The sequence below is a fragment of the Mytilus galloprovincialis genome, chromosome 4 (genome assembly GCF_965363235.1).
Source record: "Mytilus galloprovincialis chromosome 4, xbMytGall1.hap1.1, whole genome shotgun sequence".
In the NCBI taxonomy this organism is placed as follows: Eukaryota; Metazoa; Mollusca; class Bivalvia; order Mytilida; family Mytilidae; genus Mytilus; species Mytilus galloprovincialis.
The window spans coordinates 49,163,531-49,443,236 of record NC_134841.1 but is presented as its reverse complement, the minus strand read 5'-3'; the positions used below and the strand labels follow the sequence as shown (position 1 = coordinate 49,443,236).

The 279,706-nt window shown below is 31.5% G+C and overlaps 6 protein-coding genes and 3 long non-coding RNA genes across 15 annotated transcripts; 2 read left to right on the top strand and 7 right to left on the bottom strand.

Moving 5' to 3' along the window:
• Positions 1–19,165: 19,165 nt before the first annotated feature.
• On the bottom strand, positions 19,166–20,924 carry LOC143072343 (uncharacterized). Its single transcript, XR_012977143.1, has 3 exons — positions 20,856–20,924; positions 19,786–19,850; positions 19,166–19,538 (listed from the first exon to the last, which is right to left on the bottom strand). It is a non-coding gene; the product is annotated as an uncharacterized LOC143072343 (long non-coding RNA).
• Positions 20,925–21,292: 368 nt separating this feature from the next.
• Positions 21,293–23,830, bottom strand: LOC143072342 (uncharacterized). Its single transcript, XR_012977142.1, has 5 exons — positions 23,280–23,830; positions 22,842–22,910; positions 22,286–22,491; positions 21,848–21,916; positions 21,293–21,497 (listed from the first exon to the last, which is right to left on the bottom strand). It is a non-coding gene; the product is annotated as an uncharacterized LOC143072342 (long non-coding RNA).
• Positions 23,831–23,926: 96 nt separating this feature from the next.
• On the bottom strand, positions 23,927–26,288 carry LOC143072341 (uncharacterized). The gene is made up of 4 exons (XR_012977141.1): positions 25,985–26,288; positions 25,281–25,531; positions 24,834–24,902; positions 23,927–24,484 (listed from the first exon to the last, which is right to left on the bottom strand). It is a non-coding gene; the product is annotated as an uncharacterized LOC143072341 (long non-coding RNA).
• Positions 26,289–58,925: 32,637 nt separating this feature from the next.
• LOC143072340 (aspartate aminotransferase, cytoplasmic-like) lies at positions 58,926–73,579 on the bottom strand. The gene is made up of 10 exons (XM_076247236.1): positions 73,372–73,579; positions 68,848–69,029; positions 67,991–68,099; positions 67,005–67,117; positions 65,926–66,030; positions 64,678–64,828; positions 63,394–63,559; positions 61,688–61,830; positions 60,714–60,932; positions 58,926–59,526 (listed from the first exon to the last, which is right to left on the bottom strand). The coding sequence occupies exons 1-9, from the start codon at positions 73,481–73,483 to the stop codon at positions 60,787–60,789; spliced, it is 1,227 nt and encodes a 408-aa protein (XP_076103351.1). The 5' UTR covers positions 73,484–73,579; the 3' UTR covers positions 58,926–59,526; positions 60,714–60,786.
• A 7,548-nt stretch (positions 73,580–81,127) lies between these two features.
• Positions 81,128–152,855, top strand: LOC143072339 (uncharacterized). The gene is made up of 25 exons (XM_076247235.1): positions 81,128–81,237; positions 95,869–95,921; positions 101,643–102,053; positions 102,731–102,842; positions 106,958–107,054; positions 108,026–108,092; positions 111,043–111,307; positions 112,881–112,963; positions 116,638–116,790; positions 117,496–117,700; positions 120,880–121,222; positions 129,546–129,709; positions 130,654–130,814; positions 133,523–133,711; positions 136,148–136,241; positions 136,815–137,039; positions 137,410–137,559; positions 139,478–139,661; positions 142,746–143,015; positions 143,409–143,510; positions 143,873–144,054; positions 144,766–144,875; positions 146,676–146,838; positions 147,489–147,631; positions 148,171–152,855. The coding sequence occupies exons 3-25, from the start codon at positions 101,665–101,667 to the stop codon at positions 148,367–148,369; spliced, it is 4,050 nt and encodes a 1,349-aa protein (XP_076103350.1). The 5' UTR covers positions 81,128–81,237; positions 95,869–95,921; positions 101,643–101,664; the 3' UTR covers positions 148,370–152,855.
• Positions 152,856–161,532: 8,677 nt separating this feature from the next.
• LOC143072338 (BCL2/adenovirus E1B 19 kDa protein-interacting protein 3-like) lies at positions 161,533–172,593 on the bottom strand. Its single transcript, XM_076247234.1, has 6 exons — positions 172,483–172,593; positions 169,555–169,705; positions 168,547–168,601; positions 167,882–167,949; positions 166,527–166,673; positions 161,533–166,116 (listed from the first exon to the last, which is right to left on the bottom strand). The coding sequence occupies exons 1-6, from the start codon at positions 172,505–172,507 to the stop codon at positions 166,059–166,061; spliced, it is 504 nt and encodes a 167-aa protein (XP_076103349.1). The 5' UTR covers positions 172,508–172,593; the 3' UTR covers positions 161,533–166,058.
• A 52-nt stretch (positions 172,594–172,645) lies between these two features.
• Positions 172,646–215,249, top strand: LOC143072337 (sodium/potassium/calcium exchanger 5-like). The gene is made up of 11 exons (XM_076247232.1): positions 172,646–173,138; positions 182,972–183,169; positions 188,473–188,573; positions 193,604–193,690; positions 196,693–196,793; positions 198,283–198,518; positions 203,121–203,180; positions 206,480–206,698; positions 208,594–208,695; positions 210,009–210,137; positions 213,374–215,249. Exons 1-11 carry the CDS (start codon positions 173,024–173,026, stop codon positions 213,571–213,573), a joined length of 1,548 nt encoding a protein of 515 aa, XP_076103347.1. The 5' UTR covers positions 172,646–173,023; the 3' UTR covers positions 213,574–215,249.
• Positions 215,250–225,577: 10,328 nt separating this feature from the next.
• LOC143072336 (glycerol-3-phosphate acyltransferase 1, mitochondrial-like) lies at positions 225,578–261,907 on the bottom strand. Of its 7 annotated transcripts, none has more exons than XM_076247230.1 (23): positions 261,653–261,773; positions 260,045–260,089; positions 258,530–258,729; positions 257,147–257,328; positions 255,665–255,772; positions 254,776–254,810; positions 253,665–253,755; positions 252,087–252,183; positions 249,014–249,150; positions 245,657–245,753; positions 244,839–244,968; positions 242,283–242,365; positions 240,605–240,718; positions 239,971–240,217; positions 239,389–239,459; positions 238,691–238,839; positions 237,390–237,493; positions 236,333–236,475; positions 235,441–235,518; positions 231,318–231,428; positions 229,750–229,876; positions 227,270–227,338; positions 225,578–226,080 (listed from the first exon to the last, which is right to left on the bottom strand). In XM_076247230.1, exons 3-23 carry the CDS (start codon positions 258,722–258,724, stop codon positions 225,908–225,910), a joined length of 2,541 nt encoding a protein of 846 aa, XP_076103345.1. In that variant the 5' UTR covers positions 258,725–258,729; positions 260,045–260,089; positions 261,653–261,773; the 3' UTR covers positions 225,578–225,907. The 7 variants fall into 7 exon arrangements, with proteins under 7 accessions (XP_076103345.1, XP_076103343.1, XP_076103342.1 ...); XM_076247228.1 differs by having other exon boundaries at positions 258,530–258,726; XM_076247227.1 differs by lacking the exon at positions 260,045–260,089 and having other exon boundaries at positions 261,653–261,907.
• A 4,672-nt stretch (positions 261,908–266,579) lies between these two features.
• LOC143072335 (transmembrane protein 230-like) lies at positions 266,580–277,885 on the bottom strand. The gene is made up of 4 exons (XM_076247223.1): positions 277,782–277,885; positions 270,783–270,889; positions 268,460–268,582; positions 266,580–267,329 (listed from the first exon to the last, which is right to left on the bottom strand). The coding sequence occupies exons 2-4, from the start codon at positions 270,867–270,869 to the stop codon at positions 267,189–267,191; spliced, it is 351 nt and encodes a 116-aa protein (XP_076103338.1). The 5' UTR covers positions 270,870–270,889; positions 277,782–277,885; the 3' UTR covers positions 266,580–267,188.
• Positions 277,886–279,706: the final 1,821 nt, after the last annotated feature.

Genomic DNA, 279,706 nt, shown 5'->3' with positions numbered 1-279,706 from the left:
TTAATCTTTGCCAAAAGATCATGGTACTTTACTCTAGGGTATATGCGCCTTGTTTTTCCCGATTCGAATGTAGACCTCAAAGATTCAAGGAATTTTTCCTCAATAGACATGGTGTCACTTAATGCGAATAATCCAGATAAAGAAGTGAAAAAGACAAGATGGCCTGAGGGCATTTAAGAAATATTTTAACAAAGAAAATTTTACTTATCCAATAAAATGGTATGAGCAAAAAATCATATCTTAATTTTGTCTACTTTTGACCAGTTCAAACCAGCTTGACCAGTGAAGTGTAAACATTTTCAAATAATTATTATAAGGATTATATAGAATCTCCTTTTTTATGGGATACAATCACTTTTTTAAATCTTTTTTCTTTTTTATACTTCCACAAAAAAGTATGAGTTAATTCTGTTTTAAATAAGAAAAGTACTAAAATTTGAAGATTTGTCAGATAAACGTATATTAATATTAGGAATATAATTAAGAAAATACTTTATTTCAAAATAAATCACTAAATTTCACTTATTGCCTAAAATCATGTTCGGCAATAGGATGAATAATCATCACCAAATTTCAGGTAATAAGCTTAATGCCTGGAAATTTCAGGCAATAACTTAATGCCTAGGCGTTAGCTTATTGCCTAGGATTTAAGCTTAATGCCTAATTTCACTTATTGCCGCTAACATATACATGTGTATACAATATTTATAAATATTGAAATCTTAATATATTGTTTAATTGCTAGCTCTTTGTTGTTTGCTGTTTATGTATATTTTGTTTAAGATTTGGATAATATAACAAGTATCGTTTAGGTATGTTTTCATATTCAAATGTAATAAAATTTACAAAATTCCTAGAATCACATTGAATGAATTGATTTTAAGTATAGAAATATTGTAATGAAGCATAATTTTGGCAGACAATTTATACAAAAACTTTCATATAGAAAAGAATTTGTTAATAGAATCTGACAGCAGGATTTGTATATTTGCAGTTTTAAATCTGCAAATGGTGTAATTATTTTGTAATATTCTCTAAATATTTATTTTGCAACATCTGAGTCGCAAGATTTACAACACACAAACAGATTTTTGTGTTTGTATTGTATTTTGTATTTTATCAAAATATGTAATGAAACTGATTTAAATGTGATATTTTTATTTTGTACAAAAAAAGAAAACAACATAGTTCATCCATATTTTAAATTACAAAATTCTGTAAAGTAAATTAAGATAAATTTTGTTGTTTTTTAAAGGAATTTATGCGAAGCTTAAATTTCTGAACTTAAAACAAAAATAGAGTTTTTAAGCACCTAACATTTTGGTTGTGTATAATCTTTATTGATACAAGTACACACCCGTGATATCGCGGGTTCGTGACTGAATTAAAGTCTATAACTATGCCTAAGCCTTATTTTAGTAATTGGTATTGTCATCTGATAAAGTCATGTTGATTATAAGATACACAGTTTTCTCTGCTTTCAAATCTTTCTGTTTGAACCCGTCGACCTGGAACTTATCAATTATTGGAAATATTAATTATTTGGAAAACAAAAGGTCCAGGCTATCCAGGAATGGGGTATTTTTTAATCAACAGCATTGTCCTATATTAGTTATCTTAGAAAGTCTTGCTGATTGCTAAATAAAGCTACAATAGGGAACAATTTGACAATGATTGAATTTAGTAGTGTCAGCCCTTTGATTATGACCCGTGTATATAGCAAAATCCTAAATACACCGTTTGATAGTGCGCCTGTCAAATGCGGAAGGAACAGATAAGGTAATAGCTAACAGGTGAATATACTATTGGTATCGGTATCGGATTAGACCCGGAACTTGTTAATTATTGGCAATATTAATTATGTGGAAAACAAAAGGGTCTGGAGTGGTGTAATTTTTAATCTACACCATTGTCCTATATTAGTTATATATAGAGTTGAATTCTTTGATGACGGCTGACAAATTGGACCTCGTAATTTTAGTATTATAGATACATATGTACTGAATTCATTGAAGTGAAGTTTTAAAGATAATGTATTTATGTGCAATAATTCTTAGTGACTCAGGGAAATTTGTTAAATGACATACCAGTAATAATATGTAATTTATAATGTTAAAAACATTCTAATTGATGTAGAAAAGACCATTCCGTGCCTTATTTTTATACATTTATTATTGTGCAATATTCATATAAATATGTATAAATATAATATGTACATGAAAGGTGCTTGGCAATCAGCTGTGATATTGTTAAATCAGTTTTTAAAATATTGAAATTTTATATAAGTGTTGAAATGAACATAATTTGTTTGTATAAATTTTGCTAAATCAGTGTATTGAATAAATTGTATTCTAAGTAGTCTAACTGTATTGATAGCTCTTTGTAGTGCTAACTTAGTAAATTTCATAATAGCTCAAATATAGTGGACATGGACAAATTGATAATTTTCTTGAAAGAATATTTAGGGCAAGTTTCATTATAACAAGATTCCAAAGTTATTATATCTTGAAAGTCATTTCAAGCCAGAAAAAAACCATCTCAGTGCACTTGCTTTTTACCCCCTTTTATGCCCCACCTACGATAGTAGAGGGGCATTATGTTTTCTGGTCTGTGCGTCCGTCCGTCCGTCCGTCCGTCCGTTCGTTCGTCCGTCCGTCCGTCTGTCCCGCTTCAGGTTAAAGTTTTTGGTCGAGGTAGTTTTTGATGAAGTTGAAGTCCAATCGACTTCAAACTTGGTACACATGTTCCCTATGATATGATCTTTCTAATTTTAATGCCAAATTAGAGATTTTACCCCAATTTCACGGTCCACTGAACATAGAAAATGATAGTGCGAGTGGGGCATTCGTGTACTGAGGACACATTCTTGTTTCTTGGTATATCATATATTTTGTACATAAAACTTCTTTTAATAATTAAAAAACAATTGAACCATATTTTAACTGGGATAGTTTAAATATATTTATGAAAAATCTAGGATAAAACTTGATGCCCCCTCCAATATGACAGGGGCATAAAAAGTGGGGTTTTATCCTATTGCTACTGTAATGTCAACAACGCCAAACAACATTAAATACTTAGTTAAAGCAAGCTGGGAAACATGACCATCAAACATCTTTTCAAAGCTAAAAATTAAAAAAAACCCATCTTGGTCAGTGTGTAGGAAGTTTTAGAATTTCTAGATATTTTATATTGCTTTGGAATTTCATATGATAGAATAAGATTCTATTGATTTTATGCCTTTATCATGTATCAGTTAGAATTCAAATGTGTAAAATTCAGGAAAAATAGGAAGTTACACTATGTTGTCAATAAGGGGAGATAATCTTATGCTGACATGAATTATTATCGATATGGTCATATTTATAAATTAACTGTTGACAAAACTTTTGAATTTTTGAAATACTAAAGCTTCTCTACCTCAGGAATAGATTACTGTAGCTGTATTTGGCAAAACTTTTAGGAATTTTGGTCCTCAATGCGCTTCAACATCGTACTTTATTTTGCATTTTTAACTTTTTGGGATTCAAGAGTCACTGATAAGTCTTTTGTTTACTTATATAATTTATTCATCATATTGATTAAACTCACCTCCAAATATAAAGAACTCTTATGCAAGATAGGTTCCATGACAAATACTAATGAATTATCTGTATGTCAGATTAAGTAAGTAAACTTTGTCTTTAGTCCTTAAGTTATTTTAGACAATATAGTCTGATTCCAAAGATTACCTTAGTAATTAGCTTTGTAAATTATCAACTTATACATGTGGTTATCATAAAAAAAAACTTTCAATAATTTTAATAACCCCCCAAAAATCATGAACTTTAAATTTTAATCATGTAAATAGATATATTGATATATACATTCGCCATTTGGGAAATACATCTTGTAATTCAACTTGTGTTTGATCTTATACCACCGTTTCCCATAGGTACTAGGGTGAACGGGAATCAGAGCAAATTAACACTGATACCCTGCTTACAATCTGTTTTTTAGTGGCTGACTGCTGCAAATGAATGGTATACATTTTTGTTAAGGAGATAGCTGAAGCACGCCTCCGGTTGAGGGAATTTCTTACTGCATTGAAAACCCATTGGTGGCCTTGGCCTGATGTCTGCTCTTTGATGGTTGTTGTCTCTTTGACACATTCCCCATTTCCATTCTCAATTTTATACTTTATCATATTCATTGTATCTGATAAAAATTAATATGTTCTAAATAGACCAATATCTATGATGAGATTGATTTATAACCAGTATGACTCATTAAATGCAAAATCTAAAATAAGATTATAGCTGTTTTGACAGTTGTTATCAGACGAAAAGAACCCTAGCCTGCTTACTAGTCCACCCTCTATGCAGGAGTGAACCTTTGAATATTATTGGTGTTAGTATACTGAAAGTATTATGTAACAAACATAGCTCAGGAACCTGTAATTCAGTGGTTGTCGTTTGTTTATGTGTTACATATTTGTTTTTCGTTCATTTTTTATATAATTAAGGCCCTTAGCCTTCTCGTTTGAATTGTTTTACATTGTCATTTCAGGGCCTTTTATAGCTGACTATGCAGTATTGGCTTTGCTCATTGTTGAAGACCTATAATTGTTAATTTCTGTGTCATTTTGGTCTCTTGTGGAGAGTTGTCTCATTGGCAATCATACCACATCTTCTTTTCTTATAACTGTACATATCTAATTAAATCCTTTCTACATCCAAACAAAAATGTAAAAAATGTAAATAAAAATTTGTCTCAGGAGTTTTCCTTCTTTATTAGGGACTTTTTTCCGGTGTCTAAGTTTCGATTTTATTTATTAATGACAATTTGTATTTGTAAAATACTGGAAGAATTAAATATATGTGGTTATATGTTACCTTTGGAAACTATGACATCTAAATATATCTTGAAAAAGTATTTAAATTCTGATGTTTTTTTTTAAGATACGACAATTGCTAACAAACACAAATGGCGAAGGTCACATGACCTGACTCTGAACTCATTAGATTTTATAGTGGGAGTATTCGTTATTAAAGCTCTCGTCATACTTTTTAAAAGAAAACACATGATACATTATTCGGTATATGACCTTAGTTAGCCCAATTTCAAATTCATATTCCGCAAAGATTCAAGAATGTTTTTGTTTCTTAATTCCTAATTATCAATGAGTATTTAAGAAAATTTACAAGTTCAATAAAACAGATGGAATCTGGGACTGATCATGACTGGCAAAATTTTAAAACTTTGGTTGTCTATTTCGAACAGCTGAAGCCAGCTTGGCAGTACGAGTAAGGTCTTTTTAGAAAACGAAGAAAACATTAAAAGATTAAGATCTTTTAAGTAAGTTTATATTAATTGTCTGGAATTTGAATTTCTTTTCATATTACTCATCAAAAATATTTCACCAAATAAGGTCCAAAAATGAACATAAAGATAGAATTTTAGTGTAAGTTTAGCACAGTCAGCTTGTGCCTTATACAAACAGTCACTTTCTTAAATTGTGTTTGAGCTAATGTTTAAAAATGATTAGTGCTCTTGCTGATGTAAAAACTGTGCTTTATATGTTATTTAAAATCATGTTCTTTTTTGCTTCAACTGTTGTTTAAAAGAACTTTTAATTTAGTGCTTTAGGATAAACATTATAAGAAACATTCAAGATAGTGACTATTGTTTGAAATTTTGTTCTGTTATTGTAACTTGTTATTACATATCTTGAACTATATATGATGAATAAAAATTTGAAAACCCCTTACCTTCTATTATTATCAAGTAAAAATGACTATACAGGTGTTTAAAGGTATGGAATCATTGTCCTTTTAAAGAAAAAAGGAAGATATGCAGTTTCAACACACACAAAAAACATTGCGTACGTCGATAAAAAATTTCCAGTTATGAGACCCAAACTCAAATCTCCAGTTGTGGCTTGACAACTCCGTCACATGTCTGTAGTAGTGCATATACAATTTCCGTACTGGGATGCTATTTTTCAAGAATCTTCCTAGTAAAAGTGTTACAGTTTTAGTTGCAAAGGTCCGAGTTCCTAGGGGAAATTGCAATCCATAGTTGCTAAGAAACAGACTTGACCAAGAAAACTGAAAATTGACCAATGAACCATGAAAATGAGGTCAAGGTCAGATGAACCATGCCAGGCAGACATGTACAGCTTACATTCCATCCATGCAACAAATATATTAGACCTATTGTTTATAGTCTAAGAAAAACAGACCAAAGCAAAAAAACTTAATACTGAGCAGACCTGCCAACTATCCTGATTTTCGCGGTATCATCCCGATTTTTATCCCTCAACCCGAATCCCGATATCGGGATCGTAAAACTAGTCAAAATCCCGATTTTCACCAAATATACCCGAAAAAATTATTGTTTACCGATTTTGAAGTTTTTCTGATCAATTTTAAAAAATCTATAATTTTACCTGGGGAGAAATTATGACAAGTTATAACGACCCTACGCTAATCAACAGTCACAACAGGTGTCATAATTAGTGGTTGTATGTAATCAGATTACCTAATGGGTCGTAACAGTCCTCAAAATTAATTTGTATACACCAATTTGGTCAAACAGCCTTTCAATTTTAATCAATTTATCATACAAGCACAATTTGCAACATTTGCCGTAGTTCCACAACAAAATCATAATTAATTTTCAAAAGTTGGCAGGTCAGTCTGAGCAATGAGCCATGAAAATGAGGTCAAGGTCATAAAAAAACATGTACTACTGACATGTACATCATAAAATATTTCCATACACCAAATATAGTTGACCTACCAGTATTGCATATACAGTAGTAATAGAAAAAAGTCCAAAACTCAAAAAATTAAATTTGACCACTGAACCATGAAAATGAGGTCAAGGTCAAATGACACCTGCCAGCCAGGTAGACATGAACACCTAACAATCATTCTATGCACCAAATATAATAGACATTAGTCACTATAATAATTGCATAAAGTATAAGAAAAACAGACCAAAACACAAAAATTGAACTATAAACACTGAACTAAGAAAATGAGGTCAAGGTCAGAGTCACCTGACAGTTGGACATGTACACCTTACAATCCTTCCATACACCAAAAATACAAGACCTATTGCTAATAGTATCTGAGATATGGACTTGACCACCAAATCTAAACCTTGTTCACTGACCCATGAACTGAAGTCGGAGTCAAGTGAAAAAAGTTTGACAGGCATGATGACCGTGCAAGGTAAGCACATACCAAAGATAGTTATCCTATTTCTCATAATAACTAACATTACAAAAAAAATAACTTTTTTTCAAGCAGTCGCTGAACCATGAAAAAGTGGTCAAGGACAATGGTTTTCCTGTTTGAATGGTTTTGCACTAGTAATTTTGGGGCCCTTTATAGCTTGTTGTTCAGTGTGAGCGAAAGCTCAGTGTTGAAGGCCGTACCTTGACCTATAATGGTTTACTTTTATAAATTGTTATTTGGATGGAGAGTTGTCTCATTCAGGCACTCATACCACATCTTCCTATATCTATGTAACAGAGGGAAAATTCTCAACATAAGACATCTATATACGGTACAAAGTATGAAGCATCCCGGTCTTCCACCTTTTAAACTATAAAGCTTTTAATAAGTTAACTAAAGCCGCTGCCAGATCACTATGATGTTGAGCTTTCTGCGACAGAAGTAACAGGCTCTACAAAAACCATCAAAAATAGATTTTAAACTGCACTCGATGTTCCACAATAGTGTGTACAATTTCAAATGATTGGGTCAAGAGGGACCATAACTATCGTTCAGAAATATGTGAAATACCATTTACAAAGGCAAGCCACAACTCCTGAACAATTATTGTAAAAAAAAAATTTACTTGACCTGTATTTCTAAGCGCTTATTAAAACTTTTAAACCTGCTGCATTTGTTTGCACCTGTCTATAGTCAGGAACCTGATGTTCATTGTTTGTTGTTTGTTGATGTGGTTCATAAGTGTTTCTCATTTCTCGTTTTTTATATAGATTGGACCGTTCATGGTTTTCCTGTTTGAATGGTTTTAGAGTACCCATTTTTGGGGCCCTTTATAGTTGCTGTTGAATGAGAGCCAATACTCTATGTTGAAAGCCGAACTTTGACCTATAATGGTTTACATTTACAAATTTTGACTTGGATGGAGAGTTGTCTCATTGGCACTCATACCACATCTTCTTATATCTATTTACTATTAATTCTACCCCTAAAATATTAAGGCTTAAACAAATCAAACAATACATATTTATAATTCTGTTAATTTGGACAGCTTGTGAGGACACAGGGTTTTAACTAAAATGACTAAATAAAACTAAAACCCAAATGTAAATTTGCTGACAGCCCGTCGAACGTGATAGACGCCATATTTAATTTATATCATAAATAATTTCCAGCAGTACACATTTCACAAATATCAAACATATACAATGTATTAAATATCAATGTATCAATAGTGTATTCGTTTATATTTCTGAATTTTTACCCTTTATAAATTGTCAATGCTGTCCAGGAAAAACCAACAATCATTATTTATATGTACATGTATATGAATATGAATGAAAACCTGCATCGGATGCCAATGCTTGAGCCTATCTCAGGATAAACATGTGGATCCACACCTTTAATTAGAAAAAAAGGTATATAAATAGAAAATTAGAAAAACAACTTTTATTGCAATCAGCAATTATAAAAAGGCCCTTATATATAATTACTATGTTGAATGATGGCTAGAAAGTGAAGCAATTGAAAAACACCAAGATATTGTAACACAAAATTCGACAACCTGATTGGTCAATTTTGTCATGCCTAAGAATATGAATAATTATGAAAATGTAACGACAATACATTAATTCTTGCTTTACTATATGAACCGCAGGAAAATACAATTATTAAAACAATAAACATGAATACAAATCATAAGCATATATAAAATATAAATTAGTGTCTCATAAGTCAAATTTATGACTTGGTTTTGATTGTTTTATTGAAAACTGTGATTTGTAAATATTTCTCAATCAAAATTTGACACAAAAATAAAATATATATTTATCTATTATTATTCTATAAATAAAGGATATCATAAAAATTATAATTGATGAAATGCTTGTGTGCTATATTTAAAGTTAAGCTTTTACCAAATAATGACAAAGTCTCTACATATCTGCAATCCTGCCGGCCAGGAACAGCCAGCTAAAACCATTGACCACAGTCAAATCAACTTCTTTAAAACTGAACTTGTAGTGGGAAAAAGTGGGAAACCTGTGTCTAAAACCTAATACTCTAAAGACTTTCTCTACAAATATATGTTAGACAGTAACAAGTATGGACACAGATGCAAATTGTCAGTGGGGGTAAAAGGTGTTACAGATGCATTGAAGGCTAGACTGGAAATGTGTATTAACAAACTTAGTTGCTGTGTATATGTCTTCATTCAAATGCATTGACTGCCGGAAAAAGGGAGCTTCAACTTTCATCCCCCTCTATGCATCTGCCTTTTGATAGCTTGAATATATAGTTTGTTAAGAAAGAGCAGCGCTATAAGTGCCCTTTTAGCTTGTCTTTATGCTTTAAATTAAAAAAAATTGTACATAAATTAGGCTCTTAGTTTTCTCATTTGATTTGTTATATATTTGTCATTTCAGGGTCTTTTATAGCTGACTGTGTGGTATGAGCTTGCTCATTGTTGATGGCTATTCGGTGACCTCTAGTTGTTAATTTTCTTTTAGTTTTGGAAAGGTAGCTTAAGTCAACAGACATAAACAATTAACCAAAGTTTCATAAAATTTTGTGAAATTGTTATGAGTGATTGTCTGAAAACTGGAAAATGCCCCCTTTTTAAAGCATAAAAATTCATAACACGGAAACGTGAAATCTGAAATTTATAAAAATCAAAAGGGACCTTAGGTCAATAGATATAAACAATTCACCAAAGTTTCATTAAAGTTGATTAGTGGTTGTTTGATGATGTGTTACATATTTGTTTTCCATTCATTTTCTTGTAAAATAAATTCGGCCGCAAGTTTTCTCGTTTGAATTGTTTGTCATTTCTGGGCCTTTTATAGCTGTACGTGTGGTATGGGCTTTACTCATTATTGAAGGCCGTGCAGTGACCTTTAGTTGTCTCATTGACAATCATATTATCATATCACATCTTTTTTTATACTAACATCATTTCAATTGATTTGGTCAAGCAGTATTATTATGGAAACCCATATTTTAGCAGTAACTAGGGCATTTCTTGTTCAACTTTAATGTCAAAACTATCAAAATCTAACTTATCCTAAATTTTATGGTCCATGAGATTGCCTTGATATTTCCAAAAAATTTGTTAAAGCTGTACTTGAAACCTGGAGTGGAAATTATAGTTCTAACAGAAGTTCATAGGGGATGAATGGGCATGTGCATCACTATACGTATATATACCACTCTTTATAGCAGGGGTATTAACAAAGGTTATGTCAAATCAATTTTATATATGAAGTCTATTCACACGCAAAAAATATAAACAAGTCTAAATTGAAAACAACGTTCAAACATGATTGCATTGGATAAAAACTGAATTTTTTTTATATGTGTGCATGCAAAACAGATTTCTTGGTAGAAGGGTCTTAATACAGCACAAGCAGCATTTTCCAAAAGACCAAAAGTGAAAAAGAATATTTTAACGAAACGCATTTGACTTAAAGCAGGTTGAACAATGCATGTTCTTAAACCCTGCTGACTGCCATTTGCAATCCCCAAATAAACGGCTCACCAGATGTTAAGAGGAATTATACTATATACAGAATAATTGTCAGCCTTGTATCACCATCACTGATGATGATCTGATAGATAAAAATTTATTGTAGAGTCGTCACTGGTTCAGACATACTTATATATAAAATATATATAATATTACCTTAACTTATTTCCCTCAAATATATAGGCTTAACAAAACAAATGTTTGAATTATTTTAAATTTGTCATTTCATGGCCTTTGAAGCTGACTATTCAGTATGGGTTTTGCTCATTGTTGAAGGCAGTATCGTGACCTATGGTTGTTTATTTTAGTGTCATTTGGTCTCTTGTGGAGAGTTGAGCCTAAATGGCAATCATACCACATCTTATTTTTATCCATAACTCAGACAGCTTGAAGGACATAGGATCTTAAATAAGTCTTCTTTCCACAAAATACATTTAACCTTCAACTCCTTAAAGAAAAACACAACACAAACTTATGTTTTTCGTGACTAGCTCGAGTACAGCATATTGTGAGCTGCCATTTAATAAGACAAATTATCAATATAAACATACATTATACAATATGAATTCAATAACTTGTACCAGTACAAGAGAAATAATCTCATGTCAACCTTTTGCATTTGAATAACTATACGTATACCCTATACGCTCATATCTATGAAAAAGCATAAATGAATACAATAATATAGTGTTGCCGATAGCCCAGCAAGCATAGTGAACAACAGAATTCATTAAATAATTACATACATATGTCTTATATATATATAAACATATGAAAAAAGCAATTACACAATTACTCCTAATAACAAAAACCTTGAAATATACTATTAGGTACAACTTAGCTAGAACAAAGAGATATAATATGGTTGACATGAATGTAAATTGAATAACTGAACAAATGAATAACTCGATCATCAACGACCTCGCCGGCCAGGAACAACCAAACAAACCCAATAATGGGAAACTGGAAACCTGGGTCCAACCCAAGGGTCTGGATACAGTCATATATGCTTCGACCCAATGCGACAAGTCGTCTCACGAGACATACATGGACGTGTATTGTTTTGAAAAATATATAAATGCATGTATCAATGTATAATATGAATGGAACATGAATGTTGCCCTGTCTGCAGCGGGCTAGAAAGTGATAATCTCCGGGAAAAATTTCCTGCTATAATATTAGTCACATGTCTTATACCTACTGATGTGAACTCATAAAAATACTATGCTAGTACCGTATATACAATAATTTTCCCTTTACTACGAAATGTTCTGTAACCTCACTAGGTAAATAAGAAAAAGAAAACATAATTTTGTTTGTAAATATGAAAGTAAAAAAGAAATCTTGTCATAAGCACTACAGCTATAAAATATTTGGTACAAAAGTTGAAATACAATTATGTTTGTATATATAATAGCCATTCCACTTAGTAATACAAAATTATGCAAATCTTTGTTCTTTAAACATCCCTAAAAATACAATGTTCAAAGTTCAAACTAGAACTAAAATACATAAAGATGTCACTTTACAAACCAAACATTTTGGTGCTTAAATTCCTATGCCTACATGTACATGTATTACAAATGCGCAATTCCTGCTATACTTTTATGCCTAGGGAATTATTATACATACAATATACATGAGTACAACTTATAAGCATAAAAAATATACACATAAAGAAAATCATTATAATGATAATTAATGAAATAATTGTTAACTGTGTTTAAAACGAGATAAAATCAATGTAGTGGAAAAATGTTGGAAACCTGTTTTGAAACTATTTGCTTGGAAGAACTGTATCAAGAGGTATAATTTGGACAGTATAAAAAAGGAGAACTATTCAAAACAAAATACACGATCATGTGCAAATATATCAGTTAGAGTATTATAAAAAGAAACTTAACACTCTGTGTAGAAAGGGAATGTTTTCAAAATATTTCCAACCATAGGTCTATGAAACACAAGCAAAATTTAATTATAATTAATCATGCTACAAAATACCCAAATAACTAATCTGCTTCCACTATATTAAAAATAAATGGGGTCAATACCTCCATAAGGACACAGATGATGCCCCCGCTAGCATATAACGTTATAAAGGGACATAACTCAAGAACTGTAAAAGTGAAGCTGCCAAAATTTGAACTTAAACTGCGTTTAGTGGTAATAAGCATTATATATACACATTTCATTAAATTTAGTTGAGACAAACTTAAATTAAGAGAACAGAAACAAACATTCAGGATTTTTTCCATATGGAAAGGGGCATAACCCTAGAATGGTAACCAAAGTGCTTGGAAGCACAGTGAATGGTAAAGATTGCTTTAATTTACCTATCTTTTTGGGGGGAGATTTTGCATTCACAAAAATTGTAGACAGACGAACAAAGTGAAAACTGTAGGGCTTCCACATTCTCAACAGGGAGTTCTTATGATGGCCGTTATGAGATATTGAAATTGTGAGGATTTGTTTCTATCAAAGTAAAAGAGTATTTTATATCCAAAAAATAACTGAAACAGCAAAACTTTTTGAATTGTTTGTAAACACACCACTTTTAATTGCCAGAGAAAACTAGTGTATCTTATTGGTTGGGGTTCAATAGTGTAAAGAAAAGAAGTTCAAGCCTCAAAATCCATTTTTTAATACATGACCCAAAGACTGAAAATAAAAATCCTCTTTTTGTCAAGTAAACAAATACCAATTCTTAGTATGCAGCTATAAACATTGGAAAACTTTTGAATTCATTCTAAAATGATTAATCCTTTTACTGCCAGTACACTTTTTTTCTTTTTCTTTTTCAAGATTTTCTAATCTAAGGCATACTAGGGAGAAAAATAACAAATTTAGTAATTTATCATGTCAAATCTACAATTTGAATTTAAACTGAAAATTATCACAACTTTTTTCTTCATTTATTAAAATAATTTTTTTTTTTAAAGCATATATGAGGTTCATAATTCAAAACTGTTCAAAGAAATAATAAGGGTTTCCTTTTTCACTTAAACTACTTCATAACAAAATAATTTCTAGTAAAATCTATTTGGTGCCATGAGTAATTATTTTATTTCAAAGGTATTACAAATATTAATTAACAAACTGATATGATTACAAAATTCATTAACTTAAGAACCAATGATTCTACCCCATCATCTGAAAATTTAACTTAAAACAAGAATGTGTCCATAGTACACAGATGCCTCACTCACAGTATAATTTTCCATGTTCAGTGGACCATGAAATTAGGATCAAAAGTTAAATATGGCAATAAAATTAGAAAGATCATATCATGGGGAGCATGTGAACTAAGTTTCAAGTTGAATGGACTTAAACTTTATCAAAAACTACCTTGACCAAAAACTTTAACCTGAACTTCACACTTTCATTTTCTATGTTCAGTGGAGGGTGAAATTGGGATCAAAACTTTAATTTGGCATTAAAATTAGAAAGATCATATCATTTAGGATTAGGGATACTAAGTTTTAAGTTTATTGGACTTCAACTTCATCAAAAACTACCTTGACCAAAAACTTAAACCTAAAAAAGAGGGACAGACGGACGAACAGACGAACAGACAAACGAAAGAACAGACAAATGGGCAAACGGACGAACAGACGAACAGACAAACGAAAGAACAGACAAATGGGCAAACGGATGCACAGACCAGAAAACATAATGCCCCTCTACTACGTAGGTGGGGCTTTTAAATTATTTATTGTATTTTACATTTAAATAAAAAAAAATGAAAATAAAAAATACCAAGTTTTATATTACTGTGATTACAAGCTATTTCATTATTTTAGTAAAATAAAAACGGCAATTTTGGATGTTTATATTATCTAATTTAAATATATCATTGGGGATTTCTTCAAATTGGCACAAATGATCTTTATACCGGATTTTAGTTTTAAAAAAAACACATCATTTTTGGCTGTATATTTATCTTATTTAAAAAATTTCCATTGGTGATTTCTTCAAAATGGCACAAATAATCTTGATACATTTTCAAGTCTAATGTCATTTTTAAAAAGAGGGTTCCATGAACTCATTTTCAAGTTAAATCGGTCTGAATGATAAAAATCAGTCAAAAAATGAATCTTTTCTTATGTAACTATTTGACATGGCTAAAAGTAATATTTGACATTAGCGACGTCATTACCTCCCCTGTAACTGTATCATATGCCCTTGACAGCAAACTTATATCAGCCTCCCTATAGATCTTGAAGAACCTTGGCTGCCAAAAAGTTACAGTAAGTTGAGTTATCATTTAAAGGTGCATAAACTAAAATTATGCACCTTTGACTTTAAAAAATTTGGCCCTTAATTATAACAATACTTGCGGGTGTGCTGTTGTAATTTAAAAAGATCTACATGTTTCTGTTTCTAGTGGATATTCATCAGGATAAAAACCACAGGCGAGTACAAAATGGTGAAGTGATAATTTGCACGTCACAATGTCAACAAGGGGAGCAATTATAAATAGAAAATGAGAGTTGGTATGAAATCAAACTTTAAAAAGAATGTTAAATAAAATTTGTTGAATAATGCGCAATGCTTAATCAAATTTTGCAGAGGTACATGCTTCCAATTGGCTTCCCTCAGAGTTACATGCCTCTAATTGGGACCGCTCTGCCAGGGGTACTGCTTCTAATTAGCTTTTGCAGACAGAGGTATATATGTACTGCTTCCAATCGGCTTCGCAACAAGACAGAGGGTGTGCTCCCAATTAGCTTCACTAAGAGGTACATACTTCCAATTGGCTTCGCTCAGACAACCATACTACTTCTTGTGATGTTATGGTATGGATTTGCAAGTCTATACTACTTCTATTAATGAAATGGTACATAATTGCAATTAATTGTCATCCAAATTTGTAAAAACATATTTTATCTAACATTCTTGATCCAGTTTACTTTCATACCTACTTTCACTCTCTATTTATAATTTCTTCTTATGGTGACAAATTGTGAAGTGCACATTATCATTTGGGAATTTTGTACTCTTCTGTAGTTTTAATACTGATGAGGGTGCCGTGGGAACCAAAACTTGTCTATCTTATATGCAATCAATTTCAACAGAAATTTGAAACTATGAATTTACTTATTGAGGTTATGCAAGAACCAAATGCATAAAAAATATTCCTCAAAAGATCAAGTTAACATCAACATCAGGAAACCTCATTCATTCTTCAATTAACAATAACTTTCGAAATTTACACTTTTTTGAATTAGGTCTATTTATAGACTTGAAGCTGATGATTTGATAAGTCTCATTTATATATGTTTGTCACCGATGAATGAGCAAATAAAAATTATATGAAATATGAAAAAGCTGAAATTAAGATTTTATCATAGCTGTTATGTGTTTTATGTGAACAGTGTACAGAAAATATAATTTGACGTTACTAAGAAAATTTATAGCCTCTTAATTTTTACCTAATTTTAAAATTTTATGGAGATTTTGCCAACATATTCATTAAGAAATGCACAAATGTCACTAAATTAGAAATAATCCCCCCTTTTTTATGCCTTAATGCATGCAAAGAGAAATGCCTAAAGACAAGGTCCTTGACAGAATACTGGTTCTTACAGTGATTCCTACCCCTTGAACATAAGAATAAAAAAACAGTAAAAATTTGATATAAACTACCAGTATATATTCATGATGATCAGCAATTTTCTTCTAAAACAGTTTACTACCTAGTAGCTTATTAATTTACCTATCCTTATTCAAATATATCTAAAAAAATATAGTGATGTGCCAGAAATTGTTATTTCGCTTTAGGTTTAAATGAAGTAATTATTTACATAGGCGACAATGATAGCCTTTTTGGGTTCTGCGTTTTCAATATAAAAGATTTCTTGAAATATCTGTCAAATTCTGAATTTTTAACACTTTATAATAATTTTGCTCATCACCAAGGGTTTCCTCCAGTGTTCTCGCTATTTCTAATTTACAGGGCAGCAGAAAATAAATTTACTTCTACTTATTATCTTGGATTTAAAAATATGTGGAACCAAGCTATGATGATCTATGATTTTGAGACATCACTCCACAAGAGACCAAATGACACAGAAATTAACAACTAGAGGTCAATGTTCAGCCTTTAACAATGAGCAAATAAAAAGTCTAAGTGTACATGGTGTAAAACAATTCGCTTTTGTTTTGTAAAAATGTTCTCAATTAAAAAGTTTACAGATATATCTAAGCTGCATACGATAATTCTAGTACAAACATGTAAACAAAATGCAAAAAATCATAAATCAGTGTTTGGATTTGCTAAAATTAGTTCACGGGAATTCCAGTCACTGGATAATTGTCAATAAAAGTGCAAATTTACGTCATCTTTAATTGAAAAGCATCGTATTTTTGTAAGGATAATAAATAAGAGAAGTTCTGATGGTCAACATTATATAGCAATCAAATACTCTGTTCAGTTTTGGCTTCAAGAAAGTGAGGAGAGTTGGAGAAAATGACAATAGTGTGTTATGATATAATATCAGTCAAAGAATAGAAAGTGAAATATATAATATTATAGGGAATCTGGAAAACAGCAACTAAATTACTTATGAAAATTGGGGATGGGTTGCTTATAAAAAATTGGGATTTTCTTCAATCGAATTAAAATTTGTGAAGCAATTTTGCCATAAATAATTCTTTCTTATTAATATTTAATGCGCTTTAACTGGAATGAAAAGTTACAAATAGCACACCACACAGTTATAACATGGTCCTAGGGCAGGAAAGACTAAAAATAAGTTGGGGTCAATTTAGACCGTTACACATATTTACATATAAAAGTGCATATTTTACAGACTAAGTGAACTCTTTTAAAATGGAATTCAACTAACTCAACTTTTATGTACATAGCTCTTAATCATGGAAATTGTAGAATCTACATTTACTGAACTCATCTCTTAGGCCCAAGAACAGTTATTTCAAAGTGCATTTCTTTTAGACAATAAACACAAATAAAAAAAAATTGCACTTGTTTTGATATTTTTTAAGGTGTAGTGCACTACTTATGGGACAAATTATATCAAAATTATAGAAAAGTCTATCGGCTCTAACTCAAAATATGGACAATAATAAGTTAAGGTGGTTTGTAATTCAATAATATACAAAATTTTACATTACATTTAGCTAGGTTCACACTGCCTACCAGATCAACTCAATCAAGCCCGATCAAGACAAATTACATGATCAGGAGACTGGTCTGACTCCATCAACATGGATGTTCGGGATATTCTACCCTACTCATCATCGATCTGACCATCTACCCGAGAGTTTTTGACATGTCAAAAACAATCGAGTAAGGATCGAGAAGCAAGTCACTCGAGAAGAGATCCAGAATTCGTCGAGTAGCAGTCGAATTGATTGGGAAAGGATTGTGTAGAGATCGAGATTGGTCGGAATACAACAAAATTTCCGATCAGTACTTGATCATTTCGACCTTGCTTGACTAATCGAGTACTGATCAGAAATCTTGTTGTATTCCGACCAATCTCTATCTCTACACGATCCTTTCAATTCGACCGCTACTCGACGAATTCTGGATCTCTTCTCGAGTGACTTGCTTCGCGGTCCTTACTCGATTGTTTTTGACATGTCAAAAATTCTCGGGTAGATGGTCAGATCAATGACGAGTAGGGTAGACTATCCCGAACCTTCTTGTCGATGGAGTCAGACCAGTCTCCCGATCACGTAATTTGTCTTGATCGGGCTTGATCGAGTTGATCTGATCGACAGTGTGAACCTAGCTTTAAGTACATATAGTACACAAATTATTGTTTTACAGAAACTATATTATTTTCCATTCCCTGAAAGTAAGGTGTTTCATCAATATTCTCCTGTTTTTTGGATTTGTCAAAAATTCGGCCAAAGATGCTTAGCATAACTCAATGCATGGAAAGTTTAATGGCCAATGCTTTGTAAAACAGTTCCAGTACGCTGGTACTGCTCAAATCACAGAAGAGAATGTCTTAGTTATATTGGTAAACTGTGCACTAAAGAAACTTCTAGTATGAGGCATTAAACAGGTGCATTACCTCCCCTTGAAAATGTTAAACTTATGATCAATTACAATGGAGTCGAGTAACTGTAGCAATAGGCAAGATATTTGGTCAAGAAATGTCTGACTGGTAGTAAATAAGGATAACTTACATATTGCTACATGTAATCTATTGAATGTATCATTACACCAATTTTGACAATAATGTTTTTGATTTCCATGTAAAACCATTGCCATACTTAAATTATTTACAATATTTTTGTTATTTTTAGATTCTCCATTCTTAACCAATGTAAATATTTAAACTTAAGAAACATTTTATCTGTTGAGCCACAATAATAAAAATTGATAGCATTTAATGGTAGAGAGAAAAAGAAAGTTGAGTGAAAATTGAAACAATACATTAAAACTTCCACTCTTGTTGAAAATGGAGAATCTTTACATTAATTATTTTAGAATTTATCAACTACATTCTTTCTCTTGTTTATGCAAGATTTATATGAACCGTTCATATTGGAAACTTTTCAGTAGAGTTAGAAAGACCCTTAAGGGAAATATGGTCACTCTTGGTCTTCTTCAGACTGGCAGTAAAATCCTTGCAAAAGTAAGGCATCTGTTTGGTAGTTTAAATTGGAAGCCATGTCCAGTGTCAGAATGGGGATGTTAAATCTGATGTCTTGTGAAGAGAGAGTCCCCAACTGTCAACAGATTAAGAACCTTCACAACATCTCTAAGGAGTATGGAGAATCACACTATTATATCCTTCAGCCACAGTAATTGTTATCTGAAAAAGAAATACACTTTTCAATTTTCTGTCATATTTTAAGAAACTGAAATAGGCAAAAAATAGCAAACTGGGAAATAACAATTAAAGCAGAGAGACTTTTTCATAATAATAATTTTTCCCTTCCTAAAACTTGACAGGTCATTCCAGAAAATATTAAATTGTAAAAAGATTGTACAAATCACATGGGAATTTACATGATCTTAAATAGAAAATTTTATAAATCTATAAAATAGTTCTTTCTTACTTTTTAAAGTCAACTCTAATAGCCATTTCCAACATCAATCTGTTAGTACAAGCTGGAATGCTAACCTGAAAAATAAAATGCTTAGTCATTGAAAATAGTAAAAAAGGAATCACTGTTGGTATACTAATTTATATGTACATTATATATAAAAATAGATATACAACATTTTAAGGGAGTTGGCTTCTCAGTTTCAAAATAATTAACTTTTCAAAACACTAGCATATATATTGATAGGGGATTAATAAAGGAATCAAAAGCAAAAAAATATATAGGTCATCTTGCTTGTTTTTGAGATATCTAAGCCATTGAAATTTTGGCGGGAAAATGTTCTCTCTTGACTTTTTATCATTTACAAGTTAAAGTCCTCAAAAACTATTTAAAAGTAATTAAAATTTTATAAGATTTTAACAGACAGCTTATCATCATACATGTAAATGAATTATAAAAAGAAAAATGGGGTCACCAGGCTTAATTTGTTAATGCATTCAAATACATAAAACTAGAGGATTCTGAAAATCTGACCAAAATTCCAAAAAATGTCAAGCAAGCTTCCCTAAGGTAAAAGAAGATACAAAGAACACAATGTGACAACATCCCAACAACACTAACAAATATGAAATACTTTCCAACATCTGAAACCTCAAAGAGTGAGAATCCCTGTCAGCCTTGACACCGTAGGGGGAGATTTTGTGTGAATGACATTTTGAAGTTAAATATATGACCTGTACACTAACTTATCTACAAAACCAGTGGCGGATCCAGAACTTTTCATAAAGGGGGACTGACCTAAGGGGGGGGGGGGGGGGGGGGGGGGGGTGGGGGGGAGGGGGGGGGTCCAGTCAAGCTTCAGTGATTCCCTTTGGATCTGCCTATGAAAATACCATTAAAACCAGACAAAGATTCCTTATCTAGTTGGAGTTGACATAGCAAAAATGATTTGCAATTACTGGTACTAATAAATTAAACATTAAAACTACTGACCAAAAATTTTCAAGCCCAATGATAGCCGACTGTTTCTTTTTATTGACAGTATGATAAAATTTGTTTAAATAGAGGAATTATATACTTACTTGTATTTAAGATATCTTATACCACAAGTCTTACTACCCTTCATGAAAACATTGGCGCTGTTTTATAACCTAAAATGGAATTAAAATTGACACAAATTATATATTTGACAAATTTGTTAAATTGCCAGCCTAAATTTTTATTAATCCATTCTGTATTCTGACTGCGTAATAATGAGTTATCTCCCGATGAAAGAAACATTCTTGCTGTTTATTGTACTAGTCTCCTTTGCAGTAAAATATCTATTTGGATTTACTTTTCATGGTATAAAATTTTATTCCTGTACCAGACAAACATTTATCAAACTGATAAATATCTATTTTTGTGTGTTGTAAATGTGCAAAATAACAAAAATGTGTGTTGCCTAACAGATATTCCTTAAAGACTATCACATTTTTCCTGATAATGTACAGAATTAATTGGCTTAAATATACTTGCATTATTTCTTTCATGACAAAGCCTCAGACTTGTTTGAAGATCAATGTAATTATTAATCTTCATTCCAGCTGCTATCCTTGCTGCTTGATTGCTTACATGGCAAAGCCTCGGACTTGGTTGAAGATTTGAGGACACATCTTCCATGGAGTTGCTACTCATCTGCCATCTGGACTGAAACTTGGACTGGTCGGCTTCTTGATCAAAAACTAAAATTATCAATTAAATTATATTTATAATACTTCTGTTGGTTAATATAAATGAAATAGACATATATTCCTTCAAGCTTCATATCCTGACCTACATCAACGGGGTCATTTTCAGCGTCTTATTTGGTGAACAATTGAAATTTTGTTGGTACTTCATTTTGTGGTTTAGCCAAAGCCTGCATACAAGTCTTTACAATAACATCAGTGATCAATTTTAAATTTTAGAACCTTTAGTCAACAACAAAAAACCATATGACCTCTTTCAACTTTAAGCCTAGTGCACGTTTTTAATCCTGTAAACTTGTTTTATGACGATAAAATTTGTTTAAATAGAGGAATTATATACGTACTTGTATTTAAGATATTTTATACCACAAGTCTTACTCCCCTTCATGAAAACATTGGCACTGTTTTATAACCTAAAAAGGAATTAAAATTGACACAAATTATATATTTTACAAATTTGTTAAATTGCCAGCCTAAATTTTTATTAATCTATTCTGTATTCTGATTGTGTAATAGTGAGTTATCTCCCCATGAAAGAAACATTCTTGCTGTTTATTGTACTAGTCTCCCTTGAAGTAAAAATTCTATTAGGATTTACTTTTCATGGTATAAAATTTTATTCCTGTACCAGAAAAACATTTATCAAACTGATAAATATCTATTTTTGTGTGTTGTAAATGTGCAAAATAACAAAAATGTGTTTTGCCTTACAGATATTCCTTATAGACTTTATCACATTTTTCCTGATAATGTACAGAATTAATTGGCTTAAATATACTTGCATTATTTCTTTCATGACAAAGCCTCAGACTTGTTTGAAGATCAATGTAATTATTAATCTTCATTCCAGCTGCTATCCTTGCTGCTTGATTGCTTACATGGCAAAGCCTCGGACTTGGTTGAAGATTTGAGGAAACATCTTCCATGGAGTTGCTACTCATCTGCCATCTGGACTGAAACTTGGACTGGTCGGCTTCTTGATCAAAAACTAAAATTATCAATTAAATTATATTTATAAGACTTCTGTTGGTTAATATAAATGAAATAGACATATATTCCTTCAAGCTTCATATCCTGACCTACATCAACGGGGTCATTTTCAGCGTCTTATTTGGTGAACAATTGAAATTTTGTTGGTACTTCATTTTGTGGTTTAGCCAAAGCCTGCATACAAGTCTTTACAATAACATCAGTGATCAATTTTAAATTTTAGAACCTTTAGTCAACAACAAAAAACCATATGACCTCTTTCAACTTTAAGCCTAGTGCACGTTTTTAATCCTGTAAACTTGTTTTATGACGATAAAATTTGTTTAAATAGAGGAATTATATACGTACTTGTATTTAAGATATTTTATACCACAAGTCTTACTCCCCTTCATGAAAACATTGGCACTGTTTTATAACCTAAAAAGGAATTAAAATTGACACAAATTATATATTTTACAAATTTGTTAAATTGCCAGCCTAAATTTTTATTAATCTATTCTGTATTCTGATTGTGTAATAGTGAGTTATCTCCCACTGAAAGAAACATTCTTGCTGTTTATTGTACTAGTCTCCCTTGAAGTAAAAATTCTATTAGGATTTACTTTTCATGGTATAAAATTTTATTCCTGTACCAGAAAAACATTTATCAAACTGATAAATATCTATTTTTGTGTGTTGTAAATGTGCAAAATAACAAAAATGTGTTTTGCCTTACAGATATTCCTTATAGACTTTATCACATTTTTCCTGATAATGTACAGAATTAATTGGCTTAAATATACTTGCATTATTTCTTTCATGACAAAGCCTCAGACTTGTTTGAAGATCAATGTAATTATTAATCTTCATTCCAGCTGCTATCCTTGCTGCTTGATTGCTTACATGGCAAAGCCTCGGACTTGGTTGAAGATTTAAGTAAACATCTTCCATGGAGTTGCTACTCATCTGCCATCTGGACTGAAACTTGGACTGGCCGGCTTCTTGAACAAAAACTAAAATTATCAATTAAATTATATTTATAAGACTTCTGTTGGTTAATATAAATGAAATAGACATATATTCCTTCAAGCTTCATATCCTGACCTACATCAACGGGGTCATTTTTCAGCGTCTTATTTGGTGAACAATTGAAATTTTGTTGGTACTTCATTTTGTGGTTTAGCCAAAGCCTGCATACAAGTCTTAACAATAACATCAGTGATCAATTTTAAATTTTAGAACCTTTAGTCAACAACAAAAAACCATATGACCTCTTTCAACTTTAAGCTTAGTGCACGTTTTAATCCTGTAAACTTGTTTTATGACGATAAAATTTGTTTAAATAGAGGAATTATATACGTACTTGTATTAAAGATATCTTATACCACAAGTCTTACTCCCCTTCATGAAAACATTGGCACTGTTTTATAACCTAAAATGGAATTAAAATTAACACAAATTATATATTTTACAAATTTGTTAAATTGCCAGCCTAAATTTTTATTAATCTATTCTGTATTCTGATTGTGTAATAGTGAGGTGAGTTATCTCCCCATGAAAGAAACATTCTTGCTGTTTATTGTACTAGTCTCCCTTGAAGTAAAAATTCTATTAGGATTTACTTTTCATGGTATAAAATTTTATTCCTGTACCAGAAAAACATTTATCAAACTGATAAATATCTATTTTTGTGTGTTGTAAATGTGCAAAATAACAAAAATGTGTGTTGCCTTACAGATATTCCTTATAGACTTTATCACATTTTCCCTGATAATGTACAGAATTAATTGGCTTAAATATACTTGCATTATTTCTTTCATGACAAAGCCTCAGACTTGTTTGAAGATCAATGTAATTGTTAATCTTCATTCCAGCTGCTATCCTTGCTGCTTGATTGCTTACATGGCAAAGCCTCGGACTTGGTTGAAGATTTAAGTAAACATCTTCCATGGAGTTGCTACTCATCTGCCATCTGGACTGAAACTTGGACTGGCCGGCTTCTTGAACAAAAACTAAAATTATCAATTAAATTATATTTATAAGACTTCTGTTGGTTAATATAAATGAAATAGACATATATTCCTTCAAGCTTCATATCCTGACCTACATCAACGGGGTCATTTTCAGCGTCTTATTTGGTGAACAATTGAAATTTTGTTGGTACTTCATTTTGTGGTTTAGCCAAAGCCTGCATACAAGTCTTTACAATAACATCAGTGATCAATTTTAAATTTTAGAACCTTTAGTCAACAACAAAAAACCATATGACCTCTTTCAACTTTAAGCCTAGTGCATGTTTTAATCCTGTAAACTTGTTTTATGACGATAAAATTTGTTTAAATAGAGGAATTATATATGTACTTGTATTTAAGATATCTTATACCACAAGTCTTACTCCCCTTCATGAAAACATTGGCACTGTTTTATAACCTAAAAAGGAATTAAAATTGCACAAATTATATATTTTACAAATTTGTTAAATTGCCAGCCTAAATTTTTATTAATCTATTCTGTATTCTGATTGCGTAATAGTGAGTTATCTCCCGAAGAAAGAAATATTCTTGCTGTTTATTGTACTAGTCTCCCTTGAAGTGAAAAGTTCTATCAGGATTTACTTTTAATGATATAAAATTTTATTTGTCTACCGGAAAAACATTTATCAAACTAATAAACATCACTAAGATCTATTTTTGTGTGTTGTAAATGTGCAAAATAACAAAAATGTGTGTTGCCTTACAGATATTCCTTATAGACCTTATCACATTTTTCCTGATAATGTACAGAATTAATTGGCTTAAATATACTTGCATTATTTCTTTCATGACAAAGCCTCAGACTTGTTTGAAGATCAATGTAATAATTAATCTTCATTCCAGCTGCTATCCTTGCTGCTTGATTGCTTACATGGCAAAGCCTCGGACTTGGTTGAAGTTCTAAGTAAACATCTTCCATGGAGTTGCTACTCATCTACCATCTCGACTGAAACTTGGACATTCCTTTAAGCTTCTTATCCAGATCTGTGTCAATTGCGCAATTTTCTGTGTCTTTGCTCTTTTTGCCTGTAATTCATTAACCATTTTCATTTTATCTTTTAATCAGTATTATGAAGACTGTTTATTATGATCACATCATTAATTCTGAAATTAATGCATACAGATAATTATCAGAATGTGGTGGCTAACCAAAACAATCTGATGAATACATTTTGAACAAACAATCTATACAAAGTCATATTTTCCCAATTAAAATGTAAATAAATATGTAAATAAATATCTAAATTGTCAATATTAAGTCTATTTGTTGTAATAATTAAATTAGAAATTAATGTGATGCCTGTTTTATTTCAAATCCTAAATTGGGGGGGATCAGTCTATTTACAAATACAATACTAATTCTTTTAGAATTATATTTCATCAGAGAATAAATTTGAAACAACAATTTTGTAATAAAATTTATTACCTAAATTTTTTTTTTAAATAGTTTAAATACAATTGTTATGACCAAATACTTACATCATCATTATCTGGTAACTAAAATGAAACCATCTTTCTCCAGGTGTAGGAGTGAACTTTCATCTGTGCTCATCCATCTGTAATACAAACTTAAATCATCTTAATATTTATGAGACAACAGTTAGTAAATTGAAAAAAAATATATACTTAACCTTGTGGACAACCGGGAAAAAACACCATACACCTATAGAAAAAAGAAAGAAAAAAACACCATCCTGGACGCCACCTAGAAGAAACCAGGGCAAAAGGCATACAAACATGCACACAATCTTATCTTAACATACCTTTCCCTTGGATCCTTTGACAACACCTAGAGGAAACTTGGACAAAAATACATACAAACATACAATCTTATCTTAACATACCTTTCCCTTGGATATTTTGACGGCACCTAGAGGAAACTTGGACAAAAATACATACAAACACACAATCTTATCTTAACATACCTTTCCCTTGGATCCTTTGACGTCACCTAGAGGAAATTTGGAGAAAAAGGCATACAAACAACACACAATCTTATCTTAACATACCTTTCCGTTGGATCCTTTGACGGCACCTAGAGGAAACTTGGACAAAAATACATACAAACACACAATCTTATCTTAACATACCTTTCCCTTGGATCCTTTGACGGCACCTAGAAGAAACTTGGACAAAAATACATACAAAAACACAATCTTATCTTAACATACCTTTCCCTTGGATCCTTTGACGGCACCTAGAGGAAACTTGGACAAAAATACATACAAAAACACAATCTTATCTTAACATACCTTTCCCTTGGATCCTTTGACGGCACCTAGAGGAAACTTGGACAAAAATACATACAAAAACACAATCTTATCTTAACATACCTTTCCGTTGGATCCTTTGACGGCACCTAGAGGAAATTTGGAGAAAAAAACATACAAAAACACAATCTTATCTTAACATACCTTTCCCTTGGATCCTTTGACGGCACCTAGAGGAAACTTGGACAAAAATACATACAAAAACACAATCTTATCTTAACATACCTTTCCGTTGGATCCTTTGACAGCACCTAGAGGAAACTTGGACAAAAATACATACAAAAACACAATCTTATGTTAACATACCTTTCCCTTGGATCCTTTGACGCCACCTAGAGGAAATTTGGAGAAAAAGGCATACAAAAACACAATCTTATCTTAACATACCTTTCCCTTGGATCCTTTGACGATCCTTTGACGGCACCTAGAGGAAACTTGGACAAAAATACATACAAAACACAATCTTATCTTAACATACCTTTCCGTTGGATCCTTTGACGGCACCTAGAAGAAACTTGGACAAAAATACATACAAAAACACAATCTTATCTTAACATACCTTTCCCTTGGATCCTTTGACGCCACCTAGAGGAAATTTGGAGAAAAAGGCATACAAAAACACAATCTTATCTTAACATACCTTTCCGTTGGATCCTTTGACGGCACCTAGAGGAAACTTGGACAAAAATACATACAAAAACACAATCTTATCTTAACATACCTTTCCCTTGGATCCTTTGACGGCACCTAGAGGAAACTTGGACAAAAATGCATACAAACACACAATCTTATCTTAACATACCTTTCCGTTGGATCCTTTGATGGCACCTAGAGGAAACTTGGACAAAAATACATACAAAAACACAATCTTATCTTAACATACCTTTCCCTTGGATCCTTTGACGCCACCTAGAGGAAATTTGGAGAAAAAGGCATACAAAAACACAATCTTATCTTAACATACCTTTCCCTTGGATCCTTTGACGATCCTTTGACGGCACCTAGAGGAAACTTGGACAAAAATACATACAAAAACACAATCTTATCTTAACATACCTTTCCGTTGGATCCTTTGACGCCACCTAGAAGAAACTTGGACAAAAATACATACAAAAACACAATCTTATCTTAACATACCTTTCCCTTGGATCCTTTGACGCCACCTAGAGGAAATTTAGAGAAAAATACATACAAAAACACAATCTTATCTTAACATACCTTTCCGTTGGATCCTTTGACGGCACCTAGAGGAAACTTGGACAAAAATACATACAAAAACACAATCTTATCTTAACATACCTTAATTTCCCTTGGATCCTTTGACGGCACCTAGAGGAAACTTGGACAAAAATGCATACAAACACACAATCTTATCTTAACATACCTTTCCGTTGGATCCTTTGACGGCACCTAGAGGAAACTTGGACAAAAATACATACAAAAACACAATCTTATCTTAACATACCTTTCCGTTGGATCCTTTGACGGCACCTAGAGGAAACTTGGACAAAAATACATACAAAAACACAATCTTAACTTAACATACCTTTCCCTTGGATCCTTTGACGGCACCTAGAGGAAACTTGGACAAAAATGCATACAAACACACAATCTTATCTTAACATACCTTTCCCTTGGATCCTTTGACGGCACCTAGAGGAAACTTGGACAAAAATACATACAAACACACAATCTTATCTTAACATACCTTTCCCTTGGATCCTTTGACGGCACCTAGAGGAAACTTGGACAAAAATGCATACAAACACACAATCTTATCTTAACATACCTTTCCGTTGGATCCTTTGACGGCACCTAGAGGAAACTTGGAGAAAAATACATACAAAAACACAATCTTATCTTAACATACCTTTCCCTTGGCTCCTTTGACGATCCTTTGACGGCACCTAGAGGAAACTTGAACAAAAATACATACAAACACACAATCTTATCTTAACATACCTTTCCCTTGGATCCTTTGACGCCACCTAGAGGAAACTTGGACAAAAATACATACAAACACACAAACTTATCTTAACATACCTTTCCCTTGGATCCTTTGACGCCACCTAGAGGAAACTTGGACAAAAATGCATACAAACACACAATCTTATCTTAACATACCTTTCCGTTGGATCCTTTGACGGCACCTAGAGGAAACTTGGAGAAAAATACATACAAAAACACAATCTTATCTTAACATACCTTTCCCTTGGATCCTTTGACGGCACCTAGAGGAAACTTGGACAAAAATACATACAAACACACAATCTTATCTTAACATACCTTTCCCTTGGATCCTTTGACGCCACCTAGAGGAAACTTGGACAAAAATGCATACAAACACACAATCTTATCTTAACATACCTTTCCGTTGGATCCTTTGACGGCACCTAGAGGAAACTTGGAGAAAAATACATACAAAAACACAATCTTATCTTAACATACCTTTCCCTTGGATCCTTTGACGGCACCTAGAGGAAACTTGGACAAAAATACATACAAACACACAATCTTATCTTAACATACCTTTCCCTTGGATCCTTTGACACCACCTAGAGGAAACTTGGACAAAAAGGCATACAAACACACAATGTTATCTTAACATACCTTTCCGTTCGATCCTTTGACGGCACCTAGAAGAAACTTGGACAAAAATACATACAAACACACAATCTTATCTTAACATACCTTTCCCTTGGATCCTTTGACGGCACCTAGAGGAAACTTGGACAAAAATGCATACAAACACACAATCTTATCTTAACATACCTTTCCGTTGGATCCTTTGACGGCACCTAGAGGAAACTTGGACAAAAATACATACAAACACACAATCTTATCTTAACATACCTTTCCCTTGGATCCTTTGACGGCACCTAGAGGAAACTTGGACAAAAATGCATACAAACACACAATCTTATCTTAACATACCTTTCCGTTGGATCCTTTGACGGCACCTAGAGGAAACTTGGACAAAAATACATACAAAAACACAATCTTATCTTAACATACCTTTCCCTTGGATCCTTTGACGCCACCTAGAGGAAACTTGGACAAAAATACATACAAACACACAATCTTATCTTAACATACCTTTCCCTTGGATCCTTTGATGCCACCTAGAGGAAACTTGGACAAAAATGCATACAAACACACAATCTTATCTTAACATACCTTTCCCTTGGATCCTTTGACGGCACCTAGAGGAAACTTGGACAAAAATACATACAAACACAGAATCTTATCTTAACATACCTTTCCCTTGGATCCTTTGACGCCACCTAGAGGAAACTTGGACAAAAATACATACAAACACACAAACTTATCTTAACATACCTTTCCCTTGGATCCTTTGACGCCACCTAGAGGAAACTTGGACAAAAATGCATACAAACACACAATCTTATCTTAACATACCTTTCCGTTGGATCCTTTGACGGCACCTAGAGGAAACTTGGAGAAAAATACATACAAAAACAATCTTATCTTAACATACCTTTCCCTTGGATCCTTTGACGGCACCTAGAGGAAACTTGGACAAAAATACATACAAAAACACAATCTTATCTTAACATACCTTTCCGTTGGATCCTTTGACGGCACCTAGAGGAAACTTGGACAAAAATACATACAAACACACAATCTTATCTTAACATACCTTTCCCTTGGATCCTTTGACGGCACCTAGAGGAAACTTGGACAAAAATACATACAAAAACACAATCTTATCTTAACATACCTTTCCATTGGATCCTTTGACAGCACCTAGAGGAAACTTGGACAAAAATACATACAAAAACACAATCTTATCTTAACATACCTTTCCGTTGGATCCTTTGACGCCACCTAGAGGAATTTGGAGAAAAAGGCATACAAAAACACAATCTTATCTTAACATACCTTTCCCTTGGATCCTTGAAGAAATTTGGACAAAAATACATACAAAAACACAATCTTATCTTAACATACCTTTCCGTTGGATCCTTTGACGGCACCTAGAAGAAACTTGGACAAAAATACATACAAAAACACAATCTTATCTTAACGTACCTTTCCCTTGGATCCTTTGACGCCACCTAGAGGAAATTTGGAGAAAAAGGCATACAAAAACACAATCTTATCTTAACATACCTTTCCGTTGGATCCTTTGACGGCACCTAGAGGAAACTTGGACAAAAATACATACAAAAACACAATCTTATCTTAACATACCTTTCCCTTGGATCCTTTGACGGCACCTAGAGGAAACTTGGACAAAAAGACATACAAACATGCACACAATCCTATCAAAACTTACCTCACTGTCTGATCCTGGACGAAATCTAAAACATAAAATGAAATAGATTACCATACTTCACTTTCAATTATTTGAAGTAACCTATAGCAAATGGAAAGAAAAAAACACCATAAATATGAAAACATATAAAATGAAACAGATAAACATCAAAACATATAAAATGAAATAGATAAACATACATCACTTTCAAATCTTTGAAGTTACCTATACTATATATTTTCTGTAGGCTATAGAAAATATAAAGAAAATTAAAAACCAATTATTGAGAGAACAATTGAAGGTCTTTCCACAAATAAGGATAATTTTAAAATATTAAAATTTGATTATGAATGTCGATTCCAGTTTATTGTACCCCGATTCCAAAAATATATGGTTTCTATACAAAAAAAATATAAAAGAAGGGAGATTATTTTTAATTTGAAAAATGTCACTTCCGGTATTGTTTGATAGTTTACTTGACACTGATTTCAAAAATATATGGTTCTATGTACTTTACATTAAATGAAAAAAATAGTTATACTTCCAGTTTAGAAAAGGTCACTTACAGTTGTTTTTTTCAAGGATAAATGGATTACAAGCTAATGCAAAAAGTCCCATGACTTTATTATGTATACACATGAGTTATAAAAAGCAAAGGTTAAATTATAGAACGTAAGAATGTCCGAAACAAGGGCCTCAAATCAAAAGACCCTATGTTTTAATTATATATGATAAATGAGTTATATAACCAGACCTGTAATTTTAGATATTATAGGGGAGAAAACTCTCATTAAATGACAGTACCCTATCAACTCAAGTTTATGTATTAGGACAAGTCGCAACTAATAATTCTTAAAAATGTTTTGTTGATATCTTATTACTAAGATTTCTGAAAGTTATTGATAACAAGCCAAAATCAAAATTTTGAACATGACCTTGACTTCATATTCATTTTTATGGACCACTTAGGATCTAAAATCAAATGACCCTAGGCCTCTATCACTTATGGTTTTCCAATTACAAATACATTTCACTTATATCAAATGCAAAAGGGGAAATAACTCTCATATAGAATCTTTATACGGCTTTGGTCAAAATTAAACGAAAAATCCTGAGGATGTAATGAGCAAATATGAAAAATAAGTTTGTCGGTTTCTTATACAGTTGCAATGTTTTCGAATTAACAAGAGAAACAGTGTTCGGGGAGATAACTGTTACATGGAAAAGTATTTGGTTACGCAATAGTAGTTACAAAAGTGTACAAACTGTACAATATCATACTCCAAATATCTAAGTGACATCTGCGAAACAACACAACAGTTAAGGAAATATTTTCTGAAGATAAAGGAAGAAAACAACCATACACTTGAAACCATATAAAAGGAAATAGATAAACAGTATTAATAATTACCTGGTGCTGGAATCTGAAACAAAAACAAAACAAGTTCAAAAATATCAAACAAAATATAAAACTTGTAAAAAATTAGCTTCTTCAGCTTTTTTCTCTTTCAAAATATATAAAAAATTTGTAAGTGGAACCCTGTGTCTAACCTAATATTTTCTGTAAATCGAAGGCTAAACACAAATCAGGGAATTTTTTTTTTATATTTTCTCAATACTATCTTTTGATTGTATTGAAGCTTCTGTCTAAGTTTGGTAAAAATCCAGGATATTTTATAAATCTAATGAATAATAAGTTTTAAAAAAAAAACTTTATCTGCAGACTGTATGTAATGTTAGATAAAGTCCATTTATAAGTAAAATGCGGAAAAACAAAATTTACATCTGGATACTATCTTATGATCATAAACAAGCTTCTGTCCAAGTTTGGTAAAAATCCAGGGTAGTTTAAGAAAGTTGTTAAAATTTCAACAAGAGTGCACACCCTGAAATGTCTCGCCTTCTTTACTAATCATTTAATAATATTATGTTGACAGTCCTTAATATTAAGCTTTATTACAACTATCACATAAACTTAACTTTAACCAAGAAAACTAGACATTGACCAATGAACCATAAAAATAAGGTCAAGGTCAGATGAAACATGACAGACAGGCATGTACAGCTAAATCTTCTTCCATAATATAAATTTAATTGACCTATTACTTATAGTTAAAGAAAAACAGACTAAAACACAAAAACTAAACAATGAGCAATGAACTGTGAACACGAGGTCAAGGTCAAATAAAACCTACAAGACTGACATATTGATCATAAAATATTTCCATACACCAAATATAGTTGACCTATTGCATATATTATTAGAAAAAAAGACCAAAACTCAAAAACTTAACATTGACCACTGAACACAAATGAAGTCAAGGTCATATGACACCTGCCAGCTAGACATGTACACCTTACAATTATTCCATACACCAAATACAGTAGACCTATTGCATACAGTATAAGAAAAACAGACTAAAACACAAAAACTTAACTATAACCACTGAACCATGAAAATGAGGTCAAGGTCAGAACATCAGATGACACCTGCCAGTTTGACATGTACACCTTACTGTCCTTCCGTACACTGAATATACTAGACCTATAATTGCGTATAGTATCTGTGATATGGACTTGACCGGCAAAACTAAACCTTGCTCACTGTTCCATGAAATGAGGTCAAGGTCAAGTGATAACTGTCTGACAGGCATGAGGACCTTGCAAGGTACGCACATACCAAATATAGTTACTGGTATCTCATTACTTATAAGTATGAATTTACAAAAAAGTAGTCACCGAACCATGATAATGAGGTCAAGGACATTGGACATGTGACTGATAAAAAATTCATAACATGAGGCATCCATTTACAAAGTATGAAACATCCAGGTCTTCCCCCTTCTAAAATATAAAGCTTTTAAGAAGTTATAGCTAATGTTCCCTGCCACCAGATCCGGATTATCCCTATGTCATGCTCGACAAAAACTTTAACCACAGAGTGAATGTTTGTGGATGATGCCATCAACGACGGAATGTAGGATTGCTATGTCTGGCTTTTTCGACAAAAGTTGTAGGCTCAACAAAAAGAAGTGGTTTAAATGGCAGCTACATCATTGGTCAATTGCTTTTTTGTTTACTTTATATCATTTACTATTTTCATTTTAAATATATATTTCAATCAGATGATATAATCAGTATTTAAAATTAATGTGCATGTCAAATTATCAGAAGTTGGTGGCTAACCAAAACAGTCTGATGTATACATTTTGAACAAAAATGATTCAAGTATCAACTGAATTTCAAACAATCTTAATCAAGTCATATTTTTCAAATTACTTTCAAAAAATATTGACAATCAGAAAATTTCTTGCATTCAGATAATTTTAGTAGCACTAAGAGAAAAGGTTTCTAAATTGTCATTGTTAAGAGACTATTTGATGTTGAAATTAATCTAGAAATTAATGTGAAAGCATTGGTTTATGTCAAATCCTAAATTCTAGGACAAGTTGTTTATTTACAATTACAATACATTAATATTATTCTTTATTTAACAAATTCAGCACAGTAACTGTGCTACAGGAGCATCAATTATACATAGTACATTATAATTACAGATGACAGAACAAGTGAAACTATGAGCTACTGGTCACTGATGATACCCCCGCCGTAAAAATATGCAAGTGTTTGTTAAACAGGAAGCTGTTGAGTGATGAATCTGAAAACGTATCACACAGTACAGCTGACTTGTATAAACCCTGAAACCATAATTTCAGAAATTCTTGTATTGTAGTTCCTAAGAAAAAAGTGATGAAAATTTTCAACTTGGCTATCAGGTGTAAAATGATACAATTGTTCAGTAAACAGGAAGTTGTTGAGTGATGAATCTGAAAACGCATCACACTATATAGCTGATATATATAAACCCTGAAATTTTTTTAAGAAATCCTTGTATTGTATAGTTCCTGAGAAAAATGTGACGAAAATTATTTATGGGACGAACTAATGGATGGACAGACAGAGGTAAAACAGTATTAGGTATTACCTATACCCCCCCCCCCCCCCCCCCACACACACACACACACACTTTTTCAAAGCTGGGGTATAATGAGTAGAAATTATCTTAATATTCATTGAACTATAAGATTTCAAGTTATAAGTCCACATATTAGACTTTACATGTATGTAACTTTACTGTATAATGAGATTTTGGACTAATTTGTAATGATTTTTCAAGCTGTTTCTCCAACTAATTTGAAAAATATTTTTTATTATCTAACAAATTTTAACAAAGTTTCAAATACAATTGTAATGAGCAAATACTTACATCATCATTATCTGGCAACTAAAATGAAACCGTCTTCCTTCAGGTGTAGGACTGAACTTTCATCTGGGCTCATCCAGGGGTCTGTAATACAAAATAAAAGAATTCTTATATTTATGAGACAACAGTTAGTAAATTGAAATTAAAATATACTTAAATCAAAGTAATAGGAAGATATCCAAATTGACAATCAGAAACCTTTCTTTCGTTCAGTTAGTCTTAATTAGAGATATAGATTCCTACACTGCAACAAGTGTATTACGATATTTCTCCACTCGAGACAGCAAATTTTATTATTTAAAGTGCGAGGATTGCCGAGCTCTTTAAATAACTAAAATTTAACTGTCGAGAGTGGAGAAATATCGTAATACACAAGTTATAGTGTCGGAATCTGTTTCTCTAATGGTTTTTATCCTTCTTTTTCAAAGATTTTCAGAAACTTGTGTTCTTTATATGCGATGTCACCAGGCATTGTCGCCTTTTTTCAGGACGTCACAATAGGAAAATTCAGAAGAAAACAAAACATTTAGATGTTATAATTAAATTTATGCCAAGAACAAATTTTCCACTAGTGAGGAGAAATATTTTTCTTACACCGGTCAGGAAATGTGAAAATAGCACAAAAATTAGAGAAAAAAGGTTTCCAAATTGTCAATGATTAGATAATTAAGAGCTGACTGCCACTAGTGCATGATATGCTGGACGCTTTTTAAAGAATATAAAGTTCCATAAATCCTCAATGTTATAAATTTATAAATAAAAAGAATTAAAGGAGGTTTAATTTAATAGTTAGAAACCAGTCACCAAAGTTTCATGAAAACTGTTCAAAGCACTTGTTACTGTGTTATTGTCTGGAAAACAGGAAATCCCCAATTTTTTATGAATAAAATCTCATGACTTATAACAAAAAATTAAAAATTTATAAAAATTGAAAGGGAGCTTTCGTCAATAGATTTTAAAAATATTTCATCAAAGTTTTAATGCAAATTGGTTAAAGCATTTTGGAGTTATTGTTGGACAATGTATACCATAATACGTCCCTTAAACAGGTGTATAAAAATAAAACAAGAGGCTGTCACAACGACAGCAAACCGGATTTATTAATATTTATTTGTGTCCTGGCAATATCACAAGAACCATTACTGATGAATGGTGAAAGTGAAAATCGTCAATATCAAATTTGACCTCCATTTTGTCATCAGTATCAACATCTTAAAATTTGAAAAGCTTATAATATTAGATTGAATGGTTCATGAGTAAATGCAACAACGTGAATGGAAACGCCATTTCACAATCTTTCAAGAACCATAACTCCTGAACGGTAAAAGTCGAAATCGACATTATTGAACTTGACCTCTAATTTGCCATCAGTAACAACATATAAAAATTTCAAAAGCTTTGGTTGAATGGTTCATGAGAAATTGAACGGACACGACTGGAAACACCATTTTTCAATCTTTCAAGAACCATAACTCCTGAACGGTAAAAGTCAAAATCGTCATTATTGAACTTGACCTCTATTTTGTCATCAGTAACAACATGTTAAAATTTGGGAAGCTTTGGTAAAACAGTTCATGCGTAAATGCACGAACACGACTGGAAACACCATTTTTCAATCTTTCAAGAACCATAACTCCTGAACGGTAAAAGTCAAAATCGTCATTATTGTACTTGACCTCCATTTTGTCATCAGTAACAACATATTAAAACTTGGGAAGCTTAGGTAGAACAGTTCATGCGTAAATGCACGGACACGACTGGAAACTCCATTTTTCAATCTTTCAAGAACCATAACGCCTGAACGGTAAAAGTCAAAATCGCCATTATTGAACTTGACCTCCATTTTGTCATCAGTAACAACATATTAAAATTTGGGAAGCTTAGGTAGAACAGTTCATGCGTAAATGCACGGACACGACTGGAAACTCCATTTTTCAATCTTTCAAGAACCATAACTCCTGAACGGTAAAAGTCAAAATCGCAATTATTGAACTTGACCTTCATTTAGTTGTCAGTAACAACATATTAACATTTTAAAAGCTTTGGTTGAATGGTTCATGAGTTAATGCACGGACAACATTTGATTGCCGCCTGCCTGACCACCCACCCGCCGTACATCTCCAAATCAATAACCGACATTTTTGTCACAAAAATCCGGTTAAAAATTGGGTATGATGAGACAACTCTCCACATGAGACCAAATGATACAGAAATTCACAACTATAAGTTACAGCCTGCGTAATGACAATATGTCTGGAGGATGTGGTATTTCAATCAACCTTCTGTTCATCACAAGCCAATGTAAAGTGTTCAGACCCTGCATGCAGCTAAAAGACATTAATAAATATGAGTAAACAGTCATTCATGGCCCATTATTCACAATTTTCAGGAAGTAATATTACAATGAAAGATGACCTTAATATCACTCAAGTAACGAAACCTTTAGAAAACATAATAAGCTTAAGGCCTCAACCAATTAATTTCTAGTTCTTCTGACACTTATAAAAAAAAAAGGGTAGCAACAGAGTGAAAGTTTGTTGGTTTTTTTTCAAAATTTCTTTTCATTATTTTTTACTAGCAAATGATATTATTTTTGACATATTAAAAAAATAAAATCTATGAAAAACATTTTATGCCACCTACTAATCTCTCAATAAGTTAATGTTAAAGCAAGGGTTTTCAACCCACAGAGTTCTGAACTCTTTACACAATGCATCATCTAACATTCATACTTTTTACCGCATGAAGTGATATTAATGCCCCACTCTGGCGAGGGTTTTACTTCCAGTTTGAGAAAGCCCTATGGTGACCATATTTCTATTACCCAGTCACCAAAGGGGGATAGGAGAGAAATTTAATAGCAATCAGATCTTGGGGGATATATTGCTCTGTGTTGAAGGCCATGTACTGTGTGTGAACTGTATTGGTTACAAACCTCAACAAATTTGGTCTCTGGTGAAAGTTTGTCTCATTGACAATCATACAAATTATTTTTAAAAGATTTAATACATTGTTCAGTTGGATTGATGTGCTATTTCAATTACCACAAACACTTTCTTATCAAATTTCGTGCTTTATAACTTTGTAATGATACTAAAAAATATAAATTAAAGTATGGAGGGAAAAAAACTTTTAAAAGATTAACAAGAGTGCACATGCTGAAATGTCTGGCCTTCTTTACTAATCACTGTCTGATATAAATTTATTTTGATAGTCCTAAATATAAAGCTTTATTACAACTGTTACATAAACTTAACATTAACCAAGAAAACTAAACATTGACCAAAGAACCATGAAAATGAGGTCAAGGTCAGATGAACCATGCCAGATAGACATGTACAGCTAACAATTCTTCCATACAACAAATATAGTTGACCTATTGCTTATATAAAGTTTAACAAAATCAGACCAAAACACAAAAACTTAACAATGAGCAATGGACCATGAAAATGAGGTCAAGGTCAGGTACCATGCCAGGCAGGAATGTACAGCTAACGATTCTCCATACAAGAAATATAATTGACCTATTGCTTATAGTTAAAGAAAAACAGACCAAAACACAACAAGAGGCTCTCAAGAGCCTGAATCGCTCACCTGAATTTTTTTGGTTTAATCTCTCATCAATGATTATTTTGGCTTTTCAATTTATTTAAATGTTCTTTGAATCGTCCTATTTTCTTCAAAAGCAAAAAAAAAATCATTTTCTCCTATGTTCTATTTTAGCCATACATGCCATAGGAGCTATGTTTCTTGACATACAAGGAAATGAAATATAAAATTTATACTAGATACTCTGAAACTCTGAAACTCATTTAGCCTAAGTTTGGCTGAAATTGATACAGCAGTTTCATAAGAGAAGATTTTTTAAAGTAAGTCAACATGGTGAACAAATTGTGAAAAAAGTCTTTAAAGGGCAATAACTCCTAAAGAGGTCAATTGACAATTTTGGTCAAATTGACTTATTTGTAGATCTTACTTTGCTGATCATATTTGCTGTTTACAGTTTATCTTTATCTATAATAATATTCAAGATAATGACCAAAAACTGAAAAATTTCCTTAAAATTACCAATTAAGTGGCAGCAACCCAACAATTGGATGTTTGATTCATCTGAAAATTGCAGGGCTGATAGATATTGACCTAATGAACATTTTACTCCATGTCAGATTTGCTCTTAATGCTTTCGTTTTTGAGATATAAGCCAAAAACTGCATTTGACCCCTATGTTCTATTTTAAGTAACGGCGGCCATGTTTTTTGACGGATCAAAAATCAAAGCACACACTTTGTGCAGGATAATCTAAGGAACAACCATTCTAAGTTTTAACCAAATCCATTCAGTAGTTTCAGAGGAGAAGATTTTTTAAAGTTAGCAAATATGATGAACAAATTGTGAAAAATTGTCATTAAAGGACAATAACCCCTTAAGGGGTCAATTGACAATTTTGGTCATATTAACTTATTTGTAGATCTTACTTTGCTGATCTTTTTTGCTGTTTACAGTTTATCTTTATCTATAATAATATTCAAGATAATGACCAAAAACTGCAAAATTTCCTTAAAATTACCAATTAAGTGGCAGCAACCCAACAATGGTTTGTTTGATTCACCTGAAAATTTCAGGGCTGATAGATCTTGACCTAATGAACATTTTTACCCCATGTCAGATTTGCTCTAAATGCTTTCGTTTTTGAGATATAAGCCAAAAACTGCATTTGACCCCTATGTTCTATTTTAAGTAACGGCGGCCATGTTTTTTGACGGATCAAAAATCGAAGCGCAAATTTTGTGCAGGATATACTAAGGAACAATCATGTTAAGTTTCATTCAAATCCATTCAGTAGTTTCAGAGGAGAAGATGTTTGAAAAATTGTTAACGACGACAGACGACGACGACGACGACGACGTCGACGACGACGACGACGACGGACGCTTAGTGATGAGAAAAGCTCACATGGCCTTTTAGGCCAGGTGAGCTAAAAACTTAGCAATGAGCAATGAACTGTGAAAATGAGGTCAAGGTCAAATAAAACATGTTGGACTGACATATAGATCATGACATATTTCCATACACCAAATATAGTTGACCTATTGCATATAGTATTACAAAAAAAAGACCAAAACTGAAAAACTTAACTTTGATCACTGGACAATGAAAATGAGGACAAGGTCATATGACACCTGTTAGCTAGACATGTACACCTTACAATTGTTCCATACACCAAATATAGTAGACATATTGCATACAGTATTAGAAAAACAGACCAACAACACAAAAACTTAACTATAACCACTGAACCATGAAAATGAGGTCAAGGTCAGATGTTACCTGCCAGTTGGACATGTACACCTTACAGTCCTTTCTTACACTGAATATGCTAGACCTATTGCTTATAGTATCTGAGATATGGACTTGACCATCAAAACTTCATTGTTAACTGAACCATGAAATGAGGTCAAGGTCAAGTGAAAACTGTCTGACGGACATGAGAACCTTGCAAGGTACTCACATGCCAAATATAATTATCCTATTACTTATAATAAGAGAGAATTATTTAACATTACAAAAAATCTTAATTTTTTTTTCAAGTAGTTACTGAACCATAAACATAAACTGGTCAGACATTGGACATGTGACTGACAGAAACTTTGTAACATTAGGCATCCATCTACAAGGTATGAAGCATCCAGGTCTTCCACCTTCTAAAACATAAAGCTTTAAAGAAGTTAGCTAACATGGCCGCCAGATCACTATATCCCTATGACAAGCTTTGTGCAACAAAAGTCGCAGGCCCGACAAAAACAAGAATGTGTCCAAAGTACACGGATGCCCCGCTCGTACTATCATTTTCCATCTTCAGTGGACGGTGAACTAGGGATCAAAACTTCAATTTGGCATTAAATATAATATCAAGGGGAACATGTGTAGTAAGTTTCATTAGTTGATTGGACTTCAACTCCATCAAAAACTTCCTTGACCAAAACTTTAACCTGAAGTGGGACAGACGGACGGATGGACGAATAGACTGACAAGCGCACAGACGGATGAACAATTTGACAAGACTAATGAACGAACAATCGGATGAACTAAAACGGAGGCACAGACCAGAAATCATAATGCCCCTCTTTTATTGTAGGTGGCGCATAAGATAGTTAACAAATATAATTATATTTATCAAAGTTGTACATATATCGATGCTAGTTTTTTTTGTTTGGTAAGGAGCATATGTTTATGCTATTTATAGAAAGTTCTGTTTGATTGGATATATAAAGTATGCGGGAAGAATTTCATGCACGGATGGTTTGATAGTAGTTGAAAGTCATTCGAGTCATTGCAGTCAAGTGCTCTAGATGCTTTTTTCCAAATAAATAATTATGAAAATTATTTATTTACAGGTTGATAGTCCAAGAAGAGTCGCAAATATTGATGTTGCAGTGCTAGTGAGAGACAAGACAATATTCATTATTCTCATTGATATAAAATGAATTACATGTACTTATTACCTGAATAAAAATGCACTTGACTTTTGCAAGTGGATACTCCCATGTGAGAGTTTTGTATTATATTGATAAATGTTTTATGTTCGGTTGAGGTTACAAATTAGAACATAATAGTATCATTGCGGTACCACTCCAATGCATTGCACTGCCATCATTGGGATTCGCTCTTCATCCATGTTAAATTGTCATCAATACATTGAAAAATCTCCCAAATTATTCGGAGGTGTCACTGCTTATTGAGCCAAATTGTTGTCTTCCACGAAGCACTTTAAAGATATTGCATTATCAGTCTGATTAAAATTTTGGTTTTATAAATTTGAAGACGCAGGTTTCTTTTATAAAAAAAAAAGTACTTTTTTCTGCACAGAAACTCCAGCTGTGTAAATAAGTTTACTCTATTATTGAAATTCAAGTGGTTTATATTATCAAACAAAAAGACTTTTTTTTCGGGAAAGTGTTTACTTTTGTGAAATATAAAATAATTTGAGTTTTAATAAGGCAAGAACTTTTAACTTATTGGTTTATTGACAGACTTAATTCTTTGAAATTTTCATGCTGAAATTTCATTCTTTTTTTATTTTCCAGTGTGGATCAGGTGAAGTAAAAGATGAAATACACCTGGTCTTTCATTGCACCAAATTAAACAAGGAAAATGTTTAAAACTTTCTCTCATGAAGTCATGTAAAATAAACTTATCTAGTTCTCCTGAAAAGTTATTTTTGTTGCTGGCCTGTGCCTTGACATTTTAGTAATTAATGTTCCTTTTCATTAGTTAAATTTATAATTTTATAACTATAGGTTCCTTGACATTTTTATAGAGAGAGCATATAAGGCTTATATATATTCAAAATAATTCTTAGCTAACCTCACATATTGTGCGTGTAGCACATTTCCAAGTGACCATAAAATATGATTTTGTTGTATCATTCATGTTTTTGGCAGGACCTACACAAATGTATATACAGGTTGCCACCCCCCAGGTGGAGATATCCCTTAAATTAGGGACTGTCCATCAGTCAATGGGGTGACTGTTGTAGAAACACTGATTTTTTTAACTTAAAAGGGGAAAAATTCTTGGACATGTTTTGACCATATAATATCAGATAGATGTAGAGTTCTTAGTGGCAGATCAAGAACTTTTCATAAGGGGGGCCCGCTGATTGTCCTAAGGGGGGTCTTGCTTCAGTGACTATATAATCAACCTATTTTTTCTAAAGAAATGCCCCCCCCCCTTTTGGATCCACCTATGGTTCTTTGGGTATAGTTTCCTCAAATAATATAATAATATAAATATGTGCTCATTTGTACTAAGTGGTTTTTACAAAACAAAAAAATATTTTATATCACTTGAAGTGTACCCCTCATAATAGGGATAGTCATTACATTGAGAGGTTATCCCTCATTTGAGGGGTTGTTCCCAACCTGAAATGATGTCAGTACAACAAAATTGATAGACTCAACTATACAATCCTGCAAAGCATTAAATATGGTTTATACTACATAATACTTTATAGACCTTTCTTTCATTTCTATTTATTAATATGGTATGTTATTTTAAATTGATTTACACAAAAAAAAACATGCATGCGGCGTGCAGTCGAGTAGACCCGACGGGGAAAATATAGTAGTGTAACAAGTTCAAAGCAGATTACTGAATTATGAAATTTGAATGTTCTTTTTGGATTGTCTTTTTATAAATACTTTTTCGACAGCCACCAAAATAAACTTGACATTCATTTTGTGCACTTCTATTACTATGCCATTAATTTGTTAACATGTTATCATTAAAGAAAGAATAAAAGCTACCTTCTGCAAGAGACTTTCCAACCAAAGTGACATCAAACCTTAGTAAACAGCCAGTTCAGTGAAACTATTAATTCGAAATGAATTCCCTCATGATAAAAGTGTTCACAAATTAGAACAAAAGAAATCATAGTGCCCAATAAATAGCCGCGAGGTATTTTGTCTAATGAACCATGAAGCCTAAATATAGTATTTTAAAATCTGTTCAAGTTCAAAACACAAGTTTAACCTTTCTAAAGACATATGAAAAAAATACGCCAACTTCTGTTTTATAGTGATTTGTTAGGTGCAAAGACACTTGAAAAATTAAATGAGGATTATTTTTTTTCATCAGTATCAATTTGTTTTTTAGTTTGCAGAACAATAGCATTTTGCATGGGTGGGTCGAGGTAAGGGAAAAGTATTAACGTACGCCCCCCTTTTCAAAAAAATAAAATAAAAAATAATATTGGCATCTGCTATTGAATTTGACAATACATCATCTATACTATTAAACGAGAAGACCCAGTGGCGGATCCAGAGGGGGGCGTAGAGGGTGTACGCCCCCCCCCCCCTTTTTGCTTGGACTGGTTTTTTTTGGAAAAATGATTTATCAGAAAAGACTTCGTGAACTTTGCCATTTCCCGTGTATTTAATTTTAATGCGACAATTCTTTACTTATAAAGATATTTTTCGCTGGTATACGTATTTATTGAGTATGTCTAAGTCATGTGATTCGCTATGGACATTGGTAGAGTTGACCAGTGCGTCACTCAGTCATTTTGAAATTCAAATTACAGTAACACATTGCTTAGTCTGAGGATGAAAACCATGATACCTTCAAAGCGACACAAGATTGGGCAAAAACGTATAGTAGTGACTTATATTTCACAATTCAACAGAAAGTAATACTCTATTACAATCTCATGAAAAAAAATACACAGCAATATTATTTACCTACGAAAACATGTTTTACCCCAAACGCCCCAGCCTATTTTAGAATAACATGATAGCTGAATAATGATCCCCAGTCAGTATTAGCTCAATAGATACATGGATAGATTTAAAGTCTAAGGTACAAACCATTTGATTTAAGGAGGCACTCTAAGGTATCTGAGAGAGAAAAAATCTGACTCCGATTTTTGCATTAAATAAAAATTCTGGCCGTATCTGGATTTAAAACAATAATTGTGTCCACTTTTTTGCTATTTGAAATGAAAATTTCCCACAGAATTATTTAGCGTTAAATGTACATGATGAATAAAAAACGGGCGTATTTTTTTAAGGTCGGGGGTTTGCATGTCTGACCGGAATGTCTGTTTCGCCGAACTGATATATTGAATACTTGTTTCAAGACCAGAGTGAGACTGCAACCTGACTGCCGAGAATGGCCTTTATGTCTCCATTTGTCGACGGTCATTCATAAATTCGTTGTCATTTCAGACTCATTATGGTATTGTAAATGTCATAGAATAGCCCGGCGTATTTCTTATTTACAACAAGAAATCTGTGAGGTTATGCTAACTTAACATACAACAAACGAGAATTGTCCATGTCTATTTTTTACTAACAAGTCCCACATCAAATATATCAGTAGACAATGAATCAATAGGGAGAATACAGCATAAAAAATGTCCAACCCTGACACTTTATAATTACAGCAACTATAAAATATACCTGCCCCACGTCAGGAACCGTTTAAAAAGTGCATTTTACACTTATTTTATGTTTTTCGTCCAAAATAGGTCCCAAAATTTTTTCACCTCGCTCCGCTCGCCAATCTTTAAAAACTTCGCCCCCCTTTCCAAATTCCTGGATCCGCCCCTGATTTTGAACGTTTAGAACGGCTACATTTAGAAGCTGACGTTACCATGATTGAACATAGTTCATTTATCTTATCTGGTATATTATCAAATGTCAAATTAAGGTTGATTTCGTCAGTCCATGTTGAAAGTTTATTCTCAATCTCTTCCTGATAAGCAGTTTTATCAACCTTATTCCAATTTATTCTTTTGTTCTCAATTAATGAATTAGTTTCCTCATTTGCTTGTATATTACATGGAATAGTAGTCAGTATTGGATCATGAGTAGGTCTATGAAGAAATAACATTAAAAATTTGGTGCACACTGAATAACGCGCGTAGCGGGTTATTTAAAGGGAAATCACACTATTGTTTATACGCATCGCTCTCGGTGTCGTGACTGTATTATGACGTCGCCGTTTTCGAGTCCGTCGTAAAGATTGCTTATTTATAAAACAGCGAGCCTCTCAAAGGGACGTTCCACTAAAGCAGGAAAATGATAATGAACATATCATGTTTTTTACAACTGTTATAATTAAATTAAAAATACGTGTCCACAAGGAAGGGTCTGATTGTATTGGGGTTTACGGAATACAGAATAATGAGTAAATACTGCAGAATAAAAGGCCAAAAAAAAAGAAGAAAATGTTAGAGAATGATGAGGTGCTAAAATATAAAGAATAAAAAATATTGGTAACACAAACTAAATATTAATAAATGAATGCCATTCTATCCAGTCCCTTATGATAAAAAGAACATATCAATTCAAAACACATAATCATCATGCATAATCAACACTAAGAACGTTGGAAATTCATAGCATATTCAATATAATTTAGTACCCTCTCGAGCCATTTTCTCGAAAACAAAGTCGGTGACATATACTTTTTTTCGGCAGCGTATCGTCGCGATGCGGTATGTAGGGTTCAGAGTATATTTTCGGGGGCGGGGGAGGGGGAGGGGGATATTAATAGATCAAGAGTAACAGCATGTTAGCATACAGCTTCCGAAATCTGTAGTTTTCTGTTCATCAGAGTGTTGTAAATAAGAACAATGAGTTTCGACTTTCATTTTTTTTCATATAACATGCAGGAAACGTCATAACCATAGTCTTCTATACTACATGTATAAATAATTCATCAAAAATCTCATTCCATATTTGTATTTATCTGGCTCAGCCTGTCGGGTTAATACAAAGCAGGGTCAAAATTAATATGTTCTAGTTCTGAATATGCATTAAACTTGCCACTGGACGTAAATTATGTTTGAAGTGCTATTTGAAATCTTTATTTATTTCACATGTGACGACAGAAATTATCAAAGTGTAGTCCATCTTTCCCAAATGTTCCTTTGACATCTTACGCCTCTTCTTTTTTTTTTAGTTTTTTTTTTTTGGGGGGGGGGGGGGGGGGGGGGGAGCATGGAAATGAGTGATTCGTATATAGTAATCATGTCTATTAAAATAATTAACGTTAATAAAATAACGCTAGTTGAAAATCATCCAAAACTTTACATCGGTTGCTGGCTGTCGAACTCAAAGAAAATTTAGCACCGTATTATATTGTACATCATGTTGCTCAATCTTTCTTTAATGCTTAAAGTTTGTTCAGGCTAACATAACTTTGGCACAAAAAAAATCATATTTTGTTGTATTTCTTCAAACTGTCGTTAACGCACTGTAGGACCAGCAACTTAAAAATAAGGCCGCTATAGACGTCAAATAATCTGGGAATATCAAACACTATGCCTAGTTTTATATTTTGGTACTATTGATTAACTACAACAATAAAATGCTTCGCTGAGAGCAGCCTGATACGCCCGCAGATGTTGAACCGTGAACAGTTGGGGCACGTTTGGACACAATATTCAAGCTTGATACTGTCTGAGTTTGGATTGTGATCATCAAATTTTTGACATGATATAGGTTTCTGACACAAAATATATGTGGTCCAAGGTCTTAAAAACCTATTGTGCAAAATATGACACCCTCCACCCCTTCCACTCCTCTTAGAGTAATTACCCCAAAACTCAATCCCAGCCTTCCCTTTGTGGTATGGAACCTTGTAGTGCATTTTTAGATAGATCCATACACTTAAACACAAGTTATTGTCAAATAGTAAAACTAGTAAAATGCTTGTTTTTGGCTCCTAATTCCTGAACGTTTCGGGAGCAATTACATGTACCCCAAACTCAATTTCAGCCTTTCATTTGTGATATGAAACCTTGTGGTACAATTTCTGAGAGATTCATTACTTCTCAATGTCATATTAGAAATTTATGAAAATCAAAACGGAATTTACATCAACAGATATAAATAATTCATCAAAGTTGTATGATAATTGGTGAAAGCATTTTAGAGTTAACGTACAAAAACTGGAAAATCTCCCCTTTTTTAATGAATAAAAACCCCATATCTCGGAAACGTAAAATCGAAAATCTATAAAATTCTAAAGGGAGCTTACATCAATAGATATGAACAATTCACCAAAGTTTCATGAGAACTGCTGAAAGCAATATTGAGTTGTTGTCCGAAAACGGAAAAATCCGCCTTTCATAATGAATAAAACCCAATAACTCGGACACATAAAATCAAAAATTCATAAAAAACGAAAGGGAGCTTACGTCAATAGATATAAACAAATCGCCAAAGTTTTATGTCAATTGGTTAAAGCGTCCGACATGATGACGACGGACGGACAGACGGACAACGATATACCATAATACGTCCCGTAAACGAGCGTATACAAATTTAACACGTACTATACATTAGGCTCTAAAAGTCTACATCAATAGAAATATTTAACACACACAGACACACATGTATGTATGTAGAGTTACATGTCTTAAGAGTACTGCTAAATAGTAACCAACACATTAATGGTCCAGGTCCGTCTGGTGAAAGAATATTCCACTAATATAGACAAATGTTTTGTGCTGATGTTTATGTAATATTTGCCACTGAAAGTTTGCAAAATTCAAGAAAACAATGGAAAAAAAAAAACCAAAACAAGCAATAATAGTTCAGATATAGGTTCGTGTTCAGATCACTCAATGTGATCACTTGGCTGTTGACAGTGATACAGTGAGATTGTCGGATTCCGACCATGACTGAAAAGGTCAACCAGTTTTTTTAATACAAAGGTACCTGATTAGCTCTTGATTCTTCGGTTCTTTTGAGAGAAAAAAATGGCCAATATGATATAGCAGAGAGTGCTTAAATTGGCACACAGATTCAATCAGTTATTTTCAAATTAACTATCATTAATCAGTATTGGCAAAAAAAGTACATATACCGTAATCAAAGATAAATGTAATAAAAGAATATACATTTAAAGAAAAAGAGGTGCACCCACAGAAAATAGAAACAGCAATCTTCCTCTTAATTTCATCGGATCTCAAAATTTTAACTCTTACCAGAATTTTTACTCTATCTAACAGTAATATGAGGAAGGCGCTACCTTAAATGCCAGCTTTATACTAAGACAATGTCCTATGTATTGATGTTTGTTTGTTGTTTAACGTCCAGTGGCAAATATTTCATGCATGTTCAGAACGAATGTCGAAGGCTACATTAACGTATTGTTTATGTCTAAAAGAAAGTTCAGATGGAAAATGTTCAGGGAACAAACATAGAACTTGAAAAGGCATGAGGGGTTATGCTATTTTTCCTGAAAAAATTCTGATTCCAAAATTGATGAATAAAAAATCTGTTCAAGCATAGGACAAAAAAAGTATTTTGAATCCAGATCTTTACCAAAAATGATTTTATCTTTCAGGTATGCAAAATAAATTTAACTTTTATATATCTAAAAACATAAAAACTTCCCAAACCGCACATATGTCAGTCTGTACACAGTATTTTTTAGGTGATAATTATTATTAAGGCCATATTTGCCAATTTGACTGTTATGATAAACCTTAATACTAGTGTTAAATTTTGACTAAATGATTTTAATTGATATCGCTGAAGGGTTTTGGTAATAAAAATCTGACTCGAATAAAAACCATTTGTATTTCTGATCATCTCAAGTTTGTGAGTTCTACATAAATATCATGTACTATTAAATTCAGAGTCGGTTTTATGGTTTTATGTCATTTCTTGCATATATTTGTTTTTGTTTATACATGTACATGATGTAGCTTACTTTTCAAGTTCTTATATGACAGCAAAATAAAATTGAGAATGGAAATGGGAAATACAAGTATGTCAAAAATTTGCTTTCCAGTAATGCTTAATCATGTAATAGTTGTTTTCAAGAAGACATATTTGGTTTTAGACAATAACTTGAGTATAAGATAATGGATCTCCATGAAATTTCACTAGGAGGTTCAATACACAAAAGGAAGATTAGAATTAATTTTGGGGTTATGGTACAACATTATTGGGGGTATTTTTTTTTTTAATTTTGGGTTTTTCTTCCAAAAATTACCTTATTTACATTGATTATACTTATCTAGTATATATATAGATGCAACAAATACTGATTTGCATTATCTGCAGATTTATTGATAACTTTCCTCAAGATATATTCACAAGGACATAGAACTAACATATTGCATTGAAATTGAAAGGGGGGGGCGGGGTTCCAGGGGTCAGAACCCCCCTTTTTTTGGCCAATCAATGCATTTCAATGGGGACATATAGTAGTTGGACCCCCTCCCCCCTTTGTCCTGTGTTGGGAACCCCCCTTTTTAAAAATGGCTGGATCCGCCCCTGGATCCTAGTGAAATTTCAAGGAGATCCATTATCTTATGTCCATGCTATTCTGATCTGAGTTTTTATTCATACATACATGTATACTGGCATGGCTGGTGCTGTTTCAAGTTGTCTTCTTTTTCTGTTTCTTTTGAAGTATTTGTTTAACCTGTTCGGTCACTATAAAGTGTTACAATTCTTATTTAGACGCAACACATAAATAGTGACCAAAAAGGTACTGCTTTTACATGAGAGAAGCTACAAAAAAAATTGAATGTACACATTTTCAATATTTTTGTAGGACTTATTATCATATGAAATTAAGAAGATATGTAGTTAGAGACTTCTGCTGAATAGAAATATGTGGATTCACCTAATAACTGTTTTCAAATTAGTCCATATTGAAGTTTAAAGGATCCAAAATTAAAATATGTTTGATTTCAACTGACATAAAAAATTTGGTGTTTTTTATATGCTTAATATACATCTGTGGTCCTATCAGGCTGCGTGGCAAAACATTTTATTGCCTTTAGTTTTGTACCTTTTTTTTTTTTGGTCATTAAAATAAATTTGTAGTTCTGTTGTGAAGTTGCTAACATGAGAATACCCAAATTGCACCTAAATTGTCACCAACTTTTTTTTTTATGTACCAGACAAAAGTTTATTCTTTGCTTATTTTGTAGACTTTCCTTGTTTACAATATAGTTACACCAATTTAATTTTGAGTCCATGTAGAGCCATTGAAAAATAGGTTTGAAATTACATCCAAACAATCCATCATGATGATACTGTAATGAGGTCATTTCCCAAATTCCATACATCATTACATGTATGGTTAATTTCAAATCCTTAAAACTGGGATATAAACAGATTTTGTTTTATTTCTTCAAATATTTCGAACAATTTGACATTATTCCATGCTTTAACTATTACTTTTTGAAGAAAGGGATACTGGTAACAAATTTAATTTACTCATTATAAAAAGATGATAATAAGATAACTCCACATGGTGAAAAAAAACTTGCAAGATTTTTGAAGTTTTTTTGACTAAAAAGGTGCAATTTTGGTTTCTGAGTACAATTTTGGTACTGTGATGTTATATAACCATAAGTGTGTATTGCTAAATATAAATATAGGTTGAAATATAATGTGAACCTGATAGTGATATAGTGATAAAGTACTTGGTAGAGTGAATTTTTTTATCTGACAGGTTTAAACTGGTGCATAAAATATGCAGGTGACTAGTCTGCTGCAGCTAGATGTACCCCACACACTTCCAAGTAACATGCCCTGTATATACCTATCAAAGTCATGGTATTCTCATTGGTTATCATAACTCCATCTTCCCATAAAATCCAATTTTGGACAATATGGGAGCATACCATATATACAGTAGTCAGTTCTAAATGTACTACTCAGATTCAAGTCTCCTTTTATGATTAAACTAAGAGAGAGAAAACAAAACAGTTTCCATCTCCTGGGACTGTATAAGGTGTGACATAATCAATGAAAAGATTTGTTGAGAGTTTGCCAAAGGAAGTACAGAATAAGAAGATTGTGAATTATTTGAATATTCTTTTATGTTTAAAACTTTTGTTAAGTTTTAAATTAGTCTGTGGGCTACCATAGGATCCAGAGGGGGACGCCCCCCCCCCCTTTTCATGGGAAAAAATTGTTGACTATATAGGGAATCACTGAAGGCAGTGAAGCATGACTAGAGCGCCCCGTCAGCAGGCCCTCGATCCTTGTGAAAAATGCTGGATTCGTCATTGACTGCATAAATAACAGTGATCACATTCAACAGTATAATTATCATTTTTCCTTGATGTGGGGAATAATGTGGCAGATGAACAAAAGTATTCATGGTCAACCAGTGCACAAGAGTTTACCCCGCATGCCGCATGGCCATAACAAAAAATCCGAAATGTATTGCCTGCAGAAGTTTTTTCTGTGTTCCCATGCCTGGACGGAACTTTTACGCTAAATATGTAATCGTTTACTATGATTTTGTTACTTTTAAATGAAGTACCTGTGATTATTTAGGTAATTTGTTTTGACCTCACTGATAATGGAATGTTGAAGCAGACGAAACATGGCGTCAGATGTTGTTGTCCTGACTTCGGTAATTTCCGTGGTACAATAAAATTTAAATAAGCCACACAAGTTAACAAAATTACTGAATTCTTGTTTTATCAAACAAATAAAAATTAATGTCGTAGTTAACATCGAAATTATTCCGATCTGTTCCGTTTAGTCAAGATCGCGTTAAAACGTTAACTTTGGCCGCCATTAAAAAAAATTAATCGTACGAGATTTAACGAGAGTGACGAAACTTTTCAGATGGGTCGTCTAGAAAGAGTTATCGTTCTTTGTCCCAAAACGATGCTTCTACCATAAGTGCCAGCATAGCTGGCATATAACTCGGAAGTTTCTAAGTGTAACTCGAGCTTTGACTAGAACTTTTACTGCAATAAATGTTCGAAATCAAAATAAAACTCGAACTTAAACTCAAAATTTTACTGAAAGTCGAACTTACGTTGGTGCGATTATGGAGCGTTATGTAATTACGGGAATGTTAACCAATTTTAAATTTCTTCCAAAAATGGTGCCGTTAAGGGCTTTTTTTAAAAGTGCCGAGTTTGTGGCTTTTTAATACGGCATTTCAGGTTTTATCTTCCCGGTGCGAATGGACAAGTTAGTGAATTTATTCTGTTTGTAGTCTAAATGGAACGTGTTACTTTTCAGCCCGGATACCCTCAGTATTCCGAAGTAGAAGATTCTAAATCTGTAAATCCGGATCCGTAAATTATTTTTACTACGGCACGAGGCAGACATTCGTTTTCCCTATACAACAAATGCATTTAAAAAATTCAGATGACTTCAACTTTGACAATGACTTTATAATAAACTGTTACTGTATGTAATGTTAAAACGTTTCTATAGATTGATAAAAATATCAATTAATAATCGAAATACCTTGAAAAAATGTTATTATATTTTGAAGTGAAAAGGTTTACGTCAACCCAATAGTTCCAAGCATTGCAACAAATGCTCCTATGTTAGCAACGTCGTTCTCTGAGCGTTAGACGTTATAGTTCCCGCCAAAAATCGATAATCAGATTATTTTCATTTTAGCGGATTTAAAACATCGGTGACCCCCCTTTTTTATCTATGCTTTTAAAATCTCCCCTGAAGCTGCAACTTATGCAGAAGTTTGAAGGAAAAAACATTAGTAGATTTTTTTTATTTCAAGAAAAATCTATAATAAATAGAAATTAAAAATGGCGGGAAATGTTCAAAGGCCTTGAAAAATAAGGAAACTGAGAAAAATAAATGTGTATAAGGTAAAAGTTACAATTGAATGTTTTAGTTATACCAGTTAAAGATCGTTTTTCAATAATTTCGCCTTCAATTAGCAACTTAAAGCGCTATTTCTATATTTCGGTATAACGCGATTCTTTACTTTTTGATGACGTCATATCTCGAAAACAACATCGGTGACCCCAATTTTTTTCCCGCCTAAAATGTTGTAATAAGTATAATCTGTCTGCATGCAAAATTTCAATCAATTATTATTAGTAGTATAAATAGTGTGATTTCCCTTTAACAGTGTGCCACACATTTTTTATGTTATTTTGAATAGGCAGAAAAAATATTACAGTCATTTCTTATAATTTAATTCTAAATTCCATTTTAAACCGTAGAAAACCATGAAAAAACGTTGATGACGTCACGGTCACATGACTGAATTATGTCTATGGGCTCATAACAAAATAACGTCAGCCATCAGAAGACGCGTTACATCCAAAATTAAATTATGTACATATAAACTAACAGAGGCGTAGCTAGGTATTCTGTCAACTGTAGGCACCAATCGGCAGGGGGTCTCGGGGTCGCTCAAGGCCTCCAGTAGCCCTGGTAGGGGTTGAGGGGGGCCAAGCCCCCCGACGAAAAACGGTTATCAGTATTTTAGCTGCAAAATTTTATGTACAAAAATATTAAATTTACTTATTTTATAATCATGATAATTTTAATATACATGATGAAAAGTTCGAAAAATTATGAATAATTCACTATAACATCTGACTAGAAAACGCGCAGTACAACCGGAAATATGAAGAAAAAAATATTTACAATATGCATTGCCTAACTGTAGACAAGCGTATCTCTTTAATTAAGCAGTACACCCTGCTTGGTATTTTCATATCTACACCGTTCTGATTGATATAGGTATAGGAAGATGTGGTCTGAGTGCCAATCAGACAACTCTCCATCCAAATAACAATTTATAAAAGTAAACCATTCTAGTTCAATGTACGGCCTTCAACACGGAGTCTTGGCTCACACCGAACAACACGCTATATGTACGATTGTGACGATCCTGCATTAAAAAAAATAGGCGCGTAAACACTGATATTACTATAATTATAATAAAACTATCCTTTTAGCTAGACAAAAACCATCAATCTTTTGATTCTTAAACCTTCACCCTAGCCACACATACACACATAGTCGATGCCTAATGCAAAAGTTCTGTTCTGTTCATACTATCGTAACAAAATTCAAGAAATTCAGTGGCGGATGCAGGAATTTTCGAAAGGGGGGGTGCTAGCCCAGGGCAAAGGGGGGGTGCAGGGGGGGTGCAAACATATGTCCCGATTCAAATGCATTGATCGGCCAAAATAAAGGGGGGGTGCGGACCCCCGGAACCCCCCCTCTGGATCCGCCACTGAAATTCGTATTGCTTTGTATCCTCTACTGTTAAAATTCCTACCTGCTTAGGAATTTGAACAATTGTGGTCATTGCACGCAGATCTGAGAGTACTCAAAATTACTGGAAGCTAGTTGATTGATTGATTTTTAGACATGCAGTGTATTTATGCAAGTTCAGGACAAAAAAGAAATATAACAAGAATTACAACAAGGACTCGGCTAGGTCCTGTAATAGGTGTCGTCCAGGACGAAGGTCCGGAAATTTGAAAATGCCATGCATTGTCAGGCATAGATTACCTTATAGCTGTATTTGGCAAAACTTTTAGGAATTTTGGTTCTCAATGCTCTTCAACTTCGTACTTTATTTGGCCTTTTAAACTTTTTTGGATTCGAGCGTCACTGATGAGTTTTTTTGTAGACGAAACGCGCGTCTGGCGTATATACTAAATTTAGTCCTGGTATCTATGATGAGTTTATTTGGAAAATGAGGGACTATTGGATAGGAGCAGAAATTTCGCCTTTCAGTAGCCAACTACGAACTCCTCAAAGAGTGGCATTCTCTCTACAATTAGGCATCGGATTTAATGTCCCCATTCTGACCAGACGTGACTGCGTATTTATACATCCTGTACAGCCAAACGGACGACCAACATTGGCAAGTCCGGTGAAGACAAACTGTGCATTTGTATTCAGATATCGCAGATCAAATTTATTCGTTCATTGTTTAATCATACGTTTTTTGATTGAGTTAAGTCTGCCAATTGATATTTTATCGTATGTTTTTCTTTGTTGTGATGTTATGCTATTGTTTCAGAAAAAGGGAGAAGGTTTGGATCCATTAAAACGTTTAATCCCGCTGCAAATGTTTGCACCTGTCCTAAGTCAGGAATCTGATGTACAGTAGTTGTCGTTTGTTTATGTAATATATACGTGTTTCTCGTTTCTCGTTTTGTTTATATAGATTAGACTGTTGGTTTTCCCGTTTGAATGGTTTTACACTAGTAATTTTGGGACCCTTTATAGCTTGTTGTTCGGTGTGAGCCAAGGCTCCGTGTTGAAGGCCGTACTTTAACCGATAATGGTTTACTTTTTAAATTGTTATTTGTATGGAGAGTTGTCTCATTGGCACTCACACCACATCTTCCTATATCTATATAAGTTTAATTTTGGACCCTTTGGACCTTAATGTACACCAATTTGAAAACGGGACCAAAAATTAAGAATCTACATACACAGTTAGATTCGGCATATCAAAGAACCCCAATTATTCAATTTTTGATGAAATCAAACAAAGTTCAATTTTGAACCCTTTGGGCCCCTTATTCCTAAACTGTTCGGATCAAAACTCCCAAAATCAAACCCAACCTTCCTTTTATAGTCATAAACCTTGTGTTTAAATTTCATAGATTTTTATTTACTTATACTTAAGTTATGGTGCGAAAACCAAGAATAATACTTATTTGGGCCCCTTTTTGGCCCCTAATTCCTATAATGTTGGGACCTCAACTCCCAAAATCAGTCCCAACCTTCCTTTTGTGGTCATAAACCTTGTGTTTAAATTTCATTGATTTCTATTTAATTTAAATAAAGTTATAGTGCGAAAACCAAGAAAATGCTTATTTGGGCCCTTTTTGGCCCCTAATTCCTAAAATGTTGGGATCAAAACTCCCAAAATCAATCCCAACCTTCCTTTTGTGGTCATAAACCTTGTGATAAAATTTCATAGATTTCTATTCACTTTTAATAAAGTTAGAGTGCGAAAACTAAAAGTATTCGGACGACGCAGACGACGACGCAAACGTGATACCAATATATGACCAAAAATTGTTTAATTTTTGTGGTTCGTATAAAAATGATGTTTTGGTTCAATTATAGACAGCAACTTTCCAGTGGGACAGTGCACCATTTATTTACTTTGTTATAGTTTAGAAAATTCAAGTAGTCCGAGTATATAGTTGTGGAATTTATGGTTATACTTTGTGTCTCTAACTTGGAACTCCATCATTCGAATTGATAATTAGATATTAATAAGATAATTTGCAAAATAAGTGTAATTTATACACAAACTCTCGTGTAGTCATTACTTTGTGACCAACTTTAAAAGATGTCCAAATGTAGGATCACTTTTTGAAACCCACTAAGGACTAGAATGTACCGTAAAACCATCCTGAGACATGTCTTATATAATCCTGGGATAGTTTTGTAAAACTGCATGGCCTCGGAAACTCAAGGATAACAACATGATTGACACCAGTTGATTGTGCAGATGCAGCATCATATCTTATAGTATGACTTTTGAGACAATCATATTAGCAAAATTTGTCTTATTCTCTGTATGTGTTGGAATTAATATTCATTTAAAATAGATATTTTACATGAGTCAGTATTTATGAAATACACAAGTTTCAATATGACTAAATGATTGTCCCTTTAATAAAAAAAAATCATAAAATCTTCCCCCACCCATTATTTCATTATATTAATTTAAACTAATTCCTTTATGAAATAGAGATCCTCAACACACACAACAACAGACTTTGACATCTCTTGTTCACATATGTACATGCTGTATATATACATATATATGTAATTGCAAATATATATTTCCTCTGTAACTATGACATGTAGTTTTGTGAGAATAAAGTTCATTCATTCGTATTCATTTACCTACATTTTCACTAGTACTTGTATAAGAAATTGTACTTTAACACTAGGTTTAAACTGGTTGTAGATTGATTAGCCCCTAATTCATTTATGTTTTCATAGCACTTAATCTGTAAGAATTTATTCAACCTATGCCAACATTTTTTCACACAATTTTTATATACCTAAATTTCAAAATGTTGGCATAGGTTGAATGAACCTGGTGGTTATATACAGGTAACAAATGTCAACAATTTTAATCTGTTGTCGTAATGAAGTGTGTGTATAAAGAACTCAACAAAATGCGACGATATGGCAATTATCAAATTATTATCTTCAAGAATGACCAAAAAAAAAAGAACAGAAAACTGATTATTTTAATGAATTTGCAAAGTCAAAGGACCATAACTCTGCACAAAATCATCAGACTGGAACAAAATTCAAACTGGATCTGTTACTTGTCATGATAAAACAATACAACAAATATCAAATCTGTATCTTTAAGCATGGAGAAACAAGATATGTGTCCTTAGTGCATGGATGCCCCAATCAAACTATCATTTTCTATGTTGAGTGGACAGTGAAATTGGGGTCAATAGTCAATACTCTAATTGGCATTAAATTAGAAAGATCATATCATAGGGAACATTTGTGCTAAGTTTCAAATTGATTGGACTTCAACTGCATTAAAAAATACCTTAACCAAAAACTTTAACCTGAAGCAGGACAGACAGACGGACGAATGGACAAATGAACAGACAAGAAAACATAATGCCCATAAATGGGTCATAAAAATGTGTGGAAAAAACTTATATGCCTGACTGACAGATGGACAGACAGACAGATGGACAAAGTGCAAACATAAAGTCCCCTTCAACTTCATCAGTAAGATACAAATAAATTTCAGAACCAATGAATTGTTACTTCTGCTCAAACCATTAAAATTGATATCGATGAATAAAAATACTTTCATAGTACTACATTCATTTATCACCAGCAAGAGATTTGGAGGGAATACACATGCGTTTGAACTTTTATTATGTAAAATTCAGATGTATTGAAATATCTTAAACAGGAGACAGAATGAATGAAACATAATAACCAGAAAAAGTACAAGACAATCTTCCTACTGACTTGTTTACTATGAATTGTACAGACATTGCAGGTAAAATATTTACAATACTGTGGATTCATTTATTTTCATGGGTACCAATGTTCGTGGTTTGAGGAACACTTGCATATTCATGGATATTTAATTTCGTGGTTTTGGCAAAGTCTGCATACATTCCTAACAAAAACTTCTAATTCGTTAAACATTTCACGAAATCCACGAAAATTTATGAATCCAACGAATATTTATGAATCCACCGAATATTTATGAATCCACCGAATATTTATGAATCCACAGTAGTTTTTTTTCTTACAAATCATCACAAGCAGCAAAAGTGATAAAAGCAAAGCAAAAAGCAGAGACAAGTAAACATTTATTCACAGTAAAATTTCTCTAACATGTCAAAATAAAAAACTGAGAGATTTCATTCAAATAATATCTAAAATATAAACATATAATTCATATACATGTATCACAGTCTGAATAACATAGACATAATCTTGAATAAGTAAAAATTTCAGACATGATTTTTTTTAACAGTAAACAGAAGCACTATTTTGAAGATTTGCAAAACTCAACTGCAATATGCATTTGAATTTTTCTATAAAACCTAGTTGACTACCAGTGTAAGAAAAGAAGAAATAATAAAAATTAACAGTATCCGTTTTTTTCTACAAATCTCAAGATTACAAACAAGATGAATTTTGGTTAGCATTGTTGGCAATCCTTTAATAAATTATCTAACAAACCTGTTTCTTGTAAACAATTTCTTGTTAAGCTATCATTAAAATTCCTGTATAAAATATTCTACTGTGCGCAGAACATTCATCATCTCTTTGAAGCAAACAGGATTTCAAAGTAATGTTACTCATCACACATACATGTGTGAAAATCATGAGTTCTGTATAATATATTTGACAATAATCAATTCTGAATATTTTTATTCAAATGCAATAAAAAATAAAGGGCTGCGCTTTAGCGCATGATACGCCCGTTGCTCTTTTAACGTGTCTTTTATGCTTTAAATGAATTTATATGATCAACTAGAAATATATATACAAATCAAAAGGGATGTTACATTAATATATTCACCAAAGTTTCATAAAATCCCCCTTTTTTAGGTATAAAAATTCATTACTTAAGAAAACGTAAAATCTAAAATTTATAAAAATGAAAAGGGAGCTCATGTCAATAGATATAAACAATTTATCAAAGTTGCATAAAATTTTGTGAAAGTGTTAGTTATTGTCCCAAAATTCGAAAATCCCCCCTTTTTTAAGCATAAAAATTCATAACACGGAAATGTAAAATCTGAAATTTATAAAAATTGAAAGGGAGCTTACATCAATAGATATAAACAATTCACCAAAGTTTTATGGACATTGGTGAAAGCCTTTTTGAGTTATTGTCCGAAGTGTTGAAAATCCCCCTTTTTTTATGAATAAAGCCCCATAAATCCAAAACTTAAAATCTGAAATTTATAAAAATTAAAAGGGAGCTTACATCAATAGATATAAACAATTCACCAAAGTTTCATGGACATTGGTGAAAGCCTTTTTGAGTTATTGTCCGAAGTGTGGAAAATCCCCCTTTTTTATGAATAAAGCCCCATAAATCCAAAACTTAAAATCTGAAATTTATAAAAATTGAAAGGGAGCTTACATCAATAGATATAAACAATTCACCAAAGTTTCATGGACATTGGTGAAAGCCTTTTTGAGTTATTGTCCGAAGTGTGGAAAATCCCCCTTTTTTTATGAATAAAGCCCCATAAATCCAAAACTTAAAATCTGAAATTTATAAAAATTGAAAGGGAGCTTACATCAATAGATATAAACAATTCACCAAAGTTTCATGGACATTGGTGAAAGCCTTTTTGAGTTATTGTCCGAAGTGTTGAAAATCCCCCCTTTTTTATGAATAAAGCCCCATAAATCCAAAACTTAAAATCTGAAATTAAAAAAAAACGAAAGGGAGCTTACGTCAATAGATATAAACAATTCACCAAAGTTTCATGGAAATTGGTGAAAGTGTTTTTGAGTTATTGTCCGAAGTGTGGACGACGGACGGACAGACGGACGGACGGACGGACGGACGGACAACGGTATACCATAATACGCCCCGTCTAAAAGACGACGGGCGTATAAAAAATATCCACTAAAATGCTTTGGAAGGGTTGGTCATCAATTGATCAGACAGTATGCCATGTAACATGTCCACCTTATAATTTAGCTTCTGTAACAACACTATGTATACTTTTGGCAACATAGTCTATATTTGACGTAGTGAGAGCGCACATGTTGATTCTGCCACCTTCTTTCAGTAAATAGATATGGTATTTGTTTATCATCACCTCCACTTGTTTTGCTGTAATAAACAAATTACAATTACAATTTTACAATTTTACAATTACAATTTTACAATTTTACAATTACAATTACAATTACAATTACACATTTAGTTTTGAGCATATTCAAATTATCTTATCCAAATATTGACAGCAATGCAAAAACAATAGATTATAGATAATACTGTAAAAGCAGAAATTTTCGTGGAGGATTTAATTTCGTTTATTTCGTGGAAAGAATATATCCACGAAATTAAAACCCCCACGAAAATTTAACTTCCATATAAAACCACTTCCAGTTTAAGGAAACCACGAAATTAAATCCCCATGAAATCTTACAGAGAGACAAAACCACGAAATTTTAACCCTACGAAAATTAATGTTTCTACAGTATATAGAATAAAACCTGATCGTTAAATTATGTGAATTTTTTTATTTTAATGTAACAGTGTTCACAAACAATTCACACCAGATCCAATTATGGTTTCAATGCGATTTCAAATCTCAAAAACCTATTCAGCAGTTTGTTTAGTAAAAAATGATTCTGGATTTTCCAGAATTTTAGATAGGATCTTTAACATTTCTTTATGCTTTTAAGGGTTGTTGGTTGAACTGTTTAGATTTATTTTTTTGAAATTTCAGACGTAAAAAAAATGTGGTATAACTGTAAATACTTTCCACACTTTCCAAATGCAATTCAATGTTAAGGTGAGTCATATAGTAAACATTAAGTTAATCAGTGTGCATCACAAGTAATGGTAATTTTGTTACTTACGTGACAAACCAGTAAAGCTGAACATTCCAATCTGTTGAATGATGTGATCCCAATTACCTGGAGTACCTAATGCTTTCAACTTAGCATGTAGCATTTGTCTCATCTGTTTTATTCTGCTAGCCATCTCCTTTATATGTTCCTTCCTACAAATATTTTATTTATCTTAGTATTATAAGCATAAAATACACTACATGACAAAATAAACCAATGTCGAATTAAACACATTAGTCTAGAAAGGAGTGAGTAATACTGTAGATGTTTTTACACATATCATTTGATACAAATGTGACAGAATTGGTACTTTTAACCCATTAATAAAGACTTTTGATTTTTGATCCAAATACTTTGCAAGCAACATTTTTTGAAAAAAAAAATAATGTATTTTCAACTGTTGAATAATTATGCAACATACAATGCTATGTTTTTTGGTCTCTAGTGGAGAGTTTTCTCATTGGCAATCATACCACATCTTCTTATTTTTATGTGTGCAATATTTTCTGAATTAACAATTTTCTGCATCATAAACACAAGAGCCTTCCCAGTTATTGTCTTTAGAAAGTTGCAAAATATGAGACAAAGGGATGTTAATTATGTGGTAGCATATAAAACTTTTTGTATTTGGCTTCATATTTTACGTACAATAGAAGACCTGTATGCCTTTATTTATGACCCTTTTGGTCAGATGAGCTAAACCGTTATACCCATCAAAAATTAAAAATTTTACACTCTTGTATAGATTTTGTGTGTATTGCTGTCCTTTATTATGCACTCTAATTAGGACTATGCTAAATATGTGAGAAAAAGGAGCAATTTATTCTTACATAATATAAAGCGTTTTACCTCGCAGCAAGATTGTTAATCCAATGTATGAAGAATACAAGAAGCAGATAAGTGACACTTTTGAAAATGTGTACAATGGAAAAGCTAACCGAAACCAGAATGTGTCCATGGTACACAGATGCCCCACTCGCACTATCATTTTCAATGTTCAGTGGACCGTGAAATTAGGGTCAAAACTTTAATTTGTAATTTAAATTAGAAAAATCATTTCATAGGGAAAATGTGTACTAAGTTCCAAGTTGATGTGACTTCAACTTCATCAAAAATTACCTTGACCAAAAACTTTAACCTGAACTTCACACTTTCATTTTCTATGTTCAGTGGACTGTGAAATTGGGGTAAAAACTTTAATTTGGCATTATAATTAGAAAAATCATATCATAGGTAACATGTGAACTAAGTTTCAAGTTGATTGGACTTCAACTTCATCAGAAACTACCTTAACCAAAAACTTTAACCCGAAGCGAGAACAGACTGACTAACGAACAAACAGACAGAGGCACAGACCAGAAAACATAATGCCCCACCTACGATAACTGGGGCATAAAAATTTGGAACTTCATATCAAAATCCTACAACTTTAGTTGCAAAGAAAAGTGGAAGGATAATCTCTTACACATGCACATTTTTGAAAAAAAAATAGATGGAAAATGTGTCACACCATTAAGATTACCAGAACAACAAAATGTGGTAATAAATACCAAGAGGCTCCAATTTGCTTTGAAATGTGAAAGAATGTGTTACTGAATGACAGGCAGCTTATCAATCAGTGTATTTGAAGCTGGGGAATAAATCATACCATAGAATTAGTCCCTGGTATTTTAATATTAACAATCAACTGTAAGCTAAGAAGTGTCTGTACCTACCATTCAGCACAATTAGCAGGGTTGTTGAGAACAGTAGTAACAATTCTAGCTCCATGATTGGGTGGATTAGACCATGTGACACGAATAATAAGCTCCATCTGAGATCTTATCTTTGCCTTTAACTCTGAATTAGCACACACCACCACTAAGTTTCCAGTTCGTTCATCTAAAATTACAAACCAAAAGATTAATGATACAGAAAATTGTTTGCTTCTGCCATGTTGTTTCAAAGGGATGAACGTAGTGTTTACAAATGCTACTTCATGCTCAAAAACTTTTGTATTATTATTTAGATTGTCAGTTGACTGATTATTTCCAGATTTTCACCTTGAAAAGCAGATCTGTTTTAATTTTAGAATAACTTCCTAAATAAATGGGGAATGTGGCCATGAGACACATGATGCCCCTGCTTGCATAAAACATTATAAAGGGACATAACTCCAGAACAGTAAAAGCCAAGTTACCCAAATTTGACTTGTACTAGATCTGAGTAGTAATAAACATTGTGCACAAGTTTCACATCATTTGGTTGAGGCAAATTAAATTTAAAAAAAATGAAAAATTCAGTAATTTCTACATTTGAAAAGGGTATAACTCTAGAATGGTTAAAGTGATGCCACTCAAAATTCAAACTTAATCTGTGTTTTGTGGTAATAAGCATTGTGTAATGTGGCTAATTTATGTCCCTTTTCATCATATAGCTCCTCAATTTGACAAATATTTATACATTCTTGTCTTTCAGCATTTAAGTGAAGATAAATCCAGGAAAGTTCTTCAGGAGTACCAAATTAGTATAGATTATCGGGTTTTCTACAAAGCTAAAAAGTTTCACATTGTGTTGAGCGGCTGATATTTTACGATATCTATACGAAGAAAACCTGATTATCCTTTTATCGTTCTATTACTGGTCGTTTCTTTCTCCCTAAGACAGTTTTACGCTTGACAAAAGCAAGCTTGATGACGTCTCCTCTCGTATTGTGACGTCGCTGATAACTTCTCCTCTCACATTGTGACGTCGCTGATAACTTCTCCTCTCACATTGTGACGTCGCTGATAATGCCTGGTCTGGTTTTGAAGTCTTGATACGAGAATTACGGAGAAACACAGCAGGGTGATATAGGCGGAGGGAAGGATGATAAGTAAGAGCTAATCAATTTCGTAGCAATTTAACTATTTCCCTCACTTTTGCCAGTACCAATCAATCATCAATCAGTTTTTGATGAGATCATTGATCCGAATATTAGGTCAATATGACATTCAGAAAAAACATCTTTGTAAACTTACTGTATAGTCCAAAATTCTTGGAGAAAGATTGTGCAGCCATAAACTCTATATTATTTCTATCTAGGTATCTTGGAAGATGAGCATCAGCATCAAGGTCACCTGTAGCAAAACCTTGGTAGGCAATGTCTACCAATATAAATATGTTTTTAGCCTGAAATAAAACAAGATCACATGATTTAAAGATAAATATTAAATGAAAACAAGTTTATTACTGCAAAAAAAAATTCCTTGATTTTCGGCCCAGATAGAATAGATATAAGAAGATGTGGTGTGAGTGCCAATGAGAAACTCTCCATCCAAATAACAATTTTAAAAAAGTAAACCATTATAGGTCAATATACAGCCTTCAACATGGAGCCTTGGCTCACACTGAACAACAAGCTATAAAGGGCCCCAAAATTACTAGTGTAAAACCATTCAAACAAGAAAAACCAACGGTCTAATGTACATAAAATAAAAAAAAACGATTCCTGACTTAGGACAGGTGCAAACATTTGCAGCGGGATTAAACGTTTTAATGGCACTGAACCAGACCTGCATAATATTTTACAAAATTGTTCCTAAATCAGTTGTCATCAGTTTCTATTATCTGTACACTCGGGTTCTCTGACCTTAACTGTTCAACTATATAGATAATAAATGGTCATCATTCATGTCTTCAGACTCATCTGCATTCAATGTTGTCTCTAACTAGGCGTTTAGTTTTCTCGTTTGAATTATTTTACATTGTCACTTTGGGGCCTTTTATAGCTGACTATGCAGTATGGCTTTTGCTCATTGTTGAAGGCTATACAGTGACCTACAGTTGTTAATTTCTGTGTCATTTGGTCTCTTGTGAAGAGTTGTCTAATTGTCAATCATACCACATTTTCTGTTTTATATCTAAAGGGAACCCCAAATTAAGAAAAATTTAGCACTGCCACTATGTACATCTTTGAGCTTGAGAATGTCACAGGCAGTAACTTAAATGTATCCCAAATTTCAAATTATGATTGTTTTTTGAATAACTTTAAATTGCCTCTGAATCTGTAATTAATAGTTCCTGAATTAAAGCGAAAGTTCTAATTTTTTCCTTTTGAGGGCTATCAAAATTTTATAATTTTGTCAATTTTATATTTCTTGTTAGAAATTTCTATTTAAACGATGTATTCATGTACATTTACAAGTTAGTAAGTTCATAAAAAACAACTCCTCATTAAAAAAAACTTTGAATATTCTTGTGGATCTTTTGCAGAACATGGTAGTTACCTGGCAGGTTTTGATTATCTCTACCCACTGGTCTTTGGTTGGATCCACTCCGGTAGGATTATGTGCAACACCATGTAGTATTACTACAGATTTCTCTGGTGCATTCTACAAAAGAAATTTGCTGATTTGTATTTATTAACTCTCAAAGTATATTGTTTAATTTTGGATGTAACACGTCTTCTGATTGGCTGACGTTATTTTGTTATGAGCCCATAGACATAATTTAGTCATGTGACTGTGACATCATCAACGTTTTTTCATGGTTTTCTACGGTTTAAAATGGAATTTAGAATTGAATTATAAGAAATGACTGTAATATTTTTTCTGTCTATTCGAAATAACATAAAAAATGTGGTGCACACTGATTAAATATGTTTAACTTTGGAATTCAGTAGAAGCTTTCTCTTTACATTCTGAATATTATTCCCTTCAAAATTATAATGTACATATTTTGAAATTTCATGATACTATGACATGCTTGATACATTTGAAAAAAAAACAAAGTTCACTGTGATCAGCTTCACTACTTTGTTGTGCCAACACATAGGTTGTAACTCCCTAAGTAAAAGTTGACCTGATATATGATTTAACAGCAATGATTGTCCTTTCCTAGATATTTCAGTTTTACTTCAAAAACTCTACACAAAAAATTATGACAAAAGGAAATATTTTTCTTTCCCTATTATTATTATTTTTTTTTTGATAATGATGTTCCTTTGGCACCGTTGTGACTGTAGTGACATATTGGATTTCAAAGAGGGTAATCTATGTATTACTTATAAATTATTAAGTCAGGGATATTGTTACCACAGCATATCAAAGAACCCCAAGTTTCATTTAATTTTTAATCAAACAACTGTACAGTTGCTTGGTTGCTTGAATTTTGCTTACATCAATTTTAATTTGTTGTCTCGTTGGCAATCATACCACATCTCCTTTTTTTATATTGGCTTTTACTGTTTAGGCTGTTTTGTGCTCTTCCAATAATATCCAAAACATCAACAACACATGCAACAGTCAAGGAAAAATGTACAAAAAGGTAGGATGAAAATGAACTCCAGTTTTTTTAAATGTCTTACATTCAAGTCTTCTAGCATGCCTTGGAAATCCAGGGATTTTGTTTCAGGATGCCAATATCTGTACTCTCTAACATCAGAAAATCCACTTCTTTTAAATATTGTTTTATGATTACCTAAAACATAATTTTGTAATCATTCTTTTTATTTTATCTAAATACAAAAAATGAATCAGTTTATATGTCAGATTTGTTTGTAAAGTAGATAATATTAAAATGAATTCAGTTAGGGAAATACCTCTAATATGGTTCACGAACTGACTCATTCTAAATTGAACATTGATGGTTAGATGTAAAGGTATACTGTGGATTCATTTATTTTTGTGGGTTGAGGAAATCTTGCACTTCATGGATATTTTATTTCGTGGTTTTCAAAAATCTGCATATCATCATACAGCAAATTTGTAATTCTTTGAACATTAAATTTGTAGTTGTCCTGTATCTAGGAAATCCATGAAAAGTTGTATCCAACGGATAATAATGAATTCACATACAGTACATATTAAAAATATTGCCCTTGTCATTCTCAAGTGTGAAAATCAGTTTTAATTTGTATATAAAGGATGTAAAGAATAATCAGAAACGTCTCAAATCTCTATCTGATATTAATGACTCGGGACAATCCAGTTATACACCACAATCACTCCCATGTAATATATACAGATTCACATTTATAATACTTCATTGTGTTCAATACTTCCATCTTATTGGTTAAGATGGCAACAACTCAGTCATAATTAAGAAATCCTTCCCTAGTAAATGCATGTATACCCAAATTTAATATACACCAAGTCAATTACCTATTAATTCATCTCGTTTAATACCCCTTATTGCTAATCCCGGCTGACCCGGCCGCTTGAACTTTTGACGCATACAACAATCTTTTATTCATTGTGGCGTCAGCTATTTTGTTTTATGACATCATAATTTTACGGGAACCTGTGTGATATCCAGTAATGGCAGACAAATAACGATAAGGTGAATACATACCCCATGTTGGTTTGGATACATAAACACAATCATAATTCATCAATCTTTTCAAGAAATCAGCAGCAAGTCGTATAGCTCCTGTTCCACCACATGCCTGAAAACTCTCAACCTGTAAAACAAATATCAAGATATTAAGGGTGATAATGATTTCTACTGAAAGAATGGAAGCTAGTCTGAAGTCAGTGTTTTCATTTCCAATTTATAAAATCTTTAGTTTAAACATATTTTATTGTACAAAACAAATGGGTTAGACACAAATTTTTCAACTTAGTTCCGTCTTCTCAATAAGATCTTTACACAATATTGTACACTGAATAGATTAAATAGTATGCTGAGTACTTCACAATTGTACAGTAATAATTCATCAAATTAAATCTGTTGCAAATTTATTTTCAAGTTTTATAAAATTGAGAATGGAAACAGAGAATGTTTAAAAGGGACAACAACCAGACCAAAGAGCAGAAAACAGCCAAAGGCCACCTATAAGTCTTCAGCACACATGACACAGTGAGAAAATCCCATAACTAGAGACGTGCTTCAGCTGACCCCTAAACAAAAAGGAGTATTTGTTCAGCAAAAATAGAAGTCACACAAGTTATGCACGCTGAAATTTTTTAAATATTTTTTTTCCTTCTTGCTCAGTTTTCAAATTTGACATTTTAAGTTTCACTTTTATAGGTTTTAAATTTGTATAGTGCAAACCTGATTTATAACTAACAGAAACGGTTTTATTATGAATTCACGTTTTAAAGAACTGAAGATTGTAATCCATGTGTCTTGCATGTCATCGCAGGTGAGACAAACCATGCAAGGTCAATAATGATTGTCTTATTTTTTCCTTCAAATATCATACTAACCCTACTACTCTGGATTGCTGGTGATTCAGATCCTAGAAGTAGTTTTTGACAGGCTGTTCTGTAGTCTGGTAGTCCAGATATAGGTAAATATTCATGATTTAAACCAGCATCCCCTGCCATCATAGCCTCCACTGTTTTGACTACAGGTAAAACCCATGGTTTGCCTTCATCTGTCCTGTAGGCTAGAAAAACAATGTATGCATTTCCATAAACCTTTATATAAATGTTAACCAGTCCTAAAAATTAAGACGTCCTAAAAGGATATTTTTTTCAGAAAATTAAAAAAAAAAAATCTTTAAAAGTTATATGAATCTTCAAATTTAACAAAAAAAAGTTGAATATGCTTCTACATGTATATTATACTTCATGGCTAAGTTTTACTCTAAAAGCAGTGAACGTGTTAGAACACTTTTTAAAAAGAAAATCCTTTCATTATCAAAATCTTCAAAAATGTAAGTTTTTGTACTGATATTGAATCATTGACTTCCCAGACACTAGTTCACCCATACTTTCCTACATGCCATGTATGCAGTGACCTCAACTTCAAGACCTCTCGATAAAACCTTCGTCAACACACAGTGCAAGTGCTAGGAGAAAGCCATGATTAAAGAATGTGAAAATGCTCTTGAAGGTACATTTGTAAATAGAAATAACAGATTCTTAAAAGAACAAATTTAATACAACAATTCATTAAATAATTTTCATTTTGTTTAGGAATTGTTTAACAATAACAAATAACATAGGCGTATTTTGAAGGGGAAGAGGGCCCAGGCCCTCTCTTTTGTGGGAAAAATTTAGTTGATTATATAGGGAATCACTGAAGCATGACTGCTTTGGCAGTCAATGGGCCCCCACTTAGGCAGCAACCATTTGATTTTCTGGGGGGGGGGGGGGGGCTATGGTTTTTTTTGGAAAAAAAAGTTTGTTTCCATTTTTTTGAGAAAAAAATAATTTGTTTTTGATTCTGAGAAAAAAAAAAATGTTTGTTTCACCCTCAGCTGCCACTATATGTAATGCTAAAATTGAAATAAAAATTGTTTTCGACTTGTCGCGAAAAAAATAGATTGTTTTTCGCCGCAGGCGAAGAAAAAAAATTTGTCCAGAAAAAAAAACCATAGCCCCCCCGAAAATCAAATGGTTGCTGCCTTATGAAAATTCTGGATCTGCCACTGAAAAGGAACACATGGAAAATATAAAACAGATGCAGTCTGCACCAAAAAAAATCCAGCTTTTGCCCAATTTTGTGTGTGGCTAAACAAAGTTTTGCAAATACTTGCTAGATCTTGCTACATGTGCTAGTTGAAATAACTGTGGCTAACTGTGCAGACTGTAGAGATGTCATGGCTCTTTCAAATCACTTATCTGACACGTTTTCCATACATGTGCTTTGTTTTTATTGTTTATCAATATCACGATCAGGTTATCAAACTTGGGCAACAAACTAAAAAGTTTTTTTATAGCTTGAGATTTGAAACCGCTGAGTGAAAAATTTTATTAATTGAATACAGTAATAATAGATGCTTAATAAATATAAACAAGAATGTGTCCATACTTCATGGATGCCTCATTGGCACTATCATTTTCTTGTTCAGTGGACCATGAAATTAGGGTAAATTAAAAAAAAGATCTGACATACATGTACAATGTATAGGAAACATGTGTACTAAGAGGGTGGTAAAGGGGGCCCTGAACACGGAAACATGTGAAATAAAAATCACAAAAACATTGCATGGAAAATAAAAATCATAAAAAACAAAGCATGAGAAATAAAATTGTAAATATTAATGGATAAAAGTAAAATAATTTATTAATCAGCCGTTCTTGGAGATCATCTAGTCATTATATACAAATGTACATTGTAATGGACATGATGACCCTGCAGTCACCTTTTGGTGTCCGCTACTTGCCACTGATTTGAAAGAAAAATATTATTCATAATAATTAATTTGATAGCAATTCTAAATATTCTGGGAACACATAATTTAAAACAATCTCCAGACTAACTTTGAATTTAGTCCTGGTTTACTTGTTAATCAAATGAGGGACAATTAAAAGCACGAAAAATTAAGAGTACCGACATGAAACACAGAAAATAAATAAAGGAGAACACGAGGGAGGCACATCTAACCAAACACGAGAAAACAAGAAATAAAACGTCAAAACATGTGAAATAAAAAGGCTGAAAATGTTGCACGAAAATAACCCTTTACTACCTTCTACTAAACAAGACTAAGTTTCATGTTGATTGGATCTTAACCAAAAACGTATACCATCAAAATCTTTAACCTGGAGAAGGACAGGCAGATGGAAATCCCTCAGGCCAACCTTAAAAATATGTTTGTTTGCAGTTTTCCGACTGTACCTTCAGACTGAAGGGTCGGTAGGTAGGAAAAATATTTTATTTTATCAGCCAACATACAGTTTAAACAAGCAGTTATACACAAAACCAAGTTTCTTGTGAAGAAAAAAAAACATTTTAAAACAACAAACACTGGACATGCTGAAAACCAACATCAAATGAACAGGCATTTTCAGATAAAAAACTTTTTAACCAAAACTGAAACTTTAACATAGTGTCATTATCCAATTTATGACATAAAATATGGTATAATTATTAAATACTGGAACACTTATAAACAAGGAATGTCATTATGACTAGAACTGTTTTAAAGAAATATATTCAGACATGTATGCTTCTTGACTAGAATGTTTTCATGAGTACAGTATTTTCATCAGAAAAATGTAGATATTAAAGATTTATAAGACAATGTATTAAAGAGTGTATTTTTAATAAAAAAAAAAAAAAAACATTGAATCTTCCTCAATTGAAAAAAGTATTTAGACATTCGACTGTTTTCATATTTCTAACAATATTTAATTATATGTGATAAGGTTATATTTTTGCCAGGCTTTAATGAAAACCAAAGAAATCTATGAAAACCAAAGAAATCTAAAGTTTGGGGTGAAATCCATAGCACCCTATTAAAAGTAAATGGTCTGTACTGAAATGTTTTTAATGCATAAAAAAAATTGGCAGCATAGCTCCTAAGGACATGTTTTAATTGAATTCACACAGGCCACACAGTTAGGGTACATGTAATATTGTAAGAAAGAGAATAATTGCAATGAGTGGGGCAGCGCCCCTTATCCTAAAGGAGCATACTCATTGCAATCGAAGATAGATTTAATATAGAGAGAGTATATTTATTTTTCAAGCTAACCATTCATTTTCTCTACATCTTTGTGTAGTTAGTTAGGGTTGCTTCTTATTGATTTGGCATGATCTATATCCATTAACATTTCAAATGAGCCCTTCCTCCGTACAGACGTGTTTACAGATATCCATGAAGATTTAAGTCACGGAGGAGTGGTTTCATCTTTGTCGTCTTCACAATGATTTGTAGAAAATATGCCATACTTCAAGCTGCTGTCGTATTATTTAACCACTGAAATTGGTTCCATAAAGTCAGGCTCCACAGATTCTGTACCCGATTTGTTTGAGACAGAATGGTTATCGTGTCAGTTATGAATATCTGCTGCACCATCGTCAATGATATCATCACACATCATTACATGTGCCTGAATCTGTATAAACAGTTTACTAATAAACTTTTTTGTTTGTTATTTGTCTTAAAATTGACACGAGACGACAGCGTAAAGTACTCCTCCGTGACTTCATGGATACCTGTAAACAATTTCCATGTGCTTTATCATTAAATGGTCACATGAAAGCTTGATGGGAAGCTAAGAAAAACCAAACTTGAAATGCGTAATTGACCCAGACTTTAAATCATTTCCGGAAAGGATCCAAAGTTCCGGATCGCGTCAATAGAAGTATTAAAAAAAAAAAATTCAAATTTAAAGCAATAAAATTTTCACAGTCGGGAGGATTTTCAAGGGTCGGTCGGTAAACTGCAAACAAACAATATTTTAATTTAAGCCTCAATTATTTTTATTTTTTTTTTGGGGGGGGGGGGGGGTCTATTATCATACACCTTATCGCTAATCCCGGCTGACCTGGCCGCTTGAACTTTTCACGTCAACAACAATCAGTTTTCCATTGTAGTGTCAGATATTTTGATTTATGACGTCAAAATTTTACGGGAACCTGTGTAATATCCAGCAATGGCGGACAAATAGCGATAAGGTGTATGTTGCTACTTAGAAATGGAAAGTTCACAATTGGAAAGCTGAAATCATCTCTTTTGTCGTAAAGTTTTGTTTTCAACCAACCCTCATTGTCAATTTCTAGATGTAAGTCAAGATATGAAGCTGTCTTAACTGTATCTGTAGTATCCTTTATCTCCAATTCGATGCGTTCCACATAGTGACCAAATTTTGAAGTCATAATTAATTGTTTGTTCTACCACCAACCCACCCACCCCCTTCCCATTTTATTAGCAATTTGCATCCTGATTGATATGAATGGTTATGGAATTCCAAAAAAAATAATTCTTAAGGTTCACCTTACTTATCACGTAAGTGTTTTCTTTCGAGCTATAAATAGACAAAGTTTATACCAACCTCCAACTCCTAAATTAACTTTTTTGTCAAATGTGTCTTCATTGTAATCCCCTATCAGCTTGAAAACTTCGATTGCAGGTGCACCTTCAATATCGGCAAATACGGAGTCCATGGTTTGTTTTTGATTTAGGACAGTGTGTCCCAACAAATCTAAATCTGAGGTGATCTTCTTTCACTTTCAAGGTCGAGGTCACGTGGTTGTCAAGGTAGTACGGGTTGTCTTCCTTTTGATAAAAAAATCAAAGCTATGAGAAGCACTGTTGATAAATGATCATTCCCTTACTAAAAATACAACAACAAAAAACAAACGTCTAAGGGTATGGTAATTTTAAGGGCATACGATACAGTTTTTATCCCATATCTAATTTTTGCTAAAGGCTATTTTTTGACTGATTTAAAAATCAAATATGTAATCAAAAATATACCTTCAGGTGCTACTTTTTGAGTAAAATGAGGTCCAAATTTTATATATTTGCTAAAAATTCGGATTTGTGGACGTATTTTTCCTTTCGACAGAAATACATTACGTTTTTGTTTGAAAAGAAAAACACAAGCTGTTTTTTGTTAAATTATTTGTAAATTCTGTTTTATAAAGCTTTCCTTTGACCAATTTGTTATGGCCCACCTACGACAGAAGAGAGGTAATATGTTTTCTTGTCTGTGGGTCCGTTCGTTTGTCCGTCTGTTCGTTCGTTTGTTCGTCCATCCGTTTGTTCGTCTGTTCGTCCCGCTTCAGGTTTAAGTTTTTGGTCGAGGTTGTTTTTGATGAAGTTGAAGTCTATAATCCACTTGAAACTTAGTACACATGTTTCCTATGATATGATCTTTCTAATTCTAATGCCAAATTAGAGTTTTTACCCCAATTTCACGATCCACTGAACATAGAAAATGATAGTGCGAGTGGGGCATCCGTGTACTTGGGACACATTCTTGTTTTATAAATAACTCATATCTATAAAATGTTAACGAATGTAGAAAAAAACACGTCATTTGTTGCTGTATATTTATCAAATTAAAAAAAATGCACTTTTTACGTTTTCATGAAAATTGGCACAGATAAAAACGAAAACTGAATCTTTTCCCGATAAGTCATAGTTTAACGTCGCGAAAATAACAATTTGGGTTAGCAACGTCATAACCTCCCCTGTAACTGTATCGTATGCCCCGAAACCTGAAAATGGGGGAGCTAGAAATCGTATATCAAGTTGTTCAACAAGTATTATAGGTTAAGTTGTACTCGTTAAATGTAATTTCTAGCTTACTAACATTTTTTCTCTCAGAATTTCCATTTTATTTGGTTAAAATTTGAATGTTTAATCTTAAATTTTTAAGATTTTCAGAAATTAGTTGTAATTTATAAATTGATGCCAAATGCATAAAAGCAAATGTGCAAGAGGGATTCACACCGGAATTCATCAAATGAATGATAGATGGAAGCTAAATGTCAATTTAAATAAAACAAAAATTATGATCTTCAGTAAAGGTAAAAAAGATTTTAAAAAATTTAAATTTTTTTATGATAACAAAGAAATTGAAATTGTTGAGAAATATAAATATCTGGGTATTATCATTTACTTTAATGGAAATTTTAAACATGCTGCAGAACACTTATACAAACAAAGCCTAAAGGCACTTTTTTCTCTGCATTCTAAGACATTTGGATTCAATACTATAGATCATAAACTAAAATTAAAACTTTTTGATACTCTTATAAAACCCATAAGTACTTATGGATCTGAAATATGGATTAGTGACTACAATATAAAAGACTCAAATATTGATAAATTACCATTTGAAAAAATTCATAATAAATTTGTAAAAATATTTTAGGAGTTCACAAGAGAAGTTCAAATATGGCAGTAAAGTGTGAATTAGGAAGACAACCTACTTTGAATCATATACTAACCCTAGCCCTTAAATATTATGATCGACTTAAACAGCTTCCATCTGACAGATTGCTTAGTGAAACATATAAATTAGATCATTCATTATATACTGATGGACACAGATCTTGGCACAAATTTATCTCTAACTCTATTGAAAAATATAATTTAACAGACAATAATCTCAATTTAAAGAACTTAAAGGAAAATATTAATAACCAATATTCTAATAACACTTTGCATAATCTAGAAAAATTACGTTCAATTGAACAAGACAATAAATTACATTTCTATGCCAATATTTATTCAGAAGAATTTAAATTGCAAAATTATCTATCTTATAAATGTTCTCCTAATATAACAAGAAATCTTACAAAATTAAGAATTAGTTCCCACCCTCTTTTGATTGAAAAGGGCAGATATTTCAGACCAAAAATTAAGAGAGAAAACAGAATATGCTCTAACTGCAATCAAATAGAAGATGAAAAACATTTCCTTATTTATTGCAAAAAATTTGAAAATTATAGAAAACAGCTATTTAATAAACTAAATTTTAATTCACAAGATCTGTGCCCTGAAAAAGTTATGGAAACCATTATTAGTTTACTTAACCCACAAAATATTGATGACACAAAAAATATATGCCATTACATACAATTATGCTTTGAATCTTTGTAATTTTATTCATTTAACCTTGATTTGATATTTTGTCATACATAATATATATTTATTTATGTGATGTAATATCATGTTAATGCGGGGGAAGACATCATTATACTTGTATTGATTTTCCTGATTTAATAAAAACTTGAAACTTGAAACTTGAATGGTAACATACGCAAATACAAGCCACTGATGTATAAGCTTGGAACAATATATATGTTACTGGTTTAATTATATAATATGAAATATTACTAAGTTTTGATTATTAATATTACTTATGTTTATTTGATGATTCTTTGATACATTTTACATATATCACTCTTCATACAGGAAACATGGAAATCTTTGACATAGAGTCTAGGCAATATAAACAATATATAATGTACATGAAGCCTGAAAATATTTACATTACAACAAATAATATTAGATGCATGATGGGTCCAGTGGTCACACTGTGAATATATACATTTATGGAGGGAAAACACACACTGTCTCAATGGTTCAGGAAACGTTTTTTACACACAAACACACACACACACACACACACACACCATGGCGTCTCGTTATTATCTCCAATACTTACTACATGACTGTATCGTCAAATGTGTCCTGATATTACACTTTTTTATAACCCTGAGAGTGAGTGATCAGGTTTAGGCATTTTTTTTTGATTTTGAAACACCTAAGTCTTTTACTTCTTTTACTCTCTTGGATTAAGTTACCTTAACAATGCTTTCCACACATGCTTTATTTTTTTATCTGAAGATTATTGTTAAAAACAATGTGCCGAAATTGATGATGGAAAATGTCAATGAGACCATAACAGACACTGTCATTTAAATAATGTACCGTCTAAGGACCTCAGTGGTGGTCAAATGGTCTTGTTAGTCCAATTACTGTAGCATTGACTAAGATTGTCAGTTTCTGTCCGGGAATTCCGGCTTCCTGCACCCATAAAAACTGAGCGCCACGAAATGTCACAAAAAATAAAATTTCCTGAAGTCACTAACAACTTCGCCACTTGAAGCTTTATTTCCTCTTTCGATGCACTAAAGAGCCTGTGTCGCTCACCTGGATTTACATATGCTTTGGAAATCATGTAAAATATGGTTAAAATCATAGTTTATATTATAAGATGCTATAATAATATCTAAGATAATAGCAAAAAACTGCAAAATTTCAATAAAATAACTAACTCAGGGGCGCAGCAACTCAACAACTGGTTGTCGGATTTGTCTGAAAATTTCAGGGCAGATATATTTTAATCTGGTGAACATTTTTGCCACAAGTGGCTCAATATCTTTAATTGTTTTTACATAGGCGGTAATGGTAACGTTTTTTTCCTGTAGCTCAGTCCATATCGTAAACTTGAATATGTATGATAGCTCGTTTCGAAGCTGTGACATTTTCACATATGTGGTTAAATTTTCGGGGTACGAAGTGAGATTACTTTTCCCGTAAATTAGCAAACCCCGAACATCCTTTTGTGATGCGGCTCCTTGTGGTAAAATATCCCCTTTTTAACACAATAAGTTCTTTGAAAATTTAATACTTTGAACACATTCAATAGCTCCATAGTTTTTACACATTTGTTCTATGTTCCTCTACTTTCCTAATCACCACAAATAATTAAGTTCAGTCATTTGTTAAAAATAGAAACATGTCCAATAACACTACACAGAGATTTTTTCTTTACACGTGACTTTTGAGTTCCTCATTTCGAGGCGCATTAGGGATGTTGTCCCAAGTCAGATTTGCTCTAAATGCTTCAGTTTCAGAGATATAAAACAAAAACTGCATTTTACCCTATGTACTATTTTTAGCCATGTCTGCCATTTTGGTTCGCGGGCAAGGTCATCTGACACATTTTTAAAACTAGATACTTTTATGATGAATGTGGACAAGTTTGGTTACTTTTTCTTTTTGTCTTAGTAGTTTCAGAGGAAAAGATTTTTGTAAAAGATTACAAAAAAATAAGAAAAAATGGTAAAATTGACTATAAAGGGCAATTACTCCTGAAGGGGTCAACTGACCATTTTGGTCATTTGACTTATTTGTAGCTCTTACTTTGCTGAACAGTATTGCTGTTAACAGTTTACCTATATCTGTAATAATATTCAAGATAATAACCAAAAACTGCAAAATTTCCTTAAAATACCAATTTAGGGGCAGCAACACAACAACGGGTTCTCCGATTCATCTGAAAATTTCAGAGCAGATAGATCTTGACCCTGGTAAACAATTTTACCCCATGTAAGATTTTCTCTTAATGCTTTGGTTTCAGAGATGTAAGCCAAAATCTACATTTTACTCCTATGTTCTATTTTTAGCGATGGCGGTCATCTTTGTCGGTTGGAGTGGTCACCGGACACATTTTTTAAACTTACTACCCCAATGATGATTGGTTTCATTTGGTCCAGTAGTTTCAGAGGAGAAGATTTTTGTAAAAGTTAACGACGACGACGCCGGACGCAAAGTGATGAGAAAAGCTCACTTGGCCTTTCGGGCCAGGTGAGCTAGAAATAGAAACAGTATGCATGCCATTTTTGTCTTAGGAAAACAATATGGAGATGTGTGTGGTTGTATGTGGAAAAGGGGGGGGGGGTAATGTTCAATGTTCATGTCTTTGAAAGTGGGATCCTGAATAAGATTTCATTTTTCCAGAGGGGGCTCGAAAAAAGGGGTCCTTCAAGTCCCCTCAACAATAAATGAAAAGACAAGTGCCTAACAAACAAACAAGAAGAATGGTGTCTTAACAAAAATAGTCATACTAATAGGTCTTTGATTGAGAAAAAAGGGTACTAATTGCAGTGCGGACATTGTCGAAGACACTCACGTATGCTGTAAGATGGTTTACTCAATTGTATAAACAGGGCAAATAATACTTAGAATAGCGTTAGATTCTATACACTTTAACAAGAATCACAGAGTTTCTTTAGTATGATGAAGAAGGATGGAAAATAACATAACATTTTAATAAACAGTACAATGTGATTGCAATGTTTTATGAAGATGTAGCTGTATCTCCAAACAAATGTCAAATTTGATGATAAATACAAAAAAAAATGAGAAAGGAAATGGGGAATGTGTCAAAGCGACAACAACCCGACCATAGAGCAGACAACAGCCGAAGGCCACCAATGGGTCTTCAATGTAGCGAGAATTCCCGCACCCTTATTATCAGAGTAAAGTTTATATGGCTTGAAGACAATACGTCATGTATACATATATATATAGCAAATTAAGACGAGCTTTCAAACTTTAATTTCTGGAGAGAGGGGTCATGTTGCAATTGAAAGTCTTTATAATGATAGTTTGAGTTTGACATCTGTCTTCTGAATATTTGAAACATGTATCAAAATCTGTAATACCATATTTAACAATATTGCTCATTGTCAATGACTTCTTCAATCGAGCATTCTATACAGCACACTGGGTGATTTGTATAAGAGTTAGCTTCGACGGGGATTTTGCCCTGCCAGGGCCGTAACTACATATGAGGCAGGCGAGGCAACTGCCTCCCTTGAAATTTCTACACCAATTTATTTTTTTAAGTAATAAAATGAAATATGTACACGAGGAACTTGAATTTATATTAAGTTTCAGTTTAAACAGTGTTATCATGATACGTAATATATCTGTTATTTTCCGGAATTTTGATCAAAAGTATAGTTTTATTTATTTTTTCGTGTGGCCGTCTGTCTGTTATTCAGTATATATTCGTACGAGAACACATATGAAACTTTGCTTTCGACAATTTTGAATAAAACTTAACTATTCACATTCATTTAGGGGCTCAATTAAGCAGAGGAAGTTCCCTTCGTATTGTGAATCTTTAGTGATATCGGAAATTCGTTACCGGCTGAATCAGCTGTTGAATCGTTTTTTTAACGTCTCATTATGAGAACATTATGGGCAATGGCTTAGTAGTTAAACAATCCCATTCGTTGTAGCAGGGACTTTCTATACTAAGTATATACTTAGAATAGAAAGTCCCTGGTTGTAGTTATATACATGTCTGTTCAGCTTACAACGATATTGAAATTCAAGGTCCTCGATAAAAAAAATATCTTGCGATCTATGATCTTGCTTTATATGTTATTTTAAAACTTACCAGTTTGATTTCTAACAAAATTATCTTTAAATACAGATGATAATTGTTTGCATAAAAATTGCTTCCAGGATTCAGCAATACTGATGTTTTCTTAAAGTAAGAAAATCGAAGGAAACGGGTTATTTTTAGACATTTTACTGAGAGAAAAAAATCGGCGGTCACAATGTATTTAATGTTAATAGTTATAGGTCAAAGTACGGCCACTTGGCTCGTCCCGAACAGCAATCTCAGGCTCAGACAGATTGTTTTTGCATAAAAATTGTTTCCAGGTTCAAGCAATACTGATGTTTCTAAAAGTAAGGAAATCGAAGGAATACGTGTCATTTTTAGCCATTTTACCGAGAAAACAAAAATCGGTGGGGGGGGGGGGGGGGGGCTACACCACCCATCCCCCTCTCTAAGGGCCTCAATCGGCGGGCCTCAAACCCCTGCCTCCCCTGAATACGAACCCTAGTTACGTCCCTGCCTGCTCATTGTCGAAGGTCGTACGATGGCTCAAGGATTTGTGCTATTATACAAATCCTTGGATGGCATATAGGTGTTTATATCTGTGTCATTTTGGTCTCTTGTTGAGAGTTGTCTCATTGACAATCATACCATATCTTCTTATTTTTGTATTGACAATCAAATGTGCCCACAATATATTCGTATTTCTTTCATTACCCCATCGGAGCTCAGGTTTCCATTGCATTGTTGTGCAAAGGAATAATTTAAATGGATAAATTATCAGTGTTACGGTATTTCCAGGTGAGTACTACCCGGATTAAAACGTATTCTTTGTCAGTATTCTACTTTTAAACTATAAACCAGGAAGTTATGTTATACAAAGTGCACTTAGAGATATATTCACAGCAGTTTCTAAATAGTTAATATCATTTTCTCTGAAAATAACTACATGGTGTATCAAGAAGGTAGTTAGGTAAGATTATTTTTAATCAAATTCAGAAAACCTAAAATATCAGTTTATATATATATAGAATATAATGTTGATATACTAACCTGTTTATAAGGTGTGGACTATTTTGACTCATGATTGAATAAATACTACAGAACTTTCGTTTTCACGGTGGATCGAATACAAGATTACATCAGTCATCGTAGTACACAGGGACTTTCTATATATTGTATAGACTGCGTAACAAGAGACGAGTCCCGTTAGAATAGAAAGTCCCTGTAGTACATGATGAACAAGTACATCTTCAATAGGTAAATAAATTAACACCGAAGATTCTAATTAGAGTTATTTTTCACACTTACAAAATGACTGAACGTGTTTTAGCTTAACTTTTAATAATCGAAATGTTTTGAATCTTAGACTACTTTATATATCAGGTTTTGATTATTTTTCATCCCTTAATAATAAGGGCCATGGAAGGTAATATAAACCCTTTCTAATTTGTCATAGTCTGATATATACGTATATTCCTGTAAATTGACAGCATCACACGAATCTTTGCACATTAGTTTTACCGGCTCAAAATAATGGAAGTCATCTTTTCATTTCGCGACTGAAATTATTATGGTCATTCCTATTTTTTTGTAAATGTTTTCCGTTTAAGATATTTTCAAAATCAAAATTTTGTCTATTGACAAAGGATTGAAATAGTTGGTTTGCTAGAAACAAAAACATCGTTTACATGTGAAAAGAAAATAATCTTTATGTATAAATATAGCTAGATACCAGAAAACAAACACAACATCGGTGAAAGTCTTACACGGCAACCATGTATAGTATTAAGTTATATAGGTAAACAAATTACAGAGACATCTGCTGCAATTTCTCATAAGGGTGTTTTTTCTCTCGAAGTCTAAACAGGATCGGAATTATATTTTTAAAGGAGTTTCACAACAATTATCAATATGTCCATGTTGATTATGATGCTAAAACGTCAAATGGCAAATTAATAGGCATATTCAAGACGAGAACATGTTACTGCAATATGAATATTAACTCTGCTTTGTACTAGACCAACACGCTGAGTCGAATTTTTAACAAACTTGTTATCAAGGTTATTTCATGAGAGTCAGTTTCAAATCTATTGCTGTAGGAAGCCAGAGTGCCAGGGGAGAACCCGGCACTAACATTCGGTAGAAAAATCAATTTTAATGATTTAATAAATATCCATAAATCACAATCTCACTCAGCGCCGGTACATATTGCCGTTTATATAAAACATACAATGAAAATATGCAATGTCAACATAAAAGAATCAAATAATCACTAATATTCCAATAGACAGCTAACATTTGAGACACATATAATCATTTGGGGGGTGGGGTGGGGGGGGGGGGGGTGTATACAGGAAGAATCAACTCCTTAGTCTGTCATTTTCCCATTGAAATATACATGTTCTTTTATCTGAACAAAAGTGTTTTCAACTTTATCATACCCCAACACTTACGAAATCATGTTTTGATACATCTATCTCAACTTTGCCAAAAAAAAAAAACCATAATATTTTAGTGATTTTTGTCTCTTCTACCATAAAAATCTTCAAGACATGACTTCGGTATTTAGCGCATTTCAAGTACGATTGCGCTGGTACCTTGAAAATTAGTGTACAAGTTAGAACTATTAATTTAATACTATTCTTCAAAAACTCACTGCACAATTATTGAAAAAGTCATAATGCCCCTAAAAAGAAGTTTTCTAAGCCCTTCTTTGTGAAACTGAATATTCTTCAAAATTCGAAGAAAAATAAATGGTTTATACAGAAAAAATGCATGCCATTAGAGTCGACTTGGTTTTAAACCAATATTGATAGAAGTTTAACGAACATTAAATCACATTGCTGGTTATCCGAGGATTAATTTGAGCCAAATGGCGATAAACAAGACTTTACATTTAATATAGGAGATAATTTTCCACCTCCGGCAGTGAGATTCAAACACGCGATCTTTCATCCTTGGGATAGTTCAGCATTCCCCTACACCACTGGCATCGTCTAAATGTTTTTGAAATTTAAGTACTTAGCTGTATATTCAAAAGTGAAAACAAAATTACAAAGAACTTCACCCAGTTTGTTTTCTTTTAGAAATTATGTGTTCAGATGATATATGATTTTTACGCAAATACAGGAAGAATCAGCTCTTTAAATGGTCTGTTATCTTCCCATTGAAATATGATATGATATTAATTTCATTTTCTTTTATTTGGACTTGCCTTCTCGTTCACAGCATAGTGCTTATATATTATTTTGACAGACTATCATGATCAGGGGGGGGGGGGGGGGATAGGAGTGGTCCTGATCTCGAAATCACGGGCTTAAAAGCACGAAATCCGGAGGTCCCGATTTTAAATAATTTAAATCCCGAGTTGGGTGCTCATTTTCGCCATAACTTTCCATGTTTTCTGCAGTTTATGTTCAGATTTTTATGTTTCTAGCTAGGTATACTGATATTTTCATATTAATATAAGATCAAAAACAAAACATGATATTCTTAGCTTAAAAATGTGTTTCTTTTGAAAAAATCTTCTGAAAAGTTAGATTAAAGGCTACTTGAAAGTTCCTGATGTTTTGTCAAAGGGGACACATATTCGCCGTTTTTACACATCTATTTAAAACCAAATAACTGCAGCTTTATAAACAATATTTTTCAAATCAATTTTATTATAAATGAAAAGAAGACAAGTCAAAGGTGTAAAGAACTGAAATTTAGCACAATCACGCAAAAAATAACTAAGAATAACGTCTTTGAAATTATTTTTTCATTCAAGAAATTGGCCGAAAATCGTTGCCGGTCTGTTTTTCGGTCCTTAATTTGCGGTAAGTGTCGAAATTCTGTCTAAGGTTAAAAAAATAATCATATTTGTTATTATAATATAATTTAACGGCATAGTTCTTCCATTTCACCCATCCATTGACGTTTTTACTCCTCAAAATCATAAAACGGCGAAATTGTGTCCCCGGCGAAAATGAGCGCCCCGGGCACTCGACATCCCAAAATTCGAAAAAAAGAATTTACGGATCCCGAAAGGGTCAATCCTGAAATCCCGAGCTGAAAAACACCCGATCCCGAAGTCTTGATAAGGTCCTATCCCTCCTCTATCGTGAGAGTGTACAGTTTTGTCAGACACATGTGTTCAGTAATCGCAACCGTGACTTCGGAATTTATACCTTTTCCGAAACTACTCTAATTTTAGTCACAAAGTGTAGTGTCCGGTAAGAAATTGGAAAGTTTGACGGTAGTTATGATCCAGTAGTCACACTAATTAAGACAAAAATCAATTGAAACAGGTATCATAATTAATGTCTAGCTTTCTCTCACAAACCATGAGTTTACATTTTTGTTCTTGCTTGGTGTTAACATTCATAAGTAAATTCAGAGTAAATGTAGCACACCGGCACAGCAAATCATGGCCCTATGAAAAAAAGACCTAAAAAGTAACGGAAGACATATTAAATGACCATGAAAACCAGAGTAAATCTACAACTTATTATCAATGCAGAAGATAGAAACTTAAGCTTTCTTCTTTTATTTAATATTTTACAAATTGATGTTCATAAAAAAAACCCACCTTATCGCTATTTGTCCGCCATACCCTACTTAACATCACACAGGTTCCCGTAAAATTTTGACGTCATAATACAAATTATCTGACGTCACAATGTGAAAGTGATTGTTGTATGAAGTCAATAGTTCAAGTGGAACAGATTCTCCGGTCAACAGGGAATAGTGATAATGTGTAATCAAAGTATACGGAGCGTCTTTTTACAAATCCGGGTCCGTCCGCCCTTATTCCGGTTTCACCCTCATACAGGTTCACCTGAAAACCTGTTTGCCCTGAGTCTGTTCACCCTGGTTTTTATTTTTTGGTATAGTGTAGAGTTGTGTATAGTTAATGGAATATGTTGAAGTCAGTCTATAATTTCGCAGAATATTTACAATGTATTATGTTGTCTATAGCTACATTTGTAGCTGCTACTAGGTTATAAGTTTCTGTACATTTCAGGACTACAAGATATTGTGACTTCAAGGTATTGAGGACTAAGTTTGTATCTGTATGTAACTATATGTTACTAGGAGTAGGAAATAAGTTTCTGTGAATTTCAGCACTACATTGTATTTTTAAAGGTAAAACAACTGAAGACTAAGTTATTATGTTGTCTTGCTACGAGGATAAGTTTCTGTGAATTAAAAACAAAGACTACAAAGTATTTGACATAAAACTACTAATTAATTCATTTGTTCTTTTGTCTGTAATGGACAGCTGTAATAGTAATCATACCATTCCTTATTTTGGTCTTGTTCAAAAGATATAAAAAAAAAAATTACCATAGTATAAGCATGATAAGCAGATTATACTAAACTTTATATATCATTTATAATAAGTTGACTGATTATAATTAACTACATTGTACATTGTATCAGGGCTTTCCATTGAAGCCGGTAGCCGGCGGAAATCCGCCGTCTACGGCGGCTTCAAGTGCCGGCTACTTCACTGACAAGAATAAAAATTTCAGAAAGAAAAAAATTTTTTTTTAAATGTATCAAGACAAGTGTCGAGAGTCGTATTTGTCGCAAAGTCGAGGTCGCGATAAACAAGGATGTTAAATCAGTGTTTACCTTTAGCTAAATATAGTTCACGTGAATTCAGGTCACTGATTGGTCGTCTATTTAAAGTCGGAAAGCATCGTATTTGTGGAACGATAACAAGAGAGATGTTCCGAAGGTCATAGACAATAATAGACAATATGAAGCGATCACAAACCCTGTTCAGTTTTGGATTCAAGAAATCGAAGAAAGTCAGAGAAGATAATGACAATAGTATGTTATGAAATAATATCAGTCAAATAAAAGAAAGTGTAATATTTAATGTTGTTCAGTTCCTTTTGTAGTTCCTTTTTCAAAGCCAACGTGGTGTTAAAAAATGAAGGTCAAAAACGAAAGAAGAAATATATTGTCGACCACAAATAAATAACATTAGTTAGTATCATACTTGACAGTTTACAAAAAAAAAAAGAAAATCAGAGGATTTATAAATTTTGTGACAATGGTTCAGAAATAATTGTTTGATTGAAATTTTAAAATACGTATTCACAAGGATTTGTATAGTAAGACATACTATACAAATCCTTGGTATTCAAGTCTTTTTTTTAGAAAAGGGGGGGGGGGGGCATTTGTTTACTAAAGTACGTATTCATGCGAATTAGATCGACCAAAATATAATGATATTTAATTAATTGGATTATTATAGAAATGAAATTAAATATTTTATCTATCATCCACATGTATTCAAGGACAGAGATGATATCATACAGGTAAATAAAGAGAAATATATCCTATATATATATATGTATATATTATACAACTATAACATGTATAATATTACTACTAACATATAACATCTGATATTACTTACTATAGATCTATATACTATTATTGCTTACCTTACAGCTTAGTGTAACTGGTGTTGGTTGCTTACTATCTATATTATTGCTTACCTTAGTAAAATATATTAAAAAACTTGTGTTTGTTGTATACTTTTATCCCTTTCATCAACTTATTAAAGAGTGGCAATGAGTAGCATTATAAATTCAATTTTGAATGGATACTTTATGATTTACTGGTACATGTACAGTACACCAAAAGATGGAGTTACGGATTGATTTCCGTTTTTATAACTATGAAAACACATGATCATTTTTATTTATGTAAACAAAAATGTGCCAACCTTTTCTATAGTTTATACATGTATGCAGTATATTATACTAGTATACTGTATACATGTATAAACTATAGAAAAGGTTGGCACTGTATACAAACCACTTTTTAGTACAATATTGATTTAGCAATTTTAACTTAGTTATAAGGGCCTACACTTTAAAAATACGATAAACTCCTTAATATTGTCAGTGTATGACTAGGGATAATTTTATTTCGCACATCATTGCCACTCGTCTCGCCACTCGTAAACTTTTATATAATCACAGCCACTTTCCATATAGATTTATGTATGAGTACACGCCATTCTTGTACTGTTTTCAGTTTCTGCGCCTTCTTTCAAATGCTTTTATCTGTCAGTGTATTCATGTGCAGAATTTATTGTGTAACAGTGTTTATTACTTTTAAAGCTCAAGGTTGACCTATTTTATCATTTGTCAAAATATGAAATAAACCGAGGTGACTTGATGGTACCCGTGATCATTTTCAACTATCATCTAACATAGACTGAGGTGAAAAATATTGTTACAGTTAAACATGTATTTAGGGTCCAGCACCTATAGTTATTACTGTCCGTCTGTCATCGCTACATGTGATATAAGAAAACTTAAGTTTAATTCAACCAATTGGGAATAACATTTATACACAAGAATAATATAAGCTTCTCTACAGGACTAAGGAGGCAACCTTTTCAATTTTGAAGACCCTTTATGATGCATCATTTTTCAGTTTGATTCCTATGTAATTATTTGGTGGTTTTTAAGTCTTACTGAATACAGTATTTGTATTGCAGGTCAATGCAATGAGCCTGAAAGTGAAATAAGTATCCAGTCATCAGAGACTTGTAATACTGAGTCACAGCCCACAGTTTCCTGTAGTACTGAGTCACATCCCACAGTTTCCTGTAGTACTGAGTCACAGCCCACAGTTTCCTGTAGTACTGAGTCACAGCCCACAGTTTCCTGTAGTACTGAGTCACAGCCCGCAGTTTCCTGTAGTACTGAGTCACAGTCCGCAGTTTCCTGTAGTACTGAGTCACAGCCCACAGTTTCCTGTAGTACTGAGTCACAGCCCGCAGTTTCCTGTAGTACTGAGTCACAGCCCACAGTTTTCATTGGTACTGAGACACACACAATGGTCACCGGTAGAACTGAGACACTGCAGTCTTTAAAATTTGAAAAAGATGATATTGCTATTACCAGACTAGAAAATTTGTTCCCAAACTTTGAAGGCATACATTATTACCATACTTGTCTAAAGAAAAACTGTTCAGAACTATGTCAGCAAATTGAACAAAAAAAAGATAAATTTGTTCATTCATGGATAAGAAATTTAGAACTGGCCTTTTGCAATAAAACTTTAATCTGGTGGTTGGTATACAAGGAAAATGAAGGTATGTTCTGTATTCTCTGTAAAAAACACAATACATGTAACTTACAGAACAAATCTAAGGTATTTAACAAGACACCAAGTGTGCGATACAAGAAATCTACAGTTAAAGACCACTCTAACTCTGAACAACATAAAACAGCAGTAACGCTAGAACTTACAAGTAGAACCTCAGTTTTCCAGAAGGACTTTGAAGAAAAAAAAGCAGTTGCAGACGATAACCTCAAAGCAGCTTTTTTTGCCTTGTATTGGCTGATGAAGGAAGAAACACCGAACTCTAAATTCAGTAGCCTAATGCTATTGGCAGATAAAATGGGACATCCTTCTATAAAACATTTCAGATATACGAGTTCTAGAACCATTAGAGAAATGATGCTGACAATAGGACACCACATTGGTGATGAAGTAGCAGAAAAAGTAAGAAATTCTGGAGTTTATGGTCTCCTAGTTGACGAGGTTACTGACCTATCTGTGAAACAACAGATGGTCTGTTTTGTGCAGTATATAGATGACAGTGGATTAGGTCACGTTGATTTTCTGGATATTGCCAATGTGCTGGACTTTGGATCATCAGCAGATGCTGACACTTTATTAAAATCAGTTTGCCATATCTTGTCGAAAAATGAGTTAGATGTAAGAAACTGTAGCAGTTTTGTTTCCGATGGCGCTAGTGTCATGGTTGGAAAAAAGAATGGGGTTGCTGCAAAACTGAAAAATATAGTTCCTACATTGTTAAGTGTTCACTGCATATGCCATCGTTTAGCATTGGCTTGTACAGATACTAACAAGGATATAGAATACATCAGTACAATAGAGAGAATTCTCACACAACTTTGGAAGTACTTTGATGACTCACCAAAGCGAACTGCTGCACTACTCAAAACACAGCTTCAAATGCACCAGATTGCACTACACACAGGTGACATAACAAAACAGAAACGAGTCTACATCTCAAGAAAAATGAAGAAAGCATGTAAGACACGCTGGTTATCATTTGATAATTCTGTCAAATCAGCATATGGGGATTTACCAGCTGTGCTTCAAACCCTCCGAGTATTAAAAATGAACGACGATCCTACAGCTGATGGTCTGTTAAAACGAATGAGACAGTTCAAATTTATTGGGGCCCTGGCAGTATTGAGTCATATACTACCAATTTTGGCATCCCTCAGCAGAGCCTTTCAGAAAGGCACCATAAATTTTTCATCAGTCCAGCCTGCTATTGATCACACTATGGATAGCCTTGATGATCTCTTACCAACTGTTTCTGATGACCCTTTAACATCAAATGTCAGTTCACAGCTGAAAAGTGAATTGTCAGAACAAGGTCGTCTTGAAGCCTTGGAGTTGCAACCAAGTGATTTTGAATGGAAGCAGATGACAAATTTATTGACTAAGTATGTACACGCTTTAAAGGAAAACATCAGTTCACGCTTTTCGAGTAGTATACCTATTCTTCAGTGCTTCGGTATCTTCGATCCATTAAGTATGCCTTTGAGGGGAACACTAGAATTCAAAACCTATGGTAATGAAAGTGTCAAAAAGATGGCTGATCACTTCTACAAGGCAGACGAAACTAGACCAGACAGAGAAGAAAAACTTCTAGCAGAGTGGGGAAGTTTCAAGTATCTTCTCAACAAATGGAAAGATGACATACCTGAAAATGTGCAGCACCCTGATCCGAAACATACTTTGACAAGTATCAGTCCATTAGAATGGAGCTTGCAAAGAATGGTTAGCAACCAGCATTTGATGATTAATTATCAGGAACTTGTTCACATTTCCAAGATTGTGATAAGCTTGCCAGTGAGCAATGCATGGCCTGAAAGAGGTGGCAGTGCTATAAAAAGAATCAAAACAAGGCTACGGAATTCAATCAAGAATGATATGCTTGCTACTTTACTTCAGGTCTCTGTTAATGGACCTGAAGTAAAGGAAGCTGATAAGTTGGTACATGACGCTTCTGCAAAATGGGTTACCATAAAAAACAGGATAAAACTATCAAATAAAGTATCAGAAGAAGCTGAAAAGACAGCAACTCAGGAAGTTCAAACTGAAGAGGCTGGTGTCCAAACTGATCTAGCAATAAGAAACGATTATGAGTTCGAAGAAAAACGACAAAGAGTTATGCAATTGATGAAGCAAGCATCAAAAATTGTGGGATTAAACATCGAAGACATTGAGGATGGTTTTGAGTATGATGATGACAATGAGTCAGAGGATGAGTTTGATGATGAGGACCTTTTTGAATAAAGAAAAGTTAACAACAAATAATCTATTACAAGTTTATTGATTGATCATGATGCAAAAATAATAAATATTATAAAAAAGCGATGTGGTATGATTGCCGCAATGAAACAACTCTCAACAAGAGACCAAAATGACACAGAAATTAACAACTATAGGTAATCATGGTAATCTTCTTCTAATTTTATCTGTCATCCATTCTAGATAATCATGATCCTGGTATAAATAATAGTCTTTTGTTCCTAGGTTCTTTCCCATGGTTATCATCACATTCTCAGGGCTATAACCAAGTAAAAAATTAAGCAGTAGGCTTAAATTAAAATTTTATAATAATAACTGATAACAATAATATCATATGTATAATTATTAGCAAAAAACTTCTTTAACAGTAAATGAATTCTCAGCTTAAGGTAAAAGAAATAATGAAGAACTGACTATTACACACAAAAAAAGGAAATTTCTTTGAGATTTTTGTTCTTAATCTTTTATTTCACACAAAAAAGTGGCCATTTGAAAGATGAAATTAGGTGCCAGGAGATTGCGAGAATGCAGGATTTTGCTCTATTTACCCCAGAGCTTCTGGGGGCCTTGAGCGGCCCCCAGACCCCCGGCCGTAAAGCACCAAGCTTACAGCTTGGTGGGCGACCGGCTTCGCCGGCCGCATGCACCAGCCGCCTATAATTTTAATTTAGCCTGCTACTTCAAATTTTATGGAAAGCCCTGTTGTATACTGTCAGGGTGAACATAAGGAAAAATACTGTTAAGAATGTTAGAATTCATATATGAACCTCACCTATAAAATTTAAAATATGCACTTTTATTTACAGCTACTTTCATTTACATGTTCCTGTTTTCTATTTTCCTTATGATTATGCAATATAATAATTTTTCAATACAGATTCAGAAGTTAAAATGAATTTGAAGTTACTTTTGAAATGAGGTAAAAAAAAAATTAACAATTTCAGAACAATTACACTTAAGAATGTGTTTTCTTATGGTTTGATAAGAGTCAATATTAGCTTTTACCACTCTCTAAATAATAGTTCAACAACTGTTAATCTTAATAATAATTTTGACAATTACTCCATATTTAAATAAACAGTTTTTCAATGTGAAAGACAGTTCAGAGATATACAAAGCGCTGAAATAGTGTGTAAGGACACTAAAAAGACATTTGAAAGTATAACTGTTAATAATTTAATGCTACACACATGTATTAATAACTTGCACAGACTGCAATTGTCTACAAACTTTATGATTTAGAATTAAGAAGAATAACAAAGGGGAATCAATGTCTGCTGACAGAACATTGCATTTTTTGTAGAAACAGCATAGGATAACAAGAATTCTGGAGTTTTAAGATATGCTGGTTTTTAAAAAAATCACGTTTATTGGGCAATATTAAAAAAAAGAAACGATTCACAAGTAAAAAACAAAATTTGGTAATGAATGTGAAGATTGATGGAATTTTTATTTTTAAGTGCCAAATTAAAATTGCAAAAAGCATATTTTGGCATAAAGGAAAATTTGTTTTAGTTTTTGAGTCCTCTACAAATTTTTCTTGGGTAATGTTTGACAATATAATGAACATAAAAATGAGAAAAGAAACAGTGAATGTTTCAAAGAGACAACAACCAAAGAACAGAAAACAGCCCAAGGCAAGCAATGGGTCTTCAACACAGCTAGAAAATCTCACATGCCGAGGTTGTTACTTGGCTTCAGATGTCCATTAGTGAATTAATGAGTCTTCAGTTTACCATGTGCTACATACACAGCTGTTAGGATGTGTAGACAAATGCTAACGACATTGAATATAATTATAGGAAATAATGCATTTATTATTTTGATACTGTAGAGTTCTGAAATTCAGTCTATAGTGAAAGTCAAATGATACTTTAAAATATAAAAAAAAAAGAAATTGAATATGTTTTACAAGTTTTTACTACACATACTGTACAAAACTTTTGAACGAGGAATTTCTTTCAAAAGATAATTCTTTATCTTTTTCAATATCTTCAGAAATGAGCTTATGTTTAACTATTGTCTTCCTGTACTTTTAATTCACTAATACATGTAGCTTTTCTATATGCAGTGACCTTAAAAATGTTAATAATAATGTTACAAATTCTAAACATGTACAGAGGGGATTAAGGTGACCAAGTTTGCCTTGTCGCTGTTGTAGAGGTTCATTCATGATAATGTTACAAATCCCAAACATGTACAGAGGGGATTAAGGTGACCCAGGTTGTCATGTCGCTGTTGGGGAGCTATATTCATGCACATGGTTAATGCATAAATTTTTTACATGTTTCACTCCAAACGTTGCCTTAAGATGTCTATTGTTTGATTTTTATGCCCCACCTAGATATATATAGGGGCTTTATATGTTTTGGTCTGTGTGTCTTGTTTCTTTGTCTGTTAGTAAGTCTGTTCTGCTTTAGGTTAAAGTTTTAGGTCAAGGTAGTTTTTGATAAAATTGAAGTCCAATCATCTTGAAACTTAGTGTACACATATCCCTTATTATATGATCTTTCTAGAATTCTAATGCCAAAGTTTTGACCCCAATTTCATGTTCCACTGAACATAGGAAATGATAGTGTGAGTGGGGCATCCATGTACTAAGGATAACAATCTTGTTTGATACTATTTTGCTGTCTATATAGCATTTATCCCATATATCGTATCAATATCAAATTTTTTATAAGTATCGTGCAAGGGAACTGATGCCTTAACTTTTCATATCCTCTTACACCCATAATGATGTTTTTGTGGGAATTGAACCTGATTTGTGTTCCTGATTTCATATATTTTCACACGGTTTTAACTGTTACTTGGTGACTGGTATTTGCTATTCATTGACATTCATATAAATTTATTGATTCATAATAAAGGAGTTTCCTGAAGTTACAGAAATGATAAAATCAAAGATCAATTTTTGACAAGAAGAGTTTTCCTCGAAAGTGTTTTTAAAATTGAATTCATGGTATCAAACAAAAAGTAAGTTACAATGTACAAAATGTAGCTATTACTTTTGTAAATTTTTTATAACTACTTGTAGCTAATTAAGAAACAAAGGCCGTAAAGGAGTTACTGAGTAGGTATGTTATTCAGAACTATTGTTTGTCCCCTGAAATTAAAATAAAACTTTTTTTAAACTTTCAGAATTATGTGAATTTTTCAAAGTATTTACATGCATATATATAGACAATTGATTGAAATTTAAAATTAAATTATCACAAGATGACTTATAAGAACACTGTTCTTCCACATTTTCAATAATAAGTTAACAATTTAAATACATTTTTCATGAAAAGTAAGTTTGAATCAATAATAATAACATGCAGGGGCGAAATCCAGCCATTTTAAAAAGGGGGGTTTCCCAACCCAGGACAAAAAAAGGGGGGGGGGGGGGGTGTGTCTGTTCCAACCACATTTCCTTATTCAAATACATTGATCGTTCAAAAAAAAGGGGGGTTCCGACTGGTTCCCCAGAACTCTCCCTGGACTTGCCACTGACATGAACGCTTGATTGAAGACTGAATACTTTATTTAATTAAAAAGAAAGACAATATTTCTTACCATCACAACACTTCATATGTAAGTAAAACAAAAAAATAACTATACATGTATACAAAAAGTTACTGGAAAAATTAATTCGAAATCATTATTTAAAAGCAGATGTGTAATGATTGTCAATGAGACAACTCTACACAAGAGACCAAATTAAACAGAAATTAACAGCTAAAGTTCACCATCAACAATGAGCAAAGCCCATATCACATAGTCAGCTATAAAAGGCCCCTAATTCACAATTGTATTAAACATTAGAGGCTATTTGTAGTGGCAAATAGCTATATATATATAGCTTAATGTCTTGCCATCTGAGTTTATACAAGAAACCACAAGATTCCAATCCTTCTTACTACATGTACTATATATAAATCCTTAATTTGACTGATAAATCACCAGGTTAATACAATCTGTTTAAAGGCCACTTGTGGTGCCATAAACTTGTTGAAATTGACATATATGACAAATAGGTTCATTTACACATACCAGTAGTTCATGGACAAAATATGAATTATCCAAGGCACCCTAAAAAATATTTTACAAACATGAAAATCATTTTAAAATACATTTTCAGCAAAAAATGTTTTTGGATAAAACCAAGTATTTTAAGCTGCATTAGCTCAGTCATATATATCCTAATATTGCTTTAATGAAAGGATCTGAAAATTATGCTATTTCTTCAAGTTTTTCAGTATGCACTAAGTTCAAGAAGTTTGAAGCTTAATGAAAATACATAGGAAAACTGTGAACACTAATTTCTGCCAGACTCAACTGACTCATGCCTTATGAACATCTGAAAAATGTCATTTGTTATATATGTTATATCTGTTTATTTTCTAATTGAGTAAATAAAGGGCCTAAAAGAAGCCTAATATCATACTTTCTCCTTTTACATGTTTCTTTTGAGTTGATGGTTGATGGATGGGTTATATTTTTATGCTGCATTTAAGCGCAGACAGGCTATAGTGCAGTGACAGCTGAATTATGATGCACAGGGCAATGAAATGATTTGTAGCTAGCACCTTTGAAAAGTAATGTCTTCAAATGGCATTTTGTCAAATTATTATACATTTTTCTGGTAGATATACCCTGCTGTGCCAGCTGTAGCCTTTAAATATTAACCCCTCCTCAAAGATTTAAACTTAGAAAACTATTAATTGTCAGATCATTTAAAAATAAAGTATTTCAGGTCCATTGTATCAATGAACACAATACAAGTCTTTGAGTGATGCTTACTATATTTATGTTAGTATGATTATTTTACAGTAAGTCTTTTTATATCTAATTTCATATCACCATCTTGTGTTTTATTCTAAAATTACTAGGCCAATTGACCAATTTGAACCAAAGATTACTAGATGTTTTTGATCATTGACGTACCACTTGGTTTGATAAACTTTTTGTAAGTGGTTTGAAGTGTTTTGACATCCTTAGGGAAGTAAAATTATTCATAAACTTGTCAACAGTATCGTACATCAGTTATTATTTCTAGCTTCTTCCTCATGAGTTTACCACAGTGCAGCTATAATACATTTCTAAAGGGCTTACTCACGTTCTGATATAATTTTTTTTGGTAATTGTCTGAAAAAAATATATTTAAAGAACTATCATATCTAGCTTCCTGTGTATTTATTCTACAGTAAAAGGAAATAACAAAAGTTTAAAAATAGGAAATTGGGAAAAAAATAGATTATAGCCCACTATACAGTATAGGTTTATCTCATTGTTGAAGGTCGTAGGGTTGCCTTTAATTGATTACATCCACTTCATTTGAACTTAGGTCGAGAGTTGTTTCATTGGCAATGATACCAAATCTCCTTACTTTTATATTAAGGTTTATGAACTGATTAAGCACAAATCAAGAAATGAATTGTGCCTGAACTTTGCTTGTTCAAAGAATGTGTTATATGACTGTTAATTAAATTTGCATTAATCACACAAATCTTTAATTTTGTCTTCCCACAGGTACAAGGTGGAATACAGCACTTGCAAAACAGAAGAAATACAAAGTAGAAAAGGTTTTTTTTTTTATAAATGTTCAGTAATTTTTATATACCTTTTGAAAACATGATATAATGTTAGAAAAATAGCATGTATTGGTAAAACTCAAGTTTGCTAAAACTATTATGTAAGAAATTTTTCATAATGTTTGGTTGTTGAATGGTTGTAAAATATATTAAGTTTCATCAAAGATTTTATTCAGTACATTTAGGCACCATTATGTTTTTAAACATTTATATCTTGAAAATTTCACACATCCACACATAAGTCAAACTTAGAGGGCCTTGAAATATCAGCATCTATGCAAAGAAGTGGGAAAGAAATTTTTTTTGTCAGTTCTCTCTTTTTAGTTTGAATTTTGGTGGTGTCACTTTTACAATTCCAAAGTTATTTCCCTTTCCAAATGAAAAAATGGCTAAATTTTTTGTTTCCATTCTCTTACTTGAGTTGGCCTCCACCTTGTTATGAAACTTAAACACTATGGTAATTACTAGAAAAAAACAGATCTAGCTTCAATTTTGGTGGTGTAACTCTTACTGTTCTAGAGTTGTGCTCCTTTATAAGTGGAAAAATTTCTGAATTCTTTCATTTCAGTTCTCTAACTTAACTTAACTTCAAGTCAGGAATATGTCTGTTGTCATCCATTTGTTTGATGTGTTTGAACTTTTGATTTTGCCTTTTGATTACGGAATTTTCCTTTTTGAATTTTTCTAGCAGTCCATTATTTTTGTTATTTTACTTTTTAAGTTAGCCTCAACCAAATGTTATAAAACTTATACAATGCTTATTACCGCAAAATACAGATCAAGTTTGAGTTTTGGTGGTGTCACTTTGACTGTTCTTCAGTTATGTCTCTTTATAACTTTATATGATTTGCAAGAGGGAGCATTATCTGTGTTCATGGACACATCAATTTCCACATTTATTTAAACATCTATTACTTTTTGAAACCTTCATGGAATTTTATGAAACTTGGACAAAAGCTTTTATATGATCGAAAGACAGAATGTTTTTTGTTCACTTTTCTTTCTTTAATTAATAAATGCAGACTTACTGCAGTTTAAAAACATTTGAATACATTAATTAAATACTTATACATCAATAAATTTTCAATATTTTTAGAATGTTATGAAATTTTGACTATTGCTTCTTTGTGATCAAGTTATAGCATTTGAAGAAAAAAGTCCTTTTTTTTTAAAGTTTTTATACGACCGCAAAAATTTTAATTTTTTGGTCGTATATTGCTATCACGTTGGCATCGTCGTTGTCGTCGTCGTCGTCGTCGTCTGAATACTTTTAGTTTTCGCACTCTAACTTTAGTAAAAGTGAATAGAAATCAATGAAATTTTAACACAAGGTTTATGACCACAAAAGAAAGGTTGGGATTGATTTTGGGAGTTTTGGTCCCAACATTTTAGGAATTAGGGGCCAAAAAGGGCCCAAATAAGCATTTTCTTGGTTTTCGCACTATAACTTTAGTTTAAGTGAATAGAAATCTATGAAATTTTGACACAAGGTTAATGACCACAAAAGGAAGGTTGGGATTGATTATGGGAGTTTTGGTTCCAACAGTTTAGGAAATAAGGCCAAAAAAAGGGCCCAAATAAGCCCAAATAAGCCCAAATAAGCATTATTCTTGGTTTTCGCACAATAACTTTGAGGTCACAACAGTTTATGAATTAGGGGCCAAAAAGGGGCCCAAATAAGCATTATTTTTGGTTTTTGCACCATAACTTTAGTATAAGTAAATAGAAATCTATGAAATTTAAACACAAGGTTTATGACCATAAAAGGAAGGTTGGGTTTGATTTTGGGAGTTTAGGAATAAGGGGCCCAAAGGGTCCAAAATTGAACTTTGTGTGATTTCATCAAAAATTGAATAATTCAGGTTCTTTGATATGCCGAATCTAACTATGTATGTAGATTCTTAATTTTTGGTCCCATTTTCAAATTGGTCTACATTAAGGTCCAAAGGGTCCAAAATTAAACTAAGTTTGATTTTAACAAAAATTAAATTCTTGGGCTTATTTGATATGCTTTATCTAAATATGTACTTTGATTTTTGATTATGGGCCCAGTTTTCAAGTTGGTCCAAATCAGGATTCCATATCAAGTATTGTGCAATAGCAAGAAATTTTCAATTGCACAGTATTGCACAATAGCAAGAAATATCTAATTGCACAATATTGTGCAATAGCAATTAATTTTCAATTGGAGTTATCTTTCTTTGTATAGAATAGTAGTTGATAATATATGTTGGAAATTTGCCAGACATGACTATGATGTCATTTTCTATTTTTATTTGCCAATAACTTTATGTAAATAACTTCATTGGAAATTTGCCAATATAAAATGTTGCTGATGAATCTTTTTTTCCTTATCTTATCTAAAATGTTTTAGATAATGTATGTTGGACATTTGCCAGACATGACTATGTCACTTTCTATTTTTATTTGCCAATAACTTTATGTAAATAACTTCATTGGAAATTTGCCAATATAAAATGTTGCTGATGAAGTTTTTTTTATTGTTTTATACAATAAACAATGTATATTCACTTTTACTACCAACCAATCTTTACCATTCGGTGATATCAAGCACTTTATTTTACATTTTAATATTTTATGATGTATTTAAAAGAGTAGTTATTGTTGCAAACTCCATTAGAAATTTGAATTGATATCAGTTTTGGAAAAAGGGAAACGGGGATGTGAAAAAAAGGGGGGGGGGGGTTAAATTTTTCTCATTTCAGATTTCATAAATAAAAAGAAAATTTCTTCAAACATTTTTTTGAGAGGATTAATATTCAACAGCATAGTGAATTGTTCAAAGGCAAAAAAAACCTTTTAAGTTCATTAGACCACATTCGTTCTGTGTCAGAAACCTATGCTGTGTCATGATCAACTATTTAATTTTAGATTTAAAAAGTTTGAAGAAGAAATCTTTAATTGATTTGTAAAATCTTGACATTTGTTTTGTGTAAAAAAAACCCATGTAATGTCAAAAATTTGATCACAATCCAAATTCAGAGCTGTATCACGCTTGAATGTTTTGTCCATACTTGCCCCAACTGTTCAGGGTTCAACCTCTGCGGCCGTATAAAGCTGCGCCCTGTGGAGCACCTGGTTCCATATGTTGTTGATAGTTGGACTTAGATTTTGGTAGTCAGCATTTTCTTTTAATCTGACAGCACCAATAGCAGGAAAGATACAGGTTTTTGCCAGAATCCATCAGGTTTTTTATTTTTGAATTACAAAAAATGTATTTGCTTGATTTTGGCATTTTATGTCTTATGTTTAGGACATGTGATATTTTTTTGTGTTGATATTTTCATTACTTAGTCCACACCTATTTAATTTCTTGTTCTACGGATTTTTGGACTCCAAAATTTGGAGCAAGCGAGCGATTTAAAAATTTTAATAAAAAAATATTATAATTTGCAAATTTTTGAGGTGAAGCTTGAAAAGTAAAGGCGAGCGATTATAATTTTTTTTTGTAAACATAAAATAATAGGTTTTGACAATATTAAAACTTGATTTATCACTTGTACTTTGACATTTCTTTAATTTCTGAAGTATTTTTTCCCTGTTGACCAAGAAATAATTAAATCTGGTCTATTTATGTGTGACTGACAATGAGACAATTCTCCATCCAAATCATAATCAGTTTGGGGGCAACCCCTTAATGTTATAAATATCCCTTTTACATGTTTTATGAGGGATCAATATAAGTTATAATATATTTGTTTGTACAAAAGGGCTCATATTTTCTCATAGAACTATATATCTATCTGGTATTAAATGGTCAAAACATGTCCAAGAATTTAGTAATATTCCTGGACTTTAACCATGTTAACACATTTACTTTAACAGTTTAATATTATTCAAAATAAGTGGACCCCTCTTTTAGAAAAATTTGTTTAAAATATGATGTAACTCTCCTCTTTTTGAGTACAAAATTCTAAGTGTTCAAAGGTTTTGTATAGAAGAACTATACAAATCCTTGGTATTTTTATTTTATTTTCTACATCAGTAGAATGACCCCTTGTCTGAGGGAGGGTTGTTCTCAACCTGATGATAACAAACACAGGTCAAAGTACGGCCTTTTACACATGGCTTTGATACAGACCAAACAGCAAGCTATAAAGGACCCCAAAATTATTAGTGTACACAATTCGAAGAGGAAAACCAACGATCTAATTTATATATCCAAACGGGAAAATACCAATGAACAACATCAGCAAACGATAACTGCTGAACGACATGCTCCTGAATCAATCAGGACAGGTGCATAAACATGCAGCGGCTATGGATAGTTTTGTTTCGCCAGCATACAATATAATTGCAGTTGAAGGCAAATCCTTCAGAAGTTCTTTGTACTTTATTCTAACAACGAACATTTTTTGATAGGGAATATAAGTAAGGGGGAAAGAAACCAATTATTTTGTTCTTCACGGAAATACCTGCTGTCATAACTTTTTATCAAAGCACTTCAGGTTTCATGCTGAAACAAATATTCTCACAGATATTTACACAGAGTGGTGGGGTGCTTTTATGTTTAAAATCTGATATCTTTTTATAATATTTACAAAAAAAACGGTGCAGGAAATGGACGATTACAATTCCGGATGCGGGAAGCAGGAATATAAAAAAAATAAAAAAATTCTGTTTTGAAAAAAATAGGTGCGGGCGGGTCCGTCGAACAAGGGATCAAATTGGTGTGGCCTTACTGCTTGTTTTACCTGTGCATAACACTGACTTATCTGACTTGAAACCACATTCCTTCTACTGGTACTCATTGATAAAGAAAAATCATATCAAAATAGTATTAATAAATCAATATTTTTTTACCTGAATAAAATAAGGATATGTCGTATGATTTCCAATGAGACAAGTATCCATCAGATTTCAATAGATAGCAATTTAAGCAATAATTAGTCTCTGTATTGTGCAAAAGCATAAGTAAAGATGAGAAGCAAAGCTAATGATTTTTTGATGTGTCAAAAAGACAAAAACCAGACCATAGAGCAGACAACAGCAGAAGGCAACCAATGGGTCTTCAATGTTTAGTTTTCTTGGTTAAGTCTGTTTTTTAGAAACAACTATAAGCAATAAGTCTACTATATTTAGTTTATTGAATGGTTGTTAGGTGTAAATGTATTTCTCATTTGATTTATATGACCTTGACCTCAGTTTATTGGATCATGTTAAGTTCTGTAATAGTTGTAAAGCCTTTTATTAAGTAAAATTGAGAATGGAAATGGGGAATATGACAAAGAGACAACAACCCGACCAAAGAGCAGATAACAACCTAAGGCCACAAATGGGTCTTCAATGCAATGAGAAAATCCTGCACCCAGAGGCATGTTTAAACTGGCCCCTAAATAAAAATGTATACTAGTTCAGTGATAATGGACGTCATACCAAACACAGATATACATAAAAGAAACTTAAATTAAAAATCATACAAGACTAACAAAGGCCATAGGAGCAAAAATGTGGTGGGGTTATTCAACTATCAGCATAATATCAATGGTTAGTAAAGAAGGTGAGACATTTCAGCATGTGCACTCTTGTAGTTATGTCCCATTATAACTTTATATGATAGACAAGCAGGGGCATCTGTGTTCCATAGATACATTCCTCATTTATTTTGAACTCTTACTTGTTGCACTCATCTTAACTTCATTAAAAAACGTAAGCAAAGAAAACAAATGATAATTTTTTTTTACATTTCAGATAAATTCAAAATGATGAAAAAATGAAAAAAATGGCAGCTATTTATCGACAGCTTATTGTTTTGTCAGTAACATGGAGGATAGTGGACAGTTTTACTGAACCTACTCCTGCTGTGTCTAATTTGACTTTGAGTGCTCAGATATTGACTGATGGAACTTGCAATGATTGTTGTGTTGGAAGAAGAACAACAGTAAATCCAGAAAACATTATTAAAATTAATCCATTGCTATTGGATAGCATCTGTAATCCTTCAATTACGGGGCCACCAAATGGTGACACAGCTAAAGGACATGTTACTTTTGATAGTACCAACTATGTAAACTGTAGTGTCAGTAAAACTTATTCACCATCATTATCAGAATACACATTAACATTTTGGATAAAATATGACTGTACTGTTTCTAGTGATTGGTAAGTATGAAAAAGGTTATTGTAAATTTATACAGGGGCATGCAAGTGTCACCACACCAGGAGAACTAAGACTCTTGACTTTGCTCTACAGAAGCTCCAAGGAGAAGCTGATGTTACTTTTGTTTTTCTGTCAATATCAATGTGTCAGTAAGCACATTTTATGGTCTGTCAATGCCAGTGTGTCAATGAGCACTTTTAAGTGTCTGTCATTGTCAAAATATCAATGAATACAACGTCTCAAGATCTGTCAATCTGGATAAGAAAATGTGGTATGTGTGCCAATGAGACAACTATCCGTCCATGTCACAATGTGTAAAAAGTAAACCATTATATGTCAAAGTACAGCCTTCAATGACATTAATGTGTCAATAAGCATATATGGTGGTCTTTTAATTTCAATGTGTCAATGATCACAGGATACTGTACGTCATTTAGTCTGATTCATCATATGAAAGAACAGTATTTAAGATTGAATTACTCCAAAAGATTAGCCAATGTACTTTTTGTTCTGTACACTTCAGTTGATCTAATTTATAGTGTGTTTAGACCCCAAATAACCCACACTGAGAAGTTCTGTCAATAGGCCTTGAGTCCTATACATAAATGCATGCAACAATTTCTTATATTTTGTTTATAAACTTGATGGCCAAAAGTTGCTTTATGTTTCTGTTTTACAGCTCTGTGAAGATATCCAGTAGTATAAAAGTAGAATTTAAAAGCAATCAAATGACAGTCGATGGAAAAAGCTACACATGTCAGAGAAATGCTTGGAAATTTATTGTATTAAAGGTAATTTTTTTTTTTAATTACATATCTAGTGGACTTTTATGTTTATTTCTAACATTGAGGTATTCACTGTATTTTATTTCTTTTTGTTACGAGATATTCTTTGAGGATATCTATGAAAGAATTGAATAGCATTGGGGAACATGTCAAAGAGACAAAAACCCAACCAAAGAGCAGACAACAGCCAAAGGCCGCCAATGGGTATTCAACGCAGCTAGTAAATCCTGCACCCAGAGCAGATCCTCAGCTGGCCCCAAACAAAAAATGTGTATCAGCCCAGTGAAAATACACTTCATACTAAACTCAAAAACATATAAATAAAAAACATACAAGACTTACAAAGGCCAGAGGCTCCTGACTTGGAACAGGGGCAAAATGCAGCTGAATTTTGTGAGATCTCAACCTATAGCCAAAGTAGAATAAAAAAAACCACACAGCAATATGCACTGTAAAACTCAGTTTGAAGTCTGAGTATGATGTCAGAAAAGGTTACAAAAGAAACTAAGCAAAGTGACAATGATATATAAATATAGAAAAAGGACTTCTAGCAGTTATTGACATGCTAACCCCAGACCTCAATTAAACTGATTGAAATTTTACGTCTTCTTCATATGAAAATCAAGTACAATCCCTCCTGTTAGGGGTTAAGTATCATACCCTGTATATTCATGTGTCTTTTTTTTCTAGCATTTATATGTTTAAGATTTTTATGCCCCACCTACAATAGTAGAGTGGCATTATGTTTTCTGGTCTGTGCGTCTGTACGTCCGTTCATCCGTTCGTCCGTCTGTCCCGCTTCAGGTTAAAGTTTTTGGTCAAGGTAGTTTTTGATGAAGTTGAAGTCCAATCAACTTGAAACTTAGTACACATGTTCCTTATGATATGATCTTTATAATTTTAAAGCCAAATTAAACTTTTGACCCCAATTTCACGGTTCACTGAACATAGAAAATGTAAGTGCGAGTTTCAGGTTAAAGTTTTTGGTCAAGGTAGTTTTTGATGAAGTTGAAGCCCAATCAACTTGAAACTTAGTACACATGTTCCCTATGATATTATCTTTCTAATTTTAATGCCTAATTTTTTTTTTTACCCAATTTCACGGTCCGTTGAACATGGAAAATGATAGTGTGAGTGGGGCATCCGTGTACTTTAGACACATTCTTGTTAGCTACTGGCAATTCATTGATTTTTGTGGGTATCAATTTTCATAGATTGCGTCAGGGGATTAGACATGTTAGAAGCTTTGGGTCAGACACAGGAAAAATACGGTACGTTACTTGTTCCCATTATTATGAACAAATTACCTTGGGAAGTCAGAAAACATCTGGCAGGAAAACACAGAACAAAAACTTGGATATTACAGGACCTCCGTAAAAGTATGTTAGACAAGATTGATATAGTGGACACAGGACAAGACAAGAGTCAACACACGATTTGCCTACAACATCGTCTTTCTTTAGTTGAACGAAATTGACAAAGTCCAAATTTTACAAGAATATTGAGACTAGACCTTGAAATTTCTGTCATGAAATACACGCACCTTCCCATTGCAGTAAAATAACCGACACAGAATCATGTATGAACATAGTAAAATGTGATAAGTTATAACTGCCTTGGTAACCACAGACTAAACGAATGTACATCTGAGAATATGTGTAGACATTGTAACAGAAAACGCCATAAAAGCTTATGTAATGCCTACAAAACAAACAACATAAAACCAGGGAATGAAGTAAGCAATGAAAATGGATTAATAGCAATATACATACAAATTTCCACGCAAAAGAAAACCAGAGCCGCATTTTCAAAATCGACAAACTTTCATCTCAGGAATGATAGTCATACAACGGAACCAGATACTACCATTTTGTATTCACAATTGACAGAATTGCCATCAAATGTACTTTTGAAAACCATTGTAGCACAAGTTGGGTCAAACCAGCACTTTATTGATACGAATATTCTCTTTGACATAGGAGTGCAAAAATTGTTTTTAACACAGGACTTAACTTACAGATAGAGAGAACAGAAATTATACATTTATCTGCATTTGGAGGTGAAGAGAAAAACACTTAGAATTGACAACAATCTACCTGAAACATGATGCAGGACACGTATTGCATTCAAAGTACTGATAGAAATTTATCCCTATGCCTCTACAGAAACACATGAGTAACATTGTTACGAAGTATGGATATTTCTGTGGTTTAAAGATAGCGCACAAGATCAGGAAAATTCATTTGAGATATCTTTGCTAGAAGGCGCAGACAACTATTGGGACATTGTAGAAGATCATATAGTACGGGGAAATGGTCCCACCGACCCGAAAAATCCAAGATTGGATATTTGCTTTCATTAAAAACCCAGATATGTTGAAGAAACATGTAAATGTTATTCAAGAATAGGAACAATGGGAATTCATAGATGAATGAAACAACAAAAACTTCAAGAAAACTACATTATATTCCTGATCATCCTATACAGAAGAAACTGAGCATTACTTCTAACAGAATTGTTTACAACTCCAGAAAAAGAAAAAGATGGCAATTCTGATTTTTTTACGCCATTTCTTGAATTTAATAGGACAACCAGTAAAAATGAAAAATTCAGTGGTAAATACAGGAATAACAGAGCATTCTGTGACGAAATTGCCCATGAGACCATATGGAATTTGATACACCAATTATGTTTAAGACAGACATTAGTGATGTAATTGATAGACAATGAAGCGTTAAGCGCAAAATTGAAATTTATATTTATTTCATGAGTGGCATTAATTGAATTTCCATTTTTATATGATTTGCTCAGTATTTCAAAGAAAAACACAATGCGAGAGACAATTTCTAAGCAATATTATTTATTGATGGGCAGTTATTTATCAGTGAAACAATTGATCAATGGATAATTGAGATTTTTTTTTTTGAATTTTGCTCATTTTAAGCTCACCTGGCCCGAAGGGCCAAGTGAACTTTTCCCATCACTTGGCGTCCGGCGTCGTCCGTGTGGCGTGACCCGGCCAACCAACCAAGATGGCCGCCATGGCTAAAAAAAGAACATAGGGGTAAAATGCAGTTTTTGGCTTATAACTCAAAAACCAAAGCATTTAGAGCAAATCTGGTAGTTAAATTGTTTATCATGTCAACATTTATCTGCCCTGAAATTTTCAGATGGATCCGACAACCGGTTGTTGGGTTGCTGCCCCTAAATTGGTAATTTTAAGGAAATTTTGCAGTTTTTTGTTATTATCTTGAATATTATTATAGATAGAGATAAACTGTAAACAGCAATAATGTACAGCAAAGTAAGACCTAAAAATAAGTCAACATGACCAATATGGTCAATTGACCCCCTAAGGAGTTATTGTCCTTTATAGTCAATTTTTAACAATTTTCATAAAATTTGTAAATTTTACTAACATTTTCCACTGAAACTACTGGGCCAAGATCATTATAGATTGAGATAATTGTAAGCAGCAAGAATGTTCAGTAAAGTAAGTCAGTAAGATGTACAAACACATCACCATCACCAAAACACAATTTTGTCATGAATCCATCTGCTTCCTTTGTTTAATATTCACATAGACCAAGGTGAGTGACACAGGCTCTTTAGAGCCTCTAGTTAATTTTCGCGGCCCCTGTATGTTGAGATTATTGCTGGGATATAATGTCCAAACTATTGTAGTTGTCCATTGTCAACATCGTATTGTCAGTGACTTCGCCGTAGGCAAAAATATGTACTTGTTAATCAAATGTAATGGCTGACCAGTTGTTGTTATACACATTGCCTTAACTATCATCTATGATATCTAGAGGTATACAATAGATGGATAAATGTATCTATACATTTTAACAATCTATTAGGTTCTTGCTTAGTTGTGCATTGTATTTTACTGCACTTTTTCCCTTATTTTAGCATAAATGTCACAACGTGTATAAGTCTATAACAGCAAATATTATATCTTTGACTTGGATTTCCTCATGTTACATGTCTTACTTACGTTAAGAAGTCTTTTGTTGCATTGCTTTAGTTTAGAAATATAGCAAAACCTGTTAGACATAAGTTAGTCAAACTTAAATAATTATTGTTGTATTAATGATATCATAATTTTTATATTTCAGAAAAATTCTGAAAGAAGTGTTATATATATAAATGATGTAAGACAGAGTACAAGCCCTCAGCTTTCAAATTTAAGTCAGATAACCATTGATCCTTCAAGTAAGTGATTTCTTCAAGACCGATGTGGAAAAAATATTTTGTAAAAAATTGCGAACATTATTGTCAGTACATGTATATGTATTTTTTTTGCCCCCGCAGAATCAGAGAGGGGGCATTAAGTTTTACCCTTGTCACTTTGTACGTCCGTATGTCCTGACATTGGTTTCTATTCTTGAACTTTAGTTTGCCTTAACCAAATATAATAAAACTTATACACAATGCTTATTACCATAAAACACAGATCAAGTTCGAACTTTGGGTGGTGTCACTTTAACAGTTTTCTAGTTATGTCCCTCTATTACATTATATGCAAGCAGGTACATCATATTTTCGATTTATTTTTTTATGTACAAAGCATTTAAAGTCAGTGAGCAAATGAAGTAATTTTGTTTCGATTGTTTAAGTTATCTTTTCAGTTAATAATAAGCTTTAATACACTGTGAATGAGAAGTTTAATATACCTTGGAATAATTCTATATTTGAAATTCAAAGCCAACAATATGCTCTTAAACCCCCTTTTCAAGATTTACTCTAGACATCAGAAATACATTGTACTTTGCATTTTTTTTTGATGTATTTCAACATCACAGCTAGAATTTCTGTCCCACTTAAAATTGCAAATTGTTACCTGATGATTACTTTTGTGTACAACCATAAACCAAATTTGATATTCTTAGGTACTGACTATATTATTGGTCATCTCATACAATTTGTTGTGTTATTTTAAACCTTCTACAATATTCCTAGCAAATTGAAAATCCCCTAAATTATCTTTCATGATGGTTTTGAACAAAAGCTCTCAAATTTGCGGTATTAGTGCTGAATATTGAATTTTTTTTCACAGGAATAAAATGATCTAAAAGGTAGAATTCTCTTCCAATTTGATGTATATTTATATTTTGTGTTATGTGTGATATATGACTGCACAAATTTGTTATAAAATGCTTTTACAAAAATCTTTCCTTTTTCAGATATGATTGCAGGAGAATCTTTCACTTTGTTAGATGTAAGGTTGTATAGAGACCCATTAACAGAACGGTAGGTTAAGTCTGAAAATAAAGAGAAGACAAATAAAAAATTTGCATCAGCTTGTCAGAAAAGAAAAAAAAAATGCCCAAATCTGAGTCAATTTTATTTATATGTGGAAACAGTTGTTTTTTCCTCCATTGATGTCATGTTATGATCTGTTCATACACCCACTCTAAAAATGAAGTCTATATTTAATACACCTTATCTGTCCAACTGTTCATCCTCCCATCAATAAAAATACTATCCATAGAAGACCAAATGACATAGAAATTTTTAAACAACTATGGTCACCATAGGGCCTTCAACAATGAGCAAAACACATATCACTCAGTCAGCTATAAAAGGCCTCGAAAAAACTAATGTAAAGAATTGAAATGAAAAAACTGACGTCCTGATTTATGAACAAAATAGTGAACGAAAAAAAAATATGATATACAGCAACAAACAACAACCAGTGAGTCACAGGCTCCTGACCTGGGACAGGCGCATACAGAATGTGGCGGATTTTAATAGTTTGAAGGCACCAACCCTCAACTAACCTTGGACAGTGGTGTAACAGTATATTAAGATAAGAAAAAGTTATAAAAAAAGGCTTAACTCATCAGATAGATACAAAGCAGAATTATATCTAACAAAAACACAAAACAAACGTGGCAGGGTACATATAATGTTATGGTTATGTGATACTTGCAGTAAAACCTTCATATGGCCCAAGAACACAGTTATTTCTTAGTGCATTTCTTTTAGACAATAAATTCAAATTAAAAAAATCTCACCTGCTCTTTCTCAAAAAGATTTTTACAGTGTACTATGTACTACTAGTGGGACAAATAATATCAAAATTATAGAAACTTCTACCAGCTCTAACTCAAAATACTGACAATTCTGTGATAAGGGGGTCTAAAATTCAGTTTGACAGCTTCAGACGTACTAAAATTTGACCTTTTTCAACTGGACCACATCACTACCATAAAGATTCAGCACCCAAATTTTTTTATCATTTAATTTCATCCCCCTACTTAATATTTCATGCATTAAATAGCAAGAAATTAATTGGGAAAGTGTATAAAAAAAAAATTGCAAGTTATACACTGTTTACACTCGGGACTATATTCGTAGACAACGAAAATCAAAGGACGATAACTGTGTCCTTGGACCATATTACAGACTTTCAACATACTGTAGATTTATTTATTTTATGGATACTTATTTTCTTGATATTTACCTGATTAAGGAAAAATTGTATTTTTATGGACATTTGACTACACTGTTTAAAAAAAATCTACATACAAGCTTATGATAAGTTTGTATTTTATTGAACATTAAAATTTACATAAATCCTCAAAGGCCATGGTAATGTGTGTCCAACGAATAATGATGAATCCACAGTAAACTAAATCATAAGTAAAGCAAGTGAAACATTTCAGGGTGTGCACTCTCGTTAGTCTTCGTAGGGGACTTTAGGTTTGCACTCTGTCTGTCTGTCCTTCCGTCCGTCTGTCTGTTCATATATCCCTCCGTCTGTCCATCAGCCAGTCCAGTAAATCAGTTTACCCCACTCTTTTTCTTCATTCTTGAAGAGATTGTTTGATATTTGGTATATAGTTTTATCATGACAAGTTATAGATCAAGTTCCAATTTTGTTCTGGTCTGATGATTTAGTCCAGAGTTATCATGGTCCATATCTAATGTTAAGAGTACTTCATTTTGTATGTTAAACCATATTTCTGTACAAAAGGAGATAAATTATTTTTTTAAAAGATATTCTTTGGTAAATTGTTTGAAGAATTTTGTTATTTTGTATTAACTAGTTTTCTGAATGCTATATATTTAATTAGATAATAATCTATTTTTATTATACAAATATATATAGCCTTTGTATGAGGTCGATACAAGGATATATTGACCTGAAAGAAGTATATTGACTGGGTCGATATATCCTGTATTGACCTCATACAAAGGCTATATATTTGTTATACAGTATTATTAATTTCCGACCATATCAAAATCGTCATTTAGGTTTGTTGGGATTTTATAGATATTACATTGTCTCCTTGACAATAACAACATATTAGTTGTTATTTCATTTACTTTTTTTTTGGACATCTTATGTATTTGAAGATTTTTTTCGTCAAATAATCGATCACAGATATCATGTGTTTCAAAACGTTTAACAATATCCTGAAATTTATTACCTGACGTCACAAAGTATATCGGTTTTTAGATATTCTAAAAATAACCGTGCGATATGCTTTTTGCCGGTCAATATGCTTTTTGCTATCCGCCGTTTTCTCTCTACCTTCGAAAATATAGTTTAACATGTGACTATCCCTAAACGAATCAAATTTGTTAAAATATACGAATTAATAATATTAAGGTATATATTTCGTTACATTACATTGTGTATAGATAAAAGTTGTTGAAATTTTATAGATAAGTGACAAATGAAAGAAAAATACTTTGAAATATTAATTATATTTGATTATAATTTGAAAATAGATATACATTGTATTACATCATATCTAAATGTAGAGAATTATTACTCATATCTAATGTTAGAGTGTTTTTCCACACTTTTTTTCATCATGCTTGAATGTTTTAATTGATAATTGGTATATAATTTTATCATGACAAGTTACAAATCTAGTTCATTTTTTGTTTCCGTCAGATAATTTTGCACAGAGTTACGGTCCTTGGACTTGAAAAATTCACTCATATAATCAGTTTTCCACACTGTTTTAAGTCATGCTTGAAGATGTTGACTTGATACTTTATTTTTGTTTACACCATGACAAGTTACAGAACAAGTTAGCATTTTGTTCCAGTATAATGAATTTTTACCTGGTAGGGGACTATGTATTGCTATGCAATACTTTCAGAATGCTTGTTTTTTTTTTTAATAAAGATAGAAATTGAACAGTTGATTGAGTAATGAATAAAAATCATTTTCTTTCAACAGAGAAATTACACAGATTTATAATAAATTAACAGAGATTGAAGATGTAAAGCCCTACAGTGACTGTAGATGTCCAAGTCTGCATCCCATAGTTCACTCAGATAATAACTACTACAGCTTACTATGTAAAAATGAAGGTGGAGACATTGTCAGTAGATTTAAACCTAATTCTGTAATCCAGTATATTGCTGATAATAGTGAAACTACCTACTGGAACACTACCATTGAACAAACAGAATTTACAATACAACTGGATCAAATTTATCAGGTTTCTGATTTATTTTGCAAATGTTTTTATTATCAGTCTGTATTTTATAAGTGTTATTAACTAGCTGCTTCTGCATTGGCCCTTTTATAGATTCAAAGTAACATGTATTGGATCTGAGACTCAGAGAGTCGAGAGCCAATATACCTGATCGATAAAATTGAGAATGGAAATGGGGAATGTGTCAAAGAGACAACAACCCGACCATAGAACAAACAACAGTAGAAGGTCACCAACAGGTCTTCAGAGAATCTATAACTGGACCAATACAGAAACAGTTAGTAAATAACGCTTTTTTCATATGATTCTAATTCTTTCATTAACTAAGAAACTTACCATGCAGAAGATACAGGAATTCATATTTGAACTTGTCTTTTTGCTGGTACTTTTGTCAATATTGATGAAATTTCTGATTTTTGGTCCAATTACTTAATCTGCTAATATATTTCATTTTTATCTAGCAAATATAAAGTAGCTGGGAAGAATAAATCAGACATTTTAACCATTCTTACTCTTTTTAAATCATATTTGTTCTGATGATTAATCAACAGAAATAAATCAGTGATAATAAAGGAAAGTTTCATTCAGAAAGGCTGTGGAATATTTCTGTTTCAAATCATTACAAGACATTGAAAACCAATTAAACTTCAAAGTTGATTAAGGCAGAAAAAAAAGAAACTGGAAGTGAAATGTATATGTGCTGATACAGCTTTTTTCAATATTGTACAGGGACAAATCCAATATAGACTCATAGTCAACAGGGAGGCAACGGACGTCACTAATGTTGTTATAACTTGTGTCCAATCCCTTTTGCTACTTTTGCAAATAAAAGATGTTTAAACTAGGGAGGCAACATCATCAGTATTGCAGTATTGCTCATGAATATCATTTACTTACTTACTTATCCTCTTCATCCCAAGTGGGACATAAGGCCACAACAAACTGCCTCCACTTCTCTCTGTCCTTAGCCATGTACTGGGCTTGGCCCCAGGTGTAGCCCATTGCTTCTAATTCTGCTGTTACAGTTCTTCGCCAGGTGATTCTAGGCCTCCCTGGTTTCCTTTTTCCTGGTGGTGTCCAATCTAGAGCTGTTTTAGGTGTGTGGTGTTGTGGCATTCTCAGTACATGACCTAACCATCTAAATCTTCGTTGTTTAATTTCTTCTGTTATGCTCTTAGCATTGCATTTCTTCAAAAGGCTCTTGTTGCTGATCTAATAATCACTTTAATCTAGGAAAAAAGAACATTGAAAAAGTTGAAATAATTATATAAAGATGGTAAACATTCTAAAAAAATCTTCAGTCATAATGTTTTTGGAATTTTTGGTATTCAATCCAAAAGTAGTAAAGATAAATATTTGGTAGTTTAAAAGACAGAAAAAAAATAATATTTTCTCTCAATTTTTCATAAAACATTTGACACATATACATCAGATAACATGCTGATAGACAATTATAAGTCATTATATACTTTTTCATTTGTTTATCAGAGCTGCATGCATTCATAATTATGCATACAAAATAGATACATTTTATCAAGATATCATGAATCATCATATTAATGTTAATATTTTTCAGATTGATGAAATAGAACTGGTTACAACGACCACTCCTTGTAATGTTAATTTTACTTTAGATAGTGGAAACACTAAGGTAGTCCGGTAAGATACAGATTTTATCTAGATATTTGCAATTAATGCACATCAAAACAGTAAGAATAACCTCTATATTTAAAATCGCATGGTGATATTGAATGAGGGTAGAAATGCCCTTTACTGTCAGGCTTCAAACAGCCAATTTCGACTATCGTAAAGGTCTAATTGGTTAGAATTTTACCGTGATTTGTCAAAATATATCCTTATCGCTATTCGTCAAAGGTCTCAAATAATTATCGCTAACATTATTTTTGGAAAAAGAATAATGTGATTTGTCAATTTTTTTATCGTCTGAAAGAAAGTGTACATTTTATCGTCATGCACCAAAAAATACCGTTAATGTCTTTGGCAAGAATATTTATCGTTATTCGTCATGAAGGTACACCATTACGACCCTCTTGAATCAGTTATTTGAAGAAAAAAATGCAACCTTAAATTTTCAGTTCACAATATTGCATTATAAGTACCCTTTCTTAGAAATCTTTATATTAAGGGAACTCTTCCATCTGCTTTGAATTCTGAAAAAAAGACAAATAGACAGACAACACTAATAAGGTTCTTATTTGAACATATTGTGGTATGACTGTACTAAGGTTACGAAAAGAGAAGTTACATTTTCAGAATTATGTGCAAATTTACCAAAATAAAAATGAATGATATTTTTATTGATCACAGTTGTTAAAATTCTGAATAAATGTTTTCAGAAACTAGGTATTAAATGATTCAATTAGCAGTGCAAATGCCAAACAAATCTAATAATAATAAAGTGAATTGAAAATAGTGCTAACCCTATGAAATTCTGTTTTTATGCTCCCGCTGCTAGACGAAAAGGGGCATTAAGTGTTTCCCTCAACTGTCTGTCTGAGTGTCTGTCTGTCTGTAATTTCTTCTGTCGGTCTTTTTGTCCTTCTGTCTGTCCGTCCTTACATTTTTCAATATTACACTCTTCACTTAAATTAGCCTAATCTTGATTTTATGAAAATCGTTGAATTTGAACAGTGAGTCACTTACAATTCCAGAGTTCTTTATATCTTGGAATATTGCAAAGGAGTAGGGCCATTAAGCCCGGTTGAGGCCCAAGAAAATTAAGTTTTTGAGAACTATTTCAAGTTTGCAGATAATGTTAGGATATGGATAAAATCAATAAAATTTAAATATATAACCAAAGATGTTTGTTTTTATGTCGAATCAATTACTTCATACTATATACAGCTGTTTTGATGAAAACAAAGAAAAGAGCAAAATCTATGCAGTTTTCGATTGTTATTTCTTTTATAATAACATTGAATGCAGCAGAAAACAAGCCAAAAACAAATGAAAAATTCCGTTTAGGGTCTTATTTCGACCTAAAATTCCAAGTACATCTAATGAAAATTTAAGTGTCTACTAACTATACTTCATTCGAATCAATTGGTTATGTAAAAGATTTGGACTGACTTATGCACAAAGTCAAGCTTAAATGTGAAAATCTATCAAATATATCATTTAACGTCACTTTTCATATGATTTTTGTCTAAAATGGTAGTGGCCACATTCGTGTTCACTCTCAACATTTATATATATTATGCATTATCATTAAATACAACATATTTAAATATAAAGAATGAACACAAGTGCCGCCACTTTCATTTTAGACAAAAAACGTCTTAAACTTAGCACAAATGTTTAAATTATGAAGATATCAGTATGTTTGCATGCAAAAATTATGCTAGTACCTGATGCATGTCCATTGTTTTATCAAATACCAGCCATATTTATGTAACAAAAGTATGGTACTTTCCAATAAATAACTAAAAGTTAACAATTTAACAACTTAGTAAAAATGCTATATTTTGACACAAAAATAGGGTCTTACAGAACCTACTCCTTGTAAAAGAAGCTTTATTATAACTGTTGACGTAATCTCAATGAATACATATTTTTTGTTGTTGCGGTGCTCATACTTATCTAATCCAATATTTACTTATATACTGTATTTATTCTAATAAACGCCCCGGGGGCGAAGACAATTTCGAAAGGGGGGCGTCAATTAGAGAAACAAATTTTGTACCTTACTTCATTGACCTTTACCTTAATTTTTTTGAATCAGACTTTAGTAACGTACACATGTTTCTTATTGTCTCAATAATCTATAAATAGCGTTTATCGGTAATGTGACCTCAATAAAAACAATAACATTTGATGTATAAATTTATTCAATATTAGTTTAGAAATGCATGCCTGTTTATAACGTTGAACTTTAATAGCGTACTGTGTAACTGACAGATCTATTTTTGGAACTTGTACACACTGTGTTGTATTATCGTAGTGAATTAAAACATGGGCATTATTGATTTTTCGTTTCATGTTTCTGAGTGACCGGGTTGATGTCTTTGCAATATTGTAATGGGTTAGTTTCAATTTTATTTTTTTAACTACAAAATGGGGGCGTTTATTAGAAGTTAAAAGTACTGAACGCACGATTTTCGGTAGGGAGCGTTAGTTAGAAGGGGGGCTTTAAATAGAATAAATACGGTATTGATGTAAAACAAGGAATCCAAGACATTTTTCCAAATACAGTGTTGCTATGGTAACTCATTAAACATGATTTTTTTTTCTTTTTTTCTAAACATCTTGTTCCTTAGTATATTTAGGTGTAATACCACCAAATCATGGTACGTCACATTCAGTTGTATACGAAAATAGGTCGAAAAAAAATATTCCCTTGAATTTGACAGTTGTAGGTAATTAATCCTACATTTTATTGCAGTAAAAGATTTCTGTGTCATAAACATATGTCTTGGGTATTTCAAAGCACCATTATTTTTTTATTTGGGATTTATATAGAATATTTTGTAATCTTGAGGTTACATGGTGACTAAACCTTGTACACAGATAAAATAAGGGGAGAAATTTGATTGGTTAACTTCCAGTGATGGTTATTTTCTTATATGCAATGAAATGTTATGTGAATTTTTTTTCTATAGTACTGGACAAGATAAACCTTTACTCATGCCAAGTATTTCTTTATTTGAAATAAAGATAAATTCTACAGAATTTTTTGAAAAGTGCAAATTTAACAAAGACTAATAGGGGAAAATCAATGGTGGTATTACACCTTTAGGGAAAATTTTAAGAATATGTATGGTAACTTTTCCATTTATGTTTGGGCCAAATAAAGGCTTTATTGCCCATGCTTGATTTTGCATTTCCATACAATGCTTAGAACCGAAACTCTAGTTTGAATTTGGTAGTGAGTAACTTACACTTAACACTTTTAGAGTTATGCCCCTTTATAACTTGTAATAATACATTTTTATTTGTTTCTGCACTCATACTTAAAAAGCTTGCCTTGTGCAAATTATATGAAACTTACATTACAATGCTTATAACCAAAACTAACAGTCATAATTTTGATTTGGGCAGTGTATCACTTACTATTCTAGACTTAATGACTATATAACAAAAACACATAAGACTACAACAATAGAATTCTAAAAACTAGCAGTGACATCAAATGCCCTCAAGAAGTATTTACATGTTTATAATCAAGCTATGGCATTCTTGTCCTCAGAAACATTCTTCTTTAATTTCAATATTTTTGTTTGAAGATACAGCCAACATTCTTCCAGAAGACCAATTTTCTTTTTATGGATTTTTTAATTTTTTATTTTTATTAAATCCCTCTTTATCAATTTCAGTGGATCAAAAAGGACAAAATGGTCTGATGTATCACAGAACATTAATAGTAGATCACAGTATGAAGACGTAATAACACGAAATATTACAGTACATCTAAGTGGATTTTGTAATGGAAATAGTCATGCTATAGCAGAATTCAAAGTTACTGGAAGGTTTGCTCCTATTTATATATATTTATTATATATGTTTTTGTGTATTAGATTAGACATGTAGATGCTATTTTAGGAGATTTGAAGCCTTTTCCCATGTTTAGTTCTAAGGAGAAATGTTTTAGTCTTTTAGTTTTCACTTAGCTGTATGTTTGTACATATTATATATTGAAGGTGTGCATTTGGTCAGGGTTTTGATTTTTATTAATATTTGCTCTTTTGGGAGATAATTGAACTTTGTCATTTTTTGGAGTATTTACTTGTATAAAAGAGTCTCCTACAGTAAACCATAAACATATGTGCTCCCATGCTTAACTGTGTGTATTTTAAAATAAAAGTTTGCATCTGCAGGGGCTTCATTTGTGTCTCCCAGGCACAATAGTATCTCAAAGAAAGTCTCACTTGACTTTGTTATAATATAGTTACTTCAGAGTAGAGTGAGGAGGCATCACTTTGTCTAGGTTTTTTTTGTATTGATACATTGTATTTTGATGAACCTCATCAGTTGGATTAGATGTTGTGTTCATTTTGTTGTATTCAAAGAAATGTCAAATATTTTGCCTATCTTGGTTTTTGCTATCAAAGTCAAAATTGTGATCAAAGGGAACTAATCGGTGCTGTAATTTTATGAGTTCCAACAATGTATTCCCATATCTACATTTCAATTTATGTAAAAGTCTGAGCAAAAGTTTTTATGTTCAATTACAGATGTAGTTGCTATGGCAATTCAGGTAGCTGTACATACCATTCAAGTCCAGGTTTAAATATTTGTCAATGTCAGAACAACACAAGAGACTCTGATTGTAGTCAGTGTAAAGTGGGATACTACAGAAGTGAGGAAGATTTTGGATGTCACCAATCCTGTCAGTGTAATGCAGATGGAACTAGTGGATCTACTCAAATTTGTGATCAGGTTTGTATAAAACTGGTTTTTAGTCCCCTACCGAAGACGTTGAGGGGACTTAAGGTTTGCACTCCCTCCGTCCATCTGTCTGTCCATCCGTCGGTCTGGAAAATCAGTTTTCACACTTTTTTCTTCGTTCTTGAAGATATTGATTTGATATTTGGTATATAGTTTTATCATGACAAGTTATAGGTCAAGTTCAAATTTTGTTCCAGTGTGATAATTAAGTCCAGAGCTATGGTCCCATATTTAATGTTAGAGTACTATGTTAAAAAAACATATTTCTATACAAAGGGAGATAAGTCATTTTTTTTAAAGAATTTTTAAAGACAATCTCTGGTAAATTTTTTGAAGAATTTTGTGTCAGGTTTGTTTGTTATTTTGTATAAACTCATTTTCTGAATGCTTTATATAAATATATTTTTTCTATTAAGTAAAATCCTTTAATTAGTTATCAATCTATTTTTATTAAGGTATACTAGAACACACCCGTGATATCGCGGGTCCGTGACTGAATTAAAGTATATAATTATGGGTAAGCCTTACTTTAGTATTGGTATTGTCATCTGATAAAGTCATGCCGATTATAAGATACACAATTTTCTCTGCTTTCAAATCTTTGTTTGAACCCATCGACCTGGACCTTATCAATTATTGGTAATATTAATTATTTGGAAAACAAAAGGTCCTGGAATGGAGTCTTTTTTAATCAACAGCATTGTCCTATATTAGTTATAAATAAAGTTGAACTCTATGATTCGCTGTTTTACGTCATGCCCGCTAACAAATTGAAAACTGTGCCTACGTATACGCCTTATTTTGAGTCCAGATTTTTAGTATTCATATTGTTATCTTAGAAAGTCTTACTGATTAAAATACTACAATAGGGAACAATTTGACAATGACTGAATTTAGTAGTGTCAACCCTGTGATTATGACTAGTGTATTATGTATATAGAAAAATCCTTAATACACCGTTTGATGTTGCGCCTGTCAGATGCAGAATGTACAATTAAGGTAATAGGTGATAGGTGAATATATTATTGGTATCAGTATCAGATTCTACCCGGAACTTGTTAATTATTGGCAATATTAATAATGCGGAAAACAAAAGGGTCTGGAGTGGTGTAATTGTAAATCTACACCATTGTCCAATATAAGCTATATATAAAGTTGAATTCTTTGATTTGTCGTTTTTACCCCCATGAAGGCTGACAAATTGGACCTCGTTGTTTTAGTATTATAGATATTTCATTACAGTACATTATGTAGATAAAAAGTGCTTACATCTTAAAGATAAGTTATAAATCTTTATTAGTTTGTGACAAATGAAAGAAAAAAAATTTCATCGTGCTCATGCTCATGATTAAGTTGAATTTTTGTTTTGGTCTGATAATTTTGTGCATAGTTATTGTCCTTGAACTTGAAAAACTCACTCATATAATCAGTTTTCCACACGGTTTCTAGTCATGCTTGTAGATATTGACTTGTTATTTTCTTTTACACCATGACATGTTTTTGTCGAGCCTTCGACTTTAGTCGAAAAAGCAAGACTAAGCAATCCTACATTCCGTCGTCGTCATCGACGGCGTCCACAAATATTCACTCTGTGGTTAAAGTTTTTGAAAATTTGATATCTTTCTTAAACTATTCTGGATTTCTACCAAACTTGGACAGAAGCTTGTTTATGATCATAAGATAGTATCCAAAAGTAAATTTTGTTAAAAAACAAATCCGTTTTTTCCGTATTTTACTTTTAAATGGACTTAGGTTTTCTGCCAGGAAACAACACATTCACTCTGTGGTTAAATTTAAAAAAAATTTAATAACTTCCTTATACTATTTTAAATTTGTACCAAACTTGGACAGAAGCTTGTTTATGATCAAAAGCTAGTATCTAGAAAGGAATTTTTAAAAATATTTTGTACCTGTGTATCTGTATCAAAAGATAGTATCAAGAGGAATATTTTTATTGATTGTTTTCCTCATTTTGGTTGAGCCTGCGAGTTACAGCAAAAGTAGGCGAGACACTGGGTTCCCCAGAACCCTTCCACATGTTTTTTTTTAAGTTAGTTTGCTTTTGGTCTATAACCTATCGCAAGGAACTGAAATAGTGCTTTGATATTAATTGACAATATTTTATAAAAAGCTAGGTGGGGGACGTTGTTTCCACACTTGTCAAGATTGAAGTTTTGGTTGTGTTCCTTCTAAGGGAGGTAATAATCATGTATATTTTAGAAAACAATTCACAACAAAAGAAGTATGTCAATTACGTTTTACTGATTTGAAAGAGCTACCAAAAAATGTAAAGAGGGGAGGAGAACAAGAAGAAAAGCAATTTTATTATATATTTGTCATACACAATGATAGATGAAAAATTTTACATTTATTAGCAATAAATTATTGTGTTCATATATTATTGTCTAACTTACTTAGACCATAAGATAGATATAAAACTATCTTACCTTTCTGCCAATTTAAAAACATTTTGGCTTGCTATTTAATGCAATATGTATGCGCGTAGCTTTTACTTGCCCAAAACAGCTAAAAGTAGTAGATTAACTAATTTAACATCGAGTTCACTTGCGTCTTGTCTGTTGATCTTAACTTTGAAGGGTAAATATTCAAAAGGATTTGAAGTGTTCCAGAGGGATGGGTCCCACAAACTGATTGTACTTGACTTGTGTGGAATTGTTATATGTTTGAGGAAACCCAATTTTTGGTGGATTAAGGAAATATTGTATTTTCATTTATTTCTTATTTTATGTTTTTGTGTTCAGGGTTATGTTTTAAGTCAGAATTAGTTTGAAAATAACATTGAATATGATTTTATTGCATGTACATGAACATGATTTAGGCAATTTTCATTCTAATTTGTCTGTTTTTAAGTATGCCTTGCCATTTTAAATTTAACAAAAAAGAATATATATTAACAAGCAAAAATTTTATAACAGTTTAATGCATTCATTCAAATTTAAGTGTGGTGCAGTGGGCTCAAAAATCTCTTTTTACACCCCATGTAATACTGAACAGAAAAAAATCTTAATTTGCATTGAAATTATACATGATGGAAAAGTTATATTTTATATATACAAATGTTTCAGTATCCAAAACTGGAAAATATCCTGAGATAAACCTTTTTAGAGAAGACAGAATTAATAATATTTTGATTGTATTTGATTGGACAGGTTGGTGGTCAGTGTTCATGCAAGTCAAATGTTGAAGGCCTTCAATGTGATACATGTAAACATATCCATTATAACTTAACAAGTAGTAACAATGCTGGATGTAGCAGAAGTCTGTGTCATGAAAAAGGGACATTACGCTGTAATAATAATGTTACTTGTGATAAGTGTGAATGTAAAACACATGTTGTGAATGCCAACTGCGATGCTTGTAAACAGTATCATTATGGAATAAATGGGAACAATGGTTGTAAACCTTGTAATTGTTATACTCCTGGAACACAGAATGCTAACAGGACATGCGACCTTACAACAGGACAGTGCGATTGTAAAAGTTTGGTAGAAGGTGTGTATTATAAATATCTTAAGTTTTAGTATAGATTAACATACTTTAAGTTTCTTTCTTTTTATGAAATTTGAGACAAAGACAAAGTTTTTACTTGTTTATCATCAATAAGTTACAATTTATTACAGTAATACATATAAAATTTTGATATAGGACAGGAAAAACTGCATGAAGATGTTGCATTAAGAATGAAATCTGTTGATAGAATGTCTTGAAATATTGCTTGTTTTCTAAAGAATCATTCACTTGAAGTAGGTAGTGGTTGTCTTTTCAGCATCATGACTAATAGCTACTTTAGTAATTGTTCACCATCTTAACTACACATTAGGTAGTATACAGATTTCAGTGCACATGTCATTTATTTCTGAAATTACCTTCACCTGATTGGCTCAGAATAAAGTTAGAAAACAAGAATCTAAAAAAAAATTGAGAACAAATAAATAAATATTTTTTAATAGAACAACTAATACTAACAACTTGCCAACATGAGGTATTGTCATCACTTTGTATCCATAGTCAATAACTTGTCTATTTTCTGTTGAAATTAGTCTGTTTACTTTAGAAATGAATTTTGCCCTCGAAAACCATTAGACTAAATATACCAAACATAGTCATAGTCATCTGTAGGGTTTGCTCTTGATGTTCCTGCTGATCAAACAAAATGGCAACCATTTCTTAAAATAGAACATATGGGTACAATGCATATTATTGTCAATTATCTTTTAAAATCAACGTAAATAGTCAATACCAAAATTATTACAAAGAAGCTTGTGGTACATGTATATAGTTTTTATACGCCCGTCAAAATTTTGACAGGACGTATTATGGTATACAAATGTCCGGTGTCCGTCCGTCTGTCCGGCGTAAACATGTCACACCGTAACTTGAGAACGACTTATCCAAATTTCATGAAACTTAAGATAGTTGTTTCTTATGATGGTCAAATGATCTGTATACTTTTTGGTGAAAATAAGATTAAAACTTTTTACGTTACGGCACTTTGTAACTAAAACAGGGATGTGTTTTTTTCACATGTCGCACCGTATCTCAAAAACGATTCTTGATTGTGGCTTAAAACTTTAAACACTTCTTAGTTATATTAATCTTAATATCTGTATACTTTTTGGTGATGATTCAAAATTTTATTTTTGAGTTATTGAGTATTTTGTAAAAAAGGGGGAGGTTTTTATACGACCGCAAAATTTGAAAAATTTTTCGTCGTATATTGCTATCACGTTGGCGTCGGCGTCGTCGTCGTCGTCGTCGTCCGAATACTTTTAGTTTTCGCACTCTAACTTTAGTAAAAGTGAATAGAAATCTATGAAATTTTAACACAAGGTTTATGACCACAAAAGGAAGGTTGGGATTGATTTTGGGAGTTTTGGTCCCAACATTTTAGGAATTAGGGGCCAAAAAGGGCCCAAATAAGCATTTTCTTGGTTTTCGCACTATAACTTTAGTTTAAGTTAATAGAAATCTATGAAATTTTGACACAAGGTTTATGACCACAAAAGAAAGGTTGGGATTGATTTTGGGAGTTTTGGTTCCAACTGTTTAGGAATTAGGGTCAAAAAAAGGGCCCAAATAAGCATTATTCTTGGTTTTTGCACAATAACTTTAGTTTAAGTAAATAGAAATCAATGAAATTTAAACACAATGTTTATGACCACAAAAGGAAGGTTGGGATTGATTTTTGGACTTTAGGTCCCAACAGTTTAGGAAAAAGGGGCCAAAAAGGGACCCAAATAAGCATTTTTCTTGGTTTTCGCACCATAACTTTAGTATAAGTAAATAGAAATCTATGAAATTTAAACACAAGGTTTATGACCATAAAAGGAAGGTTGGTATTGATTGTGAGAGTTTTGGTCCCAACAGTTTAGGAATAAAGGGCCCAAAGGGTCCAAAATTAAACTTTTTTTGATTTCATCCAAAATTGAATAATTGGGGTTCTTTGATATGCTGAATCTAACTGTGTATGTAGATTCTTAATTTTTGGTCCCGTTTTCAAATTGGTCTACATTAAGGTCCAAAGGGTCCAAAATTAAACATAGTTTGATTTTTACAAAAATTGAATCCTTGGGGTTCTTTGATATGCTGAATCTAAAAATGTACTTAGATTTTTTATTATTGGCCCAGTTTTCAAGTTGGTCCAAATCAGGGTCCAAAATTAAACTTTGTTTGATTTCATCAAAAATTGAATAAATGGGTTCTTTGAAATGCCAAATCTAACTGTGTATGAAGATACTTAATTTTTGGTCCAGTTTTCAAATTGGTCTACATTAAGGTCCAAAGGGTCCAAAATTAAACTAAGTTTGATTTTAACAAAAATTAAATTCTTGGGCTTATTTGATATGCTTCAACTTAATATGTACTTTGATTTTTGATTATGGGCCCAGTTTTCAAGTTGGTCCAAATCAGGATTCCATATCAAGTATTGTGCAATAGCAAGAAATTTTCAATTGCACAGTATTGCACAATAGCAAGAAATATCTAATTGCACAATATTGTGCAATAGCAATTAATTTTCAATTGGAGTTATCTTTCTTTGTATAGAATAGTAGTTGATAATATATGTTGGAAATTTGCCAGACATGACTATGATGTCATTTTCTATTTTTATTTGCCAATAACTTTATGTAAATAACTTCATTGGAAATTTGCCAATATAAAATGTTGCTGATGAAGCTTTTTTTCCTTATCTTATCTAAAATGTTTTTAGATAATGTATGTTGGACATTTGCCAGACATGACTATGATGTCATTTTCTATTTTTATTTGCCAATAACTTTATGTAAATAACTTCATTGGAAATTTGCCAATATAAAATGTTGCTGATGAAGTTTTTTTTATTGTTTTATACAATAAACAATGTGTATTCACTTTTACTACCAACCAATCTTTACCATTCAGTGATAACAAGCACTTTATTTTACATTTTAATATTTTATAATGTATTTAAATGAGTAGTTATTGCTGCAAACTCCATTAGAAATTTGAATTGATATCAGTTTTGGAAAAAGGGAAACGGGGATGTGAAAAAAAAAGGGGGGTGGGGGTTTAAATTTTTCTCATTTCAGATTTCATAAATAAAAAGAAAATTTCTTCAAACATTTTTTTTGAGAGGATTAATATTCAACAGCATAGTGAATTGTTCAAAGGCAAAAAAAACTTTTAAGTTCATTAGACCACATTCATTCTGTGTCAGAAACCTATGCTGTGTCAACTATTTAATTTTAGATTTAAAAAGTTTGAAGAAGAAATCTTTAATTGATTTGTAAAATCTTGACATTTGTTTTGTGTAAAAAAAAACCCATGTAATGTCAAAAATTTGATCACAATCCAAATTCAGAGCTGTATCACGCTTGAATGTTTTGTCCATACTTGCCCCAACTGTTCAGGGTTCGACCTCTGCGGTCGTATAAAGCTGCACCCTGCGGAGCACCTGGTTTTTACATGTCGCACCATATCTCAAAAATGATTTATGATTATTTTTTAAAACTTTACACATGTCTTTGTTATATTAATCTAAAGATCTGTATACTTTTTGGTGATGATTCAAAATTTCATTATTGAGTTATTGAGTATTTTGTAAAAAAGGGGGAGGTTTTTTTTTACATGTTGTGCCGTATCTCAAAAACAATTTATGATTATTGCTTAAAACTTTACAAACTTCTTTGTTATATTAATCTAAAGATCTGTATACTTTTTGGTGATGATTCAAAATTTCATTTTTGAGTTATTGAGTATTTTGTTAAACAGGGGAGGTTTTTTTTTCATGTCGCGCCGTATCTCAAAAATAATTTATGATTATTGCTTAAAACTTTACACACTTCTTTGTTATATTAATCTAAAGATCTGTATACTTTTTGGTTTTGATTCAAAATTTTATTTTAGTGATATTTAGTTTTTTGTAAAAAAAAAAACAGGGATGGGGGTTTCACATGTCACGCCGTGTCTCAAAAACAATATATGGTTATTGCTTAAAACTTTCTCAGAAACTATTTATGATCATTGCATAAAACTTCCACACAAGACGTTGGGCGTATCATGCGCTCATGGCGCAGCTGTTTATTGACATGTCCATCAGTCATTCAGTAAGTCTGTCAAGATGCTCACTTAAGGGCATACGATACAGTTACAGGGGAGGTAATGACGTTGCTAACGTAAAATGTTATTTTCGCGACGTCAAACTGTGACATATCGAGAAAAGATACATTTTTCGACTGATTTTTATCATTCAAACTGATTTAATTTGAAAACGAGTGCATGGACCCCTATTTTTAAAAACAACATTTTGTTTCATTTTTCATGGAGATAATGTGGACCAAATTTTATAAAACTGTAAATAGTGAATTTTTTTTAATTTTAATAAATAAACAGCAAAAAATTACGTTTTTTTCTCAATTCATGACCATTCGATAAATATGAGTTATTTCTGAATAAAAAATGCATCAATTTTTAGGATACTTATAAAATACAGAAATTACAAATTATACAACAAAAAACAAGTTGTGTTTATCTTTTAAAACAAAAAAGTTATGACTTTCTTTCAAAAGGGTATGGCCGAATTTTGAGCAAATATACAAAATTTCGACCTAATTTAACTCAAAAAGTAGCACATGAAGGTATATTTTTTTATTACATATTTGATTTAATCAGGTAAAAATTAGCCTATATGCAAATTTTCACCAAACTGTAAATACGGGATCAAAACCATACTTGAATTCATTGTCTTGCATGAAAGAGGAAGATCCTAATTGATTATGAAGTAAATATAGTTAGAAATTTGTGCAAAAGATGTGGTTTCAGATGCCATGGAAAATGCTACCTATGAGATTGCAACCATACTTGGATCATGGGAGTATTTTATTGACTATATTACTTACATGTTTAGATGTATTTGGTCACATATAATAAAAAATGAGAGGAAGAACCCTATTCATGGTGACAGCTGTGTCTAAGGTTATTTATCGCTATTTTACAAAATTTTCTTTTAATCTTACTGACTGATAATTTCTTTTCTTGTTACAGTAGAGTGATATGAAAATTATCGCTATAACTAGGAGCACATGTGCTGTTGTCAATGTAATCATCAATGTCATAATCGGCAAAATAATGATAAACCGATTATCATTGGCTCAAGCTAGAAAATCTCTCTTGTTGAAATGACCAGCAACAATCTATAAATATAGCACTTAAACATTATTTTTTTTATCTACATGTATTTGGAATTTTCCTCTTTGATATAAGAGATTGCATTTTATAAACCAAAATAGATAAACGTGAGCTTAAAAACATTTGCATGTATATTTTTTCAATGTCTCTAGCTATTTTAAAAATAACAAGTGTAGAGATATATATTGCACAACAAAGCATGCAACTTTTAGTTTATTTCAATAACATGACATCTGAGTTTGATGATCCAGAATAAATCCCTTTCCCCTGCACAAATAGGATGATATATATGTTGCAATTGCACCTTTCTGTAAATGAATTTGTTATGATAACTTGTTGGTCTTCACACAAACTACCTAAACATTTTTGGATAGATTTAGAAGGAAAGATAATAACACAATAGCTTGCTCACATATCCTCCATTTAACTTAGATTCAAGAGAGATTCATTTCCATTAGAGGTCTACCCTGGAATTGAATATTATGCTATTTTGAAACTTGAGAATGTATGAATGTGTAAACTTTATCAATAACATTTGATAGCAATTTCTGTTTGTACCTAAATTGTTTCTGGAATAATTTTCATGTACTGAGACCCATGTCAGTTGTTATTAAAACTTCCTTGAGAAAAACTTTATAAAGAATTTTTGTCACATTTATTTGATTTTTATTAAATTTATTATGATAATTTAGTATGATGCGGGAAAAGGTAACCAACCTATAACTTTGAGAAATGTTTAAAGATGCACATATTGTCATGGACCTTATCAGTTGAGGTTCAAGTTTCTTAGAATTATTTCCCCCAGAAAAGATTTAGGTAAACTTTTCACCTGATCCATTTAGTTTTAAAATTTATTGGTGTAATTTAGCAGTAGTAACAACTAAAGTAGGCCACTAAAGAACATATTGTTAAGAATGTTTTGTCAAGATGTACAAATTGTCATGAGACACTTGACTGCTAATGTTAAATTTCTTAGAAATTTTTCCTTGAATAAAAACTTCTTCCCACTGTTATTTGTTTTAATTATTTATAAGAATGTAATTGTGACTTTACTTGTTGAAGGAATATTTTGATATTTGTATGGCTTAATAATTGATTAAAATTTTTGTTTCAATGAAAAATTGTTGTTAAATAAAAAAAAAAATAATACATTGAGTTTGTTTATGGTTAAAAAAAAAAAATTCTCATGAGTAATTAAAATTTGTTTATTGCGAAAAAAATAGAACATTTCAACAGTGTCATCTCTGTCAAGGCATTTAAACTATTTATCAGTTCTCTCTAGAATCTAGAGGATCCTGAACAACAAAGAACTTGATATTTGTACTTTTTTATTTTGCTAAAAGTACATACAGACATTACAGTTGGTATTCAATCTAAAACTTTTGGTTAAAGGGATAAGGATTGTTCTAGAAATGTGTGTTTACTGCATATGTATAGGGAAAACACGATTTTTCATAGTTATTGACTTAGAATTCTGGGATCCTATTGATAACAAACTATCAAAGCAGTTTTTCATGACTGACCCATCATTAAAGTCATATATGTTGAGATATGTAAACACCATAAAATGGTGACAAGGGAACATCACTATCTAAAAATGGATAATTATAAACAATAGGAAATGAAAACTCATCTTTTTTATCATGAATTTATTGTAAACATTGTTATGAAACTTAACAGAAGCTTATCCTCAAGACCTTGAAATGGCATCTAAAGAAAAAATTTATTTTAAAAGAAATCTTTGTTATACTGATGATTAGACTAACTTTTTAGCTCACCTGGTCCATAGGGCCAAGTGAGCTTTTCTCATCACTTGGCGTCCGTCTTCCGTCGTCCGTCGTCGTTAACTTTTACAAAAATATTATCCTCTGAAACTACTGGGCCAAATTTAACCAAACTTGGCCACAATCATCATTGGGGTATCTAGTTTAAAAATTGTGTGCGGTGACACGGTCGACCGACCAAGATGGCCACCATGGCTAAAAATAGAACATAGGGGTAAAATGTAGATTTTGGCTTATAATAAGTCTGAAACCAAAGCATTAAGAGCAAATCTGACAAGGAGTTAAATTGTTTATCAAGTGAAGATCTATCTGCTCTGAAATTTTCAGATGAATAGGACAACCTGTTGTTGGGTTGCTGCCCCTGAATTGGTAATTTTAAAGAAATTTTGTCGTTTTCAGTTGTTATCTTGAATACTTTCATAGATAGAGTCATAGAGATAAACTGTAAACAGCAATAATGTTCAGCAAAGTAAGATCTACAAATAAGTTTTTACATGACCAAAATGGTCAGTTGACCCCTTAAGGAGTTATTGCCCTTTACAAAATAATTTCCTCTGTTACTAATGGGCAAAGTTTATTATAGATAGAGATAATTGTAAGTAGCATGAACCTTCAGTAAAGTAAGAACTTCAAACACATCACCATCATCAAAACACAATTTTGTCATGAATCCATTTGTGTCCTTTGTATAGTATGCACATAAACCAAGGTGAGCAACACAGGTCTAGTTAAGTTGACCTTTAACTTTTACACTGATTGGCCAGTTATTGGCCAGACACAGGGTGTTGTAGAAGCCCTTACAATTTCTTTTTATAAAATAAACACAAAAAACCTTGCAAATTATAATAGCAAGTCTTGCTGAAGAAAATTTACTTTTTAAATGAAATTGGAGTACTTTATTTAAATTTTCTTGTTTTATTTTGCCTTATTAATTTAAATTATTGTAAGCTTTTTGTCTGAATGTGTTTGATTATATTTTACTTGGTTGAATTGCAATTAAAAAAAAAAGAAAAGTGCACTCATTTACCTTCCATTGTTTTATTATAAACATGGCCTTACATAATAATTGCATTGTTCTTTTAAAAGTTTGTATTATTGTTTATAGCAGGATATCTTGATGTGACAAATGTTTACATGGTGTTGTTTGAAGGATGTGCTGGATATCGTAATCTATAAGTGGGATTTTCAGTTTACCTTTTACAAGATATGTGTTCACCTATTAAAATTGAACAGTTCAGTTTATTCCTTATTCAGAGAATTATATCCTTTATACTAGAAGAAATATCAGATTGTGAAAGAGATCAAACTTTTGGCAAAGATGGTCAATGATATGGTGATAATTCTGACATTGGTTTTATTTTTAGGAAATCAGTGTAACACATGTAAGAATGGTACTTATGGATTAGAAAATGTTAAATCAAGTGGATGTACAAGCTGTGGATGTAATAAATATGGATCTATCAGTAAAAATTGTCATTCTACATCAGGACAATGTACTTGTCAGGGAGAATATAAAAACCAACATTGTGTAAGTAAATTTCACTATCGCTCGGGCAAAAATAATCATGAATATATTGCCTACCCATGTTAAAACTACAATAAAGTATAGCTTGCATCAATTATTTCTTAAATCTGTTTTAAGAGGGTTACAATTTTCTGATTCTCTAGTAAACTATTAATGAATTCACATAGGAGACCCTTCAAACTTGCCGTCTTCAAGATATTTTGTTTTCATGGTATATTACTATTAGGAAAAAAATTAAAAGTATCCTAATGACTCAAGGTTTTAGCTTGAATTATTGAAAGCTGTTGCTATTTACTTAAAGCATGTAACTTTTCTAGCATATTTTGTGTCCATTATGTACCCAATGAGGCATGGGACAATACTACATGTTTGGGATTCTACCACTGCATCCATTCTTTTTCTGTATATAAAGAAGAAGAAGAGTGTGATATGATATTTCTCCATAAAAGTTTAGAAATTATTATTTTTTTTTTTTTAAATTTAAATGGTAGAACTTAGAATTGAGAAATATTCTAAAATCAAGACCTGTATTTTATCAAACTGTTTTAAATCACAGTATTTCTTTTTTTTTTAGTGCAAACAGGAAAATACACATAATTGGTTGTTCTGTGTTATGCCTACCTTATTTTTATGACTAGATAAATTCAATTTGTGACAGTAAAAACATACCTTTTATATGAAGGCCATTAGCTTCAAATACAATATGTTTTTTCTATTCTAATGCCATTTAAACAAATTAGTCCATTTTAGTTATAAATTCAGTTTAAAATTTCTGAAAACGAAAATTCTTAGAAAAGAGGTTATTGTCTTTGGCAACTTTACATTAAGGCGACACCATATGTATGCTTTCAGCTTGGAATTTAAATACCTGCTGTTTTCAGGCTTTTCTTGTACATCTCAGAATATAATCCTAATGTTAAATATTTTCATATGAATATGGTATTTAGAATGCAGAAATAGAAAACATGATGCCAAGCTACGGACCAATGTCTGGTGGGACTGTTGTTACACTGACTGGACATCTCTTTGGTTCACTTGAAAGTTCAACAACAGGCCTCGATATTTTTATGGATGAAATATCTTCAAAACCGTTTGAAATATCGTTATGGTAAGAACTTCTAAACTTTAACCTGTAATAGTTCACTTGATGTACATGTTAATGTAAATTTAGATTACAGTTAACTTTAGTTAGGCCTTCCAACTCACTGTGCTTAAACGGCTGTGGGTAACTGAAGTTAACCACAGCCCAAGATGGAGTGCCTTGTGTCGGTAAGAAACTTCTCTTTTATATAATAACAATACCATGAATGCATCACGTATACCACTGAATTGAAAAGTTGTATCAATCTTTTAGGGAAACTCCTAAACTTAACAGGTGATTAAATACTTCAAAATAAACGATCACAGCACAACTTGTCCTTTACTTTTTTCATTATACCAATAGGAATGTCTTTTAAAGAATTGATATTCGTGGATGAAATGTTTGAACATAATATAGAGATTGCATCAAATATATCGAAGGATTTTCCTATCCCAGGAATAGATTACCGTAGCCGTATTTGGCACAATTTTTTGGAATTTTGGGTCCTCTATTCTCTTCAGCTTTGTATTTGTTTGGCTTTATAACTTTTTTGTTCTGAGCGTCACTGATGAGACTTATGTAGACAACACATGTCTGGCATACTAAATTATAAGCCTGGTACCTTTGATAACTATATATAATCAGAAATGAAGAAGATTTCTAGTATGATATAATTCATTGTATCGATGGAAGACAAAATCTGGAATAATTTGATAAAAAATAACTGTAAATCTGTAAAACTCAGGTCTGATTGTGTAGAGCAACTGTATATGTCACGTTCTCTTTTCTCTTGGTTATTTTGATGGATATCCTAATTGTAGAAAACATCACATGACAATTATCAAAGGTTCAGCCATAAACGAGTCCGCTATTAAGAAACAAAACCATTTAAAGTTTAAGTCCAATGACATTACGATTCGAGTAGTATTTAGTGGCCTGATGCATTAAATACTCAACTTTAAAGATTTGCCTTAAATGAAAAAACTTCGATTGAAAATACATTTTGAAAAAATGGTTAAATCTAATCTTATAGCTAGCTGCACATTCCACGTGTATGACATTTGCATTAGATTTCATTAAATTGAGCAAAACAAATAAAAACAGTAGGTAAAAGTCAGTGACAATATAAGTGATAGAGCAGTCAGTAGTGTTACAATAACAAATACTATATGAAAATATAAATAACTAAGACAACAAAGTAATTTAAAAGTATAACACTGCCCTGATAACATATTAAGAGGAAATAGATAAAGCATACTAGGGAACGTATTCATAAAACACTATAAGATCCTATAACTAATTGACGGGATGTATAAATACTGAGCCACGTCAAGGAGTATTCACCAAAAAAAACATAAAAAAAATAAAAAGAAAGAGAGGTGAAAGTAAACAAACAGACAATTAAACTTCAAAATGTAAACAGCATGACCAAGTCATGACCCAAAGTGAAAAACAGCAACAAGACACACATCAGTCAATAAAAGTTAAAAACCAGGTTAAAACACAGATAACCCATGATCGAGTACCACAAACCCAACAAAAAACTTCCATTGTAAGTATGGTGTGATAATAAAACCACATTTGGTGATGAATGAGCATTATAAACGGCTGTGTAGGTTACAAAAAAGGGGTTTTACAGTGTATATTGTCCTTTAGTTGTTGAAATTACAACTCTTAAAATTTACTTTGTTTAATTTGAAATTAAAAGTTACCCACATCTGAAAATAAAGTTTATACGGACAGTCTACTTCGTTTTGATCAAAAAGTTACCCACATCTTATGCCTTTTTTAAAGTTAGCCTTGCACTTTAGTGAACTCTTAATTAACAAATTTATGGTAATTGTAAGTGATTTATTTATTTAAGAATCCTATAAATATTTACATACTGCATGAAATGAAAAATGTTGCAAAAGGTAGATTTTGTATGAATTATATATCAACAAGTTTAGAGTCCGCCATCTTAGGCTGTGGGTAAAGTTACCCACAGCTGTTTAAGCACAGTGCAACTTCTCCAGGGTGTTCTGTTGTAATCTGTCTGTCATTCCCTCAATTCATTCAATAGCAATTCTATGTTGAATTATAAGTAAATAAATAAACTATTTAAATAAATTTATTTTAATGATTTTTATTAACAGTGTTTTTGTCAATTGAAGGTCACAATTTTGGTGAGAAAAAAACCTTGTCATTTTGTAAAAGATGAACAAATGGACAGTTTGGGTGCATGATACAAATGTATTTATCTTATGAACTGCAAATAAGAGACTTAGACTTTAAGTAAAGTCATAATAATTGTTTTAAATGGAGGTTTTAAATTTCCACTTTTTTGGTTAGTATAGAATAACTAATGGAAGAATTGGAATAGAGAAAAATATTCAACGAGTGACCGAACAACACATTAATTCACGAATGCGCGTAGCGCATGAGTTAATTATCAGTGTTGTTTCGGTCACGAGTTGAATATTTTTAGATATTTGAATTCTTTAATTAGTTATTCTTTTTATTTAATTGGCAAATGGCTTTTTTTAAAGAAATTAATGTAAAACATGTAAGGAACTATATCTTTTTTCTACGCATTCACAATTTGTTTTGATCCGCTGTTATCGACGTCTTGACAACGCCTATTGTTGTATGAAGTCAGAGAGTAAAATAACCACGTTTATTGAAATTATCGGTTTTTATTTAACTGGGAAATCAATGTAATTCATTGCAACTAATGTAATAATATCTTTTAACAGGAACCAGACCACAGTAATATTTAAAACTTACAAATCAGATACACCAAAGAAGACTACATTCCTGCTCAGATGGACAACACCATATAGCATGTATAGTGGTTCTTCAGATGATATGAAATTAACAAGAACCTTCGAGTATAGAAGTGATCCTGTTATTAATAACGTGAATTCAATGGTATCGTTTGAAAGGTACAATGTTATACAACAACTTTTTGCTTTGATATTGCTAAATTCAGATATGACTAAACTCATTTTCACTGATCATTACATGTAACTTATGAATATGTAGCAAAAATAGTTTTATGATAAACAAACATATTCATACCTGCCAACCTCTGAAACCTTCAAAAAGGGAGATCTTCCCCTCAGCTGAGGGGGAGATTTTGCGTGAACAACATTTTCAAGTTAAATATATGATTGTTTATTTATTCATGTACAAAGCACCAATAAGAGTTAAAAGATATACAAGTAATTTATTTCTTCAATTCATGGTTATAATTTATACAAGGTGGGGTTTTTTTGCCTTTTTTTTTTTTTTTTTTTTTTTTATACCTTTGGGTCTAATAACTCATTACATTCCATATTTTGATTTGTTGTGAGACCCACATTAAATGTCGTACTGACCACAAGAATAAGTTTCTCTTGACTGCAAAGAAAAAGCCAGAGAATTACGTACACTGGTCAGTCTAGGTTATAATATCTGAAAGCAGGATATTTAATACTCCAACAGCGAGTGATTTATGGCCGTTTGAGCGGGAGTCTCCCATGCACTCAAAATGGGAGGGTTGGCAGGTATGCATATTCTACTATTGTCATCTATTCCTCTCTGAAACTCAAAAGAGCACCAACAGTCCAAAATTTCCATGATTATGTTCGTAAGAAAGATTTATACATGTAGTAGGTTTAGCAGGTTATTTTCAAGAAGTCGTAAGTTTGGCTTATTTTAGTGATAATTAACAGCAAAGATTTAAGCAAAAAATTACAGGTGAACGATTCAGGCTCTTGTGAGCCTCTTTTTTTCCAGGTGCTATAAGAAATAGGACCTTTATATTTGGTGTATGGAATGATTTTTAGGTGTACTTGTCTTACTGGCATAAATCATCTGACCTTGACCTCCTTTCAGTGTTCACTGATAATGTTAATGTGATACTTGTGTAGTAAAACTTTCATATTATAGACTCTCAACATGAATTCAATCATAAGTAAAGCAGGCGAGACATTTCATTGTGTGCACTATTGTTTTATGTCATATATATTTGCCTTACGTTTGAATTAACTAAAAGAAACAATTCAATTTGAACTTTACTGATTTGGTTGCAATAAAATAAAAAAAACATGCATCCCTTTCAATACCATTAACTGTATTATGTATATCAGCTTTTTATCTTACCTTGACAGAAGTTAAAAGGGGGACATAGGTATACTGTTTACGGCCTCGGCAGCAAAGCGCCAACAATGTATTAGTTTGTAATTAAGTCCTGTTTATGGTGAACCCCTAGTGTTAGGTCAATAATATTAAGTATGCAGTTGTATGAGCATTGCCACATCTTAATTCCATGGAAGATGTTTGGGCCTGCTCCCTCAGTTATGGCTGGGTCCTAAAATAACATGTGAAATTGGTAAATGACTGTTTTTTTACCGGGATTCTTTAGTCTTAGACTGATTTCATAAGTGATTTTTCCTTTGAAATACTTGCAAATTGGTAATTCTTCCTAGACAGGAAGTTCAAATAGCTGTGCTTTAAGTGAATTTAGTGACCCATTAAGTGCATTGCTTCATTTCATAGCTTTTGTTGTCAAACACACTGTTAATTAACTCCAATTATCTTAGATTAAAGTCATAAATAATTTGTCTATTTCAAATTTATTTGACAATAATATTGGAGTTACTTCCCCTTTTCTGTCACCTTGTGATTGTGCAGTCATCAGACACAAATCTTTATGTTTTTCATTTACATTTCTTGACCCTATGCATTTCCAAACATTATTTGCAAATTTGAAATAGTTGTCCAACAATTTGTTTTCTTGGGCGTAAACCTGGCATTAATGCCCCTACTCCTTTGAAAATAAGTGCAGATCAAACATTGAGTTATGCTCCTTTTAAAATTAACTATATCCGTAATTGCATTACCTTCATTTCTCTAAGATTATTATATAAAAAATTCCCAAAAGTAATCAAAAAGTTTTTTTTTTGTTTTTGCTCCAGTACAAAATATGTGCAACATGGGAACATCATATCCTAATTAAAATATTTTTACATAAAGTCAAATGTAAGAAAATCCATTTAGTGCACCTCAGTATCATACAAATTTTCTATGAACATCATATCAATTTCATGAAATTTTCTATGCTGCAAATCTGTTTTATTTGTTGTGTTATTTTTAGGATTTTGAGGATTACACGAATTGAAAGAAATGAAAACAGAAAAAAGAAAATGTGATAATGGAATAGAACTAAAATTTTAACTTTCTAACTAACATTGTTTGCTGTACTTTTTCTTGTGTTCAATAAACTGAGACATGTTTCAAATGTACAATAGATTAAAGCACTTAATTGAAACAATGATAGAATTCCATTTTGAGTTACATGCTTTAAATGTAGATCTGATCTTAATTTATAATTTCAGTGGTGGATGTGACATCACAATCCAGGGAACAACATTAGACAGTGTATACAAGCCTAAGTTAATATCCTACATCCCAGGCAAGGATAATATCACAGTAAGTACTATGTGACATCACAATCCAGGGAACATCATTAGACAGTGTATACCAGCCTAAGTTATTATCCTACATCCCAGGCAAGGATAATATCACAGTAAGTACTATGTGACATCACAATCCAGGGAACATCATTAGACAGTGTATACCAGCCTAAGTTATTATCCTACATCCCAGGCAACAATAATATCACAGTAAGTACTATGTGACATCACAATCCAGAGAACATCATTAGACAGTGTATACCAGCCTAAGTTAATATTCTACATCCCAGGCAAGGATAATATACAATGTGACATCACAATCCAGGCAACATCATGTTTTTCAAATATACTTGATGTAGTTAAATAAGGAAAGATCCAAGTTTTACATATATATTCGGGATGATTTATTTTTGTATAAATCTAAAGAGCTCTTAGATGCACTGAATTTTTTTAATATTATTTTCATTGCTTGAAAATTGTTCAATGGCCTAAACTGGGTATACATAAAAATCAGTGGAAAAGCATAGAAATGTGAAGTCAACAATTAGAACAAGCAATATTCTTGAATGTTAGTGATTTATTTTTCCAGACAAACTGTAGACCTTTTGGATCAACTACCCTGGTATGTGAATCACCTCAAGGAACCATTGGTACCAGTATCAAATATGGACTTATTTTAGATGGGGTTACAACGTATGAAGATTTATCTACAATCTCCAATCAGGCATTTTTTAACATAACAAGTAACCCAACTGTTCAATCCAAGAACTTTGATGATTACAAAATGTTGTTTTCTGATAATATTATAATTCAGGTAAGATAAATGTTATTTGAAGCTAACCGTTGAAACATTTGTGAAATGCACTTTTAATCTTCAACTGAAAGTTTAAGACTATTGATAATGCAATGAAATTTTTTTTAAATGCATCAGAGATATACATATGGGAAGATTAAAATATTTAGAGTGAACAAAACACAAACAACTGAAAAGCTTGTCTTCTGTTCAACAACACAAATTCATTTTTTTAAAATTGTTTATATTAAAGAAATCTGTAACATTATCAATACTTTAACAAAAGATTGAGCAAGTTGCTTGGATATAAAATTACCCTTTACGTAGAAAGTTTAAGAAGTAATCTGCTTCTAATTTAATTTGCAATTTTCAAAAATCATTTGTATTACAGGGTACTAGACTGAAGGAAGCTTGTGAAGGAAGCTTAAAGATAATGATTGGAAGTATTAACTGTAAAATAGAAAGTTCAACAAATGAAAAAATTACATGTAAACCTGACCTTGACTTTCCTGGTGTCAGTTTGGATGCTGCTGACGTAATGGTATGAATGTAACGATATGAAAATAATTCTTAGGTTGTCATCATTCTCTCTTGAAAATTTGGGAATGTAGGATATTTTGTATTAAAGTGTAAAGACATGAAGATTTTGTTTTATATTGCAAACACTGAACAGGGAATAAATGTAGGTAAATAGGTAAATAGGTAAATATGCTTTTATAGCTGACTATGCGGTATGAGATTTGCTCATTGTTGAAGGATGTAAGGTGACCTATAGTCAATTTCTGTCTCATTTGGTCTCTTAGTGGAGAGTAGTCAAAATGATTATGATGTCTTGGAAGGCTATTTTAATTTTTTGCTTTGACTACTTCCTGTCAATCTAAGGCGTCAAAGAAAAAAGGTATAAAAACCTTTCAAGACGTCATAATTATCTGGACTAAGTGGAGAGTTACTTTTCTCATTGGCAAACATACAACATCTGAGAATCTACGAATCTGTTTTTATTGTGTTTGGTTTTCTTGTCATATTTATTCTACCCATTTCCTACACTCTTTTATTCCTACAAAATAGAAAAAAATCAAAATAATTTTCCATTATGTGAATAGTCAGATGTTTTATTGATGCATAACACTTATTGATTTCATTTTCTGAAGAAAAAAAAAAAAAAACTTTCATTTAAAATATAAGCTATTTGCAATATTACATTTACATTTGGTTGACTGCATTAAAATGAAATTCCTACCTTTGAAATTTATGACTTTTCAATTTAAATGATGCACTCAGTTTTGACCCAAATTTCATGTTTCCAATAAATAGATTGAATTACTAAATAAAAAACTGTGGATTCATTTATTTTAAGTGTGAACCAATTTTTGTGGACTGAGGGAAAAACATTTCTTCGTTAATATTTGATTTTTATACGTCCGCAAAAATGTTTTTAGGATCGTATGATTGTATGATTTCTACCAAACTTGGACAGAAGCTTGTTTAGGATCATAAGATAGTATCCAGAAGTAAATTTTTGTAAAAATAAAATTCCATTTTTTCTGTATTTTACTTATAAATGTAAGTTTTTCTGCCGGGAAACATTACATTCACTCTGTGGTTAAAGTTTTTAAAATATTAATAACTTTCTTATAATATTTTGGATTTGTACCAAACTTGGACAGAATCTTGTTTATGATCAAAAGCTAGTATGTAGAAGGATATGTTGTCAAAATTTTGTACCTGTGTATCTGTATTTACTTATAAATGGACTTAGTTATTCTTCCGGTTAACATTACATACAGTCTTCAGTTAAAGGTTTTAGTCAATAACTTGTATTTAGGTGTATGGATCTCTCTAAATTTGTACTTCAAGGTTCCATACTACAATGGAAAGGCTGGGATTGAGATTTTGGGTTATTGCTCCAAAGAGGGTTTTGTGGCAGTTAAGGGGGTGGGGGGATTTTTTCAATTTATAAATATTTTAAAAGTTTCAAGAAGAAATCTTCAATTGTACAGTATTGTGCAAAAGATTTGTAAGATCTTTGACCACATTTATTTTGTGTCAGAAACCTATATTATGTCAAAAATTTGATCACAATCCAAATTCAGACAGTCTCAAGCTTGAATATTGTGTCCAAATTTGCCCCAACTGTTCAGCAGGGTTCAAACTCTGTGGTCGTATCAGACTGCGCTCAGCAAAACATATTATTTGCATTTGCAAATGTCTGCACACATGTCTATAGAAGATTTGTATTTTATTTGCATTTGCAAATGTCTGCACACATGTCTATAGAAAATTTGTATTTTATTTGCATTTGCAAATGTCTGCACACATGTCTATAGAAGATTTGTATTTTATTTGCATTTGCAAATGTCTGCACACATGTCTATAGATAAGAAGATTTGTATTTCCTTAAAAATTGGTTCACCTTTACCCACTAAATACACATACAACTACTTCATCTTGTTTTTCAGGTAAAAATTGGAAATTTTAATCATACAGCAGGAAGGATCAAACTTATATTATTCTGGGATACAATGGAGTTTATTGGAATAGCGATTGGCGCTGGAGCTCTTGTTATTTTGGTGTTAGTTATTGTTATTTGTTGTTGTTGTTGTCGAAGGAAGAAATCAGATAGTTACAACAACTCTTCAAAGAGTAAGTAGTGTTTGTTGAGATATAATTGAACTTAATATAATTAGTCATTTAAAATATAAAATTCAAGGTGGTATGAGTAAATTTTAAACCTTAGTGAACTACTGAGCCACTTAAATCCTAGTCCAAATAATTATGATGTCTTGAATGGTTAAGAACTTATGATTAGTATTTTAAAGATAAAATTTAAGGTGGTATGAGTAAATGTTAAAACCTTGGTGAACTACTGAGCCCCTTAAATCCTAGTCCAAATAATTATGATGTCTTGAATGGTTAAGAACTTATGATTAGTATTTTAAAGATAAAATTTAAGGTGGTATGAGTAAATGTTAAAACCTTGGTGAACTACTGAGCCACTTAAATCCTAGTCCAAATAATTATGATGTCTTGAATGGTAAGAACTTATGATTAGTATTTTAAAGATAAAATTTAAGGTGGTATGAGTAAATGTTAAAACCTTGGTGAACTACTGAGCCACTTAAATCCTAGTTCAAATAATTATGATGTCTTAAATGGTTAAGAACTTATGATTAGTATTTTAAAGATAAAATTTAAGGTGGTATGAGTAAATGTTAAAACCTTGGTGAACTACTGAGCCACTTAAATCCTAGTCCAAATAATTATGATGTCTTAAATGGTTAAGAACTTATGATTAGTATTTTAAAGATAAAATTTAAGGTGGTATGAGTAAATGTTAAAACCTTGGTGAACTACTGAGCCACTTAAATCCTAGTCCAAATAATTATGATGTCTTAAATGGTAAAGAACTTATGATTAGTATTTAAAAGATAAAATTTAAGGTGGTATGAGTAAATATTAAAACCTTGGTAAACTACTGAGCCACTTAAAACCTAGTCATGCAAATAATTATGACGTCTTGAATAGTTTTTTTTTTTTTTTCTGTGACACCTTCCTATGTGTCTTAATACTGAAGCCATTTTTTCCGTCTGGTCTTTGAGAGAGAATTTTTGGGAGTAACTTGGAGAAAGTCTTACCTTTTGTGTGCCTATTGGTACAAAATATTTCCAGAAATATCCAAAAGAAATGATAAAATAAGTTATGATTCCATTTGAGGTGTGAAAAAATCTACTTTCATTTCAAAATGGTTTCCCAGATTTTCAAAGATAGGTCACTTCTGAAGAGTATAAAATATCATAGTCAGTAAAATTTGATGGACCAGAATTTCTTGAATGTTTGATTTATATTATTTTGATATTCTGGTCTGCCAAAATTTACCGACTTTGAAATTTTATACTTTTCAGAAGTATTGTATCATAGAAAATCTGATCAAGAACTGAACCTTTTGTTATTTTTTTACTTTTTTATAATTTGATCCTTTATAAGTATAAGATTTTCCAAAACTAATATTGTTTTCTTTTTCTTACTTCTAAATTAAGTCATTTTGATTTAAAACTATTTCTTGATAGACCCTTATTAGAAGGGCCAAGTGAACTTTTCTTTTCACATTGTCATCATTAATGAAATTTTACTAACAACTGGCAAATTAAACCAAACTTGGCCACATTCGTCATAAGGGCATCTTGTTTAAAAATGTGGCCAAAATCTTCAGTTGACTCAGTATCTGAGTTATTGATCTTTAATGATAATTTTTACCAATTTTAAGTGTTTCTGGCTATTATCTTAAAAATAATCAAAAAGGATCATCATATCAATATTTACATATAAGTCAACATGGCCAAAATAGTCAGTCTGATCCTTATTGGAGTTCCTGCTTGAATAAGCAAAAATTATCAGAAATTTTTGTATACTGCAAATTCAAAAATTATTGCAAGGTTTTTATAATTGCAAGGTTTTTATAATTGCAAATAATGCGACAGAGCTGTAAACGCAATAACTTAAACTTGCATTTTGAAATATTTCATATGAATTAAAACAGGATTTTTCTCAAAATCGTAAAAATTAAAATCACATTTAAGTCTAAAATGACAAAATCGCAATAATAAATGCAGGCAATAATTTCTGAGTACTGTATAGGAGGGTTTGCCCTTAAAGTCATTAAAAACCTCAAATTAAAAAAAATAATGCATATGTTTTTTTATAACTCAATGGATAGTTTTCATTATAAAACTTATGTACATATACTTTTTTCTGAAAAAAATTCTTTAATTTGTTCATATTTAGAAGAAGTTTACTTTATGTTAATTGCTTCCTTCCAGAAAGCAATTCCCCGACATATTTTCCGTATGCAAAGTGACCTCAGTGTGACCCATCTCGTAAAAATCTGGTGATCGCAATACTTATGGATGTCCTTAAAATAAACTATAATTATTTGATTATACATGTTAAACACATGCTTAATATCCATGATTTTTGTTGATTGTTGACAAACAGGTGACAATGGTTAAACTTCGGCTTCAAAACACGAACTTTAATTACCTACCATATTTTCACAACAACACTGACTGATTGAAAAAAAAATTTATGATTTTAGAAAATTTATGCGAAAAAAATGATAAAATCATGCACAGAAGACTAAGTTTATGATGTTTGTATGCATTGGTACAAGAATTGGAATAACATAATTTTTCACCAGACACTCATTCCATATGACTTTAAATGATGTTTTTTAATCTTTTATGTTTTGGTCAGAAACTAAAGAAGATAGAGTGAAACGGTAAATAGAAAAAATGATCAGCAATAAAAGATTAAAAAAAATAATTGCAATCACTTCTATAGAGTAATTTTTGTCTTTAAATCTAATGTAGGAAAGTACCAATTGTTTACATGCACATAGTTCTTGGTGAAAAACATAGGCTCTTTAGAATGACGAGAAAAGAACAGCTTTATTAAAAATGCAATATTAAGCTTGTCTTGTGAATCTCTTTAATGACTTTTACAAAATGCATAGTAATACTTGCATATCTAAAAAGTCCTGGTTTAGAGGGGTCATAACTGGGACAATGTAACTTTAATATTGATCTTCGATGATATAACACCAAATTTGGGGGAAGGGGTAGGTGGGGTTGATTGATTTTAATCTATTAATACTTTTGAATTTTCAAAATTGGATTTCAAGCACCACTGTAGTATATGATGTCTTATGTTGTAATTAATCATCATTTTCAGGTCCAATCCAGAATGGATTTGATATACCAATGTATAATGCAGGAAGCACTTCACCTAGTACAACTAACTTAATACAGAAAGAAGAAGTACCAAGCTTTCCTAACAGAATGTATTCTGAGAAACGTCATTTAGAACAAGCTTTAAGTTATGATGAAACAGACTGTTCTGATGATTTCCTCCATAAAATAGAAAGTTCAGTTAGAGAAAAGATCGAGAAGAGTATATCAGATAGGCAAAATATAGAGCCGGGGAAAGTGTGTACGCTCAAAGGTATGCAATATATGTTCTGGCCTTTTGGGTCATATGTTTTTCTAAAATGTCTTGGGCTGTTATTTTTTTTTTTTTGAAGAAAAAAGTATTTTCTTGAGTACAAAGATAAAGACTGTATTATTTTTAGTTTTAGTTAATTAGCATTAGCATTGAAGACCTGTTGGTGACCTTCTGCTGTTGTCTGTTCTATGGTCGGGTTGTTGTCTCTTTGACACAGTCCCCATTTCCATTCTCAATTTTATTTCAGACCATTTTAAATATTTCTAAAGGGAATTTTTCACAGAAAAAAAGTTATCATGAAGAAGTTAGATGATGTACAGCACATTTTATTTTTAACCTGAAAAATGAAAAGTTCTTTAGTTTTAATAATCATCAGGATCATTTACATTACAGGAACTGAGATAAGGGTACTAAATGGAACATTCAGTAAAAATTCTCCAAATGCTGGCAAAGAGTTGACTATCAAAACCAATGTAAAAACATTAAAGGAATTGAGTAAGTATTTTATCACTGTCAAATATAATAAAGATCGCCAATTAAATAAAAGTCCACTTAAATATCACAGAAAGTTTAGGATAGAGTAACTCTTACCCTACAAATATCATATTATATGGTATATGCTAACAAACATTAAGGATTAAGTAAAGACAGATTGTGATACAGATTTTCTATAACAATAAGGTCATGATGGTGTGCATGAAACATTCAAAGAGACAATTTCAAGTTTAATATAAAAAAAAAACTGATGAAGAAGTTCTATAGTTAGCAGTTAACCTCTTTCAAGTATTTCCTACCACAGAATTTATAGTAAAATATGTATGATTTGTTGCAATAAGAATATGTTTATATTTTTGCAGTGGTGGACAACAAGTACCCTGCTTGGGTTAATAATGGATTGTTGGAATGTATGAAGTTCCAAGATTGTTTCCATGACAATATACAAAGAATGCTGGGTATTTCTGTGGACCAAAATAGATTCTATGAGTTTTATCCTGCCTACAGTAGAGGATTTAAAGAATATTTAAATGATGCCAAGCATGTTAGTATAAATTATTTTAATGGAACTGAACTTTTGAATTTACTTATGAGATTTTTTAAACTGCTTAATATACTGGCTAGCTGAAAATACATAAATGGGTACCTTTCTTGCAAGAAGCTCTCTGAAGAATTCTTGCAACAACTCTTTGTGGAATCAGTAGCTGGCTTATATAATAAGTCAACATGTTTGCTCCTAGTCCATCAACTTTAGAAACCCTACCTATTCAACCAATTTTTCTAAGAAATTTAAAGGCAAAGCATCTAAAGCTTTGTTTTTTAAATAAAGATATAGCTTTTTAAAAGATATAGTTGTAATGAAAGAGGTAATGTGTCAGATGGTCCTTAAAATAAAGATTGGTGGTGGTTTTGGTCTTAAGATACTGTGCTTTCATTATTATTTGTTGGATATCAATTCTCAAGGTCTTCATGGGTACACATGATCAATGTATTCAAATGTTCAACAAAATACAAATTTTTTATAGGTTTCGAGACTGCATGTTGACTTTGGCAAAACATCTTTACGAAATATTCACAAAAATGCAAGTTTTTCCTGAATCAAACAAAATATTTATTCACTTATTTAGTGTTGTTTTAAAAATAATATTTGGGTAAATTTATTATTGTCCTTACATATATTTATACGATGATGCAATGCTATTGTAATAAATGATTTTTTAATAGTTCTCTTTCTCATTCTGTAAACTTTTGACAGGACTTTACAGTAAAACAGTTACTTGAGATGTGTCTACAGGTTGCACAGGGAATGACTTACCTATCCAATGAAAACATGGTTCATAAAGATCTGGCTACAAGGAACTGTGTGTAAGTTGAAGATTTTTTTTTCAAAGAAATACCATAAAAACATAACAAAAGAGTAAAAATTCCAAATGCAGAACAGGAAGCTAACTTTCATTAACAATCATATTACCAAAAGATTTCAAAATTTGTGATTGCCTAAAAATAAACTGTGCTAGAATTTTTAATGAATCACCTTGTCAATCTGAAAAAAAGTAGCTGCATCTCTTGCTTAATCATTAAATAGATTTAAAAAAATAAAACATTGCACAATGGTGATACACCAAATTAAATAATATAAATTCCAAAAGGCAATTTCAAGTTTAGAATGAGAAAAATATGTGGGCTAAGTTTTATTTAGTTATACATGTAGCAGTAAATTGATGTCCACAGACTCAACTCAGAGAATTGTTGACCATTTTTTGGTACTGATAGTTATGTCATAAAAATATTTTGGGATGTTTTAGTCATAGTATTATTAAGAGCTGTTTGAGTCATATTATATATAGAGTTATTTTTATGTACGAGGGCTGTCCGTAAAGTTCGTGGACAAGCAACAGTCTGCTTAAAAAAAGCATTTCAGGGGAATTCTTTTGCATATTTGTAATCCTGTACTATATATCCTAGTTCGGTTGTATCAATATTTGTCCAATTTTAAATGCAAATTATAATGCTTACTACATATAAATATAAGCAATAGGGATCCGGAGCACGGCGAAAATATCACATAACATGAAGGCTGGTGTTTTCATATTTTTGTTATTTTTAGTGTCAAAATTGACCTAAAATACATGACGCTAACAGTGTGACGTCTGCAATAGTCTTGACATTACACCTGATAAATTTGAATGGTCAAAATTTCAAAATGGCAGCGAAATCTTGATTTGAAGCATTTGAATCGGCATCACTGGAAAAACAGACGTTTACGGAAAAGGTGGAGCAGCAGGCTGTTATCAAGTTTTGTGTAGACATCGGAAAAACGCCAACAGAAACACACAAATTCTCAAAACAGTCTGAGAAACATAGCAAGACAATGCACCGGCCCACACTTATTTAAAAACTAGACTAGAAATTGATTAAATTGGATTTGAATGTCTAAAACACCCTCCGTATTGCCCTGACTTAGCGCCAATGGATTTTGCGGTATTCCCGCATATCAAATCTTTTCTCCGTGGACAAAGGTTTCGACCATTTATCTGAACTAAGACAGGAAGTAATGAACATAATCTTAAAAATGAAAATAGAACAGCTTGAGAAAATATTTGATTACTGGGTACAAAGATGTAAAAAATTAGTTGCTTTGAAAGGAGACTACATTGAGAAAAGTTAAAATGTTGTAGTCCCAACGTCAGAACTTCGGAAATATTTGTTTTGGTGCTCCGGATGGGAGTTGCTTATGATTATTGAATTGATGAAAATACAATTATTCTAGCAGGTACTGAATTAAAATTTTGAACACTTAATCAGTAAATCATGAAATTTGTTACTTACTTCTTTTATTTATTTTGGACGGGTAAATAATATTTTATTGAGATTGTCCTCAAACTTTACGGACAACCCTCGTAGAAAGATTTATTAGGTCTTGCGAACAGTACTGATTATGTTCCCTCAAAATGACTTAACCAGAATTTCATTCTAGGAATTTTTGATTAGGCATGTAATTTTTTTGAAAAGAGTTGTTGATAAAACTTGCTATCAGCAACGATCAAAAACTATCCTTGTTTTTGGTTGAAACTGAATCCATGGTATTCAAAAACAAAGTGTTCAAATAAAATTGTTTAAACAATATTTAGACAATTATATTGATGAAGAAATTGTACATTTTAGGGTATGTGCAGATGGATTGATAAAGATTTCTGATTCATCATTTTCCTGGAATCTTTATCCAACAGAGTACCTGTATGATCAGCTAAGACAGAGATACCTTCCAGTTAGATGGATGGCTTTAGAAAGTCTGAAGATGGGATATTATGACATTTCATCTGATGTGGTATGGACTAATTTTTAAATTGAGTATTTATACTGGAAAAAGAAAGAATATAGGGGACGATGCACTTGAGACAACAATTATATAAATTATTAGTGGGATAACAGTCTATTTTATAGTAACAAAGTTTTTACTGTTGTTCCTCATCTTAGATGTTGCAGGAAGGTCTCCAATGGTAAACTAAAACATGCTACTCCATACTGCACTCTTGACTCAAACCAACACAGTCAGTAGATTTTGACATTAATTGATATTCGATACTTATATCTGTGCAGGAATTTATGTTAGAGAAATTATTCAATGGCATCTATTCTAATATTTTCTTCCATCAAATTCATAAAGTACAACTGTTTTACATTTTTGATGCTATTCAGGACAGTACAATATTTTCTACAAAAAAGATAATAATTTAACAACAGGAGATTGAATAAAATTGATTGGAGACCAATTCATTCAATTACATGGATGGATTCAAATAAACAAAATGTCAGCAAACTTTAAATTTTAATGATTAGAAAAATTTCATTTATTTTTTTAGGGTACCAATTTTTGTGGATTAAGAAAAAAAAAGTACTTTAGTGGATATTTGAATCCACAGTATACAATGTCATATTTTTTTATTCAAGTTAACAAATGAACCCTTTATTTTTCAGTGGTCATTTGGTGTGTTACTATGGGAAGTTATGACCCTTTCTCTGTATCTACCATACCATGACCAGGAATCAGACAAAGCCATAAAAGATCATATTGATGAAGGCTTCCGATTGGGGATGCCAACAAATGCTCCAGAGGATCTGTGAGTAGCAATATTTATTCATTTGAATTTTCCCAGCTTTGATGTGAATATTTCATATAACATATGATTGAATGGCTAGTAGTGTATGGTGTCAAGCATCAAAATATTACATGTTTATTAACGTGGATGACATGCTTTATATATAATAATGGCATATTGATATACCCTGCTTTGTACTAGGCTAACACAGTAAGTCAGTTTTTTATAAAGTTATCTCAGAGGGTGACATTCAGCATTCTGCAAGAAGGCATTTTACTCTACCAAATATTCTTAAGTCATTAATATTTCACTATAGATTATAATAATTTTTTGTAGAATGATTTTCGTGATAAAGCTTGTATGCTGACTTTGGGAAAGCTATAAATTCAAATATCCCAAAAATACAATTTGTCCTCAATCTACAAAACTTGGTAACCGAATCCACAGCTATGTTCTCCACATATGCAATTGAAATCTGTTTAATACTTATCTGATAGTAAAATATTTTCAATCGATTTTACATGATTTTATAATGTGTACTTTTAATCCTTCCATTACAGATATGGTTTAATGGTTAATTGCTGGGAAGTTGACAATCATCATCGGCCATCATTTGATGAGATTGTCCAACAGTTAGGTAATGTTATGAATCCTGAATCCCAGTATATAAATTTAAACCAGTCGACAGCAGGAAAACATAACGCTGCCCCACCTGTCCCTCAAAGAGGGGGAACAGTAATCAGAGGACAAAGATCATGATCATAAGTGCTTATATTAATCAAATCACAAATAACAAAACATAATACAATTCTGTAGAACTAACCACCAGTGATTTACGTGTCTTCTCAAATAGGAGAGTTTATCACTTTTTTCACTTATTGCGATGATCACTTTCTGTCTTTATGATTAAGAACTTATGCTTATAAGAAAATTGCTATTTTATATAAAAAATGGTGATTGTCTTTGTTAGAGCAGATCATAGTGCTACCATACATGGGATTAGTAGTATTATTTTCATTGATGAAAAAACATTGTTGTATTTTATTAATCTCTCATCTAGTACTTTAAGGTAGTCCTTCCTTACTAAAAATGATTTTTACATAAGAAATGATCATTAAAGGGAAAACACTCTTATTTTTGGGGATCTAATGTGTTTAATTATAGAACAGATTTTCTAGGATGAATGTAGTATTTAATTTGAAATAAATTGTTGTTTACTTTCTCAATTGTATATTTGGGTTTTCAAAGAGTTTCTTGGGAGGTAAAATCTCAAATGTTAAAATAATGAAATTTAAGAGTATACCAAAAATGGATTTAATTTCTTATTAATCTAATTACTCGGATGATTATTTTGAGTACTTAACAGGCTATTATTTGAACTTGGAATTATTTTTAATTATGGAATTTGCTTGTTTTCTTGTTATTGTAATTTTTAATAAATTCCATATTTATTGTGTACTGAAATGTTCTGTGCTGTGCACAACACTTTCTATAACAAAGAAAATAGTTTATTTTCAATAGAATGTACTCTGCCGCGCACAACACTATCTAACCAAAATACATTTTATGGAAAGTGTTATTAACCGCTCAAAAGATTATTAGACCAAATAAACATGGAATTTATTAAAAATTTTAAACACAAGAAATTATGCAAATTCCATAATTAATAATAATTCCAAGTTCAAATAATAGCCTGTTACTTTTAGATTTGTAAATTTTATATTAGAGAGAAATATTTAAAATATGGAAAAAGATATTAATATCGTCATAAACATGCATGAAATATTTGCCACTGAACGTAAAGCAACCAACAATCAATTAATCAAATATCAATCTTTTTAAAGTAACATAAATTTTTTTCAAGTTTTGAAATTCACTTATATAAAAGATGTAGCCGCATGACTTTTTATATTGTTATCTAAGCAGCATAATGAACCATTCCATTTTTTATGTTTATTTATATGATCTTGTATTTTTTGTATTTTTGCATTTTATATGAATGTACAGAAGTTTTTAAATACAATTGTATATAGATCTGACTGCCTAAGACATCATTGTAAAAATCTGAAATATTTAAGTTTGCTATGTCAATCAATTATATGTATTTAACTTTATATGTTCTTTCTGTCTTGTACAATGTTCCTTATTAGGAAATTGTTATTTGATTTAAACAATGGTGTTTGTCTTTATTATAGTAGATTATAGCACTACCAAAAAGAGGAATAGTGGTATTGTTTTCACTTTATTTTATATTCCATAATAAGAAGGATCATTATTATGTCTGTTTTGCAAAAAAATTAAATCAAAAATCAAAAATGGGCAGTATAAATGTTCATCATATTTTTTTTAATGTCTGATTTAAATTGATTATTATGATGAAAGTGACAATTAATTTATTCTATACTGAGACTTGTGTTGGTTGCTGCTTAAAAGTTTAAAGGTCACCAAAGTTAGCTTTGTTGTGTCGTCAGAGGCTGATTTAGGGGGGTCCCAAGGGGCCCGGCCCCCCCCTTTTTGGGAAAAAAATTGGTTGCTTATATAGGGAATCACTAAAGTGTGACTGGAGCGGGCCCCCTCTTAGGTCAGTCAGTGGGCCCCCACTTATGAAAATTTCTGGATCCGCCACTGATCGTTGTATTTGATCAGTTGGACAGAATTATCTTCAGGTATCAGCAAGTGGAAATAAACTTGACAAAACTTAAGAAAAGCATAAATTTAATGTTGCACTCAAAATTCTTACTATATTACAAGAGTTAATTAATGAATTTTACTTGTTTTGACTCTAGCTTGACTGCCATTAATATGAACATAACACATTGGTGAAACAATTGATAAAATTGAGAATGGAAATGGGGAATGTGTCAAAGAGACAACAACCCGACCAAATAAAAAACAACAGCAGAGGGTCACCAACAGGTCTTCAATGTAGCGAGAAATTCCCGCACCTGGAGGCGTGTATTGTAGGAGAGTTGCATGTATTGAGTAATTATGCAGATTCCAGGCAAATTTCCTATAGCTTTATATATATCATGGTTCCATTCAGTAAAAAATAATATTGATCATTTGTTGTGTGCACAGCTTTATTTATGATTATTACTCTAATCGAATGTCATCATCTTTCTTATTGAATGTTTTGTTCTTTTTTTAAACTGTGATGTATGTTTTCAGTATGTATCATGTGACATTATCATGTTATGATCATTTATTTATTGTCAGTAGTCATGGAAATGATGATTTTAAAAGCATTATGGGTAACCAGTATCATTGACAACAGAAATAGGCAACTCTCCTACATTCCATTCAGCTATATACACAATTCATCATTTATTATGACGTCATAATAAAGCCTAATTAGGCTGATGCGGTGTGCAGCAATCACCAATGAATCAATCATTTATTATGTGCAGAGCTTTGATAATTACCCTTTTTTTATTTAAACCCTTTTCATGGAATATTTTGTATATTATGCTATCAATTATATTATAATGTAACGGTATGTTATCAATTGTATTATAATGTAAACCTGAGTTTAAAAAATGCCATGGGGCAGTGGCATATCATCAGTGAAGTATGCTTTTAAATCATTTCGTAAATCATTTTTTCTCAATAAGAATTTTATTATTTTCGATCAGCTTTTGCTGTCTTCTAGACCCCCTGCTTATGTTTTTTTTCCGGTGGCTTTGCCACAGATCTTGGAGAGATTTTAAACAAAGTGAAACTAGAAAATGAGAAAAAGAAATGACTATTGTCAAAAATTTACATGCAATAGATTTTTAAAAATTCATTACACATATTTTCCTGAAAGTACAAATCTACAGCTTTAAACATTATTGTAAGAAACTTTATGGGTAAACATCAGGGTTAGTATGATAGAAATTGCAATTTGGGGTAAAATTACCTGTCTCCGAGATTAAAATAATGTATTCAGTAATGTAATGGTAATAGTTCAGGGTTCACTTGTTAAAATTGTTTTTCTGTTAAAGAAAATGTTCTAGTTTATAAACATCTTACAAGTTATCTGTAAAAACTTAACCATTATATCAGATTGTCTTTTATCAATAATCATATGCTATATTTATTTTCACTCCATTATATCTTATTGTTTTTTATTCATAATCATATGCTATATTTATTCTCACTCATTAGTCTCAAGAGCTTAAAATTTTCTCTTCATTTTTGTTTTCGAGTTATTATAACCATGAATGTCTAAAGGTAGTAATATCTGCTGTAACCAAAAGGTCACTTCTCTTGTAAGGTCAGTTTTCTATGGTCCCAAGAATGACCTTGATATACAGGTTTGACTGTAATTTTACCATGAGGTACTGGCATGCTTAAACCATTATGAAAACAGAGACAGATAACTGACATACAAACATTTTTTTCCTCAGTTTGAAAAAGTAAATGATTATTATAATCATTTACTTTTTCAAACTGAGGAAAAAAATGTTTGTTTTTTGTAGAGCCTGAATATGACCAATCAGTCCCCCAAATGTACCTTCCCTTTATATGTAGATCTGTTATACTGTAAACTCAGGTATTATTGCATGCATTTATTATTGCGATTTTTAAAAAAAAGACAAAAATACGAGATTAATTTTTGTGATGTCTGTGCGGGAATTTCTCGCTGCATTGAAGACCTGTTGGTGACCTTCGGCTGGTTTCTGCTCTATGGTCGGGTTGTTGTCTCTTTGACACATTCCCCATTTCCATTCTCAATTTTATATGTATCAGATATAAGAGTGCAAATTCTTATCATTACGATGGTCACTCAGTCGCATTATTCGCATTAATAAAACCTCGCAATAATTTCTGAATTTACAGTATTCAAATTTGGACATATAATATGGTTCAAAAACAGATCAGTCAACTGTGATACACCATATATATGTGATTTTTTTTTTTTTATGTTTTATAGGCTTTTTTTGTAAAACTATTTAATTTGCTTTCTTTTTTGTTATTTTTTTTTTTACCTCTTTAACTAAATGGCTTTATTTGACAATTTTTTGTTTGTCATATTGTGCAGTTTAAACTACTTGAAACCAGTGAATATTTTTCGTTAAAGTATGAGTTGTAACCATGATATGATAAGTTTTTTCTGAATGGTATTGTTAATTACTTAAGGTATCACACATGATACAGATGTAGAATATATATATATATATACTTATTGCAACTAACACAGATATACAATCAAAGTGCCATGTGAAGTGCTGTTGTGTACTATATATATTAAAGTTTGAAACTATTTTGTTTTGTTTTGGTATCATCAATATTTACTTATATTGGCATCTGCAACATGCTTTTGTTTTAATTGGGTGGTACTTTTTCTTTCTTTCTTTCTGCCATGAAAGATTTGAAGGCCAAACATAGAAGTCCTGTATTTTTTTGTCATTATATTGGTTACCTGGTAAACCAAAAAGTTATTCAAATATAAAATTAAGAAGGTGGGGTATGATTGCCAATGAGCCATCTCCCCACAAGGGAACAAATAACAGAGAAATTTAAATTACCAAAGGCCACTGTACTGCAATCAACAATTAGTAAAACCCATACCCCATAGTCAGCCATAAAAAATAATTAAAAATTAAAGATAGTATTTTATGCAACATATTATCTCACTGAAGTTGTCTCATCACAAAACAAACATCGCATATTCACATAGTTTTTAGGGCTTAATTTTAATTCTGACAAACTAAATTATTCTCATCTCTATGCAAGTAAGTGCAAGATAAACTTTTATCTTATTAAACTGAAGACAATACTTTAAAGAATAGCTTCAGATATACCAGTGTCGTAATGACTATCTTTGTAGCAGACCCATATACACATAATTAAACAAACAAATTTGAAAGCCCCTTTTCTTTAGGAAAAAAAAATAATAACTATCTGTCTGTTATTTGTCTAATTGTGACAGATTTGTTTTTTGCCTCTCTCTATTTCAGAAGAAAATCTTTGATTGATCAAATGAGTCAATGTTTTAGGCATTTGAACTGAAAAAATTATACACATTTGTTATATTCAGCAACATAAAAAACAAGTATTTTCTCATATTTATAGAGTAAAATCAGGTAATTTTGTTTCTCCTTTTGTGTCTATGTATTCCATTAACAAAATGTCAAATGAACAGACAACTGAAATTACCAGTCCGAATGATAATGATCACATCATGTCTGTCTTGCAGAGATCATGGGTATCCAATTTGGTACAATTCTATAAGTTCATCAAAGAGGTAAATTTCAGGTTCTGTAATACAGAAATTATAGTGGTATTATAGATTGATTATTATATTTGGGGAAAGCTGTCTACTGACATATGTAACAGATATATCAAAATGCTTCTTTTTGTTTTTGTGATGCGCATCCAGTTCCATTACTTCTATTAATAAAAATATCTCCATCTTTTCTGAATTAACAGTAATTAAATCATATTGCTCACAACAGTTACAAGTACTTTTTTTAAATGTTCGATATAAACAAATGATCAATGATGTCTATAGAACATTTATATTCAAAAGCCATGTTTAATACTATTTCCAGTTGTTTCAAAAGAGGCTCTCCAGTTAATAGGTCCTTATATTTGTACTCTCATCATTCTCTTTATAGACATTGTATGGTTTATTAGAATGAAATTCAAAACAGTGTAGCTGTGGCCATTGATTGACACATTAAAATCATCCATTGACTGGGACAATTTACGTGAACGTTTGTCTGTAACGACCACTGTTCACGACGTACCTACGATAGACATTTAAACTGTGGGGTCACCAAAGGTTTCTTAACGCCTTTAATTATAAAATAATTCGAAAAAATTAATCAGGAATAACCTTTGTGTTTTGATTTATATAATTGATATAAATCAAAATATCGTGTTATTTCTGATTAATTTTTCGAATTACTTTATTTAGGTGTTGAGAACCTTTGGTGACCCCATAGTTTTAGTGTCTTTAAAAAGTACATAGTGAGCATTGGTCATTACATACAAACGTCCACCTAAATTGTCCCAGTCAATGGATGATTTTAATGTGTCAATCAATGGCCACAGCTACACTGTTTTGAATTTCATTCTATATCCCTTGCTAACAATTAGCTTGGGGAGGAGCATTTTCATTTCTGGTCGCTGACTCATGTGAAATACTCCATTATCATGAGTACATGTAATAGGATAATTATATTTGGTATATGGGATCCTTGTATGGTCTGCATTTCTATCAGACAGGATTAACCTGACTTCAATTTCATTTCAGGGATCAGTTACCAAGGTTAAGTTTTCGTGTTCTAAGTCCATATTTCAGAAATATAAGCATTAGGGTTACTCTATTTGGTGTATGGAATGATTGCAAGACCATTTTGGTCCGACAGGTAACAAGTAATCTTGACATCATTTTCATGATTCATTGTTGATGTTAAGTTTTCATGATTTTGTCAGTTTATCAGATACTACATGTATAAGCAATACGTCAACTATATTAGCTAGGTGTATTGAATGATAAGAAGGTGAACATGTCTGTCTTGCATAGATCATCTGTCCGCAGATTCATTTTCATGGTTCATTGGTCAATGTTAATTTTTCAGGACTTTGTATCTCAGATACAGGGCAGATTTTTATTGTCTGGAATTATGCATGTTGTCTGCTTGGTTCATCTGACCTTAAATTCATATTCTTTGTGCATTGGTCAATGTTTAGTTCTTATAATTAGTGCAGTTTCTCAGATGCTATCAGTATTAGGTTAACATTATCAAAGGTATGGAATGATGGTAAAAAGTAAAATCACAAAAACACTGAAACTTCGAGGAAAATTCAATCCGGAAGTACCTAATCACATGGCAAAATCAAATGATAATACACATCAAACGAATAGACAACAAGTGTCATAATCATGACTTAGTACAGGCATTTTTAAATGTAGAAAATGGTGGATTGAACCTGGTTTTATAGCGCTTAACCTCTCACTTGTACAACAGCCTCATCAAATGTAAAGTGTTTATGTCTGTCTGGCGGGTTCTTCCAACCTTGACCTCATTTTCCTGTGTTGTTGATAATGTAAATTTTATAGCTATAAATACGTTACCATCATAAATTCTGAGTGTAACCCAATTGCGTCATAGGTCAGATGGAAAATCCCTACTAAAAATAAACGTACTCTCACTGGTCCGGACATATACCCCTGTTTGCCCATATTCTTCCATTCAATTTCCATCTGCGACATCGGTCACACGTGCACATCAAGTTTTACAGATTCAACAGAGAAGTGTTTAGTTTTTTTTGAATAGCTTAATTGCTTTTCATATATATTGTGTATTTTATTGGAAATATATTCCCTTGTTTTGTTTAAATTTCTAAACAAATTATTTGTGTTTTTTTTTACTAAAGTAAAATTTATTATGGACTTTAATTTGAATAGTCCGTATGTAAGTATTCCTGGTTCGGACTATCTCTTAGATGGGTCACTACCTTTAAGTCCCCCCAAAACTACCAGTACATTGACCGGAGTTTCGACAACGGTGTCTGGTAATGCTACCTATCCGACCCTTTCACAAGGTTCGGCCATGCATTTTGGGGGGGTACCTACGTCAACTTCGGTGACTCATACTTTATCTAGGCCTGTTAATTCAGCGGGTACTATTGGTTCTGTCCCAGGTACAGCTATGGGCTTGAACTTGCCAGGTTCTAGACCCCCATTATCCTACTGTGGGTATATGCTTCCCAACACGGGCACACAACCTTTACCCTCATGGTCTCAGCCACCTTGGCCACAGTCTTACCCTTATGGTGGGTTTATGCCAAACCAACCTGGTTTTTGGCCTTATAGGGACAATTTCTATGGTCCCCCTTCTGGGGTAGCTACTGCACCACCTTTAGCTCCTGTTCTACCCGTAGCAGTATCTTTGACTTCTGCAGTAGCTCCTTCTACCACCGTACCTGACTCTCAAGCTTCTAGTTCTTCTCATGGTACTCAGGTTTCTGATCATGCATCACCTTTGGATGGTTTACAGAAGTTACTTTTGGACTTTGGTGAGTCTTTCAAGGCTGAATTTAGTACTCTATCCAGTCGTATGACTCTACTGGAGAATAGAGTTTCTTCTCATCAACCTTCTCCAGCTAAGTCTGTAGAATGTGATGAGAGGGAGGATGACGAGCTTTCTGTTTCCCCTGGGAGTCATGAAAGGGCTTTCCTCACTGATGAGGATGTTGAAAGTTCTTCTTCTCCCAAGGTATCGAAGACGACCCCTGAGCCTTCTTCTAAGTCAGCTCAACAACCTCCCACCAAGGAGACTGAGGATCCTCCTTCCTTGAAGGATCTTAGGGATAAGGTGTATACCTTGATGAGGGATGAAGCACATATCCCTTTTGCCTTTCCTTCCAAGCCGAAGAAACCTTCTTCAACTTTTGAAGCTTCCTGTGGTATTTCTCAGGATACTGTGACTTCTCACAATTCTTTTCCTGAATCTGGCCATATGGCTTTTGCTTTACAATTTATTAATGAAGGTATCGCTAATTCTGCTAGTGAAAAGGTTGCTAATAACAATATCTCAGGATTTGGAATGTCATCCTTTTCTGATCAGGTTAAGTACAAGGATTTTGATATCTTTGATTCTTCACTGGGTAGACTTGTTCCCAATTGTGACAAATCTATGTCATCTTTATTGGGAAAAAAGCCAGTAGATGGTCTTCGTCTCACTCAACCTGTTTGGTCAAAGACTGAGAATCTCCTTCGTAGTGCTTCTCAAGTTCTTGGCACAGCCGAACATTTTCTAGCTGCAACCGGACATTTGCTTAACAGCGAAGATTCGGTTGTTCCAGCAGAAGTACGATCCTTCTTACTTCAACTGGATAAAGCTTTAGGTTCATCTCAGTTGCTTTTAATGGGTTCTATTGCTAATTGCACCCTATCTAAAAGAGCAGAGTTTCTTGAAAACATTTCTATCGCTGAGCCTTTGAAAGATTCTTTACTGAAATCTCCACTCTCTGACAAGATGTTTGGTTTACCCTTACAGCGGGTTCAAGAGGAACTCAGCAAAAATCCTCCTCCAGTCAAAGTTAGTGTACAAGTTACTAATGACAAGAGGTCGGTTAATGCTACATCTAGTTCTACTAGTACTTCTGCTTCAGGTGGTCCTCCTTCTTCTGCTAAGAAAAGGAAGAATAACTACGGCAAACCGCAGAACAAACCCAATAACTCAGGAAAAAGCTCAGGTAAGCCTTCTGGTGGTTTTAAGGGTCCCAAGAAACCTGGGTCTAGTACCTAGGTTCTTGCCCCCTCGTACGTTATTGACAGCTTCCCCAGGGGAAAATTTACAACAAGTTCCTCAAAAATCAATACCAGTAGGGGGGAGGTTAAGTTTTTTCCTAAATCAGTGGAAGAAAATTACCTCAGACTGTTACTGTCAATAATTCGAGGGGGATTAACACTTCAGTTCAAGAACCCACCTCCTCTGTCTGCAGTTCCAATAAGTTTGTCTCATACTCAAGACCCAGTAAAGTGTCAACTTCTATCAGTAGAAGTGGACACAATGTTACAAAAAGCTGCAATAGAGGAGGTGTCGATCTTAACTCTGTCTCCGGGATTTTATTCCCGTCTTTTTCTGGTTCCAAAGAAGACTGGAGGAATGAGGCCGGTCATAGACCTATCTATTCTGAACAAATTTCTTATTGTTCCCACTTCAAAATGGAAACAAACAGATCCATCAGGGCTTCAATCCTTCCAGGAATGTGGACTACTTCTCTGGATCTTTCAGACGCGTATTTCCACATTCCCATTTCCCAAACTTACAGGAAATACCTTCGCTTCGTTTGGAACAACAAAGTTTTCCAGTTCAAGGCTCTCCCTTTTGGCCTGTCTATAGCCCCTTTGGCTTTTACCAAAATCATGCAGGCAGCTATAGCTCACCTACATTCCCTGTCTATTCAGATTCATTCCTACCTGGACGATTCCCTTCTCAAGGAATTTTGCCCAATCAAATTGAGGGTTCAGACAGATTTGGTCATCAATTGTTTTCTGTCCCTAGGTTTCCTTATCTCTTGGAAAAAGTCAGAGATAATTCCGTCTCAAGACTTTGTTTTCCTGGGAGAACATTTCCTAACCAGTGTAGGCCTAGTCCTCCCACCAGAGGAGAAATTTACAAAACTATGTCAGAAAATACATTTATTCCTGACGGTTCAATCAGTCACAGCACGTCAATTCTTGCAACTTCTGGGTCTATTGAACTCTCTGGCAGATGTAATTTCATTGGGACGACTTCACATTCGTCCGCTTCAGTTTTATCTGCACAAGTTATGGATTGCAGCTTCACAAGAATGGGAAGCATTGATTCAAATCACTCAGCCTTTATTTCCACACCTTCAATGGTGGTTAGTACGGGAAAATGTAATGAGGGGCCTATGTCTGTTCCCTCAAGTTCCCAGTCTAACATTATTCACAGATGCCTCCACCCTCGGTTGGGGAGCATATCTGGAGGGGCTTACAATCTCGGGAGTCTGGAGTCCAGATCTTTTGGAAGAGCATATCAATGTATTGGAAATGAAAGCAGTTCTGTTTGCACTGAATCATTTCCAAATGTCTCTAAAGAATCAGTCTGTCATTCTGGCCACGGACAACACAACAGTTGTAGCTTATCTCAAGAATCAGGGAGGAACTCATTCACCTTCTCTTTATCAGATAGCCAGAGACATTCTCCTTCTGTGTTTTCAACTCCAGGTTCATCTAGTGGTGAGACATATTGCGGGAGACACTCTATCCAGATCCCTTGCTCCAGTAAACACGGAGTGGGAACTACTTCAAGTAGTTTTCAAAGCTGTGACTCTTCATTGGGGGTCACCTCAGATAGATCTGTTTGCGACCAGTCTCAATCACAAACTTCTAACATTTGTGTCTCCGGTTCCGGATCCAAAATCTTTTGCGGTAGACGCAATGAGCCTATCTTGGAAAGGAATGTTCGGGTACGCCTTCCCTCCTTTCAGGTTTCTCTCCCCAGTACTTCAGAAAATAGCAGGGGAAAATTGCAAGATCATAGTTATTGCTCCAGCATGGCCAAAACAGTCTTGGTTTCCAGACCTTCTGCGCCTTTCATGTGCTTGTCCTCTAGTTCTACCTCTGAGACCAGACCTTCTGTCTCAAATCAAGGGCAAGGTTCTTTATCAAAATCCAGAAAAACTTCATCTACACGCCTGGCTTCTCTCAGGGTTAGCCTCAGAAAGAGAGGTTTTTCTGAAGGAGCAACCAAGCATCTCACAAAGTCTGTCAGAGACTCCACTAGCATTGTCTATGATGCAAAATGGTCAATCTTCTCAGATTGGTGTAGTGAGCGGGAAATTGATCCTTTCCAAGTCACTGTACAACAATTAGCAGACTTTCTAGTTTTTCTTTTTGAATCCAAAGGATTATGTCCCTCTACTATTAAGGGATATAGATCAGCTATCTCAAGAACTATTCATATTTCTGGTGGCCCAGATTTTGGAATCAATGAGCATATTTCTCTTTTGGTTCGTAGTTTTAGTCTTGAAAGACCAAGACAAAAAACTTTAGTTCCTAAGTGGGACCTTGGACTAGTTTTATCCTTTTTAAAACTTCCTCCTTTTGAACCAGCAGAAACAATAGATTTAAGGTTTCTTTCCTATAAATGCTGTTTTCTTTTAGCTTTGGCTTCTGGACGGAGAAGGAGTGAAATCCATGCCTTCTCTATTTCTGATGCTTGCCTTCAATTTAACAGGGATAAATCTTCTGTTACTCTTTTAACGGATCCTGCTTTTTTGGCAAAGAATCAGATTCCAGATAAGGGTGCAGAACCAGTTGTGATTCCTGCACTCCCTAGCGATTCTATTTCTGTACTTTTATGTCCAGTAAGAATCCTTTCTATTTATCTGGAAAGAACGTGTAGTTTACGTTCTGTTTCTAACTCAAGACTCTTTATTCCTATTAAAAAAGGAATCTCAGATCTTTCTGTTAAAACTATTTCTACTTGGATATGCAAATGCATATCTTTAGCTTATGGTTCTTCTAAGGCAGAACTTTTAAATAGTTTTAATGTTAAAGCCCATGATGTTAGGGGTATCTCTACATCCTGGGCTCTGTTTAACAGTGCATCTTTAGAAGAGGTACTGTCTGCAGGTTTCTGGAGAAATGAGAACTCTTTTATATCTCACTACCTCCAATCTATGGCTACTTTTGCCGAGAGTTTATACTCTCTTGGACCTATAGTTTCAGCACAAAGATTGAACTTTCCTCCTGTTTCTTCTGTTACAGGGGATTCAGCTTTACGTTAGATTCTGTTACTCAGAATTTATGATGGTAACGTATTTATAGCTATAAAATATTCAAATTTTAAAGTAAATTTGGATTTTATTAGATAAATACTTACCATCATAAATTATAGGTCCCACCCACCTCCCCTTCATCCCCTTTCCTTATGTTTCTGTCTTGAGGAAATTGAATGGAAGAATATGGGCAAACAGGGGTATATGTCCGGACCAGTGAGAGTACGTTTATTTTTAGTAGGGATTTTCCATCTGACCTATGACGCAATTGGGGTTACACTCAGAATTTATGATGGTAAGTATTTATCTAATAAAATCCAAATTTACTTTAAAATTTGAATAGTTTATGTGATACGTGCAGTAAAATCTTCATAAAACAAACTTTCAACATGTTCAATCACGATAAATAAAGCAGGCAAGTTATTACTGTGTGTGTAATCTTGCTTTTTTTGTACATAAAAGTTTTGTTCTAAATAGAATCAACCACTTACAAGAAAATTTCAATTAATTCATATCTGATGACATTATCAAAGGTATGGAATGATTGTTAAAAGTAAAATCACAAAAATACTGAAACCTCGAGGAAAATTCAATCGGGAAGTACCTAATCACATGGCAAAATCAAATGATAAAACACATCAAATGTTATCAAAGGTCAGAAGAATCACAAACCAGTTTTCTAAATCTTTATTTTTTCCACTTATTATACATGATACTTCCACTTGTGCCGATAAGACCAAAGTCATGTTTACAGGTCAAAGGTGGAAAAAGTGGAAGCCATATAAAGAAAAATACAAATTTTTACATAACATTCTCTTTTCCAGATCTTTTCAGCTATTTAAAATAAGATACAACAGATATAATTTTCAAAATCACAATTACATACCCGCCAATCAACAATAATGCTGTCAAAATTATCACATACAATATTTACACAACTTGAAAGAGTGAAAAATTGGCCTTCCTTTCAACCATCAAAAATTTCAAAATACATCAGTTAACATATTAGTTTTAGCTTCAAAATATGGAGTTAAATTGAAACCCTTCACCAAATTGTAGTTAAAAAAATCTACAGGCATACAAGAATAAGTTTTAGCAATAAATAATCAGGACATCTTTTCATAGATTTTGTGGACATCAAAACTCAACATGTGTTTCCATACTTCATTAGAATTAAAACCAACTTTGAAATTTTAATTAAAAAAAATGTATATTTTGCACTGATTAGATGAGCTGATCAAAGGGTGAAACTTCACATTCAAGAACCCACAAAACTTTGTTTTTTCTACAAACCATGAAAATTGATATCCATGATTAAAAGTGCTACCAAATTATTTTATTTTTGAATGAAAAATAATTCCTACTTCTAATAATAAATATGTGCCTCCTAAACCCAAACGTGCCTTATTATAAGAGATTATACATCTAAATAATTATTTGTAGGGTAAATATTAGTATTATCAAAAGGAAGACAAATCTCACATCAATGCTCCAGATCAGTAATACACATTTATGAACACATAACAATGTTAACTATCCTACATACCGATCAAAGTTTCTTATCTTAATTCAAAGTCAGACTGATTTAATAATTCATTATATAGGATATGCCTTTTATATACAAAGGAAAATGAATTTCAGGGTAAAATTGTATAATATTTGGTAAAGAATCAACAATAATTCTTCATCTTTTAATAAAGGCAACAGTAGTATAACGCTGTTCAAAATTCATAAATCAATTGAGAAAAAAAACAGACCTTACCTCATACAGTAAAATCTAGTTTGTGATTAATTAGTATACATCATAAAATTAACAATGGTGATCGCACTAATAGTTTGTTACACTGACAGAACAAGATTCTAACAACAGTCAGATTAGAAAATAATGTTCATCTATTCATTTATGTGATCATTCAAATTAGTTCATTCTGCTACAGCAAACCATCAAGATGAACAAATTTAGTGTGATGAAATATATAATTAAGCACATTTCCCCCAAGTCCATAGAATAGAATGTTATAGAGAGAGGGCAATATATATATCTTTGTATAAGAGTGGTAATACCTTTCACAATAAAATACCTATATCAATTATCCTTTGGGTCATACAGAATATATTTTTGACCTTGTTCATGAAACCCAGTTATATTAGCTAACATTATTTCTAACTTAAAAAATCATCTTATCTGCAACTTAAAAATCTATTGTAAACACTATCCAAAGTAAACTATTTTCTCAAAAGCATCACCGAATTAACACCCTATTTGCATATAAAGTTTGACAAGATTATAATGAACATCATTTTGATTAATGATGTAATAATGAATTACTGGACAAATTCCATCCATTCCATTCTCTGGTGGAATTTCAGGAATGTTCAATCAAAAATCAAATTTACACTTAAGGGTTAAATTTTTAATATATTAGTGATACTGTAAAAATGAGAAAATATGTGTTTAAATACAAGGCAATATTTTGTTGTTAAGTATAACAAATTTATATAAACTGCAATATTGACACATTCGATCAGTTTAATAATTTTTTTATGAAATAAAGATACACAATGTAGGCAAAAAAAAACAAATCTGCAACAATTAAGACCAATAATATTTCAGATATATCTAAACAATTAAAATAAATCATAAAACAGTAAAATAAAATATATTTATAAATTGAATAAGTAGAATTGTTAAAAAAGTGTGTCGTGTTACATCAACCATAGCAGTAAGTGTAAGGGGGAACATCATATAAAATAGAAATTAAACATTATAAAACAATGAATTTAATTCCTGTAAATACATGTATCATTTCAAAATTTCATAAAATATACAAACAAGTTCCATATGACTTGGGAAGTATAATTTGAAAGGCATATCAATACAATATATTTTAACCTTTAAAAAATATCAAATTATTTGTACTGGCTTCAAAATTGAGGAAAGGCAATGTCTGCTTCTAAACATTGTACATTGTGTGTGTATCTATTTGTTAAACTGTTTTTTAGAGATGTTGTGCAAATACTAAACTCTGTAGAAATCAAGTTTTATGTTAAATGAAAATATGCAACCTAGGATTTAACTAAATATTTTCTGGACTTTTAAATGAATAAAAAAATATAGTATTATGATAATAAAAACATATGAAATTACTAATAGTTGATTTTTTGCATATGAATTGAAACTTGGAAAAGCTTTTCTTAATTTCTCACCGGAAAAGGAAATCTAAAATCTAAAATAAATTAACAATCATAAGTCTATCCTATTTGTAACTTGTTCTATTAACAAAGAATCCTCTTTTTAAAATAGTTTAAAAAAAATATCACAAACAGATTTTGTTTTCTTTGCATGTATTTCAGAAACATATAAAAAGTAAAAAGGAGCTATGTATCGAAACATTAAATATAAATACCTACAAAATTGTGAAAATATTTTTTACTCATTGAGGTGAAAATTGTCTCTAATGAAAAGCAGATTACTTTTTTTGGTATTTGAAAAGTTTAACATACATACATGAATAATGATTGCATATTACACGGTAATACACTTTATATTAACAATCATTTTCATTATTTAATTCACACTGATTGAAATTTGTGAATTTGACATATCCACAACCAACTACGTAACGGTTTTAGAAAATCACAACTGAAAAATTTGTTAAGGTGGTACCTAACACTACAGGGAGATAACTCTGTAAAATCAGCTAAACGTTTTAATAACATTGTGTTGTTAAGGGAATATTAAGCTTCTCAATGATCAAATTAGTGTTTGTCAAACTGCTTTATAACCAGTGTAATTTTTCCGATAAAATGGTTGGTTCAAATTTTTTGAATTTTTTATATTTTGGTCAAAGGGTCAAAGTAAATGCTTTGTCAAAATTTTATGAAAATTAAACGAGTCAAATTAATTTTAGTTGAAGTGTTGGGTACCACCTTAAGATTCTACTAAAATGTGGCTTTGGAAGAATATACATCAAACAAGAGATAAAATTGGAACCTTATTTAAGTAATTTTAGCTAATGAAGCTGTATCCTTTATATTTGTAACCTATCTTTATCTGTATGAAAAATCTGAGAAAATACTGCAATGTTTATTCATATACTATAAACCAACTTATTTTCGCGGATACTTTATTTCGCGTTTATCTCCAGCTAGTCTACTTCACGGCGATTTAATTTTGCAATTTTCTAATTAACTTGATGTAGTTTAATAAGGAAAGATCCAAGTTATATATATTCGAGACAATTTAATTTCGCGTTATTTTTCTACTCGCGAAAGTCACGTAAATTAATTGCTCGCCAAATTAAGTTGGTTTACAGTAATAAAACAATGAAGAGAAATGTCAACATACTAGTTGCACAATCAAATGTTACTTATATTAAAATAATACAGTTTACAACAAAATACATATATAGTATATACATTCATTTAAATCTACACCTTTAAAGTTTCCTATGAGATATATATATATAAATCAACTATTACTAATAAATTGTTGTAATTTTCTTTTTATAATCTTTTTCAAATTTCTAATAAAATAAAATCAAAATGATCCTTAACAGACAATTTTTATTACAATTTTTTTTTTCAACAACTCTTAAAAGTTTAAAATTATCTAAAATACATTTGTGTACATAAAATAGTTTCATTAACATCTAAATTTTTTTAACAATAAACAAAAATGGAAATGACTTTACAATTGCTAGCTTCTGGATGGCTTCTACAAACAGATATTGACATTGGAATAATCTGCTTTTAGTTTTTTTAAATAGCATTTGTATTGTTCAAGAATATTTGTATTATATAGTGAGGTGACTGATAAGTATCAAATAACTGGAAACTGAAAAACAAGCATAAAATAATCGACAGTTTTATATTTATTCACTATTTATTAATGAAAACCAAAAAGCCACTGGCCCTGGTAATATCAATTAAACAACTTGAAGCTGGCTGCAATGTTTATTGTTGTATATTGTAAACATTTTACCAGAAATCAAAAAGCATCTAAATAATTGAGAAAAGTCTTGTATCATTTCTTATGCATACATTTGTAATTAAGAGGGGTAAAAATTATGATGGTACAAAAATATTCCAATTCAATATCATCTCCCCTCATATACAGAATCAGAGATAATCACTATGATTTTTTAATAAGACTTCCGATAAAAATACTTTTGTTCCATTATCTTGTGCTTATCCATTAGTTTGAGATCATTAAATTACTACATCTGCAGTATCTCTTTATTACAAAATAGAATCTGAAAAAAAAGAAAACAATATTGCAGCAAAACAAGAAGTAAAAAATAGATTTATATTTCATCTAAACTTTTACATGTAATGAAGGAAGTAATGAACAGATAATATTTTCTTTTTTTCGGTGTATCCAAAGTCCTGGTGTTGGGGTCATCAAAAGTTTGACTCGCACTCAGAATTCAACCAATCAAAATACTGGATTTGGTGTTTTGAGCACGAATTTTGCTGTTCTTTGTAGAGTGTGAATAATTGAATAATTATTTGTTACAGCTTTGTTCTTTCAGAATAGTTATTTCAAATCATTACACATATATATGGATAGTCAAATTTTACTTATACTGCAAGTCCATTCAAGTTTCCACACAAATTTTGTGCTGAAAGTATTTTTTTATTTGCTGTAATCCAATAAACTTACCCCAAACTAGCAAGACCAATTCCTACAACAAAGGAGCAGGCATTTGATATAATAATGTACTTCAAGCTATAAGCATCTTCTTTTCGTATCATTTGTGAACTTCTAAATCCAGATTTCCTTGGGTGTTTGAAACGTGCTCCCAAATCACTACAAAAAGAAAAAGAAATGGGTTCAAGACTGATTAAAAACTCATAATCAAGAGATAATTTAATTATACAGTGAAGACACAACGAAAAATGAAGATAGTTCAGTTTTCATGATGTTTCAAGTTTTAGTGTTGTTTTTCATTTAAAAGTAAGGTAAGCCAAGAATAATGAACATAACTATAATTCACCAGCACATACAATATAGATATAGATTCCTACACTGCAACAAGTGTATTACGATATTTCTCCACTCCAGACAGTTAAATTTTATTATTTAAAGCGCGAGGCTTGCAGAGCATTTTAAAAAATTAAATTTAACTGTCGAGAGTGGAGAAATATTGTAATACACGAGTTATAGTGTCGGAATCTGTTTCTCTGATGACTTTAATCCTTCTTTTTTCAAAGATTTTCAGAAACTTGTGTTTTTTATATGCGACGTCATCAGGCAATGTTGCCTTTATTCATGACGTCACAATAGGAAAAGTTGAGAAGAAAACAAAACATTTTGACGTCATAATCAAATTTTGACTAATCATTTGCCGAGAACAGATTTTTCACTAGTGATGACTCATGAGAAATATTTTTCTCACACCAGTCAGGAAATGTGAAAATAGCACAAAAATTAGAGAAAGTAAGTTCTATAACCTACTTATAAAAAATCACCATGTGAAGAAACCAAAATCAAAGTACTGAGAACCAAATGAAGAACATGTAAAAATTTATGCTCTGGCCATGGCCAATTAAGGTGGTAACCAACACTTCACTAAAATTAATTTGGCTCGTTTAATGTTCATAAAATTTTGACAAAGTATTTACTTTGACCCTTTAACAACAATATAAAAAAAAAATTTGAACCAATCATTTTATCAGAAAAATTACACTGGTTATATAGCAGTTTGACAAACACCAATTTTGATCACTAAGAAGCTTAATTTTCCCTTTACACCACAACGTAATTAAAACATTCAGCTGACTTTACAGAGTTATCTCCCTGTAGTGTTAGGTACCATCTTCATATTGGTTCCAAAGGATGAAAATAAGCCTAGCTGTAAATGTCTAATTTTTATTATCTGACAAAAAATTATGAAGAAAAGAAATACATTTATGTTAAATTACTTGTACATGTATCAAAAAAGGAAATGTTAGGCACATATCAATATGGCATAATAGAAGTGTTAAAGTTAAATGTGCAATCTAACTTTTACTTACCTTGGAGGTAAGGCTTCAGGTCTACTGGACCAGTCCCAAATCCAGTCTGTTCCTGGATCACGGTTTTCCTATTAAAAATAATCACTTCTATATACAAAACAAGAAAGTAGCTGTCAAATTGACAAATGAAAATAGTAGTGGTTTAAATGCAGAAAGAAGAAGAATAGTGGTTTAATGGATGTCATTGATAAGAGTATAACATACCTGCCAATTTTTCAAAATCTCCATTGGGATTTTAAGTACAAGAGAACCTAATACTCCTCTTATATTGTTAAAGTGTTTTATTCTACCACTATATACATTTAGTTTGAATTCATATTATGCAGGTGCATAAATACCCATTCCACGCATTTGGATGTCTATTCAGTGTTGTTCAGTTTTAATAATAAAGAATAAATTCAAGTCAAAATAATTACACCCCTCATGGGGTTAAACCCCATCAATCGTGTGAACTGACAGGTTTAGTATCATTTACAATAAGAATAATAATACATAAATGTTTTCCAGGAATCTATTATATCTTAATTCAAAGTTCAAGAAAAGGTTTACATCCATTTCATTTGAACTTTGGAGGAAGGTTGTCTCATTGGCAATCATGCCACATGGCCATGTTTATTATGAAATTAAAATAAAGTGTCTAGTTCAGTATGAACATGTACATGTACCTGTGTAGATTCAGCATTTGATAATTCATTTGTAGGACTGTGCAGACCTTTAGGACTGAAAAAGAAATAAACAACAATTATAATAGTCAATAACTTTACACAACTTTTTTTGGAGACTTTTTTTAGGCCAATTTATGTTGATCTATAGACTGTACATGAATATGTTGATCTCTAGGTTTTATTATGTTATTGGGTTAGTTTTTTTTCCTTGGCATACAATGTATACCCATTACTTATAATAAAGCAATAATTTCTGCATTTTCAATGTGATTACCATGAAAAAACTGTTTAGTATAAATGTGTTATCAGAATAGGAAGCAGTAAACAGCTTCTTTCTTTTTTATTAATTCAGGTTTATTTCTGTTGAATTTTTAGTAGATCTTTATTTATTCATTAATGATGTAATCTAGAATTATGTCATTAAAATTTGAAAGAAAAAAATAATCAGCATTATCAATATATTAATTTTTCTAATATACATGTCAAAATAACATTTAATTACTTTCTATAAAACACATAAATTTAAATGTAATTTAAAAACTACAAATTTATGTAACTGTACTTGCAATTGGATGTGGTTCTTTCACATCACCACATGTTATCTAATGTAACATGTATATTAATTTCAATTCTATCTTGTTACTATTTAAAATGTATTGGCAAAATACATGGACAAAGTCATGCTTGTCCAGAAATAACCATATACAAGTGACGTGGCCTTTATATATATGTTTTGTGTATCTTTTGTAGTCGGAGAACTGTCACATGGACATTATTACAACATCTCCTTAAAAACCTTCCTACCAAAATCTGATCTCTGTTATTGATAACTCATTTGATAAAGAATACATGTACATGAGTTGTCTCATTGGCACTCACACCACATCTTCCTATATCTACATTGTACATGATACTTGTTTGAAATATTTGTACAAATTGTGAATAATTGCTTTTTAGTATGCAACAAAAACAAAAGCATAAAAAAGAACATGTTATTTTCTTAGTTACCTGCCCCTGGCTGATGATTCTTTACTGTTAGGTCTTGATGATGATCTAGATTCTCTTTGGGCTTCGATCAGTAACTTTTCTAAGTTACCATTGTATATGGACTGTGCTTCAACTGGAGGTGTAACTCCACCACTAAGTTCTATCCATGAGTCTGGAAGACAAATTTTGTTATTTTTTATTGGTTCTTTTTTATGTGTTGTGTTCACTATTCCAATATAGCCATGTAAATATACAATGTACAAAGGAAATCAGCTAACATGCTCACTTTCTTTTTTTTTATCCCAAAGCAAGATTTGTATTCAACCAGTTTTTTTAACTAAAATATGATTTCCTTGATTATGGCTCTATTACTGTATAATTTGGTTCTTTCCAGTTTTATTACCATTTCAATAAATGGAGAGGATGTACACACAAGTTTTTTAAATGTCTTCAATATATGATTCATGCAATTGGAATTGTTAGATGAACAAAATCCAACCAGGTGCTCTACAGGGCGTAGCTTTATACGACCCCAGTGGTCGAACCCTGAACAGTTAGGGCAAATTTGGTCACAATATTCAAGCTTGATACTGTCTGAATTTTAATTGTGATCAAATTTTTGACATAATATAGGTTTTTGTGATAGTCCGTCGGAAGGTGACAATAAATGGCTGATCCGTGTTAAGAGAGAGCCATATCTCTTGCACGTTAAAGACACCCTTGTAGATTTCGAAAAAGAAAAGGCTAATGTCGCTACAAGGCAGCACTCGCACCCACAAAGTGGAAAGGGATTAATATAAGTTGCAAAACTTGTTTCCCAATCCACTATAAATAAATATGTTTAAACTAAACTATAGGTTTTTGTCACAAAATTAATGTGGTCAAAGATCTAGCAATTCAATTGCACAATACTGTGCAATTGAAGATTTCTTCTGGAAACTTTTTAAAATTCGAAATTTGAAAAATTTTGAAAAAAAAGAATCCCTTCAAAAAAAGGGTAAACAAAAAATCCCCCCCAAACTTATTGAAACCCCCTTGGAAAAATAACCCAATCCCATGCTTTCCTTTGTAGTATTTAACCTTGTACATGTAGTACAATTTCAGAGAGATCCTTACACTTAAACACAAGTTATTGTCATGATTGTTTGGAAACAGGAAACATGCTTCTTTTTGGCCCTTTTTTGGCCCCTAATTTCTACATATTTTGGGCAATTAACCCAAAACCTTATCCCAGCCTTCCCTTTGTTATATGGTACATTGTGGTACAATTTGAGAGAAATTCATACAATTACTCACAAGTTACATGTATTGTTTGACAACTAGAAAAATGCTTGTTTTGGCCCCTTTTTGGCCCTCAATTCCTAAACTTTGGCACCCTAACCCCTAAAATGAACCCAAACCTTCTACTTGTGGTTTTCAACATTGCAGTATAATTTCAGAGCAATTGAAATACTTGTACACAAGTTATTATACTGAAACTAGAAAAATGCTTGTTTTGGGCCCCTTTTGAGCCCTAATTCCTAAACAGTTAGGACCATCGTCCCAAAAATCGATCCCAACCTTCCTTTTGTGGTATTGACAACGACAACATCATACCATTATACGATCCCAATTATTTTTGGGGGTCATATAAAAATACAATGCAGTTTTAGTAGGATGTGTGAAGATATGTAGTAGTACACATATTGCTGAAATACATTTTCTAAACATCTACATGTACAGTTCCTGCATGCATGACCAGTGATATTGTTGGCTTTTTTCAAAACTACCTGTACCCTTTTTTATTGGGAAAATATGCGTCATTTTCATCAAAATGGGAAATTTAAAATAAACCATGAATTTGATTGAAACTTAAATTTTACAGACCCATTTTCAAGAGTCAAACCCTGCTTTAAAATAAGACTCCATTTTGTCAGTGATGATAAATAAATAGACCCTCAAATATGCACATATAGTCATTTTAGGGAAGAAAATTGTTTAAATGAGTGTTTTTCAGTTTGTATTCATGCACAATTACTACTGAGACTGCACAGTTTGGGAAAAAAATGTCTTTTTGGGAATAATTTTAAGCCATTTTTTTTTCGAATTGGGATTCTTCTCCAGGGGAAAAAGCCTTTATTCTCCGGTAATTTAAGGCAAACAATATCAATGATGACAGTAACCTCTGAGGGTAGCCAAATCAGAAAATTACTCTGGACACGGAATCCCAAAAGAGATTAGCATGACAGCAACATTATTGGCCCCACATTTTCTATATTGTCATTTGGTCAAAAGAAAGCATGCATGCATGGACCCCAAATTAATTTTGATGATTTTTTTTCTAGGGTGTATATTGCATTTTAAAAGTTAGCAGGGAAGAAAAATATTGTTTTCATAAATTCTTATTATACATTTAATACCATTGTTTATCAATTTCTTTTCCCCGGTTTTGAAAACTCTTTTGGTCAGCTGTTAAATCTTACATGTACAAAATGTACTTCTCACAGCTTTCTAAAACCCTGTTTCTTGTTAAAGTATTTGACATTTATTATCAATGTTATTCTTATTCATGTTTTTATTCATAAACAAACGCATTTACGCATTAATGTTGCATATGAATTATACATTCATTAAAAAAAATGACAATGAACAGTGTATCTGATTGTGGTCACGTACCTCCACTAGCACCTGTCAAGATTTATACAATTTACAACAACAAAAAGAAGATTCTTATGAAGAAAATTTAGATAAAAAATATCATGTAACAGAAACATAAACAAAAGTAGGTCAAGATTAATGATTTTCAACTGTTCAATCGACAGTTATCGATGTCATCAATTATTTGGTTCCTTTCTGACATTTCCGCGCACCTGCTTCCTAATTAAATTCGTACTCTCTTCCATATTCATATCTTATCTAACTGTATTTACAATTTCACAATGAAGCAATACTTCCCGTTACAAAATATACCTTCAATTTTTTGTGTCGATGACATGATACTTCTTTGTTGATGTTTTGGTTTGCTTTTCGTTTATTTACGTATACGTCACCAGTCACGTGGTATTAATTGATAAAAGCTCCGAAAGGAAACTGACTTGCTCTACCTTCATCAACTTTCCAAAACAAATAACATTGGTAATAGCTAAGGGAAATAATCCAACTATAGAAAATGTATGCACACGAAAGGATAAGATCATTCCATATCGATACTTTCACTTTCGTCAATAATGCCTGCGCACCCTACAAGGCAATATAACTCCAGTATACTGTTAGGTTAAGATGATTTAAAGATGAAAAAAAAATAACCCAATAAATTTATTTTGTAAATTTCCCCTATTTGATTTACAAAATCATATGCTGTTTAACCCTGTGATATCAAAATTTGGAATCGCCCAAATATGGATTTACAACACATGTGTCAAACTTGATACCTGGAAACCTGACATAATATCCTTTCAATTAGATACGATGTGATGTTTTAGAGTAACTTAAACGAAAGAAACCATTCGAGATGGGTAAAACATCAGCATTTGTCAAATTTTCTCTGTTTGGTTTAGCCATGATCTCTCTGACACTCTGGAAGAATAATAAAGTCATTAAAGATGAGATAGACTGGAACACAAGCAGTAAGTACATATGTATTGCTATGGAATAACAGTTAAGGTATATATTTTGTACAAAATCATATTCTGTTTGAAATCTAAAAGCAGATATTTTGGAAATAATGAGTAAGAAACATCAAGTTTTGGAATATTACACAGTTCTAGGTCTTCACCCCTTCAAATCTCTGCATGACACTTACATTCAGTCATGTCAAATTGAAGTGCAGAAACTAAAGAGACTAATACTTTAGTATGAATTAAAAACCTTACAATTTTAGGATATTCCTTTGATGGGGTATAAGATCTCAATTCAATACATATCTGCAACACATTAAATTATACTGTTATATGCATAACAAATAAATAGATGAACTTGAATTATTTAGATTGAAAGTACATGTAGTAATCCATATTTTGAAACATGATGGGACTAATAGACATGTTTCAGACCCAGGTATATGTTGCTTCGATATTCATTTATAATATTAATATACTTTCCAGATTTTTTTTTTTTTTGAAAAATTTCAGTTGACAAAATTTGTTTCCAATATTTTTTTAGGAATGTTAGGGATCTGATAAAATTTAAAATCGTCTATGAGTAGGTAAAATCTCAATTGGAACAATTAATTCTCCTTTGCAATATAAGAAAGACATACAATAGAATATTAAACATGCATTAAAGTATGTTTTAATACTAAAAGTTATCAATTTGCATTTTGGTTACTTGAAACATATGTATGGGTCATGTATATGAAAAATTCAAACCAACAACATCATGAACATGTACAAGTTAAGCTGTAAAAATATTATAGGGTTATTGCATGAATATTGGGGAATATTGTCCCGAGTAGAATTTTATATTGCACGAGCTTGCGAGTGCAATATATGTTCTACGAGGGACAATATTCCCCAATATTCATGCAATAACCCTTTTATTGTATAGCAATATAATATTTAAAAGTAAAAATTGGTTTAAACTAAGATTTTGTCGTTGATGACGTCATGAATTTTGAAAATTTATTGCACTAGTGCAATATTAGAATTTATTGCACGCTAACTTTTGGTTACTTTCTGTGGGAAATATTATATTGCTATACAATAAAAGGAGATATTGTATGATTGCCAATGAGACATCTATTCAACAAAGTTCAAATGAAGTGGATGTAAGCAATTATACTGGCAACTGACTTACTGTACAAATGTATGTGCATGCCTTTGAAATTTGTTTACTTCAATGCTTCACCTTTTCCCTAAATGAACAAGTTGTTTTAATAGCTTTAAGACTAGTGTTTTAATTATACATGCAGTTGAAATTGAAATAATTTCCAGCTCCTTTTTACTTAATATTATCAACATTAACAGTGGCTGATTCAGAACTTTTCATAGGGGGTTGGGGGTGGGATCCCACTGACTGATCTAATGACTGAATTAAGTAAGCGGTAAATTTAAGGTCATTGGAATTCGATAGGAAAGGGACCTTGTCCAGATCAGTAACATGTCTTCAAATTTAAAAAAAGCATATAGGAAGCAATCACTGCTCGTTTCTGCAAAGTACCCATAAATTGTGTTTGACTTTGATTTACAGTGTATGTTATCATTTAATAAGATTAAAAGCATAACAAAAAGTTATTGCTATTCAGCTATGAACGTAAATTTACAGTTCTGTATTTGTCTATATATACCTATATTTGGCATTGAATAACATCTTGTTTTTCTCTGTCAGACTGTTTATGACATCTTTAATTTACTCTTAAGCCATTGTATAATGTACATGTACTGATTGATATTTTTTTCTTGGATGCCTAATTTTTCTATGTTTTTTGTGACATTTTAGCTTTTAGCTATAACACCCAAATTAGATGGAGGTCTAGCATCAACACTGCCTCAGCTTGTAAAATTGCTTTTGGGCTTGGAAAATTCTTCTCTATATTAAAGCCAACAGGATCAAACTTAATTTTTTGTAAATTCATACAGTCTTCAGGCTTGTGGATTCAAAATTTTATTGTGAAGACTGACATGTTTAACCCTGCCACATTTTGTATGCGGCTATCCTTAGTCTAGAGGTTGTAATTCTGTACTTGTCATTGGTAATTGTATAAAATCATATTTGTTTTTTCCGTCATTGTTTTGTAATTAAAACAGGCAATTAGTTTTCTATTTGATTAATTTGTTACTTATTTGTTATGCAGGAACCTTGTATAGTTTGCTTTGGGGTATGGGTTTTGCATATTGCTAAAGGCTGCGGGATGACCTATAATTTCTAACTTTTATATACAAGATATACATGATATATATGTCCTTGGTCTTTGATGTTAATTTGTCTAATTGGCAATCAAACCACATCTTCTTATTTTTATATTCTCAATGGCTGTACATGTTGTCATGATTAATGAGGTTTATTAAAGTCAAGTCAATTAACTCAATTTGTTCCTTAAAGGTCTATCAGCTAATGATTTTATATTTAAATTGAATTAAAATTAAATTCTCCAAGACAGCTTGCGTGTGCAGGTTATTCCACTGCCATATTTAACCTGTTATTTGCATACTTCACAAATTATTATAACTACATTAATATTCATCTAGTAAGATATTTTGTGAAATTAGTAATTTAGGGTTACCTGTGTCTATATTATTTTAATACATTCTTGTTTTCTGTTTTATGTTTGTATTTTTTGTAGTCTATTATTGACAGATGTACATTGCTTTTACTTTACATACTTCGTTTTATGTCTTTTCTGTTAGTTTTTTGCATATTAAGAAGTGCATTTTGGAGTCCCATTTTATGTATGAAGGAAAATAAATGTTGTAATATTATTATTGAGTAATATGACTTTTGATCTGTCCTTTAAATCTGATATGCTTGTACATCGTACATGTAAACTTCAATGAAATAAAGGAGTTATTTATATTATAAGTCGGGACATTTTAGTCTCATCATGTTTGTGATTGGTGTTTAAATTGTCAATGTATAATTGTCATATAAATTTAACAATAAGATAATGTAAATTTTCCATTTTGGTAATAATTGAGGTATTTTATTTTATATTACAAAAACAAAAATCATAAGTTTGAATATATTACAATGTCATGAATGTTACAAATGTACAATGATTTTAAATATGAAGAAGAAAATTTTGTAGAAAGGATAATTTTAGCATCAGGTTATTTACTATGATGCAGGTTTGCTTTACCCAGATTCTGCCAGAATAATATCTATCTTAAGTTTGTATGCTCCCACCATATGCAGCAGGGGCATTCAGTGTTACCTTTACCATCTGTCTTTCCTTCCTTCTGTCCATCATTTCTAGTTTCAAAGCATTCAGGTCTCCAGAAACATTTTTCTTTTACTTTTTATAAGGTTTTGTACATTGTATTATAAACAACACATTGTTTTTAAACATTTCTTTCCTCTGTTAAAATATATTATTTTTAAACTTTATCATGCTTATATTATAAGAGAACACAGAGGGAATAGCAATTTTAGATATGAAATTTTTGAAGTGATCAAAGCAGGGAACAAAAATACAACTCTCCTGCTGACTTCTGACAAACTTATTTTAACTAGGACCAAACATATCATCAACTGAAATGCAGGGTTTCCTTTTTTTTTAATTGCTTGAAGTAAGCTCTTTCAGTTCTGAAAATGTGTGAAATATTTGCCACGTGACATTTAACAATTTACAATCAACTCATCTTACAGTTGTATAATTTGGATGGATTTGATGAGAAGTAACATTTTAGTTAGATAGAAATTTTGCAAAGATTTATGATAATGCAATATTTGGTAGCTTTGTCTATGGGAGCTTTAAGTGACATCCAGATGTTTAAATCTTTTTGCTCAAAAAGTTAGCAGAACAAAATTTCAAGCTACTTGTCCATGCACCTGGAAACTTTAAGCAGCGACAGACACAAAATAGTGACCATGTATGACAAGGTACATGTATCCAGGGTTGTTTTTTTGTACCTGGGCACATAGTTGATCAAATGCAGTAGTTTATTTTATTATATATATTTATTGAATTTATTAACATAGAATTAGTATTTCTGTTGGTTTTGAAATAATGAATTATTACATAATGTTGTGAGATCAAATCTAAAGGACATGCATTACAGGCTGAATGACTTCTTAGATGTCACAGCTGCAGACTGTTAGCTCATTTCTTATATGACATGTATATTCAAGACTGTATTTGTCTTAATTGTATATTGTATTTATTTACTTGAAGGCATTAAACATCAATAGAACCATTTCTGCTCACTTTACCAGAAGTTTACATGGATATTTTCTTTTAAAGTTATCTATGTGTTTTAATTGATTTTTGAACATTTTGATCTGATCGATAGGGTCGTAAAGCTGAAAATTGTATTTTAACTAGCATATGATAAAGTACTCCTAAATACAATGTACTTATAAAACCACCAGACTTGATTTAGTGACTAGTCACAGAAATTTTAAACCAATTAAATCAGTATTATATATAGACATGATAGATGCTCTGTGAATGATTAGGCTCTAAGACATGTGCATTGTATTATATAAAGATTGCTTCTCTCCTGTGACAGTCCTGTCATTTATGATATAGAATAATATGATGTTTATGAAATTCGATGTCAAAGTTTTTTAGAAAATATTTATGGTTTTTGAAGGCAGTTGATCTGGAGGCCCTTTTCGATGTCTTAGAAGTAAAAAATATTATAAATGTGTTTTTTTGTTTTTTTTTAATTTTAAAAACTGATTTTAAATTTTGTACAAAAATGGAAATCTGAATTTTGTTTAACTTGTGATAGATTCTACGTGTGCATCATCAACAAATAATTATCATCAAATGCATGTACCAGTAATTTAAATAATCTATCAAACATGATTATATAAATTTAGTAGATCGTAATGACATCCTGCTTGAAACTGATGAAGTTTGTTGTTGAAAATGACCACATCTCTCTATCTTATATTCAATATTGTTTTGTCACTAAGTGATCTATCAAGCGGTCATATGATTTTAATTTAGCATGGGGCTACATGTGATTAAATGATCATTCTTAACTGTCTTCGTCCTCTTCACAAGTGAAATATTACTGTGTAATAATAGATTATTATTTTTGACTTGATGAATACCAGACTATAACTTTACTGTCCAGAAGTAGTAATTTTGACTTGATACTTTCAACCTCACTAATTTTACTTGAAACATTTCATCAATACATTTCCTAAATGTGTTGTTTTGCTGAGATACAAATGTGCAGTAGGTTCACTTAAACCAAGCTTACACAATTTAATATTAAATGTAAATAGAAACTAGGCATAAATGTTTCACTTCTCTGATCTATCTAAAGAGCTAAATAATTAGTATATCCTCTGTCTAGGTTGCCTGACTTGAGACATTATGGCGCATGAACTGATGATATGTGTAACTAGTTTAACACATAACTTATAATCCCCCTTTAATCTCAGCTAGAGGCAACCTGTTAGTCCTAAATTTTGGTGTAAAGATTACTGTGCAAAATTTCTGATATTAGGGTCTTAATATAAGGACAACATTGGATTAAGTATCTGTAGGTGCTAAGCAAAATGTGATGCAAATGTTCAATCTGTGATCTCACATTTGTTGAAATGCATGAATGTATATCAAAGAAGGCATCAGCAAAATCAGGAGATCATTAGTGTTTAACATTCGATACTTAGTTTTTGATAGATTTATGAACGTTACCATGTCTATGGTAATCTCCCTTTAGTAAATTTATATGGCTCTATCATGTGTTAATTATTGATTGCATCACTGCTACTGAACAAAAAGAAGATAATTATTTTAAACTATACTTAGCAGAATCATTGTCTTTGTAATAAAACTCATCACCACAAGTAGGTTTATTTTCTGCAACTGATTTTCATCTAGCTCTTTGATAACATTTTATCTTTTATAAGGGCTTCAAGCAGTGAATTAAATGACAAAATTATGCCTTTTCAGGATGATTAAAACAATATTTTTGTCTAACCGTATTTGAGATTCCGTTAAACCAGATAATGTTTTTAGTAGGGTTTTTAATGATAAAAAAAAAAAAAAAATCTGGTCTTTAAAATTAGAAATTTGATAAATGCTGTCATAAAATGTCATTACTGATTATAAAAAGAAAGTGATTGATATGTTGTTGTATGTTTGTACAAAGAATTAATCGATCATAATCTTTAGTTAAAACATCTGATGTAATCTGTTTAAGATTTCATTTTATTTTTTTTTTAATTTTCTGGATTGAATTGTAATATAATAATCTTGAAAAATAACATCTATTATTATAAAATCAATATTAAAGAAGAAAGGTGTACTTTAGTGTTTATCATTCAAACATGTCTAAGTTATATGAGAAATAAATGTGATTTGCATAGGTGGACAAAAACGTACAAATGTATATATATCTTGCAGTTGCATAAAAGGGCCCATCCATACAGTGATACAGCTTTAAAAAACTCAAAGATTGGAGGATTATAGTTTTATTACCTCAGAAATTCCGTTTTGTCTACAAAAGACTCATCTGACAATGATGCTCCAAAAAATAAAAAGAAATTAAAGAACAAAGTTGAAAAGCATTGGAGCAAACATTCTGACAGTTTTTCCAAATAAAGCTTAGAGATAATTTTTGTGGACTTATATGATTTATAATATGAATATTGATAAAAGACCCCTATCTTTTGTTGACCATAAGTTTTGTTGTTTTTCTCATTGACATATATACCCCATATCATTGTGTGGGTCATCAATATTAGAAATCATTTATCTTTGTTGTGTAACAATAAAAAAATGTCTTCCATAAAAGAGAATTTCTATCTGAAGTTACGTGTAGTTGCTATTACATGTACAATAAATAATTCTATGGATATAATTAATGATCTTCTTTTTCTTTTTCCCAATAGTTTAAAATATAGACCCCGTTCACACTAGCATTTGTTTTTAAACGATCTAATTTGAATCGATCTAAATAAAACCAGTTGGCGTTCACATTAATCATAACGATCTCTATCGGTCTAAACCAATCCACTGCGTTCACACTACAATTAAAAACGCAATCGATCTAACCTTTTTACCCGTAAAACTGTAAACATTGTGTATAAATAGAACTGATTTATTAAATTCATCTATTGATACTCTGACACACACACTTGAAAAAAAATGGATAAAGTTATTGTTTCTTCTGAATCAGAAGTTAACATTTTGGTACAGGTGTTATTGCCGTTTTCTTTAATTTTGAAAAAAAATATCTGTAGTAACGAAGTTACAACACGACAAACTGAAAATATTGCGGTTCCTGAAAAGAAAAAAAAAGTCATCATAAGAAAAAAAGACACAGATTTCCCAAATCTATGCGATGGCAAAGACAAAATGTTTTCAGTTTGTTTTCAATGTCTGTAAACAGAGAAATATGGGTTAAACAACGAACCTCTGAGATAGTTTTGGCGCTGTACATGCGCATACATTATTTTCGATTCAATCGTACTAGTTTAAACCGATCTCTGCGTTCACATTTAAAGTAAGATCGGTTTACTTTAGATCGATTCAAACTAAACTACCTCTTTTGGTGTTTTAGTTTAGACTGATTGAAGATCGATTCAAAGCGTTCACATTGGCCCTTAAATCGATCTAAAGTGAACCGGTCTAGTTTAAATCGATAAAAATGTCCTAGTGTGAATGGGGTCTAAGATTCCAAAATAATGATTTTGACAAATACAGCATTTGCATAAAGTTTATATCAACTGTTAAAAAAAGAACATAGGGGTAAAATTCAAGTGTGGACTATTATTTAAAAAACGGTATAAATAGAGGAAATTGGACATGGGTCATATTTGTAAAGAATGATGAGCTCTGTCTAACGACTCTTTCCTTCAAAACTTTGCTGATTTCTTATAGGAGTTGCTGCCCTTTAAAAATAGTTTTATATGTAGACTTGTATAATAGTGAAAACAATGGTAAGAGAAAGTTTGTTTACCGGTAGGCAAAAACTAAAGAAGAAGAGAGAAACTGTAAACAGAAAATTTTTATCAGTCATACAAGAACAAGAAAAAAGAGATTTTTGTTATGAATTATATTCTAGTCTTTAATGTTAAAGATGCACATTGACCTAGGTGAGCACTGAGTTTGCTATTATACATTTTGTTTCACAAGTTTTATTTTTTGTCCAGATATTTGTAGTTAGCTTCAAAGAAATCAATTTTTAAATTATTATCTTGTGTATTTTTACTTCGGTCATCATAGCAACAAATAAACAACTGAAGAAAAATTTTTTTCAAACAATTACTTCTAAACACATGGTTTAAAACTCAACCTTAAACATCTTTGTTTAATACACTTTTTTTAATGTGTTATTTTTTTAATTCTATTGCAAATAATTGGCAATAATGTAGACCTTTATGTTCGTGCATGTCTTGAATGATTATTGAGATAATATGCTCTATTTTGTTGGGCACAGTTCTGTTGCATCCCAGAATTCAGGTTAATTGGTGCTAGACATTGTCAGGAAACCCACTCATGTTTCTTTAGGATGACATTTTAAGTTTAAATGTCATTTCTATTGGTTTGATATTTACCAGATAAATGTATACTTTAAATGTATTGATTTTGTAATATGTACATTTGTATTTAAGAGCTGTATTTAAGTATTTGACATCATAATGCTGTCATAGTATTCATTGTTTAGACTATAGTCTAATAGTGAAATATCATATAATATAAGATGTTACGTAAACGTAGATAAGGAAGCAACTCCGGCAATAAGTTGATGGTGCACCCAATTGTTTTCTTCATCAATTTCTGTATTATACAATTCGATTGGTGGGAAATTATGACATTATTAGTTAGATTTCTAAACAATTATAATACATTTGTTTTTTTCAAACATCTGTGTACTTCACTGCACAGGTGTGGCTTGATCTGACATTATCTAATGCAGAATATTTCTCCAACTGGTGTTCAAGGGCCATCTTGATCTTGCAGTGTCAGCTTTTGCCTCAATGTTTTTGCAATAAAGGAACATCTACTATAGACAAGTTTTGAATCAATCTAAATATAGACATTTTGTTAATGAATTTGATAGAGAAAATAGACAATCTTAACAATTAAATTGCATATTCCAAATCATAAAGATGGGGACCGTATACTTTGCACACAGATATAAACATTTTATAGGGTTTAAGTTCAGATACTCAATTTATCAGATACTTGCAAATACTTCTTCCTCTCTCTTTTAGTCAGTAATTGTATATAGATATTTTAAACTGTTTAAAAAAAATCTGGAAAATTAGGTGTTTATAAATGGGGACCAATTTCGTATCAAATTGTAGTGTTCTTGTCCTGGTATGCATGTAATATTTGCCACTGGATATTAATCATCAATCCTTTGTCTTTATTTATCAAGTGTCAGTTATTGATTAACTGGTGTTTGATTTAACTCCATAGAGCATATGTTGATCAACAAACAAAAAATAAAACCCTGTTTAATTTTCTTATTTGAACAAATGACATAATTTTCTTATTTGAACAAATGACATGACTTTAATTGAAATGAGAAGATAAACTTTTAGTGATATTTATAAATGTAGTACAAGATCCTTTCTAAATACGGGAAATGTTATTTTAGGTATATATACATACCCCTTTAAATGGTTTTACACTAGAAATTTTTGGGGCCTTTTATAGCTTGCTGTTTGGTGTGAGCCAAGGCTCTGTGTTGAAGGCCATACTTTGACCTATAATGGTTTACTTTTATAAATTGTTATTTAGATGGAGAGTTGTCTCATTGGCACTCATACCACATCTTCTTATTATATGCATGTGAAATCAATAGTTTAATTTAGTGCTTGTATTTTACAGAACAATTGAGGCACCTGACATCACTCCCGAACTGTACACCAAGGGCCATAACTCAGTTTCCACATGGAATGTTTACACAAGAACAGCGTGTGCATGGAGCAGTAGTTATTAACATCCTTATAGCAGTCTATATGTTTTTGGGTTTTGCAATCATCTGTGATGACTACTTTGTACCTTCTTTAGAAATCATGTGTGATGGTAGGTTTATTGCGTTTTTCATTCATTCATCTTTTATACATACACTGAAAGTTTTTTAAGGAACCCAATAAAATTAAGCCCTATTTATTTTGCCAGGTTGAATGTAGACATGCATCTCACAAAAGTAAGTGTGCTGAAGAATCATCTCAACAAGCAAGATTCTGTGATTCATTGAAAATATTTATGCATTTGTATTGCAAAGTTACCAAGTTCTATTCTATGCTTGATATAGTCCTTTTTTTATCGATGTTTTTGTCTTTCCTCTACATAGTCATTAGGCTGATTTTAGAGGTGAAATAGCTGTCCAAAATTTGTTAAGATTTGTGATAATGTCAGATTAAGGGAATCACTAATAGCAAGTCAAAAGAGTTTGGTATGCAGTTGTAATAGCATTGGCATATATATATCTTATACCTGAAGGATATTTGGTCATATGTCTTCAGTCATGGTTCATTGACTCAGGAACTTTTGCATGGTTTCTATGTTGTTTATTAGATCACCACTTACTATAGGTCAATGATATTTGGTATGAAGCTGTTTATTAGATCACCACTTACTATAGGTCAATGATATTAGGTATGAAGCTGTTTATTAGATCACCACTTACTATAGGTCAATGATATTAGGTATGAAGCTGTTTATTAGATCACCACTTACTATAGGTCAATGATATTAGGTATGAAGCTGTTTATTAGATCACCACTTACTATAGGTCAATGATATTAGGTATGAAGCTGTTTATTAGATCACCACTTACTATAGGTCAATGATATTAGGTATGAAGCTGTTTATTAGATCACCACTTACTATAGGTCAATGATATTAGGTATGAAGCTGTTTATTAGATCACCACTTACTATAGGTCAATGATATTAGGTATGAAGCTGTTTATTAGATCACCACTTACTATAGGTCAATGATATTAGGTATGAAGCTGTTTATTAGATCACCACTTACTATAGGTCAATGATATTAGGTATGAAGCTGTTTATTAGATCACCACTTACTATAGGTCAATGATATTTGGTATGAAGCTGTTTATTAGATCACCACTTACTATAGGTCAATGATATTTGGTATGAAGCTGTTTATGCATTGTCATATTTTATCTCAAGGTAGATTAATGACCCTGCACCTTAATCATGGTTTCTTTGACTTTTAATATTTTGTATAGTTTACATGTTTAAATCTTGCTGTTTTTATTTCAACATTTGCATATTTACTGTAAAAATTAAATACAATCAAGACTTATTTATTTCTGTATAAAAAAAAACAGTTTATATTAAACTTATTAGTTATAGATATAAAATTGTTTAAATGTCATAAATCTGCATTTTATCCTTGAAATTTTTAGTTTTTTTGATAGAAAATGGTACAAATGGCATTTGTTATTCACATCTGCTGTATGACAAGTAAAATATTAACATCATCATTCATTACCCAATCCAAATGGTTCAACAGATTTATCATAATATGAATGGATTTTTTTTCTGTTAGAAAAAACCAAAGTTTCTAAGGATGATTGTGGAAAAAGATATTGCGTTTTTATACTTATCTTTATTTTGCACTTGTGGTTAAGTGATATTAAGAAAATGTGCTGTGTTTTAGGGCAGTTTCATTGACTTTTATATTTGTACTGTGAGAAACACATGAAATATCATTTCCCTTCATCGGATATTTAGTGCAAACAATTGATTTCATTTGTCAATTCCACCATAAAATAAACAACAATTTTGGGATATAGATCAATTTGAATAACTTACCCTTAAAAATAAAATCATCAAGCTTAATATCATGCATAAACTTAGTTTTATGAATTTAGTAACTTATTATATTGCCTTTTAAACAAGGGAACATATGTCTGTTGCTGATTATTTTACTGAGTTAATAAATACAACAGAAGTATAGTTTTGTGTTGCAGTAGCAAACACATTGACTCTGCAGCCAGTTCTTAATATTATAATGAATTAAACATTTCACAACACAACTACTAGAATTCTGGCATTGCATCTTTTTTATTGATCTTGATGGAAATAGACATCTAAATTTATTTCACTTTTTCCTATGAATCAAATTTATTGTTTCCCTTTTTTACCTTTTAGGAAATTGTGTTTTTTATCCCGTCTGCTTTAAAACATGATTTATCAAAAGAAACAACTTTTATTTCTTTTTCCATGTTAAACTGGACCCCTGTTGTGTTCACTTATCGCTACACTGACAACAGGTATGGCCTAAATCCCGTGGGATTTAATAATTCGACGAGACTAGTACATCATGGGCTATGTTTAATTATTTATTATACTGATATCAAAGAAAAGAAAAATTAGCACATTTATTACCCTACTGAGTTTTTAAGGGAACAAAAGATACCGGCTCAGTTTGTAAAGAACATGTTAACACGCTCGTTGGTCATTTATCTGCGCTACTACCATGAGGTTAATTAACAAATACTTGTTTATTTTGCGGCATCACAGTATTAACATTTGAGGTCAATTTCCTATCACTTTAATTGGCCAATTTTATTAGCGAATCGTTGAATTTGTAAGACTCGTCCAATTAATGCCAATGTGACAATAGCTCCAACCCATTTTTTCGGTGTGAAGCTATAGATAGAACGGTGGACCAGTTTATTTCCATGTATGCTATCAGGCAAATGATTAAAACAAGCAGTGGATTGACCTGATGAGGTTATGTATCCAATCAGATACTTTCCACCTTTAATGTAAGAAAATGACCAATGAAGCACTCCTTTTACAACATAGGCGAGACTTGTGCTAGGGTCATCATGTCACGCTTTTTGTTAGTTTATCCTAAAGTTACATTATTATTCATAATAGTATGTTTTTCTGGTATCTATTTCAATATAATTCTTATATGATTTGCATATTAGGGAATACGTTGATATGATTGGTCGAGAGAACCTCTGGTAGTTGATCTTAGTGTTGGTTATTTTTTAGATAGACGACGATGACCAAACTTCTTTTCGTAACCAATTTAAAAAGATGGCGGCAATAATAACACCGACGTTAACAAATTATTTATTATCATTGCACGTTAATTGTTAAAAATAATACACAAACCAACATTTGTTTGAATAATAGGAGTTTTTTCAGTTATAACAGTTTATCAAATAGCAAATTTCATTGAGTACATATTTTTTTTTATTATTTTTATTAACCAACAAATATATTCATGCGCCAGGCCTATTCAATGACATAAATAAACAATTTAAGTGTGATAGAGGTAACGAGTGTTGAAAATATATATTCCTTATCTCCAATTTTAAAGAATTATGAGAATAAAACGCCTTTTTAAAGGAATTTATTGATGTATAAACTGGACCAAGTCACTCACAAACATATTATAAAAGTCCCTAAAAGATTAAGCGCCTTTTTAAAGGAATTTATTGGTGTATAAACTGAACCATTTGTGGACCAAGTTACTCACAAACATATCATAAAAGTCCTTATTTGTTTGTGAGTGAATTGGTCAAGTTTATACACCAATAAATTCCTTTAAAAAGGCATTTAATCCTATATTAACTTTGTTATTTTATTTGACATTTGCCAAATAGATTGAACCTTAGTTTCAATAGAATAACAAAACAAGTATCCAGTAGCAATTTCTGTACATCAGAACTATAAACTATACAGTAAAAGGTATAACTATATGTAAAAGCTATAACTATACAGTAAAAGGTATAACTATATGTAAAAGCTATAACTATACAGTAAAAGGTATAACTATACAGTAAAAGCTATTAACTATACAGTAAAAGCTAAAACTAAACAGTAAAAGCTATAAACTATACAGTGAAAGGTATAACTATACAGTAAAAGGTATAACTATACAGTAAAAGCTATAACTATACAGTAAAGGCTAAAACTAAACAGTAAAAGCTAAAACTAAACAGTAAAAGCTATAACTATACAGTAAAATGGATTTCTGTACATCAGAGCTATAACTATACAGTAAAATGGATTTCTGTACATCAGAGCTATAACTATACAATAAAATGGATTTCTGTACATCAGAGCTATAACTATACAGTAAAATGGATTGCTATAACTATACAGAAAAATGGATTTCTATAATGCTTATAGTTGTATTGAACAATCCATGCTTTAATGAATGGCATCTACATGTACATCTGCTGTACATGTAAATTTGTGCTAATATAACATTGAAATAAGCTATTGTAAGGATACAAACATGCAAGAATGACAATTGCATAGTGTCATAATCTTTAAAGAACAGCAGTTATTGAAGATGGCAAATTATGTATCAATTGTACTCAAATTGTAAAAAAGCTATATACTGCTTATACAGCTAAGAAAATATATAAGAAATATGTTGGTATGAAAGCCTTGAATTCTGTTAATTGAAATGTCAGTATCCTCACAATACAATGTTTAATTGGAACAATTGAATAAATCTTAAACTCTCTTATGATTGTATGTTATTCTGTAAGGATTTTTTTTTATTGCATTAAATCCAGCTTACAAGGATAATTAATGGAAGAGGATAAACTATATGATGAGTGAACTTTAAGATGTATTTTTATTATTTTATATTGTCATCACATCAGAAAAAACAATGGCACTTTTCATCAAACTTATATATAAATATACAATAAATAATACTAACAATGACATCATTATCAATTTTCAAAGTGACTCAGAGGTCATAGGTCTAGGTCAAACATATGTATTAATGAATTGCAAAGCTACTACAAGTTTTAAAATGTGTCCTATGGTCTTGTCTGCCAACCAACATGGCTTAAAATAGAACATAAAGGTAAAATGCTGCTTTGCAAGTTTTGACTATAACATCTTGAAACCATTTATATCTGACTTGAATTATGTATCTCCCTCATGCAAAGTTCTGATTCCTTGCCCGGCTTTAGCTATACTTTTTTGTCCTTTTTGGTTTTTAGCTCCTTGTCGTTACCACAGCAGGACACAAAGATGCTATAGTCTTTTAGTTAGATCTAATATGTCATATTGTGAGTCATTTATTGTAAACTAACTAATTTTCTTGAATTTCACGATTAGAAAAATAACCATATATAAATTGTCTTGAATAAGTAAAACTGGGATCTCTTGTCTTTAAAAAACATCAGATAAACTTAAAATTCACGAAATTAAATTGCCGCGAAGTAGACTAGAAAGGGCAAAATGCAAAATAAATTAACCACGAAAATAAGTTGTTTACAGCTTTAACAGAACAGACATAGCACCAACTTTTTTTTATATAAAATATATGTTATGATCAAATTATTTATTATTTCTTTTATTTTGTAGTTCTCCATATACAGTCAGATGTTGCAGGAGCCACTCTAATGGCAGCAGGCAGCTCTGCACCAGAACTAGCTACTGCTGTTATAGCTGTCTTCATTGCTAAAGTGAGTTCTATTTTTAGAGGACTAAGGGGGAAGAGAATATTTATACAAAAATTTCTGTAATAAATTTATGAATAAAAGAGAATTGAAACTGGGAATGTTTCAAAGAGACAACAACCTGACCAAAGAGCAGAAAACAGTTCAAAGCCACCAATGGGTCTTCTAAGCAGCAAGAGTATTCCTCACCCAGAGGCAGTCAAAAGCAGCCCTTAAACAACAATGTTAACTAGTTCAGTAAAACAGACACCACTTTAAACTCGGGAACATACACAATTTTAAAAAAACTAAAAAAAAGCACTCTAGACTAGCAAATGCTAAGGGTTCCTGACTTTTGGCTGGTTAAACATGTTTTGTAAGATCTTCCTGGTAAAGAAATCAGAAATTTTGAATATCTGGCTGGACAGATGCATTGTTTTTGCAAATAGGAAAATTATTTTAGTTTTTTCTGAATTTATTATTTTTCTTGATATTTCATAGATATTTTTGTAACCCCATATAATATCAATGAAGATTTGATAATAAGGATTTAGATTTATGTCCAAATACAAATACATCTGATTTTTCCAGAGTATATATTTTTCAATTTAATATTTTTACATTTAAGGAAGGCTGTAATAGATTTTCTCCTGCTATGATAATAAATTTGACTTGATAAAAAAGTGATGTACCGTAATTGAAGACTCAGCCAACATCTGTCTCTGTCATCAAATTGTAATCGAGAAACTTTTAATATTACAAAAAAATCTATATCATGTAATAACTTATTTTTTTATCTTGTATAGACAGCAAAGAAAAGAGCAATCATCTTATTTACAACGTAAACAGAATTTGTTTGTTGTAGTTTAAACTTTATAAAAAAAACTATTGACATCATGAAGTTTAAGTCAAGAATAAATCTTCAAAGCTGGCATTTTTTTTATCAATTAGATAACATAAAAGGGGAAGACAGATTGTACTGTATTGCTGTGCAAAATAAAATTAAAGCTGCTGCCCTCTTAATTTTTATTAGGAAAATTTTACTGAAATTATGATAAAAGGTTGAAACTTGTAAATGATCTAATGATTTTTATATCTCTTTATTTTGATAACATAGAACGACCAATTATTTTGTTTACATACAAACACCTCAGTTGAAGTTAAGTTTTTTAATTATATGTCAGTTGCTGCCTATTCTAGAGGGGACGTGAATCAGATGTGGATACTTAAAAATTCCAAAGATCTTTTAGAGTACATACAATCTAACTCTCTTTCATTTTGTAACAGTATTAAAACATTTGACTTTTCTACTCTTTACACTAGTATTCCACATTCCAAACTAAGAGACAAATTGAAAGAGTTGGTATTGCTTTGCTTTATAAAAAAGACTGGCCAACGTAGATACAAGTATCTTGTCTTAGGGAGGGATAAATCCTACTTTGTAAAGGACCACTCTGATTCAAACAAAAAATTCTCTGACACTGATATTATCAAGATGCTTGATTCCTTGATTGACAACATATTTGTTACGTTCGGAGGACATGCCTTTCAACAGACTGTCGGCATTCCAATGGGAACAAACTGTGCCCCTCTACTTGCCGACTTGTTTCTTTATTATTATGAGGCTGACTTCATGCTGGAACTTCTTAGGAAGAAAGATAAGAAGTTAGCAATATCGTTTAACTCTACTTTCCGCTATATAGATGATGTTATTTCACTAAATAATTCAAAATTTGGTGACTATGTGGAACACATCTATCCCATCGAGCTAGAGATAAAGGATACCACAGATACAGTTAAGTCGGCCTCATATCTTGACTTACATCTAGCAATTGACAATGAGGGTCAGTTGAAAACAAAACTTTACGACAAAAGAGATGATTTCAGCTTTTCAATTGTGAACTTTCCATTTCTAAGTAGCAACATTCCAGCAGCACCTGCATATGGGGTATATATCTCCCAATTGATACAATATTCCCGTGCTTGCATTTCCTATCATGATTTTCTTGATAGAGGGTTGCTGCTTACAAGGAAGCTATTTAACCAAGAGTTCCAAATGGTGAAGTAGAAATCATCCCTTCGTAAATTTTACGGACGCCATCACGAGTTGGTTGACCGTTATGGAATAACCGTTTCACAAATGATATCGGATATGTTCCTTACGTCGTAACTACAATCCCATTCCCTTTCATGAATGTGACCTATTGCATTAGACCATTTACTGGATTTGTTATCACATAAGCAACACGACGGGTGCCACATGTGGAGCAGGATCTGCTTACCCTTCCAGAGCACCTGAGATCACCCCTAGTTTTTTGGGGGGTTCGTGTTGTTTATTCTTTAGTTTTTCTATGTTGTGTCATGTGTGCTGTTTTTTGTGTGTCTTTTTCATTTTTAGCCATGGCGTTGTCAGTTTGTTTTAGATTTATGAGTTTGACTGTCCCTTTGATATCTTTCATCCCTCTTTTTGATCTCTCTCTATCAAGTTTACTGCAGATTTTTCGGGAAATTAGTATTTTAAGAATATCATTGTCAAAATAAAATTGTCTCTCTCTCTATCATGTTTACTGCAGATTTTTCCTGAAATCAGTATTTTAAGAATATTTTCAACATAAAATTGTCCACGCAACAGCACATTTATGACTGTTAAATCATTAACATGTTCCCTAAATAATCTTGATTTTACAGCAGTTATTTGACAAAGTCAGCTGTTGTCAGGCTGTAATTCTCACTAATTTGGATTGACTTTGACAGGGATTAACTGGATGTTTCTTCTTTAATTAGATCCTAAGCTACAAAAAATCAATTGGCCATCCTGTCATAGGATCAAAGATTGAAAATACTTGCAGAAATAATTACATGATGGTGACAAGTGTAGTAGTGAATGTTAAAAAAAATAAGTAAAAACATAAATTTTCATTCAGAAGGATTTTTTTTTTCACATTTTCATACAAAGCTTTTGAATTAATGTATTTTAAGCTGTTTTTAATCACTAACAAGATATTCAAATGCTATAAAAGTGAGGAGATATGGTATGATAGCCAGGAAGACAAGTATTTATAAAAAAAATAAACCGGTCACAATTTTTCCTATGGTCCCTTGCAAATAATTGTGTCTATCAAAATTCAAATTAATCCTATTCTGTTTGAAAGAGCCATATACAATTAGCCAGACTCACTTGATTTGAAATGGATCCATCTGTTTATTACATTGTTTGAACAGTCCATCTAAGTATTGACAGAAACATAGATTGAGCTGCAATCAAACGACATTAACAGTGTTGAAGTCAATACTACTGTCCCTAGAGCAATCTATTTATAACACAATGTCCTATTTATAAGAAACCAAGAATTCAGACAAATAGATGTGCTGAAAATATCCATCAATATAAAAATAAGAGTTGTAAGTAAGCATGTCAGTTCCTTGGGAACTTCTCTGCCTCTTATACAAAGTCCAATGCTCTGAAGTGTGTACATACATAACTGGCGGCCTCTGTGGCCCAGTGGTCTAAGTGGTCAAACTACTATATCACTTACCTTTCAACACTGAGGTTGTGAGTTTGAAACCCACATGTGCACATGCAGGTGCAATGGACTCTAAAATTGATAAGGATGGTCAGTTTTTCTACTGATGGTCAGTGGTTCTCACTGGCTTCCTTTATCACTAAAAATTGACCACCATGAAAAAACTACATTAGTGTGTTAAAAGCCAATCAACAATCAGTCATAAATAGATAAATTAATAACTGCTGAAACTTAGATTGATAAATTAATAACTGCTGAAACTTAAATTGATAAATAAATAACTGCTGAATCATGGTTGCATTTCATAAAAAACTGGACATTAAAACCGATTGATAATGCCTGGTGACTTTTTATTATTGCAGAGTTATAGATAAAATGAATATCAATGAAAAAGTTGAATACATATTATAGCAAACTTTTCAACCATGTTCCCTTTTTGCTGGATATGTACAGTGATTTTGTAGAGAAAAATTGCTAAAAAAAAGAAGATAATTTGGTGTGAAAAACAGTTAATTTTTGTCGAGCCTTCGACTTTAGTCGAAAAAGCGAGTCATAGCGATCCTACATTCTGTCGGCGGCGGCGGCGGCGGCGGCGTCGTCTCTGTTCACTCTTTGGTTAAAGTTTTTGAAATTTTAATAACTTCCTTTACTATCCTGGATTTCTACCAAAATTGGACAGAAGCTTGTTTATGTTTATAAGATAGTATCCAGAAGTAAATTTTGTAAAGATAAAATTCCATTTTTGTCGAGCCTTCGACTTTAGTTGAAAAAGCGAGACTAAGCGATCCTACATTCCGTCTTCGGCGGTGTCGGCGTCCACAAATATTCACTCTGTGGTTCAAGTTTTTGAAATTTTAATAACTTTCTTAAACCATACTGGATTTCTACCAAACTTGGACAGAAACTTGTTTATGATCATAAGATCATAGTAGTCAATTTTTTTTTAAATTTTATTTCCAGTAGTAAATTTTGTGAAAATAAAATTCCATTTTTTCTGTATTTTACTTATAAATGGACTTAGTTTTTCAGCGGGAAAACATTACATTCACTCTGTGGTAAAGTTTTTAAAATTTTAAAAACTTTCTTAAACTATCCTGGATTTGTACCAAACTTGGACAGAGGCTTTTAAAATTTTAATAACTTTCTTAAACTATCCTGGATTTGTACCAAATCTGTACAGAAGCTTGTTTATGATCATAAGATAGTATCCAGAAGTAAATTTTGTAAAAATAGTATTCCAATTTTCTGTAATTTACTTAGAAATGGACTTAGTTTTTCTTCCAGTTAACAGTACATACAGTCTGCAGTTAAAGTTTTTAAAACATTTTTAAGATTCTTAAAGTATCCTGGATTTATACCAAACATGGACAGAAGCTTCTGACAATAAAAAGATAGTATCAATGATTTTTTTCATCATTTTTGTTGAGTGTGTGATTAACAGCAAAAGTAGGCAAGACACTGGGTTCCGCGGAACCCTCACAAATTTTTACATAATTATGTTACTAAAACCTTATTTTTGATTGTATATTTCAGGATGATATAGGACTTGGGACTGTTGTTGGTTCAGCTGTTTATAATGTGATGTTTGTTATCAGTATTTGTGCATTATTTGCTGGAATGGTAAGAATTTAAAAAGTTGGTGTGAGAAATGTATTTCAGTAGGCAAACTTTATATTTCTAGAACATCAATAACTACCCCATGGTCTAGTCATCCTAGTTTTTTGGAGCCTTTAAGTTAATTTGTGTTGAGCAAATTCAATACTGATGAACCCTTGATAACCCAATGTAAGATGCATGTGCATACCAACAAGAAATTTCATCAGTTGACTTTGGTAAATGTTATGAATCTTTGAACTTAAGAATCTGGTAATAATTTGGTTGCCCAGTAAAAATGTGTGCTTTGTGAGTATGTGAGGTTCTTTTATTTCCAATATTATAAATAGTAGATCATGTGATATTCATTACTTTTATTTTGATTTTTTATGTGGATACCTTGAAATCTTGAAAATCCTAGATTTTGAAAAAAAAAAACTTCCATGTATTCATGCAAAAAAATGTTAAGATTTTGGCAGTCATTGATAAGGTAAAAGTCTGAAACTTCAAATAAATGAATCAACATTTTTGTCCACAAAAAAAAAGTATTATCTAATATATTTAAAATAAAAAAAAGAAGATAAAGCTAAAAATAGAAATCCATACCAGAATTCACAGTGTAAATGAATCTGAGATAAATGTCTTACAGCATGCACTATTAGAATTACGCAACTGCTTGTTTCAGTTAAAATCTGTAAATAAAAAATTGTGGAATAAAGTTGTTTAAAATAGAAATGATTTTAATGAACTAAAATTACTACTCATCATCAATTGACACTGCTGCTTTCAATTTATAACACAATAATTACAGTGAGAAACTTTAACTGGAAAATAAATTATGAATGAATCCAGTTTAATCATTTAAGGTTTCTCTTGACAGTGGCAGTAAATCACATGTTAAAATTTCATACCAGTAAAAGTCTAAACAGTTTTTGTCTCCTTTAATTTGGTATGAAATGATTAGTGTAATTGAAACATATTTGTTTCTTATAGAGTCAAAATATTTACTTGTTAAGAAGGTGCACACATGAGTATTACATGTACATTTATAATTTAATGCAATTTATTCACATTTTTAAAGTCTCTTTTCTTGGTTCATGTACATGAAATACAATAATATAATTTTAAACATACATATATAGTCAATAAACATCATCATGTATATTAATACCAACCAGCTTTTAGACGCTTATGATGCACTATCATTTATGTACGAAATATTATATTGATAAATTTAAAAATCTTATTAAGAGGTTTAAATCTTCTAGATTGTTTGTCTTTATACCTTTTGTGTTTAATAATGTGAAATTAAAGGTGAAAGTATCTAAACAAAATTATTAACATTAAGAGTGACATATTGTTGAAATATTGTCATTTATTGAAACAGTATGCTTTTGATGTCTTGATTTTTTTTAGTTTTATTCTATTCATATAACACAGAATTGTTTTCTTTTTATTTTATATCATCAATATGTTTAAAAGAATAAGCTTCATATTGAAATTAAAGTAGCTACTGTAAAGCAGTTTCAGTTTCTTCAATTTTTTGGGGCTTGTTAATTTTAAATAATTTTTCTTGTCATGAGGCAGGGAAAATACATCTGTTTTAAATATGATAATAGTTTAACATATTCATATTTTTTGCTATAAATTTAAAAAAAGTACTAAGCAGGTAAAGTTTTTTCTTTAAACAATGTTTGGTAGGGTTGGACACAAAGTGCAAATTTTAGTAATTGTAAATGCCACATGTGGAGTCAGAATCTGCTTACCCTTCCAGAAAACCTGAGATCACCCCCAGTTTTTGGTTGAGTTTATTTTTTGCTCAGTCCTTAGTTTTTTTATGTTGTGTTTTATGTACTATTGTTTGTCTATTGGTCTTTTTCTTTTTTAGCCATGGTGTTGTCTGTTTATTTTCAACATATGAGTTTGAATGTCCATCTGCTATTTGCAACTCTTTCAAAGAGGCTTGGAAAAGAGGGTATCTTTTCTGTGTTATGAACTCCTCCTACAACTTGATCCAAAGCCTTTAAAACCTTATAGAATCTGTGTATATGTATTAAAAGACGTACACTTCGCTATGTATTCCCTCATTATAACATGTGCATGCAGCCTTGATTGATCTCTAAATATGTAGTTTTTGATAAAAAATAGTGTAGTGTATATTATACATTATTTTAAGTTGTTTATTATTCATTGAATCAGAAAAATTGTTTGTTAACCCTTATATGTTAGTTTACATATATTTCATTACAAGCTTTCAAGATTTGTTTTTCACACTACAGTATATGCATACATTATATTGTGACATTAAAGTTAAGTGATTTTCCTGTACAATGTACTTATTTTCTTTTTATTTTCCTTTTGTTAATTCACTTATTGAATTTAAAGGGAAAGAGTTGACATGAAAAATAAACAGGTCAAGAAATCATGTGTTGGTCTCACTTGATGAACATTGATATTCTTTGTCTAATATCATATTTTAAAATGTTTTTTGTGAAAGCAGTAATAACAACATGCAACACACATCAGTGCTTAAAACTGTTCATACATCACACAACACACATCTGTGCTTAATCAGTTCATACAACACACCACTGACACCAGTGCTAAAACAGTTCATACAACACAAATCAATGCTTAAACTGTTCACACCACACACAGCAGTGCTAAAACAGGTCATACAACACAGATCAATTCTTAAATTGTTAATATTACACCCATCAGTACAACACACACCAATCATGGCAAAACATGACGTCATACAGTTGAAAACTTACAAACTGGAGGTTATCATGTTACATGCAAGCTTCAAATTTGGATAGAATTACATTTAAAACGGCGAATTCGAGGTATGTGTTGTTTTATTTTCGATTATATAGTAGTAATCGAACATTTGTTGATTCAATCAATTCAAAATGGTGGGTTCCTCTTTAGTTACGCCTGGTCAACTGTGGATTTGACGGCAAATCTTAGCCAATGAAAAAATTGTTACATACAAATTGCATTAGAATAATTGTTATTTATGTTTGCAGGTGGTACATTTGAATTGGTGGCCTTTATTTAGAGACTGTGCCTTTTATACATTGAGTGTGTTAGCTTTAGCTTATGTGATATATGATGAAAATGTATACTGGTGAGTAAAATATCCTTAAAGAAATGATAGTAAAGATTCTATTTTATGAGTTAGTAATATTTGACAATTTTTTCCTCACTGGAATTCTTTCCAGTCTCCTTTGATTTCAAATCATGGTTGTTCATATATAATATAATGTTGTTGATCTCAAAGTCCAACTGGAATCTTAAAAGTTTGTCAATAATTAAATTGTGTATTTTGGTTAGTAACTAGACAAATAATTGTTATAGCTCTTAAACAAATTATCATATCCTGGAATTTGCAATTATGCCTTTATTGGAACCTAAACATGCAAGGTTTCGACCAAGCATATCTGATTTAATTTGTATTCAGGTATATTGGATTTGTTTGAAATAGTTTGGTCTATAAAGATGAAACAAAACCACACACTCTATAGTAATTATGGATAGGTAAAAGGTTTTGTATTTAATGAATAGTTTAAAAGATTTATTTTCTCTTTTTAACTATTTCTATAAAAGTAAATATGCCCATTCACTTGGGTATCTTTTACAACCTGATGCAGAATGCCACTATATATATATAGTTGACTTGACAATTTACTAGGATTCTTGCTGATGATAGAAATAGTCATTACAGTGATTAAATTGAGTTGATGTGGAAACATTGTGAAATAGATGATAAAGGTTTTATCAAAGAAAGTTTTGTTTGAGGATTTATTTTAATTTATTTTCTCTGTTCAGAAATTTTATTCGAGTGGAAGTAAATGATTCAGTAAAATGTTAATGTAAACAATCGTAATATCGTGTTGTTTGCAGGTTTATCACCAAAGAGAGATAGATGTTTGCTTAACTGTACCTGTCTGTGGGAGGTGTCTATTATTATTGTCTGTGGGAGGTTTCTATTATTATTCTCTGTGCGAGGTGTCTATTATTATTTCTAAGGTGATGGCTTGCATTCAGGAATTGCAGTAGTATAGTAGACACTAAAGTTCTTAATTTCTATACTCACTATATGTACATGTATTCATAATTTATTCTGAAGGGTTACTAGGGATTAATATTTCTGATAATTCAAATATTTCTTCTATTGGAGGTGTCTTAAACAAATCTTAAATGAAAAGATAGTAACCTGTAATCTATGCAAATGTTTTTTTTTTTTTAAAGCAAAGCTTTCTTACCCGGAAATCATAATGACTTTAAGAAAAAAAGAACATGTCTATAGTAGAATTATACTGTTTGATTGTCAATTTTAATCATGAATTTGGTTCAAAATGCACATAAGCTGCAATAGATACTATTGCTGTAAAAGTTTATAATGAAGTTGTTAAAACATGACCTTCTAAAGGCCAACCTCAATAAGAGGACCCAAATCAGAGAAAGCAACTTCTCTTGACAACATATATTGTTCTAAATAAAAGTATAAATATAGTCAGCATCTAAAAAATAAGTGTTTTTATAAATAAGCTGTTGACAGATGAAAGTTTTACTCATGATTGTAATCAGACCATTTTTTTTTGTATTTTTTGCAGGTATGAATCATTAGGACTTGTGATATTCTACATTTTTTATATAGTGCTGATGTTTTTCAACTCTAAATTAGAAGTTTGGATGGTAGAACACTGCAAATGTTTGTGTAGTTCTGTTCATCATAAACAAGGAATAAAACACAACAATACTATTGTACACTATGACAAATTATCAGAATCAGTCACATCGAATGGCAGCATTACCTCCTCAAAACATAGACACTATGATGTAGAATCAGGTAAATCTTGTTATGAATTAAAATGTTTATGTCCAAAATTATTAAGGAAGGCATACCGGTATTTTAAAAATCAGTAGATTTCTTTTAATGATCTCTTGCAATTTTTTGCTTGAACATATTGTATACATGTAGTATAGACAAGGGATATTATTAAAAACAATGGCAGAATGTCTTTATCATATTTTATGGCTCATCCTGATGACTATTACATTTGACTAGTATGTAAATGATTAGCCTGAAAATCTGTCTCATGAGATTAAAAGAGGATGAAAATTACCAAAACTGGAAGGTGACATACTTCTGTCCATGCTTTTGTATGAAATCCTGCTGAAGTGGCAATACATGAAGGGTAAAAATTGGACCTACAGTTTTAATTGTCTTGCTTGACGGAGTCAAAAAGCGCGAGACATAGGTATGCTGTTTCCATCGGCGGCGATGGCGTCGTCAACAATGTATTAGTTTGTGATTAGGTCTAGTTTATGGTGAACTAATGGTTGTAAGTCAAAGATATTTTATATGCAGTTGTATAAGTATTGGCACATCTCATTACCATGGAGATTATTTGACCCTGCCCCCTCAGTTGTGGGCTATTGACTGAAACTTTTGCTTAGTTTTCATGTATTAGTTTGTGATTAGGTCAGTTTATGGGGAACCCAGTGATATTGTTTGCCTCAAATAACAGCCGAAATTTGGCCTTTTCCCCTAGAGAAAATTCCCAATTACTAAAAAAAATGGCTTAAAATTCCTCCCAAAAATATCTACATTTTCCCTAAACAGTGATGGCATTGGTAGTAATGTTTGTAAATATCGTATTCATGCAATTATTTTGATATTATAAAGCACTTTTGAGATCCGGTTTTCTGATCAGAATCATCATGGTGTTTGTAACACATGTGGTTTTCAATGCATTAAGTACCGTCATTGCTTTTGTTTCTTTCTCCTCTCTGAAAAGTACCTTCCAGGTTGAAAATGTCTGACAACCAAAATATACATGAAAAAACAGTGCAAAAAAGACAGCAAAGGTCAGCAAAAAATCGAAGATGTGTTTAGAATAATATTTGCCAATTTCATTAAAAAATATGCATTTTTCCCAATAAAAAACGGTAGAGGTAGTTTTGAAAAAAGACAACAATATCACTGGAACCACTTGTGGAAAAGTAATTATAATTGGTTTACAGTTGTATAAGCATCAGCACATCTCATTACCATGGAGATTATTTGGCCCTGCCCCCTCATTCATGGTCTATTAACTTTAAAATTTTTGCTTAGTTTTAATGTATTAGTTTGTGATTAGGTCAGTTTATGGGGAATCACTAGTGGTACAGCCCGTAACAGAGTAGTGATCGAATTCGCGTTTCTTTACCGTCAGAATACGTTACGTTATTGACAAACTTATTTCAGAAGTGACATAATTTAATTTTCTTCATCGACAAAATATTTCATGTCCAACGTGTAAGTTTTCATTGTTTAAATCGAAGTTTTTTTAACACAGTAAAACATTTTTTATAATCAACCTCTGTCATTGGCATTTTCATTTTAACGGTAAAGGATCAAATACGGGATCTCCGAAATTTCTATCATTTGTTACGAGGAAATCATTATTCAATCGAACATATGTCTTTGTTCATGACACATATTGATACAAAGGAGTTGAAATGATCAAATACTTTCGAACTGACGGAAACAAAAATACATAATCTAGAATGTGTGTTCTGTCATAAACAATGGCTTTGTCGTGCGAATCGACGAGATCATGTTACATGTAACTGGTCTTAGCTGTAGAAACAGTTGGTGCGACCTCGATAAAATCTTTATCAATTTAATATAAGCGATAAATATTCATGACTACAATGATAATGAATTTATTGGAGTCACATCCACTGTTTCTACTGTAAACATGAACTCGTCGGTAAGTGCAATGAAGACACTTTTAAAGATTGAGATAGTTGGTTTATTCTTTACACCTTCGAGGTATTAAAATTATTTCAGTGTTTATTTAAAGTTAAATTTATTTTTCAAATCTCTTCTGTTTAAAATTGTCGAAAGTTCCGTTTAAGATTTCTGTGGTAAACTATCTATTCTATAGTTAGGACCATTTTATAATAAATACCCTTTTGTACAAGAATACCTTCTTTATAGAAGTATAGATCTGCTGGTTATAGATTTTTTTTAATAACTTTTATTATTGTGACGACGCGCTATGAAATTCAGATTAATTTATAAATGAAGTTGTATATAAATTTTTGGTCATAAACACAAATCTTTTAAACAGTTCGACGAGTGCGTCAATGTTACAGTAGTCTGTTTACTGTAAGTTACTAAGCTTGGCCCGATTCATCTGTCATTTATGGAAACTAATACACCACTTTCTGAGACATTCATTTTTATTTCACCATCAGACATGGAGCTACATTTGTAACTAAAGGAAAACTCTCAAATTAAAGAAATTTTACATGATATTATACTGAAACTTTCTTATAATCAATTAAACGACTTCTTTTCTTAGATATATGATTTTTCATGGTCAAACATTTTCATTGTTAACGGACATTTTGAGATTTTTTTATTGTAAAAAAATGGTGTTTTTTAAAGAAATCAACATTCAAAATTTAGAACTTCATGAACATGTACTGGAAGCTGAATTATTGCACATCTATGTACTACTTAAAATTGTACTTCGATCTGTTGCGTCCTTAAAATGTTTTGACCGTCCTAAGATTTAATGTACTGAAATGTTTCGGAAAATCAAATTCAAATCCGAATTGAATGTTTATGACACACAAAAAGAGAAACCAGAATCTCTTGAACGTATGTACACGTTGGGGCGATTTAGAGCTTTTCAGAAGGAGTGAGATTCCACCCTTGTTGTAAGCCTTGCGGAGACCTCTAGATTTTTAAATTCCCTCCGTTTTTCTCATGGATGGAGTGTGGTCTCTCTGTAAATTACCCCATATCTTTTCATTTTCCTATTTACCGAAGGTTACATGTGAAAATTTCCATTGGATCATATCTGTTAAACTAAATGTACAAAACAGGCTCAAGAAAAGGAGAAATTTCTTTTTCAAACCCGAACTAGAAATCCATTTTTTCTAATAGAGCACCTTACATTATCGTCAATGAGTTCAGGCATGTGAAAAATTATATAATCATACACAAGAAAGAAACCCTGAACAGGCTTTCAGCAATTATTTTTACCTATTTAATATTAAGTAAAATTAATATTAACATGTACATGTATTTGATAAAGTACAGATATAACAAAGAAACTGCCCGGTATCCGACGTAAGAGTACACTTTTTACTGCACGCGTAGTCATATTATTAGAATTATTTTCAATATTATCGGTATTAAACTTGATTATCGACACATGAAATTTTGTCAGCATTGTCAATCTTTTTAACGTTAAAGTACCAATAGTTCGGTCACTACTCAATTAAGTTTGTCGATAACGTAGCTAATTTTGACGGTAAAAAAACATCAATTCGATCACTTCTCTGTTACGGGCTATAGGTCAATGATACTTGGTATGAAGTTGTATTAATTAACAGTAGCACATCTCATTACCATGGATATTTTTTTACCCTCCCCCTCAGTTATGGTTTATTGACTGAAATTTTGCTTAGTTTACATGTATTCACTAAGTTTGTGTTTAGGTTTGTTTAAAGAGAACTACTTATGATAATTAAACTACTTATGATAAGTCAATGGTATTTGGTAAGCAGTTGTATTAGAATTGGCACATATCATTTCCATGGAGATTGTTTAGCCATGTACCTTCAGTCATAGTTCATTGACTCTGAATATTTGTTAAACTTACATGTGAAAGCGTTGCTATTTTCTATTTCAACATTTGCATTATCGAAATTACAAAAAAGCGAGACATATCTCTGTGATAACAGTTTATGTTGGTTTATTTTTGAAGACATGATCCAGAAAAAGTTTTTGAGTCTAGACTCTAGAGGTTCAATTAATATTTGGCACCTTTTGGTTTCAGAACATTTTAGATTGTATGTTACAGTCAAGGCTTTAACAGAGCTAGTACATCCAAATAAAAACAACAAAAAAACATTAATTTTTTTTAAAGCCAAAGTATTGCCTTTATGATCTATTTCAATAAAGTAAAATTCATGGCAATATTTGACCAAAAGTGATAAATATAGGGAAGCAGTGTTCATGGGAGACCAGTTAAAACGTCTCATTGACATTGAACTAAAATTGATATTGAAATTTTTTTCAAAGTTTAAAAAAAAAACAATTGTAAAGCTTGTAAAAGTATGAAGAAGACAAAAATCAACATTAAGTTATAATTGAAGGCACTCTTGAAGGTTTTGTAGGACTATAAGAGCCATCTTGCACTTAAAACCCTCTTGGTTATTTTGAAAAGTTGCCAGGTATGCACAATCAAAATCATGTTTCCTTATTTTAAATCATTTTCAAGATTCTTACTGTTCATAATTTTAAAAGAAGGTCTTTAAAAAAAAATCATGGAATATAATCAAATTGCTATATATGCTTGAATACTTTAGTTTTTCTGTGTTATAAATGTTATGAAATAATAAAAATTGATAATTTATGCAGATATTTTTATGATTTTATTTATAGATTCTCAAGGATCAGAAGTGGATGCAGATGATGTTGATCATTATGATGAACCACTTATGAGTATGTAAAATACAGATATACAGTCAAACCTGCTAAAGAGACCACCCGTATTAAATAAAAACCTGTGTCCTAAGTCCACAAATTTTAGATCCCTCTGAAGTACATTTCATATAAATTGAACCTGTATTTAATAAACTCGTCATAGATACCAGGACTAAATTTTATATATACGCCAGATGCGCGTTTCGTCTACAAAAGACTCATCAGTGACACTCAAATCCAAAAAAGTTTTTTAAAAAAGCCAAATAAAGTACGAAGTTGAAGAGCATTGAGATAAAAAATTCCTAAAAGTGTTGCCAAATACATCTAAGGTAATCTATGCCTGAGGTAGAAAAGCCTTAGTATTTCAAAAAATTCAAAATATTGTAAACAGTTAATTTATAAAATCAATTACAAACGAAAGTGAACCAACGCCTGGTGAGTCTGTAGTACGGTAGAGTCCATAAATTTTATAAATATAAATATAACAATATCAATGATAACTCATGTCTTTAGAGACCACTCTTTTTCTCTCCCTTAAGTGGTCTCAAAACAGGTTTGACTGTATATAAAATTGATAAACATTAGTACTGTGAAAAGTGAAAAGTGAAAGGTTTTTAAATATTGGGTTGTGTTGCTCACAGCGTACATTTAAAAAAAAAATGAATCTAAATATGATACAATATAAAAATAGAAGATATGGTATGATTGTTAATGAGACAACTCTCCAAAAGAGACCAAATGACACAGAAATTAACAGCTATAGGTCACTGTACAGCCTTCAACAATAAGCAAAGCCCACACTTCATGGTCAGCTATAAAAGGCCCTGAAATCACAAATTTGTTTCATGTTTAGCTCATCTATCCTAAACGTCTACCTTATTCTTTCACATCTTTACACTCCTTTGAAAGGACATGTACAATTATAAAAATAATTGCCTGAAAAAAAAATCTGGATGTTCCTCTTAAAAGGATACTCATTTTGGTTACGATTCAATGAAATCCTAACAGCCATAGGTAATTTTTGTTTTCCAATTGGCAAATTATAAAAGTAATCTTTGACTTCATTTTTAAGGTTCATTGTTCAATGCTAAATTTGTAGGGTATGGTCTGTTTTTCAAGTACTATGCGATACTTATAGTAAAATTTTCATATTACATACTTTTGATATAAATTCAGTTATGATAAGTAAATTTAAGCAGGCAAGATATATCAGTGTTTGCACTCTTGTGTCATCTAATGCTATACAATCATCCTGTACATAGAAATAGCTATTAAAAAATAATTTTGGTATTCAATAAACATTCTTAATTTACAACATTTAATCTGTGATTATGTCAGTATGTTCTTCCTTTCTGACACATATTAAGCGTTTAGCAACACTTATTGGTAATACAGCTTACTGGTGCAACTAATTCTACAAATGAGTGCTCAGACAAAAAAATGTAAAAAAATCATAATCAGTTATCACTAATTTATTACCATGGAAATGATGGATCTTTGATGTGGTTTTTAGGATAAACACTGCTATAATATTGTCTTCCGATAACAGATGTCATTGAATATTACATATGATACATGTAAATATGAGATAATGACATGTGTGCAACAGGATGGAACAATAAATCACAAACAGAATATGTTAGAAAATAATTTCTGTTAAACCCTGAACTGAAAACAATAGTTAGCCTTTTGTTTTGATTTTATTGAAAATTGTTTACTAATGAATAAAGGTAGATGTGAGTTAAATTATATATATGCTAAAGAGACAGCAACCAAAGGATAAAAAGTAATAAAAGATGCATAAGGAACAACAGATAAGTGATTTTATTGCATAGCAATATAATATTACCCACAGAAAGTAACCAAAAGTTAGCGTGCAATAAATTCTAATATTGCACTAGTGCAATAAATCATCAAAATTCATGACGTCATCAACGACAAATCTTAGTTTAAACCAATTTTTACTTTCAAATATTATATTTCTATACAAAAAAAGGGTTATTGCATTAATTTTGGGGAATATTCATGCAATAACCCTATATTACAATACATGAAGTTCTAAATCACCTTGAGTCTTAAATTACCATAAACTATCAATTACATGCCATCAGCACTAGTTTCTAGAGTTCCTGATTTCTAGGAAACCCATTAATATAAGTTAACAGCTTGTTTTCCAGTTGCTATTGATTATTCTATTCTATTAATATGTTTTTGCTAAAGTTTGTTTATTTTTTAACATAAATTTAATAAATAACAGGATCAGAAGATTTGGAGCCGGACCAGGAGATTTTAGCTGTCCATTGGTCTGGCTGTACGGTACACAAAAAAACTTAAATTCGACCCCTGCCAAGAAAATAAATTCAACCCCTGCCAAGAAAATAGCTGACATATTAAAATTAGAATGATGAAGTCAAACATAATATAATGTCAAGATTTTCATACTGCCCATTTTGGTCATAAAATAAACATATATTCACAATGTAGAACTTTGATAAATAGATTTGAAATCTACAATTTGTACAATACATAAAAAAAAAGATTGGTCTCTTGAGAAAGAAAAACAACATATTTATGATTTTTAAGGTGGCTCGGGACTATTCGACTGTGCATAATTTCACGCATGAATTACAAAAGTATTTGTGGTAAATTCGATATATTTTTTTTTAAATATTTTGATTGCTTAGAAATGTTAAATCATTGTAGTTATGTGACTAATAGAATATTTTCGTTATTATCCATATTTGTTAAAGGGTCAAAATGGCATTTCACCCTTTTCCCCATTTTCTTGCCAAAATTTGGGTTTTAAAGCAAAATATTTTTTTTCTTATCAGTGACCTATGTTTTTTGTTGGCTCATTCTTTGAAGCTATATTACAGCTTTTTTATTACAGTTTTGGACCAATTGTAAAGAACGTTTTTTTGATATTCTGATAAAAATATGTCAACACCTCTATTTTTCCTATCATTTCATTAAAAAATGGTCCCTTTTACATACCTGTTTAAAAGTAAAATTTTGAGCTTAAATGGTCCGTGACCCCCTATTTTTTTTCGACCAATTTGATTCACTTTCTCTAAAGAATAAAATAACAAAAATACGGCACTTCTGATAGAAACTTCGAATAGGCCCGAGCCACCTTAAGGTGACTTAACTTGTTTGTTTATTTTAACTGTAAAGGATGATAAGAGGATTCAGCTAAAAATAAAATATATTATTCACCAGTAATTAGGTATAATATTTGAAGATTACTATCCTAAGAAATTAACAACATTTTATTCTTGTGTTCTACTTTTATTGAACTCATATTTTTCTCCTTGCAGGTAATATTGAAGAACCAGAATCAGTATTTGCACTTCCAAATGTTTGGTACAAAAAAATTCTATGGACATCTTCTTTACCTTTAAAATTTTTATTCTTCATATCAGTACCTGACTGTCGGCAGCAACGATGGAAAAAATATTTTTTTATAACTTTCTTCATGTCATTATTTTGGCTGACAGCATTATCTTATTTAATGGTTTGGATGATTACTATAATAGGTGAGTTATCCTCTTTCACTTTGTAAGATTGATTTGATTGATTTTTGGTGTTTTAAGGCCACTTTTAAGCACCACATTTAGGCTATTTCATGGTGGCAAGTTTTCATGGGTGGAGGAAGCCGGAGTGCCCGGAGAAAACCATGACCTTCAATAGGAAAACTGACAATTCTAGTCAATTAAGATTGGAATCGAGTGCACCTGCACGAGTGGGGTTCAAAACTCACAACCTCAGTGTTGACTGGCTAGTGATTACAGTAGGAACTTCTTAAACCACTCGGCCACTGAGGCCCCTACTTTGTAAGATATGGTCTCCACCGAGGTCCCTACTTTGTAAGGTTTGGTCCTCTTTTTTTGAGTAATTTCCTCCTATTTTTGTGGTTTAAGTCTCTTAAAATTTTCACATGAAAGCAAACCTGCTGTTTATCTTTTCTGGCAAGTAACCATAGTTTTCAGCACAGCAAGAAAATCTGGTACCGGAAAAGGCCTTCATCTGGCCCATAAATAATTTTGTATACTCATTCAGCAAAAATGGATGTCACACTAAACTCTGAAACATATATATGTACTAAAATTTTAAAACATATAAGACTAATAAAGGGCAGAGGTTCCTGACTTGGGAAAAACAATTATATGGCGGGTTAAACTTGATTTGTGAAACCTCCCACTATACATCTAGTCAATATGGAATATTAGTAAAGTTCAGTTTAAAAGAAGTCTGAATCTGATGTTAGAAAAGGTTACAGAAGAAAGTAAACAAATTGTTAATGATCAACATAAATTAAGAAATGACTACTAGAGCTGTTACTGACATTCTAGCTGCTGACCTTAATTGGTCTGGAAACACAGCAGTCTTCCTTTGATGTTTCTATGTCTGCAAATATAATCCCTAGTGTGGATAGTGTGTTACTTACAATTTTTGTGTATACCCCTTGCACATTTATATGCCTTAAATAGAAAGTAAGGGGATTAAATTACACTTTAAGGGAGTTTGCTTCTCAGTTTCAAAGTAATTAACTTTTCAAAAAACTAGTTTATATAGATAGGGGATTAATAAATGAATCCAAAGAGCAAAAAAAATATATAGGTCACCGTGCTTGTTTTTGAGATAAAGCAATTGAAATTTTGGCGGGAAAATATTCTCTCTTGACTTTTCATAGCTTTATCATTGAAAAGTTGAAGTTCTCAAAAATTGTTAAAAAGTAATTAAAATTTTATAAGACTTTTACAGATGGCTTATCATTATATATGTAAAAGATGAACAAAAAGAAAAATGGGGTCACCGGGCAATTTTTTCAAGGCATTCAAATTGATAAAACCAGAGAATTCTGAAAATCTGACTAAAAATCTAAAACATGACAAGCCAGCTTCCTTAAAAAAAAATTGTCATGAATCTTAAAGTGTAGTAGTGATTTGGTTCAGCTAAAAAAGATTAAAAATAAGTCTTTCTTAAGTTGTCATAGTATTCAAGCCATTTAACATAAAATTGTCCATATTTTGAGTTAGAGCTGATAAAGTTTTCTATAGTAATGATATAATTTAACCCACAAAGTAGTATACCACACTCTAAAAATTTTATTGAAAAAGCACATTGTTTATTTGTTAATTTCCATTTATTGTATGAAAAGGAATGAACTACAATATAACTGTGTTTTCCGTCCAACTAAATTGATTGAAAGATTATGTCTTCCTTATTTTATAACTGTATCTTGCCACTAGACATTAAGCAACCAACAATCTATCATAAATATATACAATAAAATTGTGAAAAAAAAATCAGTGGAAAGGAAGGAAAGAACCAAACAAATTAATAAATCAGTGTAGGTTAGATATTTACCGTAAATTTTAATACCAGATACTGTAATGATGTTATGTATAATTACACTTAATTATTGCAGGTTTTACTGTAAATTTACCAGATACTGTAATGGCCTTGACATTCGTGGCATTTGGGGTCAGTTTGCCTGATGTAATATCAAGTCTTATTGTAGTTAGAGAAGGTAAGTTTAAAACACACATATATTCCTGTAAATTTTGTTGTAAAAATCAGCATAAAGTGGGCAAGATTACTAGGCAACAGATCACTGATAGATCTGAAAATCTTGCAATTATTTTAAGTGGCGAAAAATTATCCATAGACCTGTAAATGATAAAATTTCAGCCTAGTATATGTGGTTTCGAATTGGATAATAGCGTCTAGATTACAAAAAAATATTGCATTACTATAAAAATATAAATTTGTATTGGATGAACATTTAATCAAAAGAATGTTGTATCAGGAACGGTCAGTTAACTTCACAAGTAATAATGTCCAAAATCTGTAGAAAATAAAATACCAAATAATGTATAATTGGTTATCCATTGACCGTTTAGGGTCTCCACCATGTAACAGACTTGGGAAATAGCTCTGGTAGCAAGGATTGAGGCATTTATATGCAGACAGATAAAAACACATATGCTTCCATTTTCTAGACTTCAATCAGACAAAGATGACATCACTAACAAAATTACAGTATACATTGTACTGTTAAAAGGGGATCAACTCTCTCTTACACACAGCAACGTACTCTAACTTTACACATTGATATATAACACAAGGCAGTTTTTGAAGACAATTTCATGAATCAAATTTAAAAAACAGTAGGGTATATGCAATGTACTATAAAGAGTTGAGACAACATAAGATCACATAATGTAATATTAATAGTATTAATCTACTGAGAAAACATGAAACCTGACAGATTGTTAGTGGCACTTGTAACTATATTCTACTTTGATTTATTGGAAATATAATAAATATCATCTTAATATATATACTGTGGATTCATTAATATTCGTTGGATACCAATTTACGTAGATTTCGTTGGTTCAGGGGAACCACAAATTTAAATCTTCAACAAAATACAAATTTCCTAAAGAAATGTATGCAGAAATAAGGCCGTTAGTTTTCTCGTTTGAATTGTTTTACATTGTCTTATCGGGGCCTTTTATAGCTGACTATGCGGTATGGACTTTGCTCATTGTTGAAGGCCGTATGGTGACCTATAGTTGTTAATGTCTGTGTCATTTTTGTCTTTTGTGGATAGTTGTCTCATTGGTAATCATACCACATCTTCTTTTTTATATTTGCCAAAACCACAAATTTGAATATCCATGAATATGCAAGATTTCCTTAATCCACGAAAATTTGTATCCATTTTAAACAAATGAATTCACAGTATGTGCATTCTTATAACTGTTATTTCATTAGATGGAAAGTTCTTGCCTTTTTGATAAATATTATTGTGAATCTGAATATAATATTTTGTTACAGGTTATGGTGATATGGCTGTTTCAAATGCTGTTGGCAGTAATGTATTTGATATTTTAATTTGTATGGGTGTACCTTGGGTACTAAAGTCAGCCATTAATGATGGTGCACCAATAAAAGTATATAGTGAAGGTAAGTGTAAACTAATCCTGTTTAGACAATTTTGTTCTATGAATCTTTTGTGTTATTTTTGTTAAAATATTGATTTCAAAGTGACAACTGACGCAAGACTTCTCAAAGATAAAGAAAATAATTAAAATTGAATGTAATTTCCCTAGTAAATGATATGTGTTATTTAGTATCAATAAAACTACAATGAGTTGAATACCTAGTAAAAGCTTGGCATAGTGTAGCAGAGGGGGCATTCAGGTTTATCCTTGTCTATCAGTCCCAAATTTGATTTCCATTTTCTAACTTTAGTTTGTCTCAACCAAATATTATGAAACTTATACACAATGCTTATTACTACAAAACTCGGATAAAGTTTGATTTTTGGATGTGTCAGTTTTAATTTTCTAGAGTTATGCCCCTTTATAAATGGAAAAAATGCTATTTTTTTTGTTTCTGTTCTCTAACTTTAGTTCCCCTCAACCAATATTATAAAATTTACACACAATGCTTATTACCAAATATCTCCAATTTGGGTAGTGTCACTTGTACTGTTCTTGAGCTATGTGCCTTTATAATGTTATATGCAAGCTGGTGTATCAGCTGTATCCCATGGACACATTCTCCATTAATTATTTATGCTATTACAGTGAGTTGACTGTTAGTGTTGCTCTCCACCAATTGCAACTCATTCAAAATTTTGACCAAATTGCAATTTGTTTTTTAAAATCAAATTGTTCAACTGGTCAGAAATTTGAACCAACTGCTGTAGAAAACCACAGCCAAGTCATGAAAGTGATAAAATAAAACATACTTACAATCCTATAAGACTTTAACTCCACTTTAATGATGTTGTGACAAAATTAGTTTATCAGTTTGTATAGTTATATTATATTCATTTCCATGCTGAAGGGGAACTGTTTATTTTGAATTGCTATTAAATTTTCCAAACTAAGCTTTTATATAGTTTTTCTTTCTAAAAGTATTCTATATTTATAAGAATCAGATATCATTTTAAATAAAACATCATATATTCAGTAAAATATGTGTGAAATAACAATATGCTATTGATAAATTTTCAGGGGAGATAACCTAAAATATTATTCTTTTGAATAAAGACTTTTTGAAAGAAAAGTTATTATCTCCCCCATGGAAACTTCCTACAAACATATATTGCAATTTTACACATATTTTACTGAATATGAAATGTTTTAATTCACATAATGTCTGATTCTTATAAATACTAGAACACACCCGTGATATCGCAGGTCCGTGACTGAAGTATATAACTATGCGCAAGCCTTATTTTAGTATTAGTATTGTCATTTGATAAAGTCATGCCGATTATGAGATACACAGTTTTCTCCGCTTTCAAATCTTTCTGTTTGAACCTGTCGAACTGGAACTTATCAATTATTGATAATATTAATTATTTGAAAAACAAAAGGTCCTGGAATGGAGTACTTTTTAATCAACAGCATTGTCCTATATTAGTCATAAATAAAGTTGAATTCTTTGATTCGCTGTTTTTCGTCATGCCCGCTAACAAATTGAAAACTACCTATACGCCTTATTTTAGTCCAGATTTTTAGTATTCGTATTGTTATCTTAGAAAGTCTAACTGATTAAAAAACTACAATAGGTAACAATTTGACAATTAAGTAGTGTCAACCCTGTGATTATGACCCGTGTAATACTATATAACATATTAATCCTGAATACACCGTTTGGTGGTGCGCCTGTCAGATGCGGAACGTACAGATAAGGTAATCGGTAACAGGTGAATATACTATTGGTATCGGTATCGGACTCGACCCAGAACTTCTTAATTATTGGCAATATTAATTACGTGGAAAACAAAAGGGCCTGGAGTGGTGTAATTTTTAATCTACACCTTTGTACTATGTTAGTTATATATAAAGTTGAATTTTTTTATTCGTCGATTTTACGTGATGACAGCTGACAAATTAGACCTCGTACTTTTAGTATTATAGATAGAATATTTTTAGAAAGAAAAACTATATGAAAGCTTAGTTTGGACAATTTAATAGCAATTCAAAAAAGTATTGTATATTTATAAGAATAAGACATTATGTGAATTAAAACATTTCATATTCAGTAAAATATGTGTAAAATTGCAATATATGTTTGTAGGAAGTTTCCATGGGGGAGATAATAACTTTTCTTTCAAAAAGTCTTTATTCAAAAGAATAATATTTTAGGTTATCTCCCCTGAAAATTTATCAATAGCATATTGTTATTTCACACATATTTTACTGAATATATGATGTTTTATTTAAAATGATATCTGATTCTTATAAATATAGAATACTTTTAGAAAGAAAAACTATATGAAAGCTTAGTTTGGACAATTTAATAGCAATTCAAAATAAACAGTTCCCCTTCAGCATGGAAATGAATATAATATAACTATACAAACTGATAAACTATTTTTTGTCACAACATCATTAAAGTGGAGTTAAAGTCTTATAGGATTGTAAGTATATTTTATTTTATCACCTTGCACTTTCACATTTTGTCTGAACAGTTTGTTCAATTTTCTGACCAGTTGAACAATTTGGTTTAATAAAACAAATTGCAATTGGGTCAAAATTTTGAATGAGTTGCAATTGGTGGAGAGCAACACTAACAGACAACTCACTGTAGAATAAACGAATTTTGTTAGTATTTTCCATGTTAAAGCATCAGATTGGGAACCAAAATAAATATATTTATATTCCATCTATTTTGATGGGTTAACATCTTTTGAATTGAATATTTCTAAGAAAAATCCTGATCATTTTGAGATCAAAAGGTTACTGTCACAGTTTAGATAAATTTATACTAATGGTTAATAGTAGTCAGGGTCAGGGGAACCTCTGCTCACATGTTTTGTTAAGGGTTGTTCCAAACAGTAATGCATTCTGGTTAATAGTAGTCAGGGTCAGGGGAACCTCTGCTCACATGTTTTGTTAAGGGTTGTTCCAAACAGTAATGCATTCTGGTTAATAGTAGTCAGGGTCAGGGGAACCTCTGCTCAAATGTTTTGTTAAGGGTTGTTCCAAACAGTAATGCATTCTGGAGAGCATACCAGTAGGATGGATAGGCAAACATTCTTCTTTTGATTTTTGGCATTTATTGGCTAAATAAAAAACATGAATAAAACCAATGCCGACAAAAATTAGTTTTGCAAAACAAAGGATGATGTTACAAACATATGATTGTACTTAACTTTACAGTCTTTAATTTTTTCTTTTCAGGATTATTATATTCAACATTGACTTTACTAGGGACTGTAGTATTTTTACTTGTTGCTACTCATGTGAATGGCTGGAAGTTGACAAAGAAGTATGGAATAGTTTTAATGATTGTTTACCTCATATTTACTGTACTCACTGCTTTATATGAACTAAATATTTTTGGATATGTTCACCCAAAAGAATGTAAAACTAATTATTAAACTTTTATGTAATCTGAGGACGAAATCTCAGATATTTTTGAGTTTTGTTTATATTACAACAACTACATGTAATATGTAAATGTTGAATTTATTGTAATTTAAGTCTTTTCAACACAACAGAATTTAAAAGGAATCTGAATATTGTAATGAACCATTTTTCTATTAATATCTATTGTGGAAACAGTCCAAAAGTTAGAAAAAGGGAAAAGGGCAGTCTAAAAAAATAGGATTTGGCAATGATATTTTTATTCCTGATGTAAAATCAGATACAAGTACTAAGATCTGAGAATCTCACCTCACTACTGGGGTTAATTTTGAGACAATGGCTGATTATCATTTTGTCTATCAATATAAATCATGAGTGTATACTTTTTACTAGTATCCAATATAACTGGGGTCATTTCAAGAATTTATATGCCTGTGAACAGGTAGTTTTTACATCCTTGTTCTTTAATCTTTGGTGGATAGTTGTCTCATTGGCAATCATACCACATGATCTATTTAAACAAAGTTTATTGGTTAGGATTTGAAAGGAATCTGAAAAAGAAATGATGTTCAGAATTGGTTTATTGTAAGTTAGTTTTGTAAAAGATGAAAGAGAAGAATGATGTTTTGACTAGTAGCATACCATGTTAAATTTTTCAACATTTTTTTTTTTACAATATCTCATATTTTTTCATATTTTAAACACCAAATTTTTAAAGAGAGTAATTAGGATTTACTTTCCTTTGCCTTAAAGGATAGATAATTAGTTATTGTATTTTGTAGAATTTTTTGCCTGTAGTGCTTATATGATATTATGAACTGAAATGATAACTACTGGTAGTTTTACTGTTGAAGATACGAAAATCATTTAGTCATTTTGCTAAGAATGTATTAAATAGGGGAATTTTGTTATTTCTCTTCTTTATTTATTTATATATTCTTCCAATGTTACTAGTTTGAGGGACGACATCAAAAGATCGATGTAGGATAAAAAAACTTAAATCAAATAGTTTGGGGGTGGGGGGTTAAAATTCTGCAAGTTTTGTATATCTGAAATCGATTTTTACATATATCTCTATTGGTAAATCAGTTTTTCCCAAATTAAGAAAAGAGGGGAGGGGAGAGGGGTCAGTGAAAAAACTATGTGAATTAAGTTTTTGTCGAGCCTTCGACTTTAGTCGAAAAAGCGAGACTAAACGATCCTACATTCCGTCGTCGTCGGCGTCGTCGTCGGTGGCGTCCACAAATATTCACTCTGTGGTTAAAGTTTTTGAAATTTTAATAACTTTCTTAAACTATACTGAATTTCTACCAAACTTGGACAGAAGCTTGTTTATGATCATAAGAAAGTATCCAGAAGTAAATTTTGTAAAAATAAAATTCCATTTTTCTGTATTTTACTTATAAATGGACTTAGTTTTTCTGCGAGGAAACATTACATTCACTCTGTGGTCAAAGTTTTAAAAATTTTAATAACTTTTGTAAACTATCCTTGATTTGTACCAAACTTGGACAGAAGCTTGTTTATGATCATAAGATAGTATCAAGAAGAAAATTTTGTAAAAATAAATTTCCACTTTTATGTATTTTACTTATAAATGGACTTAGTTTTTTTGCCAGAAACAAAACATTCACTCTGTGGTTAAAATTTTTGAAATTTTTTTAATGTTCTTAAACTATCCTGGATTTCTACCAAAGCTTGTTTCTGATCAAAAGATATTATTCAGAAGTAAATTTTGCAAAAAAAAAATTCACTTTTTCCGTATTTTACTTATAAATGGACTTAGTTTTTCTTCCAGTTAACATTACATACAGTTTGCAGTTAAAGTTTATAAAACATTTATTAGATTCATAAACTATCCTGGATTTTTTACCAAACTTGGAAGCTTCTTTCAATCAAAAGACAGTATCGAGAGGGAAATTTTTATTGATGTTTTTCCTCATTTTTGTTGAGTCTGCGATTAACAGCAAAAGTAGGCGAGACACTGGGTTCCATGAAACCCTTACGAATTTTTTCCTACATTGAACTTTTGATGTCATCCCTAACTTGCAGTGCTATTAATTTTAAATTAAAATGTGTATTGCATTTCAATTTAGAAATGTATTTAGTCTGTGATGAATGGGGTGATTCTTATATTGTGTATAGGGTTTTGTTAACCTATTGATATTTTAAGCATGTTCATTTTTGGCATCTATGTCATATCTGGGGAAAATACCAAATAGATAACTTTTCTAAATTGTACTCATAATAGATGCTTACTAAATAACATCAAAGTAAAATAATGTGGATTTTATTTTTATGGGTACCAATTTTCGTGGATTGAAGAAAACTTGCATATTTGTGGATATTTGAATTGATGATTTTGGCAAAGTCTGCATACATTCCTTACGAAAACTTGTATTTCGTTTGACGTTTAAATTTGTGGTACCCTTGTTCTAGTAAAATCCATGAAATTAGTATCCACCAAATATCGAACTTCAAAAACCAAATTTTAAAACCAAAAAAATACCTATTGTCATTTGTTTTGTTACCATTGTGATATTGCTAATATTACCATTAAATGGTATATGATGGAACTTAATCAAAATTGAAGAAAAAAAACGTGTATATGTAGAACCAGTCGTATTTACCACTCTAAAAACCAATAATTTTAAGCACTATATAAGAAAAGTAAAAGAAAAAGATATTTCTACTGGGAAATAAGTTTTTAAAGAAATGATGTGGCTCAATATATACAATTTTCTGTTATACATCAAAATGTAAATATCATAAATGGCATATTCTATCATGCTGAATCTCTATACTTAATTGTGTTTTTTTTTTTAACATTTTTTAAACATTATTTTTCTGATAGCTTTACTTTGTTTTATGTTACCTGCTGGTCAGTGCTTAACTTTTATGGTCTTTCATTATTAAAAGAAACTGTTGTTAAATGTGATTGACTGTTACCTTTGAATATGTTAATTACACATTTTCATACAGTCTACATTAAAAAAAGGGGGCCATTATGTTTCCTAGTTTTTGCATCTATTTGTCCTCTTGTTAGTATGTCCTGTATCCTGTTTGTTAGTTTGTCATAAAGTTTTGGTTACTTCAATTTTTATCTTGATACACATTCATCGTCAGAGCAGACACAGAGACAGACAGGCTGATTTGTATATATCCCTCATACAAAATCAAAAGGTCTTTTCCATACAACCATTTTCAGAGTGTTCAACATTTTAAAAAAATCTACATATTTTTCACAACTTAGTTTTTGAGCACACTGGTCTGTTCATTATGTTCATTGTCACAAAAAAAAATTAAAAAATATTCATTCTTTTTTGTCTTTTTTGATCAACAAATATTGTATTATTAAAAAAGTATTCAAAAAGTTGATGTGATAATTTGCCTTGAGGTGTAACATTAAATCCCATCAGAGGGTGCATACAAAATAAGTAGAGATGAAGAGTTGATATTCTGAAGTATTCTCATTGGGTGGAGGTGGGCATGTAAAATCACAAGAGATGTTGTGTTGTTATTGAGTATATTTCTCATTGGAAAAAGGGGAGGGTGGCATGGAAAATCAATTTTGTATTAGGGGGGGGGGGAACAATTGAAAATCTCATTTATGGAAATTGGGACCATATTTAAACAGAAGAGGTGCAGAGTTGCTGTTTAATAGAATTCTCATTTGTTGGGGAGGGGGAGTAGTAAGTAAGTAAAACGGTAGACATACAGTACAAGTGTTGCAGTTTTAGTAGGTAAAAATGTGTATCTTGTCTAGCCATGTCACAACATCAGTCTGATAAAATATATTTTTATATTTGATCTAGGTATTTATTATCATATTTAAAAAAATTTTAAAAACAATGTATATTTTTATATCATATTGAAGCATATTTTGTATTATAATGGGATTAAAGTTACAGAAATTATTGCATGCATTTATTATTGTGATTTTTGAAGATTTGACAAAAATACTGCAAAATTGATTATTGTGATTTCAGAAAAATCTGTGTATAATATATGTATCAGATATCGGAATGTGAGTTTTTATACGACCGCAAAATTTGAAAAATTTTTCGTCGTATATTGCTATCACGTTGGCGTCGGCGTCGTCGTCGTCCGGCGTCCGAATACTTTTAGTTTTCGCACTCTAACTTTAGTAAAAGTGAATGGAAATCTATGAAATTTTAACACAAGGTTTATGACCACAAAAGGAAGGTTGGTATTGATTTTGGGAGTTTTGGTCCCAACATTTTAGGAATTAGGGGCCAAAAAGGGCCCAAATAAGCATTTTCTTGGTTTTCGCACTATAACTTTAGTTGAAGTGAATAGAAATCTATGAAATTTTGACACAAGGTTTATGACCACAAAAGGAAGGTTGGGATTGATTTTGGGGGTTTTGGTTCCAACAGTTTAGGAATTAAGGGCCAAAAAAGGGCCCAAATAAGCATTATTCTTGGTTTTCGCACAATAACTTTAGTATAAGTAAATAGAAATCAATGAAATTTTAGCACAAGGTTTATGACCACAAAAGGAAGGTTGGGATTGATTTTTGGAGTTGAGGTCACAACAGTTTATGAATTAGGGGCCAAAAAGGGGCCCTATTAAGCATTATTTTTGGTTTTTGCACCATAACTTTAGTATAAGTAAATAGAAATCTATGAAATTTAAACACAAGGTTTATGACCATAAAAGGAAGGTTGGGTTTGATTTTGGGAGTTTTGGTCCTAACAGTTTAGGAATAAGGGGCCCAAAGGGTCCAAAATTGAACTTTGTGTGATTTCATCAAAAATTGAATAATTGGGGTTCTTTGATATGCCGAATCTAACTATGTATGTAGATTCTTAATTTTTGGTCCCGTTTTCAAATTGGTCTACATTAAGGTCCAAAGGGTCCAAAATTAAACTTAGTTTGATTTTAACAAAAATTGAATCCTTGGGGTTCTTTGATATGCTGAATTTAAAAATGTACTTAGATTTTTAATTATTTGCCTAGTTTTCAAGTTGGTCCAAATGGGGGTCCAAAATTAAACTTTGTTTGATTTCTTCAAAAATTGAATAAATGGGTTCTTTGATATGCCAAATCTAACTGTGTATGTAGATTCTTAATTTTTGGTCCAGTTTTCAAATTGGTCTACATTAAGGTCCAAAGGGTCCAAATTAAACTAAGTTTGATTTTAACAAAAATTAAATTCTTGGGCTTATTTGATATGCTTTATCTAAATATGTACTTTGATTTTTGATTATGGGCCCAGTTTTCAAGTTGGTCCAAATCAGGATTCCATATCAAGTATTGTGCAATAGCAAGAAATTTTCAATTGCACAGTATTGCACAATAGCAAGATGTTAACACATGAGACTTATTAACGTTACAAAAGAAGACATTTTAATTAATGTTGATAACTTAAATCACTGTATCAAGAAAGATAACTCTTACTCTCTGTAATAAGCTCTTTTGTCTTAAAGATGATAATTGTCTCTTGGATGAATAAAATGGTGTAACTAATTTTTGATGTGACTGTCATAGGATAGACTGTCCTCAAGTCACGGGGATTATTCTGCCCCTTTTTCCGAAAACAAAGAATGAAAAAATTAATTTTGATGTAACCTTCATGGGATTGGACTATCCTCAGGTCACAGGGATTATTCTGCCCCTTTTCCGAAAAACAAATGTAAAAGTAAATGTAAATGTTAATGCTATTGATTCACACAAATTCTTCAGGCATTTGTCCTTTCTGTAGCACATTTAAGAGTTCAATTCCAGAAGCTCCTCTTTGAGATGACTGAAATCCTTGTCCACGTCCTCCACCTCTGCTATAGCGGCCTCCACGTTTATAGCCATAGCTGTTACCCCTTTTCACATAACCTGCAGCCCACAATGCTTCCTCGTTTTCAGCCAAAAAAATTGGTTCAAGTTTTATACTTTGAGCTACACCCTTCACTTGACCTCCTTCTCCCTTGAACTTTTTCAAAGACCGTTTTGCTTCTTCATAAAGTGTCATTTTATTTTCATAATTCATCCCTGTCAATACTAACATCTTTTCTTCTTTTGATATGTTAGCTTTCCTTAACAATTTGAAAGCCAAGATTTCCGAGGGCAATTTCATGTTTTTCTTTTCAATTTTTCTGTACTTGCTGTCAAAATAGGCAACATATTCATTGATTGATTGACCTTCTGGCCTTGTATAATCTTCGAAATCCTCAAATTTTTCTAAGCTATCTGCAAGGTCATCCTTAGCCAGATGCTTGTCAAGAAAATCTACTAAGGTATTTAAACCTGTATCTTTCTTCAAATCATCAAGAACAATTTGGTCAAAAACTTTTTCCCTAATCTTAGTTTCATCATCTTCAGGTAAGGAGAGTGCTACTGCAATTCCTCTTTTCTTTTTATCTAGGTCTGTTATTTCACTCCATGCTAATAGTTCTTGTTTATATAGTTCATAAGATTTAGATTTGTTGAATGATGGGAGGTTAATTCTGGTTGACATGATTGTTTTTACTTTTCCCCCTTTTTTTCTTTTTTGTCTAGAATTTCTATGCATACAAATATTAAGCTCTCAGGAGGTCAGATACTCTTCCAGTATTGTTAATTTCAACTTTTATAACACTCTTGACAATTACACTGGACACACTATCTCAAATATTTATGCACGCTCTGCTATCATTGTTAACACATGTTAGTTACACCATTTTATTCATCCAAGAGACAATTATCATCTTTAAGACAAAAGAGCTTATTACAGAGAGTAAGAGTTATCTTTCTTGATACAGTGATTTAAGTTATCAACACAAGAAATATCTAATTGCACAATATTGTGCAATAGCAATTAATTTTCGATTGGAGTTATCTTTCTTTGTATAGAATAGTAGTTGATAATATATGTTGGAAATTTGCCAGACATGACTATGATGTCATTTTCTATTTTTATTTGCCAATAACTTTATAACTTCATTGGAAATTTGCCAATATAAAATGTTGCTGATGAAGCTTTTTTTCCTTATCTTATCTAAAATGTTTTAGATAATGTATGTTGGAAATTTGCCAGACATGACTATGATGTCATTTTCTATTTTTATTTGCCAATAACTTTATGTAAATAACTTCATTGGAAATTTGCCAATATAAAATGTTGCTGATGAAGTTTTTTTTATTGTTTTATACAATAAACAATGTATATTCACTTTTACTACCAACCAATCTTTACCATTCAGTGATAACAAGCACTTTATTTTACATTTTAATATTTTATGATGTATTTAAAAGAGTAGTTATTGTTGCAAACTCCATTAGAAATTTGAATTGATATCAGTTTTGGAAAAAGGGAAACGGGGATGTGAAAAAAGGGGGGGGTGGGGGGTTAAATTTTTCTCATTTCAGATTTCATAAATAAAAAGAAAATTTCTTCAAACATTTTTTTGAGAGGATTAATATTCAACAGCATAGTGAATTGCTCAAAGGCAAAAAAAAACTTTTAAGTTCATTAGACCACATTCATTCTGTGTCAGAAACCTATGCTGTGTCAACTATTTAATTTTAGATTTAAATAAGAAGAAATCTTTAATTGATTTGTAAAATCTTGACATTTGTTTTGTGTAAAAAAACCCATGTAATGTCAAAAATTTGATCACAATCCAAATTCAGAGCTGTATCACACTTGAATGTTTTGTCCATACTTGCCCCAACTGTTCAGGGTTCGACCTCTGCGGTCGTATAAAGCTGCGCCCTGCGGAGCACCTGGTTATTATTGTGATAGTCACACAGATGCATTATTTGCATTAATAAAAACCTCTCAATAATTTCTAAATTTACAGTAACAGGTTTAATCATGCATAATGACTCAATTTCTGATTTGTTTTCAAACATCGCATAATACCAAACTTTTCATTTTTCATGTGGTATTTTCTAATCATGATCGGGTAAATAGTTTGGCCTTAATGAATGGGAAATATATTATATTTTGTTGTTTCATTTCTAGCTTATTTGAACCAAACTGCTCATTTTCATCAGAATCAATGGGTAAATATATAGGTCTTTAAATGATTGGAAAATGCTTTATTATTTCTTTGTGTCATATTGGAAAAAAGGAAATGTTTGCTCCCTACATACATTTAAAGCTTTACAAACTTAGTCGGCCTGAATGTATATTCATCATGTAAGTATTAAATTTAAATTTTCTGAGCTTGAATTTGTTAATAAATGCTCTATTATTTATTGTAAACATTTGTATTGTATATTTTGTTTTTTATGTGTTCAACCAATATGCATCTCAGTTAGATTTGATGTTGATGATGATTATTGAAGGCTGCTTATTATTATAAATGTCCAGCAGCAAATTGAATGCATAAACAGGACAAGAACATGTTTAAATAATATGAATATTAACCCTTCTATGTACAAGACCAACATGCTGAGCCTGAAATTAAAAGAGTAAGTTCACAACTTGACAGGATGCAGAAAGATGTGCATCACCCTACCTAGGCATATTATTCAATCCCTTCAGCTAACTAGTCTTTTCTCTTACTCCTTAATGCTGCATGCTTAGCGGAGAAGCAGCAAATTCTAATTTTAAAGTCTTTGGTATGACCCAGCCTGACTTCAAACCCAAGACCTCCCAGATTTAGAATAATGATATTGTCTTTATGTAGAACAATACTGTATAACAACATAGTTTTGCATTTAGCACTTTTGATCCGACTTTGCAATGATTTATTTTTGAGATTTCTTAACTTGATTTCCATATAAAAGAAGATCCACGTTATAAATTTTGACAACAATTTAAATTCAAGTTATTTTTCTACTAGTTGGTTAACAGTCACCCAAATATTGTAGGATTTAAGAAAGTGTTAAGTCTTATTTTTTTTACCCTTAAGTTTGAAAATAAAACTGCTATAAATTTTTAAAATGACATTGAGAATGTTAACAGGTCTTTAAACTTCTTGTAATGAAGGAAAACTGTCAAAATAATCTCCCTTTAAAATTTTTGCCATTGATATTTAGATATTATTATATATAGTATTAATATTTAGATTAAAGCTACAGCCATACCAAATATATTTTTGTCTAAAGAGGTCTTGCACAAATCTGTGTAATTTCTTGAAAGTTGTCTGCTCTTTGATCGGGTTGTTGTCTCTTTGACACATTGCCCATTTTAGAGTAAAATTATTGTTAATGTCAAATATGGCAATTTGTTTTGTAAACATGTTGATGACATCATACTGAAACTAAAAAATGACCTGTTGGTTATTGAATAACCGTATCATATTATTATATTCAGACTTTAATAAATACATAATGTGTAAAGATTTGAGAACTTTTCTATTAATGTAACTTCAATGATATTTTTGTCTATTTTTCTAAAGCATTCAAGATTTCTAGGTGAGATAATGTAATTGATTGAATGTTCTAGGTAGCCAACATTTCCACAATTTTTCTAGTCTTTATATTTGTTGTCTCTTATTTATATTTATTGTTTAAATCTCACATTTTTACATATATTTACATGTCATACAATTATGCATTCCATAAACATTTTATTACACATTAAATCTTTTTGAAATTTATCTGTAGTTAGTATTTTTGACCACATTTTTTATCATTATTTATTGTCTCGCTTGACGGAATTGAAAAGCGAGACAGGTATGCTGTTTCCGGCAGCAGTAACATCAACAATGTATTAGTTTGTGATAAGGTCTAGTTTATGGTGAAACACTAGTGGTAAGTCAATGATATTTGATATGCAGTTGTGTTAATATTGGCACATCTCATTACCATGGAGATTATTTGGCCCCGCCCTCTCAGTTATGGTCTATTGACTTTGAAACTTTTGCTTAGTTTTCATGTATTAGTTTGTGATAAGGTCAGTTTATGGGGAACCACTAGTGGTAAGTTAATGATAATTGGTATGCAGTTATATAAGCATTGACATATCTCTTTCCATGGAGATTATTTGGCCCCACCCCCTCAGTCATAGTCTATTGACTTTGAAACTTTCACTTAGTTTTCATGTATTAGTTTTGTGATTAGGTCGATTATGGAGAACCACTAGTGGTAGGTCAATGATATTTGGTATGCAGTTGTATTAGCATTGGCACATCTGAGACTTTTTGATCCCACCCCCTCAATTATGGTTTATTGACTTTGAAATTTTGTTTAGTTTACATGTATTAGTTTGTGTTTAGGTTTGTTTAAAGGGAACTACTTATGATAAGGTCAATGGTATTTGGTATGCAGTTGTATATTTTAGCATTGGCACATCTCATTCCCATGGAGATTGTTTAGCCTTGTACCTGCAGTCATAGTTCATTGACTTTGAATATTTGCAAAACCTACATGTTAAAAGTGTTGCTATTTTAATTTCAACATTTGCATTATTGTAATAACATAAAAGTAGACTCAATCTGCAAGACTTCAGTTGATTTGGTTCAGAAATCATTTCGTGGTAAATTAAGTAGTATTTAGACGCTTTCATCTTGTCAATCCAGTACTAAAAAATTTCAATGAAATTTAAGATTAATTAGCGTTTGTAGTTATGAACAGGTAAACAACAATCACTGAAAACTGAACAGATCTTGAATAGTATTAAATAGACTGTACATGGAAATGTCTAAAGTGATTAGTTCAGTCTTTTATGATTCCTTTATATAAAAATAGGTGTTGCTGTTGGTAAATCATATTTAAGTGTATTTCTGTATTCTTCCATCATTGTATTGAGTGTAAGAGGTGTATTATTGATTGATTGTTGTTTAACACCACTCTTAGCTCTATTATGCTATTTTGTGGCATTCAGTTTTATTGGTGGAAGAAGCTGAAGTGACGGAGAATATCACTGACTATTGGTAGGAAAATTGACAATCTTAGTGAATTAAGATTGGAGTCGAATTATAATTTCTACATTTGGTTAGTTCTGTAAGTGATTGGGTAGAATTAAAAGTGGCACTTAAAAATGAGGGGACAGAAATTTTGCCTTGTAACAGCCACCTACAGACCCCTTAGAGAGCAGTTACAAGGGTTCCTGGACATTACTATTGTGTAATCCAACAGCTTTCGACTGGAGCAACACACTCCTGTTGTCACCCCCTCCATTTTGTTAATTCTTTAACATATTTGAACCAACTTATCACACTGGAACAGAATCTTCTACGAAATATAAAATCAAAACAACTATTCTCGTGCTGTGTGAAAGTTTCCCAATGCTTGATATGTATGTTCTCCTGTATTTTTGAAGTTATGGTGTATTTATTCTTGAGATAACTTATGTGTGCCACATCATTCCTTTAGGTTTAGGCCAGTTTATATACTAAAATTTTAATAAGATGCAGACCACTTGTTCTTGGTCCTCATTTCTGTCCAAAGTCCACATTAAATTTATCACTTCGAAACATTTTATGGAAGTGGTATAACTATACCAGTCCTTATACCTCAGATCATATGTACTGCACTGGTTACCTGAATTTTGGATACACCAAACCAGGAACTTTTTTTCTGAAAACAGACTATATGCCCTCAACTTTAGAATTGATTCATCCATTTTTGAATTATTCAAAATTAACAATAAATTGTGTGCTCTACAAGGATCACCAATCTTTCACCTTTCATTTGATACCCTAATTACTAAAATATATCCTACATAGTTTGAAGATCTACCCTTATGTGTAGGAACTACTTTGTTTTATATATGTACTACTTTCCAGTATGTTCTTTTCAGACCAAGCCAGAAAAGGTGGTGTTACATCTTACAAAGTCTATCCAAATTACTTTTGCAAAGAAATTCGCTCAAGCAAGAGCTAGGGGCTGTCTTAAACTTGCAGTGAGATGAGTGTTTATGCTCTGTGTTGAAGGCCTCACTGTGACTTTGAGATGAGTGTTTTTGTTCTGTATTGAAGGCCTGACTGTGAGATGAGTGTTTTTGCTCTGTGTTGAAGGCCTCACTGTGACTTTGAGATGTATGCTTTTTTTGCTGTGAATGAACAGATTTTGTGTCATGGATGAATTCCCCCATATCCTTTGTTTTCTATTATAAAAACTAAAACCTAAGAAAAAACATTTTTATTTGACATTACAACATTCTTTTCATCATTTTCTTCTAGAAAATTAGCTCTAGGCTTTCCAAGTAAGTCTCTCTTGTCACAGAGCAAATAAGAACCAGATAAACACTTTAAAAATTTCCATACTGTCATCTTCTGATTCCTTGGAATATCAACAAATAATTGGGCAATGTAACAAATAAGCACCATTTAATAAAACACCATGTTCTGAATATTCTTCTAATTTTTGAGACTTTCCAGTAGATCTAGATATTAGTTCAATTTCATCTGAGTATTCCTCTAACTTCTCAGACTTTTGAGAAGATCCAGAAGCAGTTTAATTTCTCAGACTTTCCAAAAGATCTAGATAGTAGTTTAATTTGTTCCACACTGTATAGTGATCTCTAAGTTCCATCATTCGGACATTACCAGCATAATACACATTAACAATGTTGGAATCTTCAAATCCCTTGACAGCATTCTTTATTGTACTAAGAGCTGCACTTTCAGCTGTAAAACAAATATAGCATGTAACATTTTTCAATTAAGAAGGTTCTCAGGTACAAAAATTCCAGCAAAAAATTAAACATTTGTTTTTTCATTACAAATTTTATTTATTACACTACTAGTCATTATTTTGTGATGCTGTACAAAAATCAACCAAAGAAATCGATTCTGTTCGGCCTCAGATGACTTTTAAAATGTTCATATTGAAAAAGCTCCAAATTATCTCCCTTTGGTGCAAAAAATGCCATTCTTTGGCACTAAAATTGAAATATCTTTTTTAACTTGATATCTTGATCTGATTTTTTTTTATAAAATTAAACCATAAAGATATTTTTAAAGTATATGCACAGCTAGCTATAATTTCAGTTTTTTAAAGAGTGAAAAATACACCTCCACATTTTATTTTTTGGTAAATTATCACAATGACCTTAACCCCACATCTCCTTTAATTAACATTCCGAGTCTGGTATTGAACATATCACATTTATAGATAAAAACCAGTATAGTATAGAATTTATATCAATTTCAAGATGTGATGGACAGACCTAGAAATGAATCTGTTGTCTAATATTTAAAAGTTTTAATTTGACAATCTTTTCTTCCCCAAATGTTTCTACAAAGGTTAACCCAAAAATATGTAGTCCAAACAGAAATCAGATCTCAGAAACTATATAATCTGTGTATAAACATGCAAAATGAATAAAAATAAAACCTTGTTGCATACTTATTGTAAACTGAAGCCAAAACGTATAAGCCAAATTGCATAGATATACAAAGAATACAACGTCACCCATTTTTCATGGTCAATTAATTAATTTCTGCAGAGAAAATGATGCCTTCTCAAAGTACAGACTTTTGTCAATAACAAGAATTTGAAATGAGTTTCATCTCTAATAATTACCATCTTGTGTCATAATAGAAGAAAACTTAATTGAGAGGGCCTTGTTACCAATGTAACAGCAAAATTAGTAACTTACGTGGGAATATAATCAAGTGATGTTGCTCACAATGTAAGTTGACTTGAATTGTTTTTGCTTTTCTTTTTGTATGAATTTTCAAAACCATTTTATATTTATTGATTCTTTTAGTCTCAGAAACATGTGTCACATACAATTAACATCCACCTTTTGTTGTTGCATATTTTGTTCTACATGTCATAAAGGTGTTACATTTGAGCTAAAGCTGTACTAACCAAAACTGGCCAATTTCTTTTCAACTCTTTTCTTTGCATGAGTATGTGAAATATGGATAAAGCTGTCCTCTGAAAATGAAATAACTTTGTGTAATATAATGAAAAAAGTTCACCTATGTGAAAACTATGAAAACTAGAGGCTCTCAAGAGCCTGTGTCGCTCACCTTGGTCTATGTGCATATTAAACAATGGACACATAAATTCATGACAAAATTGTGTTTTGGTGATCATGATGTGTTTGTAGATCTTACTTTACTGGACATTCTTCTTGCTACAATTATCTCTATCTATAATGAACTTGGCCCAGTTATTACAGTGGAAAATATATTCTAAAAATTTACAAAAATTTACAAAAATTTACTATAAAGGTCAATAACTCCTTAATGGGTCAACTGACCATTTCGGTCATGTTGACTTATTTGTAAATCTTACTTTGCTGACCATTATTGTTGTTTACAGTTTATCTCTATCTATAATAATATTCAAGATAATAACCAAAAACAGTAAAATTTCCTTAAAATTACCAATTTAGGGGCAGCAACCCAATAACGGGTTGTCCGAATCATCTGAAAATTCCAGGGCAGATAGATCTTGACCTGATAAACAATTTTACCCCAGCCAGATTTGCTCTAAATGCTTTAGTTTTTGAATTATAAGCCAAAAACTGCATTTTACCCCTATGTTCTATTTTTAGCCATGGCGGCCATCTTGGTAAGTTGGCCGGGTCACGCCACACATTTTTTAAACTAGATACCCCAATGATGATTGTGGCCAAGTTTGGTTAAATTTTACCCAGTAGTTTCAGAGGAGAAGATTTTTGTAAAAGTTAACAACGACGGACGCCGACGCCGGACACCAAGTGATGGGGGCCAGGTGAGCTGATAAAAAATATTGAAAGGAGCTGACCATCCATGCATAATGATCAAGAGAATTACTAATAACAACACATTGTTTCCAAACTTCAGACATTTTTATAGTTTGCACTCACAGATAATAAACTTTTACAAATCCCTATAATTGTGTAAAGTTTGAAGCACGATGATTTGAGCATACTTTAAGTTTAAAATAGTATGCATAATGTGAAAAATTATCTTAAAGGAGTAGTGGCATTAAGGTCTGGTTTTGGCCCGAGAAAATAAAATATTTGACAACTATTTCAAATTTACACATACTGTTTTGGAATTGCTCAGAGCTAGGGAATATAAATGAAAAACTCTAGATATTTTATCTGATGACGTCACAATGACGTCATAATATGAAACGTTTTCATGAAAACGATGAAAAATACAGAATTTATGTAGTTTTCCATTGCAGAAAGGTTCTACACAACCTAGAAACAACAAAATAATTGAAGAGAGGTTTCATTATATGTTTTGACATAATCTCACCAATTATTAAATTGTTTCTTGTGTGCACACATAAGCTGCCAATCTATAATGTACTTAAAATTTGATGAAAAATAAGGAAAATCAAGAAAATTTACAAAAATGTACAATTCATATAATTATGACAAATTTCAGAATATGTATGATAACTTTTAAATTTGCAGTAATATTTGGGCCAAATAAGGGCCTTATTGCCCCTTCTCCTTTTAAGGCAAAAGTCCTGTAACTCTGGAACCACAAAATTTCCAAATTCAAAAGGAAGCTAAAGTTTACCAATCCCAACAACAAATTAATGAATACAACTATACTAAAGTTCAAAATGTGAAAACAATGTCTTAAACCTGATGGTTATAGTTTGTAATTCTTGTTACGACAAACCATAAAATTAAAAAGAATTCATCAAAGAACTATCTTTTCAGTGCTAGAAGAGTTAATGGACAGACAGACAGAAGGACAAAGTATATCATTTGATGTTAATTTTTGACGGACGTAAAAAAAAGTCAGTACTTGTTTTCATGGTTTTGGTGATACTGCAACCAAAATTTCTCTCATGGCTTTGTAACCATGACCTTACACTTACTGACCAATATATCTTTTGTTTGTCTTTGTTTCCAAGAGACAGTTTCTGGCTAAGTTTGGTGAACATTGGGCACATAAATCAATAGATATCATCAGCAAACTAAAGTTTAGCCCAAATTCCAATAAATTGTTGCTTTGACATTTTCTTAACTCATCAGGTGTCTTCTTTACCCCATAGGTCCTTATCAAACCAAAATTGGTACATATTGTTCAGGGATAAAAAAGGTATTGTCTGGAAACGAAAATAATGACAGGCAAATTGCTAAACTCATATTTGAACTCAACTCAAATCAGTATCGCATACATGTTATTTAAAAGCTCATTATACATCAAAGTGTCCACAGTCATAATAATATTAACTTTTGAACCATTCATCTTGTCTTCATAAAACTTAGCGGATAATGACCCTAAAAGGGAAGTAAGCTTCAGTTGATGCAGGAAAATGTATTTTTAAACTACAATAAATAAATTTTGACATAACAAAACCCCTCAATACTTAAGTTATTTTGTATTTACCTGGAAGCTCCACAGCTAAATCTCTGCTGATGTGAAGAGCTGTTAAATAATAGGATTCCAGTATAGGAGCTAGTACTGTGTACAGAAACAAGAGCTTGTTGAAGCAATCTGAACGATGAACATTTACCTTAAAAAGAATGAGTAAATTAAGCATATGTCTTTTTGAAACAGCTATTTTAAAAAAAAGAATTACTGTATCATTTTGCCCCAGGTATAATTTGTATGAGATTGTATTTCAACGGTCTACAACATAAAGAAAGTTGCATCTAAATCATAATCCTGTTCAAAAAGATTTCAAGTGTTAAGGATGTTTGCTTGTCATCTTTTGGAAATTTCGTCAGATTTTCGGAATCCGCTGGTTTTATTCATTTGAATGCCTTAAAATATTTTGCCCATTGACCCCCATTTTTCTTTTTATAAATCTTTTACATGTATAATCATAAGCCATCTGTAAAAGTCTTATAAAATCTTTGTTATTTTTTAATAGTATTTGATAACTTAAACTTGACAATGATGAAGCTATGAAAAATCGAGAAAGAACATTTTCCTGCCAAAATTTCAATGGCTAATATCTTGAAAACAAGCACATTGACCTCTATATTTTTCCTTCTTTTGGTTCCTTAATTATTCCCCTATCATGATATACTATTGTTATGAAAAGCTTGTTATTTTGAAACTGAGTAGCGAACTTCCTTGATGATGGTAATTAAAAAATTCATGCATGATAATAGATCTTTTGAGTATTTAAGATATAATTCATGCAAGCCATAGATTTGTTGGAAATTTTCAAATGGCAACTATTTACTGTCAAATCCACAGTTAATGTGTTTTGACTTGCTGATATCCATGAATGTGCAAATTATGCAATATATTTGAAAATGAAACAACAACAAAATTCCATTTTAATGCAATAATATCCAAATTTATCCCGTACCAGTATTGGAATAATCTTCAGCTTGAGAATTTTCTTTAGTAAGACTTCATGTTGTGACATTACATTAATGTGCCAAGATCATTCATGTATTTTGCAGAATTTTATTTTATTTTGATTTTAAAAATTTTCTAATTCATTAATTCTCTTTGTTATTCATTAATAGAATAGAAATAACAGCTCTGTAAGTTCTTTATCAATATCAATTTGAAGACAATGAAATCCACATAGTGGTTGCACATAGGTTTACGATACATGTGAATTTACGTGAGAGGTAAAAAGAAACAGCTATTAAGATGTTCATCTCTTGAGTCTTTGTTAAGTATAGATATAAATGGAGAATTTTTTTCAAGTATATAGATATATCAAGAATTTTTTCAAGTATAGATATAGAGAATTTTTTTCAAGTATAGATATAGAGAATTTTTTTCAAGTATAGATAAATCGAATATCATAGACTGTTGTTTACAAAGTGAAAGATGCAGGTCATATAAGAATTTAAGTTTCATCTTTGTTAACTATAAAGTGAAATGTTAGGTGCCTTCAAAAACTGATGTTCAAATAAACATTTAAATATGTATAAAACAATATAAAATCAATTTACTTGTTGATATTTATCACATAATACGAATCCTACCTTCAGCATTAGCTCATCGAAAGCTTCATTGTCTTCATCATCATCCCAGGATACTGTTGCAGATAAACTACGAGCCCACTTCTGATGCTGATCACCACATCCAGTATCATCCTATTCAATAAAAGTAGAAATCATTACAATAGGGAGATGGTGCCAAAATCCTATTCAATAAAAGTAGAAATCATTACAATATGGAGATGTTGCCAAAATCCTATTCAATAAAAGTTTCAATCATAACAATAGGGAGATGTTGCCAAAATCCTATTCAATAAAAGCTTAAACCATAACAATAGGGAGATGTTACCAAACTTCTATTCAATAAAAGTTTAGACCATAACAATATGGAGATGTTGCCAAAATCCTATTCAACAAGAGGCTCTCAAGAGCCTGAATCGCTCACCTTGATTTTTTGGCATTTATCTTTCGTTTAAGAGATTGAGTGTCCAATTTCAGTGTATTTTTTTTCTTTTTAAATTGTGTAAAATTGTCCTTAAAGGGCAATAACTCTTCAAGGGGTCAATTGACAGAAAGAGAGTATTGGGTATGAAAAAGAAAACTACACACTAGAATAATATGTAAATAAAAAAAATAACTATATCTGACATTTACCCCTCAATTAGCCTGAAAATTACATAGCAGATAGATCTTGACCTTTTCATCACTTTGACTCCCTGTCACTTTTGCTCTTACTGATTTAGTTTTTGAGATATAAGCCAAAAACTGCATTTGACCCCTATGTTCTATTTTTAGCAATGGCGACCATGTTTGTAGATAGATCAAAACTTCGGATACAATTTATAAACTACAGAGACGTGCAAAAAGTATTCGGTCACAATGGCGTCATGTTTACATTTCAAAACGAAAGTTGTAAAGTTCATGCTTGCACTGTAAATAAATCAACCAATGAAATACAACAAAAATAAAAACTTACCTCTAATACTTTGTTAAGTGTCCTTTTAGCCTGATTACATTTAATATCCTTTTCGGAATCGACTTGTATAAGCACTGAATATAGGCAGGGGAAATACTGACCCAAATACGGTGGATTTCTTGGAATAATTCATTTTTAGATTTAATCATCCCAGTACGTGTTTGAAGTTTTCTTTTTACATGTAACCAAACGTTTTCGATTATATTTAAGTCGGGGGACTGTGCAGGCCAGCTCATACCGGTTATTCCGTTCCGAGCTACAAACTCTTGGGTGGACCGTGCACGATGGACAGGGGCGTTGTCATCCTGGAATAAATAATTTCCTCCCGGAAAATGCCGAGCTATCACTGGCCACAAATGTTCATCAAGTATTTCTTGATATTTGACAGCATTAATATTGCCTTCTACAGGAGTAAGTGTACCGACGCCATTCCAGCAAATACAACCCCAAATCATGACTTGATATTTAGTTTGTGAAGTCCGCGGTTGCACAAGGTCCGGTCTCCACCCCTCGTCTCTTTTTCGCCATACGTACACACGTTCATCATGTCCAATCATGATTTTACTTTCATCAGAGAAAATAACCTTTTTCCAGTTGTTATTAACCGTCCATCTCCTTTTTTCTCTGCACCATGCAAGTCTTTTTTTCCGATTGACTTCCCGGATCACGATTTTTTTCTTATTTACACATCTGTGATACCCATGTTTATGTAAATGGTGCTGGATGGTACGTTTAGACACGGGAACACAATTTTCCTCATTAAACTTGTTTGTTATGTCACATAAAGAGCTCCTCCGACTTGTCTTTACAATGCGTTCAAGCTTGCGGTAGTCGCGTGGTTTTACAAACAATGGTCGGCCACTTCTGGGTTTATTCTCCACAGAACCCGTGTCTAAAAATTTTCGAACATTGTCAATAACTGTTGACTTGGGAATTCTAAGTATGTCAGCGATTTTTCGTCGAGAAAATCCATTCTGGAACATTTCCACAATCATGTTTTTGACATCTGTTGACAGTTCCTGACCTTTTCTACCCATCTTTGTTATTTTACTTGTTTTAACGAAACTACAATGGCAGACGACAACAAACGTCACATGACGGTAGCCCATGTGATGCACAACGCTAAAAGACTAGTACAGTAATACTCAGTGACGTGATTGACGTGGGGCAAGGCCATTTAAAAGTCGGTCACCTGTACAAACGTAAACACGACGCCATTGTGACCGAATACTTTTTGCACGTCTCTGTAGATACCCTAAGGAACATTCAGTTACAGTTTGGAAGTATTTGGCCTAGTAGTTTCAGAGGAGAAGATTCTTGAAAAACTGCATTTTACCCTGTGTTCTATTTTTAGCCATGACATCCATGTTTTTTGACGAAATAGAAAATAAAACACAAACTTTATTTTATACACCCTACTGATCATTCAGTTGAAGTTTGGTTGAATTTGGTTGAGTAGTTTTAAAGGGGAAGATTTTTAAAAGTTAGCAAATATGAGGAACAAATTGTGAAAAATTGTCATTAAAGGACAATAACCCCTTAAGGGGTCAATTGACAATTTTGGTCATATTAACTTATTTGTAGATCTTACTTTGCTGATCATTTTTGCTGTTTACAGTTTATCTTTATCTATAATAATATTCAAGATAATGACCAAAAACTGCAAAATTTCCTTAAAATTACCAATTAAGTGGCAGCAACCCAACAATGGGTTGTTTGATTCATCTGAAAATTTCAGGGCTGATAGATCTTGACCTAATGAACGTTTTTACCCCATGTCAGATTTGCTCTAAATGCTTTCGTTTTTGAGATATAAGCCAAAAACTGCATTTGACCCCTATGTTCTATTTTTAGCAATGGCGACCATGTTTGTTGATAGATCAAAACTTCGGATACAACTTATAAACTAGATACCCTAAGGAACATTCAGTTAAAGTTTGGAAGTATTTGGCCTAGTAGTTTCAGAGGAGAAGATTCTTGAAATAGTTTACGACGACAGACGACGACAGACGATGGGCGACGACGGACGCCAAGTGATGGCATTATCTCACTTGGCCCTTCGGGCCAGGTGAGCTAATAAAAGTTTGAAATCATAACAATAGGGAGATGTTGCTAAAACCATCACATTTATTATCCATGAACTTTTCATTTTTATTATTCCATGAAAATAATGTATCTACAGTATTCATTTGAAAATCATTTTTGGTTAACTGGTTATGCAAATTAAGCCAAAATTTCAAGTAAACATAAGCTATATAGACATTGCTAAAGAAACAATTTGTTCATAATAGTACCAGCAGCAGCAGAAGTATGATTCAATGCAGTCTGAGTGTACCACAAGAAGAATTAAAACTCATTTTGGTCACTTCTAGAGCAGGGCTTCAAAAAATATTTGAGCCACCAAGACAATTTTTTTCAATACCGATTTTTATCCCTATAGACACGTTACTTCATAACAAACATTGAATATAATCCTATGATTTAGCCATTTAAGGAGGATAAATTTCATACCTTTTCAGTGTCTTTAATAAATTTCATTTTTGTAATTAAAAATTACATATATAGTGCATGGTTTGAATTGGCAAATAATAAACACAGACTTAACAAAGTATATAAACTTATTTTTTTTATAATCACGTTTTCCAATACCAGATATTTACAAGATGAGGATAGAACATGGAAAAGACAAAGTTAAGCAAATCATGTGTATTCTATCTAGTGTTATTTAAGCAGTTCTTTCAATGTTATTTCTAAGGGAAAATACTTGCAATAAACGCAAGATGATGGTAAATAGTATTTGGTTTTAAACCAGGAATGTTTTAAACTTTATCCAGTACAAATAGTTTACCAGACACAGATGATCACAGGTAAATCTCAACAGTTAAGACAGTTAATTTACCTTGATTGTGGTGAGAGGGGATTGTAGTTGGGATTGTGGATAAAGTACTGTCACTTTAATGACCAAAAAAGAGTGGTTGTTTTTAAGGCACTAGGTCAAGTAAAATTGGTTGATTTATTGAAATTGCCAACCCACATAGAATGTCCATTTTATGCTTTGCCCAGTGGGACAATGTCTGATAAATTCATATTTGTTCAGCAAATATGACTTTTGTTCGGCATATATGACTGTTTTGAAAGCTTTGTTCTAGATCTTTACGTTTTAGTTTGAATTATATTCATGTTGATACAAACCTCTTGTACTCTAAGGATTTCTGATGTTACTAACTCATCTAAAGCATCAGCTAATTCTTCCTCTAACCTTTTACATGGCTGAAATGAAAAAATATTAACATTAACAAACAACTTCAACTATAAGAGAAGTCACAAATGGCTACCCCTGCCTTTCTAGAGACTTACCACAGGTTGCGATATTGAAATAAGTAAATTCAAATGTCTCCCCTTTACAATAGTTATCAAAGGTACCAGGATTATAATTTAGTATGCCAGACGCGCGTTTCGTCTACATATGACTCATCAGTGACGCTCATATCAAAATATTTATAAAGCCAAACAATTACAAAGTTGAAGAGCATTGAGGATCCGAAATTCCAAAAAGTTGTGCCAAATACGGCTAAGGTGGGAACTGAGATCAAAATCTTTTAAGAACATCATCAGCTGTTGTTCTAATACCGTGTCAATTTCATTAATATATGTCTAAAGGTTTAGCAGAATTGACACTTACAAGAACTATTACCACATATTACCAAATTGAAGTATGTAATTTTTATTATCTCCCCTTTATCATCAATATTAATCTAGCAGTTTAGCAGAAGTTGCACTTGCAAGGAAAATGGACAGACACTCATGGGCATTCCTGTAAACCCCCATTACAAAAAAAAAGTATCATTTATTTCAAACCAAAGCAGAGCAGAAAACAAGTATACAAAAGATAAATAAAGGATGAATAATTATCTATAGATAAAGGCTCCCTGAACCCATACTGTTATTTTATAGCCAAAAAAATAAATATCTGCAAACTTTGTCATAAACCAACTATTAGCATTAAACTACATCTACAGAAAGGTAGTACAAATTTTGATTTTTGATTCCAGCAATACAAAGGAATATATTGACCGTAACTTACTGGGCAGAAGATAAAGTCATATTTGAGAAGTTTACAGAGAGACTGTGCTGTTGTTAGTATATCTTCTCTGTTAGCTGTGACATCTTTTTTCTGTCTGGTTACTGACGACATGTCTATGTCACAATGGAATATCACAGAGCAAGCTGTAAAAGAATACATGTATAACGAAAAACACGGTATTCATGTGTGGCTACTAAAGAAATATAGACACCAGTGTGTCCCCAATTAAATCATCAAGTTTTTACTTGAATACCTTTAAGCTAATTTTAAAAACATGAATGAATTTTGTGAGTATTAAACAATACACAAGGCCCTCATACTTAAAAAGGTTTTATCTTGCTCATTCATTGTGTATTGGGAAGAATCACATCATTTCATTTTTAAATACCTATCATATTCAGAAAAGCGAAGTAAGCTTTTGGAAAAAAATCAGCTGGTTCCCAAATAACTGTCCACACAATATAGATCTATTAACCTCATGTAGTTGTTTACTAATTCAGAAGCAAAATGATAATATCTTTCAACATATGTTTGAGTTTATTATTGGATTAAAGACATTATTTAGATTATGTAAGACATGGCTTCACGCATATCATCCAAGTTCTGTTGGGGTTTCTTTTCTCTCTTTTTTTTTTCTTCGTTTCATTTCTTTGTTGTTTTTTGTGTTATTTTTTTTTCATTTCTTGTATGCAGACTCTTATTTATTGTATTGTTAAATATGTTAAATGGAGAGGACCTCAAAAGTCTGATGGACTTGTGTCTTATCCAATTTGTGTTTAAGCAAATAAAATAGGTTTGCCCTAGAGTTCATCACAATTGACATATTTTCAGACAACTTTTATCAAGTGACTAGGGTTATAAAGACAGTTTAGCTCATGGTATCTTCTACTGACAGACGTATTCTATATCATCAACAATATGCTAAGACCACAAACTTCTAAAAACTTCAAATGTAAAACAAAAGGGTTTACTTGAAGGCCATGGTGATAAAAGCCATATAAATTTGAATAATTTTGAATTTGAAAATTTGAAGATTAACAATTACATTACCGCATACCTAGAACACTTTCCAGCAGAAAAACTGAAAGCACTGGATTTGCATAATAACTGAGTTCAAATATCTGTGGTAATTCTGTACAGGGTTTGATATTGTTGTCACCTCTGAGAAGGAAAAAAAACATTATCTCTATATTTAATGAAATACATAGTACCCTTGACAAAAAACAATTACCACAATCTCTGGTTGGGTTTTTCTTTATGCAACATTTTTTTTTAATTCATGAAAAATATTCATATTAAAACTTATTGTTAGGATCATTGCTATGATAACATTGCTATCAAATTGAAAGTTTTTAAACTTCCCCTGTTGTTGTATACATCATTTAAGGATTTGTCTTTACACCAATAAAATCAACAAAGTTAACATCTAATGTTTCAAGTTGGTCTGTATCCTCATTAATTAGATCAAATTTGCAACCAGTTAAGAGAATGCTAGCCATGCAGCAATGCAGCAGCAAAGTTAGTGTTAATGAGAGATTATTAACACTTCTTTTTTCTTGGATCACATTCGGTTAAACCTAGCTTTTATGAGATCCTGATAAAATTAGCATTACCGGTATATTAAAACATAAAACTCTACGTTAAAACTGGTCATATTTCTTCATGGAGTGCCAATTTTTTGTGATTTCATGAATTTTGATATTATCAAACATCTAATTATATTTGTTTTAGATTTATAAGCACATTGTTGGAAACTTCAAAATCAAATGCCAATGAAAATGATAACTTTCCTGCAAACCACAATAATTTACATCCATGACAAAAACTATTTTCAAAGTATTTTTTTGAGTTTGTGAAATCCATGAATTTAAAAAAATCATTCAACTTAATCTTCAAGCTTTTTGGCATGTTTGTAATTGTATATTGCAACTTTAATATTCGCTAAAAATTACTTTTTTGTAGAATAAATAATGAAACAATGAATATTCATGCCATTCAATAACAAAATGGATTTTTCTTGAGTTTGCTTTAATCTAAATAACTTTTAAAATTGCTAATCCAGTTTTTTTATTTTTATTAAACTATCAAAAATGCTAATACTTTTTTGAGTCACTTAAAAAAATAATGAACACTGGAGTATTTCAATAAATGTGTTGTATTATTTTACAATTGTCATTTCAGTGCCTTCTAAAGTTGACTATGAAGTATGAGTTTTACTCATTGTCCAGGTCATTAAGGTGACCCATATTTGTTAATTTCTATGTCATTTGGTCTCTTTAGCAATCATACCACATCTTCTTAATTTCCTATTTACAAACAAATAAAATATATTTTTCTTTTTGTATAATTTGAACTTACACTTTTATAACTAAATTTTCTGTCAATAATTCCATAGCATATTCCAATACTTCAGAAGTTTCTCCAACAAAACCTACATCTCTCTTTCTAAATCTTAACTCTCCCTTTAACCAGTCAATATCACGAATCAGTTGTTTTACAGTTGTTCCCTGATATATAAAAACAAAGCACTGCATTTAATATCTGTATCTTCACAATTCTTTATATGTGAAAAAGAGGGGTTTTTTTTTACCTTGACAGCTGCATTACAAAATAAAAGGGCTTTTCTGGGTTGGCAAAATTGTGGAAAATCTAATACCATTTTGTATTCAAAAATTTAACCAGATATGTGAAATTGTCTCAGCTTGGAAATGAGTTATCATACTTATTTAAGTCTATAATACAGGTAGAGGAATTGAAGAAAACGCTTCCATTACAGTATAATTGCCCAAATTGGCCTATTTGTCTGTTTATTTAAATGCAGGTTTTTTGCTTAGACATCTTCATAACAAAAGAATAGAATTAAATTTTAAATGTTTAACTGGACTTTCTGTATTTATAGTCAGTGGAAGTTTTTTTTCTCATTTAAAACAAAACATTGATTGGTTAGGTGAAGACTACCTTTGCAGTATAGATTTAAGAAATTATTTTTCTAAATCAAAAACACAATTATTTTTAACATCAATGATATATATATAAATGCATGAGAATACGAATACCTCTCTGTACTTTGTAAGGAGAAGGAAAGCCACCAGATTAGTACACATCAACGACTGAGACTGTACACTGTCTGTAAAATATAATACATGTACCACAATAAGCTTGCGTCATTTTGATTAATTATCCAAAAGTATCTGTGACCCCATCTTAATTTGACTAGTTCTTTAAAATGTGACACAAATCTGATGAATTTCTCTAGTAATATTCAGAAATATTTTAAGAAAGATTCTAATAACATGCAAATGCTTTGATTCATTTAGTTTTAATTAATCTTTAAATGCAAAAACAGCACAAATGGACACTGTCATGACTATTTCCCTTACACAGTATCGCTTTTAATTAAAGGATAATTCATTTATATTTTTTAGTTTGTAATAAATCAAACCTCGACTTCCTCTTTTGACTTGTTTCACATTTTGTCATGTAAAGGCCTTTCTTAACATCTTTCGTAATGTCTTAACAATATGAGTTTTGCTTATTGTTGAAGGGTTTCTGGAAGAGAGTTGTCTCATTAGCGACTATATCACATCTTCTTATTTTAATATGAAAGCTAACACAATACTATCTTAACATTAACTTACAGTAGAGAACATGCTCTGCAACCCCTTCTATTGATTGTCTTTGATCTTCAATAACAATATCTGTACCATACAGTGAACTACAACTACCAGCTTTACTTATATTAGTAGGTGATGGTACGTCTCCAGCATTACTCGTATCCATAGGCAATGGTGTGTCTGCAGCATTACCTATACCAGTAGGTGATGGTGTGTCTGGAAGATCATCATCTGACATCATTGATGTACTAGCATTCCGTTGAATGTATTCCTAGTATGTTATAAACAAGTATGAAATATGAGCTTCTCCATTACTGACTTATCATTGGATTATAACTTAAATGGCAACATTTCGGGTAAAGGGTTAGTATTCATTTGTGATAAATAAGATTATGGAACGACTATCAAAAAAATCTGCATGGAAGTAGTCTGAAGAATGTTTTCATGACCAAACATAAACTTAATTCTTGATAGACATAAAGGCAAATGTTAGCCGATTCCAAAATTTAAAAAAAATGCTATATAGTCTATATTCATAATCTTAGAAAGCTATACTTCATGACCAAAAAGAATTTAAACTAAGGTAATGGTCAAATGATTATACTAAAATTCAGAAGACCATGATGTCAGTCTAGGCTAAAAAAGAAAAACTACTTACTTTCAAGGAAAATGGATGACTAAAGTCCACTCTAACACTACCATAGTTTCCACTGAGTACTTTGACTACACCTTTCACTACACCCCAAAATGTTTCTCGCTTTTTTGGAAGACCCTAAATAAAAGATAACAAGAGGCTATTAGAGTGACAGCAAACCAGATTATCCTGCAGAGGTCTAAACCTGAAAAGTTGAGCAAGTATGGACACAACATTGAAGCTTAAAACAGCTCTGAATTTGGATTTTGATTGAATTTGTGGCACAGCATTGGTTTGTGACACAAAATGAATGTGTTCAAAGTACTGAAAAAATTGAAATTGGACATTTATCTATAATGGTTCATTATCTAAAATTTAAGTACATTGTTAGAATCAGCAAAGAGCCCCAAGTAATATTTTTGGTGAAAGCAAAAAAAAAATTACACCATTTATGTACAAATGGAATTGTGATCAAATCCAGTTAAAAAATAAATAATAAAATAGATAACTAAAAGGACTACAACTCAACAAGGATAAAGCTAAAATTGTGAAAATTGAACATGACTTTCATTTAGTCACAGGAAACAACATATCTTGATTTGAAAAAAATTCTCAAAGTGATTTCATGTTAATGAATACAGTTTGGCAGCCAGCCCACCCACTGTACATCCCTTAAATAACAACAGATTTTCCTTTTAAAATCCAGTTAAAAAGAGAGAATCTTCAAATTTGCATAACCTATATGTCTACAGTAAAACAAAATGGACAATGTCAAAAAATAAAATTCAGCCCTGTATTGCATAACCTACATTTGGAGATTTTTATATCATGATGCAAATAAATTTCTACTGTGTAACCAAATAGTTCAGGGTGAGTCTGAAGCTCAACAATGTCCTCCATCAACCAGTGACAATGCATTACAAAATTTGACTTCAACAAAAATCCCTACAAGAAACACTAAATGCATTAGCAATGCATTAACAAAAATACAGTCTGCATAACCTCAGTCAAAAAGAGACACATTTTGGCTCACTTTCATTCTGAGTTTTAGAGAAGAAAATTACATAGTATGCAAGATTTGTGGGATTACAAAGTTAAGTTCATTCAACCTATTGAAAAGATCACAGTATCTGTAAATGCAGGAAGTAGGTATCTGATTGATCCAAATGTGCTTTTACATTACAACTCATTACTGTTAAGATATAAAATCAGTGTAAAATTAGTTATTGAGAAAAAGTGTGATAAAACAGGAGTTTTATATTGAACAGAACTATCACATTATTGCTACTAAATCTCTTATACTTCATATGAATCACACTTAAACATATTTATATATACATAAAAAACGGTCAATATGTCTTTTAAATTGATGTTGTCATACATGTTTTATTTCATACTAAATACCAATGAATTTCAAAGTAATACTTATTTACATAGATGGATATGATTATAATATCATCCCCAGGAGTTTGTTAAAGTCCTTTGAAAAGTTATACATAAACCGGTTCACCTAGGAAATTAAATATCATCTTTTGTGTAAACATGAAGTGTTTCAGTGAGCTCTATAATACTGGGCTAAATATTGAAAGCTCTAGATTACTGTTTAATGAGCCAGAAGGGAACACAAATACACATATGTAATGTACATATGTAATGATAATACACTTGTATGATGTTATTTATTTCCCAAACCTTAACCTACCATTTCTTCATTACAATAGTTTCCATCCAGAATCTTCTCATAATTAATACTGATAGGTACCATGTATGCATCTTCTATCAATCCTGCAAAAAGTTTTGTTTTTTTTTAAATAACCAGTTTTGTTTTTCACATAATGGAAATCAAAAAGATGGTTTTACCCTATATCAATGCCAAATTATTTTCTTTTTTTTTGTCTTAATATTTATCTATTTGAGAATTTTTAAAAGATGCAACTTTTCTAAAAATGTAGGAAACATAGTAAAATTATACAGTAAAGTAATAGTAATAGTTCTTATAAAAAAGACAACTCCAAACCTACTGAAAAATTGCCTCCTATCAACAATGCAGCCTTAACAAAAATCTTCATTTTCAGAATAGGACTGTTAAAAAAACAAACATAATTGAGTTTGAAGAGGAGCTTCTTGATCTCTTATGAATAATCTATATTATTGAATTGATTGCAATGAATTACACTGATTTCCAAGACGTCGCACAACAATAAGCGTTGTCAGGTGAATTTTCTAAAAAAAAAACATCAACTTGTGACCGATCAACACTGATAATTAACTCATGCGCTCCATGCATTTATGAATTATTGCTGTTCAGTCACTTGTTCAATATTTTTCTCTATTTGAAAACTTTGGTTAGTTATTCTAATTTTATAACATTGGTTGCAATGGTTTATACTGAACTCCCAGTGAAGTGAAATCTGATAATTTCACATTTGGAATAAATCTGATATTTTCACATTTGAAATAAATCAAATAATTTCACGTTTGAAATAATTCTTAGAATTTCACGTTTGAAATAAATCTGATAATTTCCCGTTTGAAACAAATCTGGTAATTTTAAATGTGATTAACTCATGCGCTACATGCATTTGCGAATTATTGTGTTGTTTGGTCACTGGTTGAATATTTTTCTCTATTTGAAAACTTTTGTTAGTTATTCTAATATTATAACATTGGTTGCAATGATTGATACTGAACTCCAAGTGAACTGAAATCTGATAACTTCACATTTGAAATAAATCTGATAATTTCACGTTTGAAATAAATCTGATAATTTCACGTTTGAAATAAATCTGATAAATTCATGTTTGAAATCAATCTGATAATTTCACGTTTGAAATAAATCTGATAATTTCACATTTGGAATAAATCTGATAATTTCACATTTGGAATAAATCTGATAATTTCACATTTGGAATAAATCTGATAATTTCATGTTTGAAATAAATCTGATAATTTACCATTTAAGGAAGCTGGCTTGTCATGTTTTTGATTTTTTGTCAGATTTTCAGAATCCTCTGGTTTTATTCATTTGAATGCCTTGAAAAAATTTGCCCAGTGACCCCCATTTTTCTTTTGGAAATTCTTTAACATGTATAATGATAAGCCATCTGTAAAAGTTTCATAAAATTTTAATTACTTTTTAACAGTTTTTGAGAACTTTAATCTGTCAATGATAAAGCTATGAAAAGTCAAGAGAGAATATTTTCCCGCCAAAATTTCAATGGCTCATATCTTGAAAACAAGCACGGTGACCTATATATTTTTTTTGCTCTTTGGGTTCCGTTATTAATTCCTTATCAATATAAACTAGTGTTTTTAAAAGTTAATTACTTTGAAACTGAGAAGCGAACTTCCTTAAAATAAATCTGATAATTTCCCGTTTGAAATAAATCTGATAATTTCACATTTGGAATAAATCTGATAATTTCACATTTGGAATAAATCTGATAATTTCACATTTGGAATAAATCTGATAATTTCATGTTTGAAATAAATCTGATAATTTACCATTTAAGGAAGCTGGCTTGTCATGTTTTTGATTTTTTGTCAGATTTTCGGAATCCTCTGGTTTTATTCATTTGAATGCCTTGAAAAAATTTGCCCAGTGACCCCCATTTTTCTTTTGGAAATTCTTTAACATGTATAATGATAAGCCATCTGTAAAAGTTTCATAAAATTTTAATTACTTTTTAACAGTTTTTGAGAACTTTAATCTGTCAATGATAAAGCTATGAAAAGTCAAGAGAGAATATTTTCCCGCCAAAATTTCAATGGCTCATATCTTGAAAACAAGCACGGTGACCTATATATTTTTTTTGCTCTTTGGGTTCCGTTATTAATTCCTTATCAATATAAACTAGTGTTTTTAAAAGTTAATTACTTTGAAACTGAGAAGCGAACTTCCTTAAAATAAATCTGATAATTTCCCGTTTGAAATAAATCTGGTAATTTCAAATGTGAAAAAAATCTGATAATTTCTGTATTTTGACCTCATATAACAATGGGTGTTATCAAGACATTATATATGAAGTTGCATCAAAACAAATTAGCAATGCATAGAAAAATATATAGTTCCTTTCCTATTCTACTTTATTTCATTAAAAAGTCCATGGTTAATGTAATATAAAGAATAACTAATTGAAGAATTCAAGTACTTTGCTCTTTCATGAATTAATTTGTTAAGTCACTCATTTTTTATATATTTTTCTGTATTCGACTTCTTGATCAGTTATTCTATAAGTAAAAGCATTTATTAACAAACCATCATTTAGTGTATCCATGACAACAGACAGTAAGCCTCCTTTTGGATGATAAGCTCTCCCTGACCTTGTTCTTCCACCTTCTATGAAAAATTCTAAGTCTTCTCCACTCTTGAGTATTTCTTGCATGTACTGTTAAAAATTGAATACAATTGAGTGCATGCATTTATAACATTGGATTTTATGCACAAGGTTAGTCTAAATAAATCTTGCTTTATTCTTCATCAACATTGTGAGTCTGACTTACAGTATATGCTTTTTCGTTTTTATATAGATTAGACTTGGTTTTACTGTTTGAATGGTTTTCCACTAGTAATTTTTGGGGGCCCTTTATAGTTTCCTGTTAGATGTGAGCCAAAGCTCCGTGTTGAAGGCAGTACCTTGACCTATAATGGTTTACTTTTACAAATTGTTTCTTGGATGGAGAGTTGCCTCATTGGCAATCATTCCACATCTTCCTACATCTATTAACATTAAACAAATAGACATTTCATACAATTTGGATACATTCGTCTGTCATATGATATCAATCAAAGACTGCTCTTACTTATAAAGGCTTTCTGTTTTGCTGAAAAGCACTTTAATAATACCCTTATTCAGTGTTGATTTAAGGTTTAATGAGTATCAAAAGTAAAAACTTTAATATTTGTGAGTAGGACACTACCACAACATAACCAAAGCAATTCACCTTAAAAAGATCCAAAATGTGTTGTGAGTAGAAAAGTAATTTTTTGTGAATTGTATAGTAAGTAGATCTCCTTTACAGTTTTGTTGGTTTGTTGAACTGATTTTGGTTGTATTTACTACCATTCCTACTTACAGTATGTAATACAGCTCTGTAAATAGTGTCTTTTTGTCCTGCAACTTTGTCCAGTTTTCTCCTGATAAAAAATCCTCCCAATCCACGTAAGATTAAACTGCAAAAATATAATAATGAATTGAACGAGATGTTGAGTAAACATGAATACATAGAGAACAACCTTAAAACCACAAGAGATAGTTATTTTCAACAAACTAATGCAAAATGTACTACTAAAGACAGGGATTACACAAAGCATATGTTTTACTACTAAAGACAGGGCTTACACAAGGCATATGTTTTCAATTTTTAACATTTACAAGGACATTAATCAAGGCAGAGTACTATTTAAAACAAAACAAATATTTAAGATTGAATTTTGAATGAATTGAAATAGACCAAAAATTGGAGTTTTCAATATTTTCAATCAGTGTTCTCCCCAGGATTTTTGGATAGCGCTGTGGTAAGCGCGTAATTTTTGACGATTCTCAGTAACTTTATCGCGGCGCGCGGTTAGTTTGTAATTTATTTGTTATGTGTTTTTATTATATCATGCTGTTGATTTTTCCTCTTGTTATGATGTCCTTGTCATGCTCATGGAAGTTACAGTGTACCCATTAATGAGGCTTTGTTTGTTAACGACGTGTTATTGTCTGGATATAGAAGAAGAGGTTTTTTTTCTCCATGGCATTGTAAATTCATATACTATCTATGTATATAACTGAAGGAGAAGTCTTTTTCCATAATGGATCTACACCAGACTGCCTGTGCCAAGATTTCTTAGCACCATCAGGTAATGTTGCAGAACATGTAGGACTAACAATAAAGTCATTATCAGTTTCTGTTTGGTTTTGTAACCAACTGTAGCAGTGTACTGTTAACCTTACCACGTTTGACAGGAATTTACATTTTTTTGCATAAAGATTTCTCATTTTTATGACCTAAACGTTTTATAATATTTAAATGGCTTCATCCAAGCAAGACATCGAGAAAGTAAATTTCTCAAGTCGTATCAGCTTGGGGTTTGTTTTTCTAATCATATCCTCTCAAAATTGTTATCAAATGGTAGAATTTCTGACTAAAAAATTATAAGTCGAATAGGAGATCATTAATACCTAACAGACTTGCTCATTTTCGGGGTTTGTATGGATTGTAAACCCGGCAAATAATTTGGAACAAACCCCTGTGTTTGATCGTTTTTAAAATCATCGTTTGTTCAAAGTTCGTAAAACAAGTTTGTGAGTGACGTCGGCAAATGCGGCCAATTCATTTCATCTCATTTCATTCATATATGCCTCTATATTTTCTTTAAATTATAAAAATAGATGTCAATGTTGAAATCTTTGTTTATTTTGATCTGTCAAAAACGCCATTTTGTAAAATTTATTAGACTGGTACCGCGGAGTTACTTTAACACAACGGAAATAATTCATTCAAAAATTGTAAACCAGTCGATCACGTGATCCGAAGTGAAAAATAAGCGGGAAATTTGAAAAATTTGAAAAATACGAAAAAAAAATGTAGCGACGCGGTTGCGTTGGATAGCGACGCCGTCAGTGCAATAGGACAGCGGGGAATTGCAATAGCGCTGAAAAGCGCTGTGCTAAAACGGCCTGGGGAGAACACTGTTTCAATGGCAATAATCAACAAATAAATCAAGTTTGAGATATCATAATAAAACAAATGAATAAGTTTCAGTTAAAACAGTTAAAACTGTGGTTGACTTTGTTTGCTATCTGCTTACAGAACATATTCAACAGTTGTTTTATTCTTTTATATTGATTCACAGTTCTGTCATGCAATTTATAGCTTACTATTATAAATGGGTTTTGTTCATTGTAGAGTGTCATGTCTATCTTTGCCAACATTCTTTTCCTTTTTTTCTCTGGTAAATAGTTGTGTGTCATTGACAATTATACCAAATCTACCTATTTATACATACCTATTTCTTTGAATCATAATGTTGCTATATCAAACCAGATGCTCCGCAAGGCGCAGCTTTATACGACCACAGAGGTCAAACCCTGAACAGTTGGGGCAAGTATGGACACAACATTTAAGCTTGATACAGCTCTGAATTTGGATTGTGATTAAATAGTTGACACAACATAGGTTTCTGACACAGAATGAATGTGGTCGTCTAAGAACTTAAACTTAAAAACTTAAAAAATTTTAAATTGGACATTTACCTATTATGGTCCAATATCTAAAATCTTAATACATGGTTAGATTCAGCATATCATAGAACCCCAAGAATTCAATTTTTGATGAAATCAAATAATGATCAATTTTAGACCCTTTAGACCTCAATGTGGACCAATTTGATAACCGGGCCCAAATATTAAAAATCTAAATACATGGTTAGATTCAGCTTATTTATGAACGGTATATATTCAATTTTAGTTGAAATGAAACAAAGTTAAATTTTGGACCCAGATTTGGACCAACTTGAAAATTGGGCCCATAATCAAAAATCTACGTACATGTTTCGATTCAGCATATCAAAGAACCCCAAGAATTCAATTTTTGTTAAAATCAAACTAAGTTTAATTTTGGACCCTTTGGACCTTAATGTAGACCAGTTTGAAAACAGGACCAAAAATTAAGAATCTAAATACACGGTTAAATTTGGCATATCAAAGAACCCCAATAATTCATTTTTTGATGAAATCGAACAAAGTTTAATTTTGGACCCTTTTGGCCCTTAATTCCTACACTGTTGGGACCAAAACTCCCAAAATCAATCCCAACCTTCCTTTTGTGGTCATAAACCTTGTGTTAAAATTTCATAGATTTCTATTTACTTATACTTAAGTTATTGTGCAAAAAACCAAGAAAAATGCTTATTTGGAACTGTTTTTTGGCCCCTAATTCCTACACTGATGGGACCAAAACTCCCAAAATCAATCCCAACCTTCCTTTCGTGGTCATGAACCTTATTTTAAAATTTCATAGATTTCTGTTTACTTATACTAAAGTTATTGTGCAAAAACCAAGAAAAATGCTTATTTGGGCCCTTTTTGGCCCCTAATTCCTAAACTGTTGGGACCAAAACTCCCAAAAGCAATCCCAATCTTCCTTTAATGGTCATAAACCTTGTGTTTAAATTTCATAGATTTCTATTTACTTATACTAAAGTTATAGTGCGAAAACCAAATGTCTTCGGACGACGACGCCGACGCCAACGTCATACCAATATAGTTTTTTTTTATACGACCAAAAAATTTTTGCGGTCATATAAAAAGCATCTTAACAAGTAAGAGTAAAATATAAATTAAAAGTACAAATCCATGATGTGAAAAAATTACTAAGACACAACACTAACAAGTACCACATACAATTGGGAATAAATCTTTTTAAGTTAAAAGTGTGACTTACTTGAACACTGGGATATTAAGGTTATCCCCAGCTGCCACAAAAGGTGCTTTTATATCATAGTTCCACAAGATAAATGTCACTAAGATATAGTCTAGATGGCTAAGATGTAATGGTAAGTAGATCATTGGAATCCCTCTCTACAACAAAAAGATCATACACTGTAGATATCTAGAAGGAAAAACAAGAGAAACTGTGAGCTTCTGCTCACTGATGATACCCCCGTCCAAATGTGTTCGGTAAACAGGAAGTTGTTGAGAGATGAATCTGAAAACGCATCACACGGTATAGCTGACTTATATCAAGTCTGAAACCAAATATCAGAAATCCTGGTACTGCAGTTCCTGAGAAAAATGTGACGAAAAATTTTCAACTTGGCTATCAGGTGTAAAAATGATACAAGTGTTCGGTAAACAGGAAGTTGTCGAGTGATGAATCTGAAAACGCATCACACAGTATAGCTGACTTATATCAAGTCTGAAACCAATTATCAGAAATCCTGGTAGTGCAGTTCCTAAGAAAAATGTGATGAAAAATTTTCAACTTGACTATCAGGTGTAAAAATGATACAAGTGTTCGGTAAACAGGAAGTTGTCGAGTGATGAATCTGAAAACGCATCACACAGTATAGCTGACTTATATCAAGCCTGAAACCAAATTTCAGAAATCCTGGTAGTGTAGTTCCTGAGAAAAATGTGACGAAAAATATTCATGGGACGGACGGACTGACTGACAGACTGACGGACTGACGGACTGATGGACTGACAGAAGGACAGACAGAGGTAAAACAGTATACCCCCCTTTTATTCAAAGCGGGGGTATAATTAAGTATGTTAAAAAAAATGTCTTCCCATTATCTATGTATATATGTTAGTCTTTAAAAACAAGAATGTGTCCAAAGTACATGGATGCCCCACTTGCACTATCCTTTTCCATGTTCCATGGACTGTAAAAATTGGATAATATTCTAATTTGGCATTAAAATTAGAAAGATTATATTATAGGGAACATATGTAATAAGTTTCAAGTTGATTGGACTTTAATTTCATCAAAAACTACCTTGACCAAAAACTTTAACCAAAAACTCCCACTTTCATTTTCTATGTATAGTGAACCGTGAAATTGGGGTCAAAAGTCTAATTTGGCATTAAAATTAGAAAGATCATATATCATAAGCAACAAGTGTACTAAGTTTCAAGTTGATTGGAATTCAGCTTCATCAAAAACTTCCTTGACCAAAAACTTTAACCTGAAACCCCCCCCCCCCCCCCCCTTTTCATTTTCTATGTTCAGTGGACCGTGAAATTGGGGTCAAAAGTCTAATTTGACTTTAAAATTAGAAAGATCATATCATAAGCAACAAGTGTACTAAGTTTCAAGTTGATTGGACTTCAGCTTCACCAAAAACTACCTTGACCAAAAACTTTAACATGAAACTCCCCCTTTCATTTTCTATGTTCAGTGGACCGTGAAATTGGGGTCAAAAGTCTAATTTGACTTTAAAATCAAAAAGATCATATCATAAGCTACAGGTGCACTAAGTTTCAAGTTGATTGGACTTCAGCTTCACCAAAAACTACCTTGACCAAAAACTTTAACCTGAAACTCCCCCTTTCATTTCTATGTTCAGTGGACCGTGAAATTGGGGTCAAAAGTCTAATTTGGCATTAAAATTAGAAAGATCATTTCATAAGCAACAAGTGTACTAAGTTTCAATTGATTGGACTTCAGCTTCATCAAAAACTACCTTGACCAAAAACTTTAACCTGAACGGACGGACGGACGAACAGAGGCACAGACCAGAAAACATAATGCCCCTCTACTATCGTAGGTGGGGCATAAAAAGGAAAGACTCAACAAGAATATTCAAGTTTTGGAAAAGTCTTGGAATTGCAATAAGAATATAATTTTTTAGATTCCTCAAATCACTGTGGTCAAATATGAATTCTCTGTTGCAGACTTTGTAGGTAGAAGGGACGTGAATTTGTCAACCAGCTGGTCCAAGGACACAGTTATCGTCCTTTGGTTTTCGTTGTCTACAAATATAGTCCCTAGTGTGAACAGTGTATAACTTGCATTTTTTATTTGATACACTTTCCCAATTTATTTCTTGATATTTAATGCATGAAATATTAAGTAGGGGGATGAAATTACATGTTAAAAAAATTTGGGTGCTGAATCTTTATGTTAAGTAGTGATTTAGTCCAGTAAAAAAAAGTCAAATTTTATTACGTCTGAAGCTGTGAAACTGAATTTTACACCCCCTTAACACAGAATTGTAAATGTTTCGAGTTACAGCTGGTAGAAAATTCTATAATTTTGATATTATTTGTCCCACTGTAGTACACTACACTGTAAAAATCTTTTTGAGAAAGAGCAGGTGCGATTTTTTTAATTTGAATTTATTGTCTAAAAGAAATTAACTACGAAATAACTGTGTTCTCGGGCCAGCTACTGAATTCAACTTTGATCTCCAATGTTTCCTCTTAGGAGACATTAGAACCATTTCACAATTGATAATTCATTCAAAATTATTATGATTTTCACAATTGAGAAAAAACTGAAAATTCAAAGAGAATTCAAATAAACAACCTGTCAATATTCAGGAGATGAAAGTTGATCACATGAAAAACCCGTTCTGTTAGGCATAATTATTTACGATTGTCTCCCTTGGAAAAATTCAAAATCTGGAACCAGGTAACTTTATATGTTAAATTTCACAAAATCATGTTTTAGGTTTTTTTATACTGTCACAAAGTACAATCTTAACTTGCAAACTTGGTAAACCTTAAGTTTAAAAATCAACTTTACTATGAATCTTAAATTATTCTGTAATAAAATTGAAAATGGAATGTTTGTTTTATTTAATTTACAGGCAAATAAAATTGCACATGTATTGTGTTTCAACTTTCTTATGAAACATATAGATCTATTTAACTTTTTTTCTGCTACAGCTTTCTAAAATTCACTAAAAATTTGTTTTATTTGAAATTTATCAATCTTCCTTCTCAGGGATCTTGTTTCAATCAAAAGATAAATGAACTAACAGTATAATACTTATCAACTGTCTAATTACCTCTGATGCTTTCTTTATTACAACCATTTGATTTTTATGTACATGAACACCATTCAACATCACTGACAAAAACTTTAACAACAACCAAGCTGTTATTCTGAAAAAAAGGAAAATTATCCTTTATTAAAATGATACTTTAATCAAGTCAAAGTAATTCAATAGTTCATACAAAGGGTTTTCATATTACATTCTCAATGTTCAGGAAAAGAAATTATAGAAAGATAGAACATTTCTATACATATAATGCTGTCTGATAGGGAAGATGAAAATTGAAAAGTATATGTCAAATATAAATCAAATCAACAAGTGAAACTGCAAGCTACTGCTCACTGATGATACCCCCACCTTAATATTTCGGTCAAAAGGAAGTTGTTGAGTGATGAATCTGAAAACGCATCACACGGTATAGCTGACTTATATAAACCCTGAAACCAAATTTCAGAAATTCTTGTATTGTAGATCCTGATAAAAATGTGACAAAAATTTTTCAACTTGGCTATCATGTGTAAAATAATACAAGTGTTCGGTAAACAGGAAATTGTTGATTAATGAATCTGAAAAAGTATCACACGGTATAGCTTACTTATATAAACCCTGTTACCAAATTTCAGAAATTCTTATGATGAAGTTCCTTAAAAAGATGCAACAAAAATATTCAAGGGACAGACGGACAGATGGATGGAATGATGGACGGACTGACAGACGGATGGAGGTAAATCAGTATACCCCCCACTTTTTTAAACCGGGGGTATGATTATGTGAAAGAACTATTTTCTGAGTTGTTGTTTTTTCTCTTTTTATATCATCTGCAAAATGGTACAAAGCCTACTGAATTATATTTTTAAATAAACCACCTCATTTCTTGGAAGTTCAAACTAATTTTGTAACACACAGATGTAAATCCCAATCTCCATCTATGTGTTAATAGTAATATGAGGCAGGTGCTAACTGATGAGCTCAAGAAGGTTATTGGTTCAATTTTGTTTTAGATATCATTATTCTTTTTTGTAATCAGCTTTTGCAGGAAACTATATGCTCATCCAATACAAATTTTCAGGAAATGTTTTGATTCACGAATAGAAATTTGCACAATATCATCTGCTCCTTTAAAATCCTGAAAAGAGTTACCTGTTTACCATTTAAGCTCCCTTGAACTATGGAACTAGTTGGGGTTAAATATGTATTAAATAGGCTATAACAAGTATATACTAGAGGTATAGGGGGAGAGTTGAGATCTCAAAAAACATTCTGAACCCTGCCACAATCTTGTACCAGTCCCAAATCAGGATCCTCTGACCATTGTTAGTCTTGTATGATTTTTAATTTTAGTTTCTTGTGTATAATTCAGAGTTTAGTATGACGTCCATTATCGCTGAACTAGTATACATATTTGTTTTTTAGGGGCCAGCTGAAGGACGCATCCAGGTGCAGGAGTTTCTCGCTGCATTGAAGACCCATTGGTGGCCATCGGCTGTTGTCTGCTAGTATGGTCGGGTTGTTTTCTCTTTGACACATTCCCCATTTCCATTCTCAATTTTATTAAATAGGCTATCACAAGTATACTAGTCACATACTTACTTTAACAGTCTGTTAGATGTAGCAGCTTTCATCACTTTTAATATTTCTGCAGGGTTTTTCTCTATCTTTTCTTTTCTTTTTATTGATGTTACTGGGAAAATAAATTAAAATGTTTGGAAACTATTATCTTAAACTGTTCTGTTCCAATCTATTCAAATGAAAATACTGTTATTTAAAAAAAAATCGATACAAAAGAACAATATATTCAAAAATACTTAAAGGGGAGCTACAAGATATATAAAAAATCAAAAGTATGATTTTTTTTTGTTCAATCATGAATGAAAGTGAAAATTTGAAATAATAATTTACTTTTATCAGCTAAAATGGTTCAATTTTGTCAAATTAAGCTCATAAACATTGATAATGAATTATTCACTTGCAAGTGAATAATTCGACCTCATTAAATCTATATTCATGTGAACTCCAATTTAACCCCATAGAAAGTGATAGAATAACGCATGCATTGTCCGTGTACGGGTATTTAAAGGAAAAGAATGTCAACATTGAAAGTAAAACAAAGTTAAATAATTTGATTAACTGATTCATTCTCAAAAAGGTAAAAACGACGATAAACATAAATTGTTAATCTATAATACAATATTTAACAGCTCTATAAAAATCCAATTGCACGAGTTGCTTAATCTATTTATATCCATGTTTATGTTTACATCGCTTATATGGTCATATAAGGTCAACTCGATAGTTAATTAGATGACGTCTTGGCTAAAATTTACACACAACGAAGTTACATCTTATTGAGACCATGTCCTGTAAATTGTTTATTTTATACTTTTGATAGTTTGAAAAAATGTTTTACATTGCTATAAATAAAATATGAGAATTTGAGTCAAATAAGTGATCATAAATTTTGCAGCTAGTGCCCCTTTAAGGTAACACCAAAAAAAAACCATAGTCATTATACATTTTTGCAGGTAAATTGACATGTATAAAGCTGACATTCATTCCTCCTTTGCTGATTGGTCTTTATCTAAATTAAACTTTTTTATTGTTAAAAACTCTATTTTATACAGTGAATTATATTCTCTAAATTCATAAAAACTCTAGCAACAAAATTATATATGTAATTTATTTTTTTGCTTTTTCTAGTTACCTTTTTCTGATTTAATTTTCACAGCTTCTGAAACTCTGAAAGATATAAAGAATTTTCGTTGACTATTTTATAGTGAAAAAGAATAGAGAAGGCACTTTAAAATCTAAACTATGTTATTAAGCAACAGCCCATAGTTCTTCTTGCATTGACTATACTTTGTGTGATTGATTCCAAATCACTACAATATATTTTCATGCTCAACAGCTCATAAAGTCTTTCATTTCTGCAAAACGACCGAACATGACTATGTAACTGAATACAATGCATAATTTATGATGTAAATTAATATTCTATATGCATTAACCTAAGGTTTATTTGTAGTAAGATAGATACCAGTTCGTTTTGATACACTGCAATTTAAAGATATGCTTTTTCCATTTGTATGTGTATAGTGTGATAAAAATGTGTGCACAAATAAAATTCAGTTGAATCATTTTGATGAATGTAATAAGAGCTGTTTTTAAAAGGATACACACAAACGAGGCAATCAAGACTGAATCCATGGTTTCAACATCAAATCTCAGTCAGCCTTAAAGTTTTAAGCCCAATATAAGCCTATTGAATAAGTGCTCAAACTCAGCAGTCATGTCTATGAAAGTGTGACTGTATAAACTTGAATAAGTTACATTGATATTATTTTTTTGTATTTCAAATAAAAGACTGTTTTGTGGACATTACTTTTGTAACTTGATTATCTGCATCTTATAAAGCACTGAACAATTATATCATGTTGCATACCACCTTTCCACTGGTTTTTTTATACTCTTTGGTCGGGTTGTTGTCTCCTTGACACATTCCCCATTTTGATTCTCTATATTATCACCAACAAATTTATTATATTTAGTTCCCAAAATCCATTATAAGACACAATATCAAATAAGATTCCAACCTTGGAGCAGTTAACACTAACATCAAAATGTCATTGTATCTGTGTGAAGTGTTTCGTCTAAAGGTGTATGCTAACTTCTTCAATCTTCTATCAAAAAATCCTTTGGGTCTGCAAAATTTTAAATCTAGTTAATCAAGATCTCTATGCTACATTAATTTTTCACTCATTTGCCCATTTAAAAATATTTGTTTTCCAAAGCATGTAATCCTTGTCCAAAATGGTTGATAGCTTAAATTTATCTATTTTGTTAAACTATATTCAATATTTTCATACATTATCATATATCAGGATAAGAAATTAAGATTATAATATATAATATTTGATAACCTATAGATGTTTTTTTGTGTTGTTGACTTGCTGTTTCATTCCAATAAACCCTAAATCTCTTTTTTTATTAATGATTCAGTCTTTGTCAGTTCTAGTATGTATATTGGTGCTTTTAGAATACTTGCTGCAAATTTGATCTTTAAAACTTACTAGAACTAACAAAGACTGGATCATTTATATATAAAGTCCAAATTTTTCATCTTAAGGAGGCTTGCGGGTACAAAGATTTCAGCAAAAAATTGAACATTTGTTTTTTCATTACAAATTATATTTATAACACTTTTAGTTATTACTTTATGATTATTGTACAAAAATCAACCAAAAAAATCAATTTGGCTTGGTCCTAGTTGACTTTTACAATGTTTATATCATTGAAAAAGCTTCAAATTATCTCCCTTTGGAGCAAACAAATGCCTTTTTTGGGGGGTGGCGGGGGGGGCATTAAAATTGAAATAAATTCATAACTCATCGGTGACCTATATTTGTTATTATTGTTTTCAAATAAGCTGTACATAAACTAAATAATTGTAAAATTTAAGCGATTTCTGTAATTTAGTTCTTTTTTATTTTGATATTACCTCTATTTCTTCTATTAGTTCAACAGAAAAAAAGGACATTAACAACAATATATGCTTTTTCGTAGGCAGATTGTGAGCTTAATTGAAAACTTTATTTTTCTATTAAGTATATGATAAAGTTCATTTATAAAAAAATATAGCGAAATCCTATGTTAAAATTTTTTTTAATTTATACCCGCTAGCCCCCTTTATTTATTCAAGTCAACAATTACTGTAAATATAAAATTATTGCATGCATTTATTATTGCGATTTTGACATGTCAGACTAAAATGTGATTTTAATTTTTGTGATATTTAGAAAAATTATGTTAATTTAAATAAAAAAAATCAAAATGCAATTATAACACTGTCACATTTTTCGCAATAATTTCTGAAATTACAGTATTTAAAAGTAAAGATAAATAAATCTGATTGGTTTACAAATATATAAGTGTAAGCAATAATGATTCAAAGAAATTGTACAAAGAAATGTAGCTAGCCTTGTTTAAAACACAATAACTTCATATCTTATTATATATAGTTCATCAAGTATTTTTCAACATGTGTATATATACAAAATATATCTACATCAACTGACCTGACACCATCAGTGACATTCAGGATATTATTTATGCCATGATTTTGTGTTGATGTACTAAAATCCTTCTGACTGTATGGTACACAGGAACAACAGCGCCCCATTAATGGCCTTGAAGTAATAAAACTGTCTGCTGTAATGGTCGGCATTGTCTTAAACTGGGTTATAACATTATAACTCACCTAAAAAATAAGAATAAAAAAATCACATCTGCATTAATATCTTATACCTTTTTATCTGATCCCACCTATCAAGTAGTTGGTAGATGAAAAGAATAGTCTTTTGTTTAAATTGGTGTCAAATAATATGTTGGATGCTAAATTTTGTTTGATTGCTTCAAAAAAGTAGATTATGGAGCTAGCGATTTATAAGCAAGAATACAGGTCAATATAACACAATGCCCTACACACACTCACATCATTCTCATGTTTCGGTAAACTAACCAAAATTTTGGTCAAAACCCTGATTTGGCATTTATTTTGGAAAAATCACAACATATTGAACAAGCCTGCAAATTAATAAATTGATTTGACAACATCTCCCAGGTAAAATAACTTAAACCAAAATTTAACCTGATAATTGAACCACAAAATATGGGTACAAACATTAGATATATTTTCAAAGCTCACATTAAAATGAATATGACATGTACTAAATTTCAAGTTAATGGGAGAATATCTTCATTGTGAACACTCTGAATGGCCAATGAAATTTATCATCAAATTTTCATATAACTCTACATTTTTCAACAAAAAAATATTGCGAGGTCATTTTTGGTTAGTTTTTGGTACCAATAGAAGCAGAATTATCAGAAATGTCCATTTTTATATCCTGCATTTTTCAAAATACACCTGATATATATATTGCAATACTAATCATGATGTTACACACATGCACCCCATGTTTTATGGTAATAAGAGCATGGCTTTGTTAACAAAAAGAGAGAAGAACATCACATTAGCATTGTTGTCTAAAGCTTCTGTATATATCATATGGTGTTGATTGCAAAATGACAAATTTCTGTGAAAAGAACATTTTATTCATGGCTATTAAGAAACAGTCTGAATTAGAAAATGCCTGTACCAAGTCAGGAAGACAGGAATATGACAGTTGTTATTTATTCTTTTGATGTGTTTGAGCTTTTGATTTTGCCATTTATTAAGGACTTTTCGTTTTGAATTTTCCTAGTTGTTCAGTATTTTTGTGATTTTACTTTTAAGTGTATCGTTGTATCAATTTCATTTTCATAGACAAATATGAATTCTGCAACTTATCAAAACTGATCACTGTTTTGCATACACAATATTTTACTATTTTGTTTTTCCTTTTTATACATGCCAATTAACTTTATACAGCTTTTGCAGCACAACATTATAATATTACATTTTCTGTTGGTATAGCCTTTTGTTTATAAGATGACCTTCGATTCTGAGGTTTTATCTGGTCTCCATATCTATCCCTCCATTTCTGACGGCCATCTTGCAGGATCTTTTGGGTACTGGTATCAGGTTGTCTTTGTCTTGGTCCTTTATTCTCCCACTTGCTGTAAACAGCTTGCAAGTCTGGTGTAACCGACATATCTGCTGAAATGGCAATACGTTGTATATGAGTTGACTTTATTTAATAAAATATTAAGCTAAATTAAACCTAATATGAGTTGCACAGCAGAAATTTCATATGGTTAAGAAAAATATTACTATAAACCACATTTAATAGGGAGACTTAATCTTAGCTAGCATACTCTCTCAAAAAGTCTCCCTCATTGTTAAACTCCATCTGGGGACCTTTTCCTCTTTCAACTTTCCATAAAGACAAAATTTTATCATTTAAAGGGAAAAAAGTTTCAAAATTTTATTTTTTAGGCATTGATTGAAACATTCTGTAAATTCTTTCATTAAATCTTGAATTAATAGGCAAATCTTATTAATTTCATACAAATTGGAATATATTTGTTTATACATGCATCATTGTTTGATTTTATATTAAATCCTGTTAGTTCCAATTCAGTTCCTGCTATAACTATCATGACTATCAACTGCTATAAACTTTAATTTGTTAATGATAGTCATGATAGTAATAACAAAAGTCAGAATAAAGTTCATATTGTTTATTTGTTATTCTATACATACTTTTAAGCACAACTGTATGAACAAAAAAACATTCAAACACATTTACCTACACTAAGGTTACCAGTGCTTCTATTTTATGTTTAAGAAAAATGATTTTATTTACTGCATTTAGTGTGCACTATTTTCTATTTATATGTTTATAAATATATAAAATAATGTATTTGGTTTTTAATCATTTTTGAAAAATAATCATTTCTGATTATTGCACCCATAAAATTGTTATCTTTTTATATAGTGTGTTTACAATGCACTGAAGTATAGTCATCAATGTGCTGATGGATCATTGTAAGATTTACATGTAAATGCAGATGCTTTCCAGATGCACAGATTTGTCATGAGCTCAGAGTAAATTTTGAGATGTAAATACACCGCCTTTTAAGCCAAAGGGTCCACATGTACATAAACCGTAATTAGCCATTATATACTCTTATTATCTTGCAGAAAAAAGTTTACGAATCCCTACCATCTGCTGCTAGGTATATTGATTTAAGACCCAATAATTTGTTTAAAATAAATATATACAGTGTAACCTGTATAATCCAACACCTGAGTATTCAAACATCCTGCTTTAACCAACACATTTTCATGGTCCCAAAATATGCCTATCCTTGCAGAAAAAAAAAGGAGTATTCGGACACCCTGTTTAATCAGACATTTTTTTCTGGTCCCCCAGTGTGTCAGATTACACAGGTTACACTGAATTTATTTTTTTTGTGACATGATTCAGTAGTCAGCGGTAAGTGCTTAAGCTAAAGAAGTACTTCTTAACCTCAGTTGGTTTAAAGCCTTGTAACAGAGGTACCAGGTTCCAGTCCTGGAAGAGACAAAGAAAATTTGTATGTAAAATCATGCTCTCTGGTTACATAAGGTGCTCAACTAAAAAACCATGTTAGTTCTCTAGCTAGGGTATGCGTGGGAGTCATAATGGTATGATGAATCTGGTATTTGGTCTGTTCGCCCTGATTACAAGTTTGCCCTGAGTCTGTTAGCCCTTGCCATGGGACAGGGTCCGTTTGCCCTAGATTCGTTCTGCCTACTTTTATTACAAAATTATAAATATAAGGGTTATTAAAGGTTAATAAACTTACTCAGATATTTATATGGTATAAATCTCCAAATTCATGAAACTACATTGAAAGATTTTAAAGTTAATGCTTGCTTTGGTAGTTTGTAGCATTTATTGTTCATAATTATTTATAATAATAATATTCGCTGATTGTTGTAATGATCAAAATTGTCTTTAATGAATTAATAATAAATAAAACAACATTTTTGTTTGATAAACTAGTAAGCTTGGAATGAGTAAAAGCAATCATAAACAAATTGTAAAACCGAAAAAGATGTTCATTTATTTTCATACTGCATAAATTGACTGACAAGACTAATAAAAATTGTGAACACATATATTCAATAAAAATAAATGTCAAATCATGAATACCTTGTCATGATTGTCAAAAATGATTGTATTCCCATATTCTACTATCATGACTATATATATATATATATATGCAGATCGAGGAAATTAATTATTAGGTTGCAGCAATACAATATTCTGCATTTTTTCATCAAATTTTAACATACTCTGTTCATGCTGTTCAACTTATGAATATTCTGCAATTAAACAACAATGCAAAAAAATAGAAATTAGGGCAAATGGACCCTGGGCGAACAGATATCAGGGCGAACAGGTATAATTAAGTCCAAATAATTGACATGAATCAGGGCATACAGACCCAGATTCAATGAATCTTGAGGTTGGGGAAGTGTGGCGAGACTGCTTCCCTGGTCAATGATTATCAATACTTTCTTAGTCAGCAGTAAGCATGGTAAGCAGTTGATCCAAGGAAATACTTCTTTAGCTCGGTCGGTTTACACGCTGCCTTTTAACACAGATCGAGGTACCAGGTTCAAGTCCTGGAGGAGACAAAGTTTTTGTGTATGTAAAATCAGGCTCTCTGGTTTAAGTTTCATTGTGAATTGCCGTTTATCATATAATATTGCAAACATAAATAAGTATTTTACTACAACATGTACAACATGTTTAACCTATTTTATGATTTTTACAACAATTGATGTCTGATGATATAATTCCTTTTATTGTCTAGTTTTCACATGTTGTTAGAAGTATGAGACTCCATTCTGAATAATCCTGCAGTAACTTATCATGGTCTGGGCTTGCTTTATAACCATGCATGAAATTTTACATATCAGTTTCTGCTGATAATTTTCCGACTGCAACCTTGACCAGTTGTTGACCATGAAACCGCGGGCATGTTGTCAATATGTTGACATGAAGTTGGACATGATGCAATTTGATATCTTCACAAACGACATCCAACGTGACTGCATTTTTAGTTAATAATAACCCATTACTTGCCAGCTTAAAGAATCAAGCATGCAAACTGTCTGTTTGTAAAATTAAAGGGGAATGAAGTGAACGAACATTCGTCTGCATTATTTTTTTCCACGCACGTGTCCTCCAAGTGTTTTAAAAACTAAATACTAAAACCGTTTCGGAACGGAACAAAATCCGTGTTCTACGCTCAAACTCCGCAAAAAGTTTTCAATATTATCTCATTAACGAAATGTAAAAAAACAGAGACATTATTTGTCTCTGTAAAAGATAATAGTTGTTGAAACCCAAACTGTTCTAGCCTCAGGTAGATCTTAGGCAAATCTAACTTGATTTATCTCTAAAGACCATCAATGTGCTGATGGATCGTCGTATGATGTAGAGCCTCGAGTGTAGAGCAAGACAATCTGTTTTTAGATTATGAAGCGGTGTAAAATAAGATACCTTATAAAGTTTTAATCAAAATCCCATATCTTATAAAATTAATTAAATATCTCATAACTATAATAAAAGATATCTTGTTTATGTTAATACTATATCTTATTAACTTTATAAGAGTTATAATAATGAGATATCTTATATTAAGGGACTAATGGGTCATCTTTTAAACAAATACTTCATCATATAAATAGTAAAGATTATAAAATAACTATCTTACTTCATTGTATATCTTTTTAATTATATGATTGGCTTATCAAATATCTTATTTAGTTTATATGCTATCTTATTTAGTTTATAAGATATCTCAATTAATCAAAACATACATAAAATAGAACATATAATATCTAAATTAGAACATAAAATATCTAAATAAGAATTCAATATAAAATATCTAAATAAGAATTCAATATAAAATATCTAAATTAGAATATAAGATATCATATTTAGTTTATAAGATATCTCTAAAAGCTAATGAAATATCTTAAGAATATAAAATATCTCACATGTATTTAGTTTATAAAATATCTCTATTAGCTAATGAAATATCTCGTTTAGCTCTATAATATATTATTTAATTTAGTTATCTAAAATGTTTTTTAAGATAGGATGGTATAGGATGATTGAAAATATTTTAAACCTAAATGCCCCCCATGGCCTAGCAGGAGAGAATGATTGTATATTAGATATCTTATAATAGTTTATAAGATATCTTTCAGACTTAACCAAATGTCTTTTAAACTCAATAAGATATCTTTTTTACTCAATAAGATATCCTTTTAACTCAACAAGATACCTTTTTAACTCATTAAAATAACTAAATTCTTAAATAATTCTATGAGTATTACCATGCCATGTTTATCTGTTTTAATATGACAAAAGAAAGTACATGTAGCCCCATTTTGCTGTCTCATGAAAACTTGAAAGGTCATCTTTAAAATGATGACATCATGACCAATCACCACATATTGGCAGCAAATTGGTTTTCTGTATTTTGAAAAGTGTTCTCTGGTTTTTTTTTACCTGCCACATTCTATGACTTGTTTCTCTATTAAGGACCATAACTCCTGAACATCAAATATGTAAATCAATGAATTTAACTCCATTTTTTCACCAGTATGATAACAACATACATCAATATATTACAAGTGTTGGTTAGGCAGGTCATGAGATATTGTATAGAAACAACATAAAGTGCCAACTTTCAATGGACCAAGGATTGTTACTCCTGAACAGTAAAAGTTAAAATTGTCGATAGTGAATTTGGCCTCCATTTTATAATTTTTATAATTTAACAAGAATGTGTCCCCAGTACACATATGCCCCATCCGCACTTTCATTTTTTATGTTCAGTGGACCATGAAAATTGGGTAAAAACTCTAATTTGGCATTAAAATTAGAAAGATCATATCATAGGGAACATGTGTACTAAGTTTCAAGTTGATTGAACTTCAAATTCATCAAAACTACCTTGACCAAAACCTTTAACCTGAAGTGGGACAGACAGATGAACAGAAAGGAAGGGAGAACAAACAAACAGACAAACAGACCAGAAAACATAATGCCCATAAATTGGGCATAAAAATGCCAATAAATTGGGCATAATAAAAACATTACAATTAGAAAACCACTGGTAGAAGGGTTCATAAGTTATACAATGGACAAAAGTGCAAATTTCCAACAATGAAACTCTCACTATATACAAATCTTAAGAGGACAATAACTCCTGAAATTTAAAGTGAAAAAGTCTATGTTGGACTTGACCTCTATATTTATTTTATTTGAGAAAAATAAATTTAAATTTCAAGTGCTTGGAAACAATTTTGGTTAAGGGTTTAATCCTGATGAAGTGACCTAACCTGTTAAAAATTTATATACATGTATATATAAAAATATGATGAGGTAATATAGGATGTGACAACTTTAAAACACCAGATCCCAAAAGATGTAGTTGTAGGCAACTATAGGTCATCATACCTAACTGCCTCCAACAATGAGCAAAACACATACTAAATCTTTAGGTTTGAGAGTTCCTGATAAATGTAAATCAAGAAAAGCACTTTGAACTTTTTGAAGGTATGAAATTTTATCAAGTGTTATTTTCTAATATTAAAACCCGACATAATAAAATGTAAAACAATTCAAATGACACAACAGCCTGATTTATGTAGGAGGCATACTTTTACAAAGCCCCATTCAAGTTTTGGATTTCAAATATGTTTATTGCAGTTAAATAAAAAAGAGTCCTAGTTCTTAAATTGTTTTACAGGTTAAAGGCTTCTCCTATTTGCATATCATGAATAGGATGGACAAGGAAATAATGTATTGATGTAAAGTAGAAATAAGTGAACAAAAACAATGCAATATTCATATCATTTAATGAAAGTAATATTTACATCCAAAAAAATTATAATCACAACTTTATCTATAGCAATAACAGTTACCATGGATTTTGTGAAAACGTAATAAATAAAGATTAAGAAATACAAGCACAAAACATTTGTAAAGGTCAATTTGTATCAGGATTCTTCTGAATCAGTCTTATATCATATCTAATAAAAGACAAATAGTTTTAAAATACTAGTATCTCTTATGTTCATGGTTTGTTCTTCATACAAGTAATCTGAAATAAACACTTAATAATTTGGATAGAATTGCCAAAAAATATGGGGTAAATATCTTATGTTTCATTTTTCAGTAAAAATCACAATTCTTCTGAAATTAATTTCAGTCAGTCAGAAGCATAGACCATTTTGAAAACAATTCTTATTTTTATCATGATTCACTATATTTAAAATTTCCTCAAGTGAGAGATTTGGCAACAATGCAGATTGAGACTTGATAAAGTGTAACTTTTATATAACAAACTTATTATCCTTATCCAACAATTATTCAGTCATCATTCCATATTACAATCCATCCACACAATCATCCATTGTGACAAAATCTTAAAAGTATGTTTTATTTAGCTGTTTGATTAACTTGAAAAACCCTGAATAAAAGTTGTTTTTTGAAAGATGGTTCAAATGAAGAAGAAAAAACCACCTAACATCCTCAGCCCTCCCCCCCCCCCACCCCAAAAAAAAAAAAACAAAAAACAACAGCTGAACGAAACCCTTTGTAATTATTATCCTAGTTGCTACTTATTTAAAAAAAAAAAAAAAAATTTAAAATATACTTTTTTCAAGAGTGCATAGGATCCAGATAAATCGTTTTATATGATTTCAAAATATACAAATAAACCAAATGATTTCAAAATATACAAATAAACCACATGATTTCAAAATATACAAATAAACCACATGATTTCAAAATATACAAATAAACCACATGATTTCAAAATATACAAATAAACCACATGATTTCAAAATATACAAATAAACCACATGATTTCAAAATATACAAATAAACCACATGATTTCAAAATATACAAATAATTCACATGATTTCAAAATATACATATAAACACAGTGGATTCAACATGATTTCAAAATGTACAAAAAATCACATTCAACTCTGACAGTAATTTTAAGAACTGTAAAGACATTTATAATATGTTAATATATGTATTCCATTCTCAATTTTACATGTAATCACAGCTTCATAACAAACTTACATATTGCACAGATCCATGAAATAATCGTTGTACTCTTTACATTTTTACTATCAATAAAGAGAATATATTCTTATTTAATGAAAAATTGACAACATTGTTCCATGTTTAGTCCACTCAAAGAAAATTGTCAGATTCATACTCATTATATTATATTCGAATAGAAAAAATAAAGAATTACTCCTTCGAAATGCCAAAAATTTTAAAAACCTTCTGTTGAATGAAAGAATCTGCAATCTGCTGTATGACACATTTTTTGCATGAAACATATATGAACAATAATAACTGGATTTCAGATATCCCATTATGTAAATAGAAAAGTTAAAGGAAATATGACTCCTATAATTTATATTTCAAGTGATGGCTGTTAATAAATAAATGGGAGATACATGTACATTTGTACAGCGAAAAAGACTTTTAATTATAAATTTTTTAATTCCTATATTTCTGAAAGGTTGCCTTCTAAACAACCACCATCCACCAAACTTAACCCCATGAATAAATAATATAAAATGATGGTACATTTTAATAACTCTTATTATTCCATATTGGTATTATTTTAGTAGGTTTCTCTATACGAATTGGATTTTGAATAAAAAAGCATATTCACCTGGGAAAGTGTTATTCACCGCGCTTAACGTCACGCGCTTTTACATGCAACGTTATGGTAAAATGTTTCATGTAAAATTTGTTTTGGTATATATGTTTGTGATTATATACATTTTCTTCTCTCGGAATATGGAATAAAACAATTACTGTCTTTTGCTTCGGTAAATATGGGGTTTAATTGACTTTTGAAAAACTGATATTCACTTCGGCCGTCGGCCTCAGTGAATATCAGTTTTTTAAAAGTCAATAAAACCGCATATTTACCTCATCAAAAGACAGTAATTGTATAATATTATTATCAAATGAAATTGAAAATCACAAACAGCACTATTAAAAATGTTATTACTTTTTTCAATTAAACATCATTTTTTTACCATTAAAACACTCAATAAATTTTTAACAAAACCATGCTACATGTAAATTGTAATTAGTTTTGCTATTGTAGTCATGGTTTTAAAATAAAAAATGCATACATTTATAATTATTTTTTCGGGGTACTATATTATGCTTTAAAACAAAAGTTGTGATTCAAAAGATTAAAAGACACAACAATGATATGCATTTCTCATATTTACATCAGATCAAAGGAATGTTCATTATATATTAAGTTGTTTTTTTCTGCAATACCTTATAAATGTCAAGAAGTCTATGGTTTTTCCTCATTAAAATTCGCCGTTTCAGATTCTAATGCATCCTGGGTAATATTTTCAAAAGTGTACACCAAAACGTCGTGATTGGTTAAAAATGTCATAAACAATGGAAATTCAACCAATGATGTGACTTTATTTTCATTTTGGGGTAAGAACAATGAAATTACCCATGATTCTTTAGATTCTTAAACGGCCAATTGTGAAATTGCCTGATATAAAGGTGTTCTCAGGCACTAAAATTTGTCTTGTGTTATTCATCAAATTCTGGAATGTCATCATAAGAATATCCATCATATCCTTTATAAGCATAACATGCAAGTCTAACATGATATGCACCAGGAATAAACATAATAGCTCCTAAAATAATCACAGGCCAAGTTCTGTCCCCATACTGAAATAAAATGTACATGTATAAATTAATTGTTCATTTACTCATAGTTTTTCTGTAAATTCAAAACTTAATACAGTTTTGTACTTCATCTTAAGATAGCAAAGTGGGATTAGAATTTTTAATTAGCACGTTTTCCTTTTTCCTGATTTTATGGTATAAAGATAGAACACAATGGTACAATGCCCTGGGTAGAACATTGTCAGTTCATCACCATGTATACTTTGCTAGATGAAGATACTACTTTACTTCCAACAAATTTTTTGGTAAGAATAAAATGATATAAATATATTTGATATAAAAAATAAAATGAAATATCCCTAACAAAAAGTTGAAGACATCTAGTGGTTAAAAAGAATTTTAAAAGAATACCATAGATATCAAGGTTGTAACTTTTGATTTTACAAATATTTACCATTTTTATGTGTGTTGTTTATATGCCACTAAAATAAGGAGTTTTTCCGTTTGAATGGTTTTACACTAGTAATTTTGGGTCCCTTTATAGCTTGTTGTTCAGTGTGAGCCAAGGCTCCGTGTTGAAGGCCGTACATTGACCCATAATGGTTTACCTTTTTTTTCTTTTTAAATTGTTATTTGGATGGAGAGTTGTCTCATTGGCACTCACACCACATCTTTCTATATCTATTATCAACAAGCTTGTGCAAAACAGATGCCACATGTGGTACAGGATCTTTTTACCATTTGGAATCAACTGAGATCACCCCTGGTTTTTGGTGGGGATCATTTTGCACAGTTTTCTATGTTGTGTTTTGTATAATAATGTATGTCTTTTGATTGTTTTATGTTTTTTGCAATATCATTGTCAGTTGGTGTTCTTTATTTATGAGTTTGAATACTGTAAATTCAGAAATTATTGCGATGTTTTAATTGTTGCGAAAAATGCAACACGGTTGTGATCGCAATAATTAAAACTCGCAGGGTTGTTATCGCAATAATTAAAACTCGCATTGAATTTTTATTATATAAATCAAACAGGATTTTTCTGAATATCTCAAAAATTAAAATAGCATTTTCGTTTAAAATGACAAAATCGCATTAATAAATGCACGCAATAATTTCTGAATTTACAGTTCCACTCTTGCATCTTTCGCCTCTCTTTCAAGTATTATTACCTTAGCATCAATGTAACCTGTCAACAACATTGATCCAATAACAAGCAAGACAGTTCCTATGACAAACAGCACTGTAGCAAGTGATATAGCTTTGTATGGTATCTTTGGTGGTGGTCTCTGAAACTAATGAATAAACTTCAATTACTGAAAGATCCTTTTCTTGGCAAGAAGTCCAAAGTAAATTTAGATACATTTTTTTCTTATGCAAGCTACAAAACACTTTTCATATCATTTTGAATATTTTAATAAAGAATAGACAACTTTTGAGTTATGTCAGATCATTTACCAGATAGAGGGGACCACCAGCTGTATCCCTGCACTATTAAAGTTCTTCTAGCGTCTTCATTATTGTGCAGAATATACTAGAATTAATAATTGTTCCATAGGTACTAAATCACAAATCCATTTATTTATAGCAGTGCTGATTAGGAATTATAAGAATTTAATTTGCCAAACAATTTGTGCAATATAGCATCAATAAAACCAGGGGCGGATCCAGCCATTTTAAAAGGGGGGGGGGTCCCAACCCAGGATAAAGGGGGGTTCCAACTATATGTCCCCATTCAAATGCATTGATCGGCCGAAAAAAAGGGGGGTTCCAACCCCCGGAACCCCCCTCTGGATCTGCCACTGAAAACCAAAGTTTTAAAGGAAATCCAACCAACTTGTAAGTTGTCTATTAACAAGAAAGGCTTTACTGGACTGAAAAGATTTTTCCTATTCATTGTTTGATGTCTGATAATACAACTAGCAATTAAAAATTTGTCAATGTTATGACAAAATGATGACTTACATTTTCAAGATAAAGTGTATTTAAAGCATGGGTTACAAACACATTTGTCATGTTTGCAAACCACAGAATATATATTTTGGACCTAGTATGAAAGATTTTAAACCATCTCATAAACTTAAAATAGATTAAATTTAGCTACTCTAAACCTTTTTGGCTAAGTCATATAATTAGCAATTAGTCAATTTCATACATTTAACTGCAATATAACTGGGTTTCTTACACTCTAGATCATTTTGTTCAAATTTCTGATTGATCTGCCAAATTGAATAATAGCAACAATTTACATGTATCCCTATTACTAGCTTAAGGTGGTATGGGAGTCTAAAATAAAAATGATAGAATTTGTTCATATGTTGCCAAAACCTTGTATATATCTATATACATATACATGTATGTTAAAAAAAATATATAATAAAAAAGAAAGGTCAATGTGCATTTTCTCAAGCTACAAGTTGTGACAGAGTGACACATTTTGTATGTCTAATACAGGAAAAAAACATCATTATGTCATTAGAAGTTAACTAAACAATAGAATTGTAAAATAAAATACAAAAAGATAGCATATGCTTTGAGAATATATCAAAAGAAAAGATAGGGTCACAGTACGTTTTTTCAAGTTAAAATACAAAATGTAGATTCCTTAAAAAAATGCACTGTTTCAGAGTTACCTTCCCTTAAAATGCCAATTTAAAAACATTAAAAATCAATCAATAATAATCTACACTTGTACAACTATTATTAGTTATGATCTCATAAATTTGTTCTTTTAAATGAATCAAATTTTGCTAACTTGATTGAAAATCTGGACCTTAGATTCTCTATTTTTTACAATCCAAGATGGCAGAAGACACCCATATCACTTAAATAAAAAGACAAATGTACTTGTATCCTTACTTACTTAACAAATGTTCTTGTATCCTTACTTACTTAAAAACAAATGTTCTTGTATCCTTATTTACTTAAAAACAAATGTTCTTGTATCCTTACTTACTTAAAAACAAATGTTCTTGTATCCTTACTTACTTAAAAACAAATGTTCTTGTATCCTTCCTTATTTACTTAAAAACAAATGTTCTTGTATCCTTAATTCTTAAAAACAAATCTTCTTGTATCCTACTTTTTGTTATACATTGTCATTTCAGGGCTTTTTATAGCTGACTATGCGGTATTGGCTTTGTTCATTGTTGAAGCGTACCTGTTACCTTTAAATGTTAATTTTTGTGTCATTTTGGTCACTTATGGAAACTTGTCTCATTGGCAATCATACCACATCTTTTTTTTTTATATTTACTTAAAAACAAATGTACTTGTATCCTTAAAATTGAGAATGGAAATGGGGAATTTGTCAAAGAGACAACAACCTGACCATAGAAAAAAAACAACAACAGAAGGTCACAAACAGGTCTTCAATGTAGCAAGAAATTCCTGCACCAGGAGGCGTCCTTCAGCTGGACCTTAACAAATATATACTAGTTCAGTGATAATGAACGCCATATTAATTTACCTAAAGACAAATGTACATGTACCAACCTGTAAATCTATAAAGCCATCATCAACATTTCTTCTTAATTTGTGGTATTTTACTTCTTCACCTGATCCATTTCTTGATCTTCTCATTATTCAATCACAGTGCGGACCTACAAAGAGATATAGGATACATGTACAAAATGTATATACTTTGGAAAATAAATTTAAAATAATTATATACAGTCATAGACATTAATGTGGTGGACTGTATTTTATAGGATTTGCAGTAATTGTGTATATTTCTATGTTTAAATAACATAATTGTATTTTATAAATACTATATGACTTACCGTATATTAATTAATTCAAGGTACATTGTACAATGTATGAGTATGTTTATTACAGATTAAAATTAATTGATTAGTATATGGACCATAATTTGGTATTCAGCCTTTGGTTTCTTTTTGTATCCTTTTTTGTAAGTTCTAAAACTTTAACTTTTATTCTGTGGGTTGTGTTGGTGTTAGAATAGTTTTAATGGAACAAGTGGGTTTTTCGAGAAAAAATTAATACATTTTGATTCACTGTTTGACAGGAAACCAAACTTTATTTTCTTTATTTTGCAAAATATATTTCAAAAGACACAAGGCCATAAAAAAGAATAGGTTTGTTTGCCCAAACCCTACCTACACAGAAAAAAGCTGCTTACTCAAATTCTTTTATTGTCCTGATTTGAAGAATTTTTTTTTAATCAGATAGGCATGAAGAATAATAAACACCTGATGCTTCAATTTCTTTTTTTGAAAAAAAAAAGAAAATGCCTACCTACCTACCCACTGTCTCAACCTTGGGTAGGGTTTAGGCAAACCAAAATATTTTTAATTGTGGCCTAAATGAACACCATTACTGGTGTTACTTGCTTCATGTTAAAATTTAAAATCTATTTTCAATGTTAAATTAAAGTTTTTTTAAACGCGACAGGAAACCATAAGAAACCGAAAGCATTTTTTTTGTTTTTTTTTATTGCAAAATCTGCTTAAAATAATCAGAACAGTATACTTTTTCTTAAAATCCATCTTAAATGTAAAGGCAACAGTAGTATACCGCTGTTCAAAATAAAATCAGGGTAACAAACTAAAACTGAGGGAAACGCATTAAATATAAGAGGAGAACAATGACACAACATTAAAATGTAACACACAGAGAAACGGACTAAGCATTGAACAAAATCCTATGAGAATAACAAATATAACATCAAAACCAAATACATGAATTACAGTATTATAAAACTCCTAAATATGTGCTTGTTTTGAAAACAACTAGTACAATTTATTCTGAAATTTCCAGTTTTACACAATTTATTCCAAATCATTGGCAATGTCAAAATCCTATAAATCCAGTAAAGTAAAAAACTTTTAACTTATTAAAAATTAAAATCTTAAAATAGGCATCATGTGATATATGTGACCTGTACACCATCTACATGGTTTCCACAATTTAACCTACTTTAGTGGGCTAAAATCAATAAAGTACTTCCTTTCAAGTCATGCATGGTAAAAGTTTACTTTTCCTTTGACAAGTTTATTGCATTTCTGAAAACATGATTAAATAAAAATTAAATTGTGACAAAGATACCAACTTTGTATATTCCAAGTGTAATAGTATATTAACATGTATTAAATTATCTTTATTCACCTAAAATATCCAGTAATATTTACTGCTGAAGCAAAATAAATTCAACGAGCATGGACACAATGATAAGAGACGTAATGTCAATTGAATTTTCAAAAGACCCTTTGCATCGTTATCCGGAAACAAAGTGTGTTATAATGTCCGTCTAATCTGAAATCGATTTTGTCAGGTCATTAGGCATTTATTTTCATTCAAGATTGTATGTAACATTATGCACATAGGAAAAATAAAAGACCCCCGGTGCGATCTCTTTGAAAATTGTTTTTCCTTTTAATAAACAATATGAATCAAGTCTACAGAATATGCTTGCTAACATCCTGTTGGAAACAAAAACAATGTTTAGACCTAGTATTTCATATATATCCGGCCGTAAGTGTGTGATCACGTTAGTCACATGTTTAATGTATGACCAGAAATTATTAGAACTTAACGACAAAAGCAATTTTAATAAAAAACGGAAATAACTGGACTTCTGTTTAGTGTGAAATGTAACGCATAACAGTAACGTCATTTTCTAACTTAATTATTAATTACGAAGAACAAAACTAGAATGTAAATCATCTCTGATTTACTTGTTTGAACATCTCACGAGAGTTCATATTTGCATATTGTTATAAAGAATTCTATTACAACAAAGCAGATTACACCATCTAAAATTTGCGTTACGAAATCGGAAACCAAAGTAACGCTAGTATTCTTACACCTGCTACAGAAATACTTATAGTTCTCGGCATTTTCTTCTGACTATTCTTATTGGTCGATGTTCTTTATTATTTGAAAGCAAAAGTTATGATTTTGCAGGTGACGATTATCTTTAATTTGGCAAGAGTTACACTTCAGAAGCGAAAATAACGCTAAGAAACGACACAGATACAGATAATCTGAAACATTTGTTAATTTTAAATTCTCTCTAGTGGAGAGTAGAAAGCACCTTTATTTTAATAGAAATAATATGGGGACGAAGTCCCCAATTACGGTAGAAAAATCAATAAAAAATTTTTTTTAACAAAATCGGGAAAATTTTCCCGAATTTTTCATACTACTAATGAACTCAAAATCGTTAACTTTTTTTTTCAGATCTACTTCCTGTTCTGGTCTTGTTGCTTCCTATTCCGGTTTTCTTGGCATGAGACTTTGAATAAAATGTATATTTATCATAATATCAACAAATATATTTTAAATAATTGTTTGATATGAAAAAAACGTTACCTGATAACAGCGTTTCTTTGTTCACATTGAATATGACGTCGTAACTTAAATAACGTCACAATTAAATCACTAACAACAGAACCAATATCGGAAACGTTACAGTATTTCCGTTTATCAACATGTTTGAATAAAAAAAAATAATACAGACTTCGTCCCCATTCACAGGTAATGCCTGCCTCATATTAGCATTTGATGGTGGAGCAACAACTTCTCTCACCGAAATACAATATTTTATCACTTTTCTACTGTTCTATCGTTATCGGAAACGGTCCCAAATTATGGTCCATATGTGTATGCTTAAGCTTATTTTATTTATTTACTTCAAGTCTTGCCATTTAGACTTATAAACAGATGACATGACATGTACTACTTGTTTGGGTAACTTTGGTTTCACTGTATTTTATTTTAAAACATTTCTTATCATGGATCATTGCACCCCACACTTATTCTATTTCTATTTCAAATTATGTCATCATGGTCATTATGTTTTGCTGCTATATTTCTTTTGATCTTTATTCTAGTCAACATCTTGATATAATGTTGGGCATAGTCGTATATGAAACTTGATATGTATTTTCTAATTATTAAGTTTGATTTTCTCTGTCTTTCTTAATAGATTTCAATTAGAGTGGGGTGCTCATTTTCACCATATCTTTCCATGTTTTCTACAGTTTATGTTCAGGTCTATATGTTTTTGAAGTATAGTGATATTTCTATACGAAGATAACTTAAAATGCAAAATATTCTTAAGCTTGAAAACTTGTTTGTTTGAAAATAATCATCTGAAAAATTAGATTTAAGTGTGTTTGAAATTGCCTGATGTTTTGTCTATAAAATAAAAAAGTTATTAGCATTTTTATTTGGTCCTGTCATTGTCGATGTTGGTCATGTCATTATCAGAGTTGGTCATGTCACGTTTTCTAAAGTTTCTTACAATTTTTTTAAATTTTTTTTCTTAAATCTATGTATAAAATGATGAAATCTTATTATATTACAAATTTCAGAAAAATATTTTGAGAAATAAAAGAGAAATTATAAATTTCATCTGGTCCGGTCATTGTCGAGATTGGTCCTGGCAGTCAGCGATGGTCACGTCTCGTTTTCGAGAGTTTTTGAAATAAATTTATATTTTTTATAACATTTTAGTTTCAAAATATGACATACCATTTTATATTTGGCAGTGGCTATTTGACCGGCACCGGCAAAATAGCAAATTTGCTATTTGACCGGCACCGGCTAAATAGCAAATTTGCTATTTAGCCGGCACTAAATAAAACTGTTCATTGATGTGATTAGTAGAGAATAAAAAAAAGCTTAATAATAATTTAAAATCATTTTATCACAATATCAAGCATTAAAAATACAGTACAATAAAAAATAAAAGATTTTCATAAATAAATAATTTATAACTTTATAATATTAATTAAAAGCATAAACACACATTTGTAAATACATTATTAAATATATTTTTTCTAAAATATTTATAACAAAATGTTGATTTTCAAATTTAAATCTGTGTAAAATCTACGGTTTAAATATTCTGCCAGTGATAAAAATAGTGTTATGCAAACTACATCATTAAACAGATATGACAGACAATATTAATAGTTGTTTGCTATGAATTTCAAATGGACACATGATTTAACATTTTAAGAAAAAAAATAATTAGAGAAAAACACTCACACCACATCTTCCTATATCTATTCTAATGTGTATTGGGTTGAGCTAGATCAGATAATAAGGAGCAGCGTCTGTGCAACGTACATGCTATTTTTCAAAATGAGAAAATACATATATATAAATAAATACAATTACATTTCTCTTTGTTTTAGTCTTTTTTTATACGACCCCAAAAAAATTTTGGGATCGTATAATGGTATGATGTTGTCGTCTGCGTCGTATAAAGACACATTGGTTTCCGTATAATAACTTTAGTTTAAGTGAATAGATCTTTATGAAATTTTTTCAGAAGGTTTAATACCACAAAATGAAGGTTGGGATTACTTTTGGGGATGATGGTTCCAATCGTTTAGGAATTAGGGGCCCAAAAGGGGCCAAAACAAGCATTTTTCTAGTTTGAGGATAATAACTTGTGTACAAGTATTTCAATTGCTCTGAAATTATATCGCAATGTTTAAAACCCCAAGTAGAAGGTTTGAATTCATTTTCAGGGTTATGGGCCAAAGTTTAGGAATTAAGGGCCAAAACAAGCATTTTTCTAGTTTCCAGACAATAACTTGTGTGTAATTGTATGGATCTCTCTGAAATTGTACCACAACGTACCATATATAACAAAGGGAAGGCTGGGATTCAGTTTTGGGTCAATTGCCCGAAATATGTAGGATTTAGGGGCCTAAAAAGGGCCAAAAAGAAGCATGTTTCTAGTTTCCAAACAATCATGACGATAACTTGTGTTTAAGTGTATGGATCCCTCTGAAATTGTACTACAAGGTTCAATACTACAAAAGAAAGCATGGGATTGAGTTTAAGGGTTATTGCTCCAATGGGGGTTTCAAAAAGTGGGGAGGGGGAGGGGGATTTTTTGTTTACCATTTTTTTAAGGGATTCCTTTTTTTTCAAAAATTTTCAAATTTCAAATTTTGAAAAGTTTCAAGAAGAAATATTCAATTGCACAGTATTGTGCAATAGATTTGTAAGATCTTTGACCACATTAATTTTGTGACAAAAACCCATATTATGTAAAAAATTTGATCACAATCCAAATTCAGACAGTATCAAGCTTGAATATTGTGACCAAATTGCCCCAACTGTTCAGGGTTCGACCACTGGGGTCGTATATAGCTGCGCCCTGCAGAGCACCTGGTTCACCTTTTCATTCTCAAATATTATAATTCTAAAAATCAAGGAACATTTCCTTCTTATACTGAAAAAAATGTGTCTGATGAAATTTTTATTTTTTCACGGTTTTTGTTTAAAAGACCAAGCCAGATAATCGCTTGATTATAATTGTATTTCTCAAGTCTTCTCATGGTACTGAAAGACCATTCTGCGATTGCATCGGCAACACAATCACAATGCTGGTTCCGTAAATGAAAAGAGTATACTAGTTTCCGGAATGTAGTATAGCTACAAAGTGACTATTATCATATTTGTATTTTAATTTTTAATTTATCTTATTACTTCACTTTTATTCATAAAAGATTGACCATATTTTTATTTTTGTCAAATTTTCGATGTGTACACATTTTTTTATAGTTTTTTTTTTAGATAAGAAGTTTAAGTGTTTATATGATCAACAGTAACAAAAGTTTTTAAATAGAAAATTTTGATATTTAATTATTATTCTTAAATTTTAATTCCAGTTAGATATAATTTAATCAGAGCCGGCTAAATAGCAAATTTGCTATTTTGCCGGTGCCGGTCAAATAGCAAATTTGCTATTTTGCCGGTGCCGGTCAAATAGCCACTGCCTAAAATGCCTTTATATTTCAAATCTGAGATAATTCCTTTGAAAAATAAAAAAGTTATTAGCATTTTTATTTGGTCCTGTCATTCTCGATGTTGGTCCTGTCATTATCAGAGTTGGTCATGTCACGTTTTCTAAAGTTTCTTACAAATTTTTTTAATTTTTTTTCTTAAATCTATTTATCAAATGATGAAATCTTATTATATTTCAAATTTGAGTTCAATCCTTTGAGAAATGAAAAAGTTATTAGCATTTTTCATTTGGTCCTGTCATTCGGTCCTGTCATTCGGTCCAGTCATTAGTGTAACCCATGCATGTACATAGGTGTACAAAACTAAAATTTAGTGCGATCAGTCAAAGAATTACTATTAAAGAAATACTTCTTCGAAATCGGGTTTTTCATTCTGGAAATTGGCCGAAAATCGTTGTCCAGTTTTCGGTTCTATGCGGTATTAAAGACAGTAAAGTGAAGCAATTTTGTCGTAGTTAAAAATAATCATATTTGTTATAAAAATTTTAATTTACCTCAAAATCATAAAACGGCGAAATTGTGTCCCCGGCAAATGTGTGCACCCCACTCTAAGAGTAAAAATCGAAAAATAATGGTTCGAGAACTCAGGTGAGAACTCTCTCTCAACTATACCGATTATGGGGTTAAATGAACTTTGTTCAAAATCTATTAGTAATTCATATAAATCTTGAAGGATTTTAAAGGTGTAATTAAAAGAAAATACCGTTTATAAGGCTGGAAATGGGATGAGGTAACACTTTTCTTACAACCGGAAGTAAACAATGTGTAATTCACGAACGTAACCGGAGCAATCCTGTAAACAGGGAACGGAACCTGTACGTTTTTCTGATAATTTGGTCATTCGGTAGACTGTCAAGCGGGACTCGGACATTTGCAAAGTAACAAGTTGCTTGATGGAAACTTTGATGAAATTTTATGTTACTATATTACGTTAACGTTTCTGCTTCAAGTTTTGGTAACTAAACATTCTTTATGTATGAACCAAGAAATAATAAGAAAGATATGCATCCAAACGTTTTCCTCAGAATGGTGGAGCACCGTGTAAAATGATCAATATTGTTACACAACACCGATCAAAAATGTCAAATAAACATCGAAAATCTATCATTTTGCTACCTGAATTTTCACAGTGTACCTTTTCTGATATATAGTATTACTGTCTGAAAGTTTCAAAGCCATTGTCCCAGTAGAAACGGCCAAATATATTATTTTCTCCATGTCGGATATTTTTATTGACTGTACAATCGCTTGCCAGTTTACTGTGCAATCCCTCGGAGCCTTCCTGTACAATAACTTGAAGCTTTCCTGTAGAATTGCTTGGCTAAATTTATTAAATACATTGCATATGCATTGCCGTGATTGGTTGTTCCTTGTCTGTCCTATTATATTCATCTATGGTATTTGAAATGAAAATAAACACAAAACCAGTCATTGTGACAATTAAGATTCTATCAAGGAACCCCGGGCTTTTAAGGTGACTATATCACAGACAAAAACAAAATGTGTACAATAGATAGGGAAAAAAAGTAGATGTGATATGATTGCCAAAGAGACAACTCTCCACAAGAGACAAAAATGACACAAAAATTACCAACTATCGATCACCGTGCGGCCGTCAACAATGAGAAACAATACCGCTCGGTCAGCTATAAAAGGCCATGAAATAACAAGATAAAACGAGAAAACTAACGGCTTTTATATGTACGAAAAAATGAACGAAAAACAAATATGTAACACATAAACGTTACAAACAACCACTGAATAAGTATACAAGACAAAAAGAAAAGGACAGTACAAAATATGTTAAGAATCAAATGTAAAATAAAAATGAAAATAATCCTCGTACAAAATAAATATCTATATATACCGAAAAGGTGACTATATGCTCTGGAAGGGTATTAAATTAGATGAAAAAAGAAGATGTGGTATAATTTCAAATCACGGCTGGCTGTTGAACGCGGTAGATACAACAAAACAGCATTAGAAAATAGAATATGTCCTTGATGCCATAAAGGGGTGGAAGATGAATTTCATTTTGTCATAACATGTCACAGTCAGAAATTAATAAAACTAGGATCAAAATGTTTAATGAAATTTCTAGTATTGTCCCCAGTTTTAATTCAATGAGTGAAGAAAACAAATTTGATTTTACATTTTCCTGTTTTCCAGTGAAGAATGTGATATTTTACCTATTATAATAAACTATATAAGTGAAATGTATAATGAGAGAAACAATTATAATGTCATTATATGAACTGTAATTGACGTCTCAACTTTTAATATTATACATAAGCATAATATTTGAATTAATAATGTTAAAGAGGAGGCATGCTGTCAAAAATAGTATTATAATTAAAATTAATAATCTATAAAAAAAAAAATTCTTTCAATGCTACATATGTTTGTAGTGTTTAATGTCTATCGTTTTGTAATTAATATGCCTGTCTGTTTGTTTTGTTTTTGACGAGCAGATAAGGTCGCGTCGTATTGCTTTATGTATTTGTGTTGATTACTTAGCTCTAGCATTATATTAAAGTATGTTAATCAGTACACATGGCTTGTCTCTTAGTTAATATATATAGGCTACAAACGTTACATTGGCGACGAGGATAAAAACAAAAGTTGGAA

What these genes read in the sequence shown, in the direction of transcription:
- LOC143072339 (XM_076247235.1), top strand. Translation starts at nt 101,665, where the DNA reads ATGAAAAAAATGGCAGCTATTTATCGACAGCTTATTGTTTTGTCAGTA. An exon ending in AAAAACATTAAAGGAATTGA is followed by an intron (nt 143,511 to 143,872) that starts GTAAGTATTTTA and finishes ATATTTTTGCAG; the next exon opens with TGGTGGACAACAAGTACCCT. An exon ending in ATGACATTTCATCTGATGTG is followed by an intron (nt 146,839 to 147,488) that starts GTATGGACTAAT and finishes TTTATTTTTCAG; the next exon opens with TGGTCATTTGGTGTGTTACT.
- LOC143072340 (XM_076247236.1), bottom strand. Translation starts at nt 73,483, where the DNA reads ATGGACTCCGTATTTGCCGATATTGAAGGTGCACCTGCAATCGAAGTT. An exon ending in GCATGCTAGAAGACTTGAAT is followed by an intron (nt 66,031 to 67,004) that starts GTAAGACATTTA and finishes TTTCTTTTGTAG; the next exon opens with AATGCACCAGAGAAATCTGT. An exon ending in CCTGCTAATTGTGCTGAATG is followed by an intron (nt 61,831 to 63,393) that starts GTAGGTACAGAC and finishes AAATATTTGTAG; the next exon opens with GAAGGAACATATAAAGGAGA.
- LOC143072338 (XM_076247234.1), bottom strand. Translation starts at nt 172,507, where the DNA reads ATGTCATCGACACAAAAAATTGAAG. An exon ending in ATCGACACAAAAAATTGAAG is followed by an intron (nt 169,706 to 172,482) that starts GTATATTTTGTA and finishes TTTGTCTTCCAG; the next exon opens with ACTCATGGATAGAACTTAGT. An exon ending in GAATCATCAGCCAGGGGCAG is followed by an intron (nt 168,602 to 169,554) that starts GTAACTAAGAAA and finishes TTTCTTTTTCAG; the next exon opens with TCCTAAAGGTCTGCACAGTC.
- LOC143072336 (XM_076247225.1), bottom strand. Translation starts at nt 261,534, where the DNA reads ATGGTCAACAACTGGTCAAGGTTGCAGTCGGAAAATTATCAGCAGAAA. An exon ending in AATGTCACTGATGGTGTCAG is followed by an intron (nt 255,773 to 257,146) that starts GTCAGTTGATGT and finishes AAAATTTTGCAG; the next exon opens with ACCCAAAGGATTTTTTGATA. An exon ending in GAAAATTAAATCAGAAAAAG is followed by an intron (nt 253,756 to 254,775) that starts GTAACTAGAAAA and finishes TTATTTTCCCAG; the next exon opens with TAACATCAATAAAAAGAAAA.
- LOC143072335 (XM_076247223.1), bottom strand. Translation starts at nt 270,869, where the DNA reads ATGAGAAGATCAAGAAATGGATCAGGTGAAGAAGTAAAATACCACAAA. An exon ending in ATGGCTTTATAGATTTACAG is followed by an intron (nt 268,583 to 270,782) that starts GTTGGTACATGT and finishes TTTATTCATTAG; the next exon opens with TTTCAGAGACCACCACCAAA. An exon ending in CAGGTTACATTGATGCTAAG is followed by an intron (nt 267,330 to 268,459) that starts GTAATAATACTT and finishes ATTTTATTTCAG; the next exon opens with TATGGGGACAGAACTTGGCC.
- LOC143072337 (XM_076247232.1), top strand. Translation starts at nt 173,024, where the DNA reads ATGGGTAAAACATCAGCATTTGTCAAATTTTCTCTGTTTGGTTTAGCC. An exon ending in GTGCATTATTTGCTGGAATG is followed by an intron (nt 193,691 to 196,692) that starts GTAAGAATTTAA and finishes TTATGTTTGCAG; the next exon opens with GTGGTACATTTGAATTGGTG. An exon ending in TTGGATGATTACTATAATAG is followed by an intron (nt 206,699 to 208,593) that starts GTGAGTTATCCT and finishes TAATTATTGCAG; the next exon opens with GTTTTACTGTAAATTTACCA.